This window comes from Anopheles coluzzii, chromosome 2 (assembly GCF_943734685.1).
Source record: "Anopheles coluzzii chromosome 2, AcolN3, whole genome shotgun sequence".
NCBI lineage: Eukaryota > Metazoa > Arthropoda > Insecta > Diptera > Culicidae > Anopheles > Anopheles coluzzii.
In genome coordinates, this window is record NC_064670.1 from 2,319,635 (window position 1) to 2,588,793 (window position 269,159).

At 49.4% G+C, this 269,159-nt stretch overlaps 6 protein-coding genes across 16 annotated transcripts; 2 read left to right on the forward strand and 4 right to left on the reverse strand.

The window, feature by feature from the left end:
- Nucleotides 1–29,507: 29,507 nt before the first annotated feature.
- Nucleotides 29,508–130,182, forward strand: LOC120949718 (probable WRKY transcription factor protein 1). Of its 4 annotated transcripts, none has more exons than XM_040367196.2 (7): nucleotides 29,508–29,716; nucleotides 30,872–31,434; nucleotides 37,422–37,496; nucleotides 94,488–94,614; nucleotides 121,390–122,550; nucleotides 127,748–127,945; nucleotides 128,038–130,182. In XM_040367196.2, the coding sequence occupies exons 5-7, from the start codon at nucleotides 122,122–122,124 to the stop codon at nucleotides 129,937–129,939; spliced, it is 2,529 nt and encodes an 842-aa protein (XP_040223130.2). In that variant the 5' UTR covers nucleotides 29,508–29,716; nucleotides 30,872–31,434; nucleotides 37,422–37,496; nucleotides 94,488–94,614; nucleotides 121,390–122,121; the 3' UTR covers nucleotides 129,940–130,182. The 4 variants fall into 4 exon arrangements, with proteins under 4 accessions (XP_040223130.2, XP_049462059.1, XP_040223133.2 ...); XM_049606102.1 differs by having other exon boundaries at nucleotides 29,508–29,686; XM_040367198.2 differs by having other exon boundaries at nucleotides 29,509–29,612.
- A 1,932-nt stretch (nucleotides 130,183–132,114) lies between these two features.
- Nucleotides 132,115–133,319, reverse strand: LOC120949720 (charged multivesicular body protein 2a). Its single transcript, XM_040367200.2, has 2 exons — nucleotides 132,606–133,319; nucleotides 132,115–132,529 (listed from the first exon to the last, which is right to left on the reverse strand). The coding sequence occupies exons 1-2, from the start codon at nucleotides 133,155–133,157 to the stop codon at nucleotides 132,383–132,385; spliced, it is 699 nt and encodes a 232-aa protein (XP_040223134.1). The 5' UTR covers nucleotides 133,158–133,319; the 3' UTR covers nucleotides 132,115–132,382.
- A 291-nt stretch (nucleotides 133,320–133,610) lies between these two features.
- LOC120949717 (integrator complex subunit 4) lies at nucleotides 133,611–136,833 on the forward strand. Its single transcript, XM_040367195.2, has 4 exons — nucleotides 133,611–133,759; nucleotides 133,827–134,584; nucleotides 134,649–136,254; nucleotides 136,318–136,833. Exons 1-4 carry the CDS (start codon nucleotides 133,712–133,714, stop codon nucleotides 136,726–136,728), a joined length of 2,823 nt encoding a protein of 940 aa, XP_040223129.2. The 5' UTR covers nucleotides 133,611–133,711; the 3' UTR covers nucleotides 136,729–136,833.
- Nucleotides 136,834–136,990: 157 nt separating this feature from the next.
- On the reverse strand, nucleotides 136,991–166,485 carry LOC120949716 (FERM, ARHGEF and pleckstrin domain-containing protein 2). Of its 8 annotated transcripts, XM_040367192.2 has the most exons (15): nucleotides 166,358–166,481; nucleotides 159,892–161,169; nucleotides 159,354–159,684; nucleotides 159,121–159,244; nucleotides 158,812–159,055; nucleotides 158,568–158,728; nucleotides 158,416–158,490; nucleotides 156,847–156,959; nucleotides 155,777–156,106; nucleotides 139,369–139,817; nucleotides 139,089–139,283; nucleotides 138,316–139,015; nucleotides 138,093–138,250; nucleotides 137,751–138,010; nucleotides 136,991–137,672 (listed from the first exon to the last, which is right to left on the reverse strand). In XM_040367192.2, exons 2-15 carry the CDS (start codon nucleotides 160,090–160,092, stop codon nucleotides 137,567–137,569), a joined length of 3,447 nt encoding a protein of 1,148 aa, XP_040223126.2. In that variant the 5' UTR covers nucleotides 160,093–161,169; nucleotides 166,358–166,481; the 3' UTR covers nucleotides 136,991–137,566. The 8 variants fall into 8 exon arrangements, with proteins under 8 accessions (XP_040223126.2, XP_049461382.1, XP_040223128.1 ...); XM_049605425.1 differs by lacking the exon at nucleotides 155,777–156,106; XM_040367188.2 differs by lacking the exons at nucleotides 136,991–137,672; nucleotides 137,751–138,010; nucleotides 138,093–138,250; ... (1 more) ...; nucleotides 139,089–139,283; nucleotides 139,369–139,817 and adding an exon at nucleotides 140,005–155,367 and having other exon boundaries at nucleotides 159,892–160,258; nucleotides 160,859–161,169; nucleotides 166,358–166,485.
- Nucleotides 166,486–166,819: 334 nt separating this feature from the next.
- LOC120950370 (replication factor C subunit 1) lies at nucleotides 166,820–170,450 on the reverse strand. Its single transcript, XM_040368355.2, has 3 exons — nucleotides 170,303–170,450; nucleotides 170,099–170,179; nucleotides 166,820–170,037 (listed from the first exon to the last, which is right to left on the reverse strand). The coding sequence occupies exons 2-3, from the start codon at nucleotides 170,105–170,107 to the stop codon at nucleotides 166,885–166,887; spliced, it is 3,162 nt and encodes a 1,053-aa protein (XP_040224289.2). The 5' UTR covers nucleotides 170,108–170,179; nucleotides 170,303–170,450; the 3' UTR covers nucleotides 166,820–166,884.
- Nucleotides 170,451–198,840: 28,390 nt separating this feature from the next.
- Nucleotides 198,841–233,740, reverse strand: LOC120951123 (pair-rule protein odd-paired). The gene is made up of 3 exons (XM_040369661.2): nucleotides 231,661–233,740; nucleotides 202,173–202,342; nucleotides 198,841–201,659 (listed from the first exon to the last, which is right to left on the reverse strand). Exons 1-3 carry the CDS (start codon nucleotides 232,886–232,888, stop codon nucleotides 200,937–200,939), a joined length of 2,121 nt encoding a protein of 706 aa, XP_040225595.2. The 5' UTR covers nucleotides 232,889–233,740; the 3' UTR covers nucleotides 198,841–200,936.
- Nucleotides 233,741–269,159: the final 35,419 nt, after the last annotated feature.

Here is a 269,159-nt window from a genome sequence, read left to right on the forward strand (position 1 = left end):
GACCAGTGTCCCTACGGAATGTTTAGCTCGCGTCGCTAATGAGCCTTGGCGTTAACGAATCGCTTTAGCGGCGAGATTGCAGCCATCATTCAGTCAGTTCTATCGAAGCAGGTTGAACATTTCCTCCAATGTGTTGACTTCCCGGGAGAACCAGAGGATTTGAGGAGATGCCTGCCTCCTCCAAACCCATGATAATCATCATCATTGATCGCTTTTGGGAGCACGGATGCGAGCAAGCCGTAGCGGAAAGCAGCGCTGCACGATCGTGCGAGGTGACGAGGAGAAATGGATTGATTAACTATCTTAAACACGTCTTAATGGTTTCTAATGATGGTGATAATATTGTCGTACGCAACGCCACAAACGTCCCCAATCCCGGTGAGGCACCGAGTGGGACGGCGCAACCGAAGGGAACTGCTTGTGAATGCAGCCAAACGGCATAGGGGTTGTTCCTCGCTTGCGTTCCTGGGGATGATCTATCGAACGTTAATTTAACGGTGTTTTTGTTGCGGTCGTTGGTGGTGCTTCCTTAATTTTTTCTTCCCTCCATGTTGCGACACACACACACACACACACACTGCAGAGTGCAATAAAAACCCGCCGTTTGCCCCGCACGGAGGCCGTGCGATGATGTATGGTACGAGTTTATAATAATTACACCACCGTCGTAATCTGTTAAATGGAAAATATTTAGGGTTGATAAGCATTCACGGCGAGCACCGATTTTCCCTCCACCATTCCAAGTGCACGGGAGACGCTGAATCGATGTAGGAAGCAGTTAATTTATAGCGCTAAACGTATTTAGAAATTATGTGTGCTTCGGGAGTGCTCTTTGGGGGGAGAGGTCGTCGTGCTACTCCACTTGCGACTACAGCGCTACCCCGGAAGGACAAACTAGCTGTTCGATTGGTGTCATAAAGTGTAGATAAATGTTCGATTCGTGCAGGTGAACTGGAGTGCCGTTTGCTGTACGAATCGCGTCTGCTGCTTTTCTCACGTTCCGCTGCACATCCATCAATGTTACACATTCTCAATTCCTCCTCCACCTCTTCCTTCGCGCGCGTCTGTGATCCCGATCTAGGGTCACAGTTTGGGAAATGCTCCAAAATACGGTCTGTCTGCTGTCGTAAGATCGCAGCTCTAAGACACTTCTGCTGGAGGTGTATTAAATCTTCCTTATTGGACAGTTAGTAATCGACGCCCACGGACGGGAGCAACAACACGTCCTCGTTTGCGCCCGGAAGAAACCGCCAACTGCAGGAGGCATCCCGAAAGGAAGATAAGATTTATTTCCAATAATTTGCGCCGATGGGACGGGTTGTTGTGTTGCTGCTGCTGCTTCTGCAGCGGTCGTAAGTCAAGGTTGAGGTTAAGGATGCAACGGGAACAGACTTTTTTCACGCAGCAATTAGTTCCACAGACACACACAAACACACAGACTCAAGGGGCATAACGAGATTTGTATCTGCAGCAGTGTGAGAAGAGCCAGGCACAGGCTGCCACCAAAGGAGCGTTATGCTGCGAAAATTGATTTTTTAAATGCTGCTTTGAAAGCTACAAAGTGAATTGAGGTAAATATTGGCAAAAGGGCAAGTCGTGCCTGCTGCAGCCTATCAAACCAGCAGCAGCACACACAAACACACACACACTATTTGGAAAGCAGAACCGATTTGCAATTTACCGCATAATGTTTGGTGTCCGTGTGTTAAAACGATTATGAAGTGAGTGTGTGAAGTGTTTTGTTCCCCGTTTTTTTTGTAGCACAAACAAGAACTGGGCCTTTTACGTACACCGGTGGATTGCAGTATGGTTTGGGCAAAAACAAACATCATTACTCAAATAATTGTTATCACCGAGGCCGAAGTTCGATCGTGCCGTGAGTCGAATTTGCCGCAAAACCCAAACCAATGGGGCTGTGTAATCATGTTCGTCCTGTGCTCGAACCACTGATTAAATCGAACCGATAGGCGGACGGTTGGTGCGGTGCGCGGGTGGCACCGGGCTGGAAACGGGGTGCTACGTAAGCAAATTTCGAATGTTCACAAGTGGCATGCGGCGGGATCGGAGACGCTATTCCCAAGCGCCAAGCGCTGCTCCCAAAGCAGGCTGGCATCACGAAAGTGCAACGATGTGCCGCCGCCGACGTGTATCGAGAGCATGCATCTCTTAATGACTTAATAAGTGATTTTGGCGCTCACATCCATCCAGCGGGGTCCGCACGATGAAGCATTTCGCGTGCTGCGTTGCCTGCATCCGTCCCCGGCTTCCCGGCGTTCCCTCCCAACAGCGATCATGTTTTGCTCTCGAGGCAAACACAGTGCAAAAATATCGATTATGGACGGAACTTTAATCAACCACACCCCGAGTCGCGAATTGGGTGTTGGATGCTGCATTACATTTAGTGCCGCGCGCCGCGTCCTTCTCCGCCCTCGATTTCGCACTCCGGCGCAGTCGCTTCTGTTTTTGGGAGCTCCCATCGGTATACGGTTGCCCCGACCTGGCGGTCACGCTGACGTGGCTGCCGCACATAAAAGACCGATGACGTCGATTTAAAACAATTTCTATACCGTTAGCGAGGGCTTTTTATTTTGGGCCGGCTGGTCGATCGGTGTGTGTGTGTTTCTGATGGTTGTTATCGCGATGGAGTGATCGCGTTTTAACCGAAACTTGTACGCTGCGCTGCGGAGCAGCTCCTGGGAATGCCGGTGAGTAGGGCTGCGCGAAATAAAAATCAAGATCAGCACTACAATGTCCCTGGGGAAGTTTGGACCCTGGTCCCACCAGGAATAGGCACACTGGAACCATTCATATATTGTTCGTACCTTTCCGCACTTTTCTGTGAACTGTGTGCGTTTTTTTTTCGTTTTTTCGTTTTCGAATGCAACTCTGTCGAATGCAAACGTTGATGGTAATTGGGCACGAATGCCCCGAGATATTTGGACCAATTTACATTCGGTTGATGTCGAGTTGTCAACGAGTCAATTGTCACCGGCCTACGCCTTTCGGGAACTGCGTGGTTTGCGTGTTTGGGAATGAGGGAAATGGGAAGGGAATTAAAAAGCTTCCCAACAACCCGCATGTTCCGGGCACCGGAAGGTTGCGTGTTGATGGCATGTTGTTTAAGCCGTTTCATTGAGAGCGCGCGCAAGCGGAGCAGGACGCAAGGGCGGCGGAGCGAAAAAACAAACTCCCCAAAATGCATTTGGAGTTTGCGTGAGGTCATCATGATGAGGTGGTAAGGAAGTGGGGGGAGCGGACCGGCGGCAGGTGGTGAAATGTGATTCCTGCTGCTTAGTGTCACAGCGCCGATGACATGACAGTTTGCATATTGGGACGTCATAAAGTAGCCATTTTTAGAGGGCCCGGCCTGCTGGGATGCATTCCTTTGGAGTGCTGGTGGTGTTGCGCTGTTTGGTTGCCGTTTGGTCCCAGCTCGTAAAGATTAAAATTAATTTATTTTCGATCCTCAAAAACGCTGCGGGTTCTGTGTCACGCAAACGTACGGCGATAGATGATGGAAAAGGTGCGAATGCACTGAGTGGTGCTCTCTGCGTATGTGTGCTTGTTGTACATACTAAGTGTTACACATTGATTGAGGTCTTATTCCTTCCAGTGATAGTTTTGCAGTTGAATAGTTGACAAAATCATTCCCCCAATAATGCATTTGTGAAGCGGGTTTTTTTGGGGGAAAATGTTTCTCGCTGGGTGCTAGTGGATCACCGAAGCAAAACGCTGCCACGAGTAAAACAGGTAGAGGTTCACCTCAGAGCTGGCCTGGTAGCGCGGCCTGCGCGAAAAAAGTGAAAGTAATTGAGTTTACCAAAAAAAAACTGCACTCAAGGATGAAATTCTTCACATGCAGTCGATTGTTTCTTATGTAAACAGGGGTGGGGAAAACGACAATGATAATCACACACATACACACACACGCACACACACAAGTACTCACACCCAACGAATGGCTAAAATGCATCGAAAATCGAAAAATGCAACGAAGAGAATGGCTCGGCCGCTCGATACATGTGTGCAAGTGTGGCACACGGTGCCAAGATGGCGAAGGGAGCACGGCGGAGGGGTGGGCCGCATGAAGGCACTTGAGTGCCAGCAGGAATAAATCTTTTCCTTATCTCATGCAACGGATTATGGTTGCACGGTACACAAAAACCGTTCAGCTCAATGTCGGAGTGGGGGAGGGGAGGTGGCAGAGTAGCTGAGGAGGACTGCACGATGAAGAAGGACCTTTGCGCTATTCTTTGCGCTTGAAAGCGTTGCGGCGGCACGGTAGGGAAGCTTTGGGCCGTTTGGGCTAGCCAATGGAAAAGGGGAGCAGCGCCAAAACGCAGCGAGAGTGCGTTTCGGACGGCCTAGTTGCGTAAGAACTGAGGTAAGGACGCAACGCAACGCAACACGCGTGTGTGATTGTAATTATGGACTATAACAATCAAGATAAGAGCTGCAGCAGCAAGTGCTCTAATTAGTAGCAGCGAAAACAAATTTTTGATATAGTTTACGATTTCCTGTCCGATTCGGGACGGTAAGCTGTTTGGGTAAGTGCGTCCGGTAGGCACCCAGCCCTGCAGCACCACACCCAGTCCAATTGGAATCTGCCACGCCGAGAGTTCGCGATGGTTGCCTCCGGGTCAATACGGTACGCGAGCGCGGTAAGCCACAATAAAAAGCATTTTTATTAGCTACAACAGAGCGCTCTGGTCGGATGTTTACCGCATGACTGAGAAGTTGTAAATGTCAATAAATAAATCGTCGGTAAAGATATTCCAGCGCGCAAGGTTATCTTCTGGTAAGATCGGATACCTTTTCGGGGGCAGTAAAAGTGGCGACCCACAAAGCGTTGGAGTTGATACTTGATCGACCATTCTTTGGCTTGCTAAACGGCGCAAGATTTATTGGAGAACTCTTCTTCAAACATGCGATCGAGATTTAATTACACGTTAAAGCAACCGGCGCTGCGTACCGGTTTAATCAATGCAAAGACTTTATTAGACATTGATGAATTTCCACCAGACAAATCATTTCCTGGAAGCGTACGGCACCTCGCGCTGCGGTGAAAAACAAACACGCACACAACAAACGCTCGCAGCGTGTTGCCGAGCACGCCGAGCACCGAGAGTCTAATCAATCGTGAAGTCCGGCTGGCGGCCCGAACCAGGCGGCCCGAGCGCCCAATAAGGAAAGAAGCATGGCGGAATTTTAATCGCAACGCACGAACGAGTTTTCCCTGCTGAAAAATTCATGATTTTTCATTTCGATTGGCGCTCGGGATAGATTTTTCCAGGGCCAAAAGTGGGTATCTACGGTGGAGTAGTGGTGCAGGGGGTTTGCCGTTTCGGATTCCGAGATCCGCGCGCAGCGGGCCCACATGGAAGGAATGCTTTCGCGATGAAAATAATTCATTTCTGTCACTTTCTATTAATCGCTGTAGGGGCTGTTCCTTTTTTTGTGTGTGCGATGCGTTGTGTGTGCTTATGGGTGTCTCGTCTCGTCGTCATGGGCAGCTTCAAACGGAAGAATAAAGACCAGTGGCGTGTGGAAGACGCTAACGAGATGTCGGAAAAACGATCGCCACTGGATGGTGGAAACAGATTTACTGAAGAAACGTTAACAGCAGGAAGGGATACCATCTGCTAATTCTTTGTGTGCATTTGCTATGCAGCCAATTAACATCCATGAAGCGTCTCGCTGGGAAGAGTTTTATTCAAACAACAGCGGCAGAAAGCATGAACCGTTTTGCATAAACGTTCAATAAAATAGTTTACCAATGGGCTCCAGCAGTTGAATAAAATAACGCCATTTCCACCTTTCTGTGTTAGAAAGTGTCACGCTGTTTGCGTTGTTGCATTTTTGTCTTTGAGTACAAGTACATTATACGCATTATTCCACTGGCAAAGACGACCCCAGTGTGTGGGCCGCGTGTGTCCTGTCCGGCGGAGCGTAACTAAGGTTCGGCTGCTGAATTTACAAAATGACACACCGGAGCGAAGCGTGTTCGAATACGAAACGATGTGTTAGTGGTAACGGTTATCTTTTGAATGCGGAAATAATTTGTGTCGGATCATTTGAGTCGCCGAATGTGTTTGAATTTAGAGCGACGAATAAACGAACGCATTTGTTACAGTTCGCAAGAGGCGGCCCAGAGTCAACAGGAACCAAAATCAAAACGAACGTTGCGTCCAAATGCAGCAGAGCAAATGATAATTGAATACAAATTGAGGGAACCAGCTTCAAGTGTGGGGTTTCCATCGCTTCCAAAAGCAAACCTCCCGGAGAACAGTGATAAAGAGCGATTTGCACGTTTCCGCCCGGCAACCGGCGATCAGAGCAAAACGGTTTGGCGCGCCGAAAACAAATCGAAGCTCACCTGCTGGGCGCGCATCACACACCGCACTGGTCGTGGTAAATGATACCAGGATGTGGCACCAGCCATTGCATTAAAACATTACCTTTGATTACTTAATAATAGTGAAATGATTTATTCGAATTTAATACGTCCAGATGATGAAATGGTGCCGTCTGCGACTGATGGTAGCTTACAATTGGTTGCAACAGTGTAATACAAATTGGGCAACGGGAGCTAAAAAGACACAAGCAGCGACACGGTTCTATCCGAATGCGAAACGATCCGTGACGATCTTACTTTCGCAATGCCGGCCAACACACGCCGCATATGTGGGGCCGGTATTTGGGTTGGGTTTTTTGGCGTGGAGCCGTCGTGCAATGCTTACACAATCGGCACCGTCCATCCCGTACTCCCGTAGGTGATCTGCTCCGAACCCGTCGTGCGCATACTGCGTTCAATCTTGTCCAATTGATGTTCGTCATATTCCAACCCTCGGAATGGGGAGCAGCCACCAAAGGCGAAAGGAGATCGTGGTCCGAACATAATTATGTGTCTGTTTCTTTGTTTGTTTCTACAAATGAGGGATGCGCTTCTGGTACCGTCCCGCCAATGCTGCTTCCCGTTCCGCACGCCAGGAAATTCAATTAATCGAAGAATCAATAAGTACCCCTTGGCGGACCGGCAGGATGGGGTGCGATTATGCCTTTGTATGTGTGTGTGTGCGTTTCGGGACTTGCAGGAAAGATATAATTTCCTCCTGGCATATAAACACACAAAGCAACACGGAACACCGCATCACATCGATTTGGTGTAATTTGCGATTACGATCCCCGTTCAGCTGGAAGTCCGACAAAAAGGGACCAACGCCGTCTTGGAGACATCTCGGAGCAGAGAGAAAGGCCCCGTCCGTCCGGGTAAGACTCATAATCGGACTCCATGACCGGAAGGTGGATGCGCGTTGCGTATTGCCCGCACGGCCGGTACCGCGGAATCGATGCAAATGATGGACTCAGTTAACGCGCCCATTACGCTCATGCCGAGAGGGATGAGGTGGTGGTGTGTGTGTTTGTGTGCGTGTATAATTTAAACCCTGGCACTGGAAAGTTAGGCACGACGAGCCGCAGTTTTGCTGTACCGCGGAATGTTAGTTTAATTTTGTTTTAATTTGGTATTTTAAACACAACTGCCGACGATGAACGCCGCGCGATAAGCAAATTCGAAGTTTCTTCATTTTAAATGGGTCCGGCCGGGTTGAAATGAATATCTGTGCTTCTCACATTCATGAGGCATAACAATAAAGAGCTACAGTATGATACCGTTTGCTAGCCATTTGGGGGTGGGTGTGCTGTTGCCCCTGGCAGATTGCACGATAAACCGTTTGGAACGATGGGCAATGGTTTTGGTTGAAGCGGTTATTTGCATTGATAATTACTCCCCGCGCGGAAAAGCTCCCACTGTGGGGGTGGGGACGGTGCAATGATAATTTTTCCGTTTAAATTAGCTGCAACATTTCGTAGCACTAATGTCAGCAAGCAATGGGAAGGGAGCTATGAGGCGAAAAGGAAGACAGTTCCACTCGACCAATCCCCTACGAGCAGGTGGAAGGTTGAAAAGCGGCCGAGGGAAATGGTTAGAAAGAAAAGCACACACACACACACAAATTGTGTTGTGTGGGCCGGACCTGGTGAAACATAAAAACTATTAAATATTTCAACAACATTCCACGCCCGGCCACCGGTCAGTGTGCATAAATTATGCTCCGGGTACGATAAATTGCATTTCATGTGTTGCATGTCGTCGGTTGTCTGCGCGAAGCGTCCGGACGTTTTCCCCCCGGGGCTGCGGAAAGAGAGTGACTGCGCAGTGAAAGACGCAGTGTGCGGGAACAGGAGAAAAAGGGCCGTGCAGCGTCGTTTCACGTGACAAAACGCTGCTGCCGGGCACGGGTACTAGTGCTCGTGACAGGATTGGCGTGGCTGCTGTACCACCAAAGCAAAATGCTCCCCCATTGCATTGCAACCATTGTCCTGTGGAAAGGGCGGTGGCGAGAGGAGCTTTGGGTGCGGCGCCTGTAGGTCACGGTTAGATGGCCGGTTTATCCTCGCCCTCGCCCGGCGTAGGTGGATTGGGCCAGCCACAGAAGTGAAAGTGAGCATATGCGAATGATTGTACCTTCTCCGGAGGCTGACTACAGCATGGGTCTTATGCCTTTTGCACGTGAAAACCGTGGAGCGAGGAAACCGATCAACCAGAACAAGCCGGAAAGTGGTCGTAAAAGAAATGTTAAGAATGTCCTATTTAAGCTGTGCTCGCTCGGGCAAATTTACGAGCAGACGAACACGAATGATATGTTAAGCGCGCGTTCTACATACACCGAACAGCCGATCAAAACGGTGCGTGCAGTTTGTCGAGCACCCAATTACAAACATTCAGAACACATTCCACAGCCCGCCGAGGAGGGCAGACACTGTGGCATTTCCTCACCCGCGTTTAATTTACATTCATTCCGATTCGTCCGCTCGCCGATCCATTAAGCTGGCCGAAAGACCTTGCTCACCTTTTAACCGCTCCGTTCTTGCAACCCCCGAAACCGCACTCCTCCCCGCGTCTGCAGTCTGTGTGAACGATCGATCGATCGGAGCGGAGCAAAAAGCCACAAAGCGCAAAGCGATTAGGTGTAAAATGTAATTATGTTTCGCTGAAATTTACTGACGATTAGGAAAAATAAACATCTATTAAGCGAGTCGATGCCATTGCTCGGGCGCTTCCAGCTGCTCTCGGTTAGCATTTCGATTTCTATCGAGCAAGCGGTGAGGCCGCAATGACACCGCTGTCAGGTCCCCGTGGTTGGACCGTGCTGTGCAGGCAACAGCATCGCCGCATTCCGGTAGCCACCGCGCACCGCTGGGCAATGGACAACCGGTTCTGGTGCACGGTGGTTGATGTACCTTCGCTTTTTCTTCACCTTCTGCTGCTACCCGCCACTTGGACGGCACAGCATCGAAACATTTGGGAAGCACAAAACATTCAATGAAAAGAAAGTCATTCGAGGGATGCCAGCGAGCTTGTAGGCAGCACAACAAAACAGATCTGAAAAAACACACACACAGCCCTATCTCCCTCCCAGTCCAGCAGGAAGGGAAGAAAAATTAGTAACATAAACAAATCCCATGTCTTCATCGTGGCCGGCCAATTCAAGCATACCGCATCCCGCAGCTTCCGAGACAATTTGTAGATTTGTCGGAATCGGGCAGAAAGAAGGTGGCTTTTGAGCATTTAAGATAACGAGCTCCACACGGGATCTGGCTTGGATCTGGCCGGACGGGCGGCACAACTTTGAACTTTTTACCCCGCATTCGCGACTTCATTGAGTCATTGAGGCCACCAGCAACTGGCGGAGTCCGGCTTAAAGGAACCTTGTCCCCGACCAGGCCGCGCAGGAACATCGACAACGATGGAAAAAACTCACTCCACTGCTAGTAATTTATTTAAATCCCTTCCTTTAATGGTTGACCCCAAATCTGGCCGGTAATTGTCGAACGTCGGCGGTCGCGAATTATTACCAGTCGCATCACGTCCCGTGATCTGCGCGCCAAGGCACAAAAAATTGAGTTGCAGTGCAGATTTCTATCCCCCGCCGGTGGCGTTAACTAGAACGTGTCAACATCCATAGTGACGCCAGCATTTCTAACGTCCCGGAGGCTTCGCTGGAGCCGTCTCAGACTCCGAAGCATCTTCCTCCCGGTGACGATGATTATTGCTCCAATCGTAATCGAAACACGCCGCAATTGTGCACCGGGAGTCCCTCGGGAACGATTCCAATGTTTCAGACGCTCGATAATTGCGTTGGCACGTGATCGCAGAATGGATTTTTCCCTCTTCTCCGGTCGGTGATGTGCTAGCCCGGTCCTATTGACTGTAGAGCATAAATCAAATGCCGGTGTGTGAGTTGTTTTTTGTGTGCGCAAATCTCCACTTTCTGGCGTCGGGAGGCTGTCAGAGCCTGCGGCAGGCTAGAGCCATCATAAACAGGGTCGCCGGTACTTAAAATGTACCTACCATATCTTGTTTCGTTCGTTCCGACGGCAAAGGTCTATAAATATTTATGGCAATTTTACGAGAAAGAAATCATACAAAATTGCGTAGAACTTCCCGTTGCAGTGGTTGTTGCCCCCTGTTGGGTCCTGTTAGCTTGGGTGGAGTCGTTTCATTTCCCTTGCCTTGTTCTGTATTTTTGGGACCAGTTGACAAGTTGACGCACAGAACGCGACGCCAGAATGCAGAAACAGGAATGAGGAAAAATATGAACAGGCTCGTAAAACCCCGAAACAAGCCAAGTTATTAACAAAAAGCTCTTAAACGGTTGTACTGCAAGCTGGCAGGGGGTTGCGCTTAACCTCAGCCGGAGAAATGTGTTCCATCTTGGGCGTGGAATTGCTGCAACCATTTTGAGGCCGGACACATTCTTCAACCCGGGCAGGATTAGAGATTATTTCCTTGGAGCTGATTAAGGCCAGCGGAATTTGATTTTGGGCTAGTGATGCATATTTTCAAGTGCATCTCGACCGGACCTGGAGCCGGCTTTCGACTGCCACTGTGGAACGAATTGACCGTGTACAATTTATCTCGTGAAGTTAATCTCCGACCCGCCGACTAAACGCGTCAAAAGTCGTCTCATAAGCCGGCTCAAGCCCTCGAATGTCCTATTTTTGCTTCCTGGTTTGTGGGAGAGTAGCGGGGATCATTTTTCGTTCGTTGCCGGCGATGATTTGTAGGTTTGTTTGTTTCCGAACGGTACTTTATACCCACCCGCTAGGACCGTGGCAGCGGTCTAAGTAGTTTCTATTTACGAGCAATGCCCACTCCTTAGCCGTACACAGTGAGGCGCGAATTGGCGCGATTTGTCACAGCGTTTGATCAATTGTTGTGGCTGGGTGGTGGACGGTTCATTGTCGACAGTGTCCGACAGGCCCTTGGAAGGGTGTTGGAGCGGTTCATTACCGAGAGGCATGACTCGGTACTTTACTAACGGTTGGGTTGGGGAGCGAGTTATTTGATTTGGGATGAACTTTTCCTCCCAGCGCTCCTTTAACGTTTTGCGCTGCCCAGCACAAGGGTGGTGCATTGTGAAATTGTTAAAATTGAATGATTCGAACGGTAAGATAAACTAACTGCATTCTGCGCCTTCTTTTGGTTGCTTGATGCCTTAAACATTATATTACTAGCAAGAGACTTTAAATGTTATGATTCTTGGCTATTAGCAGACGTTGAGCAGCGTCCCTGCGATCACCAATGCCAATCGAAGCAGCATTTCAATTCGAAAAAAGGCTCCCCAAACCTTGTCCAAACTCATTAAATAAAGTAGGTGCATAATGTTTGCACTTGTTCGGCTCGGTTGCCAATGTTTCCACCCCCTGCATCCCTATTGGCAAGAACGCATGCCACAGCAAAACATCGCTCTGCACTCCAAAGAGAATGCAAATGACCGCACACCGACACCGACGCAGCAAAAGCGAACACGATGCTTACACCCCCGGCACCCCTGCAGACTTATTAGGGCGCAACAGCTCCACCCCGTGGCGGCCAAGGGTGTGTACGAGATGTGTTGCGCACCCACAAGTCTCCCATTTCCAACCGACCGACCGACCGGACCAGGACACAAAGTAGGTGCATAGGTCAGTGCGGTCCATTGCTGGCGAACTGTTTTTAAGATTTTGCTTGATTTATGAGCTTACCGATGTGTCGCCGGGACAGGCTGGGAGGAAGGAAGGCGGATTGGCGAGGCGAAGGGTACTGTTTTTTTTGTGTACGCAACTTGACCAAATGTACACCGAAGCCGGGCCCGGGTCATGCCCTCGATGCGCGTGTGCAAGTTCCTGGCAAAAGCATCGCCGCCGTCGTCGTCGTCGTCGTTCCCCTTGTGGGCAAAGGAGCTTTCGTGCACTCGCTCGCTACTGATGACTTTTCCGAGCGTCCCGATAAGCGTCCCCGTTCAAGGGTGGTGCAACAGAAGGGAGAGTGCAACAAGTGTCGCGGCAGCATAGGATTATGCTGATTTAGTTCGTCTCTGGGGTGAGAATGAGGCTCGCTGGCGAGCGAAGCAAAAGCTCAAGGCGTCCATTCGTCTTATGCTGCGGACTGCGTTAATGTCGTCCGTTGAACCTGTTGGACATGGTTTTGTATCATGTCGTCCGCCGTGTGCACACCTGGGCCAGCCCCACGTCATCCACTTCCCCTCCCCTGTTCAGTGCACAATGCAGCTGACCGGCAAATGCATATCACAACCTTCATCACGTGATAATGGTTCCAAGTGGCCGGTGGCAGGCCGCTTCCATGAACCTTTATGCTAAAATGGGACACCCTGCCAACTGCCCCCGAGCAGGTACGCTCTCCCCCCTCCTTCTCCCCACCACCCCCACCCCCACCTGCAGCACCAGCAAATCAACGATCAACTGTCCACTGCTGCGGTGCGGTCGGGGTTTCGATTCGAGGCAATAAATTTGAAATCTAAAGCTTATGAAAGTGATTTCGTTAATTAACGTGGGATTAGCGCGGTAAGTTACGTGGCCCAAGCCCTGGCAACAGTCTTTTGTCGATCACCGGCCGCACGGTGGTGTGTTGGTCTGCATGTGTTTATGCATTAATGAGAGCCTGCAGGGGTGGGCGAGGTCCGATACGACAGGTGTTGCCAGCCAGCCAGCCAGTGTTGCGCCGGTTCAATTCTGGCCCTCCACTTTACTGTACAAGTTCTTGGTGCTAACGAGAAAATCGTGGCCCGAAGGAAAGCATTGGCTGCAAAATTATTGTCCAGTGGATGATTGCGACCCGAAGCGAAGGGTCTGGGTCTGATTGTACTTTATTTGAAGAGGTTCGATTATGGCCAGACGGAAAGGATACGCTCGATCAAAGCACGTCGCCGTCGGGCAATCGATATCGGAAGCAGTATGCGAAGGAGCTTTAAATAATTTAAAATAATAAATTCAAACGCTAATGTGCTAACGGGTGACGGCAGTTCATAAAACTATTGCCCGTTAGATTAGCCGCAAGTAATATCTATAAACCTCCTTGCTCGGTGTCGGTACTTTGAGAGAGGCTTAACGGTTGCCACAAACGAACGATATTGCCTACGATCAAATCGTATTAAAATCGGTACGGTGCAGCTCTTAAGAGAAGCTGGAACAAAACACATTTCAAGACTTTGCATTAAAGCGGTTTAAGCTTCAGGCCATGCAAAAAGTGGACATCATTCACGAAATCAGTATGAGAGCATAATTTAATTAGCACTGTTTCAAACCAGTTTCGGCAATGGGTGGTGATCAAGTGCAAATATGTAACCGTTGCTCGAAATTAAGACACAAGGACACAACAGACCGAGACCGTGAGCTTAATGGTCTGAACCCAAGGACCGGAAGGTGTTTGCAGGAACTGAACCAATCGCCACACGCCCCATCGATATCTCTATTTCCAAGAGCGCTTTTGACACTTCACAGCCGGCCGTCGTTGTCCTTCGGGTCGTGCACGCGTGCATATGATCAATCAATTCGGAGCTGCATTACGCAACGCCCTCTCGGTCGGAGAGTGGCCGGTGTCGCCCAACAAACCGTCAACCGTGCCGCTGCCGCGCATTGTTCGATCGCCGATATGCGAAAACTCAATCCATTCTGCGCCATGATCATGTGGGGGGCGGTTCGGGGTGTCCGATGTTGCGATCCGATTTCGATATTCACGCTTTGCTGGCGTTCTATTATGGATTTAGGGTGAACTATGTGTCCGTTCCCACTCTCCCTTGCCGCAAAGCGATCAACCTGACGCTTGTCCGAACGGTTGTCATGTCTCGTCAAATCTTACGATCATTGCGAGTCGCTCGGCAGGGCTGCTACCATTTTGCTGTCCGCCCTTTTGCGCATGTACCGAGCCTTAGAATATCGTGACTGACCGATTTGTGGCGCGCGCGCGTGGTACAGAACGCTTACACACGCAAACAACGTGGAGCATGATCGGTCAGCCAACAGACTCCCACATGTGGTTCGCTTACGGGGAATGGGAAGGTACATGATTCATTGACCTCTTAGATAGAGCTGCGAAATAGAAAAAAAAAAAAAAAAACAAAACACCGACGATCAGAAGTGATCTAGAACGGTTACAATATTGCATCATAGTGGGACGCATTGTAAATAAGGTGATAAGTGTATGGATGCCAGGCTCGTTCATAGCATTACATCAATTTGCTGAGCGGTGTATGTAAATAGGAGATTTAAATTGCTAAACCAACATACATTTGCATTGCTTCTTGTGTATCATAAACATAACCCCGACACTTAAACCGTGTGTACCAAACACGCCAGTGACTAATCAATCCGCCTGCCCGCCGGGCTTTACGGTGGTTCAATCGAAAAGCGATCAAGACAGTATGCCGGCCTCCGTTCCACACCCCGGACACGTCGATCAGGTGAATTACACGTCCTGAAATCATAACACGCCCGTCCAAAACCCGCTGCAAGGCGCAACTGCACCGACCGATCAGAGGGTGTCAGGATGTGTGGAATATTGATGAGAAACTATCTCCACCCCGGAGGGACACCGCGACCGAACCCACCGACTCCTCTCCCCACCACCCGGGAGAGTGGGAGTTGGTGCACTAAAGTGTAGCAAACTGCAGCGCAAAGCGGGTGTACGGCTTTCAGCTTCAGCTTCAGTGCGCTGTGCACTTGTCAAATCGTTTCGCCTCCGGGATGTGTTGGTCGGGTTGGCGGCGGTGGCAACTCCACACCACAGAGCTCCGGACCGGTTTGCTGCTCCCATTCGCCCGTCCGCGCGTCATACAAACAAAAGCATTATCGCATCGCCACCACCGCAGAGATGTGAGAATGGAGCGAAAAGGAGAGCAAGAGTGGAGTGCATACGTGCGCGCAAGAAAAAAAGGTTCCCCCCCCGATAAACATCCCCCGAAAAGGGCTCTCCCTCACTCTGTCGATGGGACCGGGCGGCGGCAGCAGCGGCCTGCAAAAGAGTAATGATTATTTCATTATTTGAGATAAAAAGCGCTGTAAATTATGCTGCAAATTGGCAGTGTTGCGTTTTCAAGGCGACTGTGATTGGATGTTAAAAGGCTGAGGCAGAGAACGAGGCTTACGTGCTAAGGTGCTTAACGCTTTGACGCTGGTTTAGGTGGCCCCGCTGGGCTCCCCACCACCACCACCGGTGACACCCGAGGGCGGGGCTGCACGGGCAGGAATGAAGCAATCGCCAGATTAATTAGAATGAATTCAAAATATTCTTCGCCGGGCAGCACACTCGGGGCCGCGTAATAAATTGAACGTCACAATTATTGGCCACTTATCAGATTCCGCACCGCGGACCGGCTTGAGTTTCGTGAAATAATTAATTTCAATTAAACAGCAAAACCCAAATACGCCTTGTACGGTTGTGGTATCGATAAATTTTCCAGATAGCAGGCAAATGTAAATGTGTTTTGTGGAGTGAAATTTCGGGAGCTTGTCTTATCGGTCTCCGCCGATCGGGTGCGCTGCTGATAAAGATCCCACACTGCCTTGTGCCTCCTTCATCACACACACCTCAAGGCAGGTGCAAAAAAAAGAAGCAGATACCGCCAACTGGACACAGACAGCATTAAGTTCTTATTTTCGGAACACATTTTTCTGCCTCCGTTTGTTGCGCGTTTCGCGAGCTGCTAACGAAAATATATTGCACTGATACCGGGTTGGACAAGCGCAACGGCTCGAACAACGGATTCTTGCGAGGAGAAATTTCAACATGCAGCTACCGTTGCATACATCAATCAACAGGCCAAGCTGGTGGTTTGGTCAGATTATCGGGACCAACAGAATTCCTTTCAACCAAACTGCAGACAACAGTCCAGCCGAGTGTCCAACCCACTGGACGGAAAGGATAATAGCATTGGCAAACAGAGGCAACCTGGCAGCCCTTGGCATGGAGTTGTTCGGGCGCCCAGGTCCAAGACATCGATAAAATATGAGTCGATTGTGTTGGGTTCTAGCCATGCAACGCGTCCGGAGTAATTTATCCCTACAAAAGTTCAACCGAATGATCGATGGGAATTGCGCCCGAACAGAACGCACGAAAGCGAATAGAGAAATTGTGCATTCATTGTTTTATTGGTCAATTGTGAAACCTGTTGTATGTGTGTGAGGCTTTTCTTCTTCTTCTACACCGTTTAGATCAAGCAACTATGATGAGCGAACAAAGGTGAATGTCGCTCGATGGCTTTGTTCCGCTCTTAAATTATTAACACACCAAATGCGCAATATTCCCACGTGCGCCTGCGGGTGGAAGCGATTGGAACATTCAGCTTTTTACATAAACAAATCCTCCTCACTTCTTCAGGCCCGCAGCCATCCGCACACTAATGGGCTGAATGGTGCAACAACACCACACAAATAATGATTAAAGATCGCACAGATCGCGAAGGAAGAAGCATTCCATTCGTACACGGTTGCCCAAGCCGGCCGAGAAGGAGGAAATTTCTAATCAAACGCCAATCCGCCAAACACGACCCCGCGAGATGGTTTGTAAAATGCATTTCCTCTATTAAAATACCGACTGCATACATCGATCGTCCATATCGCGGTGACCTCATTACGGTAGCGCATGCTGTGGGCGCTTGTGGGAAAATGCTGAAATGTTGAATAACCGGTAGAAAGCCATTAGCGGTTTATGGGTCCCTGCCCAGTTCGATACGTTGTCGCTTGCCGGTTTCTGGGGTGGATTGCGAAGGGATAGGGGGTGACTCGAAAATCCCAGGAACCTGACACAAGCAAACTGCGTGCGCCTGTGTGTGTGCGCGGATTTTTCCTTTGCGGCGAATTATTTTAAGCACAATTTTAACATTTCTTGCGTCTTTTATTTAAATGCAATGCAATTATGCTACATTAAAATAGTTGTAAAAATGCAAATTCCCCTGCTGTCTGTCAGCCTGTCTTCTGAAGATCACCCCCAAACCGTGTTGTTAATTGTTCGGCACAGAAACTGTGGAATTTCGCAGCCCACAAGTGATTAATGAGACAGCTTTAACTCACAGCCCGTCCCCGGCGCTGGTGGAAAAGTTGAATTTTCTAATCAAATTAAACGACCAGAAATACAATGCGTGCGCTTTGGAGTTTAGATAAACCTCGGCTGAACTAAATAAAATAAAAAGCTAATCATTAAGACGTGCCACGATGGAGACTGGCTGGCAAAGTGCAGAGTTGCCCGCTGTGAATGAGAATTCGAGGAATCAAGTTACGGCCATAATTGGAGGCCATTTTTTACATCACGCGGCCGCTTAGAAATGGACCGTGCTAAGTGCTAGCTCACTTGTTCACATGAATAAACATCGCATTCAACAACAACAACGACGCCCAGTTGGTTGGTTTGAGGCACACACAACAAAAAAACGGAGATAGAATATGTTCCTGGAACAAACAAAATTCCTCCCCGAAACTAGTTCGAAGGCAATCGCTCAACCACCAGCCAACCCATCAAACCAAACAAGCATGATAATAACCCTGGCTTCTACGGTGTGTGTTACGTGTGTGTATGTGTTGCGTTGCAAAAAAAAATCCAAAAACTGATTTGTTTTAAATCCACCTGATCACCGGATGATCGTACCATAGTCGGTCGGGCTAGTAGCCTACCGAACGCAGGCACACAAAAAAAAGCTAATCCACGAGGAATGAAACGAGTTTTTACCGGTTCGAGCGGCGAATCGCTTCCGCTTGGCGAAATATTTTGACTCCTCTAGCGGCGAAACCGCCCGCGAAACCATTAGGCTGGACCGATACTGCCTGACATCCTAACCGGCACGGCCTTGACTCTCTCACTCGCCCCGCTTCAAGGCGCTTCTGGTGGTTTGACGGATTCGACTTGTTAGCGTTACGCGCCACGCTTGTTAGCTCTTGATTGATTTGGTTTTTATAGGGGCTGCGTGGCTCATTCAACCGATGCAGACTTGTGACGGCGAGCCAGGGTATGCACATGTGTGTGCATAAAGTTTTTTTTTGTGTGCCGGACCCAGTCGCGATTTTGACGTTTGAGCCTTTATTTGCTCAGCGGCTGCGGTCGGTAGCGTGATACGTGAAATCGAGGCACTCTTTCCGACAATCGGGAACCTCGACCGCTCTCCGACTCCACCGAGCCCCGAGGTGTGGACAGAAGGAACCCGCTTAAACCAGTTTTAAGACACCACCATATTATTATACACTATTTAAAGGAAATATTATAAAACACGACATAAAAACTGATGGATCCTGCCTTTCGCAGCTACCGCCCCAATCGCCGTGACCGCCGCGGTCCAATCGCCCGCAGACAATTGTTCTTTGTGTTGTCACAAGCGCTATTTAGATTCGTTTATCAGACACGGGCAGAGCTGGCCAACAGGTGAAGCGAGCGCCCGATCAACATTTGCGAGGAATGAAGCAAAACCTGACGACAGCTACTCCCCCCTGAGAGGACAACATTCTTGGCGGAAGCGAAGCAGAAAACAAACTACCACAGACCAGGCGCAGTTGTCAGGATCCTTGAAGAAGGAAATGAGTGTCTGGCTCATATCCCGCAGGCTATAGTGGTCCCGTCCGCCCTGCTGAAATGAAGTTATCGATGATACATCAAAGACGATACGGCACCGATCGTCCTGTGTGGAGTTGTGCCGCCGTTTCTGGCCGATTTAATGACCCAATTAGGAGGAACCCATGTTTAACAACCAGAATGCAAACGGGGCGATCGAACCGAATTGAAATTCGTCGCACATCGCCCGCGAGCCAATATTGCAACAATTTAAAAGCTCCTTAGCTCCGCCAACAAGACACTGATGCGAGACATTTAATTATCGTTCCTGGCGGACCAAAGAGATCAAGGATGTTTTCGCTGCTGTTATCATAATTTCGCTGACCGAGAATGAAGTCTTGCGACTCGGCTGGGCAAAAGTGCAGGACATGTCTTCAGTGTCTCAGGGGCTCTCACACACTCGTGAGATGCTTATCTCTGGAGTTCGATCTTTGCTGGCGCGTTGTTTGCAATTAACGTGTGTACTCATGGCACATCGTAAATTACACTTCGATTGAATATCGCGACCAAAGCCGACATTACCGGTCGAATCTCCGGCCGTCCGGGTCGAAGCACAGCAAGACCTTGGCATTGATAACGCGTACGCGTCGGATACGGTGTGTGTCTGCCCCGAAGGAGCCCCCTGACCTTATCCGAAACCCCGGCGAAAAGTCGATCGATTGAATCGATCAAATTTAATGAAATAATCACAAGTTTCGTTTTCGGTCCGTCTGCAAACCAGTTAAACTGCTCGCGTTGTTGAGTGGGTTCATTTCGCAAAGCCATTATCGAGTCACCAGACCTAGCGAGCGAATTGACCCTCTGATCAAACTTGATCAGGTCGATCGACAATCAAAGTTACAATTCATCCTTGATCCTTGACTTCTTCGGTATGTTTCCGATGCTCGTTACAGCTTGCGACGGCTCGCGAAATGGGCTTTGAACATGCAGCAATGCGTGTGGTCCCCGAGGTTCGCACGTTTGCTCGCCGTACGTTGCAATGAATTTGTTTTCACCTGCACCCAGTGAACATTTCTTCGGGAGTTTCGGAGATGGCAAGGGTGGCGCAGGAGAGCATTGAAAAAAACAGAACACGAGCAGCGAGGAAAAAATTAACGCAAATTGCCATAATTATGACAATTCAGTCTGTCATACAAGATGATTACGATGAGGTAAGGGATTTTCGGTTACGCTACCTCAACGCCATGCGTTCCGGCACTCGAATTATTATTTGTAGATGCTTTCAAGCCGGCCGGATAACTGAACCGGGCACCAGCAGCAGCAACAACCACAACAAAAAAACTGGAAGAAAAGCCAAGCAGATGATCTAAAAAGTGTTCGCACGATCGGGGAAGCGAGCGATGCAGCGCCCCCGAAAATCAATGGTACAATGAAGCGACCACACGAACCCACGTTGAACGACCCCCGGGGGGGAGGGTTGTTTATATGATCGTTCCGACCGCACTGAACAACGACAACAACAAAAAAACGGACGCCTTAATGCGGCCCGAAGTGAACTTTTGGTGTGAAAAAGTGGTCTAAACTCTTTAACATTAAAACGCCGACTACCAATCAAGCTGTGACCCACCGCTCGGGTTTGGGTTTCGGGAGGCTTAAGAGGCCCTTAGCAGCTTGCTGCAGCCCGGAAAGCCGCCGTGATCCCGATACGCACGGACGGCGTTTAATTCGGGTAAAAATAACATGCACACCTCGTGTCAAGCGTGTACAACACACGCAGGGCTTGGCCGATTGTTTTTTGAAAAGGGATTTTCGGGGAGGCCGAGATTGACAGAGCCCTCGCCTCGACACCGTTGCGTGTGTCCGGTGGTGCAGATGTATGCAAAACAGCATCCCGAGCCAGAGGGACAAGCGTTTCGGCTACTAGCGCGGTGTAAAATAATTGCCAACGATTATCACAAAAGGCGAGTGCGGGCTAAATTGCACTACGCGTCCCGAGCCCCGAACAAAATCACAACTTTGGAAACGAAGGAAGGAATGATTTTTTTGCATGCGGATCCTACTCGTCGAAGACAGGACTCCTCCGTCGGAGCAAACAAGAAGCAGCCAAACACAACACGGATCGCTTACCTCAGGTCCAAAGACCTCAAATTTGGGGGTTTCTCTAGATGCGGTTTGCCTCTTTGGTGAAATTGTTCCTGACAAGCGCCCGAAGCCTTCGGAGGAGAAAACACGGATCCAACGGTCTCAGGGCAAAGGATATGGTGTCTCTTTTTTACCTCTGCCGGACCATTCGTGCGGCTCTTGCCATTTTTAACAAGCGGAAAACAGAGTAAAGTAAGCTCCAAATAGCAGCTGAGGCTTGTTGTATTTCATTTCGGCTCATTGGATGTGTAAATTTCACACTTCTACCTACCACGACGAAACGCAACCGAGCGGACCACACTTTCTGCAACCAGGATGCCCGGAGAGCCCGGCAAGACAAGCAGAAGTTGGCAAAATGGTAATGCATTTAAACGTCCATTTAAATATGAAGGGTTTGGGGCTTATGTTTGCTCACTGTTAATCTCCAGCGATGTGCCACCCACATCGCTGACCGGGATGAGAAAAACTGCTCCGGTTGAACTGGGAAACAGACGAAAAGTTTCACACACCCACGGTTCACGCAATTGCAATCAACTAAAATAAATACTTCGTAATGCTGCTGATCACAATCGAATATGATTTGTGACTACGCTTTAGCACAATAAGAAAGTTTCGCCGACAAAAGCAAAAGCACTAAATCATCTTAAGGGCGTAAAGTTTCATACATGCCTCGTACCCGCAACCGACGCCACTGACACCGTGCAGCGCTCTTATTTGGAGCTAAATTAATTTGTTCAATATTTTAAGCCCAAATCTCGGCACGGTGCCGTTGGTGGTCCCGCGTCGGTTCGGTTCGATTCTTGCGCCATATTTTTTTGTGGTACGATCCGCACCCAACCGAGCGCAATTTTTCCACCCCAAAATTGGGCGCCAGTTCTGGGCGGGACGGGTATAATAACATCAAGGATGTTTTAATTAACTTTATCGCCCTGCATAATCAATTGTTTACCTTTGGACGGCCTGCAGCGCTTGGCGCCGCAAGCAAGATGATAAGAGAACACGAGCAGACAAAAGGGAAGGAATGCGTTTTTTTGCTGAAGAAATGTAATTTACTAATACATTGCTGTCGAATATAACTTTGTTTCTTTACTATGGCCACCGTTGTGGCAAGGTTCTTAATTGGAAAGGACTTAACTTTAACCTCCTGCGCGCACAAACTTCGATTCCCATTCCGGTCAGGTCGGGACATGGCCTCATTAAGCTATTGCAGCAACAAGGTTCGCGTTTTTACAACCCTATCCATCCTTCAGCAACATTTTAATGCTGAAACTTGTTTGCCTTATGATGCGTGTCTACAGCGTTTTGTCGCACGTGTGCGTGTGTGTGTGTGTGGGTGCACCGAAAACAAAACAAAACAAAACGCGAGTGCAAGTGCAAAACGAAAACCAAGAAAACACAAAAAAAGCAACAAACCAGCTACGGTGCAATAAAACTCCAAACCTGTCCCAAAACGCCCAGCACAACCGCTCGTACAAACTGTGCGCCACCGAAAAGTCCGACCCAATCCAGCGCAAAGGCAATCAAACCTGCAGCAAACCCCCGTGGCCGATAGCGATAGCAACGAGAAAGTTTATAAAAACAGAAATTTATGCGAAGACATCAAAATGCTCGCAATAAAAAATAAATATGCAGTTTAAAAGACGCACACAACTCCAGTGTGGTGCAGCCCGCATGAGCTTGTGAGTGAGTGAGTGCAGCAGCAGCAGCAGCAGCAATGACACACGAAGCAGCAGAAAATAAAGCAGCGGAAAAAATCTCTCTCTCCTGGAGTGCGCAGGGAGATTTAAAAAAGGAAACCAAACCAACGCACAAACGAACGCCCGAACCGCACCGCAGGAGAAGTTTCGTGGTCTCGTGTCAGCGGCATTGTGCAGCTGCTTCAGCAACTGCACCGGCAGCAGCAGCAGCAGCAGGAGCAGCAACAACCCACGAATCTGACAACGCGCGACTCGAGAGGCATTTTTCCAAACTTCGTCACCTTTCGTCACCGGGCGGGGAAGCAAGGAAGCGAGAAGGATTGAGCGGCGTGTCGTTCGATTTCGGGCATTGAAGATTCCGTTTTGCGCTTGTGGCCGTCGTGCCCCCGCACTATAGATCCTGGTCGAGTGACAAACGTGAGAGTGAGATGGTTACATAAAGAGCAGCCACCAGCATAAAATGACTCAAATGTCCGTCCCTTTTGTTCCTCGCGGGATCCTTCTGCCCCATTGTCCACCCATCAGCAACTCGGGAAGGACCATTTTTGCTTCGACAACCACTTTTTTGTGGTGGTGACCATGTTGCTTCTTGCTGGTGTCTTCGTACTTCCCTCCGTGATTCGTCTTTCGCCCCGACGACGTACCGTTTTCGGCAAGGGCGTTCGATGGTGCCGGAGTGGGGCAAATGCATTCTGCAGTTGATCGATATAAAATGGCGATTACATGACAGAACGATGGTGGAAAGAAGCGCGCGGCAGAGGGGGGCGGGATGTGGAGGAGCAAGAATTGGCATCGAAATAAAGCAAATGTTGCATTCGACGAAGCTGCAGCGAACGAGAAAAGTAAAAACGGGAAAATAACATATAAAACAAAATCCCGTTTTGCCTCTTTAGCGAGGTTCGCGACTTTTTGGGGAAACCGGTTGCTTTGGTGGACTTTTTTTGTTCAACCCTGTGTCACACACACACACACGTTCCGACAGGCCCACATGATCGTATCATTTGGGAGGAAGTCTGTGTGTATTTATTTGGTACTTGTGGTTTTGGAGCGGTTTTTTTCCTGATCAACCTCAGAGCTACTGGATTTTTGGCTCGATCGAACGTGATCTCGCGAGCGATCGAAGCGTTGATCGAGCTGGCCAAACTGCCCAAATGTGCCGGTCGCCTTCTCCCTCGGGAAGGATCATTACCGCTCGTAAGGATAACAAGCAGCGAATGCTTTACGATCATTGCACCAATTTCGTACGCGAACAATCAAAACCAACCAGGGGAGGGGTTGATGCTGCAAGCGAGGGAAAAGCCGAACCATTTAGCGAAGGGAAAATTACGACGCCATGGATGCGGCGCAAGACATTTGATCCTTTTTGGCGGTCCGGCCCCAACAGTTAGTGGGTGATCTGTTCTCTAATTAAGCCTGCAAGTGCAATAAGTAAATAATGTGTGCGACAAACACAAAACGAAAATTACTCGGAGCGATGAAAAAGCGAACATAAATTTCGTAGCTTATCACTCGCCAGTTGACAGCCGAGCCCATTTGGCGTGTGGAATCGTAAAGGGGGTTTGAAGCGACGAATCGTACAGCGGGGGCAACATAAATGAGGCTCAGATTTGGAGGGTTTTCCCCTCCACAAAAAAGCGCTTACATAAAACTGAGGGCAATCAACATTGTTCGAATTATGCTGGAAATAAAGAAGCCCTTCGTTCCCTTCGGTCGCACTGTTAACGCACTCTAATGTAAAGAATGCACTTTTGAAATGACACCGGCTGTTTCGAGCGCTTTCTGCTGCGCTTGTAGGTTCAAAATGTTACACGAAGCTTGACATATTTCTGATCTGCCATCGGGAACTGGAACTGTGGCAGGGTGGAGGGGCGTAACATTCGTCCGGCATCCGATGAATGTTTATTTGCCTGGTTTTGTTTTGACTATTTGATGACTGAATTCTCCAGCCCTTCCTCTCCCACCCTCCATTGCTCCGTCGCTGTGGCGAAAGGTCAAAAAGCGACCAAAAGGTGACGAGAAAAGGCCGAACATCGGAGGAGAGAAATTTCATTCTTCCCGGCCGTCTGGCCGTCTGAGGGGTTTGGGTCGAGGGAAGAGACATTGTTTTGGCGACACGACTCCGTTGGGGAAAAGGAGTGCATTCCCCCTCCCCCCCCCCCCTCGAAGGCTTGTTCCGTGGATAGATTTATACAAAGTTTCATGAAATATTATTCCGATTATATTCACGTTGGGCGAAAAGCCGAAAAAATTCACTCCCGAAGAGGAAACAAAAAAGTCAGCCAAAACAAGAGATGGCCAGGAAACAAAGCCAGAACAAAGGTTAGGCCTATGGCCAAGCAAAAGACAAACAGTGACCAAAGCAAAAAAAAAAAAACAAAAACCAAAAACCAAAAACACTAAGACTCAGTGCGCGCGCTACCGTAGTAGAGTGCCGACTGTCCAACTGCTACCCCGTTGCTGGTGCTTATAAAATATGTGAAAACAAAAGAATGCAAGTTGGAAACCTTAATTGCATTATTTTAGTTTTAATTGACTGCGTTTATCTTTTCGCTTTTCCTTCGACGGTACGCGGTGGCCGCGACGCCTGCTCGTCCGTGGCAGTAGTAGCGCTCAGACCCCGAGAGTGAGAGAGAGGGGGAGAGAGAGAGAGGTATAGAAGTGTGCGACTATGTGAGCGAGTGTGTGTGTGTTGGTTTTCTGGTGCACACTATATCTGGTGCTGAATACAATGCGACAAGCAAATGAAAAACAACAACAAAATCTGCGCCGAAAATCTTGTTTCTTCTTCATTGACCGCGCGACAGTTTGGTTTGTGTTTCGCGGGTGGAAAACGGGGGTAACAGTGGGGAGGCACGGATGCTGCGAGGGTGAAGGATGCATCCGTATCCGTAGCCATGCAGAAGAGCTCCAAAATTTGGTCAGCGAGGTGCGGGAGTGAGTGTGGGAGGAAGCCAGATAAGGCGAGCATGGTCAAAGAAGGGCAGGCGCGGTCGCTTCTGTTATCTGAAAGGTGAAAAACCCATCGAACATTTTAGTGTTCCACTTTTCAACCCACCAAGATATCGAACTCTTGTAAGTGGGGGGGGGGGGAAGCAGCACTTCATGAATAAATCTTCGCGCACGGCGGTTTCGCAAAAAACATACGATCGAATGTGATCGTTACTTGGTCCCTTGAATCCCTGCCCGCGTATCCTTTGTATGTGGTCGAACAGTCCTGCTTTACAGCAGGTCACTGCTGCAAACAACTCGTGCAAATTTCCTCGCTCAAAAGATATAAAATAAATGTAAAATACGTCGATGCTGCTTCGGCATTGTAAGTGGTTGCTGCTGGAAAGAGGAACGCAAAAAACCGGGGGGGTTGAATATTAAAAAGTGCAAAACACCCGCCCGAGCCTGCAATTGGAGGGCGAGCGGGCAATAAAAGCAAACCGAAAACCGAGTCGTGCAGGAACCAATCAGGGTTGAAAGTCATCATTGTTCACGCAAAGGAGCACGCACGAGCACGCCTTCCGACAAGACCGAAAACCAGTACCCGCGGGGTCATGCGCGGCAGCAAAAACAAAACAACAACCACCAGCAAGCGCGCAGTATAAATTCGAAACCGGCACCGTACGCAGACATTTCGTACCCTTTAAGTACGGCCTCCATACGGCGCACGGAGGATCCCTTTTTTGGACGGCAGGCGATGGCGAAGAAATATGATTATTACAGCACGCAACCATTTACAGCCGGGACAAACATCACACTTACAAGCACACCGACGCTCGTTGTCCCCGATAATGGCGTTCGCCGCCATTCCCGATGGCAACCCCGAGGCCCCAAAATAGGGCTTTTTCTAAATGATTTGCCGAAATCATCGGGAGGGTGGGGGGGGGGACGCCCGCAAGGCGACAACCGCCCTTAAACTGTCGGCATTCCAGCCGGGACGTACCGGGCCCTCCCAAAACAGGATCAACTTTAACCGCAGGTTCGATATCGCATCCTTGCACGGGGCACGCAATTACCCCGCCCGACAACACCCAGCGGCCTCGGTGCTAAAGCACCCTGCGAGTGCGACAACGAACCTATTTGCCCAAGCGGCCAACGGACGCAGCGCAACTCTTTGCGCAGCCTAAGTAGTCCAATTAGCGCAGGAGCGACTTGTGCGCCCGCAACAGCAAGGAACACCGATCGGGTCGAATTTTAACGATTCGACTCGTTTTCGTTCCCAGCTCTTAGTACGCTCGGCCGTTTGCAGAACGCTGGCAAGTGGTTTTTGCTTCTTTCGATTTCCTGCAATGCCCGTGACGCGCCACTGCCTGCGCTGCACCGCAACACATCCTTCCCACACCGGCAATGGCAACGGCAGCGGCAGCAGCAGCATCACGACTCGCACTCAACAATGGCCAAACAAGGAAAGTTTCCTTAATGAAGCGTCAAAAATCAATAAAACGGAGTAATGAATCATATTTTATGACAGCTAAAAATGCGATCAGGCGATGAAAATAAATTGCACCCCCCGGGCCCGAGCTCCCGCACCCCTGCGCGCTGCACGAGCAATGACGGTGCAGGATAGGGCCTTCCGACTCAAGGGCCGATGTTTATCATGGGTAAACTATGTCTTACTTATGAGCTCGGTAAGCACTGTACCCATTCCATCCCTCCCTACCCCTGCTGCTGCCTAGCGAGTCGTTGTTTGGAGTCATTTTCGCGTTCGATTCTTGTTTGCGAAATGAAGACAAATGATCAGCTGCCGATGCCGATTGTGCATGATTCCGGGGAAACAATAAAATTTTATTGTTTTTCCATTATTTCGCAGACGCTGCAGCGATGCAGCGTTGCGTTGCGTTACGATGCTCTTTCGTTTGCAGGATGGCGGAGTTTTGGAGCTGCTCGAGGGAACGGTGTGCGTTAATGGTGTGTTGTCTCGGACTGTCGGACGCCTGCAAACGGATCAAATTTTGATGAACAGCATTCGGGGCCGGGAACGCAAGATTGAGATGCGCGATCGACGGCGACGAGCATTAGAACTGGACGAAAATTGACTGGATCGCGCCCGGGGAGACTGGGCGAAAATCCTGTCCGCCCTGCCTGACTGGACCTCTGCCTGTACGGCATGATAAACGAACAACTGACTTGCAGGAATTGAGTGATAAATTCTTGCACCATGCACGCACGCAGCTCGGCCGCTCGATCAATTATGCGCGAGCAAATCAGCCATCCGCAGGCGGATACCGGGAAGGCCAATCGATGCAAAAATCCGACAGCAAAAAAAAAAAACGGGTTGATGTTGAGATTGGCAATGCACAAGTGGGAGGGGGCGGGGACGCCGAAACACGCCAAACAGGCGCAGTTCCCAATCCCATCCCAATGATATGCCAATCAAGCGAGAAACGTATTTTCATTTTATTGCATAAAATTACAGAAATTTCCGTTTATGATTATTGTTTCATGATTCGCCGCCGCAGCCACATTCGTTTGCGCTGACGAGTGCAGCCGGGTGCATTGCTTGCATTTCGGGTGTTCGGGAGTGCAGCGTGCAATCGATCGGTATTTGTGTGCCGTAATGGCAAGACTGCTTATCGATCGGCCGCACATTGCATACGCAACAGCGCACACCCGATTGATCGGCAGTGGTGTTGCGGTTAAACAGCACACGCTGCATTTAATTTGCTCGCATCCCACGGGCACAGGCATGAGCGGTCGAGGGATAAATCAAAACTCTCTTCCTGCAATACCGGGTACGCCGGGCATGGCGGCAAAAGGGGTCAATCTCGGTCAATTATTTAATTGCGTACGTCGCGGCATCCGATAACGGCTGCGCGCAGGGTTTTGTTTACTTTGGACCGGGAAGGCATTCTGGGTAAGGGCGAGTTTTTCGAGAAGAAAGAAAGATTTATTGCACATATTGCCGGGTGCAATTGCACGATGGTCGCGCCACCCAGGGGTGACCATTCGGTGGTAATAAAAGACGACGATGAAAGTTCCGGTGACATTCCGGGTGGTGACTTCATGGTGGTCCGCAGGGACAGTTTTTATGCGCTCGCTGATGTGTGTTTGAATTGTTCTGGTTGAGCTTGAATATTCCTCGTAATATGCATTTTTGTTTTTTTTCCATTGCATTGTTTCGAAGAAGGTATTAAAATACAAATAAAGAGTAAGTCTTTTGGAACCTGTGCGTATTTGGACGAACGATGCGCGTGATTCTGTAGTACAACCTATTGTGAAGTGAAAAATGATTTCCATTGCAGTCGTTTGTTCTGCGCGCGTACAGTAATAGATTTCTTCTCGTAATGACCGAGTCGAGAGCAAATCAGTGCACTCAAATGTTAACTTAATCCATACTGCACTCGAGCCTCATTACTCTACCTCGAACGAACATTGAGCATGTTTTCGCATGGTTCGGAGCCAAAGCCGCTTATTAAACAGTTATTAAAATCGCTCGCTTCTACACGCCCGTCCAGGCCGCTGGACATTTTCTTTGTTCGAGCGGTGTACCACTGCCCTGGCTGATCGATCGTCATCGTGCCCGTGCGGTGCGCTGCGAAAGCTCCACCGATCGTGCTGTGAACGCAAAAGGTTCGTTTCATGCTCGCTCGTTGAAGTCTTCCGTTGCTGTGCGAGTTACCGCCGCCGTTAACCGGGATCGAGCCGCGTTGCTATGGCGATGGGTGACTTTCGTGTGCCAGCTTTCTCTCTCTCTCTCGCTCTCTCGATACGGCCGTTTGCTCTCAGTAACGGGGTACACGATCTCGCCGTTGCGAAGACGTTCGGACGTTTTACTGCTGGCTGCTGCCGCCTCGGTGAGTGCCCGCGGTACCCAACCTGTTCGGGCGCCCATTGCAACAGAGCGAGGGCGAACGTGTCCTCGGTTGGGAACGCCGAGATACTGCATTACTCGGTCAGTCGGTCTGGAGGTACGACATCAACATAACGTTTTTTTTCACCAGTGCATAGTTTTTCCTTCCTTTCTTCTTCGTGCTCTTCTAGCGTGCGTCGTTTGTTGTCGTCTTCTTTGTTGGTGTGCAGCCCCCACCGTTGTCTCGCATCCTCGTACCACCACCACTTCCTAACCTCACCCCACTCCCACTCACCCCTTTCATTTCTATTACTCACACGCTCGTGCTGCTGCTGGTGCTACCGATCATCGTTTATTCGCGCGTCTTCCCAATCCGGCGATGAAAAGCACCATCGTGGACGCTAATCTAAGCACACACAGACACACGCGAAATACGGTTGTGCATAGCTGTGCGACACTTGTCGTCTTACTGGGTCACCGCGGCTAAGCCAGTGACGCTAGTGGCGGTACATTCCTACCAAATTCCACATGGATTATCACCGACGGCATTGTGGCCCTTGTTGTTGCTGGCAAATCGAGCAAAGAATCGCGTCGCGTCGCAGTGCAAATGAAGAAAACATTTTCGAGAGAATGTGTGACAGCTTTTTCCTCCGGATCTAGTTCGTGCGGTAGTGAAATGTGCGAGTTTGAGTGAGTGATAAAGCCTGGAAGCAAATTGACAAGCAATCAAGACGGATGTGCACCTCCAGCAGCACTGCGAACGGTGTCACTGTGCAATGTGATCTTTATCATGCAAACACGGAGGGAAAAATTAACGAAGTGGAAGGCGCAAACGTGAAACATTGCCATTCTTTTCCAACCCAGCGCTTGCAAGTGGATCATTAAACATCTCCATTTCGGTTGGCGTGAGGTATGGGGTAAAGTTAAGGAGCTAGTAGTGGCTTTTCTCTCTCTCGAGAAAATGAATATTAATACAAATGCGGAACATCGCTGCCATGCTGCTGCATTGTTGGTGCATTGTTAGTAAACGATCGCCAAACCGAGATTGCTCGCTGCGAGTAAAAATAAAGCTCCTGCCGTGCCGTGAATAGAGTTTCTAATACGCGCAGGGTTGAACAAGCGAAAGAGGGAGAGAGAAAGAGAGTAAAAAATTGACCGCTCAAACAGTGATAAATACAAATTAAATCTAGCCAGCAAGAAAAGCAAATAAACGGGCGGCCTCCGAAAGCCTTTTTTGCCGAGACCGGTGAGAATTGGCAATGCGTACGGGCCAGTATCCCAGCCCACGGCCCAAGAAAGTGATCGATGATCCGTTTGGATTTTCGCGATGGGGAAAAAGTGTGTAATTATCTCTTGCCTTTGTTTTTTTTTTTGCAGCGTTTGTAGCCGGTTCGAAAAATTGCCGCACAGTTTGACCGTGTGCAAGTGTGTGATTTGTGCGAGTTGCAGGTGTGCCGTTCGCTGTCCGTATGTGTGTGAGTGTGTGTGTGCATTTTCGAGTGCGTGTGACCGCGAGGCGTAGCAAATTGTGACGCTGCCACAGCTTCCTCCCGGCGGCCGATAACGGAACGAAACGAGCAATCACGATGAAGTCATTGGTTCGGTTTTCGTCACTCCCGGAGTGACCGTAAAGAAGCGATCGCGAAAAATCCGCCGCTGGCCGAAATTGTTGGATAGTAGTGGTAGTTGTAGCATTGGAAATTTCTAAGCCCCCAGCGGAAAGGGGGCCCCCAGTGAAGAAGGGAAAAGGAGGAGAAAAAACCGCTCTATGTCTGTGCCAGTGCCCGGTGTCAGTGAGAGTGTGTGTGTGTGTGTGAGAGTTTGTGAGGATTAACTTGTGACCTTTGCTTTGGACCGAACCAACCAAAAGACCGCCATCCACCCGTCGTCTCCGTCATCAACGCACACACCATCGGAAGACAGCTGTTCGCGCGAAAAAGGTAGTTTAATTTATCGCGAGCCTGTGCCCGCCTGTTCCACTTTTCTTTGTGCGGGATGAATAGATGGGACCGCGAAAGGCGCGAATGCGACCTTCCCTCATGCTAAATACGGAACAAGCGCGAACGCACAGGATTTGGACAGCGTATCGCATTGGATTTATTGGTTCATTTGTGCTGCAATTGTTTTCGAAGGAAAGTGTATCCTAGAGCGCGTTTGCTGCGGCGAATCGGAACCAACGCACACCGTAAAGGGTACCTCCGTATATGGTGCTTTGGCGTGGTGGTACAGCGTGCTCATCTCTAAAAACACGAAAAACAATTGAGCGCTTTAATTACACCCCAAAAACTATGCGCGCTCCACGTGACTCGCACAATCGTAGCCAGATTCGATTTCGTTCGAATTCACCCAATCGAAAAATGGGGTAAGGGTAGACAAGGGAAGGGCGAAGCAGAGAAAGAGTAGGGCTGTGTACCACATGACGGCACCATAAAATGCCGTGTGTAACTGTGAGGCTAGAGACTCACCACCACGTGCACACCACGCGAGAGGGAAACTCTTTTCGTTTTGGCTGTGCTCTTACGCTTAAAACTTCGAAGCTACTAAAAGCAATGAATGGGAGGCAAGGGAGGCCAAGGGGTAGGCGATACAAAAGGTACGGTAAAGTAGCCTCCGAAAATAAGAGTCGAAAACGGATGGGGCCGAGGGAGGGAGGGAATTGGAAAAAAGAGCCAATGACCAAAATCAAAACGAAACATCGTTAGAGAAAAGCGAATCTATCCATCGGCACAATAACTAATACGAAGCGAGCTGATGAGCGAGAGTGACACGGAGGCCGGCCTCACCTGCCAAGGGAATGCTGGTGGTGGTGGTGGTGATGGTGGTGCTGAGTAAAACAAATCGAAGAAGCATCAACAATTGCACAATCGAGCAGCAGCAGCAGCAGAAGTGGCGGATGTGTTGCCGCGAGGGGCTCCGTTTTTCGTTCGGTTCGTTATTTGTTCGTTTTTCATTTTCCTTCCCAGCTAACAAAAAGGCACAAAAAATCGTGATTGTTCTGTGTTTGCGCGATTCGTAATGCGCATCTCGTGCGCGCGGGGCTTTGATTTTTCATCGGCTAGATTTGTTGTGGTGGTGGTGGTGCTGCTGCTGCTTCAGCGCTTCAAGTTCGCGCATAGAAACAGCCCGCACTGCTAATTCCGAGTACAGTCAGAGAGACGCACTTTTTGGAGGTCGTGTGGTGTGCGATGGCTGCAACTTTTCGGCAGGCCTTGAACGAAGACCTGCTCGTGATCTTCTTTGCCCATTCGGCCACGTGCGGTATCGAAGGAGGAGGAGGAGGTGGTAGGAGATAGATCTTTACAATCGGACGCTCGGAGTTCCTCGATCATCGTTTTGTTAGATTCAATTGGCTTAGGCTCCAGCTGCGTTGCGGCGCTGTGATTCAAAGGTCATCAATTTGTGGGTGAACTCTCGACCGCCCCAGAATTTGGAGCAAAATACGCAGGCGCACATCTCCGGGGCGATCACGCAGTCACGACGATCGTCTCCAAACACATTCCAAGGGGTTTTTGCGTGGCGAGCGAGTGAGCGAAGGAGTGGAAGCGAAGGAGTGGAAGCGAAGGAGTGGAAGCGAAGGAGTGGAAGTTCAATACTTTAGGGCTCTTTTCCCGCTGAGTGCCTCCGGTCGTCCGGCGTCCTTTCGCAACGCGATGAGCACTTCGGTAATTGCGCAAGCGCACGGTAAAAAGTACAATTAAAGTACGGGCCACTTAGGTGCGTTCGACATTTCTCGACCGAATCGCCCGACCCTTGTAGGCCGCCGATCGTCCATTTCGTAGGTGTGCGGTAGTACGCAGAGATCACGCTGGTTTTATTTTAGGAAAACGCAAAGGTTTCACCTCGAAATTGCGTCCGTCCATTTGGAAACCGTTCCGAAACCCGAAAACCAAACGCAACACGAGCGCTAGAGGGATTCCCAGGGATCACGAAGGTCGACTGTGCGTGATCTAGTTTCGAGATACAGCCGCCAAACGCCGCCAGCCGCTCAGTGTGAAAGGGTTTACCTTTCCTAATCAAATCATCTCCAAACGGCAACCAGTATGCGTCGTCCAGTGGTGCATGGTGGTCATTGTGGAGTGGCGGCGCCGAGCCCACTTGTTCCCACAATGGAAACTGAGTCGAAAAACAAATACCCGATGCCATTTATGATAACTGCATCTTGATTGTACGTCGCGCACACACCGATTGAAGCGCCCGATAAAGAATGGTTCCTCATTTGCCTTCCGCCACCATCGTCACCCGGTGGGGAATGTGTCACCATGCGAGAGGTACAAGCGAACCCAGGAAACCCGTTACCGTACATGCCGATGAGACTCCAGTGGAATCTGGCTGGCTAAAATAAGATATTAGAGATGCAATTTGTCTATTTTGCACCGGTTCGTTTGAAGCGTACCGGCGTCGGCTGCTAACGATGCATCATCATGCTTCCCCCACCCGTTCCGTTCCGGTTTAACGGCAACATGCGTTGTTTGCCTCGCGCAAGATTGCAGTGTGGAAAACTCATAAACAAAAAAAAAAACACCCCCACCCCCTAAAACCACCGTTGCTGGTGCTTTCCTGGAACGAGACAATACAAAACGGCAGTCACGAAGCCACGGGGATACATACCGCTGGCCACTTCCTTCGTGAGGTCTCATCGTTGCACATAACTCAAACTTCTCCTCAGCTCCGAAGCTTTTCCTTCTTCACATTCCACCCCTCGCTTCTGCGTGGGGAGTGGTGTGCGGGGAGCGAGGATGGGGTCGCATGTGGGAAAGTGTCGGTGTAACATGGCACCCGGGAACTCGGCGCACGCTACCCCCTCCCCGTTGAATGATGCCGACGAAGAAATCCATAACCTTGAAAAATTACTTATCACGATAACGATAAGAGGAGTCGTGGAAAATAGTCAATTATTTCGTGTTTACTCTCCCACTGCCACGACGACTGCCCGAGCATACGTGTGTGTGTTTGCCGGTGTTTGCGTGGCTTTCTCATGTCGTGGCTCATTGTGTTTATTGGACGGAAAAGGTGATTGGATTGAATCGTTTGCCGGTATCATTAGGATGGGGCTGTTGCGTTTGTTTGGTTCGTGTGCAACGGTGGCGAGCAAACAAACGAGCTGCAATTGCAGCGCTGCCACGACTAGCTAGGCTAGGCCCTTGGCTGGAAATTGGCTCGTTCCTAGAAACTATCAAGCCCAACCCGTGCAGAGTGCGGGGCGACCTTTACACGTTGGGCCTCGGCGAAACCGACCGTGTTTGCCTGCCTTTTTTGTGGCCGTCTCTCCCTCCTCTTACATGACCCAATTAATTGAGAAGCGCTGAAAGGGGGTAGGATTAATTTCTGCTCTCCTTTGCTTATCAAACCCGACCCTGCTCGGAGAGGGAACAAACGCCTAAAAAGCTCCCCAAACCATCCCTCAACCTTTACACAACGGAGCAACCCCCCCTCCCCCTATCGAAGCCACCCGCGTGGGAACCTATAGCCGCGGTTGGCATTGCAATGGAGCAAACAAAATCAAACAGCCAGCAATCAACGAAACGAGACAAAACCTTGCCAACAAATATCAGTCAGCAAATAAAAATGCGCAACAGCAACGCGTAACAACACACACTGGAAGACAGAGAGAGATGGATGGGGAGAGAGGGAGGGAGGGAAGTACGCACGCAGGGGAGAGACAAAACGGATACGAATAAATAAACCCAGCATTAAGAGGAGAACAAGAAGTGCGCCTCGGGAAAACACAACAACCAACAACCAAAAAATCACACATCAAGTAATCGGAGCACAAGTTTGATCGGATCTGTTTCTCCCTCGGTTTCGTTTCGTTCCCATCCACTTCCCATTCCCCGGGCCCGTCCCGTCGTCCACTGATTACTTCGACAACGAATCATTTCGTCGGAGATATTTACAGCGCCCATAAAATAAACCTTGATTATGCCTGCGATTGCAAACTTGCGAATATTGTTGTGTATGCGCGTGTGTGTGTGTCAGTGTGGTTAAATTGTTGAGGCTGAGATTGTTTCTTCAGCTGCGGTGCTGCGGTGGCGACGCTATCGCTGTCCAAGGTCCGATGATCGCGCTCCAAGGAACGCGCAAGAAGCTGTGTTTAAGTGAGCCAAAAATGGGATGGGATGGGAAACATACAGCGGGCAGGGGAGGGGAAAGTATTTCCAAGTTCAACAACATTAAATTGGACTCGATGATGCAAGGCAAACAAAGCATGAACAACAACAAAAAACCAACAAGTGGCCACGGGAAACCAAAACCCCAGAAGCTGACCGCTGGACAAAAGGGAGTGAGACGGCTTAAAGGCTGTTTTCATAATAAGCTTCATCGATTCTGTCCACAGTGCGTCCAAAGCTTCGGCCCCGGAGATGATCAGCTCCGTCAGTCAAAGAGAGAATACAGAACACTCAATCATACATACATACGCACAGCCACAAAGGAAAACAGAAGAGCTGCAACTAAACTAGGACAGCGTGAAAAGTGAAACACATTTGCAAATGGCATCATTTCCATGACGAGCGTTCACACAATTGATCATATAATTATTGCTGATGGCGGAATAAATATACATTAATCCGCAGGCTCCTCAATTTGCACTCGCACAAACGCGGCGGATGGAAAACGCGCGACCGTGCGCGTGTCCTCCGCTCTTGAGGCGATCTGAAAAATGTTTGTCTTTATTGCCGCGAGGAAGCGTTCCTTTTGTGGAGAGAAGCGTGTTGTTTTTTCCCTTTCTACCGTAAACAAAACAAAATTCATATGGCCCCCCCCCCACTTGACCACTCACAGACAGACGCACACAGATACACACGCCGAGCGCTACAAAAACCCTAGTAGCAGTGCCGGCGTGAGGTCGCGTGTCTCTTCAACCGTTAAAAATGAATGTTAATGAGGCTTTTATTTGACTTTAAATTTCTTCTTTCTTTTGTGCCGCGCATCACGTCCACGGTGAGATCCCCATCGTCGCCACCGTCGGACCGGGCGGGGGGATATGCATTGGGAGGGACACACCGGACAGAAGAGATAGAAAACGGTGATCTATGGTGAGATGTAATTTAGTGATAATTACTACGTATTTAACGCTACCGTGCCCGGTGTGCGACCTCTGGCTCCGCTTCGACCTGTGTCTGGAGGAATGTCTCTTTGCGATCGTTGCGACGTCTTCGTTCGCTTTCTGCAGCACAAAGGGGAAGCAAGATGTTTGTCTTAGGAACTTACTCATCGACGTGGTAGCATCGCCACCCCGTTTGAGATTGACCATTTCACTTCACCGCCGCTGCATTCGTAATGATCTTTTGATCGTAAAATCACAATCAACTGGTGGGATGAGTGGGATTGCTGCACCTGCTTCACCACTCGTGCAAGCGCAATAGCGGAAACATAATAGAGCGAAGCAAAGGGCCAACGTTTTACGACTTTTAAATAGCCAATCCGAGCATCCGTGTCGGAATTTCTATTGGCAATCGTGTCGTTAAACTGCCAAAACATAAGCTGCATTAATTGCAACTTCCCGCAGCTCAAATAGTTAAAAATTCATATCGTAAATAGTTTTAGGAAACAAAACGGTGGTTTTGAATTATTGTTGGATTAAGGCAACAAACATCAAAACTTTACGTCCGCCAGCCAGCAGTTTATGTTTTGTGTCGAACGACAGTAAAAAAAATGTATGCTCCACGGCATGAGGAACGAGGGGGTTCGTGTTTTACGGTGGCATTCAAGTTCTTTATGTCAGCTTTACAGTAATCGCCCGCGCATTACACCACATTTGTCGGACAGATTTGATGGCGATTCGCTCTAATGGCAAGCAGTGCATTGCGCATTGAGACAAACCCCGGGAGGGAAAAGCAATGGATACGCGTGGCGCGTTGTTCGAGCGTTTGATGGGATGATTTGCTGATCGGCATTTTGTTAATTAATCTTTGTAATTCATTTGCAGATAACGTGATTGGAGCCCACCCGTAACACCCGGGCGCGCATGCATGCGGAGCGAGCGGAAGGGAAGAGCGGCAAGGTAAGCCACCGGCATCCTCCAGCGCGACTCTACAAGCGCGCTCGCTAATAACAGGATTTCTTCAATTACTATGCAAATTTACTGATTTTTGTATGTCACGCGAAACTCAACGAGCGCAGACGGCCGTGCGCCGTGTGGTCCGTCTGCCACGGCACGGCTCCAAGGGAGGGGAGGGAGGGTGATTATTTCACTCCGAAGCTGCGATTATTTGTTTTAGGTGGAAATAATTGGAATTCACTCGTCCGCCACGCGCTCCAGCCTGTTTGTGTGTGTGCTCTTGTTTTTTTTTTCTCTCTCTCCAACCCCTCCACGTCATGGTGTTGTGTGCTGATAGATTCGGTGATGGCTCAATCGGAAGCGTCTACACAGACGGGGAGACGGGGCGGTGTGCGGCTTGAAGGGCGCATATTTTCGTTGCCGCTGCGCTCTTTCTCATGTCAGACAACGCGGGCATATGTTGTTAATCGCGCATAATCAACTTGCAAATCGAGCTAAGTTTATGATCGCGAGCGCGCGGCCACCCCGCGATCAGTCAGCGGATCGCACCCCTCCCCGTATCGCACTACCACTGCTGCGTACTACAAATTGGTGAAATTGTTATAATTTGTTATTACAATTAATTAGTGGTTTGCAAGCGGGGCAGCGTTCGAGGCGTTGGGGCGAAGGGGGAATTATGCGCTCATGCAGGGGGCGCTGCGTCGGGACTGGCTCGTCGCGCTGGTCTGGCATGTCTGAAATTGGCACCCTCCGTGTGGCTGCTCTCCCGCATTGCAGCCCTTTTTCGTTGGCAAGCCGGACGTGTCCGCGGCGTTGTAATGCACCGTGTGCTTGTAATGCCGTAATAACAAACTGGAGCATGTTTGATCGCTCCCCGGCCTCGGTGTCTGTGCATCGGTGCAGACACCCGTGTACCCTTGGTTGTTGCGATCGGTCCCGGTGCATTGCTGTGAGCGCGTTTGAAGCGTAACCTTTGCCATTTGGAAGCGATCGAGAAGGTGTGCAATTTGTAGCCCACCTTTACCGGAATCACTTGCCCGCCTGCGATGGGCTTGTGGTTGGGCACGGTATTCAGTTACAAACACGTAGCGATTTGCTTAAATGCTTTTGTACTTCTATTCAGTTTAAACTAGCCCAAAAGGTGTGATATTAATATTGCTTTCCATTCAAGTTCGAAAAATACTTCCCGGTAATCCAAAACACGGATTTAGATTGCCTGATTTGTCTGCCAGTGGTCGGATGAGCCATGCTCGGTCGCTAATAAAGCTACAACATTTTAATTCCCCTCGAAAGATCGCGACCTGCATTTCTTCAGAATTGAACGAAAATAGGGACAGGGCAACAAGAGAAAAGAAGAAGCGAGCGTTTCTTAATTTGTGCTTCTGCATACAAAGCTCCCCCGACGCCGATGAGATGGTCGGAACTGGGGAAGGTGGCAGGGCTCGTTGAAAACACCGGGGTCCGGGAAGAAATACACTCAGCACGGGACGCACCCGCAGGAAGCAAGCAAGCACGGGGAACAGAAGCGCTGAGAGAATAGAAACGTGCAGCTACGGCTCTAATCTAGTAAATGGGCAGTAAAATCTACGTTTATAGCACGAAAGCACCAAGCGATGAGTATGCTGGTCTCCCTTTGTTCTTCTCGTGCTCTTCTGTGAGTGTATGTTTTACCACCGCTTCTGATCGCTTGGACGCTCGGGCAAAGATGTTGGAAGAGTGAAAAGTGGTGTCGCTATGACGCGCGGCCAACTGTACAAAACGGAACGGACAGCACTTGCAACAACCCATTGGGCTAGTTGAAGAGGGGTTTTGGTTTTTTGCTGCCTCCAACTGACCGAAGAGGGTAAAGCATTAAAGCGAAGAAACCATTAACGGGTGGTGTACGCGGCACATGCTCTTGAGTGCATTTCCTGCTCCGAGCTGGAGGTTCTGGCGGATGATGTGCGACACAAACGGCAGCAGGGAACGAGCAGTTCCATCTCGCGCCATGATCGATCGTTCAAATGGGTGCTGCGTGTGTGGGTTTAGGTGGAGCTTTGGCAGCGGACAACGGCATGAAACTAATGCATATAATCGGTTAAACGACTGTGTTGACATTTTATTAATTTCTTCCCTGTAGCTAGCCGCTTCCCTTTGGGAGAGCAGGGTTTAGTAGGGCAAAATGGTACATGCTGTTTGTGGGACTTCCAGCCAAAGGTGCAAAACGGAAGCAAACAGCGTTTATGATACTTGCGTTCAGAGGCTTGGTTTTGTTTCGAGTCTTACCTATTTAAGAATGCATTACGGGGAGGGGAAATTCTCCCCAAGAGAGCGATCTAGCAACTTCATTCGAGATTAATATTTTATACACGATAATCCAATTTCCATCCCATCATTACCGCTGCTGCGTTCGTTGGTTCGTTGTGTTAGCCGAACGAACGAAGATCATGCCGCAGCCAAGTGGCGTTTTGCGCCGGAAATTACGTGAATGAAATAACTAGCCTCGACAGTGCGCACACCTACTCATTTTATACATCCCTGCCCCATGCCGGATCGCTCCTGACGGGCGAACGACCCAGGACTCAAGGGTAAGCTTCCCTCTTTTGAGGCTGCGGCTAAGGCTACTTTGTCCATTGCCGCCCTCCATTGACCAGTGCGCAGTGGTGGTTGCTGCACCACAGAAAAAAAAGAACTAAATCAAAACCGAGGCTCGTGAGCTAAGCTGGGTCAATTGGCATGTACGAGCAGGGATCTGCACGGATTTGTACCCAACCCCTTTGCGCGCGCGCGCGCTCGCATTGGTGAGTGAATTCGTTTATTCGTTCTGCTTTAAGTCGCTCACACCGTGCCGCTGCGCTGGTAGCGTGCGCGCCGCGGTGAGATGATTTCAATTTTCGTTCATTAGTCAAGCGACGAACCTTGCGCATTTACACAAACGAACTGCAAACCGACACAACAGAGCCTGCGGGGCTGTTTTGACGGTTCGTGGCCGTCGCGGCCCTTTTGCGAGTAGGCAAAGGCAGCTCCACACACCAACAGATATGCTTCTATGAGTGATGACACTCGTGTTTGGACCGCGCACTGGTGCCATGTCGGTAAACGGGGAGCTTGCCCCACGTACGTGGGTCGGCCTGCGTCATGCTCAGGCGCGCAAAAGGGGGCGATGGGAATGCATGCTCGCGCTAAACGTAGACCCCGGTGACAGTACAATCACGAAGGCATTCAACACTTTTGACAGCGAGCAAAAGAATATGTCGCCTTACCCCTTTCGCACCCAGTGTCAGGGAGCGAGCGAGCACGTGTGTGTGTGTTATGCGGTTCGATGTCGGCTGGGACGGCTAGCTCTAACGATCTACGCTTATTGAGCTGACAGTCTTCCCAGTCCTTCTCTCGGTCCTTCCTGGCTTCGAGGTGGCTCTTGTAAACGATAGCTACTTCGCCGAGAGCACCAGCTTGTCCTGGTTGCCGGTTTGAAGACTTCCTGCACACACAAAAAAACACAACCTTAGACACACCTGGGTTCTTCAGTGGGGCAAATGTGGCGGAGAGCCTCCAGATTCCGATGATTCATCGTGGTTCAATTTAGCGAATGGTCGTGATTTTGAAAGAAACTTTATCTCAAACCGCAACCGAAATCCCTTCAGCAAACACACACACACACACCACCAACCCCTACGACCCTCTCGCGCGCTGTAGTGGCCAGTGCCTTTTGTAGTGGCAGCATGAGGTGGCGAATTCGTTTTTTGCTGTTGTTGTTATTATTATTCGGTCCTCAGGCCCTCGTCAGCGAACCCTGCCCTTGGGTTTGGGTGCGGCTGTGGATGCGCGTCGCCCGACCCGAACACAACCCTAGCTGCCACGGGGAGCGTGTAATTGAAAATCTCATCCGGTCACGCCAAAGAGGCCAAGTGCGCCAAACCCTCGGTCGTGGCCGTCGTCGTTAGCGTTAAGTCACGGCAGCCCATTTTGGTGGCTTATCTCGACGTTTCAATCGATCATTGGCATTGTGCGAAAGTTGTGAAGAGTGCAAAACATTGTGACGAACTTCGGACATGCCGCACCGGATGGGTCTATATTTATGTTTACTTATTTCTTCTTTCGCGAGATCTTTCCCCAAGATTCTGCTACGAGGGGGGGCGGAGAGGAAGCATTAGACACGAGCGTGGTTGTCGCTTTTGAACAGGTCAATCACTGTTGCTGGCGGAAGGGCATGGCTTTCTTTACGTCCTTTATGCACGTAACATCACGATTTCATCCTGAAACATTTGTATGTCTTCATGTGTTGAGGGGGTGTGCCATGCTGTGGCCCATTTCATCCAAGAAGCGAATGATGAACAAAATATAGTGCCTCGAGCACCAGTCACAACAGTCCAATAACTCCACAAAACATCAAACAAAACACTGCTGAAGCATTGCGTAATGGGTGTAAATGAAAATTAAACACGCAAATTACACAACGCGCGTATGATTCCACCAGAACGCCTGCGGAACCGGCAGGAAATCAAACACGCGAACCGTACGGCGGGGCGTATGTTTACTCACACCTTTCTGCTACCAGGTTCGGGGGTCGGTTTACGGTTGCAATCGCGTACGTCACGTTTAATCGCGATCCGCGTTTGTCCGTGGTGACACGAGGATCGTAAAGTAGAATGACCAAATGGGATAATCAACATTATTAGCCAATTATCCGTTCTACGGCCGGGTGGCGGTGGGCCGGATTGGTGCACAAGATGTCGAGCAAGTTTCGCTCTCGTTTGTCACCTAGCGGGCGTTTGATCGAACGACAAGACGGGGTAGGGTTGTTATCGCCCCTGCAGCACTACCAGTGCCTGTACCTGGCCAGCAGGCCAACGACGGGTCGCGGCCCAGAGTTATTACCGTCAACGCAATCGACCCGGGCGGCTGTGTAGCATCCGGTGCGCACGGTCGGCTTTACGCAACACACACACACGCGTACGTACAAAAGACACGCAAAGGGTGGGAAGGTAAAATCTCGCCAGAAAAGAAACCACCGACCTCGCGTTACTTTGTAGTCCACAGTACGCCCGGGCACATCGGAATGTTCCTACAGCGTCGGTCCCCCAAACGAATGTCCCGCAAATGGAGCTCGACGCGAGCGACGCAAACGTGACGCAAACCCCCTTTTTCCGCCTCCCGCTGCAAAGCGTTGCCCGTTCCTTAGCGCATATCGCGTGTGGGCATCATTATCAGATAAAAAATGAGACCCACATTTCAAACGCTTCGGCCATCGATCTCTCACGGATCGACCTTTTACAAAATTTCCCACTCCCCTCGGTGTGTGTGTGTGTGTCAATCGCGCCCTCCCGCGGCGCTGGTGATGATGATCCTTTTTGGCTGAAATAGATCACACCATACATCACCGCACCGTTTTGGCGGTGCACGCTCTGCCTGGACGGATCCTGGACCGCGTGGACGATGGGGCCGACGAGCGTCATTAGCGAAATCCCACCGCAAGCGCGCTGGGGCAAAATAGAGAGACTCATTTATCCCGCTCAGACCCCCGAAGGCAACCTGCGATTGTTGATGAACGGTCATGATGAAACAATTTGCCAAACTGCTGCGGCAATTCTTCCAGCAAAACGCCATCGCCAGCCAAACGGGACGGATTGCCCTGAGCTCCAGTTTCCATTGCGCGCCAATTGTGTGCGCGATCCTCCGGTGCCGGTTGCGCAATGAGGGCCAATTTCCGACACAAGAAAAGCGTACTGTCACCGTGCGCCGTGAGGACCTCTTTCGTATCTTCCCTTTCGCCCCTTTCCTGCTAGCAGTTTCCTTTCGATGGTTCTCTTCTTGCCGCGAGCATGCAAATGACACATTCTAGACGAGCAACTTGTGACGGGACTTTTACTTTTACCGCAACAGCGCCACGCGATCATCGCAACGACGGGCTGATGAATGATCATCTCGTTTGACCTATTTGTTGGGTTGTGTTTTTGTGTGTGAGTTTGTGCTGCTCGCATACCCGCCGGTCCCGTGGTGGTGGTTTCGCTTGCTTTATGGTCTCGTTTTTGTTTCGACTTTCTAGCTTTTGTTTCGTGTGCCATTTTTTGCCCTCTCTCGTTTGTTGTTCCTTAATGTTCTTGGTTACAATCGGTTGGGGTGTTTTTTGTGTGTGTGTGGTTCTTATGGTTAGGTTCGAATAGGCTCAATCTTTTGGAGCCCCAAGGGAGTCTGGCCTTTGGTTCGCATCAAAAGAAAAAAATACATTTTTCGAGAGCACCTAATTACGCCCGAAGTGATGTGGTCGGCTAAAGGGTCGAGTAACGCCTGAGACGAATGATGAGAAATGCTGCATGAAACCGTACACCCGGCGTTCATTTCAATAATTGCTATTTTATGTTTTAAAATCATATCAAACGCTATCATATCTGCAAACGTTTCGAAAGGAAATTATGTTCCCTTGTTGGACCGTTGTTTGCGCTTCATTCATTCTACCTCCCCGTTACAGCAACGGCAACTGGAGCAACGGCAGCAAATGTGTGGCAAACGCCGGTTCTGGTTCTGATAACTGGGTCATAATACATAACACTTTCCTTCCTTTGGATCGAGGTCCGCGGCCCCGCAGGCTAACCAACAGGTGGGAAAAAGTTGACGAACGGGCCAGTGTCTAAGTGCACTTGCTGCTCTCACTTTCCAATCGCACTATAGACAAACACAAACACACGCGCGTACGGACCCACGTTAGCCGGTGCACACACGATCGCAACTTCGATCAAACACACATACACACACACACACACTAACATTGCATAATCCAAAACGGGTTAATTGCGCATAAATTAAAGGCACAGGGGTGAAAGAAAAAAACAACAGCGATCAGCACACACACACACACAAAGGAAAGATCGCATGCAGAACCCTTCAAAGCCCTGCGTGGTCCTGTCGGATTCCATCGTGGCTGCAGGGGTTGTACGTAGTGTGTGTGTGTGTATATATAAGTGTGTTATCACGTCACCTGCATACAGGGGCGGCGAAGGTTTGTCGTCACCGATCGATCGCCCGATCGATCGGGCGGAGTCCGGGTGACGAGGTTCGCGATTTACGATTACGGGGCGTTAGGCGTAGAAAAAACGAAGAAATAATAAAACAGACAACGAAACCGGATCAGCGGCAAGATTTGCATCACTAACGCTGGAGGTATCGTGGCGGCTGGGGGATGCAAGCGGTAAGGGCTAACAAGTCGATCGATTAATGCATCGTTACGGTGACAATAGAGAGTCAGCCAACCAGCCTGCTGGGACGCGGTGGTGGTGGTGGTGGTGGAGGTAGCGACGGCAGTGTTGAGGTGACTTGCCGAGGACCCTCTATCGTGGGCTTTTGACGGCACTGATTAAACACAATTTCTTTCGCAAACGACGACTACAACGACGGCGTAGACGACGAACCTTTTCTGGGGGCCTCTCATTAAGTGGTTAAGATATTTCATCACATCACACCGTCGAAACACAGACCGCCGCTCAAGACACCGCCATGCCGTGCTGGATGGTGTAATTGGACGGGTTAATGAAAATGAACGATAAAATTGGTAATATCGCCGGCACGGTGAGGTTAATTTCGGTGCAAGTGTGTGAGTGTGTGTTTGCTTTGCCTCACTGCATCAACACCGCGAACGAGCAACCTTGATGTCATTTTCCGCACCAAGTCACACTTACGATGTTTGTTCAATGTTCTGCCAAAACACTCGATGCACCAGCACGCCGTACCGTTGGGTTGTCCGGGCTCCGGGGGAAACCCCCCCTCCCTCTCGCTTAAGTGTGCTCGATCCGCAAACTGCTCAATTCGTCGAGAGTACGAAGTACGATCCCGCAGCACCGTACCGGAAGGACCGGAGGACAGCGGAGGCTCGCAAAAAAACGGCCTAATGCCCAGCGAAAGTGATCAACGGCGTCACGATGAAGCACACTTTGGACGCCTCGAAGTCACCGGAGTCAAGTCAGGCGCTGGTGTTGTGTTTGCTCGCAAACGGTCGTTGCAAACGTCGACATCGTACCAATCGCACGGACCAGCGGCAGCAGCTCAAGTATTGGCCGGGCTCGGGGAAGATTGATGCCAAACCACTTGCGGTCGTCGTAGATAAGCTCTTTTCTCTTGCTGCCCACTCTTGCTCTGCGCTCTTCCCCGTTGCGATCTCTAATCGCGCTGCTCTAATCTCCCGTTTGACAGGTTTCGATGGTCGATCGACGAGCAGATCAGTCACCGTGCAAGGCAAGTGTCGCACACTCGCCACCAAACTACCGCCGGCTGGACCAGACACACACTCACACACACACGACCACAAACAAACTAAGCCAAACCAACGACAAAAAAACGCTCTATCTTGCGTCTGTGTTGGCGGTACATACCCGGCACTGGGCTCGCACTCGATTGTTTAGATACGAATCCGCAGAGGACGAAACAAACAAAAGCACAAGAAGCAAGTAGGGAGGAAAAAAAGCCCAAGACACAAACAATTCCTCCCCCTTTGCGCAGTCCTCAGGGGAGAGAAATTCCGTGTCCGTGTGTTCCGTATCTTATGCAAACATTTGTCATATGGCTTCCAGCGAAAACGTAAGGCGCAAAGACAGGGGGGAGTTCAGGCGAAATGAGTGAAAATTGCACTACTCACTACTCCCGCTGCCATCCATTTACCATTCCACACCCGTGACAGTCGGTTTGATGACAGCACAGTCATCTCTAATTGCATCTCGCAGCAAGCTTTCCAATAGAAACACACAACACTCACACACACACACACTTACAAGCAAACTCCACTCCTCTGCGCCCTTTTTATAAGTGATCGCTACGCTGAAGCGCTGGAGAGATTGAGTCGCTGTTCGCATTCTCCAGTACCGCGCTTCACTGTTCTTGTCGCTAATTTTCGATGTCGATAGATCACTATCTACACAAACACAAACACAAACACACACACAGCCATAGAAACGCTAACACTCATCGTCAGCGTAGAAGATGACGGTGGGCCATGCGAACCTTAACCAGTCGAGGGACTCTAGCAACAAAAACTAGATACATTACAGTGGAGCGGCCCTGGGAGAGGGAAACTACCGTTAGTTGTGCGTCCTTGAATTTCCTTCTCCGGTTTAGGCCTACTAGACTGTAGCTGTCGCCGTGTATATGTGTGTGTGTGTATGTTGGCCAAGCGAGAGTGCGCGGGAGGTGTGCGGACAATTATCATACCATTTAGACGTGTTTTATTCGCAATCATTTACCGTAAAGCTGCGCGTATTAACGGCACGCCCGAAGGTATCGGCCATCTCCTACGCCACGCCGCCCTGGGAACAACGACGACGACGACGCGGTGCATTCTGGCATTTAATCTGACGTTGGTGCTGACGACTTGCGCCGAGCCTGACGTTGACTGATTGCCGCAGCTTAGCGGTTGTTGGTGAGCGCTGGAGCCGTATGGTTTTCTTGGCCCGCTGTGGGAAGTCATGCAAGGAGATATTTGCTAACAAAATCTTCATAATTTCTTCCCCTAACTTACTTGTAGTTCGTACAATGTGAAACAGCTTGCAGACGGATGTAACCTCCTCTCCCAACAAACTAGCAACCGGTTCTATAGGCCGTGCCGTTGTTCCGTGCCGCTCCCCAGCACGGTAACCCCCGACACGAGCCTTATGTTTGATAGTTTTTTGTTGTTGTATCGCAGTCATTTTACTACTAAACCGGGCGGTTGGTACGTGCATTCGACGGCGGATCACGCTTCGCGATCATCTCGATGTCGCATGGAATGTCGCAAATGTCGTGGCATGAGGTACAACACTGCGCTTGATCTGAATATTCATGAGTGTAAGGAGACTTGGTGTGCTGATATATATGCTGGCGGGAAGGGATCGTATGGGAGTGCAGATCTAAACACACACACTTGCACAGATGCAAGCATCCCGGCACTACACGACCCGCTAGCGTCTGGATACTGAGGATACTGGGGAGTTGATTGACGCAGCCACAAGGCAACAGTGATAGAGCGATAAAAAAAAAGTTGGGCGAAATCAGTGGAGCAGAGTGTGACAGCTACGGCAACGCAAAAAAGGCGAAGGAAAAAATACTTTGCTATAAATTAATAATCGATATTATGTAATTATAGGGCCCAACACGGGCTAGGCTCGGTACTCGCGACATGCCGTTTGCCAGCAGGCTTCGTGGGCCCCTTGACAAGCCTTTATTATTATTGCGCCTTACACACTACACCTCGACGACCCTATTTATTCGCGGGTTCTAGCGCGGATCGGTGTGCGAGGGGCCGGAGGAATAGCAATATAATGCGGCCACACATACTTGTAACGGTCCTGCCATCCGGTTTGGAGGCATCCGTGTTTCAAATCCACACACACACAAAAAAAGAGCGACCGACGTCAAATCCGCGTCTGTCAAAAATCGGTGATGACGATCGAATAACTTCATCGGAGGTGGAATAAAGCGGAGAAAACAAAACCCACAGGAAGGTGGATTTAAGGCCCACTAGGATCAGCTATCGGGAGCATAAGAGGTGGAGAAATAACGGGAGAGAGATAGAAAAGGAGAGAGAGAGAGAGAGAGAGAGAGCAGAAGAAAGAAAGAGAGTGGGAATTAGAAAAGCCCCCTCGATCCCTCTGCCACACTCCCGAGATCCGGTATCGATAATTTACAAGTGTTTGTAAGGGTAAATATTATTGAAGTCGTGACTTGATATTCCGCTACCACCGTGCGGACGATCTGAACCGCAAAGCAGGCAAGTAAACAACGGAGCAACCAACCAACCAGCAGCACCAGCCTGCCCCAGCAAACGTCCACAACACACACACACACACACACAAGAAACATTGACTTTTCTTCGGTCATTGTGGGCTCTCCTTACGCTGGCTGCGGTCTCGAGCTGTCAGTGGGTTCGTTTTCATTCAACGTCTTCTAAGACAACAACATCCTGCTCGCCGTTCCGATGCGGGAGTCCGGGCACGGGCCCTGCTGGCCTTTGCATGCGGCCGACATTAGATTGGATTTTATCAGATTAAATCAGTTATGTTTGTGGCTTGCACCAGATACTTCTTTATGTGGCTACGGATGATTTGTTGTGTCTGCCGCGCTGCGTCTTATCGGGAGCGCAAGCGCTCGCATGCTATGACACAGCCATTTGCTACCCAATAGGTCAAAGCAATAAGGTTCTCATTAATTTAATATTAAATTGGATTTCTTTGTACGCTTCGGTGTACGCCAGTGCAGCATAAAACCCCAAATTCAATCCAGCCGTCCGGCGTGGGGCGCTTGTGGGCTGGAACACGCCGTATTGATACGTCAAGCGAAGCGTTCCATCGTCACCATGTCCACGGTCCACAGCCTGCTGGGCGAATCAATATTTTCCCCATCGGACCGTACTGTTGTTGCACGACTTCAATCTCAAAGGAAATTGAACCGGTTAGTGGCCCGGCCCCGGTAATTAGACCAAATTTTGTTCAAACCGCTCCGCTTCCCTCGCCTGCGCCCAAACCGATGGCGTGTAGCAGAGGAGGGGACATGCGATCGACCGGGTTGAAGTGTGACTCTCGGACGAAGGAGGAGAGCTTTTGTTTTGGTTGCGTTTTACGCCACCTCGCTTTCGTGGAGAAAGTCATCGACTGGTAATGGTTAGAATCACACTACCAGCAGCATTAGTTTCACTTTTTTCCCATTTGAGGCTCTTGTTTCTTTTTACTTCTTCCTTTTTCGGGGGTTTCAAGTCAGACACACACGCATTCCTTCCGCGGCTGCGTTGATCCTTTGTTCCCGTTCCACGAAACCGGTACATTTGACGAGCAGCGAGTTGACGAAAAGTGAAAAAGTCAATTAGGCGTACGAACGGGTAGGGGAAATAGAGGGAGAGAGAGAGAGAGAGAGAGAGAGAGAGAGAGAGAAAAAGAGAGTAGCCACAAATTATGTCACTCTCAGAAGCGTCGATCAAACGTCGCGACGCTGCGATCGAACGCGCCCGATCGCCTGGTGTGCGTGCATTAGCCCGAAACGGAACGCACGGACCACGCCACGCTGAGCGGTCGTATCTAGTCCAAGACTCACCCGCGACCCACCCGACGAAGTGAAGAACGGAGCAGGAGCAGTGGGATGGAATTTCCTTTCTTACGTACGCCTCACAACCGTGTCAGATGCTATCGACGTGAGCTGACCCCATCTGGTGCAAAAGACAATGTGGCAACTGTGCGCGGCGGCGTCCAGCTCGTGGGAAAACGGGAGAGTGGCATCAAATCACCGAGTCCGAATCGGGGTTTTCGGCATTTCTGGCGCCCCGGCCCTTGGCTCGAGTGTGCGAATCAATTGTAACGAATATGCTAATTACCGTCGGGACGGAAATAAACACCATATAAATATGACCCGACGGCGCGGGAAACTATCAACCCCAACGTTTTGTCGACACGGGTTCGTCGCTTGCTTGCTTCGTAGCCCACGAAGTCGAACGTTGCGCCGGAGCACCGTGTTCTTTGGAGCCGGTTTCGTTCGCTCGCACAATAGGAAACCGATTTGCTGGAGGCAGTTATTAGAAAAAGAAAAATCTAAACCATCTCCGCCATCGCCAGAGTCCCCCCCCCCCCTGTTTCTAGATGCCCCCGGCGAGATAGAGCAGCGCAAGGGCACCGTCGCTCCAACGGTCCACGGCGCAGGAAGGTATTAGCTCTTGCCGATATGATTTATGCTGCTAATCAGAAGCGGGTCAAGTAGTTATTTAGTAGCCTGGCCGGGCAACGAGTACCAATTAATTTCCACCGCCTCTTTAATCCGGTGACCTTTGTCTGCGGGTCCACCGAGCGTCCACGTGTGGCGCTTGAGCCGAAGGCTCTACCAGTAGTGGTAGCAGCAACAGCAGCAGAGTTGCTATCGCAGTACCCGCGACCCAGAAGCTCCTGCCAGTCAGTCGGCCGTCGCTCTGCGATCGACGCTTCTGGACGTCTTCGGGCCGCGCACGACATCTCTAGCCGGGCGACGCGCGGCAGTCCGTACGCGAGCGATGGTAATAGTTAAATAACCTCTTCTGACCCAAGCATCTGAAAATTATTGCCTTCATGCACCGGCAAAAAAAAAAAAATGGGCAGCGCGCGCAGTTTTATGAAGCCCCCTTTTTTTGATTTATTTCCCTTGAACTTCGGAAGCTGCGCGGCACCGTGGTGGCGTGGCGGCGAAAGCAAACGGCAACGCTGAACCACGCTGCCACGGCCTAAAGACAAGGTTACGGGCAGCGACGACCAAGACGCTCAGGCCGCAGCTCGTGGGGGAGTGGTTCAAATGCTCAAAGGCAGAGGAGGACGATCCACCAGTGCCGGTGCCGGTGGACGGGTGAAACAAACGGTGGCGGAAATAAATTCACCGCACGGGTAATAAAGTGTTATTAAAAGCAATTACAGTGCTGAGTGGAATCTCTCAAGGCTGCTAAAAATGGACCACTTTTGGCGCTGTGTTTTCTGATGGCGTCCGAGAACTTTTGACGGACGAGAGCGTTCTGGAGGTAGGTGAAATGGTGCTCGGCGCTTCATGAAAGACATGCCATTTGGAAGCCATTTCTACGGGGTCATTATGTCAAGTGTGCTTAAGCTGTTGGAGCCCCCTTTGGATAAGCGTTTAATAAACGAAGCGTTTCGGCGGAATGATCGGCAAAAGTGGTTAAGTAAGAAGCTACGTAATATAATATAAGTTTGCTGTAAATTGATTTTGAACAGCATTGATTGAATGCACCTTAAAAGAGATCTTAGAAGAAGAAAAAACTTCCACCACAGTATTAATTAAAGGTCTCCACCGATGACAACCCCGGCCTGCTGTGAGCTTATTCGATTATCCAAGCATTAACGGTGTCACTTTTTCCTCGAGGGCTCAACCTCCGCTATCTGTCCGTCAGGCCGTTGTTGCGTGCCAGGCTTGTCAGTTTCCTTTTGGAAAATAAAAAAAAACCGTCCCAAAAACAGGTTATAGCACCGTGCGGCCACAGCTAACGCCACCGTCGTTAGATTTGACCGGCATCGCCTGCGGTAATTTTCATTTCGTTCGATTTCGAAATTCCTTCCTGCAGCCAAACAACCTTCCCCCCTATGCAACGGGCTCCATCGCAATGTTGGTGGAGTTTTATTCAAAATCTCCGTCACCCCAAACAAATTGCTCCAGGGTAGGAGGGAGAGAAGAGAAAAAAAATTAGCGATGATGGATTTCTCCGCCCGGGATACGTTTCTTTAGCCGTGGAAAGAAATTTCGGGTTCGCCGCCTGCAAGAGTCTTTCAATTTCAAGAGTTCGTTTGTTTTGGTTTTCTGCTTCTTGGGCGCTGGACCATTTTCTCTCTCTCTCTATGGGTCGATCAGATTGCTCTGCCTACGACGTGATTTGTGCGGGCAGAGAGCAGCCACCAAACACCCCTTTCGTCCTCCCCCACCCCGCAGTGTTTTTCGTCGGAAGGATGGCATAAATCATACCGTCTTCCTGCGGGACGGAAAGCTATAAATAGTTCACTGGCTAGTCCGTACCACCGGATGGCTGATCTTAAGCGACAATGTTTGGCTAAAGCAGTAAAGCAGTCGGCGGTAAAATAAAAATAAAAAAGCGAGATATAAACCAACTGACAGACGGGGACGTGGACTGTTTTAAAACATACATTTTAGTGCGCGCGCTTTGTTTCGTGCAGTGGCATGATGGATCGGTCAAAACCGGACAGGCACGCGGGAAAGCAAAACGGTCATCAAAAATCGATTAAAATCCGAGTAATCAAAGCTGACAGCGCATACGAATGCCGAAGCGCGTTGCATTCTTCTCGCACGTTCAGCTCAACGTGTCTGTTGTTCCTGGCTGACCGAAGGACCTCGCCAACTCCATCCATAACGCAAACATGTTTGCTCAAAAAATTGCACCAGCATCCTGCAGCTTCCGCAAAGGATGCGACTGATGATGATTTCCATCCTCGTACAGCTGCAGGGCTCGTGATGTGAGCAGGCTCGTCCCGAAACCGTGTCGTGCGGCCTTGACAGAAGACGTCTCATTTTTCATCAAGCCCGCAGGCACCTCGCGCAGTTCGCCGTCTTTGAAGGCCGCGGCGCAAAACACGGCTCCGGTCGCGCTTCTTCGTCGAACGCGCAAAGGATCAAAGGTACCGGGAAAGCCGTCCGCGTTGCAAGTTTCGAGCGGCGAAATACCATTTGTCATGTCACGCAACACACGTACAGGCACGCAGTTCAAAGGGCCCCAATGGAAGGGAAGCACAGCAGAAGCAAAACAAAAAAAACGCTGGGCGCCGGTTTTCCCGATGCAACAGATTAATCTCTTAATTAAAATTGAGTCAATCGGCCATCGATCGTCACCATTACATGGCGAGTCGGTGGAAAGTTCGTTCATCATGCGGGTTCATCATCGACGGCGCAAGAATGAAGGCAAAATGGTGGTAACGGAGTTTTTTTGTTCGATGTAGCAGTTCTTTCTCTTTACCGCAGAAGAATACCTCATTCTGTTTCTGTCTCGTTTTCTCCCTCTGTATCTGCTGGGTGCGTCAGCGATCGATCAGTTGAAGGCGGTTCGATGCGATAAAATTAATAATTGCTACAACCATTACGCCATTAAGGGCGACACGGTTTCCAATGAAGGGATGTACAAAAGGGCGCTGCTGATGGACGGGCCAGGGCGTGTGGTTGTGTGTGCGTGCAAAGTGAGTAATTAATTTTTAATTAAATGTTAACCGATCGTTGTTGTAGAAAGAACTGTTTTTTAGCTTATTTTGAAACATTATTGCTTCCTTATACCGTTCGAGAGGATTCCGCTCTAAAGTCTATAACTACCGATGCATTGGTTTCTAATACAAAACAAATCGTTACCCACCCACACGGCAGCAGTGCTAATCGCCCTTCGCACATTCCACCAGCGGAGAGTTTAACGTATCCAATGACATAAAACCACCGCTAAAGCGCCACCAGCGCCGCGTAACGTTCAAAGTCAAGTTCAAGCGTACTGCAATTCGGTAGCCCTTTTGCCTTTGCCTTGTCAAGTTCAGCGCATTCAGGCGAATAATGGCAATAAAACAGGGCGGGGGAGGGGAAACCGTTTTGCACCCGCACCGTCTAGCAAATCCAATCGAAAAGACGAAGAAACGTTCGCCACCAGCAGGGCCAAGCGGAATCTATCCGAGGAAGGGAACGTAGTGGGGGTTTGAGAACAAATTTGACGCCCGTATTCGATACCCTTTCGCCCTTCCCGCCGTTAACGTAAAAGCGAAACACCGACCCGACGCGGACCACCACCTGTCAGTCAGTGCCCGGTGGTGGTTAAGTGATCGCGAAATGGTTTCCAACGAAGCGAAGACAAAAAAGTGAGCGGCCAGCTGGCCGATCGAACGAAGCCGGAGTGAAATAAATACCCCACTGGCTGCCCTGACCGATAATGCAAAAACTACCCCAGCGTGCCCGACAGACTAAGGCGTGATTTATCGGAGGCGTCACTTTCGTGGCATTTGCGGAGGTGGAAAAACGGCCCCATTCCTGCCAACAAGAGGGAATTTAGCAAAGAGTTGTTTTTTTTCTTGCTGGCTTAGAAAACCACAGCCTCCCCGTGGAACGTGGCTGTGCGCGCGGCAGCAAATGGGAAGAAAATCGTACACCCAGAAGCCGAGACTGATTAGTACGTGTCCTCGGGGCGACATGGCAGCACGGGTGCACTGGGAACAACAATGGGAGAGAGCGAGACGGAGGAAATCGCATTATTGGAGAAGGGATAATTTCACGTTCAAGGGCAAAGCAGTAACGCGCCAATTCCGCTCGCATACCGATCAGGAGTACTGCAGTAGATCAACTCGAGCGAAAAGAAGGGTAAGAATAAAAATGCCACTCACACACCCCCTAGGAGGGTTGGCGGGAATTCCACTCCCTTTCGACTGGGATCGATTTAATCGGAAGAGACGGCGAACCTCCGCGTGGGTGGACGGAATAACGACACCAAAGCGCGATCTTCTTCGCCGTCGTTCTTGAGCATAGGACCCGGAAGCGGTCGACGAACGCGGCGAAGAAACATGCCTCCTCCTTACAGCCAGGCTCCAGAGACGCTGTGCTGTGTCTTAAGCTTAAGCCCCTCGAGCGACAAATGGATGCCATTTCCACTCCCCACTTGATCCTCGCCGACTGGCCCGGGCTGGGAAGGAAGATTAATTATAATTGCATAATTAAATGATTTATGATTGCCCTAACGATGGCATGAGACGGGCGCTCTATGCTGTCGCCCACACTGGTCGAGATTACTCGGGCCCGACGACGAGTGCCGCTGCACAGGTGGGTGGGGAACAGTTCTGAGCTGCTGTGCAACATGATAAGCGAGATTAAGATTAACCCAACCCCGGCCAACAAACGCGGACAGATCGATGAACAAAAAAAACGGAGGATGCCTTTTTGCGCAGGTTAGTCGTACCGCGTCAGCCACGGGAACAGAAATCGTGACCGCAGCGATTGATATGACAGATTCTGCCCCCGAGGGGCGAGCTGACGCGGCTACCAACAACGCCGGTGCTACTACGTCAACCGAACGGCAGCGGCAGCAAACCCGATCACCGGGGTAATCGTGAGAAAGAAGTAGCCTTGAACCATTATAAAATCGTTCGCGACCGCCAATCCCCTGCCGGGACCGCAACGGCAAGGCGTTCTTTATTGGATCTATTATTGCTATCAATGGCGAAGCGAGCTTCTGTTTGTATTTGAGGCCAAACACTGTTGTTTGCTCCAGTGGATCATGATGATGATGACGATGATGATGGTGAGGATGGTTGGAAAGTTGCGAGCGAAAGAGAAAATATGTATAATTTCATATTTAAAACAAGCCCTGCCCGTGACTGTCCCGTGCACAAACGACTCAATTATTCTGGTCTGGTTTGTCCTATGCATTCCAGCGAGGGGAGGGGAAACAGTGCGCTTCCTCGCTGTATCGAGCGTCAATTAGCGCATGATTCCTATCGCGTTCCTTTTCGCACTAGCCTTCCTTGAGTCGCGGGCAACATGTTGGGGCTTTAGCAACGGCCCAAGGGCGCCAACAACTCGACATGCCCAGCGTCCTGTTGCTGGGCGTAAGGTCTCCCAATCAGCCAGCGCGGACTCATGTCGGGATGTTTTCTACAAACCGAGAGTCAGAGCTCGTTCCAACACGGACATGTTTTTTTTTATAAAAACAACGATTTTTGCCATCATTTGCGACGAAAAGATGTCACAGGAAAGATGTTTTTTTCTTTTTACTTGTGCTGCCTCGTTTGCCAGAAGGTTCGTCGCTTGTTTGCTGGTTGATGTTGTTTGTCAAAAAAAAAGCCAGCAACACGGTATGATCACTGTGTGACGCAGAAAGAAAGGAGGGAAAAAGGTGGGCATGGCTACCTGTTGCATTTCGTGCATAAATTATGCACTCATGTTTCACACAAACATACACAGACACGTACTGCATAGGCCCATCTACAAATGCATCCCTTCCCGGGAACGATCTTGCGATCGTTTCCTCGATTGTACGCCCGGTGAAGGAAGAGCCGCAGAACATCGTCGATCGTTCAGCCTGTACAACTTCACTTGAAACCCAATAGACAAACGACGAGTTCTAGTGGGCCGATTGACCAACAACACCAAGCAACCAGCTGGAAGACGAAGAGCAGCACGTTGGAGGCAATGCAAGAAAAGCATGTTAACCCATTAACCATATGGTCACGAGCAGAAGGAAAATTTTCCACCCCGTGCGCTGTTCGACGGCCCACGCCTTCGAACGGTACGGGTGAGGTTGGCTGCGGCGGTCGGATGCACCGCTGCAAGCCGAGGGAAATGTGTTGTGTATTATATTTCCCTACCCCGCTCCCTGTGCTCTCCCTGCCCCATGTGATGCAGGACCTTATTTACAACCTTTGCAGGGTGGACAGGTTTTCTCGAGGCCATCCCTTGGTTTTGCTCGGTTTTTGGGGCCATTGGGACATCGAAGGCAGTGCTCCGACGGTGGTAACCCCTGCAGGCTTTGGAGAGTATTTCCATTCAGTGCTTCATCATGGGCAATCGAATAGCAACGAATATGGGTGGAAGAGGACTGCGCTATGGCCGTGAGCACACGAGCATGAATTGTACGTCCGCACCAGCGACGAACCCGCTAAACCCAAGCTGTGCCAGAGCCCACGCGTAAGTTCCTAGAAAAAAGGCCTCCGCAACACCGTTATGTTGTGCGTTTATGAGCTATGGTCGATCATTATTCCGGATATTGGATACAAACATTCTATCCGGGTTGGCAGCCACAACAATGGTGTGCGGGATCTTCGCTTGTAGCACGCAGGGAGGGACAGCGGGTAAAACACGAAATGGACTTAAATATCTTTCTTAAAAACGCAATATTTCTCACGACATTCCTGATCGAGGTGGAAGGATAAGTTGCAGGCTTTTGTAATAGGTTGGCACATTCCGTAACAACCCAGCCAACCGGCCGCAACACACACCCCAAACGCAGGCCCAAACGCGTCCAGTTGCGGGACATTTGTCCCCAGGGGTAATCATTCCAAAGACAGTCCGGCTACGTAGCTTCGACAACGCTACGCCCGCAGCTATCGCGATCGATAAAGCACGTACCTCCGGTGCCCCGGTTCGCAGGAGCAGGGCGAAATAAATGACTCCGGCGTAAGTAAACGATTTTCAAACGATTCAACTCCGAAAAGGAGTGGCCACGCACTACCCGCACGCGGTCGCAACTGGCACACTGGCAGTAGCCGATCGATCGATCGTGTTGTACGCTTCGGTGGTACGCTTTTTTTTTTAAACGGGAGCAAAACGACGCAATGGAAGACAGAGACGGAACGGTTACCCACCAGCGCAAGAAGCGATATGTTTACGAACGATAATAAAATTTTATTTCACCGTGCAAACACGACTGCGGACACCGGGGAACGGGGGAGCGAGGGGCTTACACGGGGCCAGTGAGATCTCCGCAAACAGAAATAGAGACATTACTGCTCCGATTGACGTAACGTACGCACACTGTTTAGTGGTCGAATGTTTACGATAATATCACGAGCATCAGCATTCGGGTCGGCCAAACCATTATAACGAGCCTTCCGTTTGCGCCCAGAATCCGGCCCCGGCGTAAATGAGCAGGCAGTCGGGAGGGTCTGTCCACCACTATTACACCACACTGTCCCGATTGACTGGGTTGGGCACTGGGCAATTGCAGTTGGATGATTTGTAGATCCACCAGGCAAGAGTGTGCGCGTTCGCGATGGTTTGCTGTTTGGCACAGTGAGTCACACACGCTCGCGCCACGCGGGACCAGTGTTGCGATTTAAAGTGCTTGTTTAATTACACGATCTATGCGTCGTTATGCTACTGGTGTTTGGAGTGGCATTGCCGCTGGTAAACATTGGCCGTTTAGGACGCGTTTAAGCTGTGTTTCAAGACGGTTCCACACGGCCCTCAAGTGTGGGAAGAAATAATAATTTGCGTTTTCTCTTTCTTCTTGCAGGTAAATAAACGCAATCTTCTTGCGCGGTGTGTCTCGTGGCTTTTGGGTAAGATAATAATGTCTTCATGTATGAACCCCAATCATGCGATCCCGCAACAAAGTCTCTGTCTTGTTTTGTGAAAACCGATCCTACCAGAAGACATCATTTCGGTCCCTAATGTCGTAGGTCCTAACGATTGAAACTCCAATCAGTGAAGCGTGCTCATCATCCTACTACGCAGACAACACAGCAACAAAACCGCTCCGAGGTTGAGGCCACACCGTCATAAGCGTCGAGTTTTGCCCTTCGATACACACTCACACACACCGAACGCTTTTCTCTATCGGGGGCGGAAAAGACGTCACTACTGGAAATAGAAAGGTTTCGAAAATTGCGCGCGGTCCCACTCTTGCGGCCCTGTGCAATCAGCGTAATGATAGTTCATTAATCCGTTGCCACGATCGAACTTGTATGGCTGGCTTTCCGGGGCCCTGCAATGTGTCTTCGTTCGATGTGTCCGACTATGTGTGTGTGTGTGTGTGGAGCGACAGTTTTTGTTGTTTTTGTGTGCCGCTCCCCAAACACCGTCTTGGGTGGGCAATGGAGCCGAAAGAAATTCCAGACGCCATCTCTACCCGATCCCAATTGCCGATACGTTTTGCACGGATTGTGGTGAGTTTTGTGTCTGCCTTTTTTTGAGGTTAAAAGAACGCTTGTACCTTGTACGATCCGACGAGATGGAAATGTTGGGCCTGACAAGTACATTATATCGAGCGTGCCATTTCACAACCCGCTACATAAATTGTCAACAATTTATGATTTTTTAAGCAGCACACAGCTCCCCGATGCCCTCCCCTTGTCAGCGGCAGAATACACTGAGAGCCACAAAGAGAGCTGGTAAAAATACCGAAATTATAAACTCCAACCCCTTCAACGAGGGGAGGCAGGCACGGAACGCCTCGGCAAACAAGGTCAACAACAATTAGCGACACATTTCAGATATTTTGTCGTCCATTTCCCACGATTGGTGGTGCTCGCGAGGGCCCACCGATTCCTCTGGACGCGCTCAAGCTTAGCCTAGGCCCTACCATTTGTCCTCATGTGTTCGCTTCCCTCTCCCCATTGCGCACCGCAGTCGGTTGGTCTAGGACCGGGAAATTCCCTAGTTCAATGTCGCACTGCTGGAGGGGTGTACCTTGGGGAGGTGCCATTGGGAGGAAGACAAGCCAAAGATTGAAGCTGTCGGATTTGGCAGGTGGAGGCTATTGTGGCGTAGCGTCGACTCTTCCATGGACGCCCTCTTTCGGTGTGCCTGATTCGTTTTGCATTCTTTCGTCTCGGAATCAGATCAATGCTAATGGATGATTGATTTTGGAAGGCTTGATGGGTATGGGGATTTGGTTGATTGTGTGTGTATGTGTGTGTGAGATTTTGTGGCGATGAATCACACAACCACTCGCATACTGCTTCGTGCGCTATTGAAGGGCCTCCAAATGGAAAGATTAATTATGTTACTTCATTCAATTAAATGCTATTTATTTTAATCAAAAGACTGCAGAAAGCAAGTGTTAGCAGCAGGGAAAACAGGGTTTCATCTTTTGCCGCCACACACAAACACACACCGCCACGAACGAGCATAAGAAAGCTACCGCAGCAGCCTTGTGTGAAACCCGCAACCCAACCCGAGACACATCATAGCTCACCGGGAAGTGGGATCAAGTAACGAAACCTACCACCACCACTACCTGCTTGCTTGCTCTTCGGCTGACATTCTTTCGTTCGACGAAAGCCGCCTTTTATTCGCCACCGCTTGACCCTATTCGTCGGGCAACGGGGGACGAAACCCCAACGGCAACAGCACCGAGGAATGGGAAGGGAAAACAGGGAAAACGAAAGCGAACCGATTGATAGAAGCGTCGAATTTTCCTCGCCCCAGCGGGAGCTCTTCGGGGAAGGAGTCGATACGGTAAAATGATACACTTTCATCGTCATCTCTGCGGATACTCCGGCACATAGAGATGTGTTCAGAGGGGAGTCCCCCAAGCGTCGGATTCTTTTCATCGTTCGGTCCGGCCACTTGGTTTTGCGCCGACATCCAAGTGGCTCTGCTGCCTCTCGCTCTCCCCCTCCCATCATCCCCAGCAAAACGTTGTTCACCGGTCGTGTCTGCAAAAGGTCTCAAATTGCAGGTGTTCGACCTAGATATTGCTCACCCATTGCCCCGGCCCCGGCTGCAAGTCCCGCGCAAGACACGAAGGTTTCGTATGACTTTGGTGTATCCTCTGTCTCGCCACCTCGCTCGATGCATTTGCGCAGCTCGCAAAGGGTTTGTTGAAGCAAACACACGACAAACGTCGCAATTCAGCGCCCAAAAGTACATTCGGAGGATGTAGGACTGCCTCCCGCACCGAGAGAAATCAATTTTTCGTGCCGAACACCGACGTGTCAACCTCGGCGGAACTGTGTGGCCCCCTTGAATCGGTCGCTGTTAGTTTGTTTCGGAGTTCGCACGCGTCCCAATCGCAGCCGGGGAGTCATGCAGAGCTAATTTCTCGCTCGGAACTCCCCAGGTTTGCACCCCCGAGGTTTAACCTCTTTGTGGCGTGCTGGGACACGCTTTATCAAATGCTAAATAAATTATTCACCTCAAACCGTACGTATGGGGGCGCGCGCCCGTGTGTGTGTGTGTGGGTAGGGATCGACAGCACACAGGACGGTACCGTTTGCTGGCACTATTGGTCCTTTCGAGGCTTCGGCGTTTCTGTATCAACCACGCGCAACACACAGGGCCGATCACTCCGGAATGGTTCCACCACGATAAGAGGTCGCCACAGTCGCTACGGTGCGCGGTTTTGTTGCCGACCGATAGTGCGCTGTTCCGTCGCCTCTGCAACCGTCGGCGACTGTGTGTGTGCGTCGGCGAGACAAGTGAAACGATCACTTTACCGAGTGTGCCATTGATCACGCGGGACTTTACCCGATAGCTGACTGGGGACTGTACCTCCCAGGGACTGCTTGGCTTGGCGCACGCTCTGATCAAATGTCGCAGATTTATTACATTGTAAGCGGCCTATTAGGTGCACATAATAGGATAAAGGCGGACACTTTGTTGAGGGAAACATAGGGCCCACCTAAGAAAAGCGCCCGTGCGGGGCGATAGGAAATCGCAAAACAAGCTGTTAAAATTAGCGCCCAGTCACGTTGACGTGCCATTGACTGTGGTGCCTTGTTGCCTTTGCAGGCTGGCTTTATGCAACTTTATTGCCTTTCGTCGGTGATTGCAAGGCGACATCCTCGTTTAGGGTTCTGGTAACGATCTGCACGATCCTTATCGAGCCGCGATGCGTTGATTGCCAAAATAAAGCAAACAAACGAGCGCCGTAAAATGTCACCACTCGTGTACGTCCTTTCGCATACCATTTGCCATCTACGCAAGCAAAGCAACCAGAAGAGAGAGGGAGATGGGAAAGGGAGAAAAATGAGCCCCACTACAACCCATTTACGGACGGCAAGCCACACGCCCGCCCAACAATGCAGCACGGGGCGGCATGATCTTCATCATGATCAGCATCGCTTCCTCATCATCGCTGACCAAACAGCGCAACAGGACGTAAAGCGACGAACACTCTTCCCTGGAAGCAGCCGGTGGTACCGAAGGGGTCTTTTATTTATTTGAGAAAACTGTCCAAATTTGCGAAATGCACCGAAAGCTGCAAAGGAGGCGCTTCCCACGCGCGTGCACGCTTTCGGTCGGGCTTTGTGAATGCAAATGCGCAAGCGCAAACCAGGAAGAAATTGCAGCGAAAGGAAAGGAAACTGAGAAACTCGGAACCAACGCAACAGGGGGAAGGCGGGGCACACTGGCAAGATTACGGGCTTGACAATGAAGAAGCTCGTTCGCTGCTGCACGACACGCCAGCCCGACTGCGGAGCGCGATATGTGCATCGAATTTCGGAGCCAATTAAAGATCTCCCACATAAACAACAACCTGTGGCCGCAGAAACTGTGCGGCCGCGTCTGCTTTCGGGCAGCGAACAGGCGTAAGGCATATCCCGGTATCGTTGCGTCGTTGTCGACGGTCGCTTCTTCCGGATGAGCGTGAAAATCAATAAACTACCATCTCGAATGCAAAATGTGCGGCACCGGAGCAGCGGTGACTGGCAGGCAACATGGTATGCACATTTACCCCTAGAACGAGACAAGCATTTCTTCCTTTCGTCTTCCTGCCGGTGCGTCTTCGCTGGCCAAACGGACGATCACTCCTTTTTCGCTATCGGAGCATCACCCGTTGCCCATTTCTTTTATTTTTCCCTTCCTTCGATTGGTGTGTATGGTCCACTCGAGCTTAATGTGGACTTATCCCACCGCGGGGACCCCAATGTGCCTCCCCCGGTGAGCAGTGATAATGCATTTTTTGAACCATTTTATGCCGTCCCGAGCTGTGCACGTTTTGTACATATAATATCTTGCTTTTTATTATGATTGCACACGTCTGATCCGCTGATACGCTGCTGATGCAGCCCAAAATTGTCCAAAAGCTCGCATCATCCATCGAAAGCCGCTATTTTGGCCATTCGGGTTCGGGTGTCGCTCGGCTGTGACCTCTCACCCAAGGCGGCAAGGCATTTAAGCTTTCTACAGACCACCGTCCGTCCCTGGCGTCTCATCCCATCGCCGAATGGTTTAATGAAATTTGGACATTGAAACAAACATCTCTCACTCGCCCGTTGGTTGGGAGGGTGGAGATCAGAATTGTAGTCTCTCGCCTCTTTTTCGCTGTTGTTGTTTGGTTGGGACTTCATTCACTACTCTTGCCGAACGACCATTTCAGTACGTTTGTTTGTGAGATGCCGCTGATTTGGTGTGTGCGTTATTTTGTGTGTGTGTTTTTTTTAGCGCGCCGGCCCAATGATGATGGCGTTTCTTTCTTTTTTTGCCTTTTGCTGACTGGCACCTTGACGAAAAATTACCGTTGGCCGTGTTCTGTGGGGTGGTTTTTCTCTTCCCCCTCCGTACGCACTCCGTCCACCGCTCCGATAATAGGCCTTTACTGTGGCCGACCGTTTCACACCTTCGCACGGGTGTGTGCACAGCTTCGCGAACTCCCCGATCGGGTCGCGCTCATCCTCCGTCCAGAGATTAATTTTGACGGACGCGTATAAAAAGGCGATGTTTAGTGGCAATTACTGTCGGGGTGGATTCCCATTCCTTGCGCACCGGCTCCCATCCGCCCCTGTTGACCTTCTTCACGCCCCAAACCGCTCGCGTAATGTTCTCACACCGTCATGCTTTAGTGGACGCGTACGTACGTGTATGTGCGTTTGGGGTGCCCACTCTCCATCCCCCCCCCCGCTCAAAACAACGATGATCGCATTTTTCCGGAACGCATTATTTTACTTTTAAGATTCCGTTTGTTCCAAAGCCGCCCTACACACCCGCCCCTTCGTGCGAGCCGCCAGAGAGCACCACCGCTTTAGCGTGCAACAAATGAATGAATGGAATGAATTTTAATGAATTTTTCCTCCTCTCCCCCCTGTCGAATGTAGTGTTTTTTTGTCTTTCGTACGCGATCGCTCTCTATCGCCGTCATCTACTTCTTCGTCTTCATCCTCCCAAAAACACCCACCGAACCATCCCAAGCACTAATTGTGCATGTCCCTCGAGCAAAGTTTCACGGAGACAAAATGTGCAAACTACCGAAAAATGGTGCTCCGTGTGCTCCCGCATGCTACCGCCTGGTCGGGAAGAGAGGGGGGAAATTAAAGTCAAATAAGTAATTTCTTTGATAAGTACAAATATTTACAAATCCGTAGTTGCCTCTGGAATTTCACCTCACAACGATAAAGCGGAGCGCAGGAACGTGGGAGGGACAAGGGTACGCCACGAGCTGGAATAATGATGATCAAATCAAATTAAAATTTCGACAAACACCCAGCAACACACTGTGTTAGGCGAAACTAACGCTGCTGCCCGGGGGCGAAGGTGTGAGCACGTGAGAGAGAGAGAGGAAGAAACAATAGCTTAAGCAATCGTTTTGAAGCTTATTACACTTTGTTTCTTTCAACACCGATCTCCGCCGCCAGCACAGCACCGCTCCGTTTTCCGGTAAGTGAGGCAAGAAAACAAAAGGAGAAGTGAGCGTTTGATTTTCTCATTTTATATGATTGACGCTGGGAGGAATTTCTAGCTGCACACCAGCATGGCTGGTTGCAGGACGTGTGCGGGCGGCCAGAAAAAGCGGAAAGCACAATCAAATCATCACAACATCGAGCTGTTTTTTGTTTCTTTGGAAGGTGAATTATTGATAATGGCCAGCGTGCAGTTAAGACACGCGGGGAGGAGAAGCCACGGCAAGCTAATGCGATTATGAAACGAGTGATTTAAATGCCACAACACGAAAGGAAACCGATGATTGATTGATTGGAAAATTAAGAAAAGCGTTCCGAACAAATGATGCTGATTTCGCCTGGGAATGGCCCAATGCCCAATCAGCCTTCAACTTTGAACTACATATTTAGCAGCCATTAGAGTTCGATTGATGAGTTTTAGCTGATTGGAAAATTTTCGTAATTTTTGTAACGCTTTGCCAAAATGCTTGCCAAAACCATTATGGCCAGGGACGAAACGATTGGAAAAGTGTTCGCTGCTAATGCGATGGGAAAATAGTTTTATCCACTATCTGTTGCTCATTGCCGTACCGAAAGGCTGCTAACCATTAATAGTGAGCAAACTATTGAACAAATCGAATCGAAACCCTGCCCCCCCTGCCCCACCGCTCCATATCGAATGAACAGTCGCCTGCAGCGATGCCTGCATCCCACCCCGACTCCGAGCGTAGCTTATCGCACCGATTTTCATCTCCAGATCAATCGATAACTCTGTGCAGCCTTTACCACCAGAATGCATCCCGAAAATGGTGCCCATCGCTAGCAGCAACACCACACACACATGCACAGACATCGCACTGGCTCTGCACATGCTGATGATTATCTGGCTGAACGGCCCTCGGCCCAAGGCTGCCTAGCGAAATTAATTACCAACCGTCGCCGGATTCGGTGAAGCGCCGGATCGGTTCAGCAGGACCGAAACAAAACCCTCGGCGCAACCCCATCAACAGCGCAAGGCCTTCTACGGGAGGGCGGTAAGCCGTTCGGCAGCCAGAGAAGAAGGAATTAGCTTCACTTGGCAGCGCAGCTCACAACACACAGCGCATGCTCGGCCGGGCCCCATTGCCGAACCAAACGAGGAAACGAGTCAATCTTGTTACGGGTGCAACGGGTGTTTGCGGATTTGCTTGCTGGATCCAAGTCTAGAAAACGATGTAATTATCACCTGCGAATCGACAGCCAGCGGGGCTCTGCGGCGATCGTCCCGATCGAGACACAGAGAACGAGAGAGAGAGAGAGACCTTCTCCGATAACCGTCCACAGCGCTCCAACGGGACAACACAAAGTAAGCGGAACCTACCGGGCCGGCGACATGGACGGAGAAGAAGCCACGAAACACACGACAGGGTAGGCGAGACCTTCGGGGAGAAAACTCATGTCCAAATCGAATGCGTATGTTCAGTGAGCTGCAGAGACATTTGTTGAAATGCTTCGGCTTGGATCGGTCGACTAGGTCCACGAATCGGTATGAGGAGGAAGGGGAAAGAAAAGTTGGTCCGATATCGCGCACCTCCTTAGGCGGCTGTGGTACAACAACTTGTCTCTTTTTCCTGTTCGCCGCGCTCCTTCTCCTGCCGCCACGCCGCACCACTAGAGGGTATATTTATGTCCACTCTGGCTGTCATTACATTTGCCACTTTCTAACTCCCGGTGTTTGTAATGGTCATAATTATCATTTTTGCATAATTAATGGACTTATCGGTGTGTCTGCTTCTCGGCATGCCCAAAACCAAACGCAGCTCAACCCCGGCCTTCGGCCGCTTCGAAGGGTTTCGATATAATCCTGCCTCGCCCGTGCATAAGGTGATGGTGCCCGTGGTGCCTTTGAGCGCATGATAAATGATTAGATTTGTTGGGGAATTAGGTTTCATGTAGCAATCAGTCATGGTAAAACATGGGATGCATAATTTTAGTCATGTTTTAATGATAATTATCTGTCTTGTGAGTGATCTGTTCCAGTGAAGAGACCACAACAAAAAGCTGTTGTTACATGTACTTTGGACAAAGTCCTGAGAAACAGTCAAAATTAATTGAAAGAATTGCCTGAAATATTTGCCTGTGGCAAACTCAAGTCATTATCGTAAAAGTTGGGATTTTCCGGTACTTTTTCTCCAAACTATGGGAATGAAACGTTAACAATCGTCTGCGGGCGATAAGTTCGGTTAGTGAGAAATCTTTACAAAAGATTAGTTTCTATGTCGAAACCGGTTTTAGCATCAAACAGTCGTGGTTTATCGATGGGGTTTTCCAGACTCACTTGGATAACACCTTTAATGGGAAATCAATTAGTTGTTTGCAGTCATTCGGGATTTTAGTGATGGAAAGTCCTGTACAGAAAAGGAAACATTCAGCACGTTAATTGATGATGTTATTTTAACTGTGCGCTGCGTGCCTTTTGAATGAAACAGTCCCAGACTTTGTTTGGACATGATGCAATGCCAAATTCTTGTAAATGAACAGATTTCCTTAAGTTCCTTAAAATGATAATATGGATTTGCTCATCATTATCATCACTCAAAAAGGATGTTCAGAGCGAAAGTCAAAACACGAAACGGGTAAAGTAATCCTCCAAATATTTGTATTCCACCATCAAAACCAAGCAAGTATCAAACCAGCAAGAAATTATGTTCAATCGCAGTCCAAGCCAGCACAAAAAAATGTAAACCCAACACACTCTTCCCTGTTGGCCGTTCGCTCGACAGCTCGACGTGCGGCGGAGGGATAATCGTAATTTAGAAAAGCGTGAATAATGTTGATTGAGGCAGCTGGTGGCGGTGTGTGCGCATTGTGCGACCCCCGTGTGATAAATGCTGGTTCGCCCATCTCGATCCCGCGCTAAGCCGGACTGCAAAAGACCAGCGTGAAATGAGGCAATAAGCATACGGGCGACCAAGAAGACGACGCTACGATAAAGACGTTGTCGAGCTCGCCGGTTCGCGACTCGTTCCCTTCGGTGCCTGGGTCAGTTTTGCGAAAGACAATGCTGGAGGACAAGGGTTCTTTTTGTATATATCCACCCCGCCACGCTTGATTGAGTGCCAAGAAGAGGCGGTGGCATGTTGGCGATTGGCCACCCAGGCCTTTTGTTTCCGACGGATGGCCTTTGCCCTCGAGCTCTGCAGATTGCGTTCGGCGGTCGGTTTCACCTTCCACCGAGATCGGACGAGCGGCCACGCAAGCGGAATTGCACCGTTAATGGGAAAGTAATTAAATTTTAATAATTGATCGGTGTTTGAAAAAGGGAATGAACCTTTTACCGGGAAGGGGGAGGAGATCATTCAACACTGCCATCAGCGGTGTGGTGTTGACGACCGAAACTAATCTCTGGTGTCAACTGGGTCTATGAAAACGATGCTTGCAGCGAGATGTGCCTCTTGAGGTTGGTTCCTTGTTTATTGTTCACGTTCACATCGTCTTAAGATAGTGGCAGGACAGCATCGCATAACAGTGCAACAGGTGTGTGCAAGGGAAACGCCGCCAGCCGATGAGACCTCCGTGTGAAAGCCCCTCGCGAACGACCTGTTTTATTCGCAAAAAGAAAGGTTTTAATCGTTTAATCATCCTGCCGCGCAAAGTGCCCCGTCTAGGCCGAGAGCGGTGGTGGAAGAAAACCTCATTCCAGCCCAGCCGCCGAGCCATACCGACCGGTGTGTGGTGTCGCCAGTGCCCTGAACGCAACCCCACAAAACGCACATAACGTGGCGATGGTATTTATCGCTTCACGCGATAAACGTAAATGGAAACAATGGCATCCCTGTTTCCGCTCCGTCCCATACGCTCCGAGGCATATGTGTGTGTGTGATGTGTGTAAAAGCATGCTCGTTTTGCATCGCAGCTTAGGGCCTGCGACGGACGCGTAGACGAAGGTCGGAAGCGAATCGCAATTCGCCTCGAAGGGTTTTTCCTTTCCGATTCCAAATCTGAACCCAAAAGACACATTACCGCTCAGCTGCGTGGCTGCGTGAACAAATGCCGCCCTTTCGCTCCCGCCCGAAAAAAAAGAGGTAAAAGAGCTCCATTTCCCAGGGGCTAAATGAATAATCAGCTTTCTTCGATCAGATCCAAAGTCTCGCCCCGACCGCGCGACATGAGAAAACACGGCCACGGTGAGAATGCGACTGGCCACGCGCATTTCCGCAGGATGATCTCCCAGCGCGAATGCGGTCCCTCAGTGTGTGTGTGTGTGTGAAGATTGGGCGGCATCCTCCCGCCACCGTCACACAAGCGCATTTCTGAGAAGATGTTACCGGCAGATTCTCTTTGCCGATGGTGTTTTTTTTACAGCGTTTTATGCGTTGCCGGGCTATGTGTTTGCCTTTTGCGGCAAGTTCAGTTAATTGATTTTTTTTTTTGCACCCCAAAAACCTTCGCCATCGGCGGCATCGCTTTTAAGAGGCGGTGTGTGCGCTGCGTAAGCTGATACCGACGCGCGCCCTATCGTGTCCATCTGCCTGCACTGTTGCCTGTTTTTGGAACTGTTAATGGCGTGATAAATATCCTGCCGCAAGACCACCTCTCACACACATCCGCATCACGCAGGAGTGTGGGTAGAGGGGGAAGAAATTCGCACAAAAACGGACACATTTTATTCCCACCGGCGCTTTCGCTGTAATCGGTGCGTTGGGACTGCCTCGGTTGCGTAATTGAAAGTAAACTGTTTGGCAATATCGGGCGGACAAGTGCAAGTGCCAATTTTTGTCCTAACAATGGGACGGGGTGTTGCTGGTATTGATTACAAACAATCGCTTCCCATCGCCGCCGGTCATGAAATGAGCTTTGAAAAATTGCGTTACCGCTGCGCCACATCCTGCCTCTCCCATGGTGGCTTATCAAACGGTGTAATTGTGCCGACCGGGAACAGTGAATGTGATGCGAGAGTGAGTGGAATGCAGCGCGTACATATTGTAAAGACTCTGGCTCTGGGGCGCAAATCACACAAGACTTCAATGCTGCGGCAAGCGAGGAACGCAACCCTTGTTTTCCCATCCCGCAAACCAAACGCTATCATTATCGCAGCAAAGGACTGGGTATTTGTTTTCACAGCCTGCCAGGCACACACACACACACACTCGCTGCTGACGCTTGTCTCTCCCGCTGCCTTTGATTGATAAGCAGTTGCGGCCTAAATGCAAACATAAGGAAGGTGTGCAAACCATTCGCCAGCCACTCGAGTCCATCAACTTGATCGAGTCATTACTTTGACATTGCAGTCATTTCGCGTCGCGTCGTCCTCGTGCACCTGCATCCGGGAGCCGGGGGTGCCGGCAGCACTGGCGTGCGGGGTCGCTCCGGTTCGGGTGGCAAATGGGAAGCAATTATTATGACACACCAGCTCATTCCAGTCGAAGCCCCCCCGCTGGAAAGCCGCACGCGTATCATTTCCATTGACCTCGTCCTGATTTTACTGGCGTCCAGCACTGACAGCGGGCTGCTGTTTTGACGTACTTTTGACAATTCTGACTGATCGCTGCCACTCGCGGAACAAACGGTAACAAGGAGCAGCTCGCTGTCGAGCTAGTTTCACGCCAGCCACCTTTAGGGTTTGCGAAAAAAAGGGTCACAATTATCACCCTGAATCACCACAGTCGCGGTAGTGGTCGTAAAATGAGCTACTGTAAATTGGTTCATGCCTTCCTCTCGAAGCACTCGAACGCTTCCCTTCCCCTAACGGAGCCGGCGAAACGGAGGGGAAACGACACAGTGTCAGAAGCGCATGCCCTCTGGCAGCGCAAATGCAACTGCAACTGCAACAGCAAACGCGCACACAGTCCGCAATCCGCGGTGCAAAACCGTTTTCAGTTTCAATTAACTCGGAAACCGATTAAAATTCTTTCGCTTTCGCGAGCACTGCCAGTGTGCACCGCGGTGTCAACCCGTAACGGTCGTTGGAGCACTCCGCTGAGAGTGTGAGCGAGTGAGGAAGAGAGCGCGATCGCTCGAATGAATTTCACACGCTCTAAGAATTTACGGCCTGCCTCCATTAGAAGCAATCAATTATGCTCCGAAACCCTGCTGCGCAAAAGTCTGCGCACTGCGTCAACGAAACTCTACTCCTCACCACCACCAAACACACACACACTTACATATGGGAGGCGCTAACGGTAGCCACCATAACCACCATAGCTCACCGGCATCAGGCAAGAGGAAGGAGAAGGAGTTCCCAACGACACCAAACGAGCGCGAAACGTGGTTCCTCCGAGCGTTTGCCCGCGGTGAAGCAGAGCAGCGAGCGGGCACTGCGCCGGTGGCGTCTGCAGCAAACCAATTAAACTGCAAACCCTCTGGACGCTTGCTCTCGGACGAGCAAGGCTCACTTGCAAGCTGCTGCACATAGTTAGTTTACTCTTTGTCAACCTCCAGCTCCAGTGGAATCTCCTTACGGAGCAGCTCAAACTGCACGGCGAGACCGACGAGAGACACTGGAACGCTAGCCGGCGCGAATCATTTGGCGCATTAGGCTTCCTCTGCGGGACAAAGAACCGAAACGAAACCGACGAATAGATCTTCCGTTCGAGCGCGCGAAACGACCGTATGGCACGCGAGTTTGCGCAGTCGCCGACGATAACGAATGCGTTGCATCGGTTGCGATCATAAATTTTCATACAGTAATTAAATCTACTTTGTTTCATGTTTTGTTTCACTCTCCCAATCCTAACTCCCCCGTTTCGTCGGAGCAATGTTTGATTCCGGAGACGCGATCACGATCGTGTCACAGTCACGTTACCGATGATGATGTTCAAGATGAGTCTCGGTGGCGCCCGATCGCAGCAATCCGTCGGAACCGTCGCACGGAGGAGAGTAGTAGAAAGTGAAGCATTGCACCACATGCTACCGAGGTGAAAATGAAGCGATTTGTAAGCCACGCGCAATGATCGAGTATGTGGCGAATGGGAAATTTCACTTACGTGATGTGCAATCGATTAAAGCCGCCCCACCGTCGCCGCTCGTTCGATCGCGTTTCGCTAATCTATCTTCGTCGGGCCTCTGCCGGCCTGTGATACGATTTGACAATGATAATTATCCATTCTTGTGGTGGTATGAATTATTCCCCAGCTGCATTCCACAGCGCTCAACAAAACAAACGTATCACCAACGACGGCTGCGATCATCTACCGATAACCTCGCAGTATTCTTCAACCCGCCCTTACGCTAATGATTAGTTTATTTCTATGAAATCGCCATTACGAGGATATATTGTTGCCTTTAATTAAACTAACGGGACCTGCCGGGCAAACCCCCTCCTGGCCATTCAGTCGTGATCGTGAGCTCCGGGCGGTCCACTTGCTTGCTCCGCTGGGTTCTACTCTACCCACCCGCTCCCTCCGGGGCTCATTGAGAATGCGGAGGAAAATTTGCTTTCAGCTATTTACAGTCGCAAAAGGCTGTAGCACGCCTACCCCCGTTTACGCCCGGTGTTTATCTCCCCCCGGTGGCTTTAAATGGGGATGAAACGTACCCGCGGGTCATTCTGCCATACGCCCGATAGTGGGCCGACAGTGGGCACACGGGCCCATCCTGCGGGCCCATTACTCAAATGTTTGTTTACATCGGAACAATTCCAGAATTATACGGCCATTACCGTAATGTAATTATCACGTTGCTGCAACGAGACCCGTCCAGCCTGTGTCTCTTTCCGCAGCCGTGCGAGAAGGTGCCACACCGTTGGGCCGGTGTCACGCCCCGAGGGAGCATTAGAGAAAAGCCCTTCGTCTATCCATGCTTTCCATTCTGGAAGCACTCTGTAAGCTCTTTGATGTGTTAAATAGCCGTATCGAAAGAGGCAGAGAGACTAGAAATGGCACCGATAATGGACGATCGAGTGGGAAAGTATTTTCCAGGGCGGACCCGAGTACGCTGGTTCGTTTGCGGCAGTAAGAGTAATAACTGCGAAACAAAGGAGCAATAATCCCAAATCGGAATCGGAAGGAAAAACGGTTTCTTTCTTGCGGTTCCCTTTTGCACAAGCAGCGGCGATTGATACGGCGGGTCCATTATATCGCTCGCCCCAAACACTGCAACCAACGCTGCAACGCAACAAAGTCCAGGCCCGATCAAAGCGATGATGGCCTAGTTGCAACCCAGGGCCCAGAATGCACACCCAGCGCCTCGTTGGAGAGCTTCTTGTCTAGCAGCGGGCATCGAATGCTTGGACCGATTTCGCGTAACGGCGATAAATTATAACGACTGCGTCCTGCGCTGAAAGACCCGTGTCGAGCGCTCGACGGAATGGCAACGTTTATGCGGTCGGTGCATTCGCGAGACCATTTAATTGATACCATTTATAATTCATCGCATCGATTCCACCTTGATACCGCGTGCTCGCCAAACCCCGATGGCTTTTCGTTCACTTTCTTTTCTTTCTGCGATCGGTCAGTGTAGCAGCCGGTAGAGGGCGGCTAACGGAGGACGGGAGGAAGGAAGGAGGATTGGGTCTGGAAATGGATCTCCGGGATCAGCAGGGAGCAACGGTGCTGCGCTGGGCAATCAATTGATGTACTTAGAAGTGGAACATTCATCACGCGGGTTCGTTGCCTTGGTGTGCGTTGAAATCGTTTGTAGTTTGTTGGAAGAAACAAGGAAGCTCGTCGGAGCCGTGGCGTAGCGTTCCCGAGTTGCGAAGGTTAGCCACAAGGTCTCTGGCCTGGTTTTGAAAAACGACACTGCGCTGATGAGGATGATGATGATGATGGTGATGAGGTTCTGTAATTTATAGGCTGCAATATGTTGTGTTCTGTAAGGCGCTACATTAGCTAGTGTATTTTGCAACTACTCCCAAGTCACTTGGGAGACCTGGCACATTCCAAGTGCTGCCCAAGTGGGTACGAGCTGCCTGGCACAAAGCATGTTTCCCCCGGTCCGAAACGTTTTTCCATTACGATCACAATCGTTTACACAGTTAATGCTCAATCCACAACGAAATGGCTTCTTGATGCACGATTTTACACTCCCCCTTGCTCGGTACGATTTAATTTCACCCACCCAACATCACACCCTCCCGACCGGGGGTTTTGCTGCTCAAACAGACGGACAAGCACAGGGGACAGTTTGGTCAAGCATTTGTTTGACCTGGTGTACCCGTGGTGTACACGATTTACACTCCCCCCCGCCATTCCTTCCCTCGTGCTCGATGCTCGTTTGGTTGAAAGCGTGAAATCTTGCACAAAACTCCTCATGCTGCTGCCTGTCGCGGGGGTTTCGCTCTCGCTTCAGAATGTTTGATTGCTATCAGATGGAAATTATAAAACAACGCCAGTGTTTGCATTCCATCCATGCAGCATAAGTTGCGTTTTCCCTGCCCGTGCCCAGCGCACCCGATCCTACGTACATGGGGCCGCTGTGTTTGCGCATAAAACTATATTGTACACAGAAAATCACTCCAGCACTCTCGCCGGGATATGGGTGAGGCAGTAAAATAGAACAGCAACCATGACATGTTGTCGAGAGGAAGGGCCCCCACCACACTATGAGTCAGCACGGAGACCCTTCGCGGAGCGCGATTGGCCCCGATCCCTGTCCGCACGTTGATATGAATCATAATAAACGTCCTTTCCTCTCCGCGATGCGATGAGAAATCGTCTTAAAAGGGGTACGATAAAGCCTCCCTCTCTCTCTCTCTCTCGCTCTATCTGTCTTCCCTACGAATCCATAGGGTTGATTGTGTGGAGCGTAACGGGGGCCCTTCTGCATGGGGATCTTGAAGTGCAGCGGTAACAATGCAAACGGGAAATTATGGAATTATGCTTCACGCGCTCACGCTCCCTTTTATGCCTGCTCCATAACCATAAAGTACCGGGGCCAGCCCCCCTATGCATAGAAAATGAACCACGCTCCAAACTGGACACAGAAAAACACACACACACGCCCTCCCGCCGGCAAAAACAGAGGGGTGAAGGAAAACGTTTGTCCCTCGAAGGGTTGCCCCTTATCAAGATTGCTCGGCGAGGCTGCGCGATTAACCCACGGCGTGGTATCACAACCTAGCCAACACCCTCCAGCCCTTTCCCCTTCACCAGCTGAGCAGTTGAGTGATATTGTTTTAAAAGGAATACGTACGTCACGCCGGACAGTTGCTTTCGGATGGGGAGGGAACGTTCGCGATTTTCGTTTCTGTCACCTGGTTTGCGGTCGCATATTTTGGACCACCGACTGGCGATCGCGATCGACGCCACATTGACAATTAGCAAATCAACTTACGCGTGGGAATCAACCGGCCGGCCCGTCGAGTGACAAATAGAAAACGTAGAAAATGCACTGCAAACAGATAAAAAGCAACCCTCTCCCACCGCACCGGTGCGCGGCTGCTTTTCAGTGAGAAATGATTTCACAACGAAAAACGCGCGAAAGCATTCCGCTTATCAGCACGCTCCAATCCGATCCGCCACGGTCCCCACCTTCTTCATTCACATTGCAGGCGCATCGGATAGGTGAGATGAAAAATGGAAACGACTCAATTCGCTAACATGGCATCATAAATTCGTGCTTATCGCACCCTTGCAATCGGGTTTCGCTCATCATCATCATCCGACACGCAGACGCGCCACTTGTGTGTGAGAAGTGCTCGGGAGGGTAGAAAAGACGAACGAGCGCCCAACCTACCCGATGGTAGGAGTATGCCTGATCTACTTAGGGACTGTTTTCCGTTGTAAGTGAGAAAAAAATGCGCTTCACAATCGTTCAAGTGTGACTAACACTAAAAGCTCCAAAAATGGTGACTCTTCTCCGTAGAAAAAAGCAAAAAAACATACCGCCTTGAAGCGATTGCGCCTTCCCCACCGTGATGTGGCCTTGTTGTTTTGATTTATGATGCGACTGTGACAAAAGCCTAGATGCTTATCGGCGCCCCCCAACCCCTCTCCCTGCCACCCACTTTAGCCCATCGATCTCAAAAGCCCGTCGAAGGACCCCCGTGTGTCATCGATTTTGATTTATGCTAACACTAGCATGATTTATGTGTGGCGAGCGATTAAATAAAATGATTCCAATTTATTTACTGCTTGTGCTTTCGGGGAGGGTTTTTTTTTGTCTGTCTTTGCATCATTGTTTTCGGACCTCACATGCTCGCTCAGTTACACAAGTCACCCAGTTACACACGATGAATGGGCAGTGTGACGGCGGTTGACTCGAGTAGTTGAATTTACTCATCGTTGAATTTAAATGAAAACGTCTCCGCGTTAATGTCTCCCCGCCCTGTCGTGGTTTGCTTCCGCCCGGCAATCGCCCCGCCACTGATACCGTGCGCCCCGTTAATATTTCTAATTTATTTGCTAATTCTCGCATCGGTTCTGCTCGGGGAAGCAGGTTAAGGTAGCGTAGCCACGCAACGCACGGAGGGAACGGTTCACAGCTGGACTGCCTAATTCCTCTCCGCTGTGCTCCGAGGCTCGGCGAGCGAACAGCTTTCCATGCGTAATGGGTTGCGCCGTGGGGTTTGTGCATTGGTGATATCTAATCTTAATTTAAACGGCAATCGCATCCTCCAAACCGGCGATGACGGTGCCGTTGGATGCGCCACGATGCTTGGTTCCGCCGTCGCCGCTGCCGCCGAGCAGTTCGTGCTGCACATTGATTAGCATCTGTGTAAACACGGCGCATACATTTCCTGCTAGATGGAGGGGGGAAGGGGTTGACGGTGTGCGCTGCTAGCGAGGAATTATGGGCGCTTTTCCCGATCGGTAAGGTTGGGCTAATTTTACCACTGCATGATGTAGCTGTTTTCTGCTGCATTACGGGACGGATTTGAATGGGTGATTTAAAAGGGCGTAGACTTCATTTTTACAATCACACCAAACGCATCGGAGCGTTCAGTTCATCATCATCATCGCCGCAGCACCGTGTATCTTGCACGAGGGTCATACACGTATTAATTGCTTGTTAGAATTTACGACCAACTCTTCCCGGCTCTTCGATTCCATAAGCGCAAAGCCATCAAAAACAGGCCCGTAAAACCGATCCGACTGTGCCCAGAACAGCGGTTTAACCGGTTGAAACGAAGTGCCCATCAAATTTTTAATACCATTTTTTTTCTTGGCAGCACAAGAGGACCACCCCAAGGCACAAAATGACACAGAAATATGTTTTTTCGTAAACTAAATTACGCATTTTTTTAAATGCATCCAATGGCTATGAACCATCACAAACCTTCTCCCTAGAAGACGGACAGTTTCAGGCGCATCCTTGGTGCGCCAATAGTGCATCGGCTGCAGCACCGCAAGGGCTCTCAAATAAAAAATCGATTAAAACCTGTTACTTTCCAATTTACGAATGTACTAATCACGGTACAACTTAATTAAGCGGGCGAAAATCAACCGTCCACGACGGTCCGGAGAGGCCAAACTGACACGATCGGGGTGGGTAGGGGAGAGTGGCAGTTTGTGAAGAGACGAATTCCGCATGCCCTTCCTTGCGCGCCATCGGAATGTGCCCGTAAACTGACTGCGCGATGGTGCCAATCGTGCTACCAGCGGTTCGATCTGTACCGGTTCGCAGTTTTCCCCTTAGCGATGGTGGAAAATGCGGCCACCACCCAGCGCTCCTCCCCAGAGAAACACAGACTGAGAACGAGCGAGTGAGAGAGAGAGAGAGAGCAAGCATTCCCTACTGAGCGATGGAAAAAAAGCGCGACCCATCGCGCACACTCGCGCAAAGGCTATCGGGCGCTGTTGGCGGCTGCTGGCTGTTTTAGGAAATTTGCCACATGCCATCGCACGGGGCCGGGCGACAACTGTGCCATCCTCCCACCGACGCTCACCCCGAGCTGCTCAAGCTAATTTATACCTGTTTCCGATGGAGATTGCGCGACGCGGGCCCGGCATTTGCTTCGTTATGGGAATTCAAGGTAATCAGTGGGAATTCGTCGCCATTTCTACTATACACACACACACATGCTGTACTGGGGACGCGAATTGTTTCGGGCAGGGGCACTGGGGGTGGGAGGGCAGTACCCACCTGTGGCAACGTAAATTACTAATTATCGTACTAGACGGATGAATTTAGGCGGCAAACTGTTTAGGTGTTTTGATGAATCTATCGCTGATTGGTTCAAGATGGGAAGAGAGGGACGGAAGGAGGAGGAAGAAGCCTAATTCGAGTACTAATGACTTGGCTGCTTTTTGCTCCCCGCAAGCAAGCTGTCAATCAATCGCTCCCGCGAAGCGAAGTTTTGGTAACTTTGATGGTTTCTCAATTCTCAAATAGAGGACAAAAAAGGCCCCCGTGGCATTTACAAAGCATTTTCCAAACAAACTTGCAACACACTTTTCGCGGTGAAAATGCGTTGAATACAGATGGGATAATTGTAGTATCCCGGGATGGTAGCGCGGTGTGTCGCTCTGTCCAACGCTAACCCCACGGCCCCCTAGCGCTAGGGCAGGAATTTCAACAACGGTCCCTTAAAAATGTACTAATGAGGAAAACATTCTTCCACTTGCCCAAGCCAAACCTTGCACCACCGCCGACGCGATCGGTCACGCAATCCGCCCTACGACTCCCTCGGACGGTTTTATAACAAACAAGCGCGCGATCGGTCCCGGCAAAATCGTGCGCGTTTTTCACACAGTTTTCCTCCAACACCCCCTCCCGGCCTACACGGCCTGCACGATGCAAGTTGGTCCACGCCCAAACGCCAAACTCGATCGCCTTAACGAACAGCGTACGCACCACCGAATCGAATCGGATCGAAACTAAACGCCCTCCGCTGGTTGTGGTGGAACAACTCACTCCTGCACTGCACAAAAAGGAGCAGCAGCAGCAGCAGTATGTCCAACAGTGCCGCTGCAGCTCCAAAGAGGAGAAAAACGAAACGACACATAACACAGACACGTAATTACATAATGGTTTAATTATGATTCGTAGCCAATTTTAATTTATTTATCAATTAGACTGCAAAACGGTGGCCCCTGCTGCGCCGTACGCACTTTGTTCGATGTTTACCACACTTTGGTGCTCAGTTTTTCCCTCGTTTTCGTTCGATTCCATTTCCAGCACCAAACCGTGCCGAGCGCGATGGTTTCGGACGGTGTTGTTCCCTTGTGGTTGTTCCCTTGCGTGGCCCATCATGACGAGATGATCGGGAAAAGCGAAATGCAGCGTGTGCACGCCCAAGATCGCAATGTACGCGCACTCGGACTAAACACACACACAGCCCAACAGCACCTCCAACTCGGGAAAACCCCGTGCAAAACCGTCCCTCACCGTACGCAGACACGTTCTCGCACTTGGCCGTTTCTCAGGCGACGCTTTCGGGGTGTGGCCCGTTTTCCAATCCAAGCGCTACGCTAAAGAGCAACCGGAGCCTCCAGCATCATTGGCTTGGGCGCTTGGAGGACGCTGGACTGCACTCGGGGTTCGGTAGAGTGTGCCCGGGTGTGTGCACTTTTTTACTCTCCCAGATGGACCCGGTGGACGGTGCTCTGGTGTGTTCGGAGGGCTTTTTGGTTGATTTATGAGCTTTTCGCTGGGCAGTTGTGCGGCGCGGCGGATCGCTTTTGTAGAGGGCACACACACACACACACCACCAGCACCAGCAGGACTACGGGCGTGCGCGCGCGAGCGCAGCACAACAACCGCGCAAGTGCGCACGAGATTGGGAGGGAAAGATTTATACGCCCGAGCAGCCGGGGAACTGGAGTATGGCGCGAGTCCAAAGAGGTAATGCCTCAAGTTGCTGAGGTGTGTGTGTGTTTTTCACTCCACTGCAAACAGTCGACCCCCTCAATCCCTCCCCCTCGATCGGTCGCATTCGATCGATCCAACGTGCAGCACGATTCAGTGTTTAGATGGTTGTTTTACTTTTCATTCAATTTAGATTCCAGAACCGGCTCGCACTCTCTGACCACCACCACAGGGTGGAAGGGCGAGCTGGATTGGATTGCGGTGGCGTGCGAAGAAGGGACAGGAGAGAGAGAAAAAAGGGCACGATGCAGCAGGTTTTACGTTGTGCTACAATGTCCGCGCCGCGATAAATGTCAGATGCAACAAGTTACAACAATTGTGTAAAAAGCATATTATTAGGGAGGACGGCGCGCTGTGGATGAAAGTAATGAGTTAATTTACCTCCGCTCCTGCCCTGTGCTCCATGCCCCGCTCGTTTGGCCCGACCGGAGGAAGACAGAAGGCCACACACTCGGGCTCGGGTGCACAAATCAATAGAATCAATCAAGAATGCCTAATTATAACGTGACAAACTGGATTATCTCGCACGGAGCCCCGACCGTGCATGTGTGTGTGTTTGTGGCTTTTGGAAGCTCTCGGTAAAGGTCAATTAAGCATCGGGAGGGGGGAGGGGGATTTGCCCCAGCAACTCACCAGCAAATGATGGCCCCGACGTAAATTGGAATTTAATTTTATTAGCCCACAATTCAAATTTTCATAAAAACCCCTGCGCAGGAATGTCGGTAATGTCGATCAATGTGCGGCGGCGTGACATGTTGCAATTGTTTCAACCCTTTTCATTCCTCATCCCTTTGTGGCCGTGTCGGTCGTGGTGGTAATTGATTGTCAACAACGGACCTTTAAGCGAGCGAATGATGAATAATGTCCTGTGGTGCGTAATTGTTGAGCAAGAAGCGAGTTTAATACCGATTCCTGCCTTGCTTTTCGTGCGTGTCGACCGATCATAATCTGCAAAGATTGATCTGTCATTTGTGACGGCTGTAATCGCTTCGAGAGCGCACAACTAATGACGCATTCCCTAATCAATGCGCTAATGACATTCGTGCCACTAATTTGCATACACTTTGGCGTCTTTTTCCAACCCGTAACCTACATAACTTTTGCACCAACGACATCCAGCAAACAATCCAGTTCAAACGATGCAAAACAGTGTTTCATTCACCACGGACAAGCGCGTTTCATGTTTTGGGCGATGTAAATCTTACGATCGTCTATGTGTGTGTGTGTGTGTGTGAGTGTCGTGGCATGTTTGTGACCGTAAAACAAAGTCATCAATCGTCTAACGAGCTTTTGATCGATAGAATTTGCCAATTTTCCACGATCGACTCAACTCACACACACACACACACACTCGGACATGTGTCTCGGGTTGCACAACATCGAGGTTTTAGTTATTTAGTCTTTCGCTCCATTTGTCCTTCTTGAGCATTCGGGCAGTGTGTTTTGTTGGAGTCTTGCAGAGGTTGCCCTCGAGTGGACAAACTCCACGAATCGTACGCCATGCGCACGAAAACAGTCCGACTGACTGACTGACGGACTGGCTAGCTGACTGACTCGTCAAACTGATCGCCTCGAGATCGATCAGCACTAACCACGGTCAATGATTTTTGCGAACCACTTCACTGTCTCGAGGCCCCTCTCTCAACCATGTGGGACGACATTTCTGCCAAATCACGAGATTAATGATGGCAAAACTGTTTTCACCAATTGAAATCTCGCAAATCTCGTAGCAGTCGTCGTCGCAGACCACCGAAATTCGCAGTCGACATGTCGCAGCCAGCAGACGGACACACGCCCGGCACAATGGGTTCCTTTTAGCTTCGCGACTCGCTAATCCGCTGTCCCCGTAGCTCTGGATCCGTTTTCGAGTATTTGTCTATTTCGACGGCGTCCACCCGCCGCCAGCTCACAGTGACAAAGCGTTGGACCAAACCTCGAAAATACGCAAAACCCCGACCCCGCCGAACCGAACTGGGGGTGCGCTGCGTACATGTGCGTGTTTGTCATGCTTGCGTGCCAGCGCTGGGCCACGCAAAGTGGACGCCACAGTCCTCGTCGCGGCGAAACTTGAGATTGATAGTCATCAATCTTGGGCCCCCGGGAGCCCCGAAAGCGGCCTACACCTTCGAAGGAGACACAAATCTGATCCGCGCGATCGGTTCAAGTCAAATCGCTCGGTTTCGATCTCTTTCGCTCTTTCGCCTCGACAAGGCATGCTGTGCCATTTTGTGGGCACACATGCGAGGCAACCTCCAACGGTTACCTTGGAACTGTCCTCGGGTTGCATCACGATCAAACAGCCGATCCTTCTCATCGCGGCATCAACGCCATTCATTATGTGTGCAGGAGATGTTCCTACCTGTGTGTGTGTCTGTCTGTATGTGTCTGAAGGGTCACATTTCTGGGCCTAAACACCCCATCGCACAATCGCTTCTGATTTTGGGGGAGCCCTTCCAAACCTCCAAAAGCGAGCACCCATTTCCCAACACTAGAATACGGACGAGAAAGCTCTTTGCCCGCACCAGCATCCAAGAAGTGCTGGCGGCTGCTGGCAAGACAAAACCGGGCGGCCACATCAAAGCGCCAGCGAAGATCACAACAGGCAGGCGAACGTGTCGGAAGATCGCGTCACCCGATCACTGCTCCAAAAAAAGCTCAACTAGACAAAACAACAAAAACCGCTCCCGCCAGCCCAAAAGGTCTTGGCTCATTTCGCTCTCAATTGGAGGCTCCATTGATGCGCCGTGAGACTGTGTTTGATCCACAAAAGGAGGCAAAAACACACGCACGCATAATGTGATGTGTGACGCAAAGTGTTTTTCACGATCCCGCTGCCCCACCTCCCACCGCCCGAGGGTGTCAGATACAATGGATTAATTATGATGCTAATTCAAGAGATGCGACTCGCTGCAACAAAAACGGGAGGAGTTCAAGTGTACCAGTACCTCCTACCTGGGGGTCGACTCTTCACAGTAGCTGCCGTCGGATCCGCCTATTCAATTTTCGACAGTGCTCTCACAGTGTGTCGCTTTCGCTTTCGGCACTGCTGCACTGTCAACCGGCCGACCTGTCCTCACCATCCGTCATTTGCTGCATGCTGCCCGATTGCTACTACCACCACGACCACTGCTACTACTACTTCTCCCGCCGGCGTTACGAGCCGCGAACGAAAAGTAGGCGGACACTGTTGTTGACTCCATCTCGAATGTGGTGCGAACGTACCGTTTGCGCGTGGTCACGGTTTTCGCATTCGCACTCTTCGCGCGTTCGCATAAACTATTTGCCCCACACACACACACACACATTATGTAATGCACTTCTCGCAGGTCTCGATTGCGTCCTGGGCACTGGTGACCGTGCGCCATTTTCGATCGTGCTCCTGCGCCTGTTCGAGCAGTGTTATGGCTACGATCTAGATGACTGAAACGGTGGCATCAAGTCCTTCCTCCTAGCTTTAACTGAGTGGAAACCTCTTAAAACTCTTTTAAATGTTCACTTTTTCAATCATACAGGAGCTTGATCGAGATCTCTATCACGTCCGACGCACAAATCGTCTTTCAATTTAGCCACAGCCGTTGCCGCTAATCAAGCAGGACACTCTGCGCGGTACTTCGACTCGAAGCTGGTGTGAGGATAATTTTCAATTAAAATGTAAATTAAATGCCCTTTTAGCACACCGCACAGCACACGATCGATTGCCGCCGGTCGAGTGCGAAAGAATAATTTCCCGCTTCATTTTCATCGTCCAACCGAAGCCAAAGCCAAACGGTAGCCTGCAATCGTCGGCTATACAGGTCGTAAATCCGTTTCGCTTCACCACCGAGCGAGTGATAAAAATCGAAGAAGATATCAACGCTTTAATCGATTATGACAGCTCAGCTCGATTACAAACGGCTGCTGCACCCCGTCGTAAAACGGTCGCCCATCGGTAGCGCTTTTTTGTAACTGGCGAACAACACAACCGAACACCCGGAACACTGTTATTGCACCAGTTGTTGGCAAACGCTGAACTTTTGCTGCTAGAAATGTGTGACAAATGCGAACTCGATGGTGTACCCCCCTATAAAATCGAACACCTCACTTGAGATTGACCCACCGACGGCACCACGGACGGCGCACGGCTGGGAGAGCTTCAGCCTGTGAGAGCCTGTAGAGCAGCGGCATAAGGGCAGCGTGTCTTTGTGCATCGCCGACGGGCACAATCGGGGCACACGCTAAGCGCGCTTAGTGCTCTTGCCGTAACTAATCCGTAGCAGACTAACGCGTCCAGTGTGTCGTGTACGGTGCGGCTGGACCCTACAACATCTACACATCGTCCACCGGTTGTCTGGAGATGGATGGCACAAGGGGACGCGAACGTAGGGGGAGGGAATGCAAAAAGGACCGCTCCACAGCAGTACATAAATTACGACGCTTCGCTAAGTGACAATAATTGATTTCAACCATTTACACGGATCAACTGGCCGAGATTCGACGATCGTTCGGCGAGGCCTAGGCAAGCGGCCTAGCGACGGCAAGCAAGATTAATGGCAGCTGAATGAGTCGCAAAGAGGCCGATCAAGCGGCTGTTCAGGGTTTGGTCACTTGTCAGCCGGGACAATTGCCGGGATTGACAGTGGAATCGAGCTGCAGCATCGCACCGTTAGGATCCCTGGTTCGCTCCAAAGTCCTTGGCGCGCTCACTGATGCTTTGCTACCTGTGCGTCCTATGCGAACTTTGCCGCATGTCCAATCGATTCCGACCATAAACACGACAATCAATTAAAGCTTCCGTGCGACTGATACTGACGGCTGGGCGCAATGAAGAAGCTGCAAGAAGAAATGGGCTGAACCCGTCCGACACGTGTCTAATGGGAATTTAATTTGCCAAACAACCGCTGCTCTTCGTGTGCGATCGATCAATCTGCAATCTGTTTCCACCATCTTGGATTAATGGGCTGTTTTTTTTTTGCTCGCAATAAACAAATTGATTCAAACGGTGATCTTTAACCTGCGCCAACGCGAGCTGAAGATGGGTTCGTGTGCCTTCAAATATTCCCAGAAGAAGTGTACAACTGCTGTTAAGATCAGTGTTAAAAACTGCTCTTCCCATAAATAAAATGCCTTCAAGGCACACACAAATATTGCAAACCATTCCTTCATTAGAAAACGAACAAATATCTACAAGAAGAAACGAATGTATTTGCTTGTTTCACAACAACATCACTCGCACAAATATTGCAAATGTGTTAACTCACGGAACATTTCCTGCAGCGTACTTATGTAGTCCGTCTTGTCCTCTATCCAACTCCAACCTCCCTCCTTCGTGGTAATCTTTCCGCAAACATTAATGAACACGGGCGTAGTGCCCGTGTTTTTCTCCCACATTTGTAACGCTTCTCCGGCCGTGGCGCAATCGATGGTGTATTAAAGCTCCATTAATTCTTTTACGGCGCTGGTTTTGTTTTGTTTTACGTACGAACAACAGCGCGGATACGTGCTGCTGTATCCACCACGCCTCGGCAGTTTCTCGGCTGCAGCTGGCAAAACAACACAAAAGGACAGACCCTTGCCATCCCGCAGGGCATTCGGGTGTTAAAGGTCACGGTGAGTGTGGTTCTTGGCGGGAGTTGCGTGCTCTACACCCGATCTGGCATTGATTTTTCGTGTTCACTTTTATTCAGGCTGCTATTGCATACCCCTTTCCCTTGTTCCATTTGTGATTGTTGTCTCGGGCACCAAATGACTTGCATTTGATTCGTGAACATCTCAACACCACTGGATGGCAAACCGAATGGCTGATCGCATGGACCGCAAGGGAAAATGTTGAACTTTTGCTCTGGAAATGGTCATTAAAATGGATGATAGCGTTACTTAGCTTAAAATATTGTTTTAATCAAGCTTTTGTCGTAAAGAGACTCTTTTTACTAGTATTAATTACAAAACATTATCTTACTTACAGGCTCTTCATGATCATACTTAAACATGGTTTCGAGAGCTCAATCGCACAATAACACAAATAATTTAATAATATATGGCCTCGAGTGCTTTAACCAATGCCAAAACAAAGGGAGTTTTATGACCGACAAGAATCGTACCTTTAATTTCAGCTCTAAGGTATAATTATTGGCTGTACGTGTGTCGCTGTATCTTACTTGTCTAAAAGCATATGAAAAGGGAATTCTTCACAGAAAGAGAAATAATCGAAAAAGATTCTGTTTAATTGATCTTGTTCATCGACACTGCATTTTTAAAAGTCTACAAAACATAATGCGTTTAATTCCTTTATCTTTGTGTCTGTACTATCAAACCTTATGTTCCATCTTGCAACCTTTCTCACGAATAAGTAAAAGTACCGTTCTTTGGCATTCCAAAGAGGTCTACAATTATGCACCATTTTCCTGCTTCCATCCATCATATCTGGTAGCTTGGTAAATGCGCTTGTTAACACCTTCGATTAGCTCGTCTAGCAGAGTAAATCGTTGCCATCACCCCAAAAGGACATCCACAGGTGCGATAATTGCCTTCACCTCAATTAGCTACCGAAATATTTCAATGCGCGTGACGACACCCGTATGCAGTGGAGAGGAAAATCGTTTACCGCTAATACTCCCTCGAAAATCCTTAACTACATCACGGTGCAAGATGATTTCATGTGTGTGTGTGTGTGTTTCTACTGCCTTTTAAAGAATGTGCACTCCGACAAAATCAATTACCCGCGTGATAAATCGAATCCACTCGAGCTTGACACAACGAGGGCAATGGCAAAAGGTATCAAGCAATGAGCATTTATCATTTGCAAAGCTGATTCCGAAACGATTGTCTAATTAGTTTCCATCCGCAGTGTCTTGGAGGGTCTTTCGGAGGGCCATATCGATCGAGGCGCGCAGCCAAACGGGAGCCAAACCGATCGCATTTCGTTCGTGATGTTTCGCTTGGAAGCGGATCGCACCGAGAAATCCCCTTTCCCACCAGCCGTCGGGGTCGGGGTTTTTCCGAACTCTCGCAACTGGATATGACTGGTGACTAATGAGCAACAAAGAAGAAAAATTGCACCGAGTGTCGTACCCCGAGCGCGGTGTGGACCACGCGTGAACCACAAAAACTGAGGCGTGGTACTGCAGATTTCAACCAGGTTTTGCACCAACTCGGTCAGCACTACCACGGGAATGGAAGGGAGGAGAGTTGAAAAAAAATAACATCACTCGCAACTTACTGATGCTGGCCGGACATTCCGATTTGGCGGCCTACTCTCATTGGCCACCGGTTCGCCATCAGAGTGCGGGCCCGTGTCGATTTATTTGCCAATGCGACCCTCCCGCCGAAGCGATGGAAAGGACCACCGGTTTGCCAGGGAGCAGCAGCACCCATGCGATTGGACACAGTGCGAGGGAATGATGAAAGAAGTACATTTATTTCGTAATCACGATTTCAAATTGCGACCCATGCATCATGCACACCATGCACCGGAGCTCCATGCTACAGGCCCTGGCCACTGCGTGGCGCTCTGATTTCGCTTTCGCGCTCCGAATTGCGCACGCTGGTGCGTGTCAAAGGCTAAGGAGTCCTTCGGAGCGCACCTTCATCCCGAGTGATCTTACTGTGTTAGCAACAGCAACCGTGGCTCGCAACAAACGCACGATTGGTGTGTTTTGCTGGTCCCCCTCTCTGGCACGCATAGAACATCGACAGACCCACACACACACACGCACACGGGGAGCGCTTAATGACCACTTGTAAAACTATGACGATCGTTCTCCTGGGAAGTGCAAACAGTTTGAGATCTATCCTCATCAGTGCACGACAGACCATCCTCGCCTTTTGTCCAGCGAGGGGGAGGAGGATGTTAGATGCTCATGCCCGCGGCTAGGAATTGGGAAGGCGGCAGCTACGACAGCTCGACAAGCGGCACACAGCAGTTTGCGACATCTCGATGGCATCCCGCGACATGGCGGAGCGATGATCTTAAGCGTGCCCGCGCGCACCCGAGCGCGAATTACGACGATCATCGTGCGGACAGGATCCCATATTCGGACCAGAAACACTACATTTCCCTCCCCCGAAGCGGCTACTAGGCGCGCAACATAGTTGGGACCGTTGTTTCTGGCTGGAGGCCACCACATTCAGGTCAGCTTAAGTGGACCTCGGTGTGTGGAGCGGTTCGGCCAAACGAACAACACGTCCCATTCAGACGCACACCGACGGACGGACACTCGCCGCGCAGTCTCCGGGGGGGCGGCTGCTTGGGCGAAATATTCCGATAATCTTGCTGCTTTGATCTCTTCAACCGTGCTGGCAGCTTGCGATGGGAAGATGATGAGCGCACGCGGAGGGTAGCGGAGGAAGCGTGTGCATGTAAATATTTGCACGAACTTTCCGCATTGGCGCATTTTCACACGGAGCGGAGCGGCAAAGGGAAATGAAGTTCGGGCGCAAAACCTGTAGTGCACTTGATCATCAGCGGCGATCAATCTTGCGGATGAGATCGTGCCGTGTTAGCACCATCCCTCGCTTGTAAGATTGTGTATGTCCCAGCCCGTTCCCTTGCGTTTGCCGCACGTGAAGTGCCATACTTTTCGCCGGACTTTCCCCCGCTTGCAGCGGGAAAGCGAAAAGATGCTTCGCGTCAGAAAGCGATATGAGACGGTGAAGCTTTATCTCTCTAACGCCACGGCACCGCGGCGGTTCGTTTGCATATGACGGACACACATTCGCTCGCAAGCGCGGGTAAATTAGAATCAATCAAATGTGCGCAAATGGTCAACCGGACACGCCGGCAATGATTCGTCACGGTCGTGGGTCGCGGGATTGGAGAAAAAATTGGAGATGCACCCCCGACTTGGGAGCTTGGGAAATGCCCTGCCGCCGCAAGAGTTCACTGGTCATAAATTCTTATGGCACGCTGCGGTGCGTCACGTCCGCTTGGGTCACACTTCACGGCATAAGGCACACGGAGCTACAAGGGCCACTCTTGGCAGGGGGAAGAAAATGGACATAGAATTATTGACCAATGCTAAGTGCAGCGTGTGAACCGTTCCTCGCTTCACCTTGCGCCCAACTCACCGGACGAAACAAAGCGAGATGAGGCGACCATCTCCGACCGCGATTGCCGTGTGTGCAGTGGATCAGAAATGGTAACGTAGATTGACACCGGACCGATGCGGAGATTTCCCAAAACCCAAGACACTTCCCGCTTCGCCCCACCCCTCGGTCTGACAAGACCAATTTGGAGTCATCTTACACGAGTTCATCATTCGGACAACTCCACCGCATCCCGTTGGCACTCTACCGGGATGCTGTGGTGCCTCGGGGCGTAGGGTTGATGCATTTTTACTTTTTGGAGTTTGTCCTTTGTGCGGTTTTGTGCCGTTTTGCGGATGCAGGACGATCTGCCAACAACAAACCGCATGCAACACGATGCACCTCTCCCGTCTCTCTTTCTCTCTCTCCCCCCTGATGTGTACGGTTGGCGCGTCTGGGATGCAATCAGGTGGAACAACACGGCCCCGAGCGTTAAAACATGTGTCCTGCCAACGGACCGTGTCTGGGCGGAATAAGTCCAGCATAAGCATAGCCAGCCGGAGGTACCATCCAGCGAAAAACCGGCTAAATGCACATGACACTGACAAAATTTTGTGACTGATCACCCTCGGGCCGAACGAGCCCTCGGGATCCGGCGATATTGGATTACCCGGGGCAGTTCTCGTTTCAGCATTTCAGACCTCGACCTCGTTCGATGCACTTTTCGGTGCGTTCGGTGGAGGGTCCGCTGCTTCATTCAGTGAGCACACGCACTTGACGCGAACCGACATTGCATTGGGCGGTGTGAACTCACTTGTCCACTGTTCGATCACATCACCAATCCGGTGAAGCGTGAAAGCTCGTACAGCCGGAGTAATTAACTTGCCACTACGCCCGAAGAAGACCACACCGAACTGCTACAATGTTTCCGAGAACTGTCGCTCGCCAGAGTCCCTACCGTTTTGGTCGTGATGGCGCAGTGCAACTCGCAACTTGTGGTTTGTTTTGGGTTTGTATCGGTAAGAGGTCAACCCAGTTTGCGGTCATGCAGGACAGCAGGATCCAGCAGATGCAGTGCACGGTATGTTCGCAGCACAACCACAGGCGCGACGGATATATTCACCTGCCGACCAGTACGGCAGGTACTTGGCAACCGACTACAGACTCATGACTCATGCAATATTTATAACCTCAACCTCCAAGCTGCAAGCTGCTTTGCATAAACCGCACAACGCACCGAGCCGAGCTGCTCGCACTCGATAATCGGCCACCGGTTCGTTCGCTTGCGTGCACTGCCGCGCCGTCCTGTGGTCACTGTAGCGCTCCTTATCGCTGGAAGTCCACTTCGACTACCCACTTTCCCGACTTGGGCAGAAGTCCGACGCGACCCCAACATGTATGTAAATACGGTTGCGCCTTTGCGTGCAATCTTTTGTTGCCAACTTTGCCAGCATCATCGCGGCGAGGAGCTCCGGAAGGTCGGTGGAGTAATTGGACAGCGCGGCTCCTTCCCCGCTCGTCGGCGACTTGGACGAATTTTGACCAAACCCCGATTGTGGTAGTAATTCTGCGTCGTTTGGGTGCTGTTTGGTTGGTCTCCCGCAGAAATACCGACGGCGCTCAAGTCGAGGTGCATTTTCATTGCTCGCAAGCTAGCGCGCGATCGAATGCCTGCTGCTGCTGCTGCTACACCAAATATGGCACCACTAATAGCGACAAACGGGGTGCGCTCCTTTGCCGCTCGGAATCATTCCGCGAAACGGTACCAACAGACACACACACAACAAAAAATGGCACCCAAACCGAAACGGAGATCTAGCGGCGTCGACGACAAAAAATTATGCAAGCCGCAGCACTCGCGCACCTAGGACACCCCACGGGAGAAAGAATTTCATGGCAAAATTCCAACGTCCCTGTCGAGTGTGGCGCGCGCGTTTGCATACAATCGGCGCAACCACCTCCGGGGCCCGCGCCTCGTCGGTAACAATCATAATTATAATGGTTTGTGAAGTCATTAAATAAATTAACTGTTTTCCCCCCTCATCGCCTACCTCTCGTCCCATCCCCAACACACCTGGCTGCATTGGGGACGATAGAAGGAAGTAGACCTTACACTCCTTCTTCGATTCTGGGAGCGGACGGGTTACAAACAACCCGCACCTACACATACCGCATCCATGATCTCATCCAACGTTCATTTATTTCTACCACATTTGTGCCCTGTTGCACCGATCTGTTTACGGCGAATAGCCTCGGGTTATTGTCGGAAGTCATTTTTCGTGCCTCGTGTTTGCGTGTCATTGCTTCCCGAAAAGAATCGCTACGCGAAAAGCGCGACAATGAACGATTCGTATCTGAGCGATCGTTGTACTAGCTCGAGAAGCATTGCAACGGAGCATTCTGGATTGTTGCCACTGCTAATAATTCAATTACCCATCCAATCTAACAGGACAATCTCGATGTTCCGTTTTTGTGCTCCAATGTTCCTATCCGTTCCACCGTTTCCATCTAGATTATTTGCCAAAACTTCCCGCAATCAGTCTGAGCTACGACAAATTTTCCGGACATCCTTTGTCGTCGCTCTGTCCCGAGGCAACTCCACGAGACTACGAAATACGGTCAACTTCGTCCCATACCTCCAGGCATCGCGACAAACCGATGTCTTCCGGCAACCCAAGTCGAGGAAGTGTCCGCGCGAAGCTGCTCCAGATTTTTCAGCCAAACCGAGCCAAAGCCAACCACCTCATGAATAATGCAAATATCTACGCCCCGGGGCTCCGGACGCGTTCGATCCGGTCAGAAATGGTCTCGAAAGAGCGAGTTCACGTTTTGTAGCTGTAACAAACCACACCAACCGTGCAAGCGGAGATGATTCATTGGAAGGAATGTTTCTGGACAAAGGCGAAATGCCAAAACCAACCTGAGCGGTGACAACCCGATAGTTAGGCCGGGAGTTTCGTTCCGGCCAAACACACCTGTACGCCGATCCGGTCGAAGTTTATCATTATACTCCACTCCCGGTTTGGTTTGGGCACGAGAGCTTGATTGTTTCTTTTCGTTTGGTGGATGTGTGTGTCGTGTATTCGAGCGAAGCCAATCGTAAATCCAGCCACCGCCGCTACATCATAATGACATTCGATCGGTATTGGTTCCGGGGACCCACCACACAAACCGTCGATTATGATGTATTCATTCCGTTAAGCTGCTGCCCCGCACTCTCTCTTTCGCTGCCTCCTGCTCAGGACGCACATTAGGAGGCAATTTCTATTGATGATAAAATCACGATTTATGATTATTTGTTCCCTCGCCGAATCGAGCGCGGGCGCAAACGCGAGCCCGAGAGCGACGAGCCCTGCTCGTAAGAACATACTCAATAAAGCAAACGTTGCGATCGTCGGGCGTGTGAGGGAAGCATGATGGTTTCCACGTTTTCCAATCGTTTTCCAATCGCACAAGGTGCTTTATGGAACACGATCGTTTTGTTTCCTCGTCTCGGATCGTCCGGCTCGTCCGGCACGGTGAAATACAGGCAGTCCGCTAGCTAATGTTGAGGTAATTTGATGTTAAATTGTTTTGTTTATCATTTTTCATTCACTAGCGAATGATAAAACATGTTTCGCTCGCTGCGATTAGATGATCTGTGCGCGGCGATCGCCGGTATCTTGGCGATAGGTTTGGGCCCCCGTCATCAACGCTCAACACAGCTGCACCGTGTTCTGCCAGGTGACGAGAAATGGAAGAAAATTATGGCCCTCAACTCATGGTGCGGCTCAGCGGGTCGAGATGGGAGAATATGCACAATCGCTTGTTCGCTCGCTCGGTCGGCTGTCGGCTGCTATCTCTTAAATGGCTTTTATTTTCTGCGAATAGATCAGTGTGCACTGTGCACTGTCCTGCCTAATGGAATTGAAGATGCAACGACGACCAGCATCGTTCCCGTTTCACCAATCAACGCGCAGATATTTATTTCCCCTTTCGCTCATCATTCCGGCAAAGATTGCCTTCATGATATTTAAAGGATTGGGTACGATTCGAGGCAGTGAAAACTCGTCCCAGATGCCGTCTGCACAATTTCTGTCCAATCCTAGCAAAGGTTAGCCGAGGGCTGGATAAATTTCAACAACTTTCTTCACTTTACTTTACAACCCTTATTTTTTAAGAAAAAAAAAACCCGATAAGTGGAGGATGACATCCAGCGAATCAAACAGCGCGCGTTTACTAGTTCATCATAAAAACATTACTGTCGCACGCTCACTAAAGTGGCTTTCGTTTGTCAAATGAACAATAAAGAAACAACGCTCGATAGTGATCTTCCCGACCCGGACAGGCGCATTGCTGGAATGATCAGTCGAACTGAACATGACTTTTCTCATCGCATCCAATCGCACCGAACCATCGGAGTGAAAACATCTGTTCCCGTGGCGTGGCAGGTGGAAAGCATGTCCAATTTATTGCACCCGGGAGTACGCGTAACCAGGTCGTGGCTGAGAGGTCTCTCGTGCCCAGACCCCCGGACGCCTCGTCGCTGGGTGCTGCCCGTCTTTGGCTGACGAGCTAATTGATTGCGTACTTGTCCGTCATTTGTTGGGCATCGTGCGGTGGCCATCTCGTTTGCATACCCCGTGGCCCGATGGCGGAAATAGTACACCTAATTGAAACACCTAACGTTTGGGGTCAGTCCCTGCCGCCGCCCGTTCGTTGGGTGGACTGGCCGCAGCCCGTATGACGATTTACGAGTTGTCATAAAGCAGCCGACGAACGAGGCGAACGAATTCCCTCCAATAAACCTCGGCATCCGGACGGGCCAGTGTAATGGGCAAAGAACAACGCCGATCCGATCCGGCTGATGCCGCGTACATGCCATTTTAAATCAGCTGGAAATTTATGTTTTCGCATTGCGACAGGTTTCCCGACCACACGACGATGGCGACGGCAAACGATGGTGAAGAGAAAAGCTCATAAACTCTTTCCACTACTTGTGCTGAGGACGATCTAGGAAGTGCATATCGTGTACCGATGGCCAACTGTCTCCATTTGCTCGCCATTGGGTCGAAGACACCCAAGGTAAAGGTGGTAAGTGGTGCAGCGACATTCGCACACTCGTGGGACGCAGAATGATTGAACAGGTGGGAAAACGGGTGGGAGTTCGGAGCTCTTGCTCGACTCGTTAGGGGTAATGTGTGTGTGTGTGTATGTCTGTTTGTGTGATGGTGAAGATCATCTGCTCCATTAGCGAGAGACATCGGCGCTCATCAGTGGAGCATGTCATGCGCTCTGCCACTCATAAATCTCGATCCTCCGAAATGGCTAAGAGTAAATTAGCTCGCTTGGCTCGTATGAACAAATAAAAGCGATGTGTTTTTTTTTGCGCACATCTTTACCGGAGCAACAAGCTGGACTGGAGGGGAGAAATTGCGTGAGAATTGGCCCACGAACATGCTTCCCAAACACCTTTTTCAGGCACGACACAAAAGCAAGCGCTGTTTTCGGTTCCTATCGATCGGTGGTCTGGTGTGAACCGACGCAAATGGCTTGGCCCCCTCTGCGTTGTCTCATTTTATTCAGCAGTCATTTGAATTCATTCGATGCGCTAACAAGATTCGACCGCTAAGTCGAAGAGTAAGCGAGTGAAACGTTATAATTTTCCATCGATCATCCTTTTATTACGAGCCCGCCGAGCCCTCTAATCTGGTTAGATTTTGATTTACAAGCTAACGACCCGGGCCCGGTTCCGTTCCGCGAGTTACCTCAGCGGGCGGTGCAGCTTTTCCGCAGGAAGTCTTCTGCGGGCCGACATCCGACGACGAGTGAGATCAAACACACCCAAAACGGAACACGCATAACATCTAAATAAATGTTTTCCTGCGGCCGGCCGGCTAAACAAGCACCCGGGAGAATCTTATTATGATGATGGTGATGAAACCCCAGCCACAGCCACAACCGGATGGAAATGAAAGGGAAACCGTATTGGGTAGTAATTAGATGAAAACGAAACACACCTCTCTCTCAACTGGTGTCGTTGGGTGGATCTCAAGTCGGGAAAATTCCACCACAACCAATCCCAGTCTGTATTTACCAGTTCACATGGAATTTATATTTCCTCCACCATGCATCGTCCACAGCACGCTCGCTGGCAAAGAGATGCGGAGAGGAAACTAATCTATTAAAGTTACAGTTTTACTAATTATAGTAGCCAACTGATCGGATCTTGTTATAAATCACCCTTCCTTCTGGCCTCATTTCTCTCTCGCAGTGACATCTACGATCGGTGGTCATCGGACTCTGCTAAATACCGAACGGGTGTTTACAGATAAGATCGAACAAGATCGTCGGTGCAATATCATCAATTATCTCCAGTCAGGCTCGAAGCCGCCCCGAACCCATTCTCAGCGGTGAAGCCTTCTCTAGCTGCGTATGTTGCGGCCATAAATTAAGAACCCCGTTTGGGTCCTTCGAGTCGTAGTTGTTGTTGGTCTTTTTTTGCGCAACAAAGTCACCTTCTTCACGGTGCCGCTTTATCCCTAACGCGATAGTCGAGCAGCGATCGCATGAAGATGATAGTTGAAATAAAATTTAATTAGACTGTCACCATCGGTGACGGAGGGAATTTATGCAGCTCTTTCTCCTTCTCGCTATGCTGCCATGCTGCCCGATCAGTGTTTGTATGGATTTAGTTTTTGCTCAATTAAAATCTTACCATTGCGCTCTTCTCCGCTCTTTTCCCCCACCATTTCATTCGCAGAACACTTCGCACGAGGCCGGCTGGTGGTCTGCAGTGTGTGCACAAACCATTCCGACTGATGCAAGATCAGGAGGATCGAGCTGGAACACCGACAGCGAGCGATAACATTAAGCCCGTAATGATGATGGTAAGTACGAATTATGTTAGCGAGCGCACCTTTACGGCTGCCTTTTCCCCCGGCCGAGCGAGCCGAGATCTCGATCGATCTTGCATAAGTGACCTCGGCCGAACAGTGAAGAGCTGGACAAATACTCGAGTCGGGATTAAAACGGGGTGGCCCCCGACAGTCGGCACAGCAGATCGGAAACACTTTTAGTAACATGTCGGGCCTTGGGCACTCGGGCTTAGAGGAGCAGAATTACAAACTGCTGTTAATAGCAGCGGGTTGCCCCAAGGACCCCCCGATCTATTTGCTCTCATTCGTTGATCGACAGGCCAGGCCCGGCTGTTGATGCATGAGCCGCAGGATTTGCAACTATTTATGATGGCTTTTGACGCCTCGGATGATCCGGTTTCTCGCAAGGTATCGAAGGGCGATAAGCGGCACACGAGGGATGTAGCCCGCGCGGAGACACAAAAACGTGACGGCATGCACGATGCGTGCGACATGCACACTGGGACGACCCACACAGCCACACACACACACACGGCCGGCACCGAGATGGATCGAGGGTTGACTCGGGGCATCATTTATCTTTCGTGTCGATTCACGTGCTGAAAAGGCGGCGAGACGATACTTTTCTCACGCTGCCCGGGATGACACCCGCCGTACCCGCCGGTCGAATATCAATTTGTTGTTGGCCGGGACCTCGGCACACAACATTGTTGGCCCATTTGGTTCCATCGATCGTCTGCCAGCGCGTCTGCCAGCTGACGGATATGGATATGTGAGCTGCTTTTCAAACATTCGCGCAAGTTCCGGGACTGGTGCGATTATGCACACCTCAAGTACGGACACACACTCACTCACACACCTGTCAGGCAGGAGTGGAAGACGAATGGCACCTGGGCTGAATGCGCTATGACTTAGTTGACTAGCTAAGGCACCCTCTTGTGCTGTGCCATCGAAGTGCCACCATTCAAATGCATCTTCCCGTTCGGCGAGAACCTCAAACCGTCCGACCGTCGAGCAATTCACAAACGGACAGAACCTACCTCGTTTTGGTTCGCACTCCACTCGAAGCTCTCGATAGCAATAAAGTTGTTAATAATCATCTTCAGCGGCGGGTCGTTGCGGAGGCCACCGTACGCCGTCTCGATCATCAGCAGACGATTATGATTATTATTAATTTTCCTAATTTTCATAATTTGATAAAGCTCGCGCAAACGCCAGCCAGCCAACCAGCCAGCCCAATCGAAGGTGCTTGAACGGTCGGCGGGGTCGCGTGTGCCCACCGAAACGGCCAATTCCGGTCAGCATAATAATAATAAAAAAATACATCCCGTCCATAAAATCCGCAAATCACGCGCGTGCCTCCGGTTCACGATGTCGCAATTACTGTTTATGACATTTTCTCTCACTCTTCCCTCATCCCCTTTTTGGTTCTTGCTTTCCCAAACCAAACTTTTCTCCCTCGAATGGGATGGGATCGAAGCCCTTGATCGAGACTGGGCCTAGCTGATGGTACACTGATTGGCTATTTCGGTTCGCGAGCCATCCCGACCCATCCTGGACAAGCGGGCCTCCCTTGGGGATGGACCTATCCGAACAGATTGCTACAGCGCACAACCAAACACTCGAGGTAGCTTGCAATCCATCGATTGATTCCAAATGATCTTCGTCGATCACCGGTCAGGAGTGGAAGATCTCCCCCCCCGTTTTGGGGTCGGTACATTTTGGGCTTCGAAATGGACGATAATACGGGAAAGGCAATGTTTGATGTGGAATGTTGCGCCGGAATCGACTCATCCTTCGTGGCAGTGGTGGTGGTGATGGTGGTGGGAAAAAATCATAATCAATTTCAATTATTCCGTCATTTATCAAATTGTTGACCCGCACGAAGTCAATCAATAGCTCCGAATGGCGCAAATCTCTTCGGGCCTGATCGGGCGCGCGCTCTGTGGGGTTTTTGGAGGTATTCCCGCGTGCCCGAAACGCTCAGTAAAAAGTGACCAAATGCCCGTCAGCGCGGAGATGGAGCCGGGCGGAAACATCGCGTCCAGCGGTGAGTGAGACACGCATGCAGCTCGACTAGTGACGCGGGTGACTAGAGCGTTCGATATGACTCCATTAATCATTGTTCGCTGATGACGGTGATGCATTGACCACCCAGAGACCCCGGGATAACCCGTCCTTTGCCATCAGAAACTCGGGCTCGAAGTCTGCACACGAGCCCTCCAAGACGTCGCGGGACGACTCATGACAAATTTCTCAATTAAACGGATGGGTACCGATTCCGCGTGCGTCGCTGCGAACAATTGTGACCTTTGAGAACACTTTGGGCCCTAAAATTGAAACGTTTTACAGCCTCCTTTTTGAGTGATGTTTAACAAATTGTGCCGTTTCAAAAAGGTTTATCGTCGCGCGAAGGTCGCAACTTTCTAAAAGTGAAGAATGGAACAATTATAACCCGAATTGTACAAGCTATTGGTAATAATCAATCACAGACAAATGTTGTTGAAGGAGAGCTACACATTTGAAGGAACGGGATTGCCTAAACAATCCCATGACATGTTGCTTGGCCAACGATGCCAGCTCCCATTGCCAGCATGCAGGAAATTATAAACCGTTCAAACGCGTTAATTGGACCACAATAAATGAATGAACCAATTCATTCATCATCACACCGAAGCCACTGTGAATGGTCACCATTTTCCCACGGTCTCCAGATAGTTAGAACGCAGCCCGCGACCGTAGGACACACAGCTCGACCCGAGGGTGCGAGCTCTCCGGTGACGAAGAAAATGTGTGAAAAGAACCCATCACCCCCCCGCCTTCAAGAGACCAAACGCCAAACGTGAAAATACATATTTGCATAGCAATTTGCACATGCTTAGGTATCATTATCACGCCGATGCTTTTCTCTTTGCCACCTCAACACTCTGTCAATTTGACCGTTGGCTGCCTCCCCTGGTCTTTTGCTGCCACTTTTGCGGGTCAATTGGTTCCGGATGTTTATGTGGCTGACTGGCTGACTCATTGACTGACTGACTGACGGACGGACTGACCAGATGGACGTCGGGCCAGCAGGACCGGGCAAGGCAGCTCTGTAAGCCTTCGGACACGTCCGATGACAACCTCGTCGGGGCAGAAGACTCCAGTAGCAGTGCTGATGCATTAGGCGAAGTCAGGCAGCGAGAAAAACGCACTCTCATCAACGTTTGCCCCGCTCGGTTGCCGTTGCCGAGAAAGAGGAGAAGGAGTGAAAATTGCGCATTCGATCTTGCACCCGTCTAGACCGGCTCGTCTACTAGTCCTAGCGGTGAACGGGAGCAAACGATATTTTGTCCCCCCCCCCCCCCCCCCCCCCATCCCAGACACTTGCACCCTAGCCCCGCGCTGTAGCACCAAACGTTCGTCCAACGGTACACAACGGGCGCAACGAAACGGCCGCGTGCAGTGCCCGAGGGCTTGTGTGAGCCCTTCGCACGAGAGAGTGTGTGTAATGAGCATGATTGAACGGCCGATTGTGCAAGATTATCGCATTCTGATCGAGAGCACACGATCCTCTTCGGAAACGGTCGGTGCATCTAGGCCGGAGGACGACGACGACGACGCCACAATTAATGCTCGTCGCTCGATCGATTCTCCCGATCACCGCGGGTTAGATCGCGCACGCTTGCGCAAGTAGACAAACGGCAAAAACAACAGCAACAGCACACACAAAAACAACACAAACAGATAGACACATACCGAGCAATGCCGGGGCTGCTGCTCCGTAAATCACTCGCTCGAGACGCTTCGTTTGCCGACAAGCCAGGAACTGGTTCTTGTGGCCGACAAGCTTCAAACCACAGCGACGATCCCTTTGGGTGGATCACTTGCTCTCCAAGGTATGCTTTCAATTGTGTGTGTGTGTGTGTGTGCTTGTTTCCCGGTTTCTGGCAAAGTGAAAAGGGCAGAGAGCTTTTGCTTGGAGGTTATCACCCAGCACAACCAAGATATCAAGTTTTGCCATTTTATCGCGCCGTATCAAAAGCGCTTAGCGGCACGAACTCACACGAAAGCAAATCTTTCGATATGTTGAGTGGAATTTAATCGTCACCCTCCCCACTCGCACTGTGCGGTGAATTTCAAGGAGTCGATTACGTTTCGGGCCAATGAAATCTTCGCTGGAGATTTGTCGTCATCACGCCTTCAAGTCTGCGCCTGCGCCCACCGAGCCTGCGGTTCCTCTGTTTCGTCTCCAGCCTGCAACAGACCCAAGGAAGCATGCGGAGTTTTACGATATTTGCACCATAAAAACAACCTGATTTGTATGACAGTTTTTTTTTTTCGTCGGTCTTATTTTCGCTGGCCTTCTCACTACCTACTCCGCTCGGTCTTTCATTTACTTTTAATGGTTATCGCTGCCACCCAAACGGCATATATCCAAATGTGCGCTAAAATGACCCCCGCCCCCCTACCACACATAGCCCCACAATTCTTTAGATCAGACAATTTCGTCCCACGCCAACACGGTCGAACTGGTTTTGGGGGAGTGAAAAGTGACGGCATTTCAGCCTTCTTTCTTAATTTTCATCTTCGGGGAAGCCTTATCTGCCATCGAGTACGGTGGAAGAAATTGGCAACCGATGTGGGGAGGGCAAATGATAGGTAATATAATGTCGTCGCCCGAGCTTACGCTCTTAATTCGTGGTACTGCGAGCGGAGGGGCCTAATGGCCGACAGCTTAGGAACGGAGTAAAACTTAACGGCCTTCATAAAACCTGCAAAAAATACTCCCGAATCGGCCGTTTGGAGGAAAGCTTAATTCTTCGATAATCGATCCGAACCGGACGGAATGACCGGACGGGTCCTTACGTCGTGACAAATGGGCTGGGACGATGCGCGCCTCGGGGCAGTGATTGATTGAAAAGAAAAAGAAAAATTTATAATGATCCTAAGAAAGTGTCACTCTTGACACTGAAGCATAAATAAAACAGTCAGCTATTAAGTTTTGCTGTAAAATGAACAATGTTTAAGCTGCGAATAATTTTCCTTTTTCGACCATGAGCAACAATTAAAGCAGGGAAGAGAAATCACACACGGATGATTGAGCAAACTTCCAATGTAAACTCTCAGCACAGTTAGCGAGGGGTTCGTTTCATGCTACCTGCGTTGAAGTCTTTCGTGTGTTTCAACACGCCCCCGGTATCGCCAAACTGCTCCATTTGGCCCAAAACGGTCCACGATTACTGATCCGCACGCCAAATTAACGTGCCGATTGCATCAAACTCAAACCGTCGATACAAAGTAGATCATCGTTTGGGCGATCGAACATGGGGTGCACCCGTCGAGCGCAAACTGCAGGCGCAGCAGCAGCACGACGCATCACTACTACCGGGAGTGTGCGACCAATCACCCTCACCCTTGACAGGCGTGTTGCGACAAAACTCGCACACCCTAAGCACGATTTATCGCGATCGTTTCTGCTGTCGTTCCACAATTTATCGTTCGCCTTCCGAAATCGCGCTCGATCGTGATAAAAGTGATTTGCGTTGCATTAAGCGCGCCAACGGTGCCGTCGGTACAATGCTTCTTCACACCCCGCGGGCTCGAGCACGGAGATGCTTCCCATGTTTGCCATGTCATTGCGAAACATTGAAACACAAAATTTGGTCCTTGAAAATTGGAGCAAAAGGGAGCGATGATTGAATGTGGTCGATTAGTTATTTCCTGTGAGTGCGCCCTGTCGCACGCTGGTTCAAAGGGAGCGCGAGCGCTCTGGTTGCCTCACGAAAGTACCAAAACGGCTGAAAGTAACAAAAACAAAAATCCTCGATCACACTTTCCCTTAATGTTGCGGATCGCTTTAAGGTAGCTGCAAACCGTTCCTTACAAACTGCACTCTCATTTATCATTCGAGCTCCCAACTAAAATCGTTGCCTAAAAAAATCCTCTGTGAAGCAAAATTGTGTCTTTGCTTTACCCGGACGCCACCCGACAACAAATGATTCGCTTTGAACGAGCCCCGACGTTCTTTATCGGTAGTGATTTGCTGGCAAGAACACAAGGATGAGCGACGAACCTTAATTTATTCAAGCCGTCGTCTTTCGCACCGTTTGGCCCATTGCAGGACTTTTGATTGATTGCTGTTTCCACTTCGCCAGCTAAGAAAGAGACATTTAGTAATGCTTCGCTAGAGGTTAAAAGTGCAACATTGCACATCGCGCTGCAATCTTCAAACGATATCGGTCGTTTAAACACGACTATAAGAACCGTTTTGATGGTTCAAGCTACGAAATAAGCGCTTGCAAATGTGTTCTTCTTTCAATAGTTCCACAACATTTCATTTCCCGCCTGCCCTCCAACCACCAGCACCAGCACTATCGGGTCCCATAGAAACATAAACATGAATTATGCATCTAAATGTCGATTTAATCGTCGTTTTGATCGGAACAGTAAACAGGAGAGCGGAGTGGAGCAAAAAATCGTAGCAACATTCCACGCCGGGGCCTGCGATCTTCCCCGAGTCGTGCAATTCGATCTGATGCACCCGATAGACGTTCCCTCACCCTTCGTTTACACTGTTTTATGTACAGTTCCTCGGCCCGCGAGAGCAAAGAGCAAATCGAACATCGATTAGAGCCGATCGCCAGACGGCAATAAAACGGCCCGGACTGACCGTGCGCGGGGTTCAATCTTCGCAAATCGCAGAAAATGCGTGAATCGCACGCGTCCCGCACTAAGAAGAAGACGACACGAGACGGTGAAGCAAAGAAACAGCGCACACCAGGGCAAACAAACCGAGCAAGGGTGAAGAGACAGAGAGAAAAAAAACTGGAATATTGTGTTAATTAAGTGATGTACCCGTGCGGCTAACTGCAAGCGAATGCAGCCGTAGCCTGGCACCGGTGCGGCCTTTAATCATCTCACCTTTTAGAGCGACTCGGGTCACCACCATCATCACCCAAATGCGTCTCCCCCATCCTACACACCCATTTGATTGCTTTTCTATTTGCGCGATGCACCGCCAACGCGCTCCCGGTGAGCTTCGAGAAGAGCTTCGCTCGAGTCTGTTATTTTTCTTGCGCCTCCTTATACGTTCGAGGCGACGCTGCGGAATGGAATCACAAACTTGCTGCATCGTAGCAAAAAAACTAAACATCGCACGCACCCTTGCATCCAAATGCTGACGGTGCACACACACACACACGCACCCATCGGTGTGGAATGATGCCATTTGAAACCAGTCGGTCTAGTCGCATTCCGCATTCTATGCTCGATTATGGGGAGCAGTCAACGGCAACGAAAGCAACAAAAAATGGTTCGACTGTATTCCGTCAGTGTTTTGCATGATCTTGTGTCAGGTTCGTCGCTTGGCAGAAACATTAATGAAAGAGAAATACTTGCGCAATATTTAGCTCATGTTAACATGTAAAAGCTTACCATCCTTCACAAGTCATAAACTATCTAGAGCCGATTGATAACGATCTCGAAATGATGCAAAAGCAATATCCCTCCCCAGCAAGGACAGAAGCCAAGCACAGTTTCTGTCTTCATTAATCTGCCAAACGAATCCGCTCCGATCGACAGTCCCGCATGCAAAAGCCCGCGATTGTGATAAACTGCAGGTGGTCGAAAGGCTCACCGTCGAGATCGCACCTACCTGCCCTGCCCTCCCATTGCGTCACGATCACGGTCATGTAAAATCGATGGTGATAATTAAAATTCTCATTTTTAATTGAAAATTCGGTAGCACTCATTTGCGCGCCAAAGTCGCAGTGCAGCGTAAAGTAAAACATTGCCGTTGATTAATCAGCACACCGAGAACGCATCGCTGTCCCATAAAATGGCCACAGGAAGCAATACACCTGCGATAGCAATCAATAAGTTTTGCGGCCGATCAGATTCTGGCGAGATTTTGGCGAACCCCGCAAAGACACTGGGCACCCATTTTTCACAGCCCCATAGGACAGGGGGAGGGGGGAAATGTGACCAATTTGAGCCGAAGGTCGCGTCGCTGCAACGCTTTCACGATTCGCGAATTGTTTTTCACGTTAATTAAAATTAATTATTTCGCAAGTGCTGCGGGAAAGGATCGCGCGCTCCCCGAGCACTCAAACGGCGCGGCAACGACCTGCCCCCTTGGTCCTTTCGGGAGTGGTGGTTTGCTGAGGAGACCAGCACAACACAAAACACGCTCATCGCAATCCACCAATCGTCGATTTCATTTCGTCCACAACCCTCCAAAACACACAAAACGATCTCCAAACACACAAAAACTGCGCGCGCTCGTAATTAAAAATGTATCAGGTTTCGCGATGCCTTTGCCCTGTGTGCAAACGACACCCGACGACATTCGCGCACTGGCCCCCCCCCCCGGTTGGATGAGCCCCCGGGGCAACTGCCCGACTGGCCCTCACCGCACCCCGTCGCCATCGTTGCCCTGGGGACGGTGATATTAATCAAAATAATCAGGCAATATGTCAAAATGTGTTTTCTCCGTCCGTTTCGACCCGGAGCGGGAGATTTGGCTGCCAACCGAATCGAATTTAAAAAGGTGCAATTGCAGTTTGCAGTGGCCTTTGTGACCGAGCGTCCCCAAAACTGACGCGAAATAAATCTCCGTGGGTAAACGATTTTCGGTGCTGATAATTCAATTAAAACCATTTCCCAAAGCTGTTTGCCCGTTTTGCTTGGGTTTCTATCGATACCGAAAGCACTTTCCTCTCGCCTCTGGGACCTCTTGGCAGGATCAAATGGCCTTTGCACGTTTCTGTGTATGTGTGTCTGTGTTTGTGTGGTGTGTCGTTAAGAATGAGTCGCTACCATTCCGGGTTCTATTTAATTGGCTCCGTTTGGCCACCAATTAATGACCTCTAATCTATTTCGAAACTTTGTTGCACAGCACAATGTTCGGTCACGAGTTTGGAGCTTTGGTTGCGAATTGAATGGCTCCACCTGACTCACACGAAACCACGCTGTGCGACGACGACGACGACGACCAGAAGCCAATTCATTCCGATTTCGTTAAATCATCCCCAATTAAAGCATGCCGCAATGGAGACTTCCGTTGGGTGGCGCGTGTGCAATCGACTCGTCGCTGGGTACCGGTACGGGGGTCAATAAATTTTGCCAACTCCACGGTGTGTCCCCGCACCGAATGGCCGGCGGCATCGACCAAAAAACAAAACCAACACCCCATCCGGAAGGTGGCGTAAACTCTGCGGGGGTCGGCACAAAATCACCTGCAACCTGCAACCGACCCACACGGCGGTACGGGCAAGTGGCTTTTTTGCGACTCGCTGAACAGCAAAGACCCACAGACAGGACGCGAATATCTCGCCGTGGTTTCTCAGTTCGCAGAAATACAACTAAATCTTTTCCACCGCCTCGTGGCGGGCCGGTGTGCATGGGAAGTGTCCTGCCACCACACGGCTCCAAAAAAGACAACCAGACACATCGCCGACCGCGGCCCAACCTTCAAAGGAAGCACGCAAAAGATAAAACAAACGACCCTGGCCCTCGCCGCCCGACCGCATGGTGCATTAAAACGAATGGTTATAGCAGTTCCTGGCGAAATGGTCACCACCTGACCCGCCCTCCATCCTCTCGTACCTCCTGGGAATGGACAAATTTCTTCCCCTCTCCCCCCTCCCGTGTGTGTGTGTGTTCTGGTGAATTTTAATTAAATGGACTTTTAAAGTGCATCTGAATTATGCTGCGTTGTGCGCCACTGGAACTGCGCAAGACCCCGCAAGAGGCCCGCCAGGGTTGCACCGTATGCGATCGTGGCCTACTTCAAGGGACTGTGTGTATGTGTCTGCGTGTGTTCAGTTGGTACCAAACGCAGTTGAAATGATTTACGAGAGGAACTGATCTCTTTATGACACTTATGGCGCAATGTTCCTTAGCGTCGATCACACACACACACACACGGTTCAAATCACTCATCTACCCGTAGTGCAGGTGGAAAGGAAGCAACTCCCTGATATGGGTCGCGCGATAAGTAACCCCTACGGTAACACGGGTCGCGTGAAATATGAGTTATTATTTTAATCTTTGCCGAGCAATTTTCGGTCCCACTTCGCTCACTCGCTGCCTCGCTGTACCAATGGAAGAAACCGATTACGGATAAAAGCTTCTCAAATCGGTAGCCCTTCATGGCAGCTTTCCTGCACCCTTGAAATGAATCCTCTCCAAAAATCGAATTATCACCTGTGTTCGTCGGCCGGCGCAAACCGCTCCAAACTTAAAAAGGAATGCGTTGTTGTTTGTCTTCGCTGACTGGCGGCTACAAACTGATTGCCTCCGATCGCTTATTTCCAAGCACACACACACACACGCAGGAGAGCGAGGAAATATGATGGCAATTATTTTCGAATTTATAAAACTTTTTTTTTGCTGCTCCTGCTTACCTTACTGGTTAGTGCTTGTGCTGCGCTTAAACAGTGCCAATAATCGTTAACGAAAAGTGCGGTTGCGATCATAATATTGATTTTTTTTCGTGCGTCTGCTGCTGCTGTTGCCATCTTCCATCTGAGAAGACAGCATCCGGACACACACACACACACACACACACACACACACACACACACACACACACACACATCCGATAAGCATCCGGCAAAGCCGCCACCGTCAAAACCAATAATTTACGATCATTTAGTGACCACCGGACAATATTTTATTTTGCATCTCTTATTAAGGCTCCGGGATTCGTGCGCGCAAAGCTCGTTCGCCGGCCGTTCGGTGCATCCTCTTTCATCACCCGAAGCGTTCCGCGTGTGTTCCCGTGTGTACGTGTGCGTATATTGCCCCCGGTGGCTCGAGGGGGTTCATTCGCATCTCGATCGCAGAGGTTGAGCGTATAAAAATCGTATCGAGGCTAATGCACGCGACGCAGCAACACATTACGGCGTCTTAATCGTACGACGCTGCGAGCCCTCGACCTTGCTATCCAGCGAACATCAAAACTCAATATTCATAAAATGCTGCTACGATTTATCCCCCTTGTCGGGGGTTACCTTTGGTGGGGGGAAGGTGAACAAGAGGTCAAGAAGAAGAATTATTACCACTGCAGAATGCATTTTACCTTCGTATCAACATTTTTCGAATCAATTTTAAAATAAGGAATCGTCACATTGCGCAACATTTCTGTTACACATTCTGTGTAGGATTATTTTTACACTTGTCCCCATTTGCTGTGATCGACATTGGTCGAGCTCCCGCACCCGACAGGTTAATAAAAATGAACTTTATCTCCCTGGGGACCATTTGCCGCTGGTCAAACGCGGCTCGCCACATAACTATGTTGCGAAAGATCCCGAACAGAACAGAAGGAGTTAATGCTAGATGAGCCGGCAGGCGGCATGATTTATAAAACTGCCCTTAGCAATGCACACCTTGCGCACTTGGCAATGCGCAGCGCAAAGCGGTCTCCATGCTGCTGCTGCTGCTGCTGCAACAACAACGCGAAAAAAGGGAGCTTGCACCGTGCCACAACCCGCACCGCTAGAGCCCTCTCCGATGCGGTGGTCGATTAGATGCTGAGTGTGTCTATTTTACTTATGAAATATTACCTTCAGATTACATGCCATAAATAAGCCCTGCACAGCAGCAGCAGCAGCCGGGCCCCGCTTTATTAAGCGATACGACGTCGTCATCGTCGATACACACCCTTCCATCCTTACATCCCTTTCCCCAATGCCCAATGCTTTCGATTTGGCGCTGCGTTGATACGGAGAAATAATACACAAGCTGTGACGAGGACGGGGTAGTGACACTCGAAAAGCAAAAAAAAAACCAAACACGCGCTCGCTTGCTCGAAATGTACACCTACGCGCCTGTGTGCGGCGGGCGGTATGTAATTATTATAAGTTAACATGTTCATTTGCATTTGAAGTTTATTGTACGCACGCCGCACTCCAGGCATGCACGGTGCGGTGCGGTGCGATGTCTGCGCAAACAAACACCTTTGCGCGGTCTGGCCGGCGCGCGATGATTAATTGGACAAACCTGTCACCGAAAGTCTGGCTTAAACTTTGCGCCTTCCTTTTTGTCGCTCGCTGGCAGTATCGATACACGAATCGCGAAACGATGCTGTTACGAAACTCGCCCCAAACCCCTCCCCCTCATTGCGGCTATCAATTCGTTCTGGCTTCCTTTTTGCACCTGCGCCAAACTGCACCACCAACCCAAACAACAACAACAAAAACGAGTCGTGTCATAATGCATTTGAGTTGTTATTTAGTGCGTGTTGGGGCGCGGTTTTTTTTGGCTCCTTTTGCCTTCCTTTTGTGGCCCACAAAAGCGACTCCATTTGCCTTCTTTATGCATGTTTTCACACGCTATAAAAGCAATCAATTTAACAAAAGCTAACAACACACGCCACGGTACGCTCCGCGGCAGGCGGTGGCAATAACTTACGGCCAAACAAACAAACATCGAAAATAAATAAGATCTTCAGAAAGGAAGCGCAGCCAGCCAAGGGGAGCAGAAGTGCACCGAGAATTGGAATCGGATGCATCGGCAACAACAAAAAAACCACAGTCACGAATGTGTCGTTTGGAGCATCTGCGTTTTACGCGCTCGCTTTGGCGGTGTTCGTCCGCCCTCCCTGGCCTTGTTTTCTTTTTTGGCCCAATAAGTGTGAAAAGTGGTCTCATTTTAAGCGAAAAACACCGAGCAAAACCGAGCCAGCCAAACACCGAAACCCACGCGGCGGATTGTACAGAAGTGGAGAAGAAAATATGATATATTGTTATGTCCTCGAAACATGCATGTGCCACATCCGCGCGGGAACAGGATTCTCCAGGAGAAGCGCGCAAAGATGCTCGGTGGCGATTCACTACATTTTATGTGTGCAAATGTGTGCAAACAACAGCGGGCAACACGGCACACGGCATGATAAATGTGTGAACTTGCGCCATCCGACAACTATTAGCCTGGTGATGTATTAATTGGAAATTCGGGCAGAACCAACCCGACGCCAGGCTTTTAACCGCCACCATCACTTGCAGTCAGCAATCCAAAATCACCGTCAAACTTTGACAGCATCACAGACATCAGAAAAAGACGGGAAATTCAGTTAATAAACTTCATCCCGACCCTTTTGCAACACATGCAACCCGCCCCAGACAATGATGGATGCGGCGTTGAGCGAAACTCCTCGCTCGAACTCCTTCACGAAAAGATGTCCAACACCACAGGGGGAGAAGATTAAATGGCTTCTGAATATGTTGCCCCTCAGGGGTGAACGCTTTAATCCTGTCTGCTGTGCATGCAACATTATTTCTGCCCCATCAACATCGGTGGTGGTGGTGGTGGTGGCGGATGATCATTTTTGACGGCAGCCGAAATTTTCGCAGAGTAATAATGTTTCAACACAACGTTCACATCTTCCCAACGCCCAACCACCACCCCCCGCGAGACGCCCTTGTTTTGCCGATTCCCGCCCGAGGGCACCAACAGCCAGTGACAGTGAGCAGCCGGCCTGGCATGGCAGGGAGAAAACGCAAACGCACATCAAACAGGGTGAAAAGCTTCCCCGTCAGAAGCCACCTCATTAGGCGACATTGAAACGCTTGATCGTATCTCGCGCTTGCCTGCCCGCTCCTCCTCGCTTCTGTCACTGTCACTGTGGAGTTTTTCATTAGCACCGGAGATTGAACTGGGGAAGCGTGGGAATGCTCGCGAGCACCGAGAAGCACGAGACGAACTGCCAAAGGGCAACCTCGTTTGCTTTTCGAATAAAATTAGCAAAAACACGCTTTTGCGATCGAACGCTGCGATGAAATAATTTCGTATTGATATAGCAGCAGCTCTCCTTCTCGCTCTCTTTCTCCTGCTGCGGGAAGCATGTACCATCAAGGGAAAGAATTATTTCCCTCCCGAACGGTTGAAACAAACGTTTCCACTGCTTCATTAGACTCGATCGATCGAACGATTTAAATCAGTCGCGCTTCCACGCGAAAACATAAACAGCGCAGGTTTAGTACACGGACCCGTGGTTTGGTCTACTTTAAGGTATCGCCAACTTTAATCAACTCCACGCAGAATGCCACTCAACCGACATTAATACCGTGATGATAAATAGCGCCGGTTTCCGCTTCCACGCTGCACAAAGCGAAACGAGTGAAGAAGAACTGCTGTGTGATAAAGCGACATCCCCATTCGTCCATCCGGAAAATGTCTAGCTCTTTCTCACTTGCTCCCCGTTCACTGGAGATCATCTGTGTTGCTTCATTCATGCCGAGCCTCCCCATTCATGCTTATGCTAACAAGGGGCCCGAAAAAAAAGCCACGCTCCTCGATCCCCACCGACCGATCGGTAGCATATGGAAATGAAATGTAAATGTAAATACAATCCGATTCCAATCCGGTTGAGTGGAGGTTCGTCTTCGGCAGCTCGTATGGGTCGTATTTTGTTGACCAAGCGCGCCTCAACTTCACACCGAATAAAATAAACATTAATTTACAATCGACGCGAACGGGGTTCGTCGCCTGCGCTCGCTTGCGTGCCTTTTGGCGTGCTTCCCCAGCCAGAAGGACGAGGATCCGATAGAGCAGGCTGGGAGCTGTTACGAATCATCAATGAGACGACGGTGAATCACGCCCTTCGGATCGCAGATTAGGCGCTGTGAGGGTGTGTGTGGGTGGTGACTCCAATTATGTCAAAAAGTCATGCTTCATTAAGAAGGTCGTGAGCGCGGTAGGTGACGTGCGATTGGCACCTTTGCCACTCACTGGAACTGCAGCAAACGGGTGGGGGGGGGGGAGAAGGGAGGGGTTAAATTAGTACATGCAACCAAGAATGCACCCAAGATCGCGCTCAGGTTGGGCGCGGTGTACAAAATTGTTTGGTAATTTACCCGAACACGACAATTTTGACAGTACAACCAGCGCCCAGAAGCAGCCCAGACTGGGCGGCTCCCCTCCGGTCCCAGCTGGGCATGTGGTGTTCGGCATGAAGGGGCAATTTGTTGACTGCACAGAAACAATCCCGATGGCATGCCCGCGCACCTCCAACTCCTCCCCGCGTGGCTCTGGTAGCGATCAAGCGACTTGCCAAAACATTAGTTATGATTCATTATTAATTAACTTCTACCCGTGCACTGAACGTGGCGCAGGGGCGTTGGTAGTACGCGAAACACCTCCTTCTCCTCCTTCTCCTCCTTCTTCTCCTCCTCCTCCACCGACTGTGAGATCAATTTATTTTGATCTGCACCAACAGCTCACTCTTGTTCGTACGCTCTCGGGGCTTCAGGGTGGTCCCGGGTTGGAGCGATCGCGATCCAATCTGGCCGCGATCAATGGCGATCGTGAACGCTGATGCATACGTAATCGGAATCGCCCCAACCAACGGGTACGATGGTCAAGCCCTTGCAGACAACTGGAAAGACCATTTTTCCAGACCGGCAACGCCCCAGCTCCAATACATTACACGCACATTTTGTAGAACATGCTGAAAATGTCTCTCTCCCTCTCTCTCTGTGAGTCACTGCAAATGGTATGTGCCAAACCATTTGGAGCTCGACATCGTTAGCCCGCACCTTTAACTACCTTGGCGACCCCTGGAGGCGATGGCGGCGTGTAATGCATTAGAGAGAGACACAGAGAGAGAGGCGGTAAAGTTTTCCCACCGGCTACAGCGCAACGCAAACGCAGTGCACACGCATCAATGCGCGCGCGGAGGGCAACATCACCGCCGGGGTCGTTTTGCAGTCAACTGCAGGCGCGCGATAATCATGTGCGTGCATCTTTATGACCTTGCTCTAGTCGGCCGCCCGCTTCCCTCCCACCGCTCGCCGATGAGAAAAAGTCAGCAAAGATCAATTTCATTTCATCCGGTAGTTGGGCACAACACGGTCCCTCGGTACTTGCTCTGCTGCAGCGCAATCGGCAGGGCAGCCCCGAGGAACTCGGCAGTAATTGCGTCTGTTTTTTTTTCTTCTCTTCCTCTCTTGCCCCTTCTTCTTCTTCTGCTTCCTTACCCACCAACCCAGTTTTGCACATCCGAGCAGGCCGCCAAGTGGTACACTTGGCGCAACATTATTTATGCGCTAAAGATCGTCGTGTGTCCGCTTCCTCTCGTTAAGGGCTGCCCGCTGCCGAGGGCATGACACGGAGATGTTTACCGGTAGGACAGAGGAGAGGCATAACACGAAAGGGAGGGGGAGCAGTGGAAGAAAATCACGCATACCTTGCTTCTGGCGCTTGCACACACTCACACACACACACGCCAGCCTGTCTAGTTACAGTTTAGGGACCACCGTGAACCTCCGATGACTCCCGAGCTGCCACCAGAGGTCGCTCGACCCCGGCAAGTTCCCATAGATCTCCGTTCGTGGAGTGTTTCGCAGGAACCTAAATCAAATTACTGCATCACGTTCGAAATCCAACACCCGAATTGCACAATTCCACCCCGCGCGGCCTCCAGACAACCAGCGTTTGTCCGTGTTTGTGTGGCTGTGTGTGTGTGGATGGCGCTCCCGCGCTTCCTCACGACACACAAATCGAGATTCGTCGTTCTACAACTGCCACACAACGAATTGGCAAGTTGTCTCGGTGCGCGCACACTCCAGGACACAGCTTCCAGGCCCCTTCTGCAGCCACCCCCATGTGTGATGCGAGATCGTGATGTTGGTTTTATTTATGGCACTCGACACTTATTAGTCGCAATGGTTAATGATACCAGCGAGGCCCTCGAACAAAAAGAGATGCTCCGCAAAGAGGGTAGCCCCGGTTGCCGGTATCAGATCGCACACTGCTGAGCGTGATTTACGTAACCCCTTTCGGCAGCTTCTGGGCCATCTTCTTCGGGGCGCCCTCGTGGATCAGCTCCAGATTCGCGTACGTTTCGCGCTGTGTTTGCCAATAGCGTGACAGCGACCCGATTACGGAGACAAAACGTACCCAGCTGTCGGAGGCGTACAGAGCCGTCCTACACCTACACGCGACCGTCCGCGCTGGTGTCGGTGTACGTGTTGAAAATGGCGCCACTTAGAATCTCGTTGCGCGAGCTACCGTATCTTTCCCCATGCTGCAGGTAAAATTGGTTCCACTTCATTCACATCTCCGTTCGTTGAATAATTCATCGGCGCTATCAACTACCGCACCGGCCCTATCGGCACGCTCTCATCTTCTTCCCGCGTGGACGGCGCACGGCGCTAGCCTGCTTAATCATTTGCGCACCGGAGGACTCGTACGCGTCACCATATTTCACCAGCCCGCTTCCGTTGATGCCGTCCGTGTCGCTCGGTATCGGACGCTGGTTTCCCAGCACCGAACAGGCCGGCTGCCTCCTACCTACCTCGCTCCGTAACGGCGATGGCACGACACCGTCCAACGTCCGCACACGACGAACCACGAGAGAGATAAAGAAATTGTAAACAGCAGAAATACTCATAATTAATTGGTCGCCGTCAAAACGGTCGCCTACCGGTAGTGCGCGGCTCGCCCGCCGTGCGACGTGCGAGACCCCAACAAATCGTGCTTCAGCTGTCACATTTCAAAAGGGGCCCCGGGAGGCCTACCACTCCCCCGGCAAGCCGCTTTATCGTCCCGTCCTTCCCGGCCGTTTCGTTTCTCGAATCGCTACGCGCGTTCCCAAGCCCCGAAGAGTTCGAGTTGATTAGAGCGACCCCGGGCTGTCGGGGAGCGCTTTTTTCGGGAGGAACTCCACAGATTGGATTCGGTTCGGCGTTCCCTGCCCTTTTCCCTTTTTCGATCGTCAAACGCCTTCCTCTCCCACCATTCAACATTCGAAAACGAGCACGTAAATGTCCCGTTAGGTGTTGGTTTCTCACCGTTTATCAGACGGTTTTATTAGCTCGCAGTGTGATATAAAGCTGTCCGGAGGGTTTCGATCCGGGCTACCACGCTTTCCGATCGCGAGGTGTCAAAAGCCGCGTTCCAAAGTAGTACAAAAATGCCTCATCGAACTTAACTACGCTTTCATTTGCATAAAGCAGGCCATTTCAGGGGTTTCGTGTCCTTCCAGCGATCGGAATCTGTGCGGTCGCGCCGTCACATCAACACACCGCACCAAACGGATGCGATCGGGGTGATGATGATCAGTTTTTGCATTTTATGATCGTCCGAACACAGTTTCATTTGCTCGACATTTGCCTGCAATCGGTGATCGATCGCTTGACGGATCCATTGCTGCTAAACTCTGCCAATCGAGGGAGAAGAAGCATTTTATCTACTGACCAAGATTTCCACGGCTGAGGCGGAGACGAGGTTTTCTCTTCAAGCGTTCATTCGCAATCAGGTGGCACTAAATCATCTGCTTTACGAGAGCAACCCTACCCATCGTGCCAGCCAGCGACACACCTCGGCACGAAAGTCGATAAAGATTTATTTTCGATAATGCCAGCTCGTCTAGGTCCTGTGGGAGAGATGCTTAATTAGAAGCGTCTTGCGAGCGGGGCCCTTTGGAGCCCGAACGATGCGCACCCGAGGGGCGTAAGGAGTCGGTTTAATGTTTGTCACGGTTTTCGCACTACGCGCACCGAACCCATCGCAAGGGGGAAATGTTTCATAATTTATGCGCTCAGCCTTTCGCGGCAAAGCTGCATCATTTCTCTTGCCACCACCGATCGGTTCACGGTGGACGGCAAGAATGTGTGGTAGCGCTTGTACACTCCCCTTCCATCGTCCCGCAACCCCGTGCACGTGATGTGCGAAGTCATATTTTGACATTAATACACGACCATAAATTAAAGCGAGTCCGCGCGTCGCTTCGGCAGCAAAGTTCATCCTTTGCCGCGGGCGATCGATAAAAAATCATGGTAAAATTGTGATGCGCAAAACACACACACACACAGCCTCTTTGGGGTCTCTAATAAGTGGCTCATTGATGAATAGGATCAGTTTTTTCGCCCGATCGTTTCGTTGCACCTCTACAAAGTAGCGACCGGCTTCGCTGTCGGTAAGTGATCTTGCGATAAAACCTAGCATTATCTACATGGACTGATCGGATTCCTAGCTTCAACGAGCTATCGGTTCCGCGTTATCTTCATGCCTTCCTTGCGAAAGCAACACATGCAGCGTGCAGGGGACGCATGGAACAAGTGCATGTGCAACAATGTATTTCGACACAGGCAGCATGTGAAAACCCAGTCCCCACAGCGAATTTGCGTGAGATAAAGATGGGGCTCACTGCTTTCGTTACGCCTTCTTCGGCGAGGTTCGCTAAACGACCAAATCGTGACACACCACAGAACGGTGCACTATTCTAATTTCCCTTTCAAAGTTAGACAGACTTCAAAGTTTTTAATTTCACTCCACTCAAGTGAAGGAATCTCCGCGGCCAACTCGCACAACTAGTTCCCTTCGCAATGCCTTGGTGGAAATGTTCAAACATTAAACACGCAGCTCCTCCACACACAAACCGTTACGAACCCCTTATTGGAGGACCCTATTGGAAGCAAAGGCTTCATCCACAAACGAAATCGAACACAACGCAGTCCGAGATTCGCCATAATGAGAGCACTCGCACCTTCCGGGCATCACGTGTAGCCGCACCGCGGTGATGCCTTTTTTTCTAGATCACGACCAAACCTCCTCCGCCTCGGACACGGGCGCTCGGACCACCGCTCGCGACGCCCTTAACGAGCGGGGCCGAGGGCCGCAACCAGCGCTCATAAGCACCTAAGCACGCGCTCACACCGAGACAGCCGAACGGATCGGGTTGTAAAATTATCATAGCCATTACCATTTCGTACGCGCTTGCTTGGCCCACTGCAGTCAGTGCGCGCTGTTGTTGATTTTATTAATACACGCCGTGCTTTTGCCTCGGCTGGCCGCGTCAGATGCGCATTAGGACGCAGAGGCAACCCGTGTGGTGGCCCCCAAGATGGGGTAAATTGGGAATTGCTCTCGTTTTTTTTTCGAGGCTTTCGCTTTTTCCGATGTGCTCTAGCCATCGTTTGTAATGTTTTTGGCCCCAAGTCTAAGTGCCGGCCCAAATGCCCGCTCCAATCGAGCGGCTCTCCAAGCTGGCCACAACCGTTCATTATGTGACACGACTGGAAATGTCGCAGCAGGGATTGTCTGTTTCAAGCCACAGACCGTCCATGAAATGGGCATAATTTAGTTTCGGTTAAATTTATTAAATTGAAAACACATTGTTTGGCCCGCGGAACGGCTTGCTAATTTTCCAAATGTCAACCTCCGGACGCTTCGGTGAGGTGCTTTAGTAAAATTATTTTAAATCACTTTACCACCATCTCGAACGTCCCATGCTGCAATTATGTTTAGTTGGGGGGGGGGGGGGGAGGGAAAAAAACGAAATAAAACACAAAATTACTCTCATCAACGGGTTCGGCTTTTAGGTTTCGGCACAATCGCGGCGGCCCGTGAATGTCCAGCTGCAAATTGTTGTTTGGTTTTGAAACGGTTTCGGTTAAAATGGTTGCCCTTTTGAGGAAGTGAATGCTGCATCACCACCAGCGACACACTTTCTCTTCTAGCGAGGATGTTTCAATATTTCCCAAAATCAATACCCGCGTCCGTGGAACAATACGCGCCTGACACTTTGCCACCACCTTCTTAATTGATGTTATCGCCCACTGCGGTACAAGCGGCCCTTTCAACAACAACAGCAACCATAGCTGCCCTGAACAAAGGTCCCAAATTCGGTGTCGGTAGCCCCACGGGTAACCTCATTTTGGGTCTAACAATGGCTGGACTAGCTTCTCGCCCGAAAAACTCTGTCCAACGATCAATCAATACGAATCCCGAATTGAAATCGATCGCGCAGTTTGTCCAGCCAACTGCATCATTAGCACTGGAATGTCCGATCGTCAGTATCGGAGACGGCCAGGGATTCAATTTTCCCTCGACGGGCGTGTATATCCGGTTAAATTAATCTCCTTCACTAACGGTGCGAGAATTGAAATTCATTCCCAATCGCTCGATCACCCACGTGAGGTATGTGTCCCTCGGGAACAGAAATTGATCATCACCAGGGGGATCCTGCCAAACGTATACGCTGGACCTGACCAATTGCCATCACCATCGGCACGCTCTGGGATGCTGCGTGTATGTGTGCGAGCGATCATCAATTCGATCGGTTAGTGCTATTATTAATCCCCAGCCGAACGGGTACCACATGCGCCATTTCCCTCACGTGGGACGACATGGCACTGGCAAAAGATGGTGGCCACATTTGTTTCTCCAGAACCGAAACCTTTCCGATAGCATCCCAATGGGGGGGAAGAGGTGGATAGGAAGGGAATTATTAATTGAAAAACGATTTCTCGAACAAAAAATAACACGATCCGCGTCCGAAACGCAGCCTGCAAACGAGCGAACCATCCCTTTGGCCGCCCGGTTGGCGTAGAAAATCCGGAGGGAAACAATATTAAAACCCACCACCACCACCACCATCGCCACCGCCATGATTGATCGAAAGAAAGTGAGCGTGCGGGTGGCGCGTGAGGCCGACCCCATCCGGACGGAATGATGATGGATGTGTGTGCACCGTTCGGCAGACGAGTCCCGCTTGTTGCGAGGCCCGGGCGGCAACGCGCGATTTTTCGCCACGTCAATTTTCGACCCGCAATGGTGGAAGCGGGTGAGGGATGAGAAGGAGAAGAGAGAGTCCTAAATCCAATCTGCCTCCCGGTTTTGTGCCGCTATGAGTTTTGCGATAATTTGCCACAACCAAGCCCCGGTGCCGATGACCGGTGGACGGGGCCGGCGGGAAAATAGAAACCTCCCCCTTTGGGATTCATGATCCCGGGTGGCGGGTGCAGAGTGAATTGAAAAGAATTTTCTTCTCGCCTCCCGTAGTGGCCCGTAGTATCGTACCGCACCGCATCGAATGAAGGTGGGTGGGTGTGGGTGTTGGCACACAAAATCCATTAACCTTTTGCGTGCCTTCGCTTATCAAAGCTGCCCATCATAATTCACCCCACCGCGGTTTTGCGCTGTGTGGCCTCCCGCTCCATACAGCGATCTTCATACAGCGTCGTCCGTCAAACGCAAACTCTCGGCGATTCTCTTGCTGAACCAGAGGGAGTTTGAAATGGCGATTCACCAAGCCCGCTTTGCCGAGTTGGGGGTGGACGGTTTCACTGGCTCGCTCCAACAACGCCGCTGCCCAAAATGTGCTAGAGGTCGCGCACACACACACACACTGGAGAACTGGAGCAGCAACTGGGCAGATTTGATGCGAAGCAACTGAGCAGATTTGAAAACCTCCTCCCAAGCGTCCAACGCCCCCATGAAGAACCACTAAACAATCAAAGTAGCCTATGGTTTGGGCGATTTCGGCTGCTGCCGCTCGTTGCCATTGCCTGACGACGCTGTCGACCGGGTCAAGGCTAATTTGACCGTCCAATCTAGGTTAAGCTGGTGTGATGGAATTCCTACTACCACTACTACTACTGCGCCGTGCAGGGTGGTGCGTGCGTGCTGCCGAGTGAGTGACTTGACAATAAAAAATAGCTCCACTGCAACGGTACGACCTACGCCCGCAGAGAACGACCCCCTGTCGCCAAAGCCCCCCCTTGAACCAGGGTCTCCACACTCAAACACACACACATACGTACGAGCACACCCAAAAATGAAGAAGAAGTAAAAATGCTACCCCGCCAGCTCCGGGACCAAGTTCCGTGTAATTAATCATAATTTTTGATGAATCTAATTTCACCTCTATTCAACCGCGAGTGGGTTTTCTGTGGCCGTGTTTTTGCTTCGCTCACCCTTTCTCCTCCTCCTCCTTCTCCTCCTCTGTCAGTATCGCAACGAAAGTGTCCATTGATCCGGGGCAGGAAGGCGATGAGATTAACATTGTCCATTGGCCATGGGGCAGTGCGGTTGTGCGGTTGGAGCCGGAGTCCGCCCGGCTCGAGCTGTGTATGTGCATAATTATCAATTTTTCTCCTCCTATTGATGCGTTGTTGACGTTTCTGCTTCCAGAACAGACGAACAATGGCACGCAACCCCCATTACATGCACGGGAAAAGGTGATGGGACCGGGTGATGATGGTGGTGGGGACCCAATTTCTCCTCCTAGGCCTAGGTTTGGTAGGATACAATATTCCTTTCGACCGTGTGTTTTTGTTGCTGTCCCCCGTCCGCTTGTGACTGATTTCTAAACGACAGCCAACCTGTTATTGACCGCTCCACACGAGCGACGAGTCCGAGGAAAATGCGCCCGAGAGCGTTTGCGTAGAGAATGAAAAATGGTCCCGACCACAAATTGATGCGGGGCGCGATGCGACGAAAAAATAAACCACCTCCCGACATCGCCAGCCCAAAACTGTGCTCTAATGCGTGTGGAGCATTTGGCGTTTTGAGGGTTTTTCGGGGGGGCTCGCGGGGACCACCACGCAAATGTGTCCCGCGATGAAATGATTGATTGTCCACCGTACAGTGCCGGGTGCATCGCGATCGCACACAAATTTAGTCGCTGCTCATTTGAGGCATGAGAAGAGCGCGAGCGCTCGTGCCCCCGTGTAGAGTTTGTTTTGCTCCACTTTCTTATCCTTTGCTTCAGCAGTGCTCGCCCTCCCCTAACTTATGCTGTTTTTGTTCCGGGAAGTGTGTGCGTGTGCCCGACAAAACGGGGCTTTCTAATTTGTTACGGCGAGTGAGGAGCTTTGCGACTCATCGCCCCCGTCGGTTAAGCCCGGTCCGGCCACACATTTACCTATCCGTTGCGGTCAATCGAGCCAACTGTGCTTGCGCATGTTTGTTATTAAATATCAATTTGTGCATGCCGTGTCTTCCCAAAATTTCTCTCCTCCACGACCAGCGGCTCACGCTAATCGTTCGAAATTGCACAAGCCGAGAACGAATGACTTCAACGACGACAGCAACAAGCGACGAACCCGGCTGCGACGGCGAACATTTGTGCTTAGCCTGGGCCTGGGGTAGTCGCCGGTAGTCGCCGGGGTCGGGCCATTGTTATTTTAATGAATTACACCCAATGCAGCTAATCGGTCGTAGTTTCGTCCATTTCGTAGTCGATTTCGCGGGCCCGCTGCTACCCATTATTCCGTCCATTTCGGGTGCTGGAGAGTGAGAAAATGACATCCGACTGCGAGTTGACCCGACGGAACGGACCCGAAGACCCCTGTGGCCGGGGCGGCCAGCTGTGATTACGATGGAGGTCATTAGTTAATTTGTGAATTAGTGCTACGGGGGCCGCCTCGAGTGGTGGTCAGGTGTCCCAAAATCGGTCCTCAGGCGCAGGCTCCCTCGTTCGCCCTTCATGCGCTGCCTGGGTTTTGGTGGTTGCTTTGTTGCCCGTTTCATGCGGCAGCAGAAGGGGGTAAAGTGTCAATTTTCATCCCTCAAGAACCGAGCCCGCGGGCCAAGAATGGCCACCACAAATGGAGATTCCACACGACCCCCTCTTGCGTTCGGGTCAATTGCGGGTTAACCGTGGGTAACGGAGCCTCAACCTGCTCAAGCATTCGCACCTGGACAAGCTCCAGCCACTCAAAACATCCCGTATTCAAGCTCCCCCTATCTCCCAACACCCTCTCTTGCCAGCAGTGCTTTCTTATCTACCGTGTGACTCGCTTCCACCCCAGTCGGATGCGCTTTCTTGTCGTTTGAATTCCGAAATTTAAATTTGAATGGAAGCCAACGCTGCGAATGGAGGTGTCACTGGCGCGGGCGCGTAATCTTCCCCGCGTGTTTGCTTTGCTTTGTTACGCTACCTCTCGCGGTGGAAAAGCGCCCTAGCTGCCTGTGGAAAAGAGCGCCCCATTCCACGACCATTGCTCGGCCGGAACGAAAACAAACTCGCGCGTTCGATTCACGCGAGCGACACGAACACGAGAATTATCATAATGCGATGCGATGTCATTTGGAAAATTATGCATTTAGCGTTAGCTCGTTCGCTTCCGACTGCGTACACGGCCGTGTCAATGTGTGTGTGTGTGTGTGTACGAAACGAACAATACGCGACAAGAGGTGCGCGCAAAACCAGCAAAAGCTTCACAATCTAAGGCGCAACGCAACACGCAGCCCGCGCTGCACATGCACATGCACTTCTTGAAAACCGAAGAGGATGACGACGATGATGACGATGATGATGATGCAGAGGTACGCGAACTCGCAAAGTGCATCTACTTTGCATGCAATATTTTATCAACACATTGCATTGCATTGCTCTGAGGGGCGCTCCCACGTGCACACCAAACGAGCAGTGGCTCCGGACTCCTCAAGAGGGCAGCGCAGGTTGGCACGACTTGCCAACGGTTCGCTCCGCCACTTGGTGGGACTTTTGTTTTCATTTGTTCTCGATTTGTTTGTTTGCTAGTTGGATGTGTTTGCTAGCTGTTAGGGGTAGTACACCTATGGTGCTGGGGCTGAAACGGCAGCTAAAGGGTGCATAACAATGTCTAGTACTTACAATCAACACATTCAGGCACACACATGCTCTCTCCCTCTCCCTGCATCTCTGCGGCAGGCATACAATTGCATCGCATTTATTGGTACGAGCGATCTTGAGGTCGAGCCGGGAGACAACCAGGGGTGTATGTCGATTCGAATTTATGAATCGTTTTGTCTCAAAAGCCATCGACAGGTCGGACCGCCGTCGGCTGAGCCCGCAAACTCGCTAGACTCGCACTGAAAATGGCACCGAACGACGCTTAGACGATCCATTAAACCCGTGTGATCTACGTTTAATTGTGTCCTTCGTGCTGCTACCCCTTGTTAGAATGTGCATACTTTTGCCATAATTTACGTTTTCTATAACTTTATCTCGAATTTAACAATCTATTTTAAAAGTACTTTTAATGCTTTACGTACGCGCACGGTGCTGCGCGCACGGTTTGCAAACGTTCTCGTGCGCCGCACACACACACTGGACGAACGTGCGGTCGGATTAACGTGCCGCGGCCCTTCCCAAGCGGTCTCTGAGAGCGCGGCGCTGCGCAACACACCAAGCGCTTTGTTAGGCTTTCATTGGTTCCGCACGCCCCATACGAAGGGAGTGTATATTGGGGTAGTTTGGTGCATGAAATTTATGATTTTCTGCACCTCGATCGATCGGCTGTGCTGGGCGAGTCGGCAATGCATATGCGCGACAGTGACATACACGGGGCCCGCATGTCGTAATAATGTCAGGCGCTAAACAATGCTTGTCAGGGGATTAGTAGTGTTCACTTGCTGTTTAGCGCTGTTTAACATTATGAAATTATTCCCTGCTTACGCGATAACGCAATGCGTTGTCTCGCTGCTGGCAGCAAAAAATGGCCGATATCGGCCTCGCCAAGCCCTCCGAGCAGCTTGGTACCATAGAATTACCCAAAGTCATTCTGCACTTTGCCCAGTTTTGGCCGTCTCATCCGGGTTGTAAAAGAGGATTATGTTTACGACCAAATTTTACCCTTTTCATTGCCTCCAATCATATTTCAATCAAAAAGTTCTCTTCGTGCATCGGGAACTGCAACCAGCAGTTCGGCAGCGCTTAAGACATTAAGAGCCTTACAAACGGAAGCTGCCGATAAAAAAACTGAACTTCAAAAGCTAAGGATAAACGGTCCGGGATTCAACCACCAAAGCCAACCAATGGAAGGCGAAAAGACGCAGAAGAAATGGCATTTTATCGATCCGCAAAATTCTCATTAGCATTTCCATTAACATTTCGCCTCTTCCTGTCGGCGCACCGACGAGCCTTTGACGCATGCGTGTGCACTGCTTCTTCTTCTGTTGTGCCTCCGTATTTAAATTCCCCAAACGAGCCCTCGATTTAGCAAAATGTGTTTATTTCGCTTTTTAACTGATCTCCTGCATCCTGTGTGTGATTCTTTCCTACTTTGTTGGGATTTTTCATTCCAGATGTCAATAACCTGAGGTACACGGCACCCCGGTTGCACTACATTCCGGAGCGGTTGGAAGCGACGAGCTTCACGCACACTCTACCACGCACACCCATCGATGTGACGCCGAATGCACCTGCACTTTTCACCCTGCGCCACCCTTTCGAAGCGCGCACCGAAAAACCCGTCGTTGGATCGACAGTCGATTGATGCGCACGACTAAATTGCCACCGCAAGCCCTGAACCGCCGTTTGCACCACGTGTGTGTGTGTGTGCGTGTTAATCGACTTTTGGGTGAAGGAAGCACACAGACGGGCCACTGCTCCAAGCCAAAGCCAGCAAAGCTTAACCACTGTGGCGTGATCCCGTGACGCCAGTGCGACGCCCTTTTCGACGGGACCGAGCGCAGTGTACCAGACATACACACACAAAAAAAGCACTCGCACACAGCGAGATAGAGAAAAGAAAAATCATTCAAACATCCCGACGCACCAGTGGTATCGGAAACGCATTAACCGTGTGTGTGGGTAGCCCACCAGCCGAATGTGAGAACCATTATCGATTCCAAAACAAAACGAAAAACCGTGCCCCGAACCTGCCAATTAAAACCGAGCGTTTGTGTCTGTGTGTCTGTGTGTGTTTGAGTCCCACACAGTGCCACTGAGGGCAGCTCTGCTTCACTCCCCCTGAAAGGTTGGTGGTCACACGGTCACACGGTCCCGGGACGCGGCGCTGAAAAGCCTCGGAGCGCATGCATATGTTGGAGCTGATCACCGACATCGCGATGGCGTCGTCGTCGAGCCCGATGGAGATCAGCGAACCCTTCCGCACGGAGGACCTGTCCAAGACGGACTTTTTCGACTTTGTCACAGGCTCCGCACCGGACATGGCCATCAGCAGCAGCAGCAGCAGCGCCAGCGGTGGCCCCGGTGGAGGTGGGAGTGGTGCCAACAACAACAGCAGCAGCAGCAGCAGCAGCAACACCGCAAGCAACAGCAATACCTGCAACCGTGTCCTGGCGGGTGGATTGCCCAGCATGGGCGTGAATGGGGTGACCGATCGACCGCCCGGTGGAAGAAATGGAGGCGAAGGGTCACCGATGGATGGAACACCCGCGAACCGAGTGGCCGGCAGCACCGTGCCCGATGCGAACGATCAACCGCTGCAGGGATTCGATCAGGTGAGAGATCATTTTCTTCACACTTTCCTTGCACACTCAATGTCTCAGACATCACAGCTGATTCAATCAGGACATTAACCCACGTGTGATTGGACATGCCACGGCTCCTCGTGACCTCGGGCTGCATTGTCCCGTATCATACAAATTCTCATTTGAGGTCAAGAATATATAAATTTTCCGGTTTAGTTTAAGGCTATTCTAACCAAGAATTGGATGTCTTCGTTAGCTCTTTCAGGATACTCTAAGGTCTGCATTGCGCTGCTTCAAAACGAATCTTCTTGAGATAATTTTGACCAACTGATGATCTTGATTAGATGTCCAAAAGATATCGCGGCAAAGTTTCATCTATCTTTTAATCGTACGGAACAAGTTTGGATCTTGTAGTGGCATTTTCAGACCACATTCAACCACGAAATACCCTTGTAGCTGTAACAGCTCCATCGTATCTCTCTTCCAACAGTTATTGGCCAAAAAGCAGCATCTGCCGCTCGTTTGAAAGTTACCTTTCCTGCGTCCAGAGCCAGTGCACGGTTCATTCCCTTTCTTTCATGTGTGCTGCAGCCGCTCCAGCCGCTCGACCACTTTGAATAATATTCTTGCTCGGACGGTAAATAATAAACTCACCGAGAGCGCTCGGGCAATGTAAAATGTTGCATTCATAAGGCCTGCGAGTGCAATCATCATCCCTCATAAAAGGGGGTTCTCTGCCATAGACCCTAGAGGTAAAGCATCGTCGTAAAGCCTTCTTCACGCCGTGGCTACTGCTACTGCCGGTCTCACAAACCCCTTGACCACAGCTTAATGATCAATCGTTAATAAAGAAATTATTATGATTTAGAAGGCACCGGGTGGTGGTGGAGGTGATGGGGGCGGTGGCAATGATCCCTTTCCTTCGCTGTGAAATAAAATTCCCTAACCCTATCCCGCGCACACCAAACATCACATTCGTTCCCATCACACATGCGATCCGGCGCAATCCAACCGTATACAGCCCCGAACACGATCGTTGTAACGAAAGCGAAACTTAATAACACCACACGCCTCATCCACCCGCTACCACCCACCCACACACACACACACGTGTAATTCGCGGATTTGTGCCGGTGAAAGGAGGATGAGTTCGCTTCTACCCCACATGTAACCGGGAAGGCGGCTGTGGCTGCGGCTGTGGTTCCTTTTCCCAATAGTACACACTAATATAATAATTGGCTCAGGGAATGGGAATGAACGAAAAAAAAAAACGAGCGGACCGACGACCATTACACGATCAACCAACATGCCGCGCGCGCGATGTAATTTGTTTGAGTGCGGCCCGGTGGGTGGATTGGCCACCAGGCAGCTTGCAGCAGCAACGATCCGCCGCACCACGGCAGCACGATCGTGGCGGCTCGTAAAGTAAAGGCAATGAAGATGTTGCGCTGCACACAACCTGTACGCCGCCTGATGGATTGCAGTCACGAAATGTGCACGAACGCGTTGATTGATGGAAGCACACGAAACGGTGGCCCACAACACGAAGCTTCGTTCACAAGCGATCGTATAAAAAGTACGCTCCGGGTTCGAGTTCTAGATCGCGTTGTAACGTACGGCAGCACATAGTTCACACCTGCGAGCATAAAATATGCTCTCCTGTGCGTTTTTTTTTCCTTCTTCTTGCCATGCGTTCTAGAGCCGTGTGCGTGCGTTGTATAATATGCTCCACACGTCCGAACCTTTTTCGAACTTTATCGGACGTCTCGATCGCGGCGGCCGCGTAGTTTAGAACGCACCGAGCCGCATCGCTCGGGCCGATCGTTAACAGTTTAATTAATTTAATTATTGCTCCATTCCTCACTACCTGGGCTGCACTCGCTACCCCAGCCCTCCAGCTCGGTGGGCCACAGAGCAGATTCAAATTCATCAGGGCATTCGTCATCGTCCGCCGTTCGGGACGGAATTAAATTGTCTGCCTTGGAGGTTCGTTGCTGTGGCCAATTTTTCCTCTGCCCAGAGCCCCGTGGTGTCTTGCATGCCCGAATTGCTCCCCTCCTTTTGGCACGACGATTTTAATCTTAATCACGAAACATAGCAAAAAAAACACAACGCACAAGGTTTTTCCAACGCTTCTCGCACACCAGAGCCAGAGGCGCTTTCATGGTACGCGCGCGTGCGTCCAGCGAAGCCCCCGGGGCGATCTGCGGCCAGTGCAAGATAAGATCAGTTGGTGTGTGATCGATTTTTGAAACGAAACTCACCTCACCTCCCTTTTCCCGGGGGCTCTTCATCAGTGAAACATTATTGACCAGTCTACTGCTCCGCAAGGGGGCTCAAATGCTTTTCGTAACAGAAACGATCTTTATTATTATGCGGCTCCGGTTTGCTTTAATAGGGCCCCGGCACCGTTTTACGACTGAACGCATCGATTCGCCGGAAAATGACAGAAGCGGTGGAAAACCATCCGATCCGATTGCATCTGCGCGTTATGTCATCTTCATCAAAAACGCTCAAGCGTTCGCGAGCGGTGCAAAACTCGCATCGCAGTTGATTGAGTGTCTGCTAATGAATAAATTAATTATTTCTGTGCTGTGCTTTGATTCATGGTTCGGGCTCGTGTGGCGGGGGATCTATTTGCCAATTGAAAGCCAAAGTCATGCCCCCCGCATGGCACAAACAGTGTGTGAGTGTAAGGGAGCTATTTGTTTCACTTGGAAGGCTCCAGGCAACCCTAAACGAACGTCAAACAGTTAATACACCCAACCATCAACCATCTGGACTCCATTTCACCGTTCTCTGGACGACACACACACACACACACACAATCTTCAAATGACGCTTCCTAACATGTCCACCATCACTTAATGACCCATCCGTGTAGTGTCACTCCCGGCCTCAACTGAAGTAAAGACATCTTACCGTTTGACCGCCGCACGGTGCCACCGATTGTCAACCGATCGTTACAAATCCGTGCGATCGGTGAGCAAGATATGGGTCGGAGATCGCAGATCGCCGATAAGCGCACTGCATGACATTTCCCCTTCGTATCCCTCGAAACGTATGACAGGCGCTTCTTAGCGATTGTATCTGCCGCTATCAACTCCCTGTTCGTCGCCATGTACACCCAAACGCCTAATCCTGGACGCCCTGGCAATGGCCGGGTTCGTGCCCACGCACGCATCCAAGTCCTTTGGGCCGCAAAAACCGTGCCGACCGTGGTTCCTTGGCTTTATTTGCCCTTAATGATGTTGGTTTACGATGAACTGAGTATCCAGCAACAGGTCTAACAGGCTCTTAGCATCTTCTCTCCCTCTCTCTTTCTCTCTCTCGCGTAGAGACGTTATCTACACGCTCGTCTTCGCCTTCACTCTCTCGCCCTGTCTCTTCCCCCGCCCAGATCGCTTGAGTGATGATGATTTAGTGCCATTAGGCCACAGGGCCACTAGCCGATGCGGCGCTGCAAGTGCACGACTTCTTTGTCCAACTGTCCAACTGGCAGCATACAAGCGGACCGGCACCAGCAACTAATCAGCCGCCTTGTATCAACCGCCGACGCACCGCACGGCAGGAGAGAGCATCCTCGCTCCGCGCAAACCCGTTCCCAAATAGATCCGTTCGCATTCGTCAATCAATTAACGCGCAGTATGCGTTGTTGTACCGCCGTATAATCGTCTGCCGAGAGCGGTCCCCCCTTACCCCCTCTCTCTGTGGCCTTTTTTCGCCCTTCGAGCTGCCTTTTCCCGCCACTCCACTCCGGGAAGCGCGAAATGACTTTTGGATGAAACTGAAAGTCCGTAGACCGTTTTCAACGACGTTTCTCGACCACTCGGCGTTGGTGCCCATGGTGCCCTCGAGGGTGGCAGTGGGAGTGGAGGCTCGGGATGGTAAGATTTATTAGCAAATCAGCAACGCGAAACTAAACCGGGGTTCGTCGTGCAAACCGGTGCGCGCGATCATTAGCTTCGAAGGAAACGCGCTTTGCCGACGGCGGGCAGATAGTTAAAGCACCGCTTCCTTCCCGCACCGCTCCGTGCACCGGCCAGTTACGACCACCCTCGTAGTGAGTGAGGCATCATGTTACCTTGTTCCCGCAAACACCTACTACACCAATGTGTGGAATGCGAATGCGAATAAATTGTCGTTAAAGTTTAACGATTTAGCGTTTGCTATTTTTAACTTGATTTACATAGTTTTTTTTTACTATCTCAACTTCCTCCACGCACGCACAGAAGACAGAGGTCTCTTCTGCCACCGAGGCCTAATGTAGCCACCGATAACATCTTTTTAATATACATTTTCACCGTCAACGAAAGGCCAGACCACTGTTCGAGCCGACCTCTATCTTGATCGATAAGTCCCGATTTTCGTACTCCCACCCCATGCGTCCCACTAAGAAGCTCAATTTCTAGCCTTTCGAAAGCGATATCCCTCCCCTTGCCTTGCACGCGGGTTGTACAAAATTGCACCCAGTTATTGGACGGCTCCAGTGGGTCTGTAATTTACCGCTGCCACGACCAGTCTGGAGGTAGTTCCGAAACGGTCTAAAGCTGTCTTAAGCCATTCAAGCCAATTGCTACTCTCTCCGTTGCACACGATCGCTGGTCAGAACCTGGTAAAGCCTAATAAAATAGATAGCAGCACGTTTAATTTTACATATTGCTCAAATTGTATAATGCACGGGCTTTATAGAGCAGTGGTTGAAATTGCAAAGCGATCTTGCTTTTTTCCAGCGACCGAATTAAGCTCTTTGCAACCACTTTGCACGTGTACGATCATCGGCATCTTCCAGGTTGGCTAATGCTCACGACCTGTTAGTCCATGTTCCCTAGTTTTTATTTTATTCCGAACACCACACTCATCAGCATATTTATACGAGCCTCGATCGTGACCGTTTCGCAATGCAACAACCTGCAGCACCAATCGTCGTAAAATCCTTCCGTTATTCCCCTTAGTTTCAGCGAATGCATCGCTCATCCGGCATATGTGCAATAAAGGTGTTCAAGGTACATCTCGCACGGCCATAAATCAATAAGTGATCAAACCTGCAGCGACCTGGTGGCGTTCGTTTTTAATTAATTCAATCCTTCCCGAACAATCGCTAATCGCAAGACATGGTTTTGTTTCCTTACTTGGGAATGTTTCTCAGATTAAGATCTCCGTTTGACCATCAAACTAATAACGGTTTTATGTATTTTGTTTTTTTGTTTGTGTTTCCACTTACCAGTTCTGGGGTCCAGACAAAGATGCCAACCGGTTGGATCCGGCCATGTTTGAGGATCTGAATCGCTATTGTTGGATACAGCAGAGCAACACTGCCAGCGCACCGACCAGCAACAGCACCAGCAACAATGCCACCAACAGCAACACTAACAACAGCAACAATGGAGCACTCAACAACCAAGTTGCCGATACAGATGGACAGGTATGAGGCATGCACTTCTCCAACACACTACCAGCTACTCTCAACCTTCTTCTCTACAACCAAACAACCGCTTCGCTTTTTATCCACAACAGATCTACACACTAACAGTATTAAATGGAGCGCCGGAACCGTGGGTACTACGGAAGGACCCGAATGGGTCGGAACCAGCTGCTCCCGCTTCCAATCTCGATCTCGACACCATTCTGGGCGGATTCCCGGGCTACGTCAAGACGGAATGCTTCTCCTACGACGACAGTGGCTTCGGGACGGATCATCACGCAAAGGAAGATCCTCATCATCAGCAGCAACAGCAGCAGCAGCAGCAACAGCAACATCAACATCTTCAGCTAGTTCAGCAACATGCGGCCCACCACGCCCACACACAACCTCAACTGCAACAAGTACAATCTCAGCAGCATCAGCAGCAGCAGATGCCTGTTACGTCCAGCAACATCGTCCTGTCGAGCCAGCTGCTTGACCCCAACAGTGTGCTGGCGTACCAGAACAACAACAACAACGACTGGCAGATGTCGGACCACAACGTGATACAGCAGGACACGGCAGAGTCGTTGCTGCGCAGTGCGCTACAGGGCAAGGGCTACACCAAGGGCACCGGGCTGCCGCTGCCCAACGGGACCATCACCGTGCTACCCGCCACCGGTCACATGAAGGACGAGGAGCTGCGACGGGTGCTGTACTCGGGCGGCGATCCGAACGACTCACTCGCCGCCTATGCCGACTCCACGCTGGCCAGCACCATGTACGACGAGTCGGTGTTACACTCGCCCGCTTCCACCAACCAATCGGCCACCTCCCAGCAGCAGCAGCAGCAGCAGCAACATCAACAGCATCAACACCAGCAACAGTTGGTCGCATCCACTGGACAAGTAACGGATCTTGGTGCTGGAGGACCGGGTGGCCCCGGAACAGTGGTGGTGGACGACATGTTCTTCACGCTCGATGCCACCTTCCCGGAGGACTACGAAAAGCTGAAACGGATAGCGACGGAGGTGCAGCAGTTCTGCACGGACAACAACAACTACACGGAGATCATCGTGGAAGCGCCCGCGATGGGCAACGGATGCAGTGCCAATGTCCCTTCCAACGCCCTGATGGCGGGTGCGAACAACCATCAACATCACGCGCTGGGCGTCCTGTCTCCCACGGGGACCGCCGGCTCGACCCTCAACCGACAGCCCTCCGTTTCGACCACCTCCTCGGACGTAGTAACGACGACCTCCTCGACCAAGCCGAAGGCGCCCCGGACGAAGAAGTCCTACAAGCGATCTCTCAGCAACAGTGCGGCCGGAGCAGCCAACTCCAACAACAACAATGGTTCCACATTGACCTGTCTCACCAACAATAACAACAACAACAACACGAGCATGAGCAACCTCAACACGATTGCCGGTGGTGGTGGTGGTGGTGCGATGCTGAGTCCGGGCAGTGCGAACGGCACCGTGTCCTTGGCCACCACTACTACCACCAGCACAACGACCAACACCGCCACCACCAGCCCGACCCAGTGCGGCAACGGGCAGCGCAAGGAGCGCTCCCTGCACTACTGCTCGATCTGCTCGAAAGGCTTCAAGGACAAGTACTCCGTCAACGTGCACATACGCACGCACACGGGCGAAAAGCCGTTCGCCTGCTCGCTCTGCGGCAAAAGCTTCCGCCAGAAGGCCCACCTGGCCAAACACTACCAGACGCACCTGGCGCAGAAGAACCCGCCCGGCGGCACGGTCACGAAGCAAAGCAAGCAGAGCCGCCTGTCAACGCCACTGGCGTCGTCGTCGTCCGCGGGCAGCGACCCGAGCACAGGACAATCGATGCCGGTCGCTTCCGTCACACCCGTCACACTGTCCGTGGTGAGCGTGGCCGGACCGCTGCCACCGATGGTGATCCCACAGGCACAATCACCGCCGATGCTGCTCACCACCACTACCACCAACAACAACAACACCAACACTGCCACGATTGTCGCCAGCAGGTGAACGCACACTCAGCTCAGGCCGCCATTGCCGTCGCCGTCACCGCCTACTAAACAAATTTTACTTTGTTCCTATTTTAATGTGTATTTACGCAAGTGTGAGTGTGTGTGTGGGTGCGTTTGCGGACGCAATCGTCGGAATGTGATAGCGCATTGGGATTATTAGGTTGGGGGGAGAGATGAAGGGGCCATTTTTGTTTTGTTTTCGGAACTCTGCAACTCAAAATTACCTGTGATGATAAACGCTGCCTAGCCCCTCCCATCCCGCGGAACGCGGAAGACACTCCGGAAGACAGTCCGGAAATGCAGAGATACTCTTCTTATCATTCGACATTCTTGCCATTTTTTGTAGTTTTGTTTAAGTGTGTAAAGCCCGAGTGTAATGACGCCGCCGGAAACGGTCACTGCCGCCACAGAGTACTTACTGTTGTTTTTTTCACTCTCTCTCTCTCTCTCTATTTGTTGTTCACGTACAAGGATAGTTTGCGGGAGCCGTTAAGTGTATAGTGTAAGCACCGAAACCGTTCTGTTTGGCGGGAAACTTACTTTTGTATTTACGTACGCAGCGAATTAGTAGGCTTGTAAGGGTAGTTGCTTAGGATACTGTAATGTATAAGGCTAGCGAATGTTTTTTTCTTCTTAGGACAATTATTGCTTATTTGTCTGGACAACGAGTTTCGTTCGGCGTGTTTTGTTTTGTTTATTTTAGAACAATTTCCCTCGCCCTTCCCCGCATTTTCTTCCTCAGTTTCCTTTCCCAAGTGTTTTATGTTTTAGTTCCCAACTTTCCTTCACTGTCCAAATTTTAGTTTGTTGAGCCAAAATGTTTAGTGTTTTTGGAAGCAATAGCAAAATGGTTGTTAAAAATCGTTTGTTAAAATTATTTGTTTGTCTATAACAATTAACAAAAAAGATGGCAAAACTAGACAAAAAACGAGATTGTTACCGATATTATCTGTGTGTTAGAAGTAATGTTAGAAGAAGCTCCACTAGGATTGAGATTTATGTGTTTTGTTGATTTGTTTCTCCGTTTTGTTATGTTGTTCAATCTTCATTTGATGAGATTATTCGATGAGATAACCGAATTACTGCTAGCTATTTGCAATCGAGCGCAAAATTTGCCATTAGTTCGTAGGGAATCAAATTCATAGAAGATAGAAGAAAGCTATGTTCAACGCTTTTCATCCGTTGAAAGTGTGATGTCTTATAAGAGATTAAACTGTTTTTTTGTGTTTTTCCTGTAAGCATTCTGTTGAGTTGTTATCTCAAAGCTCAAACACTAACTAACAAACAAACAAACAAAACGCTTCCACAATCAGCTGTAAATACGTGTGTGTGAGAGAGATTGCGTATTTTAGGGACCATTAGCTAATACACAGCCTAGCGTACATCCTGTCGTCGCAGTGTGGACGGACGGACACGCGCTCAATCTAATCTAAGGCTATTGTTTCGTTTCGTATTAGTTCAAATTTATTTAAAACAAATTTCCGTCCTCTGACCACTCCTCCTAGCGCTTGCCGCACAAGGGGGTGGATTCAGGGCCAGGAGAACGCGGCAAGGATAGACAATCGTTAACATAGTCCTGTAAGACAACGGTACAACCTAAGCGAATAGCGTTTACTACATTCATATTTCATATTTACATTTACAACACAAAACACCACTTAGTAGTAGTAGTAGAGCACGTAAGCCGCAAATATACAGATGAAACACATTATTTTTACTCTCTCGTTCAGCCTAGGTAAATATGTTAAAGTTTGTGTATTATTTTTGTTCCACTATATGATAGAGATATTTTATTGGCGCGTTCAAACTATTGTATACTTTATTTGCTAGCGAGTTGAGTGTTCTGGTGAGCAGAACTGGACCGGGGGTGGGGGAGAAAGCGACTTCCGGTTCCAGTTACGACTCGAGTGCGATTCGTAAAGCATCATTCAGAGAACGGATACGAATAAAATGTTCTGCATTGCAACACAATCAACCTTTTGGTGGGAGTGTCTTCTTTCTCTAGTATTTAAGTATTTAAGTAACCCCTCAAACTCACATAAAGCACTTTGTGAACACGTTTCGATGCAAAATTGTATGGGAATATAAGTAGAAACTGCATCTAAACAGCAGTATGAGAAACGTACCGCTAATGAATTACGAGAGCAACAGGTTTTGCTAGGTTTGAGACGCCGGACGCGCCGAACCATTTTCGGTACTTTATTCTCATATATACATTCACGTTCGCGTTGATTGCGACAAAATAAAGCAGCATCAAAAGGGGAGTACAACTTACGATTTAAAGGAAAATAAAACAAGCTCAAACAAAATTATCGTCCTTAATGACTTACAACATACAGGAGCGTATATTAACGAACCCGCTACGTGATCGTTGCGCGAACTGCGCGTCGCGCTCACTTGAGACGTAACCCAGGATCGTTCATGCCAGCCCGAAAACACGGTTACTCTCGTCTGAGATTGTCCAATCGTGCCTGTAGATCGGCATCTGCGTCCGACACGGGAGATCCAGCTCCGCCGGAACCACCAGCCGCTCCCACTGCTGCCGCCTGAGGAACTTTCGCTCCGGACACGGCCAACGAACCTGACGCCTGCAAGAATGCAATGCATGCACGGTTTAGAACGCAACCCGCGGAGATAGTGGAACCATTTCGGGCGAGCACTTACCTGAGGCAGTCCGGACAGCTGGTCGTTCAGCTGTAGGCCCAGCTCGTCCAGCACCTGCGACACGATGGCATCGGTTTCCTCCTCGTCGCCTTCGTCCTCCATCGCATCGTCCATCGCATCGTTGATCATCTCCTCCTTCATGTCCATGATCTCCGACTGCTTCTCGAACTCGTGCAGTATCTTCTGGATCTGTGGCATGTTTAGCTGGCGGTTCATGTTGGTCATCGCCTTCGTGACGCCCTTCATCGCCTCGCCCATCGCGTTCTGGGATTTCAGCGTCTGTATCTTGAGCGATACCGCCTGGATGTTGGCCTTCATCAGCATAAACTTCCGCACGTAGCGCCGCGTCCGGACGAGATCCTTCGCCATGATCTTCACCGCGTCCATCTGGTTTTCCTTCGCCAGCTTCTTAATGTCGGCAATGATTTTCTTCTCCTGCTGTTCCATTTTCATCTTTTCCCGATCCAGATCGCGCATCGCTTTGTTGAGCGCCCGCTGGTTCTTCCGCATCATCTCGTCCGGCGACATGCGCTTCCCGAACAGCCACTCCATGGTTGAGGAACGTGATGTGTTTTAGCTGTGGCTAATACAAACTGTGAGGATATCAACTCCGGATGCACAACTTTTCTGAATCACTACCGTTTTTTCTCGGTTGTTTTTGCTTTGCTCCGATGCGATTTGTTGTGACTCATCCGAAATCTCGTATGAGTGTTTGGGATAGGCCAGGTTGGCTCATGGAAGCCATACAGCGCTCGAGAATGACAGTAGCTTTTCCTGCATTATAATTGACGATGAAATTCGTTTAATTGCGTGAAAAAATATAACGTTTCATCGTAATTATTCTTTTTTTGCCATTTTCCAATAATCTACCCTACGAAACAGTTCAAAAAATCGATAATTCGATTCGATTCGATTCGAATTCGATTCGAAAAAAATCGATTGGTCATATTCTTTGCTCCAAACTGTCAAACCACCTGGACCGTTCACCAACACACTGTCGCTGTCAAATCGCTGCTAGCTACTGCAAAGATATAAACAAACGGCACTGCTCCGCCACTTTCTATGGTTCTGTTTAATAACAAATTGGATATATTTCACCCATAATCATGGCTCTGGCAGTGAAACGATCAATTTCGGAAATCAACACACTTCCGGTAAGGTTCACAAACATTACTTCCTATGTATGAACGATTGATTGCAGTGTTGCATTACCCCTGCCAGGAACCGGCCACGATAGTCCCCCAGATTACAACCCATCGGCTCTACAAACGCATCCGTCGCAATGCCTGCAAATCCAGCGGCACACTCACCTCCATCCTGTCCTACGTAAACATGCTCGAAGATGCGTCCAGCAACGATGCGCTGCAGATTCTGCTCAAAATCACCGACTCGATGCACTTCGATGAAAGCGAGTTCCCGGACGCCATCCGCAAGCTGGTGGAACACTTCCAGCGCGAGCCGGAGTCGGCCGTGCGGGTGAAGATTCTCTCCCTGTTTGCCGATCTGGCCACCGAAACCGGCATCGATGGGCAGCAGCTGATCGATGAGGTCATTAAGCTGCTGAAGGTGGAGCAATCGGCCAAAGTCATCTCGCAGGGGCTGATAGTGCTGGAAAAGATTGGCAAATCGTTCACCCCGTCCGTGGCGTACATCAATCAGATGGTGTTTTTCGCCAAGGTGAAGCTGTTCTCGCCCAGCCACAATGTGCAGCGCCATGCCATCCTGCTGTTGGGCGTGTTCGTGCTGGTTTCGGACGCGGAAAAGGAAAGTCTCGAGCTGATCGGAAAGTACACCGATTCGCCGGATGCGCGTGTCCGTGCGCAAGCATTTCGTTCGATGTTGACACTGGGGGAGCGGGGCGTGCAGCTGCCACCGTCTCTGTATCCGAGGGCTTGTGCCTCACTGACGGACGATTATGAGTGTGTTAGGAGGGAGGCACTAAACATGGTTTTCGAGCTGGGCGTGAGGCATCCGGAAGAGTGAGTAAAACCTTCTCGATGTGTTGTTCTATGTCATTCATATGCCCCTTCATTCCCTTTACAGGATGATAAAAGTGCAAGACTCCGAACAGGAGGTGCGCCTGATCGATGACGCGTTCGGGAAGGTTTGCTCTGCGATTTGCGATCTCTCGATGAACATTCGCACGCTCGCGGCAGAGCTGCTCGGGGGCATGACGATGGTGAGCGACGAGTTCCTGCACCAAACGCTGGACAAGAAGCTGATGAGCAACATGCGCAAGAAGCGAAGTCTGCACGAGCGAAGCGCGGCCCATTTCGCCAGCGGAGAGTGGTCGAGCGGCAAAAAGTGGGCCGACGACGCACCGAAGGAAGTCATCAGCGCCGATTCCGTGTCGCTGATGGCGTCCGGGGCGTGCGGGGCCCTGGTGCAGGGGCTGGAGGATGAATTTCTCGAGGTGCGTACGGCTTCGGTCAACTCGATGTGCAAACTGGCGCTCAAGAATCCGCTGTTTGCCGTCACGTCGCTCGATTTTCTCGTCGACATGTTTAACGACGAAATCGAGGAGGTGCGGCTGCGGGCGATCTACAGCTTGACCGCCATCTCGAGGCACATTATCCTGCGCGAGGATCAGCTCGAGACGATGCTCAGCTCACTGGAAGATTACTCGGTAGAGGTGCGCGAAGGGCTGCACCTCATGCTGGGAGCGTGTAAAGTGTCCACCAAGGCGTGCCTCACGCTCGTTGTGCAGAAAGTGCTGGATGTGCTGCTAAAGTACCCGGAAGATCGTCTCTCGACGTTCGGTTGCATGCAGCGCGTGGGCCAGAAGCATCCGGAGATTTGCATGTCCATCACGCCACAGCTACTGCTGGACCATCCGTTCTTCGATAGTGCCGAGCGGGACGTTGAAGATCCCGCGTACGTGTGCGTACTTATCATGCTGTTCAATGCAGCCCAGCACCTCCCAGCCATGTTGAGCTTGTTCCCCGAAACCACAATCAAACACTACGCGTACCTGCGTGACACGATGCCCAACTTTGTGCCTCGCCTAGCCGTTGGCGGAGACACGAAGGAGCTCAATCTGATCGGGTCCACTGGCTCGAGACAGTTCCTGGAAACGCTGCTTAGCAACATTCAGCGCGCCTACTCCGCTCCCCAGGCCCGGCAAGCGTTGCTGAAAGCGGCCCAGGATGATTTGGATCGCTTGGCCGAGATCGATCCGGCCTTCTCGGGAACGGCCAACTTTACGTCCGTGTTTTTCGGCGCACAGTTGCAGATGGAGCAGCTGCAGCTGGCAGCCACGGGCCATTCGATCAAGGCCCCGATCAAGGAGTGTCTTCTGCAGCTGATCAAAAAGTGTCTGATGCTGCAGAATCTCTTCTCGAACCTCACGATCGATGATCAGTTGTTGGTGAAGCAAATGTGTCTACGCGCCAGTGCGCTCAATCTGGTGCTGATCGTGAAGGACCGGTCGCAGAGTGCCCTCGGGCCTTGCCAGCTATTGCTGCACATTGCAAGCGATGCGAGTAGCTTCCTGCAGGAAAATACCCCGCTCATTGCGGACACGTTTACGAGCGCCATCTTGACCAAGCTGGCCTCGGTGGGCGATCCGAAGCCGGGCCGTGTGTATCGAGAGATTTTACCGATCGTTCAAACGGCTGCCCCAGTTGTTATTCCCCAAATCAACACAAATGTAAGTGTGCGCGCGGTTGTGTTTCCGCCTTCGATTCACTAACACTATTCTATCTTCCCGCAGATCAAAATGTGCAAAGCACGAATCATTGAACCGACCGAAAACTCGTACAGCGCGGAGAACGTCATCAAGGTGACGGCGGGGCTGATCGCTGCGGTTCCGTTTGTGGCCGAGTTGGAAAATTTGCAGCAAAGCCAGCGGCAAGACCTGCGCCTGAAGGTGAAGTATCCGGACCAGAACGTGCACATCATCGTGCCGCGCAAGCGCGACCTGAAGAAGGTCATGACGGAGCAGGGCGAAAGCGAATCGCAGTGGCGATTGCGGACGAAGGTTCTGCTGTCGCACGGCGTCTGGACCGAAGCATCGACCGTTGAGATAACGATCTGTTTGTCGGTGAAGCCCAACAACGAGCTGGAGCTGTGCAAACCGGTCAAGGTGCACTTTGCACCCAAACCCGTCAAAAGAGGATTGTAAGACGAAGCTCACAGTGGGTGGACTGGCGCACTAACTAACTAACGTTAAGTCTAATTTGTATGTACATTTAAAACAAAATACAAATACTAAAAAAAGGAGAATCTACTTTGGCAGCGTTTTTGCGTTTTGTTCAAATATTGCTCACTTTTGCTTTATTAGTGTGTATAATCAATCTGTTTCTGCCTTTTCACCCCCGGTCCAAGCGCCTCAGTTCTTTGCTCTGCATCACCCTTTTTTGCTAATAACACATTCTCTCTCTGTCTCTCTCTGTCTCTCCCGTACTAATTACGCACACACGCTTCGTTTAAATGTTTATCGTTAACGCACTTAAAAATTGTTCCTACATGCAGCTGATGTAAAAATTGTAAGATAAATATACCACTGTCGGTCTGATTCACTGCTCTCTCTCTCTACCCGGTTGCCCGCAGTCACCGGTATTTGCTCATCACTTTCAAATCAATGTTCTTTCTTTTTTTTAGTTTGTTCACGAGATGAACCGGGACGAATGATGAAATCTTACCGTAAAATGCGCAAAATCGCATACAAAAGCGGAACGACGGAGGGAACGGTCTGATCAGATAAGGATAAGGGGGGAGAGGGTGGATTTTTTCTAGTATCTTGGATTGTTTTACATAAAAATAGCTTTCACACACTTACAGTAAACGAATACGATTGATCATATCAATTGTACGGTTTAAAGGATGCACTTTGCGTGTTGCAGATGTAAAAAACGCTTTAGAGGACACATACACAAGAGGGAAATGCGTGCGCCAGCTCCGTCGAAGCTTTTCCGCCTTGCTCACGGTCACTACTACTTGTTTCGATGGCCTTCGTTTACTTAGTTTCCGTTGCTACCGTTATTGTTGATTAGATTGTTCGAGTTGATTGTGGGCGATGAGCGGGATTCCTGAATTTGAGTGGCGCTACGCAACACCTCCATCCACCTGGAAGAGAGAGAAAAGCAAAAATGCAAATTTAGTTACACTTTAAACTCCTATAAGCCAATTTCCTTCGCTCCTTACCGATTGTACGTGTGCTCACTCTCTGCGCGGAAGAAGTAGGTGTGGTTTTTGAACGAAAGCTTAAAGACGTACTCCTTCTGCACCGCATCCTGAATGCCGGGAGGCCCTACCGTGTACCCGAGCAGCGGCAAGCTGGCAAGGGCCGCATCGTCCGAGTAGCTCTTGTAGAAGTACAGACAGAACGATGTCAGCACGACCCACAGCTTCTGCCAGCCGGAGCTGTTTTTAAACTTTCGCAGCAAGTAGCCCGAAATTTGATTCTATTTCAAAGGGAACATCATTCATTCGGATTAGTAAAAATGCGGACGAATTCGTTTCTGTTCCGGATCGGACAACACTTACCCTTCCCGAGCGAAGATGATCGTCGAGACAGATCGTGACGCCACGATGCCAACACACGTGCAGGGCCGTGTTGTTGCGAGGCGATGGCTGCCTGGCTGCGGCCGGTGGCACAAGCCCACTGCTCAGTCCGCAAGCTTCCAGATTTTCCTCAGACGATGCTAAAAATAGCAAGAAAATTCGTCATTAAACTGCTCACCCACACAGACACCGCTCTTTAACTTACTGCATGTTTTGATCGACACGATGGGCAGCTGGGTCTGGGGTTTGTACTTCAGACTGTTGGCCGCCTTCGCCAGCTCCTCCAGCCAGAGCGTCTTCTCGACCGTGGTGCCCGCACTCACGGTGATTGCCCGCTGCCCGCCAAATATCACAAACGCGTTGTGCTCCGCATTCTCCGTCAGCAGCGAACGGACCGGCACGTGGCCGAGCACCTTGAACGTCTGCGTCACCGGGGACTTTACCGCGTACAGCAGCACGTCGGAGAACAGGAAGAACATGCGCTGCTGCAGCCCGCGCTTGGAATGCTTCAGTAGGCAGCCCTGCCGGATCAGCTTCCGGTCCGGCTGCACCAGCCCATCGTACCCGTCGATGTCGCGCTGGATTTCGCACAGCAGGCTGTGGTTTTCCGACGCCGTCAGCTCGCGCCTAATCACCTCGGTCGAGCGGGTCAGCATCATCAGCGTACCGTGGCAATCCGTGCGATCGAAGTGATCTTCGCCGTAGTGCGCCAGCAGCAGCTCCAGCAGCAGCTCGTAGTGCAGCAGCCGGTGCAGTGGCTTCAGGATGAAGTAGCTGATCGGCAGATAGCATACCTTCTGCAGCTCAAACTCCCGGTACGTTTGCTGGAACTTGTCGTCGTTGTCGTACAGGTCGTTCAGACGCTCCAAAATTTCGCGATGACTCTCCACGTACTCGTCGTATATCTGGTGGAAGACGGAAACGACAACGCTCCGTTAGGAATGCGGTATCACACTTTAAGCGGAAGTCCCTACTTACCGGCAAAACGACCATATTCTTCAGCATTACGTCGCCAATTCGATGTGTTTCGTGACCGCCGCGCCCTTCCCACAGCAATATCCGATGCTCGAGATCGCGCAGAAAGACGCTGTGATGCTCCAGCATCGACTCAAAATACTGAAACAGAGGTTGAAGATTTTCCAAATCTTCCGGTGTAAGCTCCTCGCGGAACCACTGCAGAGAGAGAGAGAGAGATCAATATTATTACCACCAACTCAAAGGCGATCTCCTTACACCTTCCAACCCTCCCCTCCCTTACCGTGTTGATAACGTCCAAATCCTTCTTGTACGTTCGCTCCGTCATGAGCAGCTCCTTCGCGAGGAAGTAGGCCCGATCGGTCGGCCACTTCTTCTTGCGCATCTCCTCGTCGATCGAGCGCAGCGTGCCACTGTTGCCATTGCCCAGACCGACACCGGACGACGTTTGCCCGTTGGTGGCTGAGGGCTGTTGGTTTTGGTAGTTGTTGTTGATCATGTTCTCGTCCACCGTGTGCAGCGCACCCCCGTTGCTGCCACCGAAGTGGCCATTGTTGTTCCTGGCTCGAGCTTCCGCGCTGCCCAGATCGTAGCTGCCCGTTTCGCCCCGGGACAGGGAATTGTTGTTCGACTTATCCGCCGTGCCCAGGGCCAGCTCGTACCGGTTCGGCGATTGCACGATCTCGCTTCGCCGGTCGAGCGAAACGTTCCCATTGATACCGTGGTAATCATCTGCGACGGAAGGAGACAAAGGGGAGTAGGGCTTTGTTAGACACATTTTATCTTCAACATTCATCGCTTACATCTAAGAATTGCAGAACTACACAGCATAGACAAAATACGTAAATTATCTACAGAAAAAAATCAAACTTATTCGCTATCTCTCTAACAGACGAAAGAGAGAGAGAGAGAGAGAATTTGGAAACCAAAACAGATTGTTCATGCGAGGATCATAATTATGGTACATGAGATGAGCGGGAAACAGCGAGGGCCAAATTTGTGCCAACTTAAACACGTTAACTTATACTTAAATGGAGTAAATCATTCTTAATCCTAAGTACTATCAGCTATTGGACTATAAATAAGGATTTACATGCGCACGAACGTGAACTTAATAAGCTAGGTTTTGACTAACGATAAGAAGCGGATTGTGTGATCGCTCGTCTGCGATTGTTCACTTACTCTCGTTAAACATCATCATCATCATCATCATCATCATCGTCCTAGTGTGTTACTCTTGAAAGCGTTTACCAAAATCGAACTCATAACGTTTAAAAAGAACTAAATCATCGCAACTGCGTTCGCGATTCAACAAACAACTAACTGACGCGGATTTGATTAATTTTGCCTTTATTTATCACCTTTACTTATTTCGCCAAGAGCTGCACACATTTGGGTGCAATTCAGATTTGGGGGGTTTGTTGTTCGCATTTCTCTGACTGACGGGGTGTTCTGAGAGTTTGTTAGAATTGATGTGAGCTAGTGTGTTAGCTTAGTATAGAAAATAATGCAATATTTCACAGAAGAATATGGTTATATATGGGCGTTTTCTTACTAGCGTGCCTGTTTTGCTGTTGCACTTGCTGTTGCTGTTGCTTTTACTTTGCTAAAACCTATTCCAATCATCGTGAGGATCAATCGATCGTACGTGTGTTGTAAGTCTATCATTGTTTAACTCGTATGTTGGTGAAATGTATTACGAAAAATTGCACCTCCTCTGCGCACACCTTTGCTGTTGATACTCTGTTTTGTAACGTTTTGGCGAATTACTAACGAATTAATTTTCTTAATTTTGTTTTGGCAATCCTTTTTTTTTTGGCCTCGTTCCTGAACTTGTTCAAAGAGTCAAAACTATCAAATACATCATTGCATCAACGCCACTCCTTCACTTTCTTCCTTTTCGGATGAGATCGATCATGTCCCCCCTATTCGAGTAACTAATTATATTATGTATGCATATGTTTAATAACGTTACTCAACTTTCGTATATGCCGACGCCGCCCGCCCTTCGTTTGCTCTTCCTTCATCAATCTTTTCATAAATGCTTAAGTAAACAACATTTTCTATGATAATAACGTACTTATCCGTCATGCGCTTATAATATGTTTATAGAATTTGCCGCCTCCCCTCTCTCCTCTCTCGCTCTCCAGGTGAATATAAATGGGTTAGTCAAATGATTACGAAACGCTCAAAATACGTTATAAAACATGCCCCCTGTCGTCTCTCTCTCTGTCGCACCTTTCCTTCCTGCCAGAACCATTGGCCATCATTCATTGTTGAGTAACATCTAATCTAATTTCATTTCGCTGTGTTTTGTTTTGGCCTCATTGTTTGTCCTCAGCAGCACTGTACCGTTCGTTCGTTTAATAGTATAATTTAAAACATTCAATGACTGTATGTAACTTTTTCGAGATTGATCTAAATGCGGCAATGTATTTGCGTCTTGTTTTAAACGTATTAACTTTAAACTCATGTTAATAGGACGTGCGGGGTAAGGCCAAGAGATATTTTGCTAACGTTCGAAACAAAACATTGGAAGTAACATGAGTATTTCGTATCATTCTTGTCGTCAGACACAATACAACGTCCTTTCATTTGCCACGCAAATTGCTAACGAACGAACCAAAAAAAAAACCAAACGGGTTCCAACACAAACGGTAAGAGTAAAGGCTCTCATCATCAATTTTTCGTTCAACATTTCATAAATATATGCATGGTTTCTATTAAGTCTAGAACTCTGCTGGATTATTAGAATATTAGCTTTGCTTGCCTTCCACACTACACTATACTAACTCGAGATATAACGATGCTCTCCTGTGGCTTTGACACAATTTTACTTCCTTCATTTCAATCCTTGCCTGATCCTTTTTTATTTTATTCATTTCTGAGTCATTTTCTGCTTCTGCTTTTTCGCTACGTTAGGCTGAAACTGCAACCTAAAAGGGGAAAACAACACACGGGACGACATTCATAAGATACGCATTTCGAATGCAATGACCGGTGGTGGCTGTCGCTTCACTCGCAAAACTATTGGCCTATTAAGCTAGCCTGTCCTTTTTATCGCCTAATAAATGCAGACTAACACCCACACACACATAGACAAGAAGCAATTTTCAACAACTTTTGCTACTCTCCTGTCTCTTCGCTAAACACAGCGCAGTGAACCATTTTACGATCGTTTTGGAGGGGAAAAACAACCCAAAAGTCGTAGTGTAAACATGAATATAAAAACCTCAGAATCAGACAAAACAAGTAAACAATACAGGTACGTCTAGTCTATACTCGCTTGCGGGGTTTTCTCGATTTGTGCCATGTTGCAACATAACAAACGAGTCTCGTCTTTCTTTCTCTAGTTGTGCGGCATTAGTTATGGCAACAAGAACACAATCTTTGCTTCAACGATTCCTATCCCTTTTTGTTCATTAAAATGTGTCGCAATACCCTGAACACATCCATGTATATATATATTATATGAGAGAAAGAGTGATCGTGAGCGATAAATGGAATAGATCTTAAAGATTTGGCATACTTCTTTCACAACGTCGATCAGTTTTCACATTGGCACTGTGTTTTCTACGGAGGCCCTACGCCAGCACGCGTCCCAAGACATTCAGCTCATTTCGATTCGCTTAAACAGCATTGTCCTGCTCGTCCTCCTCCTCCTCCTCGTCGGGCCCTTGTTGATGATCACCTTCCTCTTCCTCCTCCTCCTCCTCAACGTAGATCGGAGGTGGTAAGGCTTTCAGGTCGAACGCAACCGACACATCGACACTTTTGCCCGCTTCCACGTACCCCAGCTGCTGTTGCTGCAGCTGTTGATGTTGCGATTCCAGCTCCACATAGCGCGGCCGACCCTGCTCCATGCGCCGCGCATACGAGCAGGCCGAGGAAGACTCGTTCTCGTAGTCGGACAGGAAGTCGGGATAGGGAATCTCGACGTTCTTCTGGTAGCGGGAGCTGGTGCCCGGTCCGGCCCCGCTGCTACGATTGTAGCCCGCCGCGAAGCTGTCCTCGCTCGAGTAGCACACATCATCCGAGAGGCCGGCCTTCGTCTCCGAGCAGCTGCCACTTTCCGGCGTGTACTGCACACCCTGGTACTCCAGGTCGTGCTGCTGATCATCGCGCTTCGTCTGGCGCAGCCGACGCTGCCGGACGGGCTTGACCGGCGGCGACGGAGTGTCCGACTTGTACAGATTCGGGTTGGTTATGTGGCCCAACCGATCGTACCGCGGGAAGCCCATCTCGTCGACGTTCTCCGTCATGTCCAGACCCTCGAACTTGTTCGAGTACGACGCACTCGGGTACACGCCGGCCCCGTTGCGGCTGGGCGTCACCTCGTCCTCATCCACCCGGTACGTCTCGTCCTCGTAGTCTTCGGGCAGCTGTTCCAGCTCTTCCTCAAAGTCCGGATAGCGCTGATGCTGCTGCTGCTGCTGCTGCTGCTCCATCATTACCGCGTCCGACGAGCCCGAGTCCAGCTCGGGGAAGTAGCCTTCCGAACATTCGGAGCTTTCCTGATGCTCCAGCGGTCGATCGAGCCGGCTCTTCTTGAGCGGAACGGTTCGCTTCTTCCGGTAGCCGCGCGCTCGCAGCTTCGGATCCTGCGCCCGGTGGTCCAGCGAGCTGTCGGTATCGTTGCCGCTCGGCGGACTCTTCGGCACAAAGTTCCTCGGCAGCGAGCTTTTGCGTGGCGGTTTTTGCACCGGCGGCGGCAACTGATTCGGTGCAATCGGTGGCGACTCCGAGCTAAGGCTGCTCGAGTAGTAGGGCGAGCAGCGGACCAGCTTCTCGGGCCGCGGGAACATGGGCGACGAGTTGTCGGTGCTTGTCGCTTCGCTGGTGTGTGTGGTGGTCGACGAACTGCCGAGGCTTTCCTCCACGATCTTGTTCAGATCCGACGACACCAGATGCTCGTGGAAGGACTGGCTGTGGCGCATCTTCGTGGTCTTGTACTCGCGAATCTGCGACTTTGACAGCGTTTTGTCGTCGTAGCTGTGATGCTTCACCAGCGGCTTCTCGGCCATCGGCGTCGGGCTGGTGGAGGGCAGCGAGTCACCGCGGGGCGGTTTGCTCGGTGCCGGCGCCACGGCCATCGGCGTAAACTCCTGGCTTTGGTATCGCTCCGTCAGCTTCTCGCTCTGGCCGTACAGTTTCTCCGTGAACGTTTCGGTGTCCGAGATGTCCTGGCTCTGGTAGCGTTTGGACATCATTTCGAGCGACTTTCGTTTGCTGGCGCCATCTTGCGGTTCAATCCTCGCAGACGAAAGCACTTTGCCCTGTGGAAGAGGTTGCTGTGTTACGGGCATTCTCTTCGGACTCTTCTCGATCACGTCCACGATCTTGGGCGGTAGTCTCGTTGGGCGTTCAGGGATCACCACGTTCGATTCGCTGGAGGCCATTCTGGAGCTTTCTCCCGCCTCGATCGGGTGGTAGTGCTTCGGAATCTGAGGTTTCACGTGCACTCCCGGTAGATCCTTGCGATGGTCGTCTGGTGAGGCGACAGCCACCTTTTTCACCACCTTGGGCGGTTTCAGTGGGACATACTCGAAGGTTCGTGTCGTTGTAGCGCCACCAGCAGCTCGTTCCAGCGAGGAGGAACCTTTCACGCCATTACCTCCACTTTCCAGCTGCTTCAACGCTTCGACTTGCGCGATCAGCGTGTTGCTGCTGCTCGTCGACCACTCCGTAATGGTCTGGGCCATCTCGGTGAGCGTCAGCGTGGTGTCATCGCTCTTAGTGCCCGACGAGAACTTGGTGTCCGTTTCCGAGTTGCTGAACGGTTCGTACCGCGGACAGCCCCCGTTCTCCGACACGTTCTCCAGCGAAAAACGCTTGCCACCGGCAGCATTGTTGGCCTGGTTGGTGTTGCTGCTCGAGAAGCTGCCGCTCGTCTTCTCGTCCAGACTTTCGGTCGACTTGTGCACGCTCGAGCTGATCGAGCTCTTGGTATGGTTCGATTTCTCGCTCTTGGCATTGCCGGAGTGGTTCGAGACGGCCGACAGACTGTCCGAGCCGGACAGGTTCGCATACTGCCGCACCGTGTTCGTACCGGTCGACCACTCGGAAATGCTAAGCCCAATCGAGGTGTCCTCCGAGTGCGAACTGTGCGTGCAGCGCTTTTGCTGCAGTCCCATCTTTACCGTCCCATCAAGATCCGTGCCGAACGAGCTCGTCTCCTCCTCGGAGTGTGAGCTGTGGCTGCACTTCTTGCACGACTCGTTGCTCAACCGACGCGGCTCCAGATTGCGCAGCCGGACCGTCTCCTCCATGTACGTGCCACAAGACGTTGACAGCATGTCGTCGATCGAGGTGTCGGAATTGTTGGAGCTGCGGGAAAACTTTTGCTGCCCTCCACCGTACTCCATACCGCCGGACGAGGACGGTTTACTATCGTCGGGCGATATCTCGATCTTCACCGTGCCCGGACCGAACACTTCGTCGTTCATGAAGAAGTCATCGTCGGTGATGGGACTTAAGTTCTGCGGCGACTTTGTAGGTTGCGATATGATAACCCGGTCAGGGTTAGGTTCTCCCCTTCCCGCAATACCGCCCGTAGTCGTCGAGGAGCCCAGCGCACGTTGACTAGAGCATATGTCGAACGTGGACTTGAGGCAACTTGTTGGACCAAGTGCACCACTCAGACAGGTCGCATTGTCGTACGTAACGGCTGTCTCGTACGTCTTTGCATCTTGCAGCGCCGACACCAGATAGGCAGTGCTCTCGTAAGGAACTACCATCGAAAGCGAAGGACTCGGCGATGAGCCCGACTTTCCGGACAGAGATGAGCCCGAGTAAGACCCAGATCCAGATCCGGTCGGAATGTAGTCCCGTTTCGGAGGCTCTGGAATATCGTCTCCAGCAACCTCCGCGTAATCTGGATCGGAGTCATCGGACCCACCTGTAGTCGGTTCGGTGAACGATTCCACCATCACTTGCGTTGGGTGTTGCGGTTCGTTCACGTGGAATGTCTGCACGTTTTCCACGATTGGAGCGTGCTCCAGCATACTGGACGGGGGTGTTGGCCAATTGTCCGACTCTTGCGACTGCCGGGCACCAGCCATTGCCTGCTCCGTCCAGTATGGTCGCATTGGAGGCGGCATAATCACACCCGGAGGTCCTCCGACGCTCGGATCAAACCGCTCTCCCGGCGTACTGTCGTACGGTATGTCCGGCAAGGGCCAGTCTTCCGAATCTTGACTGCCACCACCTATCGAAAGACACTGCAAATCGGGTTTGCTTTCCGCCGTCTTTAATCCGTTACCTCCGCCCCCTCCACCCCCTTCGGTTACGTGGGACACAGTGAAGCGACCGTTCTTCACCACATTGCTCTGGTAGATCTCCGACAGCCGTTCGGCTGCGGCCGAGTCGCAAGGAATGTCCGGCATCTCCGCCGACGTTCTGCGGTCCGCGTCGGATATGTACGCCGGGTTCGAGTTGGAGTGCAGATCCGAGCTGAGACTCGCCTGATGCTCGCTCGAGATGGCCGACTCGTCGTGTACGCTCAAATCCTCCAGGCTCGACTTTTCCGCCTCGGCCACCTCTTCGCCGCTCGATTTCTCCGAGTTGGTGCTGCGCTCCGAGATGCGCGACAACGTTCGGCCCACCCCGAAGCTCGCTCCATACCCAAGTATATCCACCGGATTGATAGCGATACCGAGTGTGGAGGTCATCTCCGGATAGCCGAAGGTCGCCGGGAAATCGTTCAGCTCGTCCTGTATGTCGGAGTCGCTCTCCTTCTGCTCGTCCGGCGACAGCTCTTTCGAGTCTTGCAGCGGAATCTTCTGTATTTCGATCGTTTCCGTCGCCAGCTCGAAGCTTTCGTAGCTTTCCTGCTCCGGTGGCAGCCAGTTGTCCTCCACGCTCGAGCTGCCCGAGCTTTCGATCGGATACGGGCGCCAGGTGGACATTTGTTCCTTCTGCAGCAGATCACCCTTTCGCTGGGCAGCGCCGAGCGATCCGGAGCTGCTTTCGGTTTCGAACGATCCCAACGATCCTTTCGATTCCAGGCTCGATTTCGACTCCAGCGAACTACGATCGCCTCCGTCAGCGCTGAGCAGCTTCAATGTGCCCGATTTTAGCTCTGCGGTCGTTTGCTGCGTCTGTTTCTCATTCGAAGGAACCGTACGACACACTTTCTTGTGTAGCAGCGTCGTGCGGACGGGCTTCACTACTCTTGGCTTGAGGACTGCCCCACCGCTTGCTACAGCACCTCCAGAACCGGTACCACCCATGGGCCCTGGTGCAACTGGACCAACCCCATTGTCTGAGCTTGACTCACTTTCTTCACGCTGCAGAAGTCTGGAAATACGATCTTCAGGCGTTTCTATATCCAACTCGGATCCCGAACCCAAATCGACCGGATATTGTTTCTCGAGCGTAGGCGAAACCTTCCTCATCGCCACCGACCCATCATCGTACTCCTCCATCTTCAGCATAGCATCGCGCAACTCACGACATTTCAAGTGATCCATCGAATCCATATCTTGCGATATACCGAGCGGGCGTGATATGGAACAACTGACACTCGATTCTTCGTCCAACGAACCCTTTCCGCGCGGTGTGCTGGAATCATGCCTAATGGGGCTGGTTTCATTCTCCCGACTTGAGCCCGTATCCGAGCTGCGCGATCTTTCAATGGACAGCCGCAGGAAGTCACCGCGCCGTTGCGACGCTTGCTTTTTGTCGACCTCTTCGCGATCACGATCCACTGCCGACGCTCTGGCGACCCTTTCGCGCAACGGTGACACCACCACGTCCGGCTTCTTCTCGGGCACTTGCGGCAGCGGATGATCGAATGCCGACGGCGAGGATCTGTTGGATTGCGGTTGCGATAGCACCGGAATCTCAACCGACTCAACGACCACTTCCGATTCGGGCATCGCATAGTCTTTCACATCTTCAAACGTTGCCTGTGACTCGATTTTGTAGTGCGACCCCCCAGCCACTTCCTGCAGTTCTTCCTGCTGACTGCTAACCCCCTCAGTGCCGGTGAACTCTTCACATGCGATCGTCACCCATGAGCCGGTTTCATCGCTTCTGCTTCGTTCCAGGTTTAGTTTCCCCAATATTTCCTTCTTATTGTTCGTCTCTTCAGCTTCCAGCTCCTCCACCTCCAGCTCGTCTACCTCGTCCACAATGTCGTCTTCTTCGAGCGATGGTTCTTCGTACTCAATGGTCGGTACACGCACCGGAGGCGGAAGATATCCGGTGTCTTTCCCTTCAGCATCCTTCAACTCACTCACTTCAGTGAGCGATTCTTCGCTGCCAACCGTACCAGAAGTTTTCTTTCCCTCCTTATGTCCACCCATCTGATCTATCGATTCACCCATAAAGCTGGTCGTGCTGGTATCTACTGTCTTTTCCTCCGATCGTCGCTTCATCAGATCAAGTGTACGTCGCTCGGATATTATGTCCTGCATGTCGAGTTCGTCCCCAAACTCTGACACTGGCTGCGAATGTGAACGCCTCTCGACGGCTTGTGGCTTATCCTTCTTCTTGCCATCCTTTTCCGACGATATATTGCTATCCAGACTCTTGCCCTTATCGAACCGCGACGCCGGACGATGATCATCGATCGATTTACTGTCACTGTCCGTAGTGGATTTACGGCCCCGACCGCTCGGCGATGCACCACGGTTACTACTATCGGCATCAGGCGAATCCATCTTGGCAGAATAGTGAACATCAACCTTTACCTCCTGTTTCCTGCCCGCCATCATGCCATGACCAGCAGCTTCCGACTCGGGCGAGGTGGCATCACCGCCACCATACGAAGAAGCGCTACTTTCCGTCGTGTAGTTTTGATCCAGACTGCGGGTCTTGTACTCAATATCCAAGTACTGTGGTTCGGACTTCTTCTCCAGGCTTTTCGATTTGCCTTCCATGCGTCCCTTATGTACGACCGAGCCTTCGATCTTCTGCTTCAGCTCTTGGCTCTTGCTCAGCCGCGTCGGACTCTTGATAACGATGCTACTCTCGTCCGCCGACCGATCCGAATGATCGTCAAACGATTTACTGCGATCGTCGAAGCTACGGCTGGCCTTGTCCAGCTTTTCCACACTCTTCTGATCCTCGAAGCTGCGGCTTATCTTTGACAGGCCACAGTCCAGCTTACGCGGTGCCTTCGCGATAAACACGTGATCTTCCGGTTTTGATTTTATGTCCGCGTCAATGATAATCTTATCTCCCTCCGTTTTCACCGATATCTTATCCTCCGGCGCCGGAAACTGGGGCAGTTGATCCTTCACCGGGCTGAGCATGTTAATCGTTTGCTTCATGGCCGATTCGTACAGCTTCTGCTGGCGCTCCTTGCGCCGAGCGCGCTCCAGTTCGCTTTCCTCGGTAGATTTCCGTTCCCGGCTGCCGAGCCGCTTCAGCTCCATCTTTTCCAGCGATTTCGACTTCTCCTTGGCGCTAGAGCCTTTTCCCTTGCCCAGCGCTTCCTGGCTCTTGGTGCGCAGCATGTCGTTCGGGGACGAAGACTTCTTCACATCGTCCGAGGAGCGTCGTTTCGGTTGGACCAGCTTTTCCGACCCTTTCGGGCTGGTCGACTTGCGCTGGGGCTTAATGGCGGCACCACCTCCGGTCGGTGTCTGGGTGCCACTGTCCGTCTTTTGACGCGCTTTACCTGTGCTTTCCACACTGCTAGCCCGGCTGATGGCGGGAGAGGTTTTGATGGAGCTGTTGCCCGAGCTGAAAGGCTCAAACTTGTACTTTGGTATTTCCAGTATCAGCTGATGGCCGCTCTTGAGCTTCGTTTTAGTTTTGCGCTTTTCCTTTATCTTCACACCCTGCAGCTCGATCTTCTCGATGTACTTCAGCCGATCGAGCAGCTCCAGCTCATCTGCATCGATCCGTACGGATTTGCGTTCCTCCTCCGTGGTCGATGTTTGACGCGAAATCGTTGGATCACGGATGACGATCGCATCGCCGCACGAGTGTACCGAGTCCTCCTGCTCCTCCTCTTCGATGACTGAAGCTTTCGAGGGTTTTTGCTGCTGCTGCAGAGGTTTCACTTCCAGCACTTCCTCCTCCTCCTCATACCCCACCGTGTCATCCTTAGAGGAGAACGCATTCATTGGCGGTAATTTGTGCAGAGAAATAACCGGAGTATCGAGGCTCTTAGCGCGGCGCCCGGAAGTAGGCGATTCTTGGGCCTTCTGGCGTTGCAGCGAAGCGAAAGCGGACCCTTCGCTAAGATTTAAGCGAGCGTGTGCAAACAAGATCGGCGCATGTCCCTTCGAACGCATTACGATCGATGAATCGATCAGCTCTTCAATTAGTTTCGTCCGTGACGGAGACAACTTGGTGGTCGTCGACGTTCCGTCCTCCTTGCCCGATTTCTTCACTCCCGTTTCCGGGTGTTGTTTCGAAAACCCCAACCCGCCATCCTTAGATTCACCCACCTCACCACCATGGGCTTGTGTTTTCGACGACTCTTGTGCCTTTTCCGCCGTTTGGAGTGCTTTGGTCGATTCATCCGCTTTCGTTTGTGCCTTTTTGCCTTCATCCTCCGAGCTGGGAATGGAGAACGATCGTTCCGATATGCGGCGCAGCTCGGTGCTGGTGAGCTGTGTCGTTTCAAGCTTCACCGTGTGATAGCGACTCTCCAACTCTGCCAAACGGCGACACTGGGGCGGCGATCCTTCGATCTCCGTCGAGCTCATCGTTTGTCCCCTGGCCCACGCGTTCGATGCCATCTTGCTGGACTCGTGCTTCAGTATCGGTTCGATTTCCTTGCGCGACTGGGGCGGAGAAAACTCCAACTTCGTTGGCATCGCTTCCGCGGACCCAAACACATCATCCGAATCGAGACTCTCGTCGTCCGAGGAGAAGGAAGTGATGCGCGTTTTGGCATTACGCTTCGACTTGCCGCACTTGGTCTTAATGGGAGCGACACGTGTTTTCACCACCCGTTTCGGGACGGCCAGCTCGATGCACTTCTTGTCCACCAGCAGGTAGGGCAGATCGACCGGCTTCGAGTCGAACTTTCTGGGCTGTGGCTGCAGCAGCTGCTGAGCGGCATTGCTGTCCGTCTTGGAGCTCGTGGCCGAGTCGCTCTCGATTTGGCTCAGCTTGCTGTTCAGCTGCTCCAGCATCAACGGATCCATGCGCTTCGTGATGTCTCGCTTCGGGCTGCTAACTAGCTGCACCGTTTGCACCGTTTTGTCCACTTCCAGCGTCACAGGATCCACCTTCGACAGGTCAATGTTTTGGGTGAACAGGAAGCCCGGCTGTTCGTCTGCTCCGCCGCCTTGCTCGATCAGCAGCTCCGTGTCGTCCTTCACGCGCAGCAGATTTTCCTTCGAACCGACGAAAGCTTGGTTTGCTGCGTCCCCTTTTCCACCGTCCGACATGAGCATCTTGGGGGATTTCGGCGATTTGGGAGACTTTGGCGACTTGGGACTCTTTGGCTTCGGATAGCTACGATGTGGGGTGCCCGTTTTGCCCTCCACCAACGGTGACGGAGCCGTCCCGTTCATGACGTGCCGTTTGTGCAGCACGTACGGTATATCGTCCTTCAGGACGGCTTTGTGCGATGAGCGACGCTCCTGATAGTCCTTGAAGAAACTCTTCGGCATCTCGAACCCATTCCTGGGCAGCTCTACGACGTCGGGAATCACATTCATGTCGTACGATTGCGGCAGCTCAAAGTGACTGCCGTGGGATTTGCAGAGCGGCGGTGCGCTCGGTATCTGTTTGTACAGATACTCTTCTTCGCTTGAATCGGCCGGCGTAAGATCGATCGACTTCTGGTGCATCAGCGTATGGCGTCGCGAGTTTGGTCCGAGTCGGGGCCGATTAGCCAGCGAGTTTGGATCGGACTTTGTACGCTCAACGGTCGCGTGCGCGTACGGCGGAATGCCGCTGATGACCGACGAATCCAAGCCCATCATCTTCGGCGTGTACTCTTCGAAGTGCGTCTTTGCCATCAGCTCCTCTTTGCGCGTCTTCTTCGGTAGAATGTGGGGCGATTCGATCTTTTGCTTGTCAAACTCCGACAGCAGCTCCGGGGTTAGCGGGTAGTCTGGGCTTACCTTTCCCTTCGCCTCCACCATGATCGCGGTAGTGGGCGTTTCGTCGTTCAGGCTGCTCGTTAGCGATTCGATCTTTTCCTTGTCAAAGCTGAAGATGTTCTCACTGTCCGATTTCTTGCGAAACGCTCGCGATCGATCGATCCGCTGGCTTTCGGTGATGGTCGTGGGCAAGCCTTCAATTTCCTCCGGCCAAATGTGCGTCGTCTTGGGCGGTTGCTTGTCGATCGGTTTCGGCAACGCGGTTGGCAGTACTGGCGAAGGAGATTTGTACGCCGAATAGCCCACCGAGCGAGAGTTCCGCTCCAACTCCACGTTCTGCAGGCTGATCGAGTGAACGTGCGAAGTTTTGCTGCCTCCTCCGCCGGTATCATTGCCCGCGCTGGTTGGCTTGGCCTGGGCACTCGGGAACGTGGACGAGTATATCTGATTATCGTAGAAGCTGGCCGCCGTCGCTGAGATCCCGTTCTTTACCATCGACAGTCCATCGTCGTCGTCGTCTTCGCCCACCCTAATGTGCTCGTCCGAGTGACTCACCTTGGCACGGGAATAGATTTCGTCCGACATATCGGCACCGTCACCGTCTAGCTCGTGCTCGTGCTGCAGCTGCTGCTGCTGCTCGCTGGCGTCGTAGTAATCACTCTTCGAGTCTTGGCTAGAGTTGCGAGAGCTGCTATCGAACCGCTTCGACAGATACTTGGCCTTTTTGCTCGTCGTGGTCGGCATTTCGTAGTTCTTCGTCAGCAGTATGTCCATACCTCCGAACGCATCTTTCGAGTCCTGGCTGGAGGCACGCGAGTTGAAGCCCGAGCCCGATTTACTCTTCAGCGTTTCGCGTGACTTCTTGTTGCTATCGGTGTGGTACACACTGTCCTTCGATTTCTTGCTCGAGCCACTGCTCTTCGAAAGCTTCGATTCGTAGTAGTCGCTACGCGACTCCGGGCTGGACATTCGCGACGAGCCTCCCATCGCCATCTTGATTTTCTTGTAAAAGTTTCCGTCCGACTTGACGCACAGCTTTTCGCGCGGAAGATCTCTCGGGTCTTCCATCAAGAACATATCGTCCAGATCGTCGATGTCCGGAGCGCTCTTACTCTTTGTCTCCAGACTGGAGCAATACCTCGACAGGCGGGACACGTGATGCGAATGATGCCCCGACTGTTGCTGATCCGGAATGCTCTCATCGTCCGTCGGAATGTAGTTGCCCGAATCGAGCGAACAGGATCGTGTGTGTGCCTCCGAATCAGCCTTGAACTTGTAGTACAGCTCGTCGTCTGACTTTTCCAACAGTTCGTAGCTGTCGTGCGAAATATCGTCCTGCGACCCGTACTCGTAGTTGGAATAGAAGTTCTGATTGGTGTGCTTGCGATAGCTCGTATGATCGATGGTGTTGTACGTGGTGCCAGGATAGCTGGACGAGTACACCTTCCCTTCGTTTGCCAAACAGTCCTGGCTCACCTCCACCGAGTAGTTGGACTTTTGCACGTACATCGAGTGGCGCGAGTCGTCGTAGCGCGTCACCGGACTGTCGATCCTATCGGAGGTCAGGAATTCACGCTCCATCAGCGAAAAGTCGGCCCGGCCCGTTGAATCGTAGCCGTAATCGCACAGCTCCTTGCACGAGCTACTTCTCAACCAGGCTTCCTTCGACGCGTCTCTATCTGCGCCCCGCTGACGCTGGTAATTCATGTACTCTTCCTCGTCGAAATCCTCCTCATAGTTCTTGTACTGTACCGTCGAGTAGATGTTCGCGTTCGACAGCTCGTACTCCAGCCTTTCCGACGACGTTTTCTTGCTGTTCATCGGATCATCCGGTCCACCATCCCCAGCACCACCACCCTTCAACAGCGAGGAATAGTGCAGATAATCATTGGTCACCTTGGACGAGCTGGGCAGATTGTTCAACGAGTGATGTCCCATGAAATTGTGCTCCCCAGAGCTCCCTCCTGCCCTACCTCCACTACTCGGCCCCCCCTCCCCACCACTGTAGTTCGAGTCGATGGACTCGATCTTGGCGAGCTGCGAATTGCGCGGCAGCGAATGCGAGGTTCGCGGATGAATCGGCGGAGGATTCGAACAGGAGTACCGATCATCATCGTCCGTTAGCCCGTTCTTGTGCGTGATCGTCGTGGCCAACGACTGGGAGTTTGGTGAGTGCGAATAATGCTGCTGACTGTGGCTGAAGTAGTCCGACGTGTCGGAGTACCGATTATTGCCACAGTATTCATCGAAATGAGCTGAACGATTGTACATCTCGCCTGCGCTGGCCGAGTTTAGCGTCCCTCCACTCGCATCGTTTAGCTTGCTTACGTTCGTACTTATATTAGTATGGCTATTGTAGTTTCTAATGCTATCGTCTATGAACTCATCGCTAAAGTGTTTACCGGGGTAATGTGTGTTCGTTTTGAGAGTGGCAACTTGTACAGTTACTTGTTGTTGTTGTTGTTGCTGTTGCTGCTGCTGTTGTTGCAGCTGCTTGTTCAGCTTACTTTTCCTATCCACTGTCGCGTACAGTTCGTCACTAGGGACGGGCTTCGGAGTATCGGATGCAGCGCCGGATGTCATCGCTTTAATCTGCGTAGCAGTCGCATACCGGATATCGATTTCATCGTCATCGTCGTCGTCGTCCTCCAGATAGGGGCGGCGGATCGCGTTCTCGTCCTCCACCTCATCCATGATCTCGTCATCGTCTTCCACCTCCTCGGCGGCCTCTTCATCGGCCGCCGCGTTGGTGCGAGCTTCTGACGCCGATCCGCCGCCGCCGCCGCCACCACTGCCCCCGGAGGTGGTCGATTTCCGATGACGATACAGATCGTTGATATCCGAGTAGATGACATTATCCGGCGCCTCGTCCGACAGGTCCGTCCCGGTGCTCACTGACTTAGACATCGAATAGGTACTCGTATTGCTATAACGGGCTAGTGTGGCACTGGGGTATTGAGAGCTGCTGGCTCCCACCATTGAGGGTGCCATTCCCGACCCCGAGGCCGCCACCCCCGGCAGCAGCGCTGAAGAGCGCCTGGTGCGAGTGTCCAGCGGCAATAAAACACTCTCCCGGCTGGTGGAGGAGACCGTTGTCTCCCCCATAGAACTGCTGCGATCCCCCGGTTGGCCCAGCGGCCCGGCTGAGGCCCGACGCTGCTGCTGCTGCTGTGGCTGCTGCAGCAGCTGCTGTGGCTGCGTGGTAAATCTGTGGCTGCGATGAGTGTATTTGGGGGACATAGTGGCATAGAGCCGGTGGTTCAGACCTAGGATATAACACAGGCGAGTTGGGAAGGCGGTTACGATCGTGTTACGTTTCTTGTACAATTCAGGTATAACAGTACCAACCGAAACGTGATCATAAAGTTGAAACCCATACAACAAAACACAACACAAAATATTTGCACTCATAAACAACAACAAAAAAAGAAGTCCAACTAAACATAACTCGCCACTTCGTACAGTTGAAAACGAAACATGTTCTTTGAAAATAAATAAAACACTTCCAATCGGCTTACAAATGCTGCAGAAACTGTTACAAAAATATCCCCAACATATGGAATCGAACAAGAAAGTTCAAGTTCAACACAAACAGAAGCAAACTAAACGTAACATAATATAGATACGCGCCAGCAGCATCGAGCAGCGTGCCGGTATGCTTATCATTCCACTTACCGGAACTGTGACCGTCTTGACGTGCACGAGCCCGATCGGCTTCGCGCGCATGGCTGCTGTTGCTGTTGCTGTTGTGGTACGGCGAACTCCAGGTGCCCCCCGGGGACGCAGATTGGCTCGAGTCCTGCAGCGGCGTGTGGCCCGAGCCCTCCATTCCCATTTGCTGGGTATAGCTCTTCATCGGATAGGTCTCCACCTGGGCTTCCGTGAGCTGAGAACGACTGTGGCCGGTAGGACTGCTGGGTAGGCGATCCACCTCCATATCCACTTGTCTCCTCGTCTGAGAAGGCGTCCTCAATACGTTGCTCTGACTGCGACGTTCCCATTCCGCTGCAAGTTGAAAACCGAACCGGTCAGAGGCAAAATCAAAATCAAAACGCGGCGACCAACATCAGTAGCATGATCGAAAAACAGCCGTGCAAAACAACGAGCGAACCCGTACACTCTCTGTTTTTTTTATGTGCAATTGTTGAAGGAGATCTTTGTTCTTTTGTTCCATGAAATGTTCTTGTTTTAAGGACTAAAGGCAGCGGTCATGGGTGGCATTCATTTAAGTAATTTAGTAATGATTTATGGACGTTCCACGGATAGGACTCAACTTGATTCGGTGTGTGACACCCATGGAACACTGCATTTAGTCCTACATTTGTTTCATAGTGCCTGAAAACACACTCAAATCTCATTCTGTACACAACAATTATTTGGTGAATTCACACGAAACGAAAGACATTTTGATTGTAACAACAACACATCAATTAACTCAACAAACGTAACAATCATGAAAAGTACGAGTAGCATCCTAGCCTTAGGCACTAAACGAATGATGTAACATATATATATTTGCAAAACTCTGTACTCATAATTGTATGTGTACTTCTGTATGTACTGTAAGGTGCACGCGCGCGTGTACCCCGTCCGTGTCAGTGTGAGTGTTAGTGTGTGTGTATGGGTGTGTAGAAGAACAATTCTCACGTAACGAAACAGGGTAGCCACAAACGAAACGAAGAAACGGCAAAATGAGAAGAAATAGGAGATATAAGAAAAATAAACATAATAGAAATAATACAAACCGGTTTCGATCGGAAGTAAAGGATGAGCCGAGATGCTTTGATTCACATTACATGAAGTGCGTGATTGACTTCTGTTACTTGAATGTAGAGGACCCTGCCGAAAAGACTGAGACCTGTTTGTGATTATAAAACAGAGAGATAGAGAGACATATAGTAGAGAGGATGTGGAAGGAATTGCGTTCATATGCTTTGCTAGTAGTATCACTGCTTAACTTATGGGGAGAGTTTGCGAAACAGAAGCCGTGTCGAATCTCACTGAATGAACAAATGAATGGAAAACAACGTCAGCTAGGCGTTTAACGTAAAAGCTCACACACTCAACTAACGAAACGCAACGAGTTTAACACGTGAAAAGCATGATTGGCTCATACTATTGGTTCCATTCATTGGGACTATGATTTTTGAGCAACTGTGTATCATGTTCTATCGCTATAATTTTGCCTTAAATGATACGCATGAGCTGGAAAATGATTAACATGATGTGTGCAATGGTTGTTTGGGAGAGTATAAAAAATAGGAAACAAACGTATCCAAACGCATTCAAACGAATAGAAAATGTAAAAACGTATGTCTGTGTGTGAGTGAGAAAAACTGACAACAAATTAAAACAGCATGAACTCTCTTCTCTCGTTGGGGTCATCAAGTACAAAACAACTGTACAATAAGGAAAAGAACACACCCCGCCAATGCAAGTTTAACAACACCTCTGAATGCTTCATTCAGAGGTAGATTAAGAGTATATCGTCTATGACAAACAATTTCATTGCAGCTGGGTGGCCACCAAATGTCGCAACAGTTTTAAAACCATCGTAAACCAGTTTCCTAAAACAGAATCATACCAAAAGCTAAATTAAAACAAATAAATGCATTAAATTATGATCAACAGGTAACGAAAACAAGCATAACAGAAACGAAAATAATTCACCATTCGCTAATTTCTACACATGAGATTTTTTTTACAGATGACTTTTGGGATAACCGGGAACTAAGTAAAGCATTTTTTCATTATTTTTTCTTCCCCAAAACGGAAGCACCATAAAACATCTTTTAAACCAAGCGGAATTTGGTTACACCACGGAAGTGTTTCTATCAACTATAGTATCTTTTCGTAGCATTTCTTGTGCTCGTGACTTGTGATGCTACTTAAGCATGTACTTCTCCTCCTTACGAAGATACTCGATACCAAACATCGGAACACAAACAACGAAAAACGAACGTAAGAAAAGTTTAAATTAATCTGAGTACATAATCAGTTGTGTTGCTTAACAGTATAGCTCAGAGAAATTATGATTTCAATTAACGATCACTGTATCATAACTAAAAGACTCATCATGATATGGGAACTAAATTATACGCTTCAAATTGAAAATGATTGAAAATGAGGCATGAACTGTTCATGATCTTGAGAGCAATTGTACGATAACAGCACTAAATGAATGCAAACACTTCTTCCCAAAACAGAAGGTCTATTGGTAAACGATTCATTTTATGTATTGTAGGCGCACCGTTGTAGCTCAACACATTCTTACAGTACTCAGTACTAATATTTTAGAGAAAAGCAATCCTTACCTTTGAAATGTTTGCCGTTTTACATAATTGTCACGAACGAATTCGATGATTTGTTTCTGAGTTTTGCCGCTATACCTACAATCGATGGAAGAGTTTTTGCAACGTTAAAAATGCTATTTAATTCGTATCAAATGCAATCTAAAAACACATACCTGAATGAGCTACCTCGCGACAGTACCCGTGCCTTGCGCCGTTGCACATTCTGTACAGCGGTGCAACGGAAAAAGCCATGATTCTCGACGCACTTTTTCCAAAAGTTTTTACACTCATTGCGACCTTCGAAGAAAAATTCAACCGTGTCTTTATGGTACACCTGCAAACGAGAGCAAATGACAATGACCCCAAGGAATTAGTAAGCAGCTGGAGCACATGCGGGCGGGTGACTACTGTACGCACATAATTTTCGGGATGCAATTTGATCAGGAAGCGCTTGCGTTTGAATGATATTTTGCGAATCTTCGCCCACGAGAAGGTATTGATCCGCGTAATGCCTTGAAAGACGGCAATACCCATGTGAGCAACGGCCAGATTCAACGGCACACCATCGTGGTCTTTGGCTGGGTGCATCTTCATGCCGTACAGCTCGCATCGTCGCGCAGTTTCTAGCAGATTTAGATCCGCTTCCGCCGGCGATTGACCCCTGTGTGAATGGGAAAGTTCCGTCGTTAGTAGTGACTCCATTACACGTTGCCTCCACATACTTACACATGCTTCTTGTGGTTCTCCATAATTCTTCTCTGCATCGTATGATCTTGCTGTGGCACGAAGCGGTACGACGACAGATAGGTGTGATCGGGATAGTCCTCCGCCGCATAATCTCCACAGGAAGCTGTAATGGAAATACAGAACACATTAAGTACCATTATTGCTGTGCGCGGACTGCGTCTCCAGACAGCCGGACGAATAAATAACAACACAACAGCAATGGATTACACTACCTTGCACAATGTAGCTTGCCATCAATGCTGCTGTATTGTCGTTGCATTGTAAGCTGCCAGTGGCAAGATCACGCTTCACTTGCAGACAGAATAAATAGCGCGTGTATTCTTCCTCCAGCTGCAGCGGATCGGGCGTGTAGAACTTGACGCAGAAGCGCAGCACTGGCTCTACCAGCGATAGCCCAACCTGCCGGTTCAGCGATTTCTCCAGGTCCAGCCAGTATTTGGTGCCGGATGGCGCTTCCTGATACTCCAGCCCGAAGTAATCAGCTTCCAGCAGATTTAACTGTCGGCACACTTGTTCGAATAGTACTTTTCCGGTGGCTTTAGCCTGAAGCAAAAAGAAGCAACAATGCATCAGATAAGTTGGTAATTTATGGGCCTGTGACAATTATTCGTGTTAGGCGACATAAAGCATAGCTAATCGTTCCTTTTTTTTTTTGGTTCAGCTGATAACAACTGAGGAGTGTTGTTACAATAGCGCACTCTTCTATTCTATGGTTAGAACATTATTAACTGAAATTATATTTTAACTTACCTGCACTTGAAACATGGTGACAGAGTCATCCAACATTTGGATGCGCACGGCCAGCTTCTTGCCGCCGCGGGAATGAGACGTCGACACTGTTCCGTCCACACCGGACGGTGTGCTTAGCGAGTGGATCATCCTGGTGCCGGACAGTGTGCCGACGCCTGAGCTGCCACCCCCAGCCGAAGGGCCCATCGAATCCAGCGACATTTTGAGCGTTGCTTGCTACTCGCACCACTACCAATCCGACGACTTGATCTTCTCTACTCCACTGCTTCTGCCTGACAAGCTGCTATTATTGTGTTGTTTGTCTAGTTCGTTCGTGGGTAATTTTTGGCACTGATTTCATTCGCACTTCCGCAGCTTCACGGACATTCTTCACGGAGCAAACAGAAATGAAAAACAAACATCAGCCGGCAGTCGGGGTGATTCGAACCGAGCGCGCCACTGGATCTCTCGCGGGCGCACTTGATCGAGGGGAGGTGAAAACAAACACACTACAGCGCCCGTGTGTCGTTACGCGCGTTGTCGTGAGATGGTGTTCGTAACCGGGCAGGCTACACACACTTCAGACACAAACTACAGCAAACCAAACAAGCAAAACAAACAGAGATCGCAGCACCGGTCGTGATTCTCGGCCCACAACTTATCGCACATTCAATCGCACACAACAGATGATTCGATTATTCCATCACTGCTACTGCACACGTAGCGCAGCGAAACGAAACTGATTGCTTCTAAAATTAACTCGTAATTTTGAACAACTTACAGGACACGAAACAGAGTCCGCCGAGCTTAATGGAACAAACGGGGGCACGCAAAACAACGTGTTTGTTTGTGTTCTACGCGGTCGTAGCGCAACGTAATGCAACCTAACCCGTACAATAACAGAGCATAATCTTAATAATTCGCTTTTCCCTTCCGATTCCTTCCGATTCACTGGTGTGTTGTACTCGCTTATTCTCTCTTCCCTTACCGTATGATCTAAGGCTGCTACTGCAACTAATATTCGTTGATACTGACTGATAGTGATGTGACTGTTATTATAGGTTGTGATTTTCTTATTCTTCAATTAGCTCTCGACGAGGAAAAATAACGCCCGATCCGGCGACTCTAGCAGTGTGTGTTGCTTATGAAGCTTATGTACACTCCACGACTTCCATCAATTCACACTACTACTGCTGCTTCTTCTTGAGCTGGTTGTTGCTTTTTTCGGTGATGAGGGCCGGCGAGGGTCGCGATTCGCTGGTTCATTGTATCGCGTGTTTGTATTTGCCGTTTAGCGTCCTACAAACAAACAAAAAAAGACGGAGAAGTATTTTAAAACTCTTTTCTTCGGGTTTTTGCCAAACAGCAAGACAAAGATACTGTTGTTATTCAACGCCATTATCTATAATCTTTTATGTTTCCACGCGCAATATGGATACTTGCTGCTCCCTTTTCTTCGCATCATTTGTCAGCTGCTGCAGCGATTAACTTCCATCGTAATTGATATCAATTTAACTTGATCAATTATAAACGCTATTTAGTTGCCCTTTGTTTCCACCAGCACTACCAGCACCACCAGTAGCATAGCAAAAGGTTCAGAAAATGATGATTTATGCCGGGAGTTTAACTGAAACTTGCTCCACTTCATCTCTTCCATCCAGACGCACATACACACTCACACACGGGCCATTCTTTTCTAATTTATTACACATCAAACAATAAATCCCTCTTGCGTCGCCTTTATCGAACCACCCACACGACCTTCTCCGTCTTTATGCTCCCCGTTCACCACGCAGTCATGCATGACGAGTGTGCTGCATTTTCGCTCGTCCCTCCGCACTGGAACAATTGTCCGCTCTTGTCGTTGTTGGAGGGATTTGCAACGTGGTGAGTAAGTGCTGGAAGAACAGAACGACCGCACGGCTAAAAAGGCCGCGTTTTAAATAGAAGGCATCTCTCCTGGATGGAAAACAACAAAGAACGTCACACCGGGATGCCTCAGCTCCTCACGCCCGGTGCTATATCGGGGAGCCAGTGCTGTTACCCCCATTATGCCACACGCCAGTGAGTAACGTACGGCATTGGTCGCGTTGAACGTACGCCACCACAGCGTCGTAGGTTCTGGAGAACGACAAACGGGCGCGTTCAAAGTCAGTCAACCAACCGAGGGGGCACAACGCATCCAAGCGCAAAGATGGTGTGTGTGTGTGCGTAAATAAACATTCCGGTTTCAGGGGCTTGTGAAAAACACTGATCATACGCAACGGGATCGCACCAGTGCGCGAGTGCAGCAGCATACGCATCGCGGTGGAGGCGTACGACCGCGTTTGTCGATCCCATTTATAGCCATACAGCCAGCCACTGGGGCCCTGCCGGTTTGGCTCTCGTGTTTTAATTTTAATGCGGGAAATATGTGACTTCTGGAAGTTCCTGCAGCGTTGACTCACAGTGCGTTACTCTTTCTCTGGCAAGCATTTCTCCGCTTTACCACACACACCGACAGAACGCGCAGAAATAAACACGCTGTCGGTCAAAAAGGACCAGCACAAATCCATAAAACGCACATCACGCAGCGAATTCTCCATCTGTCCCAACGCAACGCTGCTGCGGTGGTGCTATGTGCAACCACGAACATAATCGGGCAAATTGTGCAAAACACCCCAGCAGCACCGGATGACGACGAGGAACACTCCGGCCCAACCTTTTTCCATGGCTCCCCACCGCATCACCTCAGGGGGAAAAACAACATACAAACCCCCAAACAACCCGCCAACGAAACCAGATCCATTTTCCACCACCATCGCTGCGCTCCCGTTTTGCTTGACTTTGTACGGTTTCTTTGGCCAAACCGTTGGGCCGTACGCGAGAAGGTCGTCTTTGTGGCAAAGTAATCTTCTAACAAGAAGCGGCATACGGAGGAGGCAAAAAAACCAACGGCGTATGAAAAACACATACACACACACTCCCTTGGCAAATAAAACCCAACGGGGAACGACGACGACGACGACGGCGGCGGAGAGAGCATTGCAAGTAAACAGAACAGAGAACGGAAAAAACGACACAAACGGTGATTATACGCCAGCGACAGAAGCTGATTGCCGCAATTGGACGATGGACGACGACGACGACGACGATGACGTTCTAGCACCAGGCTAGAAATGAAAAGCGAGTTTTCCACTGGCAAACAAACCCCTCCGGCCGTCTGTCTAGTGACCATTTATGTGTTTGTGTTGTATGGGCTGCCGGGAAGGGAACTAAAAAGAGACACAAAAGAATGAACGCAGACTAAAGGCCTCTAGCAGCCGTCTCGGAACCGTTGAAGCTTAGATGCGATACATTACCATCACGAAAGGGTCTTGAAATATTTAATCACACTTCTCCCCCAGATGGTTGATTGCAAAAGCATCAGCACGGGTTCGGTTGTGGCCGCTGCTGCTTCTTCGGAAGGCATCATCACAGCCCATATGGATCATCGATCTGGCGCTCCCGGGTTCACGTTTTCCTCTTCTGTCTTGCGAGCGGTTGCCTCTCCACAGCAAAAACTTTCCGTCGCAGCAGACCACTGCTCACCAGAGACTCATAAAACATAAACATAATGGTAGTAAAACACTTCTGCCGCTCCTTGCCTCTGCGTTCAATATTGCCTGTCACAAGAATTCGAGCAATAATCCAGCAGCGCAAGAAGGAAAAGCGCCACTCAATGGGGATGAGATGGTTCCATGTTTGCATTGGACCATGGCAGACGCTGCTCCACAGCAAATTTGTGCCTTTACATACATTTTACATCCCAATTTGCCAACTCCCAGCGGCGTCAGTGAGTATTATACGTGGACGTGGTATTATCGAACGTGCTCTAGGATCGGCAACAAACACACGGTACGCCCTCTCTTCTCTATGCATATTAAGCTGAAGAGGTCTCTCGATGGGCCACTAAAAAGGAAAGCTTTCGAAGGATTTGTGCTGATAAAGGGAATGATAGTTTCTTACCACAACCTCTCACAAACCTCACTCTCCCCGTCCGCGCACTCTATCCACAAGATGCCTCGCTCTAATCAGTGGCCTTCGAGTGAACCAACAAGCCAACAAGTCTGTGGTGCAAATTGCAAACAATTGGTTCGTCAATTTGCTGACTCGGTCGCTGCTAAATTTATCGCCATACAAAGACCGCACGGGATATGGGTGGTTTTGCTCGTCTCGACGGCCTTTTATTAAGTTTGTGAGTGTTTGTGCACTTTCCGTATCATCTCAAATTGATACGCCAAGTCAATTTGTCTCCGCTAGAGGACGTGTGGATCTAGCGGAGAGGGACTAGAGGTGCTAAAGAGTTACTACTTGGCCCCGTCGATCTTACCTTCAATCCACTGTCCGTTAAGCACAAATCAGCAGCGAAGGTGACGTCCGCGTACCTTTCAGATGATTTCCTCTTTCGCTCTAGGGCAAACTGCCTCACCAGCTCACCAGCGCCACACACACACGTACACCCCAGGCCCGAAACTAGGTCACAAACCCCCCCGCGAGCGCACACAATTTATTATTTACCATCGCAAGGACCATCTATTTCTTCGCGGGCACATCTCTCGTTGGGCTCTGGGCTCTCGTCGCCTCAAACACGCGCGGAAAGAGCACGAGAGCGAGGAGCAGCTTTCACTTGGAGAGAACTTTACGCGATCGCAATTTCCGACGCGGAGATGGGCGCTTGTTCTAATCAAAGTCTGCTCCGCTAAATAAGAAATGAGCAGCTGATTAGTTAAACTTTTCTTACAAAACTTATACCATGCAGCAGCACTACGTTTAGCCACCAGCAGCGCGAAAAGGGCGTCCGTTATTCGTGGCGAGTTTCTTGGCAGCAATCAGCAACCGATGCTGACGACCTGGGGCGACCTGGTACGATGACTACTCCCGAAGAAAAACTTCCGCTCCCAAACGTACCTCCTCTTTCGGCAGCATGCCAGCCAACTCGAGCACTGACTGCGCACACGCATTCCAAAAGGACACAACCTACTATCGGGACATGGGTGTGTGTGTGTGTTGCTGTGCGTGGCTGAGCTTGGGGAAGAAGGGATGCGAGCACAGGATATCCGTTTGCTTATTTATCATTCACGATTCATTGCCCGGAGATGAAAAACCCTTTTTCAACACTCAAAACGGGTAAACACACACACACACGTCTCTGGAAATTGTCAGCTTATCAACAAATCAGCCTACTTTGCAGTCCTTCCTAACGTATTTCGCCTCGGTGTGTGAGTGTGTGCATGTTTTTTTCCGAGCACAGGAGAGTGTCCTTTCACACTCTTGCTCTTTCTATCGCTCTTTTTCTCTCCCTTGCTGTCGTATGACACACATTTGCCAGGACTGCTGGTGAGGTTCGTTTCCGTGTTGTCCTATCCGCACCCCGTCCCCGCCACCCAACGGCATGTTCGGATAGGTTCGGGAAAATCTAGGCTAGGGGTCAATATAATCAAACCTCCCGTCACCGTAGAGACGACAATTGGTGGTGGTTGGAAGGGAAGGGAAGTCGCGACGACAGCCAGTCTCCGGCCAACTACGATTGTCACAATTGTGTTTGCATAGAAAAATTACTAGGTCAAGCGAGTGTTCCACCTACCACCACCCACCCACCCACCCACCTGGCAGTGCAGGTGAGCAAGAACACAGAGCCATTTCCCAATTCCGCTCACGTACTGCACGTAATGTGTGGTGCCTGCCTTCCGTATTGATCTTCCCCCGTTTTGGTGCATGTGCTCGGGGAGAGGAGGGGGATGTCACCACAATCTAATTTGCCCCTTGGGTAATCGGCTAACCCCCTGCTCCTCTGCTGCCTGAGGCTGTTCCTCACGCACAAACACACCAATTACCTGTGTGCCCCTTTATCGCGTACTCATTCGCTCATCATTTTTATCACCTCGTAAGCCTTTCCACACACACACAAACACACACACACACACACAAGGCCACACTAACCGTTCTGGAATTAAAATCACCACCAAACCCGTATCTTTGGGCCGCGATAACACGCTACCGTCATCTTCATCCGCATTCGTCGCCGTAGTCGTCGTCACAACCACGCAAATGCCTTTTCGAGGGTGTTCTTCTTCGCCAACCAAGCCCTGTTTTTTTTTTTCTTCTACCACTTCGTGTTAACACCCCGTGAAAAACCTGCCCTAACCGATGGCAACCGTTTCTCCCCTGCCAGCCGCTTTTTCACACCAATCCACACACTGACGACACACGCGGCACGGAAAGATTTGCAATTATTGCTTTACAATGCTGCTAATTACAACCATTCGGTACGATTTCATGTTTTTCAGCAGCCCCCACCCCACTCGCAGGCTGTCGCGTTGTATGTATGGGAATGTGTCAGTAAACTTCCACCCGTTCGACACATTCGGAGGAGGAAGGAGGGTGGAAAACATGACATGTTTTAGTCTCGCGTCCACTTTCTACCGCTTTTTCACCAAAGTTTTCATGCCGCAGCGCTACAACTTACATTTTAGCAACACTTTTTCGCCACGGAATGACGCGCCCACTTTTCACGACTGATTTTTCTGACCGTAATGAAGGCAGGTACGTCCACGGCCCTTTTTCTCGCACCAACACACACACACATACACACAGGCGAGTGACTTTTGACAGCGCTGTGTACGAGTGTGGAGAGTCGAGGTGCGCTCGTGGAGACTTTTCGTGGCAGGCAATTTTGACAGATCAGCGCAGCGCGTAATTGCTGGCAAAAGCCGTTCGAGTGGGAAAATACAACTGTAGAATCATTTTAAATTAATTTCTAATTCATATCCCAGTCTTTATTTCACACGATGCTGCAATTTATACATGCTAATCGAGAAAGGTAGGAATTCATGAAATATCATACGCAATAAAACATATAACCTCAACAAAGATGCAAATTCTACTTCAAGTTGCATTTTCACAACATTAAATAATTAAACGCATCACATTCAATACAGGACTTTCGCATCTTATAATTTATTCCATTAAAATAACTTCTCCTTCACAAACATTTTACTTTTTCTTACCCTTTGCTCCGCCGGCCTTCGCAGTGCTGGCCTTCGAGGTGCTGGCCTTGCTGGATGCTGCCGACGTCGCCCCTGCTGCTGGCTTTTTCTTGATTTTTATGAACGCATTATCGTCGATGTTTTCTTCCTTTTCCTCTTCGTCCGATTCGACCTGCGTTGCGCCGCCTTGTTCGCCATCCTCCCCGTACAGACCGTCCATCTCGTCCTGGCCAGCATCGTGCACCTTCTTTTTAACCGTTGCCATCGCCGAATACGAATACGGACCAATCGCCTTGTTGTAGGCACGGGTCAGCGCGGCTTTTACCTTCCCGTCCACCGAATCCAGCGGGCTCTTGCGTTTCGGCCACGTGCTCAGCTCCACCAGCGAGTCGATGTCTTCACGCAGCAGACGATATTCCTTGATCACTTCCAGCGAATCGTGCACCCCCTCTGCACCACGATGCTGCAACGGCTGCACAATCGAGCGCAGCAAATGCGGCGCATAGTCCAACCGTATAGCCTGCCTCGAACCAGATGTGGCCACTCTCGTGTGATCATGTATTTCTTGCGCCAGGCGTTTGCGTTTCATCGACTTTGAATTTTTCCCCAACCAGCCCGGGAAATTGATCTGGCCGGTAAAGTGTCCCTCCATGAACTCGCCCGGCATCACCGAGCTAAACATTGCCTGCACCGGAAGCAGCGACCAGGCCATGTTCGATCGAATCCGACGTTCCACCATATCGCCCCGACTCAAACTGTCCGCCGTCAGGGCAATCCGGTCCAGCCACTCCGTTCTCGGCGCCTTCGGTTGCACCTTGAGGTAGTTCTCCTGCACAAACAGGGGCGCAATGTTATAATCGTGGAAAAACAGGTCCGCCTTATCGTTCAGCGTCATGTGCTTATGATCCTCGGCAGAGAACACCTTCCGAATGACGTCCCACGGTCCGATCTTAATGTCTTTCTTGGCGGAGTCCGCTTGCTTCTTGGCCGAGTCCACCGACAACGAGGCGGCCATCGATTTCCCGGCACTGTACAGCGCCAGGTGGTTTAACGTTTGCCGCACATCACCTCCCGTCCCGGCAATGATCTCCTCCAGGACGCCCGGAGACAGTTTCAGCTGCTCCTTGAAACAGACCGACATCATGGCTCCCTTGATTTGTTCCACCCGTGGCCGATTGAAGCGCAAATCAAAACAATAATTGACCAGCGATCTTATCTTCGGATGGTTGCGATCATTGCACATGCAAATGACCGGAATATGGCTCTCCTTTATCAACGCGATCAGCTCCTGCATACCGCCGCGATCCTCGTTACCCGCCATACCGTCCACTTCGTCCATCAGCAGCACGTGCTTGCTCGACACCTTTTCGCTTCTGCCACCGAAATAGCCGGCCAAAGACTTGCTGTTCAACAGCTCCGACACCTCTTCCTTCAGCAGCCGCTTGCTACGCGTGTCCGATGCATTGAACTCTACCGTGTCGAACCCTAGCTCCTTGCACACCAACGTAGCTGTGGTCGTTTTACCCACTCCCGGTGGCCCAGAGAGTAAAGCCGCTTTAAACGCTGCTCCCGAGTCATTCTTTGCCCATGGATTTGGCTTGGCGTGCTTCTTCGTGCCGTCGTTGTTCTTGTACCAGCTGGAAAGCCACACGGTTAACCGTTGGACGTTACTATTTGCGCCCATCTGGCCGATGATCTGCTTCGTGCTGGAGGGTTTGTATTTTTCCACCCAGGCCATGTTGTCCACGCTTTTGATGTCTTTTTGGTAGTCGGATAGTTCACGCTTTACGGTGGTTGAGGGTTCCAGCTTACGGGGAGAAGTTTTGGTCCCGTCCGATGGTTGCTTGGATGGTGACTTTTCCACCTTAACTTTTACCGCTTCCTTCGAATGTTCCGATTTACGCTCCACGGTCGCTTTACCAGGTGAACGTCCTTTCGACGATTCTGTTTTAAGTTCTTTCGGTGATTTCCGGGGAGATGGTTCCGTTTTAATTTTCTTTACCTCTTTTTCTTCCTTTGGCGATTCTTTCCGTTTCGAGCTAGTGCTGCTGCCACCGGCACTTTCTGCCTCCTTGACCGAGCTGCTCTTTTTCAACGGCTTCTGACCAGATTTCACCCGAATCAAGTCCAACAGTTCATCTTCACTCAGCGTCACGATGCCGAGCTCTTCCGCCTGAGCTATCTTTTTCGGGCCGGCATCATCTCCCACGACCATGTGAGTGCATTTCTTCGACACTGCGCCAACGACCTTGCCACCCAGATCCTTAATCACCTGTGCACATTCGTCCCGCTCCATCGACTCCAGCACGCCCGTTATGACGAACTGCAAACCCTGCAGACAGTTTGGCTTGCCTTCGGGAATCTCCTTCGAGCCCGGATTGGCCGGACCCTGGCGGTTTTTGAACTTTTGATACAAAATTGCCGACATTCGCTTGCGTTCGTGGCGCTCCTCATCGGTAAGAATGGATTCGTTCGGATCTTTATAGTCCGCGGCATCACTATCGCTCTTCTTCTTAGCTTTGCTGCTGGCTTTCTCACTGCTAGGGGAGGCTGATTGTTGCTCAACCGATTTTTGTTTGACGGGACTTTTCTTCGACACCGTCGGACGCTCTTCGCTGGTCTCCCGTTTGACTGGCTTGCTCTTGGGCGGAGTAGCTTTGGGCTTTTCCGGCGTGCGCTTCTCGCTTCGTTCGTTGCCGTTTCGATCTTTTCTGGCCATTTTCTTGTCCGGCTGCGGCGTCACTGGAATGACCTCATCGTCGTCCAGCTCCTCTAGCTTCACCTGCTCCACCGGTTCAAGCGTTTTCTTCTTAGGAATCTTGGGCAATTCGACGCGCTTCACCGGTGCCGTGCTAAACACATCCGCCACATTCACTGGTTTCAACTTTTCCGGTTTGGGTTTGGTACTTTCGTGCCTTCCCTTTGCCGGACTCTTTTCCTCGTCGTCGGATTCAATAACACGCCGTTTCTTCACCGCACCGGTAGTGGAGGGGCTATTCTGTTCGGGCCTTTTCGATGATCGGCTGGGTGAGGCTTTGGTTTCATCTTCATCGTCGCTAATAATTACGGCCTTTCTTTTGACGGTGGGCGTTTTAGCCGGTTCGGGAGCTTTGGCAGGTTTCGCAGCCGAACCTCCACGGCCAAAAAATGCTCGAATGTCCTGCAGATACAGTACCGGTTAGGGAGAGATATTACAGGTACAATATGCATGTTATACTCACCATTGACATGATGATGATTTCCGGAATAAGATTATCTGTGTCTGATCGTGGTTTAATTTGGAAGAAGATATATTTCAATCCCTAAAAAGAGAAATAAATAATGAGTACGGAATGTTGTGATGTGATGGGGCTCGGAGGATGCGTGATAGTCTGCAAACAACAAACAAACACGGAGCAACTGCAAGTTGCACACAGTTAACTCACAAAGAAATTCAAATGTTGTAATTTTTGTACAGATAAATTAATAATGAACTATTTCGAGAGCAAAATCGAGAAAATTGAAGCGCAGTTTCGGCTGCTTTCGAGCCCACAACAAACAGAATCCGCGCGAACCAACGAATGACAGTTGTGCGGCTAACCTTACGTCAAATTTGACATTTTTCGCCCTTGTCCGTTGCCCTTTTTTCTGCGAAGGCGAAGTGCACACACTGGGATAATGGCGTGTGTCTTTTGGTCAACAATTGTTTTGTTTAATTTAATTTGAATTTAAATTAACTGCAGTTTGATAAATTGGTCTTTGAGTTTTTTAATTCAATAGTACACTGTACAACTTTCCGAGGCTTTTTTCGTATTTTCATGATAGAATGAGGTATTTATGTGGCCTATACAACAAATAGTAGTTTATAAAAAGTTTGTATTTTTTATCATTAGAAATAACGCGCGTTGGGCATTGAAATAATCTCGCTAATGAATGATTTCGCCACAAATATTTTCACCATAACTTACCAAGCAAACAAGTATTTATTCAAAAAATACGCCTAGCAATAAACAAGTAAGGTACCATGGCATTACTTCATATTCACATGGCCATCCCGAAATAGAAAGCAACGCAACGAACGAAATATGTGCCGCAAGACGAAAACAAACAAACCGAAGCAAAAACCAACACAACATTGATTGATTGAACATCTTCGGATATTTCGGGGTGGAAGGATCTCGAGATGGCGCCAGCGATTATTTCGATCGCGTGAACACAAAAACCAAATCAATCACAACAGAGTGCAGCGGGATCGGGATTGGGGCACAAAAACAGAGCTCCGAACTCCAATGAATCGAATTGAGAATTGATAGGAGAAGGAAGACTAGTGAAACAAAAAACACACACCACCAACAAACGTACAATTTAATAATTTATTTGAGACAATTTTATAAATGTCAAGAATGCATAAATCGCACGAGCAAGCATAACAGCGATTCCAGCTATGCATTATTCATAAACCCACCAAAGTACCAAAGGCAGGAATAGAAATTGTCATGTTTTGCCCATTTTTTTGTCGCTTCCCTTTCCCTCGGGAACTGCGAATGAAATGTATTCAATGAAATTAGTTCTAATTACAGTTTGATAAACAACGGGCCAGCATACCCGTCCTGCTGAGAATGGGTATTGGAATTCTGCCCTTTCTTTTCTGCAACCGTTACAACACGTGGAATGTGCTGGTATGTTGCAGTTAGATTCCATTTCAATTGCAACCATACTTGATGGTATTACATTCTAAAAAATGTATAGGCTTTAAAGTGTATGTGTTTTGAATTAGGTGGATTTAACTCTGCACGGTGCTTTTCAATTCATTCAGCTACGCCAAACTGTTGCAGATGGTAGCATAAGCAAGTGATCCGGTGCTCTCTTGGACTTTGGTATCGCTCATACGCTCCTCGATTGATCATCAATCAGAAGATTCTTCGCTGACCCTTTTTTGCACCCTCCTCGAGGTTGGATTCGCTTTGCTTCCTCGATTTACCTCGATCACGATCGCATCACGACGACGATGACGATCATCATGACAAACTGGCTGACGGAACGAGATTGGCAGTTCGGAATCAAATCAATAAACCAAAAGCCCAGACAGTCGGCGAAGAAGAACCGCCCGACCACAAACAGCCGGACGGTAAAAACACCATCCCGATCCAGATACGTACCGTATCGGTGACATTTCGCCGTGGGCAGTCGGAGATATCTTTGAAGATAATCGATTTATAAGTCAGTTCATAAATTATTTCGTCTGCCTGTCTGCCGGCGCTCATCAGCATCATCGCTGTGTGGTTCGCGATCGACGGAGACACCGCTGACATTATAATTGTTTCGGGAAGGACACGGATGCCAAATTATGATTTATTTTGTGGACCACCACGCCAACGCCGAGTCCGCAAAGCCGACGAAATGTTGAAGTTGTCCAAACATAAGGACCTCTTCTGGTTGTGTTTCAGATGGTCCCGAGAAAGAAATTGTACTGTTTGCTGGATGATCTCAAGGGAATGATCTAAACCGTTACGGCAACCAACACTCACCGTAATATTCTCGCATTGTTCGGTCACAATTACCGTACGGCCTTCAACTTCTTCTGGAGAAAACATTCCAGAAATCCTTTTACACATTCCCAGCTAGGAAGAGCACGATGTAGGTCATAACATCCAATGCAAAGGCTCGTCGTCTCGTTGTCTGGCACAAGGTCACTTTTATTTTCCTATCACATTCCGCATTCCTTTCGAGCTAAATCATCTTCACGCTGAGCTGCCCTAAAAGCTGCTTGGGTCCATAAAAAAGGGGGTCTGTGAAATATGTTGCGCTAGCTGGTAGTAACACAAAAAAACTGCTACAATCAACCATAAAACTAAATTAGAATAAAAACAAACAGGATGCGAGAGCAAACCCCCTTCGAGAACCATCCAGGGGTTCAGGTAGGAGGATGGTCCTATTGGTAGATCACCGTGACCTTTCTGTAGCCATTTTTTAACATCATCCTTTTTTCGTTTTGCACCTTCCCTTTTTTCCTGCTCCTTCCTTCGAAACTGCTGGCAGACGAATTTGAGCAGAAGGATTAATAATATTTGGCTTTTGAAGAAGAAAAAACCCAGCCGATCGTGTTCGATGAGCATAAGACATTTAAAAAGTCATATATTACAATTTGGAGAGAAATTAGCTATGCATTCAGTGTTTCGAGCACTGCTCCTCCCCGTGCTCTGTGCAGCAGGATGCACCACTTCAGCCAGAAACAAATCACGCCAATCGAGCGAGTTGGTGGCGGCCCGGTACGCGGATGACCTTGTCTCGCTACTCCGCTGCTGCTGCTGCTGCTGCACCCGCTGCACACGGATGACAAAAAACAACATCGCCATCATAATTCGCGATCTGCATGTTTGCGAGGTTTTTGTTTAATTTCTGCAACGATCCCTCGAAGAGGGAGGTGAGGGGAAGCTGCGATGCGAAGCGTAGCGTCTAAAAATGAATCCAAAACACCCCAGATAGGGGATGATGCTGATGGGCCCGGAGCGCGGATCGGTGGACGACCCAAAGTCTGGAGCATAAATAAAACCGATGGTCATTAATAATAAAATAAATATTGAAACACGTTACTCACAGACACAGATATTTTCCCTCTTTTGCCCTCTCAGCTCGGAGCTCTCCGAACCCACCGAATTCCAACCGGTCTAGATCCTAACCCCTGCGTTGGATTCGATCCTTCCCCGGGATCTCCCTGTCGCACCCGCGTCACTTATCTGAGGCAATCTGATTCTAATCTGGCTCGCTATCACCTCACCTCGTGGTGCTGGTGGTGGTGTTTGGAGTTCGCCATTCCGCTTTTATTTGGGTAGTTTAATCCAAAAAGGGATGAATAACACGGGGGGAGAAAGAGAGAGAGAGTGGAAAGATCGATTTAATTTTATTATCATATCTGTTGTTCTCCTTTCGGTGAGCGGTGATGAAGGATGCGGCGGTTGTAGGCCCGAAACGAAGTTAGATAAATTTGTAAAGCCTTCCAGGAAAATTAGCCTGGCCCAGATTGGGCTTAGTTGGACGAGTGGAATCCCCCCTCCCGCGTCCTCCCAATTCATCACGATCGCGTTACGATTCACGGCAGTTATGAGTGATCGAAGGGTTTTTAAACATGATTGAAGAGTTCGTCCGACTGTGGAGTGTGTTTGTGTGTAGTTGGTCCAGCAGGGGCAGGGAAGGATAATAAATTTGTATCAAAACACCCAAGCACGGGGGAGCTGGAGCGGGAATCGAACGTGCGTGTCGGCCAGGAATGTAAAGTCAGTTTGGACGCGATTCTGAAGAGTCCCATACCCATTTAAGCGTCTTCTTCTGTTTCGTTGGTGGTGTGATTTACTTCACAGCACGATTATAGCATTTCTGAACAGGGCTGCTGTTTGCCCTTTTGACGCGCTCAACAGTGTCAACAATCTTGAGCCACCCACCAGGCCCGGGGGGAGCGGGCTGGTTCATCATAATTGAATTATTGTGCCATATTTTGCTACCACTTTGACCCGTTCTCAATCAACTCGTTATCGGTCGAGCTGCACGCCCTGCTGCGCAGCAACGAGCTTCCCATTTGGCCCAAGTGAATGCACAAATAAAAGTACGACAATCTCTTCACTTGCTTCACCCGCTGTTAGAACGCAAAATGCAGATGCAGCACACGCAGGATAGTGAATGATGCACACAAAAAAAACGCATCATTCACCGTTTAAATGGCAATAAAAATGCATTTTTATGGTACACCCTCCAACCCACCCCCCCCCCCCCATGTCAAAGGTTGATGGCACGGGGGGCTGCTAGCCACAGGTCAATGGCAGTCAATCAACCGATATGATCCTCTCCCGAAATCCCCCCCCCCACCCCTTTTAGGGCATGTTACGAGCAAAAATAAAATACATCCATTAAAAATGACAAAAAAGCTTATCAAAAAGAGAGAACAATTACGCGTGCCGCAGAAAGGGATGGACGCGAAAGCAGAGATGAAAAATAAAAGAAAGCACACACACACACACACACACGTACGTAGGTACACACAGTATAACTGGCCACACAACGGTGGGGCCACACAAACAATGGCCAAACTGCATGTCGAACTGATAACAACACATTTTAAAATATTTAATTACGACAACAGTCATCGGCAGGCCTTGGACAACCATGTCGGGATTGGGGGGTTGCCCCCTCCATGACCCTTTTTTTGAGCTCCCCCCTTTACGGTGTGGGGTATGTAAATGGACAAATAATACTCTAGCGGAGAGAAAAAAAAGACGCAGAACAAAATTGGAAGGATGTGTCGGCTATTGGCACAACAATCGACCGGTGGAGAGCAAATTGAATTATATCAAACAGATTCCAGTGGGTTGTCGCGCAATGTTCCCGTGCACCACCCATGCACCGGCCATGCAGTGCAACTGCACTCGGGTGGGGGAGAGATAGAGGAATGCAGTGCCGTCAACCGATGGATGGTTTGTGATTATTTCATTTCGTAGACCCATTTTCTCCATAACTGTCACAGTGACTGCAGGTGTAGGTGTATGGCGGGAGGGCTGTTTTTTTACCATTTTTTATTAAGCGCTTGCTGAAAAGCTTGCTGTCATTTATTCAAAAATCAAAAACATGATTTTTAATACTTTTCCATCGACGGGGTGGCTGGATTGTGCTTTTTTTATTCTTCTCTTATGCAGCTGTAATGTGATTGAAATTGCATTCAGCTTTGTCGCAACGGGATGGAAGCTGGTTGCGTCACATTTGATTTGATTGCTAATTGTAGAACCACGAAATTAAATTTTATTATTTTTTGTAATGAAAAGAGCAACCAGATGAGTGACACATTCATTTATCATTCGATGTAACAAAAAATAGGAGATGATTTTACTTGCAGGACTTTAACGCAGATTCAAACTAAAACCACACGTGCATCTGCTGTTTGCCATCCGCTAGCCTTGTGGCCCAGTGAATCAAGGATGTGTGTGATAAATAAATATTTTAATAAGTGTAAGCAACGAAGGATTACATTTCTGTAAGTCTTGGTGGCATACTTTCTATTTTCTTCCGTTCCATGTTAGGGTTAGCGCAAGCGGCCTAACGACACGTGCCGCACGGATGCGTTCGAGCGGTTCTGTGCGCAGTGTCTTACCATACCGACTTGTGCGAAACTCATAAATATCATCGTCAGTAGCAGTGCGATCAACGCCATCATCATCCTCATCATAATGCAATGCTGTGACGGCTGCATCGAGGCATGTTAACAGCCCGGAAGGGAACGCCGCGACGATGAGTGGGAGCGAGCCGAGGGGTTGCACAACATCCTCCGAGGGCGAAACAAGGATGCTACTTTATGATTCATAACGATTCGTCCACCAGTTATGAATCGTTTCCTGTTTCCGGGGGCGAAGTGGGCTGCTGAAGAAGCTGAAGAAAAGTATCGTGGCGTAGGATGCGAAGGGATGAACACGGCCACACGAACAGGGACAGTTTTCCCCCTTTTTTTCGCTTGCTGTTGGTCGTGAAAGTGCGCCGCAGCAATGTCCTTGCGCGACTGAATGTGTTTTTTTCTTCTCTACCTCTCTCTCTCTCTCTCTCTTTCTCTCAGTCATTTCCCATCCGAACGGTCGCTGTTGTTTGAATTGAAGTTTAATGATGCGTGATTTATTGAACGTGGGCCACATAGACACCACAACGACCGCAACACCATTTTGCCGCTTCCTTTAGCAATTTAGCAGCCCAGAGAGATAAGTAATTCTCATCGAAACTGTTTTCCACGAATCGTTAAGGATCGCAGTACCGTCTTGCGGTTTTTGGAAGCTGTATCTTAGCGATCATTATGCTTCGCTGAAGGACCTTTTCCCCAAGACATTGTGTAACAATTGTGTACAACAAGCATTCGTCAGAGCCAACCTTTCAATGAATTCATTTCAACTACCATTGCCATTGTCATACCGTAATCATTAAACGTCTATTAACGGACGCCGTGACGGACAGACACACTTGATCGAAGGTATGGTTCGACGGCGGGAAACAGATCCTTCCCCACACTGCATTGATTGATGATCGTGCGCAAGAGCCATACACTCGCCCAACAATACACGGGCACAATGCGAAAAGGTTGAAGGATAAATGATACCGAGCTCGGACTCCCTCGGAAAAGCACAAAGTGACCCGTTTTGATCATCCTTGTGCAATGGTTTGATCGTCGCACGAAAAGGACACCCAGCAAAGGACACCTTACACCCGGTTGCGCCCGGTCCCTATTTCTGCTTACAAATGTTTCCTTAGAATAGCTAAATCACTTCGTTTACCTCCACAAACCATAAACAATCATCAATCTCCCGGTGAAGCACTGTGCTGCTCCTAGAGAATGCCGTAAGTGGCAGTAGTTTCGTGTGAAAAATATTTCCCAAATAGCTACTTACAAAACAACACGGGGAAACCCAATGGCAACAGTCCATCTTCCATGAAGTGGAGCCTTTTGTAAGATATACTACTTCTCGTGCAGCGTGTTGGCCACCTTCCTACCCCGGGATTCCCATAAAAATGGAGATCACATCGTAACTCTTCTCTCACTCTCTCGTAACGTTCGTTTTAGACAGCAAAAAAACGCTCCCAATATGCATCGGAATCGGTGTGAGGATACATAAATTTGGCAATCGCTTCGCTTCTCACACATGCCAGTGGCCGTAACAAACGACGGCCAAAGTGGTTACCGCTGGTCGCTTCCGTGAGGAAGGGCCCCGTGTTCGTACGTGTCGTTTGACAGCAGCAGGAAGCGCGAAAGCATCTTTTCTAGGCGTGCTTCCTTCGGTGCCAATATGGCTCTAACGGGGGGGAAATATAACGACACACACACACGGTACACAAGCAAAAAATCACGTCCTGTGCCGCGGCTTCCAATGGCTTCCATCACTTGGGAAGATCTACTAGCGATGGGGCACTTTTTCGGGCAGTTTTATTGACTCAGCAGCGCTCGGAAAACGGGGAAAATATGCTTTCGCACAGCAGCTGAGTCGCCTTCGCGATACTATCACGACGTCCACCTTCCAAAACACTATCGTTTCGCCGGATGAATAATGTGAGGGCTGGAACAACGGACGACGAAGACGATTTGGCTTGCTGTGAGAGATCCCACAGTACAGCAAGGATACGCAGCGGATATTGCCGGAAACAATGTAGCTCTGTTTTTACTCACTTTTTCGCAAACAGTTTAGGTGAGACGATTGCTATACGAGATGTTACATCATAGACTGGATAGAGTTGAGAAGCTGCTACTTTAAAAGAACGTTAAATATTACTAAAAAACAAGGGTGCGAAACGCGTCCCCGAAAGCAAGAAGGCAAGAATCCTCGCAAAGCGGAAGGGCAAATATTTTGGACCATTTCCGTCCGATTGGCACAAAGCATTCCATTCCACGCCACTGCACACCAAAGTCAATTAAAAGTCCGCGATTCCCAAAGGGACGCATAATCTCAATTAATTTGTTTTTCCACCACTGCACTGGCGTCGGGCAAATTGGAGGGAGAACACTGAAAAGCTGATTAGTTTACAAAAGTGCGTTCTACGGCAGTGCTATTGATTCTATGATCCTAGTTTATTGGTTGTTTTCGTAACCGATCCGATCCCTATCCTGCCTTGATATTTTTATCTTTCTATTCCGGGTGTACGTGAGTGTGCGTTTAGTCGCCGTTTTGTCGCTTTGGTCCTTTTTTGTCTGTTTGCAGATCCCCGGCTAATCGGATTACGGAATCATTGGTGCCGTGGCGTTCCCGTTTGATTCGTATGCAAAAAGTCAACCAGGGTCGTCTGGATGGTTCACCTGATTAAACATCGGCTTACTGCTAAGGGTGAATTCCTTGATTCCGGGGAAGTGTTTCATTTAAAGAAGCTCCTTAAATTCCTATTTGAAGCTTATGAATCTAGCACGGACGCCATACAAAAAAGGCCATTGTTTTCTTACGTAGAAAATCATTATCTCAAACATTTTGTGATGATAAAAAACATTTTAAAAAAGCGTTTGATAACCGAATCAAACAACCTTTTGTGTTGCTATTGTTACCATCTTGCCCTCTCTTGACGTAAGGCTGCAAACGGAGGAATTGTTTTCTTGCGTGCTATGGGTATGGTTCGGTTTTGACAAATGGTCAGCCACACAAAACAGCTGCACTGGTCATCGAGTGCAGAGAGAGCGTTTGACCGACCGAGTTTGCGCACCCATAGAAAATGGGAAAACATCAAACAAGGAAACAAAGGAAAAAAGTGACGTTATTAATTATTCACCATTTGAGATGATGTATTTGTGTGGTGTGGAACCTATTGGGACCTTCGGAAAGCCCGCACACAAAGCGAATTCCTTCCCGATCGAAGGAGAAATGTAAGGTACAACAAGCTGCTGCTCTCCAGTAATAGATTTGAGAAACAAAACACAATTCGATGCGAGCCACGTTGTCTTGCGCTTTAGTTTCACCGCGCAGAGAGAGAAAATATGCAGACAGCTAGGAGCCACAGTGAAATAGGAGAGATAGCTTTTTGGATTTGGAAAGTGTGATACAAGAGGTATCAAAATAAACAGTCGCCATGATGATGGAAAGCGTACATGCTAGGGTGACGAGTTTTGAAAACAAACTTTAATTTTAATATCAATAAAACAAACAATCCTCCCCAAATACAGACAAACACACACACGGCACAATCGGCCTGGTTATATGATCGAGTCGATCGATCCGATCGGGCAACAAAAATCGACACCGAAACCGAACCGGCGCTATTATCTAAACAATCTGTCAAACGAACAAAGTATCACTGACGGTTCTATCTCCAACTCTCGATCTGAAGGGAGGGGAGGAGGAGACCGGTGGTCGCGGTGTAGTGTATTGACATTTGAAGAGATCGAGAAATAATGGTCCATCCATGGCTAGGCTTCAAATAAAATCGAATGACCCCTCCGGTCGTAAATCAATCAGCTCGACTCCTTGTCCGGGGCCTCGCGGCTGCTGAGGTGAACCTCCACGGGGAGACCGTGACGTGATCTAGCAGGCAAACACAGACACACACGGCTACTTTTTTATCTGATATGCTCCATTTATGGGTCGCTGCACGGCTCGATTCGTATCTGTGTATCTGAGAGAAGACGAAGAAAAAATCAGTCAAAACCTGCTAAATCAAACTTTGTGCAGGCACTGATTGTGTTGAACTTCTTCCCAGGGTGACTCTTTTAGTATGGGGACATGGGAAGGGAAGAGAGGATGCGCTCCAGGTTTCACAAACCTGTCCGATCGAGCTCATCGACACACACACACTCACACACAGGCTCGTCAAGTGTGAGATCATAAATCTATCATTCGGTTTCCGATTTCCTGCCCCGATCGAAGGCGAACGACTCTGCCAGGTTGAGAGGTAGCATAAAACTAGCACAAAACACGCGGTAAACTCTTCCGCAAACTTCCCCTCTCTCTCTCACTTACTTTGCTGGAGTTGCAATAGTGCTCCAATAGTGCCGGAGTACCGGAGCGACAGGAAGTCTAAAGCAATTAGTTCTCAATCGTCAGGCTAACACATCAAAAAAACAAACCAACAAATCTTCACTACTCCAAACGCCCCAAAACGCGTTCCCGTTCCAGCTGGCCCGGCCCAGCAGCTCGGCAGGAACCTATTCGAGCGCATAATTCATTTTATTCATTTATTTTTGTTTATTTATGTTTGTTTTATCTGCACTTTGGTAAGTAGGTGGAGTGTGCTCGAAGTACGGTGGAGTCACTTGTTAGCAGCTTATAGGTAAGAATCGAGAGGAGGCTGGCGAGCAGGAGGCTCTTATACGCGCTAACAAGAGCACATCCTTCTTGCTTCGTGGTAGTCGTACGCAAGAGTATGTCGCGTGCTTCCGTGCTCTCCAGTGGTGCTCCAGATTCACACATACACGCACACACACGGACCGATGCATACGTTGAAGAAACATGGAAAAGATACAGCATAAATATTATTATGTTCCCAACATACCTTTCCCGAGTGCTTTCCGCTTTGCATCTGGCGCGTACGTGCGCGCGCGCGCGCCAAACCAGCCTGCACACAGGGATACAGCAAGAGCGAACGCCAACCGTAGACAGCATGTCTGCTTTATGTTTCCCAGACCCTCCGGCAAGCGGTACCAAGCAGCCCTTCGGTAATGGGGTAGGGGGGGGGGGTACCAAACCCCCCGGCCATCTCCCGGAAGAGCCAGCTCAGCAGCGATCGACATCGCCGGAGGGTGTCTACAGAGTGGGAATCCGCGCATCCACGGGGATCTCCGGCACCAGGCTTTCTCTTGCTCCCTTCCTATCTCTTTCGGTATGTGTGTGTGTGTGTGTATGTTGACCGCTGTTGGTGAGATGTATCCTCCAGGAGAGACCTTCTGGCGACGGAGTAACCACACACACACGCCCTACGATCCCTGCACAGTCATGGCAGACAGAGCGTCTTTCCCTTTTCGCTGCGATCGCAGCACTATCCGCGTTTGACCGATCAAAGGAAAATGGCCGCCATTCGGCGAACCAGCAGCATCATCATCATCATCACCCTCAGCATCATTCTAAACCTGCAGAAATTGAGAGAAAAGATGAGATAACATAATGACCAGGGTTTTTTTTTTGGGAGCCGCACATTGGCCCGGTAAGTCCTCGGCAACGGGCCCGGTAGGCAAACGTTCATAAAATTAATAACACAGCAATTCGTTCTGTTTCAACGCCTACTAATGGATCGATAATTGAACAATGGGTAGAAATGGTTTCTCTGGGTGTGTGCGTGTGTGTGTGTTGGGTTGTTTCTTTCTGCTGCTAGCTCTCTGCAAGCACTGGGACTATGTTGAGCCATAGTCCCCTTTGGAGCCGAGAGGACGGCCGATGGCGGCCAAATGGGGCTCCAATGCTCCAAGGCCATACAGAAAACAAAATGTTGATCATGCTGAACTCGAATGAAATCGAAACGCTACACAAAGCAACAAATCAGGGTGAAGAATAGAACCCATTAATATGATGTTTCTTTGTCGGTTTACCAATTTGTTGTATTTGCAAATAAAAGGGGTTTGTCGGTGTCGGTGTCGCTGGGCAGAAGTCACGAGGGGTTAGGCAATAGTTTCAATAAACAGTCTTCTATAACAAGTCAAGCTGGATAGATAATTTTAAAATTATATTAAATTACACCATTATCCTGTGACGCTTATCCGATCCATCAACAATGAGTTTACATATCGTTTAAATCCAAATTTTCGAATGATTTTGTGGGGGGGAAGGCACGCGTTTTATTACTCACCGTGGTTGAAAACGAAGGGTAAAAGTCACACTTTGTCTTCCCTTTCGACGCTGAACGACAATTTTCAACATCATCAATCACCGCGTCACTGTGGGCTGTGTGCTTGTGTTCTGTTCAGAATAAAATAAAAATACGAGCCTGGAATAAGACTAATATCGTTCGTCCGTCTCGCGCCGGAATCGACAGTTTAACACATTTGCTACGTTCCGACCCGTTGGTAGATTGATCTTTCATCGGGTATTGTACACGATGTTGTTAATGTTGTGGATCGACAACGTTGCGTGGTTAAAATGAACACATGAACTTCGATACTTTGTTTACCCCTTTCGTTTGAAAAGAATTATTACCCTGCTTTTTTATTGAATTCTAGCTTCGCTGCTATCAAACATCAGCGATCTAGTGTCAGGTTCACCTGATCTGATGAACTCCAAAAACACATCCAGTGCTACGAAAGCACATTGCTTGTTGGCTGTGGTCGCGACCCAGAGTCATTCATTTTGGGAAAAGCTGGGCCGGCCAAAGAAGCACCTCCCATGGGAATGGGTCCCCGAACCCAAGCGAACGGCGACGCGCGACGGATGTCCAATAAATCATTGTCAAATTCACGGGCAGGGTTTATTAAAAAGGAAAAACGAATAATTTAATTAAAAAACTTAAACAACGCACACCGCACACCGAAGGGAACAGGATCGGATGTGGAGGGTGTGTTGGGTATGTCGGGTCGGGTGGTGGCAAACGCAATAAAAAGCACAAATAAAACACACAGGACAACCTGCTCGCGCGATTCACCTACCCGCCGATGGCGACAACGGCGACGACCAACGAGAACATTAAGCCCCCACCAAGGCCTAAAACACGTGTTGAGCATTCACCGCGTACGCCGTGTGCTGCTGAAAATTGGGAATAAATCAATGCTATCAACGTCACCGTACTGGCGCAGGGCGGCAACGGAAAATTGAATAAGACCGAGGGGTTAACCGCAAAGCGCAGAGCAGAGCTCCCGAGATGAAGGATTTTCTACCGTAAATAGATCATTGCCGCTCATCATCACACTTGGGTTAGGGGTTGGGAGGGTTTTTTTGCCGGGAGGGTAGGTGCTTGCCTTCGGTATATGCAATACAAACACACCAGTCACCCAGCCCTTACATTCGAACGCTGCTTCTCTCCTGAGAAAGTAACACCCTTGCCAAGGATCGTTATCGTTTTATTATGATCATCTCATTTAATTATGAGAACGCTCAGTGTCAGGCTTACTCTATCTTATAGGAATCTCTGCCACCGTTGCCACGGCGGTAAAGTTGATTCCAAACCGCAGAAAAGGGAAGTGGTTTACCTCCTAACTCAATAAGGGTAACAAGTTTCCCTCGAGGGTAGTTTGTTAGCCTGGGTCGGGGTGAGTGGAATGCAGTTGAAAACGACGTTGAGGAGTAATATAATGAAATGTTTGGAAATATTCCTTATGTTTGTTTACTTAATAGCAAATCTGCTACACTCAATGCATATATTTTTTCAATAAAATGAAAACGACTAAATAGAGTGCGTTACTCCATATCCATCCCTTCCATATAATAGAAGAAAAAAATCATGTTTTGACACTACATTTATCGAAAAACTTTATCACCTTCCGAATCTTCCAACACCTACACGAATTTGCTCCGTCCCAACCACCCCAACGAGTCAGGAAAAGCGAGTGAAATTGAATCAGTGTAAAGTGAGCAGCATACGTTTGCAGCATAGATTTCCATCGAATAAAACTGTTTCCCTTTCCCGTCCCTAGACGCATCGGAAAGAGCAGAAGTGTGAGAGAGAAAGAGAGGAGCGCAACATTACAAACACCCTTCAAAGCAAGGGGGAGACAAACTTTTGCACCGATTTTTCCTCACTGACTCATCGACCTTTTTCACCCTTGTTTATGCGATTTCGGTCGTGATTTCCCAAAACAAGAAGGAAATGTGCCCTCCAACGGCCACCAACACAGATTACGATATCCCAGCGGACTTAATGAACTTATTTCCCATCGCACACTAGATTATCCTAGAATGTGATCGAGGTCATTGGCATGTTTAGGTTTGTTTCGCTGTAATTATGTGGGCCAAATGAAGTGTACTTTTGCTCTTACTTTCACGGCGTAGAGTTATTTTGCTCGGGATGAAACACGCAGCTTTCACAAACTAAACAAGGACACACAAATCAGGGCAGTGCACCAAATGGAACTGTTGGAAATTCACTTTGGATACACATTAATCATACTATTGCGACAGTTTTACTCATTTCTTTGATGGGAGCAGAGCTATTAGTTATGTTTCGATCCAATAAACGGCCACATTGCATTCTGCATCCTTGCAGTGAAAGACATCAAATCGAAAACCTACCGCATTGCTGCCAAATCGTGGCCAACCACATTGTCTAATGAGCTTCCACGATGGACCACAACGCTCGCCCTGTGTGTGTCGCAGAATCGATCAATCGATCGTGAGGTAGCTGAAGTAAAAAAGAACTCCATCCACCACGCCGCAGAAGACGCCGAGTGGGAAGTCATTGGATGTGATGAAAAATAATTTATTGTGCAAAATATAAATACCTTCCCGCTTACCCCAAGCCCATCACATTTCGGGGTGAAGGGGTGAAAATAAAACTGCAACAGCAAAGAACTCCACCGACCTCGACGAACCAGATTTCGGACCAACCAATATCGACCAGATTGGCGTTCGAATGAATTATTTATTGCACGTACCGTGCCCGACCGGCCGGCCACAACTTGAGGCCCCGACTTCTAGGCCTCCCTTGATGGGGAGGTCCGTGTGTCAGTTTATAGTTCTGCAATCGGAAAGCCACCTCGGTTCCTTTCCCCCAGTTACCCACCCCCGGGGTCGTTCCGGATCGTGAGTCTCTAATTAATTACGTCAAGATCGGGTTGGCACAAAACGGGGCACACAAGCTCTCTGGGCGGACGCTCGTCTTTCGTCTTTGGCGGCATTCGGCTGACCTAAACGGTGGTAGACACTCGCGATCTGATCGAATGAAAAGTGTGCTTTTTCTGCAATCGCGGCTGCTGCTGCTGCTGAAGAATGTCGTCCACGTCAGTTTGCGCTGCAGCGCAGCAAATGGTAAAGCAAAAGACACACGGCCGGTGGTCATTCGTAGTTCATTTAATCTTCCCGCGACTCGCACAGCATTGCCCTGTCTCCCGCCCCATGCCCAACCGGCACAGTAATTAATTATCCCGTGAGCATTAACGCATCCTGCCGAGGAATGTGCGCTGGAGTGATCGGTTGGAAAACTCGCCATCGGTCACGGTAGACTGTCAGACGTCAACCGTTCGATCGGTGGCGCGGTTTTCGCTTCAAATGGACCCGACAAGTTTTTCGCTACGAGTTTTCCCTTTGGTGGAAAATGGCGCGATGGCTTGCGATGGCTCTTGGGGCGGCCTTTTTCTCGTACCTTATCAGAAAACGATTACACCCGGTCTATGGGTTCGGTTCATTTACAAAAGCGGAAAACTCTGGCGAATCTGCCCAAGTTAATTAGTAACCATAAATGTCTTAATTGAATTCACGACCCGATCGGCTGGCTGATTAACGACTCCGCTGCCACCACGCACAACAGGCAGCCTAAGGTTCCCTGAGGTGTTGCACGACCAAATTCCGATCGATTTGCTAGCGATAGGCAAATCAAGGAGCGGTCATGGCATCTCAAGAAATTGATCTAATTTGGTTTAAACCGGGAAGGGCGTGCGGTACGAGCGGAGAAGGGCCTTTTAATTAAATTTGTAAAACCTTCCCACAAGCACCTCCCTTCGCTCTGTCGCTCGTCACTCATTCGATTGGGCTTCTTATTTATTGAGGACACCCACTGACTTCGGTTCGTCCGGAGCCTTCGTTCGTCATAATCGAAGCAAGGAGCGCACTTCTCTCGTTAAGGTTTTGCGTCCCCATCCCCATCCATCGTTGTGAACGTTATGCAGGAAGGTAAAAATAAAGCGCAAAACGAAGCAACAATCTGGTCTGAAAAGCTTTCGATCGATATTGATACGCGATGAAAATAATAATGACTGCAAGCAACGACTGCCAAACCACGGTAACCAGCGTCATTCGTCGTGCAAATCCTTCCCTTTGGCGTTTGAACTGTCTTTTTAAGTTTGTGATACTTTTGAAGAATCTCCAAAGCACGTGTTTGAGCACTGTGAGATGTTTTATTCATCACTTGTGACGAAGAAGCAAACATCAATGGGCGTAAATTGACAGCAAACGGGACACAGAACCTCACACGATTCTTTGCATTCCTTGCAGACACCTAAGCCACGACAATGTATCTATATCAAGGATCACCATTCGTCAGAACCTATTATTTTTAATTTATTTTAAAATATTCAAGAAGTTTTGGAACAGTAGAACACTTTATTTAATTCAATAATACCTCTTAAAGGTATAATTCCAGGTGATGATTAGTTGTTCCACCGCAAGCGAGCAGAACAGAAGCGATCAATCACTCACTCTTCAACGATTCTTCTGCCAAAGGCAGCTCGATCATTTCTCTACAGACGTGTTCCGGCTTCCTGCTTTCCTGTTTTCTATTCTTGATTTCTTGACTTCTTCAGTTCCAACTTGGTCCAGTGGCGTTTTGTACTCACTTCCCGATTGACTACTGGACGAAGAAAAACTGGAATGGATCTAACTTCCAGAGATTACATCTCGATGTCCACCGGGATTGATTGAGACCGAATACGAGCGGGCATAAAGAGAGAGAGAGATAGAGAGAGCGCGGACGAAGAGGAGAAAGAAGTGTGACACATTATTCAAATGCGCGATAATCTGTTTGTCACTCACTGGGCTTCTTTCTTTCCTTTCGCTGATAAACAAATGCTGGGCTGCGTCGTTCCGCGCCAGCGAGTGCCCACGAAGCGGGATGGAAATGAAATGTAAATGAAAGGATATCGAGCCACCTGAAACCACTTTCCATCTCACGTCCATGCTATGTTCCGCCCGGCCCGGCAGATGGTTGTTCGGCCCGGCACGCGGGTCGATTCGGGGCGGGGAGCTAAGCTGATTTAAATTTATTGCCTTCCGATAGAGATCTGTCGTAAAACATCTTGTTTGACATTGATCGGATGTCATCATTAGCCGTGCCTCGGTGCCGCAGCCTAGGGGAGAGCTAGCGAACCGGACCACATCCTTTCCACGCGCCCGACACCACGGCCCGACGATGATCGATGGTGAGCAGGTGCCGCACGGGGTGACTTTTTAATTGCTAAACTACTCACCGACATGAGCTTGATCGATAATTTTAAGCAAATCGTGCCGGACCGCTCCTAATGGGTTGGAATGATTCATATCGGGGCCGAACGTAGCGTGCGGCAGAACTAGATTTGTGCGACTGTGTGAAACTGTGTCTCTCGGAGGCAATCGCCAGTGTCCGGTTAGTAGTTAAACGGTTGGCAAGCAAATGAGTAATTAAGTTCCATCACGATAGGCTCTGCTGCTGATATTATCCAAGGTCTTTTTGCTTCTGAGCTGAGTAGATACTGCCCAAGATTAGAAACCACTAAGCATGCCCAGCTACAAAATATTCTGCGCTTTTGTGGATAGTTCTCCAGCAAGCTTGAAGGTAGTTCGTCAAATGGTTTCAAAGTTTCTTATCGCACGACAGCTCAATTAATCTCGTCCAATCTGCGTCCGATCTGATGCGATCGACAGCTCCCATCGAAACGCTTCTCCAAAGATGCAACATTTTGGGAACGCTAGCAGCGAGAAATTCGATCATCAAACTAAATACATCAGCAAGCAAAACAGAAAGACAATACTGATGTAGTTATTTTTACATCACCCAACTGCACTGCTCTTAATTTGGGTGCTCTCCCTCGCTCTCCGTCTCTTTTGACCCTTGAGGACGGTGCACGTATGGCGTGTGTTTGCTGTCGACGCCTAACGAACGCGTCCCTACGCATTTTCTCGTAGCCAGGCGCGAGAAGGATCGTCCGGGAACATAAACACCCTGTTACACAGGTCAGACACTTGTTGTTATTGTGTGTGTCAATGACTTTGGGAATGCCTCCCAGTCCCTGGTGCCTGATGCCCTCGGAACAATGTTTTTGTTTCTTGAGCAAGCTGACGAACCGTTTTGCACCTTCTAATTGAACGTTTACTTTAGCGCTGCATGAGCTTCTGGTGCGCCTGTTTCCAGCTCGCCAGCCAAGAGCTCTGTGCGGTTTACAACATGAGTGACAGTGATCGATACGATGCAGGTTTGGCTACCGGGGGATTTTAAAAGCCTGTCACTTGCCTCGCGGCCATTTACGCTCCCGCGCGTATCTTTCGCCACCGAATGTGTCTCCAAGGTGTGCGCTCAAAAATCCGTCCACCCGAATGCGCACAGACACACACACACATGCTTGATACTGTCCCTCGTGCGATAACACGCAGCTACGGCAGCATCGCGGTCCGAAGCTCCACGAACCGTGCACAATGTTGCGTAACAGAAGCCGGGGAAATGCCTATAGGAAAAGCTGTCAATTGCAGGCTTTCGGGCCGGTCCGTCCTCGGGAAAATCCATTAGCATTACACCGTTCCTTATTGTATGCGTGTGTGTGTGTTTGTCGAGGCGATTGTGCTGTGCTTTGCCTCGATCTCCTCCGTCTATTGTGTGGCAGTGTTCGGGCGTTTCTTGAAAAGGATAAATCGATATCATCAAAATGAAAAGTTGCCTTCTGCCGTGCGCCGCCAGCAATTCGAGATGCCTCATAAAGACGTGCCAGTGGAAGGGACATGGGACAGGGTGAGGTGATACCGGCCCGAAAGACGTCAATGAGCCGAGGACACTGACGACAACGGCGAACGTCGTCCGCGATTGACGAGCATGGTTATTATATTTATTTCAATGTAACGCTTTTCCGCAGCTCCCATTATCTCGCCTAGCTCCTTCGCTTAACAATTCCGCTTTATCGGCCACTGAAAGGCAGAGAGAGAGAGAGAGACCAGATTTTCCGATCAACTTGATACATCACTCAAGGCAGCCCAGTACGGATAGGATAGACGGAAAATTGCAATGCCCTCGGATGTCAGTCTTCCCTAACGCAGCCTACCACCGAACGGTGCCGAGACAAACAAACAAACATGATTAATTCCCGTGTTTGGCGCTGATAGGGCCACACGTCTTTCCATCGTTCGATTGTGTGCCCTTGCGTCCGCACCGTCACCCTTCGCGGAAGAGAAGCTCCGTGACAACGAAGGCAACGCCTACTCGTTCAACTGCAGCGTTCCGGTTGCGGAAGTAAATTACAGGGATCGCAATACGCACTCGCGAGACCTTACGTTCGAAGGGTTGCGATGACTCGCGTCCCCACGCGCAGGACTCATCCGGCAGTAACAGCAGCAGCAAGGATTTAATTCTCACGCAACAGTTGCAACTGTGCGGCATTCGGTATCTGCTGGTGAGAGGATGGTTTATATTTTTTTGTTTCCACCAACACGTCACTAGTTGCAATATAAATATGCAGAAGCCGTGTAAAGGCAAGAGGTGTCTTGGGGGAGTCCACCGAATGACGTCTGTAAACAACGACGTCAGCCTGTACACGTATCGACGGGACCTGAAGATGACAGCTGCACTGGCGCTCGTGTCTGCTGGACCTGAGCAGCTCTAATCGTGAAACTTTTTCCTAGCTACAATGTTATCGTTATCGTGGTTATTATTTACTTGCAACATAATCTACTACCAGTCCATTCTTTTGCAAGCCAAAACCATTAGATATGGCGGTGTGTCTGCTTTTCGGGGTGATGGGTGATAGTCGTGTAGGAGTGGAATTGCCTATTCTCACGTAGGCCTTCTTCGTAACCAGAGCTAGTCGTAAGGCCGAGATTGCATTGTTTGACCTTTACAGATATGCTCATCGGTGCCGCTGGTGTATCGTAAATACTCCAACGGCACCGTAACCAATAACAGTAACAATAATTTGCTCGATTGTTATCGTTATGACGTTGGTGGTAAATTAAAATTATTCATCCTCCACCCATTTCGAATGTGTCACTCCGGTTGGGTAAACGTTACGAGTCGTTTTTGTTTCTATCTACGTTGTTTCCTTTTTTCTACTTCGAGATGATATTCCGTGCGAGACAGTTCGAAGAACTTCTGGTTCTGAGCTCTCTTTATTCGTGGAAACGAATATAATTTAAATTTTCATCAAATCAACTTCTTCAGAAAAGACTTCAGCAAAAAAAGAGGCACGATAAATTTAAAAACACAACAATTGGAATGCAACGCTACCGAGTTTTAAAACGCAACCTTCGAAGGTGTATGCAAAGAATGTGTTTGTATTTCTTTAGGGCTTCGCTTTAGCTGGTGTTATCGCACCTTGCGCTTCCGTTAGCATCCTGGGCCTGAATTCTACGAACCGTCATCGTTATTGCAAGTCCTGCTTGTCATATTTATAACAGCCACTCAGCGTTCTTCAGCACAAACCCCCAAATTCAAGCCCCAGAAATAACCAACATCCCACTTTATTATTCAACGATTCATTAACGATCGTTTCGAATCGGTTTTGAATAGAATCCCGAAAAAAACATCCTCTCGCGTGCTTGTCCCCCACACGTACCACCGTTCCGTTCGTCGCCCAGCAATCCCAGGCTCACCGTTTCCAAAGGCCATTTCATTCATTCCCATTCATAAAGATTAGTTTCAGCGTTTTATTGTGACTGGGTGAGCATAAATTATAATCTCGCGACTCCGATCGCGGCTCGCAACTAAACTCCGGTGACTTTTGCCCGGTTTTTGGTGTGTGTGGTTCTTTGGAGCGGGAGCCCAGGCCACAGCGCCGGAAGAACAGCTATCTAGCGCAAGAAATCTGACTCCAAAACAGGAGTAACGACGTCGGGCACCGGGACCAAACAACCCAAACATCGAGCCAAAGCCAGCACCGATGGCACGATCGTTCTAGCGCAAGTGGGACCCTCCGTTGCACTCGCTCCGCTCCCAATGGTTCCGATCGATGAGCGATCGATCGATGGAATAAGTTATTTAAAATCGTATCTAAAACACGTGTTCGGAGGAGGATTAGATTTCCATGCTCTTATGCGACGCCCCACTCGGCGACAAATCATCACCAACTGTTGCCTCTCACTCCTTCTCGAAAGGGGGCGAAAGCTGCCCATTCCACCGATCCAACCTTTCCATTGATGTTTTCTCCGATCGTACATGACGTGGTTGTAAGGGGGTGGGGGGAAGAAGGTAAAAAAAGGGAAAACGCAAGATATATGGAAATTGCTTTTTTGAGATATCTAACGTACTGCGGCACCATCCTCACCAGCCCCAGCGGCTATTTGCGTTTGTGCGCAAATCGTAGCATGCGCTCGATCAGCATAATTTATCTTACCCGTACAGCGTAAGTAATCAATTACAAGCCGCTATGCGCAACGCCCAAGTATTGCAATCGCGCATAGCAAAGCGCAATGGACGTCGACGACGACCGAAAGGAGACATCAATTAGCCGACAGTTCAATAAAAATGTCAATTATTTCAATAAGAGCGATTATGCCGTGCCGTGATGCCGAGAAGATTGCGTTTTTTTTCCTTGGTAGGATGAACGGCACACACCGTACGATCCGAAGAGAAGATCCACCACTCCCGGGAGTATGTTACGAGCTCGCGTAAAAGGGTGGAACGGTGCGGCGAAATGACACTGAATGAAAGTTATGACCGTTCCAAGTACATCTAAATATCCTACCAGACCGTTGGTCGTTTTGTTGCAACACGGAGGACAAGTTAATTTCACAGGTGTCCGTCCGAACTAACCATGCAAAACTGATCTTCCCTCTCGCTCTCTCCCTTCCTATATCTGACTGGACACAGGATGGCAAATGGCTAATTTATTGGACAGTCGAATTATAATTGAAGTCGCGCTTGGTCCCACCACAAGCCCTGGAAGACTACGGTTGTACGGCTCTCGTTCGGTCTGGGCCCGTGTCTGGGCTTGCTTCATTCATGTGTGTGTGTGTGTTTTCTTGGTGCGCAGTGTGGCCACGATTGCACAAAACGACCGACCGAACGCATCCATGGCGGGACAAAATGTGGTTCAATCAGCAGCACAACATAACCCGCTCATATTAACAAATTTGTACCGTGCTCACCGCCCCGATCTGGTCACCGACTGGCGACAGTCACCCGGGTGCAGTAACATGCTGCCATGTGGCTGCAGCTTGTCGCTCCGGAACAGGTCCAAAGGGAGTGGAAAACTTTTTAATGTTACATTTGTCGCAGAGTATACGATACTCCAGGTTTATGTAAATGATGTGTACCACGCGTTTGGTTGAGAATATGTAAAGTCACTGAACAGTGGAAGTGTCCTCGACTAACGATTCAAAGACCATTTAAAGTCTTATAAAAGAAAAGAAACGTATTTTTTTCTTTAAAACAAATCCTCATATGTAGCATAAAACTTCATTTTTACTAACAATTTAAAGAATATAATTGCCTCCTTCACTTCATGCCCGACCATAGTGCGCTGCAATCGAAGAGCATCTTGTTCCCTTTGCGAAAGCCATGGTTGACAATTTGTGCCGTTTTGCAATACATCTTACTCGTGCATCTTCGCAGCGCAATCGTCCTCCAAAGATACTTCCGTGTGAGGCTATGATTCCATGCCTTCGCCAGGCGAGCCAAAGGTTCGCCGTGGGCTTGCCGTTTGCGTGTATGGCAACTCTCGGTGCAGCAATCGTACGTGATGCCTTCCCCTTCCCTGTTACACGTAGACGATGCAATTATTTCTACACAACCAACGATGAACGCTGTACGTATGATAGTTAATAAACATATTTTATGCAATAGGGTTTTACCCACACTGGAACGAGGACGATCATGGTGCGTTTCTTATTATTATTCTCGTTCGTAGTGGATACTGATTGATAAATTCTTTGCATGCAGTTCGCATTCACGCGTTATAACCTACTGAAGATAATGACGGCAGAGCTATATTGATATTTCTTTGTACATCAAAGGAGGCAATCTTCTTACTTTGCGATAAGCAACAGTTTCTTTCGCCTGTCTCAACAAGATGCTACAGAAATACGATCAAGATCGTGACGAGTGCGTCTGTTAAACAGGTGGATCGTAAAGAACTCGTAAACGACGACGACGGTAACAACACTATTCCACAAAATGGCCCCGTAAAAATCTTATTATCCTACAATCGAAAATCCATTTGCGATCGATTTTAAAAGAGCATGCATAAATTTCACGTCCAAATGCTTCAACCCGGGTGATGGGGCTCACTGCGACCAATCAAATGGTGGTGAGTTTTACGGGCTTACCGATTCATTGAGAAAATCTAAGCCGTTGCAAGCGACAAACGCCAAACGAAGCACCTCGGTTAACTTCATCTTCATCAAAAGTGTCGTTCAACCAAACGAAAAAGAAGGAAACATTGAAGAAAAAAACATCAAGCTCACATCCCCACACAAACACACACACAGCAAAGTGTGCGACTCGTAAAGGGACGTTACGTTAAAAAGTTCGTCCCATGGCACGGTGGATGATGGTGTTGGATCTATAAAACGAAAGAATTTATGAGCGTTTGATAGCTCGCCGTAGGGTGGAACTTTTGTCTCCACTTTGTTTCGATTGCGTGCGGCTCTGGGTCCGCTGGAGTGTGTGTGTCGCGCGTTTTCGGTTGTCGCCTTGCCTTTCCCCAAGGCAAGAATACGCCGCCCAGACGCCCAATCGGAAGAGCCCCAATTCTTTCGGTTCGATACGAGTGGACTACGGCAACGACGGCGACCATTCGGGAAGGGAGCTTTCACAGGGAGTTATTTCCTCCTTCCCATGCGTGCTTTCCACCCGTGCGGGCCAGTATGAGTTGCGCTTACTCCCGGAGCAGTTTTATGTGTGTATACAAGTCGTTTCGATGTTCACCATAAAAACCGTCAATAAATTTCTACCCTATATCGACAACGACGAGCTGACAAGACCGAAAGTCCTGTGTGACCGTGACGGAGGAAACTGGTTGTCGCAGTAGGAAAAGCACCACCTTGTGGTTGTTCGCCCAGTTGTTCGTTGGTTTGGCTTTGGGGCGTGTGTTGTTTCTTTCCAGTGCGCCACAATGGCGCGCCATCTAGCGGAAATGAAAGATAATCTGGCGGAATAGAATGCTTGTTTAGTTGCTTGTTAGGATAGTGGCATGTCTGGTGGTGGCATCCGCTGTCCGCTGACGGAACGGAACGACACTTTAAACAACCATAAAACGCCATCATAAGCTGGATGGTGGATTTATTGTGACAAAACCGACACGAAACGACACAGACGGGCTCACAACAATTGGCACCAGACCAGCTCGGTTAGATGGCTGGTTGTGAATGAGTCCTCACCCTCCAACGGTGTTGGTGGGAAAGCAGGAGATGATCGTGCAAATCAAAGCGGAAAATTCAATGAATTCCAGAATTGATTGAAAATGAATTAACAGCCAAACCCAACAATCAGAAAACACAATCGGAGGACACAATGAGAGGAGCTATTTCCGTTCGTCATATTTCATCGGTCTGAAGACGCCCATAAATGTTCATTATCATCATCGGATCACGGGATGATTGGATGTTTCAGCGACCACGACGACAACGGGCTTGGCACTGGCAACTATCTCCAACAGCCAACGAGTTTGTGAATGAATTTTTGGCCTATGAAGCCACACACACACACCTCTGTTGCCACTCTCTGCAGACTGACTAATTTATGTTGATGAGGCTCACTTTATCCTCACTTTTGTTGTCTCGCGAGCGGTGTACGATTTATTGCTGCCTCTTGCCAAACCGTAAATTGAACAGTCGTTTCACAATTACTTTACATTTGAGCACGATTGATTTGCTGTTAACACACCTTCCGGCCTCGCAAGCACTTCTTTTCCCGCGTTCTATTGCTCCACGTCTTCGTACTCCGCCCCAGAAACGGCCGTGAGCCATGATTAAGAAGCTGAAAATCTATTAAATCTATTTTCGTGTTTTACTTGAGAGTGAAAGCTATCTGGTGGTTGTTGCTTCATCAGTATCTGTAGCAGCTGGAATAGGCTATTTATTGCTTTCTGCTTCTTCTCTTCTCCTCAGTCAGTAGTCTTCGCAGGTTCTGGACGGTTTTTGACAGCATTTTTGGCAAAGATATCAATCAAGTAGAAGTATAGGGTTTTTTCATTTACTTCTCTTTACATTCTTTAATATTGAGAGCTTCTTAGGACGATGACTTGGTTGTCTTACCGAGCGGTTCGTCAATTTAGAGTTAATTTAAAGAAATATAGTTAGTTTAAGACCTCCTCCAAAGTCATGTTGGATGTTGAACATAGGTCGTTAACCAACAAGTTCTAGGGCATTTTCTTGTAAATAGTTGTTCATTTCCCAGTAAAACGAAGGTACGCCCACGAACAATAAGCAGTTACACTTCAGATTTAATATCACCTTAGTGCGATCAATATTCACCGCACGTACCCCTTGTTGATGATAACGCTAAATGCTATCAACATGTGTGATGAAAACTTGCCTCGTTGCCCGTTTCCAGCAATGCAGAACCCGATCGTGCCTTCTGCAACTGCACAGCCAATATAAATACAATACGAAGGTGGTTGGCATTTGTATGTTAATTGTTTTATCGCATAATGTGCATTTCATTTCATTGTTTTCCTTACCAAACATCGATGCGCGCGCGCCATTCTGCCGTTCATAAAAAAGTCCCATTGCCCTCGTTTCGCGTTGTTTCGCCGCCTATCATGGTCAGTGCACGCGAGCAACAATTTGTTTCCCAGAGCTAGGTCTCGGTTTCAAATTTAACGATTATGATAAAACATGATTAAATTAAGCATTTTCCCTCGGTGCACTTCCGACCGATGGCCTGGTTTGTGTTCTTTTTTTTTTGGGTTCTTGAAGTACGCAAGCAGACCCCCTTCATCGGTTGAGAACCATGATAGGGTTCTGTATGATACGGGTTGGCGTTCTTCTTGGAGGGTTTGCCGCGGGTTCGGATTGTACAATCAACGTCACACATTTCAATAACAAGATCTGGTACATAACCGGAAGAAGGTCGTCAATGACTCAGTCCAATTACGTACTTTGCTCCAATGTGAGGTCATGATTTAATGGCAGATGAAACTCATCCTGTTATGCAAACGAGTAATTAAATAATTATTTTAAAAAGTTTGCACAAGTGGCATCCATCCTCTCTTTCAAAGGGATCTTCAATTTTCTAATTCCCTTTCCCTTTAACTAATTCCACTCCTCCTTTCTGCACGTTCGCATTCAGATTCGCCTCGATGTCAAACACCTCATTAGCAAAATTGGATCTCGCCTCAGTTAGTTGGCGACGATCCTAGCGACAATGTGTCCAATCTGTTGTTGAGGCTGTTGTGCGGTAAAACTGTCACTGCTTCCCGTACCGTTTTGGTTTGGTGCCATGAACGTCACATAAACTATTCGGCCAGAGGGTAAGGCAGACGAAGCCACGATCATGGTGGATAGAGCTAAGCTATTGCTAGGAAACGAGCTACCTTACAGCAAGAGAAGAGAGAGAGAGAGAGAGAGAGAGAGAGAGAGAGAGAGAGAGAGAAAGAGGAAGAGCTAGGGAGAGATGGGGCTTTTTATTATTTGCCACAAAACAAGCAACCCATCGACATTTCAGCAAAAGGCAAGAGACATTTCGTAGATAATAAAAGCAGCAGAAAGCATCACTGAATGAACGTAGCTGAGAACAGGTTATGACAAGGATAATTTTCATAAATTATATTTTATATTCATATTTATGTTAATGCTTCTCTCCCCCCACCGTCCATCTCCCATCTTCCCCTTCGCTCGAAACGGTAGTTTTCTGCGGCCGAAGATGTCCCCAAGTCATCCCGCACCGCGTAGAAATCAATCGAACGGTTCTGGTTTCAAGCCCGATGAAACCCGAGATAAACGCTTAATCTGCGCGATGCCCAAACCAAACTGCCGCACGCGCTGCACCTAAGTTAAGTCGCTTCCCCCCTCGGGATCAATTAAACTTTAGTACCGCGCCTGATTAAGGGGCAATTTGCTTCTCGAGACAAGGCTGGCTAGTGGTGCTATTTTTCTCTTATTGTAATTGCGCACCGATACGCCGTTGCGCTGACCTCGAACGAGGATGAGTCCGGGCCGGCTGCGGTCTATTTTTAATCCATGCCCGAATGGGGCCACAAATCGCTCCTAATAAATTTATCGCAACGTGAATAATACGCCACCATTTAGGGTTGCATTTGGTGCGGCGAGTTGCTGCTAAACTGCACAATCTTTCCCCTTCTGGCACCCAGTCCTCCTGTCCGAGAAGGCTGAGATGATTTAGTTTAGTGTCTTGATTTTGCACAAAACCCGTGGCCTTGACTGGCTTCCCGGGCCCTCTCGCCCGCCGGCCACCGATAGTTTCTAGCCAACGGTGCACCCAAAATTAGCAAAACCAACCTTGGCTCGGTTTGGGCTCCTCAAAACCGGCGCGTCTCGAACATAAGATTTGTTGTGTTTTCTTATGATATTTTGTTCGCCTCGCTTCGTCTCTTCGCCCCCTCCACCTTCCCGCCTTCACGATTAATCGTTCCGCGCTGGCTTATGGATGATACAAAACGATTTAAATATTTCATTTCGGGAATTCGTTTCGTTCGACCCATACACCCCGTTTCGGTCCCGCGTGTCTGCGTGCTGCCCCGATCGTGCAGCTTATCCGTTGTCATCTGCAGCTCCCGAGGATCACGATGACGACGGCTACGACGACGACGACGACCACGGTTCTGTGGTCAGCCAGAACACACCGAAAACCACCGAAACATGGGGGTGGAATAACGCGCAATCAAATGACAACAAGCGATACGAGAAGGAGAATTCAGCGAAAGAGAGAGAGAGAGGGAGAGGGAAAAATTGTAAACGATCACAAACAAACATCATAAAACGAACACTCTATAATTATAAATATTTTATCTGTCATAATTCGTTTCGGGACCCAAGCGTCCTCGCCGTCGTCGCCCGTCGCATAGCATTCCCTGCGTCGTTCGTACCGGCAAGCGCGGGACAACGGGGCAGAACTCGGGGCGCGAAGTGCGCCTGCGACTTGTCGAGATTCTCGCGTGAATTTTGGACTCTCGAGGACTTCACGATTCCACCGTGTCCCGCGATCGTTCGACACCCAGTCCCGCACCGATAGCCGGGGATTTTTGTTTTGTTCGAGTAGATCGTGTTTTTTTCTTTCTTTCGGTGCTCATTTTCTTGCCCGTCCCGTCGGTGCTAACTGGTCGAATGATTCAAAAAATTAAAACAGGGTGGAAATCATCCGCCACTACCACCGGCCGGGCTTCACAAAAACTCCCGGAAAGGTAATAAGATGGGGAGATGTCTTACGTCTTGTGAGAAGTGTTGCAACGTTTAGAAGGAATACTGCATGCTCTATCCCTGGATGTGGCACCGAAGAGGGATGGTCGGGGAGGGGAAAATGAGCACCACAAAAAGGCGACTAATTTATTGATAAAAATAATATAAAATCATCAAGAGACAGGAAAGCTTTTTTCTTCGGTTAATCACACACTCACAGAACAGTGTGCTTACCTGACTCTTCTGTTGTTCTTCGCGCCCCCTTCGCGCGTTCTGACCGAGGCCCAGAAAAACCAGAACGAAACCTGGCGCTGGGATGGGAACCTGGGCGAGCGGGCAAGTAAACGATCAACCCTGAACGCGAACGATCGTGGCCGAGAAGCGGGAAAGAAAAATGGAATTAATATTTATGAATATGAGCATATAATTAATTAAATATTCATAAAACAAGACCATAACTCCACTTTTTTCGTGTCCGGAACGGGCTCAAATTGGAACAAGAATCCTTCGACACACTCGCGACGCGTACAGACAACCGGGGTGTGGATTTGGAAGTGGCCCATATGCTTAGAAACTGTCCGAAATCCATATCGGTTGTAGGAGTCGGTCGCCCCAGTAAGACGCGGACCATTTTCGGTCATTATGGCAACCATTTGCTGTGCTGTTGGGGTGGTGCAGGGGTCAACAGCAAACCTCTCTGCCTCACCAGGCTCGTTGTCGTCGACATCGGCGTCGGGTGGAAAAGATTGATTGCCCGCAACACACACCACATTTCGGATGAACACCATTTCCCCGCTTCACACCAACATACACCGACTGTTTTGTTGAACTATAATTTTCACATATTTTATTTTCGATAAATTTTTCTGCCCATTTTCGCACGTCTCACGTTCGTCCTCCATTTCGCCATTTTTGTAATTATAATAGTTTTGCTTTAATTCTCTGAATATACTCTAATCTCCTCCCTCGGCTGCGTCGTATTTGTGTGTTTGGACTTTTCTTTTGCCTTAAATTATACAAACGCTCTCCACCATCAAGTTGCTTTCGTAGGCTGAAGAGAGTTGGTTGAACGTGTTGCGATCGTCTTTCACCGACTACAACGTCCACAACACTCCTTCGCTTCGGTCAACATGTCAACGGAACACGTCACCCGTTCATCACAACAGTATCGTTCGTCTTCGGTGCCTTTTTTGGTCCTTACTGTAAACATTGTCACCTTCCCTTATTAGTCTCAAGATTCTGCGTTTACCTTTACTATATGCTTGCTTTGTAATACAATTTCACTAAGCATCTTTTAAATACCCTTAAGCACTACCCTGCCTTAAACAACTGTACACATACATACATATCGCGGTAAGTACAACAAACACACACGCGCAACTTTGCGACCAAATGGACACACTGCCATTCCCTCCCACTGAACTATACCTATCTTTGCATCTTTGTTTAAAACATCGATAAACCCTTCGTGCCGTGTCGTTGCCGCGAGTGTGTATGAGTGTCTGGCTGTGTGTTTGAACGAAAATTCGCGTAGTAGTTGGCTTAAAGTCACTTCCCTATTCTGCATCCCCACCGTCAGCCATCTTGTAGGCAGCAGTGTGGTCTGGTTTGTGTCTGGATCTACCAAAACAATACCACCCGCCAAGCTTTCTCGCGCTAATCACACTACACCCTTTTCTCTCTCTCTCGCACACACACACACACACATAGTCCCTTATGTACAGGTTCTAACCGAACATTAATATATCACACACATATAACGTGTATCGCCTTTTTGCACTGCGAGCAGCTAATAAAAGCAGTGGCCCTCTGTTTTTGTGAAACAAACACTGATTGAGAAAACACCATTACCCATGCTTTCCTTATGCAGCACCTCTCTATCTCTCACTTTCGCCTACGAAACAATGTTGCATTTCTTACTTTGGAGTGTGTAACATGTGCACCTAAGCTACGACGAAGTGGCTTTTTGCTGTTCGCTCGTCTAGCAAAAGCATTCAGGAAGAGGAAGATAAACAAACAAAACCGGGAGCAAAGCGATCGGCGAACCAAAGCTGACACCCGATCATACTAACGCATCATCCGCAGTGGTGGCGGCAACCATTGTTTGAGGAGGAATTATTTGATAACAGGCACAAAATGGTATCAATTTGCATCGGTTTGGGTTGGTACGCACGCACTTGATCTGCCGCCAGCTGGTTTCGCTACTTGGGAAAGGTAGATATTTTCATGCATTTGTCGCGACTCCTCTTGATGCACTTCTTATGTTGTTATCTTCGTTTTTGGTATATTGTTTACTTGGTGGAGTGTCCACCGATGCCAGCGAAACGATCGCACTGCCACGAGGAGCTGATGAGACGTGAGACATTTTGCGCTACTGCTAACTCTCCGATTGGCACTCCCATCCCCTGGCGGGTCCTAAAAAGGCGGGATCGCACCCGGATGCTTAGTAATTAAAGCACAGCTCCTCCAGCAGCAGCTAGTCTCAATAGGCCGTCGTCGGTCCGTGATGGACCAGATGGTGGTGGTGATGGTGGCTGAAGTGGTTCAGATGATTCATCGTGTCCGGTCCAGCGGGGGGCGTCGGCGAGTACCACTCGTTCGGGTGGTGCTGCGGGTGGTGGTACAGCAGGTGGTGGTTGTGATGGTGCCCGACCAGCATCGAGGACGGTGTAGTTGCCTGCGGTGACACGGAGGACGCCGGCGTCAGCGGTAGCTGGGGCGGTGGCGGGGCCAGGCTGGTCGCGTGGTTCTGCAACGAGGCCAGATGGTGCTGGTGCGAAAGGTGCGACGAGGACGAGTGCAGACTGTGGTGCTGGTTTTGGCTAAGATGCGACGACGATGTCGAAGATGACGTTCCACTGTTGCCGCTACCACCACCACCACCACCTCCACTTCCACTGTGCGGCGGTGAGAGAAGGCTGGACGACTTGGAGGTGCTACTATTGCCGGCATTGCTGCCAGTTCCGCTGGTGTTGTTGTTGTTGTTGTTACTGCTACTGTTGTTGTTGTTGTTGTTGCTGTGGAGCGAATCGGCGGTCGCGCTTAGCTTGCTTGAGCCGTGCGTACTGTGACCATGCGTATCGTGCAGCCGGCCGATCGATGGTGGCGTTTGCGTTCCACCCGAGATGACGCTCTCCGAGCTGGACTCCTCGCCGTCACTGTCGTAGTTGTGTGATGGGGACTTCTCTCCCAAGCTTCCGTGGACCTGTGAATAAACAAGTAGAGAGAGAGAGAGCAAGGAAAGAAACGGTTAGTAACCATGTCCTGGCAATCAGAAACCGAATGCGGGAACGTAACCTCCGAAATAAACGTGAGAATTGAATCATCTCCAAAAGAGGACTGGAGGAAACATGGGGAAATAGGGATAAGGGGGTTGTCGGAAAGGTTGGGAAACGAATGACCTGGCCGATCGCGATGCGTGCGCGAGTTAAAAAATCATCATCTCTATCGGACCGGTTGGATCTCGGACAATTTATTTTTCACTCGCTGAACGTTGCGCTTTCCTTGCTGGCCCAGCGGTTTCGCTGTTTCGCCGTTTTACATACCAACAACCGTTTGCTTGTCAGAGCCCACCGAGGGAGTGGTAAGTGGGGAAGGTGAAGGGATAAGGGAATGAACGTTACTCCAACTCCAACGCGTCTTTTGCGTTGCGTGTGTACACACGTACGCAGACGGCGCGCAGACGGGGGAAACCGAGCGAACGACGGCTGACACTTACCTTCATGTGTTTCCTCAGCGATGATGGATGAGTGTACGATTTATCACAACCATTAACACGACAGTTATACGGCTTATCAGATGTATGGACGTGTGAATGTTTCTTTCGATCGGATGAATTAGCGAATCGCCTATCGCATCCCTCGTGCTCGCACTTGAACGGCTTTTCACCTGTAAATCACACACGGAGAAGAGGGAGAAGAAACAGAGCGTGCGTTAGTAAAGAAATCATACACTGGAAATGGAGCTGAAAAATTACTTCCAAAACCTCCCTCCCCAATGCTTACACCCCCATGTTGGGTGGAATCTTCGTCTGCGCTTGACAGTTGCATTCGAGTCGTTCGTCATCGTCGTCGTCGTCTTCGTCGTCGACTTCAGTGTCGTGATCATCGTCCATCAACATGACGCCAACATGAACAATGGGAGTAGTTTGGGTCCCTTTGGAGGTGCATGTGCAAGTGGTATTACTTCCACCTGTCCCACCGAAAGATTGGAGTTGGAGGAGTTTGTCATCAAGTTGTGTAGAGTGCCTGTTCATCTTGTCCCGAAATATGCCTCTCATTTCCGCACACTCATATTCATCAAGTGCTATCAGATCGAACACTTTTCATTGCAACGGCCGAAACCGAGCCTGAGCAAAACAAAACCCTACTCCCTACCATCATCGCCGGAGGTCCACCGAACGCTCGAGAGCATTGTTTTTTTCCCTCCACTCGCAGGAAATATTCAAATCGTCGTTTCAAACCATCGCAATGGCAATCGCAAAAACGCAACATCCATAAATCATAAATTTGCCAAACAAAAAAAGAACGGAACGAGGAACGACAACGATACCCAGCGGAGAGTGCGAACAAATCTCCCGGGTCCCGGTGAGAGTGCTCGGAATCTCGACACACCTCACAGCACGTTGGGCGACGAAGGCCCGAGCCAAAGCGAATCGGTCGAGCATACTTTGAATGCCTTTCGAGGAAGGTGCACCACACTCGGTGGGTCAGACTGGAGACCAGCAAACAAGACCGGCCCAAGACACATACACTCAAACACCACGTACTCACTGGACGACGGACCGGTCGTGAGAGGACCTTCGGAATCTACGCTGAACGAAAGGACGACGACGAGGCTAGAATTTATGGCTGGGCGACGAGTCTGAGCTCGGGGTCTGCTGCCTCGGTACGATATTTATGACGAGTCCCAGAATTTTGCTTGCATGATCATGTTTTTTCTTCCTATGCGTGCGTGTGTGTGTGTATTTGTTGTTGTATTTATCTTGCTTTTTTTGCAATACTGTCTCTCTCATTGTGGAATGTGACCTTCCTTCAGTCTGTTCCCAACAAGCCTCCTTCACGCAGGGCTTGCGTATTTCGATTTTAATGGATTTATGAGTCTTTGGAAGGCAAAATTAGTCAGTCAGAACTCTCTTTCACTGTTTCCCTCTTCCTCCTGCTTGCCTTGTGCGCATATTGCCCATGCTGAAAGATGAAGGTCATCTCCGCCAGGTACATGTTCGAAGCTTGCGTTGCAACAAATGCAACCATTGCTAGGCTCTCGAAACGCACGGATGAGTATGGAGATTTTTCCAAGAAACAAGGAAAGAAAGGATACCGGATTTGCTTACGATAGGTAGGTTCAAGTGAAGCTAATGTGCCTGCGTGTCCTGCATTCAGCTGCTGCTGCTGCTGCTGCTGACTCACACGATGCTTGAGAACGACGGACCACAGAGAGTTCAGAATTTTATTAGCTTCAACAAGCCGAAAACGTAACCTGTCCCACCAGTCCCGCATTTCCCAGTGCATCTGGACTATTTCACAAAAACACAATAATAACTTTCATGATAGTAATAAAATTTTCTCCTTAATTTATCTTCTACGCGCAATGCTGCAACTGCCCAATCAAATGGATTACTTTTATTCGTGTTTGTCCAACTTCCCACAAACGGAGCTGCTTTCGGCCTTTGAGGAGGAACACAAGGATGCTGGTTTGCTTGGGACGTTAAAGAAAAAGAAAGGATAACGATTGCCTTTTGAAAAGAATCGATCGAACCGTTTACCTCACGGTCTGTGCTGATCGATCGAGGATGGCAGGTTCCCTCGCATTCTGTCCCGTTCCTCTCGCGCAAGCCACACACACGCACACACACGGACACGAGCACAAAAGAAACTGTTACCAAAATATAAAAATACTTAACCTTTTTTCTTCCCAAATAAAACTGTCAGCCGGGATTTCACAAAAGGCCCAGCACAAAACCCGCGAACGATCGGTTACGGAGTAGTCCGGCCCGGAGACCTCGGGCGCAACCTCGGGAAAGTAATAAATGATCGCTTTAGTATGTTTGTCCAACGTTTGCCGAGGGGCTGTGTTGAGGGCAACGAATCTTTTCAATGCTTGCTACCCCGGTTCGGTTCCCAGCATAAATTATTGGAATACAGCCCGGCGGATGACACTGATGCAGAGGGAAATTAAACAACTAGCAGCAAGAGCAAGACTGTTTTCGGCATCGTTCTAGGATCGTTCGATGATCTTTATCCTCTTTTGATAGCCGCTGTTGAGTCTCTCTTTCGAGCACACAGCGCTCCGCATCTTCTGGACAGCAAACGACGATTAACGACGGTAGAGGAGACGACGATTAAGGTAATAAATAATTTTCGAATGATTTGACAAGTACGCTATTCTTTGACTCCTTTCGCTTTTCAAACGTTCGACTCCTTTCCGTTGTACGTTCGTGTAGACGTTTTTCCTAACCAAGAATTGACGGACCAGCCTGCCAGGTTCAGGATGCGCACCTTCGTTGATCCTTTTAATAGTTTCCCAACATCGAAACGAAAGGGGGGAAAGAACACCAACCACCCGCATTCGAACCCGCGCAACATATATACTTGACTTCCCGCACAACATCGTTATAGTCAATAGACCAATGCTTCCAAAATAATCACTTTATATTCTCACATCGTCTTCCAATCGTTTCCACCGACTGAATCCTAAGCAGAAATCTTCCCTCCCCGTTCGATGGCAACCGTTCGCTTTTCATGCGGCTAAGCGTTATGATTATATATCATCCGCAAAACGGTTTTTATTAAAGTCAAACTTCTTTCGATTTTTCGTCGTTCTTCCCGATTTCTCTCCCTCTCTGTGGCTCGCGTGGACGGGAAGATGACAACGTTTGCTAGCGACACTTGCTATCGTGCAAGGTCGGAAAGGACTGCGAATCAGGCTCGTATAGGGTGATGCGTGTGTGCGGCGGTGGTCGGGATGAACCGAAAACCGTTTATTATGTATTCAGATTCAGATTTTTCACCCAGATTCCACCCACCACCAGCACCACAAACAGAATTGGCCCATTACCTTCCCCTTCGTACGGCTGCAGCCGACATTGGCGAGGCATTTTAACGCTCTTTTTCCCCTTTCTTGACGCTGGCAAACTCTTGCCTCCGCACAGTAAAGCCTTCGTCCAGCAAAAGAGGGAGCGTTTTTTTTTTTTGCTGCCACTGCCAACTTTTTGGGACGAAGTTTTTATTTGTTTTCTTCAATATTCGTGCACGTGTTAGGTTAGAATATAATCACACGCTTTGCCGTAGAGTCAACGCGTACGCGGAGTGTATTTTCCGGACTTGTTTTGTTGCCGACACATGCACGCGATAAACGTATGATTAGTGCAAATGCTCTCGCTTTCTTTATGTTTGGTCTCCTTTCCAACAAACCAACGATGAGCTGGGATTACAGCGCAAGACAGATTGATCTTGCTTATTGAAATAAATCGTTCAAATTGTGCAGCAGAAACGACTAGCGGTTGCAGTACGAATGATCGATAGATTTAAATAAGTTAAATTAAATCATCCCTCAAACGGGTGGATTCGCTTTCGCTTGAATTTGGGTTTCGAGCATGACACACGAGAAAGAAACCCGTATTCCGATCTAGATGTTTTCCATAATGCGTACGCGTAAGGCGATATTCGACACGAGAATCGGGAGGCGTCCAATTACAATGAATACCTTTGCCCTTGGTCCATCCCATTTATCCAGCGCCCAAGCTTACTCATTTGAATATTTGACGCCAGGCATTACCGAATAAAACCGAAACCGAAATCGAAGAAAAATTACCCAGAACCTTCAGCCCACGACGACCAGAGCGCGTATAATCCCTTTTTGGGGAGACCAAATCTCTGGTCCGATCGCCGAGAGCACGTGAAAAGAGCACACAGAAGGAACACGAAGGAACCAGCGCCAGAAAGCAAAGCGGAAAAGACGTACAAATTAACCGTTTCCGAAATTATTGTCTCTTAATATTCGAACGAACGCGTAATCTTCATCTTAATTTGACGAGATTCATCTTGACTGTGGCTTGCTGGAATGCTGCTTGCAGCAGTGGCGCTCGGCCGTTTTCCCCGGCGAGAACATCCAATTGGGCGCGTGTGCTTCGGGGGGGAGAAAGGCGTCCCGGCACTAAACAGGAAGACAAAGTGTGGCGTCAACGGAACCGGGCGCACCCTTATCGTGTCGCCGAGATCGAGGGAATTCCTTCTCCCTGTCTTTCTCTTTCTCTTTCTCTGGTTCTGTAAACATTCTCCCCAAAGCTCCAAATGGAATCGATCCACGAAGGTAAGGTGTTGGGAGGTGATTCGGGCCAAAGCGCCAGCTCGGGCCAGACCGATCGATAAGGTCCCACCGTGCACAGAGAGGCCTCACGAGACCACGAGATCGATCGTGATGAGTGGCCCCAGATAAGGGTTTAATTAATGAGTGTGCGTTAATTATTACAAATGACCGCAGTGAGAAAGGAGCGAAACCGGATCGATCGGGACCCCACGATAAGGGACGGGATGCTCCCCAAGAGCGAAAAACAGCCAGTGCACACCTGAAGGTAATGTGATCCCTCCACCGTCCGCAGTGGGGCAGGTTTTTCGTGGTTCTTTATTTTATTGTGGAATTTTATGTAGCGGAAATCATTTCAATTCCATCCAATGTGACAACGTCGACGTCGTCGTCGACGGGTAGCGCCCGTTGGGAACGCATTCCGCCTAGCCCGTACCCGTGTTTCGTGCGGATGTCAAATAAAGTCCAGCGTGGGGATTTATCAACCATCAAACTAGACTCGAGGAAAGCAAGAGTCCAGTTCCAGTGGGAGCTTGCTGGCGTGTTTTCTACACATTGGCAGCTTCTGATTCACGTTCGCTCAAACAACATTCCAGCCCCAGTCAGAGAACCACCTTGACGGAGCAGGGTTTTGATCGACAGTGATTTATGGACAGGGCTAAAGGGTCGCTTCGGGTACGGTAGCTTTAAGCCGAACCACACATTTCGGTAGATTAATCTGTTTTAAATATTTGCTTTAAATAATGCCACCAGTGAGCACAGAGAAACAGAGCTGTTGGTCTATTTTGGACTGCCGAAACCAAACCCGCACTGACCTAAGAAGGCTTTAAAATGCAATACATTCCACCTCGCACAAACACTGAAAACCTTCGCTAGGGAGACTTCGTTTTTGGTTATATTTAACATAAACATAACCACATAACCGACAAGCGACGAGACGCTGACGATGTGCCAGCGCGATTTGATTGTTGCTGTTTGCCAAAAAAGCCATTTCCAGCATTTTCAGAGCGTCATAAAATCGTCATAAATTTTGCAGAAAGTCGGCGCCAGCCGGCAGTCAACACAATCACCCCCTACCATTCCTCCGCTGGGCAGGATGGATGGTAGTAAAATATGATTTTAAATCATTCATCTCATTAAACGCTGCACCGCGTGGCTCGTAGCGTTCCTTGCCGACCAACTGCTATTTCACGGGCAGACCTCGTCTGTGCTGGCGAAATCAGCACCAACAACAAAGAACCTGTGGCCACACGATCCTGCGGGCATATTTTAATTGCAACCAAACGCCAGCATTGGCTAACGACAACGTCCTGTCGACACTCACCGACCGTTGCGATTTGCTGTGGGTCGTGGTTTGCAGGTACGAACCAAAAACCCTGCAACGACGACCGAGACAGAGGCCTTTGGAGAGCTTGGAAAATGATTATGGCTGTGATTACAGTGGCTTTTATATTGAAATTAAATTATTCACCTGCTTTACCGGCCCTGGCAGAGGGTGTCTTAATGAAAACTTTGTCACAATAGGCATTATTAATTTAATGCAAATGAATTACGAGCCCACGACCCGTACACGGCCCGGTGCCACCATGTAATCCGGGAAATGAATTAGACTATCATCTTTAATGGTGGAAGTTGAGGTACGTTGTACTCGCGCTCGTTCCGACACGACAAACAGACACTTGGGGCACAAGAAAATGGCGAAAACTTGGCCCACGACCACGGTCTTCGTTCAAAGTTCAAAATTTCCCGTTCTTGGGCCCGCCTGGACAAAGTACTGCTACTGCAAAGGAAAGTACACCAACACTCCCGAGCACACTGCTCACTCGACAAACCGCACGGTTGACTTCACTCCATTAAACGCATAAGCGCATACACTCTTTACAAGCACGAGAGCATATGATACGGTCCCTCCTTAATACACACGCCATGATCCACCCGAAATCGTTTCGGTCGCGTGTATGATACACCCCCGTTTTCGCTCAACACACACACACACACAGACGGCCACCCCGCCCAACATGAATCGTAGGTGTCACCAGCAGATAACGAACGCGTTCTGCTTTCCTTCTGATGGGGGAGGTTTTTCCTCTCACTTTTCGCTATGTCGCCAAACAACAACAACAACGACCCCCTTCTCTGTGTGTATGTGTGTGCCGCGGCCAAGCACAAATGTATTTATCTCCGCGTTTGGTGTCACGCAAACATTGCCATTTTTGGGGGAGAATGCTCACCGAACGTTATGGCGCTGCCTAATGAGATATCTGAGGGCGGGGTGGAAACAGAATGGAACGATGGCACGGTAGGAGGGTGTGGTTGCTTCAGTTGAGTTGTTGCTGATGATGTGACTATCCCGGGGCTTGGCCTCGTCACCATTCCGAGGGAGCATAATGCCTCAACCGACTCACTCACCCTTTCATTGCGCAAACGTGAGCAAGATGAGCGATGAGTGAGCGCTCACAGAAGCCGCTCGGTTCACCGTGAATGAAGACCACAGAGCGTAACCCGACGCTTTGGGGAGCGTAGTGTAGCACCCGTTTGCAGGGACAGCCCGAGGACCTTTGTCCTTTGTCCTTGGAACAATTGGATTTCCATTCAGCTTTCCATCGGTAGCTGTCGTTCTTAAGCTTTACCGTCACACCACACCACCGTGTGCGTTGCGTGCGCTGGTATATAAATTGTGTATTTAGCTCTTTTATGTCCACCTTTCGCAGCGTTTTAGGGAACGACGAAGTGGCGTGGAATGTTTACATTTCAGCTCCTCAATTGGGGGATGTCTTCTTTATGGATGAAGCAGATGGTGCGTGACCAAGGACCGTAACGACACTTCACTACTCCGCTTCACTGTCCCCAATCGGATAGAGATATCCCGCTTCTCAACGTTTGAATGAATAGTAAATTAAAAATCAATACCTTTTTAAGCGTTGGTCATCGTGCAATAAACGCGCCTGTGTTGGTGTTTGCTACAGCCTATCGATCGTAAAACGATGCTTGCAATTTTAGTACTCAATTGTTGAAATCCATCTCCAACGCAATCACCACAAACACCGTTTCGTCTTCCACAGCTCAGCCGTACAACACGCAGATCCGAGCGAGCCGACCAGTGAGGCAGTAAATACTCACACGATGAATCATGTTGCGTTAATTGACATGTTGATAGATCGTTTAAGTTGCCTAACATGAGAAGCGAAGAGTAATAAAAAATAACACATAACGCTTCGGAATTCGGCCTTCGGGCGCAAACTTCCATCAGGCAGGACACGACGAAACAGTAAATGCACCTCCAGCTGCACACCACGCCCTTCACCATGCCACCAGCAGCGTTCCTGTAGGATATCGCGTGTGCTGACAGGCAAAGAGGATACCAAATCCCAGTCCGCTTTCGCGCACAAATAAAAAACAAGAATGCAAATGGTCGGGTTTCCAGCAACAGTTGGACGAAATTGATTTCAAGCTCGTTTTTCTGGTAAAAATGTAGTTTGGTTGGATTTTTGAAGTCCATTTTTTATCTATTCTATTCCTTTGTGCTGCACCATTGAGATCGAATAGGAAAGCGACCCCGAACCATTAGCAAACAGGTAGGTCAAATATTAATTAACAAATTATGTCTATTTTTACGCCGGCAGCCAGGTGAGGTCCCAGCTCGTCTACTGCTAGTTCCGAGATTCCCTGAACATTCCCGCCGATCGTTCATCTTCGATTATTCACGTACAAAGTACAAAGCATGGACAGACAGAGCGCTGAGCTCCGCTTGCCAACCACCTTCGCAACACCCCCGTGAGATTCTACAGCGCGAAAAATCCGACCTCACCCGCTCCGGTATTATGATTAATGGTTTTCCGATGCCCAGCGAAGGTGTATAGCGGGGCAAAGCGGAGACATGGGGCGTAAACAGGCACGAATGGTATTGATGGAGATTTTTCAAATTCTCCTTAAACAATGGACTTCGAGCCTGTCCGGAGAGAGGGAGAGCGAGCGAACCAAGAAGAGATCCCACCGAAAAGACAACAGCCTCCGGAGATACAAAGTTCCTGGTTTGCGCGTTCTTGTGGTCTCTTGAGCCTCGAGACTCCGTCCCCGTCGTGGTCAGGTGTGCGAATGTGGCCCGCGAGGATGAGAGATCCCGAAGGGAGGTAGTTCGGAACATACAATTCAGCAACCAGTACAACAACAGAAACGATCACTACAAACAACATAAACAAAAACATAACAGAGCACATGTATCTGGAAACCAGATATGGTGCCCGGTGTGGATCTTTTGCGGGAATGTGTTCATTCTCCGGCAAGCGTTTTTGGTTTCTTCCCTTCTTTCTGTTGTACTGTGCTGGAGCCCATGTGTGCGATGTTTTGCGTTATGAGACCGATGCGAGAGTTTGGCTGGAAATCGTGTCTGATTGGAATGTTTTCCTTCCCTTTTTTTTTGTTTCGTTTGGCGAGCATTACACACAATCTGGTACCTGGCCATCAAGCGTCCGTACGAGCAGATCCCCACACACCACTCCGTCGCTTGGTACTAGCTCCCCCGGATCTATGGATGGAGTTTCACTGAGCTACTGACCCGCGAAAGGAATTTGAATATCACCACAGCTGGACGGGTTCGTTCAGGGAGCTGTGCCCCGAGTGCTCACCCCAAGCTATAGGGTCAGCAGTATTGGGATTAGGACCCCCGAAAAAAAACCACAAGAACTCAACCGCAAGGGGAAGGCTGGAAACTAATTAAGAAATTATCTCACTTTTATCATCTACGTCACGGCTGTCAAACACCGAAAACCGGACGACGATCAAATCGGCCCGCGATCTCTGGTACAACACCGATCGATTGACTGACCTAGCCTGACGGCTGCTGGCAAACCGTTTCGTCATACAACCGCGACTGACGCTGACGCACACCGCATCAACATTCCGCGAAAAAAAAGAAATCCCCAGCACTGACCCAGATGTGCTGTTGACCCGGCTCTCCCGAAAGCCCTGTCAAAACGGACTCGTACGAGCGTCCACGAGCTCGTGCTACATCGGTGACGCATGTACTTGGAACAAATCTGACAACCGAATGGAGCTAGTTGACCTCCGAGACGGATCTTACGTAAACCATTTGTCACTTTTTGTTCCACCACCTCACCAGCACCCAGTCGTCCCGTGCGAAGGAGCGTTGGGCATCCGCTTCCCCTCCCTGAATTAGAACGCTTGTACTCTCTCTCACGTGCATCGTACTGTACACTGTTTACAGCACCCCGCTTTGCGCTGGTTGGTGTGTGGAAGTGATTTCCAGGTTCCAGCGTGTCTGCGCAACCACAACAACACCAACACGCCACGTGCGCGCGTCCAAGCGCATGTCAGAATAATATTCAAACAAACAAATAGCGTGTAAATTAATCACTTGCCTGAAAATGTGTCTTCCCGCTGTTCTCTTCTTTCCTGCGCTTTCCTCCCTACCTCCCATGCTGCGATTAAGTGCAGCGAAAGTGATCACACACATGCTGCGTTGGGGGAGGAGGGGAGGGGAAGGAGCGTACACTTAAGTGCATGTTGTTTATCCATGCTGCAGCGATCGTTCCCAACACCAATCATACAGCCCGAGCAGTGTACTTGGTGCACCTTCTTCCAACACACACACACAATAAGATGTACACAAGCGAGGAACGCACGATCATGGCCGCTTTTCGATCAATTTCTGTTCTCGTGTTTCTTCCTTCCGTGGCATATGACAGCGAGATGTCAACGTGTAGAGCCCATGTTCTACTCACGGGACAGCAGCAAAAAATGTACATGAAAATTGAATGCTTGCACATTTTCATTGTGAGTTATTTTTTTACGCCGCCGCAGAACATGATGAGTCGCACAAAACTGAAAATGATCACCTGCAATTCAACCGTCGCCGTCGTTGTTTGGATAGAGAGGAGTGTGGTTTTTTCTGTTTCCCTCCTTCCATCCCGAACAGATGGTCCAAGCTTCTGCTGCTGCCGATGCGCATATATGGGATCAACATTTATCTCTTAATGGTTTTAGCGTTATTTAGCGATCCTCATTTAGATCGCTGCCCACAGATAATACGCAGGGGAGTGCAATACTGCGCCGTCGTGTGTCTATTTGTGTGCTCCCGGCGGAGGCACACGCGCGCGCGTCCTCACATTTCGGTCGCATAAACGTCGCGGCGCTGCTTTCCATCTCACACCGATCACGCCGCAGCAGCATCAAGCAGCAGTAATGAGCGAAACGGGCGTGAGCGTGCGCGAGCCTTCGGGCATCGAAAAGGATTATATTTCATGCTATTAGTGCCTTTGTTATTAGAATGGGAAGATGTTTTACAAGATAATCGTCGAAGCGTCTGGAGTAGAAATAGACACACGTAAAGAGAACGAGGAACAACACACGCAAACACACACATACACACACGGGTATGCAGGGGCGATCAGATTCTGTTTCGGAGCGAGTTCTGGTGGACGACGGATGCCTGAGATGATTAAATTTCTTACCTCACTGCCAGATGCCCGCTTTGACGACGTTTTTGAGATGAATCATCGTACGTCAAGAGATTTTATCCAGTGATCTTGGGCGATTTTGTACCGTTTCTAGCCGATAACAAGCGTTCATACCCATTTCCAATAGGAATTTTAATTATTCCACACCGTTATATTTTGCGGTTTCAAGCATAAACAAAAAACACCAATACATCATCGTCCAATGGATCGATCTACACAACTTGCAACACAAATAACCGATTCTGTTCCCGCCTTCATACGATGGCACTTCATATGTTGCCACAACTACCACATTCATGACCGACCGGGTCTGACCAGTCAATTGGTATCTTCCTTTTTAGAGAAAATAACAATTTGCGTCGTTTGCAAACGGTTTTTTTGCACGACCCAACTCCCCCAGGCAGGGGAACCACCACTTTCACGGTTCGCATGCAGGTCGTTGTTGCAGATGGCACAGACAGATGCAGCCTGTCTGGCATAAAAGGAGATCACAATTGCGAAGCAAATAATTTATATCCATACTGGACGAAATTTATGCACAGTCCCCCAACATCAGGTCAGGTGTGTGTTAGTGTCTGTGTGAGCGGGCGGAGAACCCCAAACGGAGGATATGTTGTGGGAGAGCGAGTCAGTGTGATTCGTGGAAACCGAACCGAACCGTACCGATATGTGTGCAGCAGTGTTATCGGGTGAAATCAATAAAAATATATAACACTCCCTTAAATCAAATTGCACGACTCTACTCACGACCTTTGTCCTTCCTGCAAGCAGCGGCAGCAACTGCCGAGGGTGTCCCATTCGCAATCCCAATATACCACCGAAGACACCAGACCGGCCGGTAGACCAGACCAGACCAGCCATAACTCTACCCCGTACGCTTCCTGCTGCGCTCTGCGCCTCACTCCACTCCATCCACAGGGCAACACATGTGAATGGGGAGTCACTACTCCCGGGTTCGACGACGGGCAGGCCAAAAGGGCCCAAACCTGCCCTGCCCCCGGGAGCAACCGGAGCGAGTGGAAAAGTGAGTATGTGTAAAAAAATTAACAATCTCGATCTATTGTCTTCGCTTCGGAGACGGGAATCTCTCTCAACCCTTAAACAGCGCGTTCGCAAAGAACTTTGTTTCGATACGTTTTTCTTTCACCCGCACCCTGCCGCAACCCCTAGTTTCCTTCCGCTCAGCAGCTCGTGTTTTCATTGGAAAATCGTGCCATTCCACAGCGCGACCGTGTCTGTGTTGTATTTGAGCAAGCTCTCGTCTCCCGTCTTCCCATCATTGGACCACTGTGACACTGCGCTGCAAAACCCAGCCGACGTAATGGTTTAGGAGAGGCGAATCTTTGCATCTTGCAAACCCGCGAATGCCAGCCATATTTTCGCTACATTCCGATCAGCAACGATCGATTGCGTCCAGCAGTTTAGCAGTACCCCTACACGGCAGACAGGCACTTGTGCTCACAGACACAGCACACGAGCGGGGGTTAGTTGGCCCTGTCTGTTTGGGGCCTTCTGTCATCTGTTTAGGCATCGGCACACGTTCCTAGCGGGCCAATTCCTCGGTGATCGACATTTTGGCGCTAGCCTGCAACTAAACTGTGCACGGTTACGTTTGTCTAGCTCGACTCAATATTTCCTTCGGCTTTACCTGCTCCACACCTTCCCTTCCTCTCGTGACAAAGATGATGATGCTGATAATCATAAGTCGTACGGAAAATGTCTATTGGAGCAAGCGAAGTAAGACGGGGTTGGAGCTGGCAGCAGCCAAATACCACTCGCTGCCATGTTGCCATATTGTTCCACCGTCATTCAGCACGTTTTCGACGACCGTTTTTGGTTTGCTTCTTATCTTCCCGTTCCTGCCCGACCAGAGCTCCGTGACCAGACGACTGTTAGGCTCTTGTTGCTTTTTTGCTATACTCTTAACAACATATTACATTTTTATGGAGGTTTGCAGTCGAGAAATGTGCAGCGGATGCTGCGCACAGCGCACAAAGTAAAATATTTGCATACGATTATTTCGATTACAAAGCAATAAGCATTTTTCGCCCGTTTGCTAGATAATAAATTATGTATTTCATGATTTTTATGAGCGGCATCACGAACAACCCGCCGTTTCCCTGCGAGGATGCGGCTTCATCGGCTTGGCTTTAAACCTATCGCGGAATAATTGCAGCAGCATCCATACTCTTCTGCTCACTTCCTGTGGCTCTGTGTGCACAACTACTGAGTCTGGCGTGGACGCTATAACCATCAGGCCAGCTCAATGTAGCAAATAAACGATACATCGTATTGCTGCGGATGATCATGCCGGCTGAGCCGAGTTGACATCGCCCCGTAACGACCTTCTACGGGTTTGCAAACAGTGAAGGTTCTCCATTTTTTATACACCCCATTACCAATCGGTCATTCGTCAATGCACGTCGAACTTGGGAATCGAACATGATTAATAGCATCGCCACGATTGCTGCCAATATAGAGGATCATTTCTACCTCAACTCGGCGCAGTACGTGGGGAGTGTCGCTCGCCAGCATGTAACGACCAGCAACAAAAAAGTCACAACCGTTGATTATCCCCGCGCACACAACACGATTGCATCACAAAATAATTAAGACTTCAAAAACATTCACACACTTCAACGGGCCCCATCCATATGGCCGGGTGTCATTTATAGTGCGCGCCCTATTACCGTGCGTCCTTCAGCCTTCGACCGTGTGTATCGTGCGAAAACCGGACCGGAATGGCGTTCTACTGCTCGCGGAACCACACAGCTCCGGGTGTCATTATGGCAGAAATGAGCACAACCATATCAATACACGGAATGGTGTCCTTCCAGTTGGCGGCTTTTGGTGCAATCGCCTAATAGAAAAAGCACACTAACGACCAGAACTAGTTTCGCTTGTAACCTTTTTGACTGGCTTCTTGGACGTAATGGCGCGCCCGGGTGTTGCTAGAACCGGAACTGGAGTCTGCAAAGCGCAAAACGAAGGCAACGCAGACACACATCTTCAAGCGCAAATCTCGACCGAACCGTTGCGAATAAAGCCGTATGACATTTGACCAGCAGCCCATCGCCAGATGACAATTGTTACCGTCCCTCATTTGTCTGCGCAAATATGACGCCAATACACAAACAGCTCGACCCAGCTACCGTGTGCTTTATTGTACCGAGCTCTCTTTGTGCACGAACTATATTTGTATGTGTGTGTGTGTGTGTGTGTTTGAGCGTCGTGATAAGTCTGCTCTTGAGTGATCTTTTTTTCGTCTCGCTCCTCAACCAACCTCAGCTCAGGACAGTTGTTTATTTATTTCTGTTTATGTGCCAGGGTATTGACGCGACACAACTACCGGGCGGCTCGTGATTAGGATGATGAATGAACTGACGAAAACAATGGCGGTTTAATTCGCCCCGTCTCACTCGACTCAGTGGTTAGCGTCCTCTTCTGTCGCAGTCAGCCAGCGTGTTGTTCGCCATGGTATTAAGCGCACCGAGGGCAACCAAGGGGCCAGACCATTCAATGAGGCAGTCTACCTCTCCGAATCCGCTTTCCTCCCGAACGGTGGAGGGTGAAAAATGTCCCTCATTTCCTGCTTTTGTACGCAGCCCGTAAGCAGCATCATCGCTGCACACTTAATCGCACCCGTGCTAAACGGAAGGAAGACAACCCCACGGACCGCATCCGTAGCAGTGGTATCGGCCCGGTACAGAGCCCGGGGGTAGGATGAGCCGATGACACAACGGGCAGGAAGATTTGAAGGTCCTCCAGGCAATGGAAAAAAAGGTCATGAAATCGAGGAAGAGAGTATTTAACATTCAGTGGTTATTAGCAGAATATTTTCGTACACTTCACCCAACAACAAAGGGAAGGGAGGGAAGGGAGAGGATGCGATCACAAACAGAAACAGTAATTTTGTTCGCTTCCTTGAAGCTAATGCTTGTGTTGAAGCTGTCTGCAACTGTACGCAACACACTGCTAAATGCAGGTAGAAACAAAGATGTTTTCACCCAAAAACCAAAAGACCCTCTCATCCCTCTTCTTTTGCTGCCATTCAGCAGGATGTTAAAAGCGTCCTTCGTTGCCTCAATAGAAAAACCATTCGATTTTTGAGTTTTGCAGTAACCGAGCTATCACCTCACAAACCAGTGCCCAAAGATCATGGCCCAAAGGATCGCTGTCTGTTTGTTTGCAGAGCGATCATCCTTCAAGAGGGTGAGGTTACACGCACCGGTGGTGGTTTTCACGTCATCGCCTGCGACGATCCTTGGCAGGCGTACCTATCGGTCACACACACACACGCATACACAATAGCACGAAAAGAACAGTACGGACACAATGGAAACAAATCTCACCACCGTTGAAAAGTGCGTCTCTTTTAAGGACGAAGGTTTCTTCAACGAGCGAGCTTCGAAAAAGCATCGATTCCACGCCAAACGGTGGCCTCCGCACACCTCGGTGGTGGCACTGTACTGCGCGAATGTCAGTTTCGATTTCGTCGGCACACTTTGCTGAGCGAGGTTGCCCAGCCGTTGGGCGGTTCGAATGACGAGTTTCCCAGGGTGTCGAATTACGCCTCAATTCTCGTTGCGTGATTGAAGGTGGTCGGATCGTTCTTATTCCGTTTTTTTTAAGTTGGCACTCCCTTCCTTCTACGCCCTCCTGCGGTAAACCTTGCCCGTTTATCGCATTTCTCGTTTCGCGTTGGTAAGATGTTTCCACCGCACGACTTACGCAAAGGCAAAGTAGCTTCATGCCGGAGAAAATCGAATCAAACAAAACCCACACCCAAACTCCACTGTGAAAACTTTCCTAACACAGGACGGGTAAAACTTTCAAGGTTTTGTGCGCTCTTCGCAACAGACGCTACACCAGTGCACAGAGTGTGTTTTACCTTTTCCCACTCGCTCATAAATTAAACTTTTTGACAATATTAAATTCGCTGCAAACCGGCCAATGCTACACGAGAGATATGCGATACGCGTGCTGCTGCTGCTGTCTTCCAAAGGTGGAATGGAAGGACCTTGCTAACACATTGCCAAGAAGCTTACGAAGGCCCGGGGGAACGTGCTGGAACGTGTCGAAATTGAAACAATAGAAGCGTTGGAAAATTTGTTCGCACGAAATGACCATCGATGGTGTATACCGCCGGGGAGACGGGCGAGCCCACAGACAGAAGAGAATAACAAGATAACTCAACTGTCAAAACGATCAGCAAATCGTGAGATCCAAGCCTCACCAGAAGGAACCGACTGGGCTGTACGGAGGGTGGAATTCAAAGACCCGGTACAGTCCCAACATTCAACCGAAACCCTTCCAACGACTGTGGGGCTGGGATGGTGATCGCATTGATTGCCTTTCTCTGGAGAGCGACGGTGGTGGAGTTGGTGGCATAAGAAATTGCGTTATTTTCGTTGCTTCTTTCCGTTCCATCGTCCAAAATGTGTTATACTGTCAGAATATTTGACTCTTGCTTACTCCTTGTTAGACCGTTCCGTTTCCCTCAGTGGCAGGTCCAAGATTTTAGAAAACAGATTGCCTCAATTTCGATTAGTGTTTAGCTTCTCGGGAGCAAATGTATTCGTTGCATGACTCAATGTTAGCTTGACTAAGATTGACCTCCGTGAATAATATTCCACTGGTTATACCGATCTGCCCAGCTTAACCTACTTGTGTCAGTGGAGATTGAACCCGAGTTTGTCATTTCCAGGACACGATGCTGACACGCAATACACTCACAACAATGAAGCGAGCAGAATTGAAAGTTCATCGTCCTCTAAACAATGTCCTGCTGTGTGAATGACGCACAAACTGCACTCTTTTTTATGGTCTTTTCCATGCTTTTCAGGGTAGGTCCTTGCCAGTGCTATACTGGTCGGACGTTATGAAACCACATCTCCTAGTGCAAACCATCTTGAGCCGAGCAGTTGGATCTTTTCCAGCAACTGCTTCAATTAAAAACATCCCCAATGGCTGAACTGCTGACCGATTGGTTGAGCAGCAACCTCCAGCCGATGAAGTTCCACTGGAACCGGAACGGACCAACAGAATGCGATGCACTTTAATTGGCCGTGGCAGTGCATTAAAACCAATAGCAGTTAATTGTGGAATGGGACGCGAACGGGCGAACACGAGCGCCATCCTTGCGGGCCAAAACGGTGCTGCTCCCCAGGGCGATGGTAGTTGACTCGTTTTCGCCCTCTAACCGACCGATCGATCCTTTCTCCGGTCTCTTTCATCGGTATCAAATTACATCGTAAAAGTAAATCATTTATTTTATTATCGCTATATCACTCGGTGGAAGCACGTTTCCTTTGCGTGCATATCTGTGTCTCTCTTTCTCGCTTGTTTGGTTGCCAATAACAACCTCTCGGAGGGAAAACGTTTCTTATTTAGCTTCGAACATACACTCTGGGCGTCTTTCTTGCTTGCCCGTGTGGGTTCAGTATTCATGCGATTTGCCATCAAGCACCAACAAGCACTCGTCAGCTTGAGGATCGTTTGGAATCAGAGTAAACATTAAACAAGCACACACACACACACACACACACACACACACACACACTGCTCCGGTGCATAAATTGCCCTCGGCACTTGGAAAGGTGATTAACTCACCTCGTGCTAGGTAGTGGCTTGTCTGTATACACCTTGTTTAACGGTGCGCGAGACACTTCTTCTCACGGTAATGGATGTCCGAAGTGAGAACGAGAGAACAGGAATAAAACTAACATTAACTACCCTTCGCCAACCGCCCTCCCGAACGACGCCATGTATGGGTAGGCGTTGTTTCTGTATGTGTGTGTGTGTCTGTGTATGTGTTCGCCCCCCGAGAGTGGGAGGCTGCTTTGTTTTCCCATATTAAGATGTCGTGCGCGTTGGTTGTCTGCGTCTCCCTGCGGGCCTATCTGCAGCTCCATTATTCTCCAATCATCATCGCACCTCTTCTTCGCATTACTCTCTTTCGCACAGTGGTATCGGCTCAATGGCGTCGCCCGGCAAGGCTTAGATGAGACGATGGCGTTCTAGCTAACTCACGGCGAGCCGATTCGCTTCTCACTGTGCCGTACCGTGTACCGCACACACTCGCACAAACTCTGTTGCCCAGAAAAAAAACGGTGGAATGTAAATGCGTATTGAAATGTCATTTTAACAAGTTACCCTGTCCCACGGGGCGGCTCTTTTCACCTGCGTCTGAAGCGTTTTCACTCGCTCTACAGAACGCTGTCATACATTTACATAAAACAAACATAATTCTTTCCATCCCGTTCTTGTTTTCTTGCTGTTTTTTTGTGTGTGTTTATACACGCTACAGAACTCTACGGACACTCTTTACACTGTTGCTTCGATCTTTGGGGCCAACTTTTTGAATGTACCCTTTTCTGATTGCCTGCTCAGCTGGGAGAAAGATTCCCTCAAGGGTTTCTCCCGTTGGAAAGCAGCTCAAAGGGATTTGACAGTGGAGCAATAATGTGGCCAACCTTATGCTTATTTTCTCATACTTCACCCCGTGCCTGGTCTCTTTCTTGGTTGGCGTGCGTGCACGCACACAATTCGATTTTGCTCCCATTTTTATACACACCTAATTTATGGCGTGGTAATGAAATTTGGAGGAATCTTTTCCCATCACAAACGAAGGACAACAACAACAACCAAAAAGCCCACGAATCTTTTGCGAAGCTCCCTTCGGGGGAACCGCTCGGGAAAGATGGGAAGAAGAGTTTTATTTGATAATTTATCGCATTATTATGGAAATTCTAGCCCGTCCGGACCCGATCGAACAAGCTTTCGGAAGGTATGATTTAGTACCCGAAACCGAAACCGTGGCGAAAAATTAAACGAAAGAAAAATACTTCCCCCTTCCCCCCCCCTAGCCGGGGAGGTGAAGTGAACAATTAAAAGCTTCACGAGAATGGAGCTCGCGTTGGTTTTGGAGAGGGTTTGTACGTCTTCCAACAAGCGCACACACTCATTTAAAGGGGTCGAAGCACAAAACGTTTCGATTGTAAAATATGGTGTGCTAAAAGTTTCTATCCTGCCCAGAATGTTTTGCCTCATTTATTATCACACGCGGCAAGGGTTTCTACCTTACCGTTGCGATCGAGCCATCCAATGTGGAATGCGCGAACCAGTGATAGAAAGAAGAAGACAAAAAAGGATACATAAAATATTGGATAATATATTTGCTATTAGCTTAGCACATCGTTAGCGCTCGGGCAGGGGAGTGGGACAAAAAGAGAAAGCTTAGCACACAGGAGAGAACAGGATCGCCTCAATGACACACCGTATGATGCAACAACAAGGGATGTTCGTATTCTATTTCCAATACGCTGCGCAAAGGTCCTGCGTCTTCCTTTTGATGTGCAGCAAAGCGCGAAACCCTTCGCGCTAGAAAGGACGAATCAACGCTGGGCCATCCTACATACATAGCGGCCCTTGCCAGCTAGAACCTACCCGAACAGGCACAAGCAGATCGAAAATTTAGGGGAGGGATTCCACGGCAGCCAGAAACGTGAAAGATCATCATGATTAGGCTGGTTATGAAGCGTGAAACGTAATGACGATGATAAGTATCATCCAAACACATCGTGAGGGACTACAACTACGTCATCAGCATCATCATCATCCAGCTCATCGCAATCATCGACAGTATGGCACGATAGGAAACGGGTTTGTAAGCCGCTCAACAACGCACGAATAAAAAACTAATAATACCAACACACACACGCACGCGAAAGAAGGCAAACAAAGCGGCAACTAGCACCCCAAAACACTGGCAACTGGGTGCGTACGAGCAACACTGCAACAAGCAGCAAATGGTTGCCGTCGAGTCAATGTGGGATAAAATAAAGTCCTCGAAATCCACCACCGATTTCAGTCGTCAACCATCCCCTCCTCTGCGACAGGGCGAGTTTTTTTTTTGGCTCTCGCACAGATACACTCAAAAGACTCGCCGGTGAAGACAGCCGAGCAAAGGGGGTAAAACCTATGAAGGATTTATTTTTTAATAACAATTCGATCATCTGTTCGTATTTTTTTGACTGTCGGCCATCTTGTGTACGCGACACACCCCTAACCCCCGAAATGAAAGCGGATGGATAATTTTCATTTTTAAAGCACAATTTGAAGGTAAAAGGACCGCGCGGGATTGGAAGCGGCGTTTTGGTTGAAATCATTTGTCATTTCAGTTTTGCAAGCAATACATATGGCGATTTAATATGGCTGCAGGATACCAAATGTCCAAACATTCATTAATTTGCTTTCCATTGCATGGTTGGTTCAAGGATGTGATTTACTATTCCTGACAACTCCACTTAATCCATTCAACTAATCACTCAATCATTTCCATCACCTATCTTGAGATCTAAAGCCGGTGGTAGAATTATCATCATCCAGTTCATCAGCAGAAGCGGGTAAGCATGTTCTACGAACTAATCCTCAACCCAACGCACAAAGGCAAAACACGAAAGGAACGAATACGTGTCAGCCCACGCCGCTGCTCATAATCGATCCATTTCACACGCTTTTCAACAGCTTTCCCGAACGACACCTTACACAATGTCCCCGGCTAATCCTGCCGTTGAGCCTGCATCCGTTTCGAGTGATCTAATCCAGTTTCTAAGTAGCTTTACTCACTTTCGCTCTGAATACGGCCCAGGAAAACAATACTCCCAACAAGGACGCTGACAAAAAACACATTCCCTCCTCTCTCTCTCCCTCGACAAGGATCGAGCTGGCTCATAATCCATGATGGCCGTGTGACAAGCTCGTAAGAACCCGTGTTTGTGCGACATTCCTGTCCCGAGCGCCCACAATACACCTTTCACTTTGCGCATACCTGGGACGCTCTCTCACATACGAGTCCTTTCGGGCAGGATACTTATATGTTTATTTATACTTGCGAAAGTTGCCTCTCTTTTTCCTCTATCCCAAAGAAACTTCAGCACCATGTTGAAGTTGAACAAGGTCGATGGGTAGAACAACAAACAAACTTTTTCTTCACCAACGCAAACAAAGACTGCTATTGGACAGGCAAGGAAGGGAATGGAATGAAAAGGATCCACCCAAGAGCTTCCAGCAAACAACACCATCTAACACCGGTTAATCCTTCGACCTGTATGGCCCGAAACTATACCGCCGTACGATGAACTTTGGGCAAAACAGTTACCTCCGTGCCATCGTTCTGTCGGCCGGCTTGATTAGTTATTGAATACTTGTTCATATCCTTCCCTCGCTCTGATCCTTTCTGATCCTCGCTACGCCCTCTTAAAACCAACTTAGGAGTAAAAATCGGACCATTGGCTTCGAACTTCTTTACAGTCTGATGCTTCATTCTTTGGAGAGTGCGAAAATTGTGGTTCTTTCAAGAACGGTCGGTTTTCGGTCGGCAGACGTGTATGTCGGCGTTGGTGGCTTCAAACTCCCAGCACAAACATCATACATCACCAAGCGGTTCGGATTAGTGTTACATGATGTTTCGCTCTCGAATAGAGGTAAAATAGATCTATTTCCAATTGCACGCTTCCCACAAAGTTGCAGAAGGTTCCGAGATGCCTATCACAGCTAGACGAAAATATTGCAAAATTAAGATAACATTATGAGCTTACAAGATTTATGTGCTAAAAATGCTAAGATCTCTTATCAGCCGGCCCAGATCGAAGGATGAATTGCTGGGCTGTTCAGGGCTGTTGGGAAGAGGGTTGTGGGCCTGTCAGATATGACCCGAGCATAGGCAGCGAAAGAAGAAAAAAGTCCAAAAAGATACAAAGCAAAGGGAAATGAAAGGTAACTTCAAATTGAAATTACCTAAGAAGTCAATTTTCAAGCCGGTCGTCGTTTCTTCTCTCTCTCTCGCTCTCTTGATCTCCTCTTCAGACTGACTGTTTTTGATGTGCGTGATTTTCTTACCCCGCACTCTTTTCCTGCCGAGCTGCCGTTGGAGCCTTTTCCAAGTGAGAGACGAGGTTTATATTTTTTCGCTTCCGTGCTCTACTTGGCGCCGAACCAACCCTCGCCAGGCAGTGCTCCGTTCCGCCTGCTACACACCCTTGTCAAATAACAAAAACATCCTCCGAACTGTCATATCTTGATGTACACGAGACGTGCGTTTGTTTCTCCCCAGACCTCCATCGATCGTGGCCAAGATATGGGCTTCGTGGCTCAGAGACAGAAACACACATACATACATATCCAGATATTAGACGTGTATGCGCCTTATAGCTCGTTGCGTTTTTATATAAATGAGCACTGGGATTGAAATAAGTTTTACTCCTTCTCTGAGCAGCCCCCTCCCTTCCAATGTTCCTTTTCCGTTACAACCACCAACCTCAATTCGAAATCGATTCGATGCTCTGATGTTTATGACAGTTACTACGAACAAACACAGTCACTCACACACACACCGTTCTAGCATGATGACGTCGAACAAACAACAAACGACGAATGTGATGTTGATGATGATGACGACTCTGGGGGTGTAGCTGGTGTAGGAGCACCGTCTTCGGCAAAAGAGCGAGGGAAATAATCATAAAATGAGCGCAAAGACAGCACCGAGAACATGGCGGGGAAATAAATTTGTTCCACCCAAGAGACCCCACCTATCCCGGGCGCACTCGAACGCTCCAGCGTGAGCTGGATAATTTTCTATCTAATCAAACTACCCAACACGGCCGGCGCACACGGGCGGCTTCGGATTGGTTTTTGGGATGGACAGGCGCTCTCGCAGGTTGCCGTTGCTAACTGTTGCTGACACATTGAGGTATGAGTAGCGTGCTTGTTACGTTCGACAAAATACACCGTCGTCCAGCAGGCACATGGAAGCGTCACAAAGCGCTACGCTACGTAAACTTGTAGATAGTAATCATCGTGTTCCGAGAGATGTGTTTAAGCAGATCGGGCTCGAGTGTCCTAAATTGTGCGCTGCCCTGTTAGGGGAGTTTATTGTGGGTCATTGGAAAAACAATTTACTTCGACAAGCAAAATGACACGACCTTCCAATTTTCTGATTAGCAGTGCAGCACGTGGAGCTCGTGTTTTGATGTCTTGCTTAGTAATCTGTTTGAGAGATTTTTTTCTATGAACTTCAGTTACAGATATCTAGCAGAACATTACTCATGCTTTAATTCATCTCATCCCTTAATATCCTTAAAGTGATGTTTTTTGTGTACTGTTTAAACAACCCTTAAAGCGCCATTTTATTGCCACACAAAAGCAGAAAACGCTTCTACTAATAAAAAAAGAGCACCCCAACCGGAGATTGAAGAAAAATCACGACCGTCGTCGTCTTTGGCCATTCCTTTAAGCTCTGTGTGTTACTCTGTGCGGGAGGGATTTTCCCGCCGACATTGGCGACATCGATCGTACACCAGTCCAGAAAGGTAGGCTAAGCGCAAACCACAACTCCACGAAAACACACACACACATTGACACTTCCTTCTTTCGCACATCCACAGTGGAAATGGTCACATGGCAAGTCACAACGGCAAGAAAGATGGAGAAACAGTGTCGAAGAAGCAGGCCAAGGGAGTTTGGCCGTGGTCATTTTTCATCCTAGAACCGTGTGTTTTTGTCAGTTTTCCTTGTGTCAAGCCCCACGCTCCCGCCCCAACCAACAAGCCGGCCAAAGAAATCTTGCGCTGACGTCGTCGTTGGTCGCATGGGGTAGAGAAGGAGCGAGATAAAAAAAATACGAACAAAAAGTTTCCCTAAAACCCTACCAATCGACCCATGTCGATCTAAGGGATCGTCGATAGATAATGTGGGGTGAACACGCCAAGCAAACGGGGGAGCGAGTGAGAGTGAAAACGGAATAGAGAGATGGGTGGAAAAATGGCCACCCGAAAAAAGGAAGAATGGTCAAACGCGCTGTGTTTTTTCATGTGGATTCGGTGGAGGTTTGGAGAAGAAAAAAACACTGACACGCTCGAGAAAACCCACCAAAAGGAAAGACCGAAAGAACATGCTAGGGTAGCTATTTCTTTTCACTTTTGCTATAATGGGTGTTTTTTTTTGCTTCACCGTAGTTATGGAGCAAACCACCGAGAAATCATGATAAGGAAATGGCCGTTCAAGGAGCGCTGAATGAGGACGCGTTAAGCACTTTTCCCTCTTATTGATATTCCTTTGTACCAGCAGCGGAACTTGGAGACATCCTTCCCCCTAGCACAGGCTCCCTCTGCCAGCTTCGCTATTTATTATTTTGATATTAATGTTGATGATAGATTTTTAATGGCACCTCGATGGCAATCGTGGCCAACGGAAGGCAATCCAAGAAGCGATAGAAAATAAAAAAAAATCGAACAAAAAAACCCGACCCGGCGAATGAAAGAACAAACTATCCTCCCGCGCCCGCACCAACCATCCCAAAAGAATCGATAAATTATGTGTCAGTTCCGCCATACACACAGAGCATACTCCTTTTGGTCTTTTTTCTCCCATTCGGCCATTGTTCCTTTACCATCGCCACCATCGCCCGAAGTGCGCATTACATTGTTTGACGTGAAACGAATCGGAATCGAATCGAGGAACGAATCGCAATCCCCGTCAGCCCGACAAGGAACCGGAATCCGCACATAAATGAGCGAACGAGTGCCTTTTGTGTCGCGTAAATTGGTTTGTTTTGATTTGCGGCGGAATGTTGACGGAAAATAAATGACACAAGAGCGACACAGAAGAACGAGAAGGACCCCTTCAGGAGGGATCGCTGTTGGCACGCTATCTAAGTGTAACCGAGGAAGAAGAAAGCTGTCCCATGCCAGATGTGCTTCCGAGGTGAGCCCGGGAAGAACGTACAAAAGGATCACGAAAAGATCAGTCAAGGTCCTCTCGGAGTCTTATCTCAAGTGGTCACTTAAGCTCGTGTTTGACAACATTTCAACATCACGGCTTGTTTTGGGATGAGCTGTGACCCACCGTAGACGCAACGTGCCGCGACACGATACACCCAACCCGTCACGGACGACCCCAAACTCGAGCCTTGTCGGTCTGGGATCGATAAAATCAATGTCAACATTTGAGGAGGTGTTGGAAATGCTGGAAAACGAAACCACCGCAACCGGCAGCCGAGTTTATCTGGGTGGCAAGCAAACAAAACGAGGAAGCCGATTACTAGCCACTCTTAGCCTATCTGTAGGTCGTAATATGATCTTCACTCTCTTCCCATCCTTAACGACCAGCCGCCGTCTGTCGAACACCACTTCAGCTCCACGGAAAGCAATTATGTTTTGTTTTAACAGCTCATTTGTCGGCAGCACGCTCTGCCGCTCGTGATTAGATGTGTGAGTGAGTATGCCACCGCTTCCAGCTACCAAACCACGGTGGAGCGAAAAGGAAGATAATCAATTTTCTTCAAGGACTCTCCCGGTACGATGCGCGAAAAATGGGCGTACTAAAGTGGGCGGGTAAATTATACACCAAAAACTGCGAGATCTTGTTTGGCCCAATCGACTTCCGTAAACGGAAAGAGCCAAAGCAGAGGGCCTATGCTAGCCTTTGCCTCTCGCAGCCAACACCTTCAACCATATTAAACCGCCAAATGGAAAACCATCAACCGCTACGGTAAGCCCTCAGGCCCTGTGGCTTCAAACTTCTTTATTTATTTTTGGAAGCTTGGTTTGGACGCAAAAAAGCGCATTTAACGCAAGCTACCGCTGAAGAACAGAAGGAGGATCGACCAACGTCCGATGGAAGCTCACGCTGTGAAAATGAACACTCAAAATTATACGTTTCGAATCGGGGAGGTAGAATTAGACGTACCACAAAGTTTTCAAGCTCGTACCATCACCGCTTAGCTCCTCGGACCTTGTCCGATTCACACCAATCTCACGACGCTATGAGAACTTTCAGCCTCCATCGTGGCGGAGGACTTGCGCAAAAAGAGAAGCTGCAATTTTATCCAATCCAATCATCCTGCACGAGATACAGAGCGAGCTGAGGACCCCTGCTAAGGGATCTGCACAGTAAAAGGGGTAAAAAACGGAGATGATCGAGTTCATACACACACACATACACACACATCCAATGAAAAGTAGACACCCAATTTCAACCTCGGATGATTGGTAAATTAAGACGTTGGTTGAATGCAGCCTATTGGAACCTTGTGCAAACGAACCTATCCTAACGCTGGACGGTTTGTAACACAACAGGTGGCAAGGATATTCAATATTTATTGTAACCGTGGGGAGCTTGGGGAACTGAACCCGCCAACGGTTTTCCTTTCAGCACAGAAAAGCGTGAGAAAATTGTCTTTAAACCCTATACTTCAAAAAACAGTATTTTTTTCGCCACACGTACCACATGAAATGATGTTGCAAACCATCTGCTCTCGCATCAGAAAACATTGTAGTGCAAAAACAAGTTCACAGGTTGTCATCGTTGACGTTGGTTGATAGTTCATTTGAGGTTGACCCTGATGAATAACACCTAGTTGATGTAGAGCTACCAGCGGCAGTACTTCAATCATTGATGCACCCGGCGATCATGATGGCTAGCCTTTATAAAAGTGTCAAACACCAAACCACACTCTGACATCCTGAACGGTTCAAAACAATGAAAAACAAAACCCCAACCACACGTCTCACACTGTTCACTGTTTCATTCAATACTCCACTAGCCTATGACTGCATCTGGGCGATGCTTTTGGTTTCACATGCGAGGAAAAAAACCTTGCCTTTTTTGTATTACATTTCGCATGTTCCATCTAGCGGCTTAAGCCGATGCATCGCGCCCAACAATGTCCACACAACACCAATAAATGCTCTACCACTGGTGACACAAGTTTGCAACGGAAAACGCAAGCCCGAGAAAGTCAACCCAGTAAACACCAGCTTCTGTGTCGGTCAATTTAAAATAACTGTGTTATGACTTCGATTTAATTGTTTGCTCATTGCACTCCCCCCCTCCCCAGACAGAAACCGACGCCAGTGGCGTTACTTGTTGTTGTTTGTGCACGGATTTCTGGGAAAAACGATGCAACTGAGTGGGAGCGTAACAGCAGGATCACTTCCAACTTCCATGAACTCAATCTTCCATGGCAAAGGATACGAACGGACGTTGGCCTCGGGGCCAAGTTTAGCCCGTAGTCGTAACCGTACCGCACCATTCCACCGGCCAGCATATGCCAATGACAGCAGGACAACGGAAGCCCTAATATCATGCACAACAAACACCAATACACCGACAAACTAAGCCACGGGAAGGACACGGTTTGCAAGGGACCAGAGGCACACGTCGCTTCAGGATCAACCCAGGCGACCCGTTTCTCCGACCCGTTACCGTTGTGTGTTTGTATGTACGTGTGCTTGGGGCTTGGATTATGGGGTCGTTTGAAGGTTGGAAAGCAGGCAAACCCATTTCACTCCACCTCGATCCTAGTCGTCCTAGTTTGTGTGGCTCAACAATTGCTTCTGCTCTGCTTTTGTCGCCACTGATGGCCGGTTATTGTGTGTGTGTGTGTGTCTGTGTATGTGTCTGTGAATGTCCTTCCTGTCTCCCTTGGAACCCTCTCCCGTTGGGGGGAGGGAAGCAAAGGCCACACTCACACAGACTCCTCCAGTAGCAGCAGCAGCAGCAGCAGCAGTGGCTGTTGTGCTTTGTGGTTTGTGTGTTTGGTGCGTGTTGAAATAATCTCCTGGCTGCCTGATGGAAAAATCGATATTCTCTACGCTTTGAAAACTGCGCTCGGTTTTGTGTTGAAATACTCTCCCATTTTTCAGACCAATTTCCACCCTGTGTACACATTTATTGAAATCGATTTCTAAGCACGGTCTAAGCTGGTATTCCATAATAATTTATCCCAACAATTAAAGCCCAAATGCTCCACTTGAAAGGTCATGCTCTCACTCTCTTTCGCTCTTCGCGACTGTCTGAATGGCTTGAACCACCTAGACGAAGTGCGAATGTCGATTTTTAATGGGCTACATGAAAACGATCGTTGGTGGCAAGCAGACGAGCGAAGAAAACCTGTTCATATTTACATGCCCTAGCAGACGCATACACACACACATAAACACAAACACCGATCGGGAAGGAAGCGCGATCAAGCGCACTCCAAAATCACCGTGGAGGTGTGAAATGATGGACGAACGAAATCAATTTGTACGGGCCCGGGCGCACGCCCCGAGGCCACGCTCGGTCTCTGGCCGGCTGGCTGGCTGGTGGTGATGAACGTTCGAAAATGGAGATTAATTACTCCTTTTTCCTTTCTGAATCTGCTGGCCCGGGGTAAGAAACCGAACCAAGAAGAAGAGAATGGAATTCTCATCATTCTTTGCCTCATCTGATGGTAATCGACACATGGGAAGATTCTCTAGTTGTTCGCTCAGACTAACACATTTTTTGTACCATTTACCCTCAAGATTGTTTACTCGAGGAAGGAACCGGAGAACAAAAAATACAACAACATTATCCCAAGCTAACACCCAAAACAAATCGAACTAAAAGGAGTTGTTGCGTAGCATTTAGAAATTAATTAAGATCAATGTTTGAATGAGGCCGAGGAGCGATTAAAGAAAACAAAAACTACACGGAACGGAACGATTTGAGCCGACCGATCCGTTGCACAACTAATCCTAACTTTGGTACCGCCGTGTAATTAAATTTGTTCCTACACTTTATACATTGTGCCCCCGTGGAACTAATTTAAGAAACAGGAGCGTGCAAATTTGCATCGAATTTTGTGAAAACTCGCCTCCTTGGCGATAAATTATCTACCTATGTAAACAAACCCCGAGTGCTTAGGTCTTAATTTATGAACAATGCTCAACCGAAGCTGAGCTATTAAAAACGAAACCACTTGTTTACTCCACTGTTTTCCCCAATCACGGCTAGGCAGAGGGGGAAACTTCATAAACATCTTGCCAGGGCGAAGCGATTGCCTCTTTCAAGTCATTAATTGAAAGGCACACTTTCCACTTCAACACATTCGAGGAGCTCTCTCGCTCGTTCAAGTTCACACTCATTAATCACCATATACAAGCGCAACTCATTTTTTCCTTCGGCAATTAAGCTTCCGCTGCGTTTTGCGCCGAAATGAGCAGCTCAAACAAGTACGAAAGGTAGGAACAATATAATTACTACTTTGATATGAAACTACCCAACAAACAAGACGTTCAACGACTCCGGGAAAACAATCCAATCTCCAGCACTGCACAAAACAATCGCCGTAAGGACCTCCCGGAGGAAGCGTATTGCCCATTAAAATGCTCCTTCCCAGAGTTGAAGTTTTGGGAAAACAAAGGCCTCGATTGCCTTTTTTGCGCTGCCACAGTCCGTCGGTAAACAGCGTGCAAACTTCTCCTTGAGGTCTGGCTGTTATTATTTTTTTGTCGGTATTTTTCCTTATTATGGTCTTGCGTTTTGTTCTTGGAAGTAAAGAAAAGGTCCACCACCCCCCAGGGTGCGGTAGGATATAGATCCGCCAGGACGGTGACTTACCGGTATGCGTTCGTTTGTGGATTTTCAGGTTCTCCGAGCGGGCAAACACCTTCCCGCAGGCCGGAAACGGGCACGGGAACGGCTTCTCGCCCGTGTGCACGCGGATATGATTGACCAGCTTGTACTTCGCCTTGAACGGCCGGCCGTTGCGCGTGCAGCCGAGCCAGAAGCAGGCGTGCGTCGTACACTCCGGCCCACCGACGTGGTCCACCGTCAGGTGCGTGACGATCTCCTGCATCGAGCTGAAGATTTTGTTGCACGTCTTGCGGCTACCGCCGTCCGACCCGGCCCCACCAATGCTGGCGGCCAGCGCCGACAGACCCAGCCCGAGATGGTGGTGGTGGTGGTGATGGTGCGGCGGCAGCTCCGGTTCCACCCACAGACACTGCATCTCCTGCTTGATCGCCGGCGGGTGGCGCATGTACCGGAAGAACGCCCCGGACGTCCCCGGGTTGACGGGCAGGTTGGCGAGCGGATGGTGCTGATGGTGATGGTGCATGGCCGAGGCGTAGTTGCTCTGGTGATGCGCATGGTGGGCATGGTGGGCGTACGGATGGGTGTAATCGCTGGCCGTGGCCAACCCGGCCGCCGCCATCGCGCGCATCGAGTGCGCCCCGGCATGGAACGGATGGTGACCGATGGCTGCAGCCGCCGCTGCCGAATGGTGGTTCAGCGGGCTTTCGTGCGCAAACAGGGACGTCGGATCGGCCGCACTGGAGGCGGCCGCGGCCGCACTCGATGCCACCGCGGCCGTGCTGAAGTAATCGTTGTCACGCTTGAGCGACAGGAAGTCCCGCGAATGGTACGGGGCCATCGCGTGCGACGACATGTGCGAGGGAGGCGAGAGATGGTGCGAGTTGTAGGCTGATCCACTGCCTCCGCTCCCGCCACCACCACCGGCCCCATTCGACGGACTGCCCTGGTGGTGGTGGTGATGATGCGGATGGTGATGGTAAAACATTGCATCCGATGCATTTGCATTGGAGGTGGCCGACGAGCCGCCAACGCTCGCACCGGACGCACCCGTGCCGGATGCACCCGGCGGAAGCATACTGGCGGCGGCGGCGGCTGCAGCGGCCGCCAGACTTGCACTAGCGGCCGAACTTGCCGACGATTCGATTTCACTGCTCTGCTCCAGATGGTCCGGCGACATCTTGATGCCGAACGTGGCCAGATGCGAGTGGTGGGCCGCCGACGAGCCACTGTCCATGAAAGCGTTCATCATCATTTTGTGGCAGGATTTGTTTGTTCTAGTTACCACTAACCGAAACACTAGTGAATGTTGCAATGCCCCTTTTGCCACAACAGTTCAAGCTTACTCTGTTTTCTAGCCGTACGGTATTATACTTTGGCTCACCGGATGAACACCAATAACAAACACTGATTCATTTCGTCTTCACTTGCGAATGCAACAAACGCTCACTGATTCTTCAACCACTGGAACTGTTTCAAATGTGTGCACGTTTATGTTTCACTTGTTTTTCACTTTTACATCGTTACAAGAAAATCTTACGTATGTTGATGCTTCAGTTTTATCACACTACGAAACTCCCGACGCGGCTAGCGACAAACACTGCACTACAGGATAACCACAACACTTCCTTAACCGCACCTAGCACTTGCACAGTGTTCACTACCGAAGCGTGATCACAACAGTCGAACGAAACGAGAAACGCGCGTAACACTGCACGCGCCCACACGCGGCGCGTCAAAACGTGTAAAGTGTGTACGTGTGTACGTGTGTATACTGCGATAGGATGTCAATGATGCTTCGAAACAGTCACAGATCACAGATCACTCTTGATCGCACACGCTACAGGGGACGACTCCCGGGATCTCACGGCTCACGCGGCTTCGCTGTGCGGACACCTATTGCGAGCACGAACGTTGGCAGCATTCTGAGTAGCGCTGTGCGCTCCGACCGGCAACCAGGGTTCCCGATCCCGAGAAAGGAGGGTGACGCACACACACATACACGCACGCACGCACACAAACACACCCGTTACGCTTCACAGCCGAAGAGTCGACGCTACGTTTGTGCTTGGGTGCGATGTGAAACAGGCATGCTGCTGTCACCGTCACGCCCAATCGGGGTCCGGTTTCCAACACCGGGGGAGTGGCCAAAATGGAAGAAAATGGTTGTGTCCTTTGCTGGCGCACGTATGCCATCTTCGCTCTCCGCTCATGGTAGAATCGTTTGTTGGTAGTTGGTTTACACGGGACGTGAATGCAGTTGGCAGACTTTGCATACTGTTGAAAGTGCATGCAGAAATGCTGCTTTGGAAAATGCAACTTTGTAGCTGAACGGTTTTCTTTTTGTTACAAGTAGAAAAAAATGCTCTTTTATATGGATTTAAGAACACAAAACAACCCAGTAAAGGCTTTTTTACTTTAGCAGAGCTTAGTGAACTGATCAAAACATTGAGTTACTGAGTTTTATTAAACATTACTTTGAACATTTCAAATATCTTTCCAAGCTCTACAAATTATCTTGAATAATACGTTAATTGCTTCTGAAAGTCAGTCTCACAGATTGACTTTCGAGTTACGTGTAAACTGGCATTCAGCACGACCAAACAACTCACATACCTTTTACTCTCTTACTCTCACGGTGCATCGCTTCCCATCCTACTCCATCCGACGCAGCCTGCGCACGCACGAGCGAGACCGAGCACGGTCTTTGTTATTAATTCCACCAAAAATTGTTATTGTTAAAATATTTGTCAAATTTGTCAACCTTAGTCAAATACGCTCGGTTGGGGGGAATTTCACGACCGCAGGACCACAACCAGGACGGCAGGCGTCCGTTCTGCGGTTAACGATAATCTTTCCCCCGGGGTTGCCCATGTCGAGCAGTGTGTGTTCGATCTCCGATGTCCCAGCGATTTGTGTCATTTTTCTCATTTTGTGCGCGTAAATTTGATAATTGAGTGGTAACATTTTTCGGACCAACCGAACACACCGAAACCATCAGCGATCGGCGGACGCGTGTAGCATCTCTCCCTCCCGATCGGCAGATCCGTTCGCGCGGGATCGTCACAAAAGCAAATGGCGACAATCATCGCATTCGGAGACGATTTAAACGCAGCCCCGTGTGCGTACCCGTGTGGAGCCGAGCGAGCAAACGGGATCAAGTTTCAGCGCTTTTAATTGGTATTGCACTTTTACGATATTGGCGCTGGATGGAAAACTACTCTCCACGGAGCAATTAAAAGCAGGCCACTTAATGATCCCAAATAAGGGGCCCGTGCCCGAAACCGAATGGGAAAGCGCGCCCCAAGAGCAGCACAAGAGCCATCCTTTCCTTTTGCGCCAGGCTTACGCGGTCGACTGGGGGAGCATCCAACGGACCTAAGACATTTTCACTTCTTTCTTTATGGTCACGATCTGCAAAAGGAAGCGCGTCGACGACGCACCAGATATCAGTGACAGTGACACGACGCGCATCTTTCCGCACCAGGGAACGGTCAGAAAACGATCAACAATAATTACAGATGTTAATTAAAAATATGATAAATGTCGCTTCCAGATGGGCGATAAGCAGCCCCGCTCGGGTTGGAACGGTGAAGACACAACACAGACTTTCTACCACAATCATCAAGGGGGTTTCGGGGGTTTTCTTTTCGCCCGAGATCAGAACCACAGAATGACAGCAGACGAACAGGTCCCTCTTATTTATGGCAGCGATTTGTATCTGACTGATGGGTGCCATTTGTTTTGCTTTGCCAACAGGAAGTGGTTCTTTTGCTTAGGAACTGAAGAGCAGCAACCAGATAGGGTTCATCTTTTTTGGCTAGAAAATGATGGCATTTGCAAATTTATTCTAAGATCCACTTCTGAATGGTCTAAGATTAGATCGCTCTCAGCGGGACGAGGGACCTAAGAGGGTATTAAAAACTTCTGTGAATATTTCTCATTTGTGTCAAACCTAAAGAAGCGCTGCTACCCGCACGTGCTGAACCTGCTCGACGATTGGCTGTATCAAGAGGAAAGACATTAAACCTAAACCAGTTTTGACGTTTGCGACTCACAGCCATAGATTACTAATTATGTTAAAGATGGCCGCGCGTGACAGTGAATTTGTTGCCTATCAAACTCTTTATCACTATTTTTAGCCGTTTCTAGTCTAATCATCATAGCTTTGAAGCAAATGTAATCGACCGGAGAGTCGGACAAGCGATAATTTATTCAGTAAAAAAACGCGCTGACAACATTTGGGGCCTCTGCTGTACCATCTGCTGTCGCCATATGAATGTTCAGTTTTCAGCAAAACGCAAGTTGACGTTTCGTCAAAAACGACCAGCAAGCTCATTCTTCATCCACTGCCCCCCAAAAAAAAAACACGAGCGACCCCCAGCCAGCCGAACAACAACACCATTCGGCTACCACTTTCTGCCATTCGCACCCACGGCCAATCAATTGCTACCAGGTCCACCCACGCAAATGTTTTCCCTTTTCTGCCGCCCTCCAGCTCGCTCGAAACATGCCCTCGACGGTCCACACCGTTGTACAACACATACATTAACATATAATTCAATTTACATATTTTTACATCGGTTTCGCAGGTTTGTGTGCGCTCACCACGGAAATAAGACTTGCTTCTTTTCCACACGAAGAACAGCTTACGGGTGCCCACAGCCCATGCTCTCTTAACAACATTTCGTACACGGTTCTGTTCTGGAGCTCTCGGGAGGCTTGTAAACCCCAAGTACACACACACAAGTGGGCTACGGCAGTGTTTGTTGTTAATGTTCGGTACGGCGTACCTCTTCCTTACTTCCTTCCGCAGTACAAGCCGTACGATCGTACAAGCTCGGGAAGGTGATGAATTGGTGGAATTTGTATTTTTGCCTTCATCTTTTTAGGTTTTTTCATATTTTTTGGCGAAGGTTAATTCGACGTAGCAACAGAACCGAAACTGTACACACAACAACAAGCTACATTAAAATTATGATCGTTCGAGGGTTTTTTTTTTTGTGTGTTAGTGGCAGTTTTTTTAATCGTTCTTTGTTTTATTTCGCTCACAGGTTCTTAAATCTCACAATCGTCTTTAGATACCCCTTGGGGTGCAATTTTTGCGTTGCTGTGTTTTGTTTTAATTTTACGACTCCTTTACCTCAACCACCCACCCACGGTCACTCTTTCGCTCGCGCTTGCTCGCTTGTCCGCACTGAGCCTCGCTGATTAATTGGAGCGATTTCGATGCGCACTGCCGAATTTATAATGTCCATTAACGGGTCAAATGGAAACCATTTGTTTCATTGGGCGAATTCGTTTTGAACAATACAGCGCCACCCGGTAAGAAGGGGGGGGGGGGGGGGGAAGGTGCTTCTAGAGGGCGGGGGAAATTAGTTTTCCTCCTCGTTATGCTTCTTTGCGCGTGGTGTGGTTTCACCGAGGGCCGTGGAATGCAACGATAAATGGATGCACTGGCGAGTGATCAGCACAGAAGCTCAACATATCATTACGCAGCATCGGAAGGTGGTCTTATTGGTTCGAAAGAAGAATTGCCCCCGGTGGGTGCACTGTTTGCAGCAATGGAGGGCTCTTTGTTGGCATAATTTGTATCAACGTCTATTAGGTTGGAGATTTTATGCACACCGAAGCGGTAGCGAATTGAGCAGTCACAGTTCTGGAATTAGTTTTTGGAGACCGAGTATAGCATACAACATATAATTAAATCTGTGATGCATCTGTGTTCCATTCTTTAAAAAACTTGAACTTCAAAGAACTATGTGATTTGACTCCATTACAAAGCTATGTAAAATACAACTGGGTTGTGAAAATAAGAAGATCACAGAAAATGTAATGCCCTGATGACAATTTTGTAACTGTATCTATAGTTCATGATCATCTTAGTCTTAAAGTTATCTCAGCCTTTAGACAGAGCCTCTGAGACTAAGCACAAACTCAATTCCTGTCTCAGCGAAAATCTTGGTAAATATTTGTCTTTTCGTAGTTCTGCATAAAAGACTCCTTTCTGTAAGAGTCTCCATCTCTAATCTCGGCAACGTAGTGGAGCCACCCAAACACCGAGCCGAACAGTCAGTCGTTGCTACGGATGTAGGTCCAAGTTAATCGAACCTATCGATCCCTCAATTTGAATTGATTTCATTACAAGTACAATTGCATTATTCAGTTGTTTACCAGAGTAAGCCTAAAAACAACCAAACAAAACTCCACAGTTGGTGTTAAAATCCTCCCAATGTTCCTCCCTGAACTCCCTGACTTTCTAAAACAATGGAAAATCTCACCCACAACGCTTTAACCTGATTGTTTGTCTTTTCAACCCCTTTCTGACTAGTCATCGATCGCTGTGAAGCTCCTCCATTTCTCTCATCGATTGGGACACATCCATCTCGGTAATTGAAAGTCAAACCTGTAACCTGTCAGTGGAACATTTGTGTCACATCGCCTTGAGCGTGTGGTGTGTGTGTGCGTATTGTTTTAATATTCCCATGCAGTGTTACCAAACAAAACCTACATCCTCCTACAAGCTGAGGGGCTGAGAAAATGTATTTCCCTACGCAGTTGTTGTGGTTTTGTTCATTCTGCTTTCCCAAGCGTCGTGAAAGAACATTGCGTGGAACAAGACACAACACCACAAACGCGGAGGAGAACACGCGGAACGGAACGAAGCACAACAAAACACAACAAAAAGCGTCGTTCTACGCGAGATGAGCGAGAACTGGTTTTTATTTTCGTTGCTTCTCACTCTCTCTCTCGTACACTCACACCCATCGCGTCCGGCTCATCCTGTATCCTTCCCACACATACACACGTAGCGCAACGAATAAGCGGGAATGCTGATGATGCGCACGCGTCGCCTGGGGTTGCTTGCTTGCTTGTTTACGCAGCAGGTTTCGCTGGGAAATTAATGTTGTTGTTCCCTACGCCCGCACTTCCCGCCCTCACTGCCTTCCACGCGTAGTCCCTTCTCGGGCAAAACCGCACCACCCCTAGCGCGTGTTGCTGTTGTCCTGCTCGCGCACGATGCGAACCTGTTTTTCCACGCAGCAGCCACGCAGCCCGAACTCTCCTCCCTCTCAGTAGGCAAAGGAAGGAAAGTGTTATTCCAACACCAACGAAGCACCCCGTACACGGAAAGCGTGGCCGAGGTGGGGAGCAGGGTGGAGGGGAACAAAACATGGGGAAGTAACGCGCGGCAACCAACCAACACCCGCGGGACCGAAACACGCGCACGCACCCTCGAAGCCGGCGGCGAGCAGCACCAAACAGTGGGCGCGGTTTTTTTTAGTTTTTGCCTTCTCGCGTCTCGCGTGGTTTTGTGTGGTTTTTGGATTTTCTTTCCGCCCCGAGGTCTCAAGTGCACTCCCGGACCGACCGACACAGCGCGCCAACAGCGTGACATCCCGTCGGTCGTCCTGTCGTCCTGCGCGCGACAGTTCCCATGCGGTGTTGGCGTTAAATGAAGGCGGGTGCGTATCGATGTAATTATCACTCGGTGGTTTCCGCACCACCGGCAGCAAACGCCCATGCTCAGGAGGAGCATGACGAGAACGATGATGTGATGGGAGATGTATCTTAAACGGTTGTGTGCGTCTAAGACCTTATCAATCGGTTGATTGGAAGTGTTATGGTTCATGCAACCGAATATTTAAAAAACGTGTTCAGCACATCATTTCACACAAATTTACCTCCAATGTAGCAAAGACGTGTGGTTCAGGAGTCTAACTAAATGTATCTAACAGTCGCTTAAGGCCATACACATTCCATTTCCATCCAATCATCATTTACGCATCGTCCACAAAAACGGTTTCCACGCGGAAAACAGGGCCACAGCACAAAAATTGTTCTCGCTCGCCAGGAGGAAAACGGCACCATTTTGGGTGTTGGTGCGTTAACTGAATCAATTAGCATTTCCTGCTTCGCACTCCCATTTCCCAGCTCATCGTAATTACTCAACAAAAACCACTAAATTGTGTACAGCTCGCTCCCTTTGCGCAACAAAAGCAAGTAACAGACATTTCACCCAAAACACTTTGTTTCGCTTCAAACCACACTTCAGGGGAGTTGATGCGTATGGTTTGTGTTGTTTTTTTTTTTTTGTATCCATCCGTCTTGTTTCAGAGGTAAATGATTAATTGGCTTATTTCTTGGAATACGGATTTTATTGTCTTGAAGCAAAAGAGCGCGAGGGGAGAAGAAAGGGGTTCCCATTATCGCGGAGATCGTAATGGAACAAACCTTCACCCAGCGGTGTTTTCCGTGCGTTTTCCCTGTACTCATCAAATGGTAAAGTGGATCATTATTTTGAGTGCGCTGCTTTTCCACCCTCTCTTATCAACCGCGCTCCCTGGGACCTTGGGCTGCCTGGGCGCGGAAATAAAGGGCACGAAGGTCGTAGATGTTGATTAATTTGGGTTTATGAGTTGGGGGAATGTTAATGTGTGCCCGGTTCGTCGAATTAACAATGGCCATTTCCTCCACCGTTGTTCGGCAAATGGCCATTTTACTGCTTGCTGCGTAGAGCGCAGTTCTGTCAAAACAGAAACTACAATGGCCGACGGAAGGAACATATTTCCATTTAGTTATGATAATTTCATGGAACGATTAATATTGATTCCAGGATCGTTAACCTATTTTTCCAAATGACTGCCACACTTTTCATAACGCCACATTATTCTGAGAAGCTCGTACAATGGTGTACGTACGTCGTTAGCTATATAGAAACATTTCTCCAACTGTACAACACATAACACTCCGATCTACAATAGCAAATATCCGTAAGTATCACTTTCAGCGTCTACATTACAGAAAAACATATCAATAAAAAAGCTTCCTGCTCTTTCTGCAATACCGTTAAAAGCACTTTTTCCTCCACCTTCGCAACGGCAGACACATTTCCCGTTCGTAGTCCGTTCGACGGCCCATCATTCCATTACCGACAGCTCAGACACTTTCTACAAACCACATCCTCTGGGCATGCCATGTTTTGCATCTTCTCTCCCATCCCCACACCGAACCCTTAGTAGACGACATTCGACAAGCGAAACGGCAACTCACAAGAAGCACTTTTGCGGTAGCGTTTTCACATTCACCCACCCCCACTGATCGATTAGCCTGGTAGTCCATTCGCACGTACACACACACACACACAGCATCGAAGGGCCCCCGGTACGGGCGGTAACGTCGTGCCCGCAGCAGGACAGCGAAGGAAGCAACAACAACAACAGCGAAAAAAACGACGTGCAAAAAACATAGATTCCAGCAGCGTTTTGATCCAACCATTGCGTCGCACAGTAGTTGAAGCCGATCTAGGGCTGATCGATCGCAGAGCCGCTTTCCACGGGGCCCCACCGTCCCGTGTCAGCCAAAGGGTCAAAGGATGGCAAAGAAAATTGATGGCAAAAGAAAATGGAGCCAATGTTCGCCCAGTGGCCCAGTGTCGGGACGTCCCGGGGGCGTCCTGCTACCGGTCTGCACGACTCACTATCCATAAAGGGGATATATATACGCGGATACTTTACGATTTTGGTTCACTTGTTCTCGGGGCACTTGGATTGCAACGGGGTATGTGCGCTGCGGTATCGAATCGCTTCCCCCCGGGGGTTGCCCAGGACAACGGCCACGTCATAACACCACAACACGGCTTACGACGGTACGTCCATGTTCCCAGGCTTCCCATCGGCTGTCTAATCAATTTTTGCCCCTTTTTTGCGCCCGCCCAGGGGTCCTGGAACTCCTGGAACTGCTCCCGGTCCGAGCGGAGGAGGTCAGCCCAGGCAGAAGGTTCAGGCGTGTAGGTGGAACGGTGGCTTGGGTAAGGGCATTATGGGAACGAAATCAATTATCTTTCGAGCGCATTCGCGTACCGTGTGCCCTGCCATATCGGTTGCGTCTTTTTGTGCGAGCGCTGCGCGGACCCATGCGCCACGGGTATTGTTGGTGCATTCCTGCAGGCCCGGGTGCTCCCGTTGCTCGGCAGCTAATGATCATGAGCCTTCGGCCGGGTGGGAAGGGCGAACGGGACGAGCCAGGTGGAAGGTGGGAAGCATTTTTTCGATAACGATGTGGGCTCGTCCGAGATTGCTCCTTTTGGAACTCGACGGTTTTTCCAAGGAGCGCTCCACAACGAACGAAGCAGCACGAAGCGCACGAACCAACAGGAACCCACTAGGTAGCGACAGAACCTGCCTGTGCAGCCTTCTTTGGTTCCGTTGACACTCATCCCGCTCCTAATGAAGCCACCGACGGGAGCGGTTTGGGGAGCGCCCGGATGGAGCACTTTGGGGGTGAGGAAACAATTTTGTGGCGCATGTTTTGATAAATTGTTTGTTGAATCAGTGAAATGCTCTGAAGCGCTATCCCTCGATATTCGTTTGTCTCAGTGAGCTTTTGCTTCCATTCTCCACTGAAATGCTTCCGAAGCTTCCTGCTGATCCTCCCCTGCGATCGTCTTCAGCCCATCCTACCCAGCCCGGGTTCATGGGACGAGAAAACAAATAAACAAAATGATATAAATGATTTTACATTAAAACGATAATTAATTACCATTTCTGACTGGAGCTCATAACTTGGTTGCGCTCGGCTTCCACGCATCCCACGAACCTATGGCAGCCTTTATCGTGCGTTCGATTCCCCATTGCTTTCCCTTGGCTCGATCGCAAACCAACAATAAAAAAAAACTCACCGCAGATCCTTCCATGTTGAATGTGGTTTGTTATTTATTTTGCCAAAGGTTCATGATCAAAATCAATAACTTTAAATCCGATTTCGACTTTGTAGCATTGGAAGAAACTTTCATTCCCGTTTGAAGTTTCCTTTTTGCCTTCTGCAGTCGCCTGTCTGGCCGCTCGCAAAATGAACCGCCAAAACAAATGAATACCATTCTGCCTGCAGAACAGTGCATCTACATCTTGAATGTTTTGAAATCTTTTTTACCTACAATTGCATTTATCTTCCCAAATAAGCTCTACCCTGTTTGAAATTCCAACACGCAATACTTTGAGATTCCTGCCATCCAACCTCCACGAATTACAAATTGCCTATTTCGCCTTCATTTACGGATTTTAAGCAGCAGCTCGTCGATCGCGATCAGCTTAACCGCGTCGGAGGTAAATTAAACTGCTTCTGAACTTTGTTTGGCTACAAAATTCATTCCCGGACCGAGCTTTCACCCACCCAGACGCGAACCACCCTCAGCGTGACGATCGCCTTTGTGCCCTAATCGTGCACAAACTTTCCGTCCCTGCGAAGCGCTCCCTTCGGCGAAAGGATTAATTTATCAATCGGCTACATTACGACAGTTCACTATTACTCACCCTAGCAGCCAGCACCTCACACGCAGTTACGCTACGCTAAGTCTCACACGACTCTCAAAAAGGACCCCGTTTGGGTCCTACAAGGAATAGGGCAATAAATTTCCATCACTGCGCCTTGCGAGCTGCGCCAGAACGGCCAGAACTAACTATTTTCGATGGAATTGGAATGTGGACTCCAGTGTACGCGATCTCACCGATCCCGTCGTCTAGCGTTCGCGTCATTCCGAGATGTGATCGATACCAATTTATCATAGATCAGGAATCCTCGATCGATAGCCCGATGGGGAATGGACGCAGGGAGGGAAAGGGTACGACGGATTGATATGTGATGGATGGGAAACTAATTTTGCTACCAAGCGCCTAGCCCTTACGCGGGGAGCCCAAACAACCAGAAGCATAGCCCAGGGAAATAAACGAACGGCCGCATTTGCCAAGAGACACACGGGACTCACCATCGGGGGGAAACGTAGCGCGCACGCGGAGGTAAATGATGAGAAATTGCTTTCCACGCTGATTGCTATTAATCTCCAACAGATGATGCTCAAGAAGATCGCACACCCGGGGGTAGATCCCTTTGCCATCTAATTTCCATTCTTCGCCATTCACCTGGGGCGCACCGAAGCGGCCCAACTTTATTACGGTACGGTACCTGGGCTGCTGGTTGGGTGCTGTTTCAATACCGTCTAGCTGCCGGTATTTGCCTGCCACACTACCGCCATCATCAACATCTATCGTGGGCAAACCGATTCTCCGAACCGAACCCGGAGAGCTGCCGATTATTCGATCGCTTTACGCAGACCCTCGCGAACCCACTGATGAGGCCTGGCGATGGAGATCGCGATCTCAGCGATCGTGAGATGACTCCCCGGGCCAATCAAGCCGGGAATGGTCCGGTGGCAAAACAGAGCTCGAGCCGTAGATCAACTCCACGCGAAAGGGAGCTTCGGTGAGTTCGATACCATCAATCACCGAGACGCGATCGATTTCTTTGGGGCGAGCAGACATTAAGATACTGGTTATCGATTGATAGCTCGGCGGTAGTGAGCAGTTTGTCTTCCCTTTGCCGGGTTCGTTCGTGTTGGCTTACGGCTACATTGCTTTGCTAACGGTACACCAGTTCTATCTTTGGCATCGAAACAGTTTGGGTTCAGTGAGCTTCTGTGTTTTGATCGCAGCTACGGATAGAGTATTTTGCAAAATCTTCAACTCTAGATCTCATCCAGTACAATACAGGTTTGCATTTCATAAACTGCCCTCTGTTGATGACTTGCAGTCATTTCGGAGGCTTGGAGTCTTGGACGAAAAGAGAGATTATAGCACACTTGATATTAAGAGGCCTAGCAAGACTCGTAATTTCCCTCGCAATGTCTAATAAAGCCCAGAGATGAGCTCAATTCTCTTCAACGATCTGCTGGACGAAACTGTTTTCTTCAAGACAACTACACCATCGCCATTTCTGTATCAATTTTGTGCATCATAAAAATTGCACCCAATACAATGGCGCATCCTATTGTCGGGCCGCTGGGGGAAAACAAAGACATCCCGCCGTTTTTATGGCCGTAACTCATCAATAATAAAGTTTCATTCCCGCTGCTAGTTTGTGGACGCTTTTCTCTCCCGCTCTCTCGCTCTCGAAGAAAGTCTGCAGCAAAAGTCTCAAGTTGTCCAGTGTTGGGAAGATGTTACGGCCATTTAGTGGTTTGTTCCCTCTTTCCACGCCGATAGCGTTTATCGTCCGTAACTGCAAGCCGTTCCACACGCTGGCCGGTTGTGTGCCCGTGTGACTAAGCCATTAAATCCCCTCGCCCGCTCTCGACGTGCGCGGTTCGGAAGTATTCCCCGCCTGACTAGCTCTCGGTTGGACTAGCGCCTGGGTGGAAAGATTCTATTGGAGATACCAGTGAAAGGTAATTAAAACTATCAACCGCATTCAGGCTGCTTTGTTCGCTCAATTGTCTCCCGATCGCGGTACGAAAAGGGATGGGCCTGGGAGCATGGCCGCTGCCGACCATAAACATGTCTCGTTTGATGTGGTCAGTTGAACCCGCCGCGGCTTCCCCGGGGATTATTTTATTAACTTTCTCCAACATCCGTCAGGGAGGGAAGCGGGAAGCTAGCCGTGGGGCACTTCGGAAATGTCTGCAGTCAAAAGGGCAGCTGAGGGCGCCACGGGATGACCATAACGAGCTGGGTTTGGAGTATGTGTGTGTGCTTTTTTCCTAGTAGGAAAATTGTGTTTTCCTTCCGGTCATACGTTGAACCACGTAACGATTGCGCCGTTCCCAACAAAATATGGCTGCTGAGTGTACTGGGGTAAGATACGTTGTTGGGCCGTTGGGTATGCTGATTGCATCTCCGAAGCGTATATAAAATAACATCACAATATCCTTACCCACAGCTATGCAATATCTTGATGCGACTTTATCACCCTCAGATATAAGTTTTCCTTGTTTTAATTTTCCTCTTCTAGCAATAGCTAGTCAATCACGGCTCAAGGTGAATGTTGACAGCTTTCCATCCTTGTTGAAACAAAGCAAAAACACACAAAAACGCTTGAGGGGCGTTTGGCAGGATAAGAATCTTTATCCACCCAGTAAGCTCTTGCCATTTTCTTTGTCGCTTCCTTCGGGTAACATGTTTGCTTTCGCTGCCCGTTCCGGAACCCATCGTAAATCTATTAAATGAGAGCTTTATGGCGCGCTTTTCCTCCCAAAAGTCAATATTTTCGACTCCCATGGGCTTGCCTATGGGTTCGGTTCATCCCACCAGGACCAGAGGGGACCAGGACTTTGGAGGCTTGAACATTTTTATCGGAAAAGTTAATCCCGAAGTCAATCGTTTTATGGGTGATTGTACTGGGCTGGCAGAACAGGTCACTGTGTAGTCGTGCATCGGCGAGGTACAGAAACGGTTTCGGACGACGCAGGAAAAGCACATTTGCTCATTTTCAAACACTTTATTGCTTTATGACCCATCGTAAGGTTCAGCTTACGAACTGTGATTCTGTGTGCCGATCTGTCAGACATTGGTCTCGTATCTTTGGAATGGATTCTTTCTGTCTACTTTCAACGTCAACGAAAGTTCCACATTCATTGGGATACTGGCAAATCATACAACACGGTGTACAATGTTCACAGGCTTCATTTGTGCCATGTTTTGTTCCCTTTTGCTCGTTCATTCTATATTTTTACTACCCGGTACGAAGAAAGGTGGCTGAAAGGAAGCAGCAAATGTGCCGTTGATTGACATTGAGCTTATGTAAATATTTATTGCTTGTCTGTCCACTGTTGTTACTGACAGTAATCGAGATATTTGCTTTCACACTGCATTTAACACTGCAAGAACGGGCGATTTTTATCTTTTACATGAATCAGATATTCGACATTCGTTAATTTACTTACTGACGATCATACAGAACGATTGAGCAAGTGGAAACCTTCTTGTTTTGTACAAATTAATGAAATAATCAATTGGTTCTCTTTCAAAAACAACTCGCAAGAAACTTGAGCTTCTCCCAAAAAGGGATGCAAATAAATATCAAATATGCACCCATAAAGCATCACCCTTATGACAGGATATCGATTCCCGCGATATGTATCGCTCGCATGCCCATGTGCCAAATGTGTCGGGCCCAATCTCCGCTGGGGTATGGCTGGGGCAAAGCGTATGACATTCTATACCGTTCAGTTTGCCGCCGCTGTAGAAATTTGGTTCAATTTACGATCCAAAGCTTCCAGCGCACAAAACAACAGTGCCACAAGCGTACAGGAAACGAAACTAGAAAGATGATCTCGATGCCATCATTCCCGAACTGGGTGCCATTTCCCATTGAACATTCGTGTAAGCTTGCCGCCACAGACGCCACCGGACCGATCTAACAAGCGCGCCTAGTGTCCACGTAATTTATGGTTCTCGGCCCATAATCAACTGATAACAATCTTGTCCATTTCTAATCCATTTAATTTCTAATCATCTGCGGCTGTGTTGCCGTTGTTTGGACGTCTTATCGAGACAGTGATTTTATTTGATTATTCTTTTATTTTTCCATTCAGTTTCAGTTGATTCGAAAACTGTCAGCTTTTCTCAGCCAAAACCTCGCCGATCAACAGCGTCGCATCTTCCACCACTAGCCCTGGACGGGAGCACGGTAAATCATAGCCTACTTAAGCATTCTTGCTTGACTAGCGCCGGCTTTTCATCCCCTTTTTTGAGACACACACACACACGCACACTCGATCGGCTTAAGAAACAATCGAAAATCGTCTTATGAGAGGTGAGAGCTGAGCAGTGGGGCAGAAATTGGGGGACGAGTTGCAAACAAGACAGACAGAGAAAGAAACGATGAAATGATGATTGTTGTATTCCTTGCTTTTGTGTCGTGTTTACACAGAAATTATGGAACGCGCATCCATTAAACCGCATGGAGCATCGGTTATATGTATTTTTTACGACTTTCTCACTCGTTCCTTCTGGTAAGGTCTTTTCAAATCCCCACTCGAGTGCGCGCGGAGGCAATCGCACCACAAAGCCGCCCCAAATGCGCGCCAAGAGACGCTTCTTTCTCGCGATCGGAGCTGCACCGATTGTCGAAAGGCACTGCTGCCCGCTTAATCATTTCGTAATATGCGCCCCTGCGACGGCGGTGCGCAAGTGAGAAGTTTAGCCGCGTGAGCCGCATTCGAGCAAAGCAGGCAAATTCGAGCCCGAACTCGAGATTGGATTAAATCCGATCATCAATCGGGGAGCGGCGGGTTGACCGCCGTGTGCAAAGGGGTTGGTAAAAAATAGGGGTGGCCATTAATATATATTTTTAATTATATTTTGATTCGCTTGCAACCGAAGCGAATGAATAAATGATATTTTTATACGCACATTTTCACCGCACGGTCGCGCCACCACGGACAAAGTGGCCACACTAGGGTCCGGCTGTAATAAACATATTTATATTCAACCGCGCTCACTACAACAAGGGTGCCGCCAGAATGTGTGCTTCTTTCATACACCAAGCGCGCCGCTGAAAGCCTTGAGGCTTTGTGGCTAACCTCAGAAACACATACACACTCGCATACTCACATGAAAGAGGAGACCCATTGCCATTGCAAAAACGAAACCCTAGCGAACCTCGTTGCAATGTTAATAATTACAAAGGATGCCAATTATTATCATTATTTCTTGTCGCGCTATCGAAACATTATTTTGCCAGCGGAATGTTGGTGTGAGCGTGTCTCGCGCAATCGAAACTGGTAGTGATGGCTGGCAGAAATTCATCTATTTACTTGCTAAAGACACCCTGTGCCTTTGCTGTTCGAAGTCCATTAGTTACTGGGGCGGTAACTAAACGGCACGCTGGAACTGAGGGGCCAAAGAAATGAGACTTCGGACACGAAAGTAGCAGCAGCAGCAACACCGGCAATAAACATATTTGATAAAATGTTAAAAACGTTCCAAAAGGCTCGTAAAATTATAAAATATACACACCGCGAAGGTAGGACGCTGCGTGAGCAAAACAGAGAGCTGGACGGTTGCCAACCAATCGGGCAACTGTCCGTGGTCCGAAAAGCGGAAACCCACAGTGAACAAGGGGTCAGGTGCACGGCAACACTCATAAGTGAAAAATTACCAATAAATTAGCCAGGGAACACAGCAACACAGTGCTGGCAAGCCATTTGTTCGTGTATTCTGGACGCCATTTTATTTTGAATAAATGTATGTGAAGTACCAGCTGGTTTAGGTTCTCTCCCAAGCGAGAAGGATCCCCTTGTTGCGCTAAGCTTTGTTAATAATTCTTCCCCATTACAAAATGGTGACCATTCAGACAAACTATCCCGTAGGTTCTACTAGTATCCCTAACGTCCTCCAAGTAAACAGGGCAGTGGTTGGCTATGGTAAACCATTAAACCTAGCCCAGGGTACCTTTAGGTCGCAAAGTAAGCACACAGTCTAGTGCCGTGATAAGCTGTGCCATAAACCAGTTCGAAAGGAAGCATTGAATTATGCGTCCCTGAAGCGTTTGGACACCAACTCGGCAAGTCCTCGCGAAACTAGGCACAAGTATAGACGACAGCACCCGTATGAGTGCATGCGCGTGAAGGTGTGAATAACTACGGACTAACGTGTCGAATTGCCCTCCAGCAGAAGAACCTCCGCAGATTCCGCACTCCGATCCAGTTCAATGAAGTCATTAGGAAGCCGACGGGCAAAACGGGGTAGCCGACGGGATCTACACACCGAGAGATGCGGAGTGGGCTGCTGTGATTGTTGAACCTTTCACGATTGAACTTCTTCGTGGCTAGAGGCGAGTTATGAAACTACCCCAATAGCAATTAAGGGCCGGCGAAGGTAGTGATGGCAGCAATTTAAAAGTCAAATACTCCCGAAATTCTAACGGACACACATACACACACACACAGGCAGCTCGAAGACGTGTAGGTCCCAAGTTTGTTGACCAATTTCTGGGGGCGTCTTCAGTGGGCGTACTCCATCGTGTCCGGGTAGGTAGAAGAAGATGACTTTCTTCCCCGTGCTCTGCACCTAATGGCTGCAACCAGCACAAGTCAAAGGGTTAAGGGCGGTCAATCGAGGGTAGGCACCTGAGGTAAGCGCAACAATAGACGAAAGGATTAACGCTTAATCTGTTTATGGGCGCACCTACACAATACGACGTACAAGGGTACACACAAACGCATCCTTTCTTGTCCAGGGCATATCCTTGCGACAATGACAAAAGGCCCGGCGAGCTGGCGGTGACGGTAGTTTACAAATATTGGCATGGCCGTATTTGTTGTTTTAACCCTTTTTCCACACAGGACGCTCGCTCAAATCCTGTTACGAACCTAGCATGGGGCCGCGTCCCGGGGAGTATACCGTACCGAATACCGGCTCTTCTTATCCTGTCCTGATCTATTTCCATCAACCGCTGCTGTCTCTTTCCTTCGCCCATTTGGAAGGTGGTCAGGGAGAGAATGCTTCCAAAATAACACACAATCAGCCGCACAAGCTAAGCCGCCGTGACGAATATGAAGCGGAACGATAGATAGATAGTGCCTATTGCTCTAGGCGGAGAGTGAATATCCTATCATCAAACGCCAATATACGACGTCCTTCATTCGAGAGCGAAAGCCCCTTCGCATGCTTCGTCCGATCGTCGCCTTGGCTAATCCTTTTATAGAAACTCTTCCACCGAGACGTCTTGATTTATTAGGCTCGATTGTAAAACGAAAGGTTTTACCGGACGGATTAAGGACTTTGTGCAATACCTTCCAGATCCTTCTTTAATGCTCCAAAACAATCTCATCTAATACGGTACTTTGTACTCATTTGTACCAGTCATCCTACAGGGCTAGTTGTAACAATAAGATTAAACGTTCTATCCATATTGTTTTATGTGATTTTTTCCATTGTAAAAAGGCTTCTTCAAGTATGCATTACATTGTACAGCGATCAATTGTTTCGTGGCCACTAATTAATTGCCATTTAGGCACCCAAATCGGAACCAGAATTCAATGCGCAAATCCAATGCCATTAAACTTTTACTGCCCACTTTATTTCACATCAAAGCAGTTACCATTCGAAGCGTCAACAACAACAAACGTGACCCAATATCTCGACTCACCCTCCCGAAACATAAAGGCAGTTCAATTTGTAGCGGCCGGACAACAAATTTGTCAACAAATTAGCACGCTCTGTTAATTCAAACTGCTTTCGGGTTCGTTCCGGGCGTGCCGAAAACCGACGGGGTGGACCGGATCACACCGCAGCCCCGTTCTACTCTCCGACACATTTTACGATCCTTTTGCTAAGCGCGGGAAACACGAGGGAAGCGCACAACGATGTTTGACCCAGGGATCGCGCGTAACACAGGGAACAAAGGCGCCCGTGTGAGGGTGGCGCATTGGGTGATTGGATGCCTCTGTCCGGGGTCGAACAATTCAACGGCACTTTAAATGGCTATAAAATTGAGCGCTTTTATGGCGTTTCTCGTTTGACGCTGGCGGACACTCGCACATCGAAAGTCCATAAATTGGGATCAAACTGGACCAGCACTGGAGGAGTGCGCTCGTGGCGGGTGAATGTAAGACCCACTACCTTACGCTTCCACGTTTACGCTCACAATCCGAGCTAGGTTGGAGGCGAACAAACAGGCTACGATTGCAGCCGCAGCATCTTCGCTGCTCTCCACCATTGGAAGAACTCTGCACGAAGAATGGAGACCTTTTGCGGATCGTCATCAGCGGCGCAATAATCGATTCGTTATAGTGACCACTAGCGAAGGCGACATTTAGCAAGTGAAGAAAAGCATCCCAAAAGGTGAGTCAAGCCGATGTGGTGGTGTTTGCCGACTCTTCTGCCAGCTGGATGGTCCGGGCAAGGGAGCACGACCATCGAAACGACCGCTCAAACAAACCGTCTCGCATAAGCAACAGATCGTTACGAGTTGCAGGGGGTGATCGTTTAAAATTCTTCACAACAATTCAACAAACCAACAAACAGCCTCAGCACCGCGCGACGAACCTTATCCCGACGGTACAGGGAAGGCAGCAGCGTCCTCTCACCGGAGGATCATAAATTTCTACCAAATGGACGAGATCAAACGCTCTGCCATGGACCGTATGCAACCGTGGCTCATCCGAATCGTTTCAATATTTCCGATGGTTCGGAAATTATGAAAGCCAGAACGATTTCTTCGCGAGCAGCTTTTTTCATATTTTTCGTAGAACCATGGAAAGGTCGAAGATTTGACTAATCAGAATCGAACCACCAGACACGGGCCAATTCCACCGTCCGACAGTCGCATCGGATGACGATAAACGGCTAAATGGCAGTCCGTACCATCGCAAGCACACACACACACGATCAAGCATGGACACCGATACCACCGATGATCGAGCCCAAATCCCAGCCGATCACACGATCAGCATAATTTTTATGATAATTTTATTCATATTTCATCTTTATATTAACCCGAGCCCCGTATGTGCGCGTACATCCCAAGCATCGGGTTTGGATTTATTTAATTTTTATTTTTATTTCAACGTTCTGTGCTGTTGCCCGTTGCTGTTTGATGAGTTTTGCTTTCCTCGCGCTTCACATTCTTTTTTGGGACGGTTTCTTCAACAACGATCACCTTTTTAAATGATCTGTAGAAAGAACCCATAACAAAAAGTGTGACTTTCCTTATTAACCCTCTCGGCAAGAGCCCGACGGGTGTTTTACCATCGAGCAGCTTTTTTGCACCTTCAGGATCGATGGATCGATCGATCGAGCACAATCGTGTCCTCCAGTTTCTCTAAACGACCTTCAACACCCATTACTGTCGGGATTCGTTAACTCGTCACCGAGAGCGAACAACGAAAAACAAACATTCGGTCACTTTTTGGCATTGGATTTTTATGAACTTCAAATCACCCCCGACCGGCAGGTAAACGGGCCCCTAAAATGCTAAGTGCTTGCCAACATACAGCACACGCATTCGAGCAATTACATCACCCGTTCGAGCCCCGAAAGCCCACGACCGTATTCCCCACGTGCGGTGGCTATGAAAATGTTTGTTTTAGCGCGTCCCAAAAAATATGTGTGGTGCTTTTTGTTTTATTAGTTAACTCATTTACCCTTTTCCCTCGATTTGCGTAGCCTTTCCTCATTGCCCTGAAGTTCCATGCGTGGCGTGGGTTAAGAATTCGTTCGCAGGTCAGTCGCAGGTATTTCGCTCGTGCAGGAATCTACCAGCAGGCGTTTGATTGTTTGTTTTCCACCACCTTCCTCTGCTTCTCTGTCTGCCGATGGGCATTTCTATGGTCTGAGTTGAAAATAGCGAAGCAAAAGAAAAAAGACACACAAACGGATTCAGAAACAAAATAACTACAACACGCAATCATGTAATAAAACAATATAATTTTATTTTAGCCCAACTTTTTCCTCCTCCGTTTGCTCGCTTTCCGAGATTCTGAGAGAATGCTAAAACAAAAAACTAGTTACCATTTTTATTATGCCCTCCGTCCAAATGTTCGAGGTCCTTTAACGGTTTGGCCGTACCGTATTGGGCCACGTTGTTCCTCGGCCTACGCATTGGGCTCAGTGAATAGCTTTTTTCACATTCCTGCTCTTTACAACTCACTTTATACGATTATTGGTACAAGACACGTTGAATTTTATGAATTTATTGGAACTGAGCTCCTTCCTTTGCGAGTGTACCGAGAGAAGCTTTGGCAACATTAGCTTTTCCCCGTTGCAACATTAGCATTTGGAAGAGCCTCCATGAGAACGCTGCCGCTTCTATCACGGTATCTCCGAACGCGCTTTCCGACACAAATTGATCTGTGAGCTCATAAATTTGTTAGAAGTCAGCAACTTGATTGTAAACCATTTTATAGCTGGCGAGTGAGCGAGCGTTCGAGCGAGGGTCGGAGTTTGTTTTTCTTCCACCGAAAGATCATCCCCCGAACGATGGCGCAATGACGCTTCAGCTGCCAAGTTATTGATAGGCTCGGCGGACTATTAAAATGACAACTCCACGTGAGAGATGTCTTCATAAAAAAATCGAACCCGCGCTTGTCTTACGAAATAGGACACAAACATAAACGCCCGAAACGGGTTCGTCACGAATAACTTTCCCATCGCCAGCTGCATGTGACGAGTGTGATGTCACCTAACGGTTCTAACTCCTTCGAATCAAACCATCTCCGAGCCAGCATCCCACGCCGACCCAGCACTTTTCGGTCGGCACTTTTCGAAAGGGATTCCAAGGACACATGTCCCACATGTATGCTTTACGATCCCTGGAATCGATGCACGATCGGAAGGTCTCGCGTGGCGTTGGCATTCCCGGTTTTGTTTTTTTGTTTTGTCCCATGGGCATCCAGCCACAATGCTGGGCCCACGATGCCGCAAAACAAAAGACACCAGCACTCGGCCCGCCGCTTGCGGACAAACGAAAAAGCCCTGGCGGAATTATTAATGTTACCAATCAACTAGCGAGCGTCCAAAAAACACTTTAACGACACCGTCGGGGGTTGGCACGGATCAACGAGTGTCCTTACGGCCCGCGCACACCAATGAAGAGAAAGGATAAAGGATACACAACACACTTACCAGAAGGGTGTGAGCCTTTCTTTCGTCCTTTTTGCTGCTTCGCTTTATCAAACAGCACAACAAACCACAAACACACGGAACGGTATTTCTGACGAAACCCGAAGGCGGATTCTTTGGACCGATGCGGCATGCGCTGCTCGGGGGCCCTCTAATCGAGACAAATGACCATTTTGTTCGGGCTTGTCCCTGCCCAAACCCGCGCAAGGACGCACAACAAATGATAAAAAATGAAGGATACACCAGCTGCACGTGGAAAGGATTCGCCTCAAAGGGAACGGGGTAGCGGTAGTCCTGACCACATCTATTTCATTCTCGTATTGTGTGGATGCCGATTTCTTCAGAGCCGTTGATCGGAACAACCGTAACATGATATGAAAATTTCTGAAAAATGGAATCAAATATCGTCGGGGCATGGAAAATTGGGCCCACAGCGAAGGATTTTCATGAGAATTGTAATCCAGTTGAGTGTGAAATTGGTTACAGAATTTGGAAAAATGAAAGGATTTCTTACAAAATCATTTCCCTTTCCGAAGAAACTTTTAGATTTTCATTTGAATACATTATCTTCTGTAGTGCCTGTGGATTGAGATTCTTCGATTAGTCACTATTATTTGAAGCTTGGAATTATATTGACTTGACCGTACACAAAACGTACGTACGACGATGGTCTGTGACTTGCTTTCTACAATCCGGATGCAATCTGCAAGCTCCAATCAATCCGTCGGACAGATATTGTTATTAATTACCATCATTACGCGAGACCCAGCGACCTTCGCCGGATCGCCAAGATCGCTGCCAGCAGATACCGTTCCTATGATTAATACCTGTTTACACAACGCTCATTGGACGAGTGTACATTGGCTCGTTGCAGCACCAGACGGTTGCACATGCGAAGGTTTAACGATCCTATTTGTGCACAATTGATGCAAGTGCCGTACAAGCAGCTCTATGAACATTCCTCAACCCCTACTCTACGATCAGGCAGTGACTCTAGAGATAACTCCAATCGAATATACCGACTTTACACTACTACCTGCTCCAATGCACGCCTTCTCCTTTCTTTTCATGTTTCCTTGTTCAGGCCGGTAGCCTAGCTGGCGCCATCGTTCGTGCTCCAACAACCTGTACGCTTTGAGCCGCGTAATCTGATATTTCGGATTCCAAATTAATTACCGTTGCCGGGTAAAGGAGCCATAAAACTTGCTGCTAACAATCTCTCTCTCTCTCTGCCTCCCTCGCTTGGTCGTTGTTTCGCGCGCCGACATTTGTATGTCCACCCGAGATATTATCGCGGGCTGAAAAAAAGCGCAAAACTGGCGCCTTCTTTTCCTTTGCACGCATGCGATGATCACTCGATCGGCGAATCATCGGATTTCATCGAATTTCATCGATTTATCTCGACTGTCATACAGTGCAAAACGAGTGTGCTTCATCGCAGTCAATGCCACGGTGTTCAGCCGGCAATCGGCTTACCGGACAATAACGTCGGTCCGATCGGACGCACTTGCCTTTGGAGAAAAGTCGACCGTTACTAATTGCCCAAAAGGAATGACCCATCCCGTCCTCGCAAGAAACACTTCTCCTCCGTCGATCCCTCAGAGCCTACAGACCTACATTGTGAGCGTGATTAATTACATTTAAATTAAGCACACGTGGAATGCGCAACCTTCCAGGGCTTCGGCCAAGGGCCGGGGGAGAAGCGATCGGTCGATTTCGATCGCTTGCCCTAATCCTTCGACCTCGAGCCGAGGCGAGCATCGTCCCGGAATCTCTTCCTGGAAAGCATTCCTTAAATCTGCCCAATTAATTATCCTTCCTAAGGTCAGATGTCTGCCCGTAATCGGACGGGCCGAAAACAGTTAGTGCCGAGCAACGGGTAGAGAACACACATAATCGAATAAAATGCAACCAACCCCTACAAAGGATAGCAGCCCAACAACGCTTGCAACGTTGAGTCCCTCGGGCCCCGATGGAAAATGTTTTAACGCGTCCTACTGCTTAGTGTTTTAATTAAGGATTATCACGAACCTAACCAGACCAGGCACGGGCAGGCGCGAGCTGACTCACCAGCCCAGTCGTTTCTCCAATCAAACAGGTACTCGGTGGTACACAGCGATCGGACCCGGAATCGATAGCTGGATCCTACGCTCTTGAGCTCATAAATCATCATTCGGGGTCCGGTTGGGTGTTTTTGGAAACGAGAAGTTCTGGAACCGTTTAACGATTTTGCCAGACAGGCCTGCGAGCAACAGACACGGCACCGAGGTGGGCTGCCGGATCGTAACCGTGAGCGAACCAGCGATCATGCAACCTGTACCAGCCGCACTTTAAGCCCCGCAGCAACAACAGCGCTCCGGCTCTGGGGTGTATTGCGTGGCATTTTCACGGTGTTTGTTTTTCCTCTAATTAAATGATTAATGAACGGCAATGAAGCCTGCTGCAGAAGCACAGACCTGGAGAGGCGAAAAATTGGAAAGATGAGTTCTGGCAGCAGTATCCTCCCCTTTTCAACATTTCTCAGTTCCCGTGCTTAGGTCTTTCTCGACCATATCTTGCTTACGGTGCTGCTGCTTACGGCACACATTTTCTTGTTTATTTCTGTTTTCCTTGCTGCAGACACTCCAACGGTTTAGCAACGGTCCGGGGCAAGATTGTTGTGTAACGGTCATCAACACCTGCAGGCAATAGTTTTGGAGGAATTACAGCCATGGCAACGTTCGCACCCATTCCCTGCCATGTATACCTGATTATCACTCAACCCAGCTCGACACATGCCATTCGTAGAGGTCCATGAATAGCCGGCAAGCAGCTGAAGATTCTGCGCAAGCTAATTTGCTCACTGTCCTCGTGACGCATACGCTGCTGCTGCTGCTGCTGTTGTTGGTGCTGCAGGGCGAGGTGATTTGATTGCCCTCAAAAAACGTTCTTCCGCCCACGAAGACTGCAAGCAACAATGTCTTTCACTGCGCGTACCCTTGCACTGCAGGACATCTCTAACAAGCTTTTCGCAGCAGACACACTCCCGATTGTACCTATTTCACACCTTGTGCAAGCACCTTTTCAGGGAAAACAAAAGGCACGCACTGTGTACCCACCCGGTAATGGAACACCGGTCGTGACAATCTTTGCCGAACACTAAATAATGGTAAATGAATCGAAAAACAATCGAAATCTGCAGAGATAAATGTGGCGGCATGGTTTGGTTTGTTTCCGTGTCTGTTCTGGCTCGCCAGGAGATCGCTTTGGGATAGACGACAAACAGGCACAATACGACGTGGACCATAGCAAACAAAAACACACTGTAACAGCACGTGGGCAAAGAAGGGCCATCAGATGATATGGAAGTTTTGGAAAAATTCCATTCATTTGCAATTTCGTAGAAATTCTAAATTCTTACCATAAATAGCCCATCTTTAGCTCATCTCCACCGGGTATTGTGCTTCACAGATAATTTATTGGACGCATTATCGTTTCTAAGCATTAGATCTAGTTTAGAACCAGCTTTAAACGTGTCCATGACCGTTTGTTGCCAGCACGTTGTAATTACTTCATCGATAATTTCAACAAATCGCACCATAAAGGTGAGAAACACGAGAGCCTCAACCCGTACCCCAGATGAGCGGGAGTTGAGTGAGATGACTGTGTGACATGATGAGTTGTTCTCGAAATGTACGACGAGCCTATGCACGGTGTTGTGTGTGTTGTACAATGTATCAACACCGTCCGGATGCTCAGACGGCGAACAAAGTAATGCGAGGGAACGAAATCCGACACACATACACGGAAGAAGGATAGCCGCACGGAACAGATGCCAACGACGCGGCTGGTGATCTCCCGCTAGGAGGCGCGTGCAATATTGGCCGGATATGCGTAACAATAAATAAAACACCACCCTACCATTCGTACCGTTCGTCGCCGGCTGCATACAAAGTGCACAACAGAAATAAACGAAATAATTTACTTTACTACTTTTCTCCCATATCGTCCAACGCCAACGACACTGTGGTACGTTCATTCGTGCCGGTCGGAGGGGGGTTCGAAAGCAACCATCCCAATGCCAGCACCAGTTCACTACAAGACGCCGTTGGCAAATTTCCCAATACATCATCGGAACGCCAGCCCATCTTCCTTTGTTTTCCAGGAGCAGACGAGCGAACTGTCTTAGATGCAAGTCCATGACCTAAAACGGCCATCGATCGGTCTACGACACAATACACCAGTTCGGGTCAGACAACTTCATTCTAACGATTGAACACACACACATCGCCAGAAGATGCGTTTCTTCGTGAACCCATATTAGGTGCAGTGATTACCATAAATATTGAGAATGAATTCACTTTATTCGGCATAAACAACTCCACGGCAGTGAGCAGCTCTGGCTCTGTCTCCACTCTGTGTGTCCCCCAGTGTGCGGCAGAAAGTGTCTCTTCCGCAACACCACAAAGGTTGCAAAAAGCGTGGCTGAGTTATGGTCGTCATGGTTTCTTTCTTTATTTTTGACCACGACGGGTTGCGCATTTACCGTGCACAAAAAAGGTGCAACATATTTCTTCCTAATGTGCAAATAAACCTGCGCTAAATCATATCATCCACTATCGCGACCCTGTGCTTTCGGTTTGCAAAGCAGCAGCGTCCCAAGCGCTACCTGGTTACCTGGTCATGTGGAGAGGGAGAGAGATCTGCTGTACCAACACCGATCGGGATCGAGTTGTGATCGCGATGGCAAATGATTCTGGCACCTTCGTGCTTTTCATACTCCATGCAGCTTTCTGCACACAGCTCTACACAAGGTGTACACCACCCGCTCGCGAATGTCCACCACCTTCGAGGGAACGGAAAATATTATAATATCGAACGTAATTCAACAACACCACTCCCACCAGCTACAATTAACTTGATTTATTCGCTCCAATGATTTATTCACCCTCGTACCCGTCCGGCAATTCGTATTGGGCGCGAGTTTTATTTTTTCTTTTTAACCACAGTCTCTTGTGCTCTGGTGGAGGGTGATGGCAAGATTCTGGTGATTTTATTCACACGATTCTGTATTTTTTATTGCTTTTTGTTTGTTTGTGTCTTTTTTTGGCTTCACGCCAACCATGTTTCTTATCCAAGAATGTCCGGTTAATGTCACAACCATTTCACTCACAAACGAGCAAATTAGCGCAATTTGTTAGCGGGATCAAAATATTTCCATCCAAATTGCTTGCTTAAATTTTTGTAACAGAAATGCTGATGATTCGTCAAACCATACTAAATGTAAAACCTTCAAATAATCATTTACCACACGGACTGACCGATTGCTCGTAATCCAACGATCTACTTATCAAACCTTCCAACCCTGAAACATCATTTGTCATGTTTCAGGTTCCCGTGCGTGTCATCAATCTCCCATTTTGTGCAGTTCGATCTTGGATTCCCTATTTCGTTTTGCTAGCGTGTGTATGTGTGCGAGAGCCTGCCAAAAGAACCTATGATAATAGAGAGATAACGCTGACTGACCATCAATATGGAATCAACGTCACCTACGCTTCGCCAACACCAACCACACGAAAGCACACCTTTCGAGGGTTCACCTCCCAGCGAGGGAACCAACACCGGCACCCGTTGCCAAGCCCAAAGACCAACCATAACCGAAACCAAAACAGCTGCGTCATCAGGACGATCTGCCCCCTGTCCTCCAGAAAAAAAGGTAACGCGGTAAGTGATAAATGATTGCCGGTTCGAAACGACGAATCCTAGAGCCCGAAAAGACTAAGCTGTCTTTCAAACAATGGTGCACCGTTGGGTCCGCCCGGTTCCAACGTTCGATGTTGGGCACCCGGGTTCGGTGCTTAGGAGGTCCTTGCAGCTTAATGGACGGCGAATCGGGTTCAATGTTTGTACACTACTTTTTTCGATATTCATCGCCTTTTCATCGGATTCCGATTGCTGTAATAATTTCGATTGCTCCATTTCACGCTCGACCCCGGGGAAGCACTTGAAGCGAATCTTCACCATTCCCTAATATGTCCCCGACAAAGCGAAAACCCCCGCACCGAATCACGGCGGAGTGAAATGAATTGTGCATTTCATTTACTTCACAATTCTGTCGGCGGACCGAAGGGGGAAAGGTCCGGACAGCCTCGGTACTAATTGTTATTAATACGTTCGTGGGTGGTTTTCTGATTAAAAAGTTCCACTCCACAAACCGCCGACCGGCGTTGGGCTTGGGCGCGAAAGCAAAAGACATTCCCTGGGAGGTCGAAGAAAAGGCTTCGTTGCTTGGTAGCCCTTTTCCAGCAGGCGAGAAGTAAGGGTGCACGAAACGTTAAACAACACCGTATGGGGTACGTGTAAGTTGTTTTTTAATTAAAATATTGTTAATTCTTCTTGCGCGGAGCTTCTTCACGTGACGAAGAAGCGAAGAAGCGAAGCCAACGCGACGAACAAACAACAAAAGGATTCTTTTTCTTGTCGGGTGCTCAACCCCGTGTGTTCGAGATGCGGCTCCTAGAGACAATGCCGTCATAGATGCTGGAATTTCCCAGCAACAAATAATAATTAAAATTTAATAAAGAACCGGTTGTGCAACAGTAAATCAAGTGTAAGGATTCGAGCGGTATTACATTGCATCTCCAGCGCTGCTCACAGCTGAAGCTGATTTATGTCATTCGAAATTAAGAGTGTTTTCTTTGTTCTCCAGAAATTATTTCTTTCTTACGAGAACTACGGCTTTTCTACAAAAAATCAAAATCTCACTGTACATTCCCTGCACCACCACAGTACGCCTTTCCAACATGCTGTGTTTGCAACACGCTTCGAACGCCTACTCATAGCGAGTGAGCCCAGCAGTAGCTGCGACCGCATTTTATCAATTAAAGGCTTCGTGTACTTTTACACCGCTCCCGGTTCCTTCGTATCCACTTCCTTCGTTTCCCTTCATCAAACACGAAAGCCAGGTTCGGTGTGATTGGCAACATTCTCTCTCTCTCTCTCTCTCTCCTCCTTGAATCACACTGGCAAAAAGCTCGACGCCTCGGGGCCTCAAAACCCACCACCCTCCCCTGCTCGTTCGGGAGGTGCCAACTCATTATGTTCACTTAGCGCGAACGCATGCCGAACAGTGATACTCTAGTCACACTTCAGGGCAGCAAGAGGGTGCGTGGATGATACGAAGCCTTGTTGGGGCTAATATTTCATAGCAATGTGTAACGTTGAAAAGCTTACGTGCATGATTTATTCTCACAATTTCGTGATTACTTTCTCTTTAAAAGGGCTAAGTAAGAGGAGTGCAGAATTAGTTTTAACTTGTAAACTAAACAAACTCAACGAACATAACTGCATAACATTAGAGAGGCGTTCATTCGAAAGGATTTGTGTCCAACAAACTAACATTCAATACCAGTTAGCTTTTCAAGGTGCTATCAGGAGAAGCATCCGTTTCATGCTCATGGGTTTCCTATCTTCTCTCCATCCATCCATCTTCTGTGTAACATGGATAAGCAATAAGACTGCATAATGGGTTGTAAATCATTTACAGCGAATGATTTCGACCAGCCTGAGCCATCACAAACCAAAGCAACAGAACCTTTCACAAACCATCCTTCCTGCATCCACTGACCTCGAGAGAAGATAATTCCAATAAACGAAAAGATTCTTGTGTTTTTTTTATGCAAACCTTCTCAGTACAATTAATGCACCAGAAAACCCACACTCGACCCTCAGCCCAGCCCAAAACAAACTTGTTACTTGACTTTTGACACATTCCTTCGTTGAGTTGTCATGAACGATCCTTCCGAGCCTAACAAGTCCCTTTTCCCCGAGGGTTCGGAGCAATGTTGTAAAACAATATTACAAACACATACACACACATCCATACTCCTGCAGGCTGTACGGCTATCAGGATGCCCAGGACACTTCCATCAGTGACACACAGGACACTTTCCGCAAAAACCGACACAGGTTTCATGACTGTGTGGGTTTTAAAGCCATGTCCCCGAGACCTTCGGTTTAATGGTTTTATTGGCCCCCGTATTAGACATCCGAAGTCCCAAAAGTCGCAAAAGTCAATTCACAGAAGGCTCTCAAGGTCTTTCGATTTCGGTACGGCTGGGTGGTGGTGATCTTTCGAGATGATCTCGAACCTGCCTTCTGGGCCGAGGTTGTTGCACCGAAGGTTATTACCGATTTCTCTTCTCAAAAGAAGTTTTATTTTCTCCTATACCTCGAACAAACCGATTTCGAGCCTCTGAAGATGCCTCTCCGGAAGCGCACTTTCAATGTCGCCGCATGGTGTCGCTCCGAACTGTCGGTTTCGTGGTCTGCAAATTAGACATAGATTTCTCAATTTTCCACCTCGAAGCGTGAACTCTGTACGAGAGCCACGGCCACGCAAGTAGCGCAATATTGTGGCACTTGCTCAAACCTTGCTTCTTCGTTTCGTTTCACCGATCAAGTGGAAGCGAGGAGGTTGCATGTGTGTTGAGCCTTATTTTCGGGCGTAATTTGTATCGTACTGCGTAACTTATAGCTTCTTGCCCGCCGCTCTCCACCGCTGCTCAAGTCATCCGACATTAGAAGCCATCGCGCTAGTACACGAGGCCGTCGATTTTTAGCATCTTCAATTGGGCTTCCAAATGCCAACAGTCCCCACCACCGAATGTTCGGGCTCTGAACGGGCTGCTCTTCATTCATTTCGTATTTATTCTTTCCATGCTCCATTTTCTTCCAGACCTCCTACAAAGCTCCCTTCTGAGTATGGCTCAACCTAACCGGCTGTTCATGCTCGAGTCAGCCTCTCCGGTGTTGTCCAATTGGTGCCATCCTGTCGACTCATTCATCCTTTGACCGAACCGCCCGGTGGTTCGCTCGGTTCCATTCATTTCAATTGCACCTCAAGTACTACCACCTCCGGTGCTGATTTTCTTTGCTTGTGATGTAATTTTTTGGTGAATCGTTTGTTCTTATTGGCTTTTCATGTTTTGGTGTTCCACAATTCTCTTTTTTCTAGGAAAAGGTTGCCGCCATCATTCCCGCCTGTAACATCCATCCGAACCTCCGAAAGCCGGTCTACCGTGTCCAAACATTCCGCATTAGCTTTGATGGTACAGCAGCGATAGAAAACCGAAACTTTCAAGTGCTTTCAGCACTGTTCCATTCAAGTAGCACCACCATCCTGCAATGAGCTATTAGTGAGGAATGTTCAATTTGCAGATATAGCCCTTACCTTCGCTTTATTAGATCTTTTTTTTGTAAACCGAGGCAAATATTTACCAATTGCGCAAACCAATTTCTCGGTCGACCATCGAGCGAAAGAATCAAATCATGCCCTACTTCCATTGACCCCTACCGGTATCCCGGGCTATTGTGCTGGAAAATGTGTGCTTTCAAAGAATTTTTCCTCAATCGACATCGACAATCGAACGGGAAATTTTGTGTACGGGAAAATTCGAATTTCTATATCCGTTTGATGTTTCGTCAGCATTCGCTGTCTTCTTTCGTGCAGCTGCCAATAAATTTACGAACATTTCATTTGTTCCACGGTCTGTCTTTGATGTGGACCAGTTCTACAATATCACTTCATATTCTGTGTACCATAGCTGTGTCAGTTGGCAGAGTCGAAAGAGCGCAGGGATTTCGTCAAATCCGTGAGCCTGCTGTGTCCTGCTGCACAAGGTTTATTAGGAGCAGGCAAACCTCTTTTGGTATTTTTAATTAAATATTCAAACTTTCCCCATTGATCTTGGGCGCGGTTGAACATTTTGGACTACGTGGATGCGCGTTAAACATTGTTCCAGCGCTGTGCGTAAGCGAAACCACGCATCCGCGGGTGCTGCACCCAGTTGTCCTTTTGAACGCACTCAACCATCATCGACCTGCTGACATTACCGACCGCCTGGCGGTACGCGACTCATTTCGAACCCAATTTTGACCTTTGTACCGGAAATCCAAACCAGAAAAGCACAAACTGTCCTCGACCAACTCCCGTACTCCCGGCGGAACCGGCGCGCAAAATATCTCCGCACCTTTTGACTCTATCGTTTAACCTCACGGTGACCTACGGCGAACTGATCTCGGCGCGTCACGCCAATGCGATGGCGGTAAAACTCGGCGAGCAACCATCTGTCCGCCAGCATCCCGCGCCCGACCAGAGTGCCAGCGGGCTACCGGGAGCGAAAACGGCGAACAATTAACGATTGTTATTCGCGCGCTTACTGTCAACGCTTCCCCGGAGCTTCCCCGGCGGTCTTCGATTTTGTGTTTTCTCCCCACATTTTGGCACAATCGCGTAATCGCACTCGCGCGCGGGGCTTGATTATGATGATGATGATTATGATTATATCATCATGTAACGTATTTATTTTATTATCACTAGGTGGTCCTCCGGCGGCGCATCTGGAAAGGTCGGCAGAACTGCCGGGCCCGGATTAAGCGACCTACTGCCTCTCGCCGAAATCGACTTCTAACAATGGTTTATCGCACCATTGACATCACCCCAAGTCCGCACGACGCCTGCTGCCGCAAGTCAATCTTGTGCGCCGGAACGGCCGGGTAAACTCTCTTCCTCCTGGCCCTCGAAGCCGTGCGGTGCGCGGTGCTCTCCCGGTGCGGTGTGCACTACGCCCCGCCGCGAGGTTACACACCCCCCGGAAGCATTCGACCAGGGCGGTCTAACCGAAAAATTACGCAAAGTATAATGATCTTGCAAAGACTCACTTACCCTTGCGCTGTACTCATGCCCCCGGGGGCCCGCCAATGCCGACCGTATTCTCGCTTTCGGTGAAGGAATCTGTCCTGTGTCCTGTTTCAGTGCTGACTCGATGAAAGCTAGAACCTTTTGCGAAACGCATTTGCACACTGGAACAAACACGTAAACAAGCGACTTTGACAGTTCACTTCTGACAGCGTCAATCGTTGTTTTGTTCTCGTGCATCGATCATCCCGAGCGATTTCGGGGGAGTTGGTTGGGGGAACAAGAGGGACCTAGAATCACAATAATACAAGCTACCTCTTAAATCCTTTGCAAAATGAAGTGGAAAAAACAACAAAACCTAACGTGCTCGCACAGCGGGTACGACGATGCGGTTGCGAGAACGGCGTACAAACCTCCATTGCAGAAACAAAAAAACAACGCCCCGGCAGCTGGGTCGCCCGTGCACTTAGGAGCCACTCGCTCTCGGCAGTGTGCCGGGCCTCGCGCAAAACAAAAGAGCCCCTCAGTTGGGGGTTCCATTCCGGCCCGTGCAAAGATCCCGCGCAGATGGTTGGACAAGCCGTCCGCTGCTAAGTGACTGGCTCAAACTTCACAAAATGTCTACGCGCCTTTCGGGAGGGCAGTTATCGAGGCACGAGTTTGCTCCATATTTCTCGGCGAAGGACGGGACGAGTGCATGGCTCTCAGCACGTGCCGAATGTGTGGCATTCCTTCCTGCACCCGGTGAGCAGTGATGGAATGCGTCGGGTATTCGATTTACGGACGACGCGTCAACTGTGCCTTAAGACTTTGTAGGGAGCAAAAAACGGTCATCCCAGTCGGCTTGGGAAGGACGTCCTGCAAACACGAACATTTCAACGGTTTCTTCGATCCCGAATCGCACCACCATCAACGCAAAGGTACCAAGCACATCGAAGGGATGCCATCACGAGTCGTTTTGGATCGGTCGGGAACGAGCTACAAATCATATTTTCATCGTTTGGAAGGCATTTTATCAGCGCGAGAACATCTTTCACCATCGTCGGACCAGCGCTCGAAAGGAATTTCCACACGGCAAGCGGAAGGGTGAGTAGCCATTTGGATTTGTTTTTATTACGAGCCTCTTGAGCATCTTCTCCGCGACGGTGCTGGCCGGAAATGATACCAATTTCCAGCCGTGATGATGATCCAAACAAAGCGAAAGAGCTGAAAGAACGAAGAAACGCTACCATCCCCGCTATATGACATCTCAATCGGCTGCAGAAGCGCGCCGTCTGCTGCACGAGCATGCTCACGGATATGCCCAGATGGAAGATAGCCGTTGTGACAACGTATCATACTTAATCGCTACAATCGTCCTCATCAGCCACAGCGATGGGTGCGAATGAAGAGGGGCCGAGAGGAAGGGAAGCCGTGTCTACCGTGCTAAACATACGCACCAACATTCACGATGACGACGGCCGTGATTGCCATCGTATGAATAAAAAATTAAACAAAAATAACTTGATTATATCAATCAATTTATCACATTCCTCGGGACCGTCTCCAGGCGGACGAAAATCGCAAAGCCCGAGCCCGAGGAATTGCTTGAACGGCAACGGCAACGAAGCAGCGCCCACGTACCGCGCGCTTAGGAAAGGAAGTTTGGCGCTGCAATAACGACGACGGCGTTTGGCGTTGTCGTTGAGCAATAGTAAATCGCTGTTTGCTTATCGGATGGAACGGTCTCATTAGTGGCGATATTGTTGCTATAATGAGCCTCACATTATGACAAATGTGAGAGATGAATTTCTCCCGCTCGCTCTAGCCTAGATCATCTTCCTGTTCCATGGACCAAAGAAGTTCCCCGGGCGTGGAATGGGCGACTGTATGCGGTAACGGCTGCACACTTTCCCAGACACCGATGCAACCGGACATTTGGACACACTGGTCGCTCTAGTGAGAAGAAGCACCCCATCGATCGCGGCGTGATCGACGCATCGATCATGGCTAGTTTTCGTTCCGGTTAACCCGAAAATGCGCACGATGCGTTGGAAAAACGGAACGGAAAATAATTTCCGGACCTGCCCCATCACCGGGGGAGATCACCGGTGAGAGAATCAGCATGCATCCTAGCTACCATATTAATTACAGCTGCCACCACCAGCACCCGCCCGAGAAAAGAGAGGAAAAAACACAACAACCCAAACACTCCTTCTAAGACCATCGCAGACGCATTACCCACACCTGAACGGGGTACCGAACCGCGTGGCGTGGCGTGATCACCGCGGGCGAAACCACCTCTCTAATAAGCTGCCAATAAGATGGCTGACGATTCGCCCGAAACATCACAGGAAACCTGCCGACCGAAATCTCCATGCCCAGTGCCGGCCGGTGGCAAGTGAGCCATTGTGGCAGCGAACACTAGATCCTTTCCACTAATTTGCTCCCGGAGCTCTCCCCCACCGGGTGGCAAACCCGAAAGCGTCCGGCGATCGAAAGGCTTGTGTGTCTGCATTATTTTCCTTGCCCCCGTTCATTTTTTTTTTCTTTTTCGGGTGTTAGATAATCGAATCTTTTCGAACCGAGCGAATCAAACCGCGTCGAACGATCGGGGGAAGCGGGAGAAGAATTCGTTCCCTTCGCACCAGGGCAGGGGCGGGCAGAAGCAGTAACAACAGAAGCAGAAGCAATAGGTCGGCACCACGGGGCAAAAGGGTAATTTTCCCGAAGTCAGCTTTTCAGCTCCACCGCGGGAGCCCTTTTCAAACTGGCGAGCCGTACCACCCACCGATCCGGGAAGAGTTGTGCACACCTTTCGAACCGTAAGTACATTATCTTCTTCGTAATACCCCCGTTTGCAATCAAATAGAAAACTGCGCTCATAGAGAAGATAGCAGAAGCAAAGGCAAATCAAAAACATCCATCCAATCCCAACTTCTGACGCGATTCCTCTTCTACGGCAGGCCGGATAAAAGGTCCCGAGCATTCGTTCCATTTTCCACCCAGACAGCAACGGAAAGGAAGGCAAAAGAGTAGCTGTAGCTTTGCCGCATCTGGCAACCGCGCTCGGGTACGGCTCGATCTTGGAGCCCCCAAAAGCTCGGCGTAACTGTAACTGGCAATAATGATAATAATTATAGGAATGAAAGACGCATTTTTGAATATCATTATTGTTGTGTTATTGTAGTTGCTCCGGCTCCACGCGCTCTCTAGGTGCAAACAATGATAATCTCTAATGGTGGGCCAATCGGGCGATGATTTGTTGTTGATCATCGTTGCCTTGGCTTCGCACCCAGTCCCGGTTCGTTCTACTGCTGGTTTCTCGCCCCCAGAAGAGTTGCCCGAAACGGCCGCACCACGCCGCGATTTCGGCATCTGATGAAAGGCTCAAACTCAAACGCACCGCAGGTGATCGGTATCATTTGATACCGTCAACGTGATTCGTTTCGATGATCTTCGATCGGGATGAAAAGACGGGACGGGGTTGTTACAAGCGACGATCGGCAATAGATGCAGGAAACACGACACAAGCGGAGACAAAGTGTGGCAGCCGGTTGCGGACTACCCGTTCGCCACCTACTCTACACACTACCTTTCGAGGGAATGATCTATTAACATCAACAAAGTTGCATTCAAAACCTTCACTCGATGCCCGATGCCGACCATAGAGAGCCGCGCCAATGGGCACGATCGTCAATCAACGGAGTGTAGGGTGAAAAAGGGAATTGAAGACAACATCCTTCAATTTCATAATTATGACAATATTGAGTTTGCCGCCGCGTATTCAACGGTAATCACCATTGATCGGCAACCGCTAATGAACGCTGCGGCAAACAATCGCAACTCCCATCCGCGCTTCACGCTTTATCGGCATTGACGCATAGGTTTGCGGCAGTAGTTGCCTTCTTGCATGAGCGCCCCTCAACAGTTGTTCGGAAAGGGATGAAATGCTCATAACTTCGTGGAAACGCAATCGAATCCATTTCAATAATATCAGTCACGTTAATTGAAGATGTAGATTTGCGCACAAGATAGCAAGACCCTCTGAAAGCTAAAACAACCCCCCAAAAGCGCAATTCCTCGAGGCAATTTTTGATGCAATCTCAGACAACAATCGTTGCAACACAACCTTCATATCTCCATTACCATTTAACGCCCGTTCCAGTTGCTGATGTGCAGTGCCGATACACTAACGATGTCTCCATTGTTGTGACAGCGGTAAATGGGTTTGCTCGTATCGCGCAATCTGGCCCGAGTCGAGTCCATTGCACGACACCGTGGAAACGGTAATGATCCAATCAGCTGACTGTTTTCCCTGCCCGACACAATCTTGCATCTTGCCATAATGGATAGGATAGGTTCTTATCGGTCCGCACCGATCGGTCCGTGGTCACCGGAACATCCGCTTTTACCCGTGCACAGTCCGCGCTGAAGTGACGACACGTGACGGATGGGCGCGCGCGCGCGTC

What these genes read in the sequence shown, in the direction of transcription:
- LOC120949718 (XM_040367196.2), top strand. Translation starts at nt 122,122, where the DNA reads ATGCATATGTTGGAGCTGATCACCGACATCGCGATGGCGTCGTCGTCG. An exon ending in CGCTGCAGGGATTCGATCAG is followed by an intron (nt 122,551 to 127,747) that starts GTGAGAGATCAT and finishes TCCACTTACCAG; the next exon opens with TTCTGGGGTCCAGACAAAGA. An exon ending in TTGCCGATACAGATGGACAG is followed by an intron (nt 127,946 to 128,037) that starts GTATGAGGCATG and finishes TATCCACAACAG; the next exon opens with ATCTACACACTAACAGTATT.
- LOC120949720 (XM_040367200.2), bottom strand. Translation starts at nt 133,157, where the DNA reads ATGGAGTGGCTGTTCGGGAAGCGCATGTCGCCGGACGAGATGATGCGG. An exon ending in AGCTGTCCGGACTGCCTCAG is followed by an intron (nt 132,530 to 132,605) that starts GTAAGTGCTCGC and finishes GCATTCTTGCAG; the next exon opens with GCGTCAGGTTCGTTGGCCGT.
- LOC120949717 (XM_040367195.2), top strand. Translation starts at nt 133,712, where the DNA reads ATGGCTCTGGCAGTGAAACGATCAATTTCGGAAATCAACACACTTCCG. An exon ending in CGGAAATCAACACACTTCCG is followed by an intron (nt 133,760 to 133,826) that starts GTAAGGTTCACA and finishes TACCCCTGCCAG; the next exon opens with GAACCGGCCACGATAGTCCC. An exon ending in GGCGTGAGGCATCCGGAAGA is followed by an intron (nt 134,585 to 134,648) that starts GTGAGTAAAACC and finishes TTCCCTTTACAG; the next exon opens with GATGATAAAAGTGCAAGACT.
- LOC120949716 (XM_040367190.2), bottom strand. Translation starts at nt 160,092, where the DNA reads ATGTCGCTGGATTCGATGGGCCCTTCGGCTGGGGGTGGCAGCTCAGGC. An exon ending in TTTACTTCCGATCGAAACCG is followed by an intron (nt 156,107 to 156,846) that starts GTTTGTATTATT and finishes TTCAACTTGCAG; the next exon opens with CGGAATGGGAACGTCGCAGT. An exon ending in TCAAGACGGTCACAGTTCCG is followed by an intron (nt 155,368 to 155,776) that starts GTAAGTGGAATG and finishes GTTATATCCTAG; the next exon opens with GTCTGAACCACCGGCTCTAT.
- LOC120951123 (XM_040369661.2), bottom strand. Translation starts at nt 232,888, where the DNA reads ATGATGATGAACGCTTTCATGGACAGTGGCTCGTCGGCGGCCCACCAC. An exon ending in CCACAAACGAACGCATACCG is followed by an intron (nt 202,343 to 231,660) that starts GTAAGTCACCGT and finishes TGTGATTTACAG; the next exon opens with GTGAAAAGCCGTTCAAGTGC. An exon ending in CGCTGAGGAAACACATGAAG is followed by an intron (nt 201,660 to 202,172) that starts GTAAGTGTCAGC and finishes GTTTATTCACAG; the next exon opens with GTCCACGGAAGCTTGGGAGA.